This window comes from Amphiura filiformis, chromosome 14 (genome assembly GCF_039555335.1).
Source record: "Amphiura filiformis chromosome 14, Afil_fr2py, whole genome shotgun sequence".
In the NCBI taxonomy this organism is placed as follows: Eukaryota; Metazoa; Echinodermata; class Ophiuroidea; order Amphilepidida; family Amphiuridae; genus Amphiura; species Amphiura filiformis.
In genome coordinates this window covers 37,975,359-38,259,443 of record NC_092641.1, presented here as the reverse complement: position 1 = coordinate 38,259,443, position 284,085 = coordinate 37,975,359, and the positions used below count along the sequence as shown (strand labels likewise).

General features: G+C 36.8%; 4 protein-coding genes and 1 long non-coding RNA gene across 6 annotated transcripts; 3 read left to right on the top strand and 2 right to left on the bottom strand.

Annotated features, from left to right (window-relative positions):
- Positions 1-36,030: 36,030 nt before the first annotated feature.
- Positions 36,031-50,248, bottom strand: LOC140169407 (histone-lysine N-methyltransferase PRDM9-like). The gene is made up of 8 exons (XM_072192665.1): positions 50,099-50,248; positions 44,505-44,615; positions 43,831-43,898; positions 43,046-43,223; positions 42,100-42,180; positions 39,042-39,310; positions 37,967-38,207; positions 36,031-37,265 (listed from the first exon to the last, which is right to left on the bottom strand). The coding sequence occupies exons 1-8, from the start codon at positions 50,229-50,231 to the stop codon at positions 36,031-36,033; spliced, it is 2,316 nt and encodes a 771-aa protein (XP_072048766.1). The 5' UTR covers positions 50,232-50,248.
- A 9,858-nt stretch (positions 50,249-60,106) lies between these two features.
- On the top strand, positions 60,107-184,909 carry LOC140169405 (BOS complex subunit NOMO1-like). Its single transcript, XM_072192664.1, is given in 30 exon segments — positions 60,107-60,256; positions 72,495-72,630; positions 75,952-76,052; positions 87,143-87,248; positions 109,562-109,584; positions 109,587-109,634; positions 118,707-118,859; positions 128,268-128,402; positions 151,730-151,819; positions 154,493-154,549; positions 155,983-156,182; positions 164,733-164,904; positions 166,013-166,154; positions 167,606-167,737; positions 168,503-168,639; positions 169,697-169,845; positions 170,390-170,488; positions 171,530-171,676; positions 173,939-174,021; positions 174,557-174,737; positions 175,262-175,388; positions 176,085-176,261; positions 176,724-176,788; positions 177,305-177,446; positions 178,891-178,977; positions 180,210-180,320; positions 181,059-181,160; positions 181,557-181,676; positions 182,801-182,893; positions 184,065-184,909. Coding segments are annotated over 30 exon segments (3,600 nt in total). The 3' UTR covers positions 184,200-184,909.
- An 8,586-nt stretch (positions 184,910-193,495) lies between these two features.
- LOC140169404 (uncharacterized) lies at positions 193,496-194,032 on the top strand. Its single transcript, XM_072192663.1, has one exon. The coding sequence runs from the start codon at positions 193,496-193,498 to the stop codon at positions 194,030-194,032; it is 537 nt and encodes a 178-aa protein (XP_072048764.1).
- A 21,354-nt stretch (positions 194,033-215,386) lies between these two features.
- LOC140170050 (uncharacterized) lies at positions 215,387-253,739 on the bottom strand. 2 transcript variants are annotated; one of them, XM_072193369.1, is made up of 4 exons: positions 253,422-253,739; positions 220,293-220,700; positions 218,055-218,459; positions 215,387-216,840 (listed from the first exon to the last, which is right to left on the bottom strand). In XM_072193369.1, the coding sequence occupies exons 2-4, from the start codon at positions 220,671-220,673 to the stop codon at positions 215,653-215,655; spliced, it is 1,974 nt and encodes a 657-aa protein (XP_072049470.1). In that variant the 5' UTR covers positions 220,674-220,700; positions 253,422-253,739; the 3' UTR covers positions 215,387-215,652. The 2 variants fall into 2 exon arrangements, with proteins under 2 accessions (XP_072049470.1, XP_072049469.1); XM_072193368.1 differs by lacking the exon at positions 253,422-253,739 and adding an exon at positions 221,909-222,182.
- A 3,613-nt stretch (positions 253,740-257,352) lies between these two features.
- LOC140170052 (uncharacterized) lies at positions 257,353-261,325 on the top strand. Its single transcript, XR_011861469.1, has 3 exons — positions 257,353-257,411; positions 258,399-258,517; positions 259,620-261,325. It is a non-coding gene; the product is annotated as an uncharacterized lncRNA (long non-coding RNA).
- Positions 261,326-284,085: the final 22,760 nt, after the last annotated feature.

The window sequence follows — 284,085 nt, the reverse complement described above, 5'->3', positions numbered from 1 at the left end:
ATAACGAATACGGTAATACGCGTGACTTTGCTTTAGAATAAAACACGTTCCACAGCGCTTCATTGCACCATTAATCTTATTTAACATTAAACTGCTTTATTTCATATACAGCAGCCTCAAAAAGACAATATTATCGAGTTATTAATCGACTTTTTTTTTAAACAAACCAAAAAATAGTAGTGAATATTTACACAACTCCCTTATTAAAGACCGAGTTAAAAAAAAGACTAGTTGCGTCTGACGTCAGTGCAAAGGCGCGGCTTGATTGGTTGCTGAACTGCGCAGTACGGCATTTTTGGTTTGGTTGTCAGAACGTCATACGCAAAATAGTCTTTTTTAATTCGGTCTTCAATTATAAGAACGCAGGATATGTGAACAAATTTGTCCAATGGTTAAAAAATGTACTAAGAGGTAGTATTTACCCGAGTATTTGCAGAGATTCAAAAACAAAGCATATTCTGCATTGCCAAGTAAAAATCAGCACATGCTTTTAATTGCAAGGATATACTCCCGGTATAATACCTCGTTTTCTTTGGAAGAAGACTGATTGAAAACCAAATATCCGCTGTGCAAATGAAAAAACGTCACAATATCATATGTGGTGTGATCAAGCACAATAAGTCTGAAGTCGGTCATATTCAATTTTCAGTTTCTTATAGAATTGAAAACAGCATTTGCAAAGAATTTGGATAACAAGTTCAAAAGATGTGAGCAGTTAAAGAATTTCTAAAACAATGGGAAACAAAAGGAAATACTGCCTGTGTTTGACTATATCTCAAATCAATATTTCCGACTGATTTTGCTTGATCACATCACCTACGTAGGTTGCTTGTTCGGCTTCAAAGATTAACATTCAGGAACACTATGAAAAGAAAAGCTAATAAACACCTTTGTATTTTGCTTACAAATCCTCCCCGGGAAATCATTCAACAAAATGATTTAGATATTTTTACTTCACTCACAAACTATGCGGCATCGTAAACCTTTAATCTGTGGGTTTGTGCATTAAATTGTACCTATTAAAGCTACATTGCATAATCGGGTATACACTGCTACTGCTTGTACAAAACATGTTTTATACATGTATCACGTCGTTGTGTTGCTTTGTACGTTTCGTTAACGCAATACCTTTGAACGTGAAGATAACACTGCGATACTTTAAAACACAGACATTTTGACCAAATTATACATGTAGGGGAGAGCGGGGAGTGTTCGCCCTAGGGGCAGGTTCGCCCACCCCTTGTTTCTCAGCACTACGGCTATCAGGGAATTTGGTGATGGCAAAATTAGGTGACATAGGTCATTATAAACTTCTCATATTAGCTACGCGACATATAGGGACGTGTTCATCGAACTGCAGCCAAAACAAAAAAATTACACCAAAACGTAATGTTTTCTTGCATTCATAATGTTGTATTATCATTGATACATAAATACAGATGGTTTTAATGGAAATCTGTATTGGGAACATATGGGATTTGTCAAAGATTTAATGCAGTTATAATCTCCTTATTCGATTTGTGTTTTGCATACCCTGAAGAAAATACAAAAATGTGCACAAGGGGCTCGTTCGCCCTTTTGAGGATGGGGCATGTTCGCCCTATATCTTCCCCGGGCGGACTTACCCCAAACTGGAGGGCGAACCTGCCCCATCAGCGTATTATGCAAAATATTGATAGTAAACCATTAAACAAGGTAAAACTACTGAAAAACATGTTCTTTTAAAGTTATGTGATATCGGTATTACTCATACCACCGTTTATGTCCTAATCCATTTCTCCCCGAAGTTGTAAACATGAGGCGTTTAAGCTCACTTTGGACCCCTACATTTTACCCTGACCCGACCCCTGCAACAAATTTAGTGTCTCCCCAGAAGAGAATGAATGCCCTGTATACTCTTGATAAATGTTTGCATTGAATATGTTATTGTTATGCAATTTTTAAACCTTTTTTGTGATTAGGGTGAACTTACCCCACCATATGGGCGAACCTGCCCCAATATGGGGCAAGTTCGCCACTTTGCAAAACTTTTTTGTTTGCTCTATCCTGTTGCTATTGTAAGGCCTATAGGTCTGGGATTGTGGTCGTATATAGCTAAGACATAAGGCTTTCACATGGGCTAATCAGATCATCCCTAACCTTAAAATTGACATCGCTAGGCTGGTCAGAAAAAAATAGGGCGAACACTCCCCGCTCTCCCCTACCATTAATCACTGTTAATCTATGCAAGTCGGAAATGCTTGCCTGTAAATACAAAATCAAACATTTCATTTTGCACCGGTAAAGGCAAACTTGATTGTCAAGTCGCAACTAATTTGTTCTCTGACCAATCAATGGAGTTGTATTGCAGAGTCTCTGATCAATAAACTGACCTGTATTAATTGCTGCACTAAAAGTGTTCAACCGATGTGCACAACCACTCCTCGCTTATAAATCAGCTATAGGCCTATAGGAAGTCAGCCAAATTATTCTAATGAAGGCATTTTATTTAAAATCAAAATTTGCTTTGAGTCTAAACACCCCTAATCTGGGTTAATATATCGCAGGAACCATAGAAATTGATAATTAATTATACACCCTTCATCATTGTACTACAACCTGTGTAATATTGTGTCTCGTTAAGTAGGGGAGAGCGGGGAGTGTTCGCCCTAGGGGCAGGTTCGCCCACCCCTTGTTTCTCAGCACTACGGCTATCAGGGAATTTGGTGATGGCAAAATTAGGTGACATAGGTCATTATAAACTTCTCATATTAGCTACGCGACATATAGGGACGTGTTCATCGAACTGCAGCCAAAACAAAAAAATTACACCAAAACGTAATTCTTTCTTGCATTCATAATGTTGTATTATCATTGATACATAAATACAGATGGTTTTAATGGAAATCTGTATTGGGAACATATGGGATTTGTCAAAGATTTAATGCAGTTATAAACTCCTTATTCGATTTGTGTTTTGCATACCCCGAAGAAAATACAAAAAATGTGCACAAGGGGCTCGTTCGCCCTTTTGAGGATGGGGCATGTTCGCCCTATATCTTCCCCGGGCGGACTTACCCCAAACTGGAGGGCGGACCTGCCCCATCAGCGTATTATGCAAAATATTGATAATTAAACCATTAAACAAGGTAAAACTACTGAAAACATGTTTTTTTAAAGTTATGTGATATCGGTATTACTCATACCACCGTTTATGTCCTAATCCATTTCTCCCCGAAGTTGTAAACATGATACGTTTAAACTCACTTTGGACCCCTACATTTTACCCTGACCCGATCCCTGCAACAAATTTAGTGACTCCCCAGAAGAGAATGAATGACCTATATACTCTTGCTAAATGTTTGCATTGAATATGTTATTGTTATGCAATGTTTAAACCTTTTTTGTGATTAGGGTGAACGTACCCCACCATATGGGCGAACCTGCCCCAATATGCGTTCCACTTTGCAAAACTTTTTTGTTTGCTCTATCCTGTTGCTATTGTAAGGCCTATAGTTCTGGGATTGTGGCCGTATATAGCTAAGACATAGGGCTTTCACATGGGCTAATCAGGTCATCTATAACCTTAAAATTGACATCGCTAGGCTGGTCAGAAAAAAATAGGGCGAACACTCCCCGCTCTCCCCTAAACTGTGTCTCTTTACTGAACACGTTGTTTACTTATTTAAAGCTCCACGCTCCATCCTTATGAGGTGGTACATAAACCCATTACTGCAGTTTTATGAAAATAGTAGGGGTTTTGTATCAAAATAAGCAGGTGTTTAACTCCAAAATGATTACTCGTGATGTTGTTTCGTAATGCATTTTCCACAAAGCATTTTCTACTGTAAAAACGCAAAAATTGTTATACGACCATAAAATAAGGCTAAGACATTTTTGTGTAACGTCGGTAACCTGACCGACGCTTAAATACTTTCCTTTGTCCGAACGTATCTTTTCAAAGAGAGAACGAAACAGAAAATATTCTATATTTTTGTTAATTTTATTAGAATTATCAAATATATATAATTATATATCAGCAGACAGAATTGGGAAGCAGCTTTGATTCCAAACATTTGAAATATCTTTCTCCCAGAAAAAAAAAATGGAATATCTTCTACGTTGTTTATTTGTAGATTTTTTTTTCTCGGACTGATTCAAAACCACATGTGTCCATAGTAAAAAGGCAGTCGAAGGTCTTTTTTGTAATGTATTTACTTCATTTTATTTGAAAGGCAGATTAGCATAACGAATACGGTAATACGTGTGAATTTTGTTTTAAAATAAAACACGTTTCACATCGCTTCATTGCACCGTAAATCTCACTTTACTACTTGAATAATGACTTCACATGGCAACCTAGAATAGAAAGTGGCTAGACAAAATAATATTGATTAATATAATGGACTTTATTGACAAACAAAACAAAAACAAAAACAGTAACAGAAATGGAGGGGCAGATTTAGCATACGGTAATACGTGTGACTTTGTTTTAAAATGAAACACGCTTCACAGCGCTTCATTGCATCCCCGGGATTGCATCGTCAATTTTATTTAACATTTAACTACTTGGTTTCATATACAGCAACCTAAAATAGACATTATTATCAAGTTATTAGGCCTAATCGACTTTTTTTGAAAACAAAACAAAACAGTAGTGAAGATTTACACGACTCGCCTCTCAAGTAACAAGGCAGGATATGTGAACAAATTATGAAAAAGATTGGGTGACTTCACACAATAGGCGGATTCCGAATTAAAACGTTTTGACAGCCATTGCGTCATTTGTTGATGATCGGTATTTTCTCAACTTGCCCATTGGCCCAGATGCGGGCCCACATGGAATAGCCCTCATTGGGCTATTCCATTTGTAATCTACCATACCCTAGTCAGTGGCGTATCTAGAAGGCCCTTACCCCGGGGGGCTGAGATGGTTTGTGCCGCCCTGGAGAAAAGATACAGGATGCCGCCCTACCCCCCCCACACACACACACACGATTATTTGGGAAGTCTGAGGGAATGTTACCTCCTAAGAATTTGGGAAAAAAAATTTGGTGGACGATTTTGACACTATTATATTGTAAAATTATACTTAGAAAAAGTGAAAATGAAGGCCCAAATGAAGCAATTCGTGGACCAAAACTGATTTTGTGTTCTAAAGAGAAGCGAAAACGGCCACTTGTTTATCTATACGTAGGAGGTTGTCTGCTCAGAATGATGGTCCAAATTGAAGCCATTTTGTGCATCATTTTTCACTTGTTTATCCACAGGCAAGGGGTGTCTGAGAGATGTTCCCCCCTCATAAAATGTTGCAAATGAAGGTCCAAATTGAAACCGTTTGGTGCATCACTTTTTACTTGTTTATCCATAAGCTGGAGGGGTGTCTGAGGGAGATATTTCCCCTCCTCCGAAGTTGGAAAATTTTGCCAATTAAAGGTCCAAATTGAAGTCATTCGATGTATAATTTCAAAGTTGTTTACCCAATAGCAGAGGAGTGTCTGAGGAGGATCCCCCCCTCCGAAGTTAGACAATTTTGCCAAATGAAGTTCCAAATTGAAGCCATCTGGGGTATGATTTTTCACTTGTTGAACCAGGGGAAGGTGTCTGAGGGGATGTTCCCTGCCAAGTTGGAAAACTTTGCTAAATGAAGGTCCAAATTGAACCCGTTTGGTGCATCGTTTTTACTTGTTTAACCATACGCAGGGGAAGGGGTGTCTGAGCGTGGATGTCCTCCCTCCGAAATAATTGTACAATTTTGCCAAAATTAATAAAGGTCCAAATTGGAGCCATCTGATGCATCATTTTTCACTTGTTTAACCATATGCAGGGGGTATCTGACAAGTCTGAGGGTGGATGTTCTCCCTCCGAAGTTGGAAAATTTTGCTTTTCACTTGCGTTTATTCATTCACAGGGGGTTGGTTGTCTGAGGAGTGATGTCCTTTTGCTGGTCCCTGCGCAACATGAGTGCCACCTCTGGCCTATCAAATAGAAGACACCCCTCCCCACATCTGTAACCCAAGTTTTTTCCAAGCTGTCCCCATAATTCCTTTACCGGGAAATTTTTGAAAAAGTGCGCACGTAGCGCGCAGAAATTTGCTATTTCAATGCTAAAAATTCAAAAGGGATGTATCGGCATGATCGGAGTCACCGAGCCAGGGGCCGAAATTCCTAAGGCCTACTAAGAGAACATTACCGGGACAAGTGCGCGCGAAGCGCGAAAAAATGCAGTTTCAATGTAAAATGAACACAATTGAGGACAATTGTGCCAAAGGAAGATGTATAGGCGTTTTACAACATTTGGTTAATTTAGTCCCGGTGTTTTGATCCAGCTCATGAGTTTTATGCTTATTACAGGCATCAGAGGAGCTGCATATAGCACTCATATTAATGATTTACATAATATAGAAAGGATGGAATTGTGACTCTCCTTTTTGAGATTCGTGATTGTGTTCAAGTTTGAGATGAAAAAAAAAAAAGAATTTCCAATGGGGCGTCTCACAGATGTACTCACAGAGAATGAGTTTGCCGAGATAAATGCGCGAGAAGCGCGATCCAATCTGGCATTTTAATACTAAATGTTCCAAAATGTTTGGCTATAAGTTTGGGTCTAAAATAGACCAAAAGGAAGATGCAAATCATAAATTGTCACAACATTTCTCTCGAATGAACAGGTAGGGGAATGACTTGCCACCCTGCTCTATGGACAATGGCGTAGATTTCTTTTTAACATGGGTGGGTTGGAAAATGCCTTGAAGTACAGTGAAGCCAGAGCCTTTCAGTGACAAAATTAGTTTATGGTACAAATTCGCTCGAAGCGCCAGAAAAATTTACCATGATTGAAGCTAAACAGAAGTGGAATAATTGGCCTTTTTTTGTTTTTTATGACAAAATATAATTGACTTCCATGCAACGCTAATGGCACGGGGCTATATGATTTTTGTTACCCTCTGAAAATTTTGGCTTTGAAAAAAACTGTCTTTCATAAGGATTAGTTTTTAAATTCGCAAGAGGTGCGGAAACATTTTTGTCGCTTGCATCATGGAAGGTGCTCAAAATCCACCGACGGGTGCTGATTCCAACACCGGCTGCACGGTCCTTATTTACTCTCTTAGTTTTAATGATCAAAGCAAAATAATCAGTTTTGTTGAAATTCGCGCGAAGCGCGCAATAATTTTGATTTTTACTGCTTGGAATGGGGCTCAAAATCCATCTAGGGGGCAATGTATCTGATCATGCGTTTATTCGTTTTTTTTTCTTACCCTCTGAATTTTGCCGGCCGTAAAACAATCTTTCATAATGATTAGTTTTGTTGAAATTAAGATTTTCACTGCTTGGACGCGGGCTCAAAACCAATTAAAGTTCCCTGTTGTCTCCCTTAGTTAAGGAATGGTCATGCATGGCGTTAATTTTCCTCTCCTTCTCCCCTTTATCACTCATTAATTTTGGTTATAATGAAGTTGAATATCGTCAATTGATCTTTCAAATTAATTTGTGTTCAAATGCGCGCGAAGCGTGCGAAAATTTTGACTTTTATCGCCAGGAGGGGCGCAGAATCGATGTTGAATTGGTCAATTCGGCGCCCCTAAGGGTGGCGCCCAGGGAACGTGCCCCCTCTGCCCCCGTCGTTACACAACTGTTGAAAGCCACCATTTATATGCGGTTGTCTCTCCTTCATCTGCTTTATTCCTGGTTATAAGCCATCTTCCTTGTATGTGCCGCCCCATAAGCCACCTTACTTTTATGTAGTGCCGCCCACAAGCCACCCGGCCTCCTTCTATGTGTCACAGTGCAGGCCCATAGTTAAACAGCGTGATATACCGTTTTCCACTAAGAATCACGACGTGCCGCCATTTATATGTGACTGACAAGCGTTTTTTCTTCTCCCTTCCTGTTCTTTTGTCCTGGTGTCACCTCACAAGCCGCCCTCCTTCATCTATATTTATAACGTCTGTTGTACGTTTCCGCCGCTCCCCTCTTTCTCTTGGTTACAAGCCAACATGTGCGGCCCTACAAATAGGTAGCTGATAAGCATTTTTCTCCCAGTTTACTTTTTGTCCTTGTTACAAACCGACTTCCTTGTATATGTGCCGCCCCCAAAAAATCCCCCATACTTCTGTGTGCTGCCCCACAAGCCACCTTCCATGTAGTGCAGGCCCATATAGTCAAAAAGTGTGATCTACCTTTTCACCCCCTCTTTTCCCCTGGTTACAAGTCACGATGTGCCGCCCTATAGATGACCAACAAGTGTTTTTCTCTCCCCCCTACTTTTGTCCTGGTTACAAACCGCCTTCCTTGCATGTGCCACCTGTCACAAGTCGCCAGGGGCGTAGCAAGAGCATCAGGGGCCCATGGACAAGGAACAGTACGGGCCCTTTTAACCAGGGCGGGATTAAACCTATATGGGGCCCTTGGACCAGGACAAAATTTGAGGCCCCGAACTCATGTGCCGAGGAAGGCATATGCACTCAAGTCAGTGGCCAAGTTATGGTTTACGTTTAACATAGACTATTTTAGCCCCAGATCAACACGAATGTTGCTATTTGTGCGCGCGAAGCGCGGAAAATTTTACAATTTTGCCCTATTTTGGCCAAAAAAATTGCTGTTATTTTGGGTGCCCTGAACTCGGGCCCATCTGGCCCAATGGTAAATCTGGCCCTACTCTCTATTATCAGCCCTTAAGGCCTTATTTAATTTTCGCTTTTGTGCTCATGGCCCCTGAACCCTTGGGCCCATGGACTTCGTCCACCCTGTCCCCCCCGCTTGCTACGCGCCTGCAAGTCGCCCTCCTTGTGAGGTCACCCTGTGGGCATATTAGACTTGTTGTACATTTGCACCCCCTTTTTTTTATCTTGGTTACAAGTTGACCATGTGCCGCCCTTTTATGGATGACTGACACACGTTTTTTTCACAAGCCACCGCTCTCCTTGTATGTGTCGCCCCATGGCGCCCTTCTTGTATATGCCACCCTGTTGACATAAAAGTGCTCTGTCACCCCCTAATATTGCCTGATTACACGCCACCCTACTAAAATGTGCCGCCCTATAGGTGATAAGCGTAATTTTCTTTCTTCTTTCTGTTTTTTTTTCTTTCCTTCTTTTCCTTTTTCTCTTTTTTCTCTTTCCTTCTTTTTTCCTTTTCTCTTTTCTTTTCGTCTTTTTTTTTCTTTTCTTTTTTCGCCCCCAAAGCCCCCAAAAAATACGCGCATGTTTATTGTTGTTAATGAGTTATGTACATTCTACAAAAGTTTTGTTGTTTTAGCCTTCTTTACAACATAACTCAAGAACCACAGGACCAACAAATGTATATCTGTGATATCTGAGTTCCTCTACACACTCGCTATGAATTGATTAATGCAAGTTCTAAAATAGTTGCTAACCTTAAATAACCGCTTCATGGCAAAAAAGGTTTTACTCTAGCGTTCAGCTAATTTCTTGATTAGTTTTACATGTTAAAAGCAACTAAAACTTGCGCTATCGTCACCAAATAGCAAAATAAGTCTTATTCTGGAAATAGTGAATTATTTCAATAAGCGTCAATATATAATTATGCCACCTTTCAATCGCCCCTCTATCTCCCGGGCTCTATCTATCTATTTTTCTCCTGGCTGGTTACAAGTCACCCTCCTGGTTTATGCCGCCCTACAAGCCTCCTCTCTATATATCCCCCGTCTTTTAGAAGCTGCAGTTGTGGTATGTGCCGCCCCCTCTATCTCTCTCTTCTCTCCTGACTGGTCCTCCTGGAGTGTGTCTCACTTACAAACCATCCTTCTGGTTTGTACCGCCCTACAAGCCACTTCTCTCTATCTGCCGCCCTACAAGCCGCCCTATATCTGCGTTCCAGTTATGTGCCGCCCATTTATCTCTCTATCATGGTTGGCTGGCCACAAGCCGCCCTCTATCTGCATTCCTGGTATGTGCCGCCCCTCTATCTCTCTAACATAGTTGGTTGGCTACAAGCCGCCTTTATCTGCATTCCTGGTATGTGTCGCCCCTCTATCTCTCTATCATGGTTGGTTGGCTACAAGCCGCCTCTATCTGCATTCTTGGTATGTACCGCCCCTCTATCTCTCTATCATGGTTGGTTGGCTACAAGCCGCGGCCCTCTATCTGCATTCCTAGTATGTGCCGCCCCTCTATCTCTCTATCATAGTTGGTTGGCTACAAGCCGCCCTCTGTCTGCATTCCTGGTATGTGCCGTCCCTCTATCTTTCTATCATGGTTGGCTGGCTACAAGCCGCCCTCTATCTGCATTCCTGGTATGTGCCGCCCCTCTATCTCTCTATCATAGTTGGTTGGCTACAAGCCGCCTCTATCTGCATTCCTGGTATGTGTCGCCCCTCTATCTCTCTATCATGGTTGGTTGGCTACAAGCCGCGGCCCTCTATCTGCATTCCTGGTATGTGCCGCCCTCTATCTCTCTATCATAGTTGGTTGGCTACAAGCCGCCCTCTGTCTGCATTCCTGGTATGTGCCGTCCCTCTATCTTTCTATCATGGTTGGTTGGCTACAAGCCGCCCTCTATCTGCATTCCTGGTATGTGCCGCCCCTCTATCTCTCTATCATGGTTGGTTGGTTACAAGCCGCCCTCTCTCTGCATTCCTGGTATGTGTCGCCCCTCTATCTCTCTATCAAGGTTGGTTGGCTACAAGCCGCCCTCTATCTGCATTCCTGGTATGTGCCACCCCTCTATCTCTCCATCATGGTTGGTTGGCTACAAGCTGCTCTATCTCCCCTTTTCTCCTGACTGGTTACATCTCGTACTTGATATGTGCCGCCCTACAAGCCGCCCCTATCCCTCATCTTTTCTTCTCAGTGCTGATTACAAGGAGCCTCCTTGTATGTGCCGCCCCACCCATAACTCAGGCCGGTTTTTTTTCTTTTTTTCTTCTTTCTTTCTTTCTTTCCTCTTTCCTTTCTTTCTTTCCTCTTTTCTCTTTCTTTCTTTTCTTTCTTTCTTCTTTTTCTCTTCCTTTTCTCTTTCTTTTTCTTTCTTTCTTTTCTTTCTTTCTTTCCTCTTTCTCTCTTTCCTCTTTCTTTCTTTCTTTCTTTCTTTCCCTTCTCTTCCTTCTTTCCCTTTTTTTTCTTTTTTTTTTCTCTTTTTCGCCGCCCCTTTTTTACCCCCGGGGGGCTGGCGCCCCCAAAGCCCCCCCGCAAAATACGCGCATGCTAGTGGAAGTTTTATGAAAAGTCTTCTGCAGACAGAGTATTTTGCTTTACCGACATCGTGTGCACAACTGGAGTAAGTATCCAATTTTCTAATTTATTTGAAACCCATACTGTCTCTGTGAAAGACGTTGCTTATCGTTCACAAGAAGAGGGCAAATGCTTTTGTATTACATCCTTTTAGCAGCATAACAGTAGGCCCTATCTGAAGAGAAAGGTTAAATGAAAAATTGAAATTGAGTTTTTGTGACAAGTCAATGACTGTTCGTGATCGCTCGCGTCATATTGCGAAGAACGGCATAGACGCAAGAAATACGTAAAACATAAACAATCATCCAATACACAAATCAGCTAGGCCTATATATAACAATTGCCAATTAAGTAACTTTAAGTCTGGGCGAAAGATATGGGGTTGAGGACAATCATATTATGGCACAGTTCAATATTCTCTATTCAACATTTGTAGCACAAAATGACCTTAATTTGTAGAGAATGAGTTTTGTTAGTTGGTCCTGATGATGTACAGCTAACACTCAGTGGACGGAGAGAAGCATGGCTAGAGAGATCAAAAGGAAGTGAAAAATGTAGGTGGAAAGGGAATGGAGAATGAGAAAGAGAGAGAGACAATACGAAAGGGACAAAACATGAGTGCACAGATATTTCGAACGGGCTACATCAACCAACCTTTACAAGCTCAGCGGGACAGCGGCTACTAAGTTGCCCGTTGTGTAAAACCATGGGGCTGTGTATATTTCCACCCCTATAAATCTGAATGTGTCGCGACACTTCACTCGTATTTTTACTGGACACCCAGTCAACACTAGACTTAATTCAAAGGTGCGTATTGCACATGACATTTCTATTGATGTTATGTGGCGTAGGCTCCCGGCCCCCGCACTCCGTGCATCCGCGGGTATTCATGCTCGTCGAAAATTTCGCGAAATAAGGGGTGTTTTCAGATGAAGAAACGCGATTCGCGAAACACACAAAAAAGGGGTGTTTTTTTTAAAACCACGTGTTCGCGAAATTGAAAAAAAGGGTATTTTCATCGAGCAGCCTACGCGTTTCTGCTAGAAAAGGGTATATTAGAAATATCGTTCGCGTTTTAGCGAAAATAGGGTATTGTCGAAGGGCAAATAATTCGCGAAATCGCTAAAAAAGAGGTGTTTTTCCCCTAAAAACTTCGCGAAATGAGATGCAAAAGGGGGTGTTTTTAAACTTCACCGACAAGCATGAATACCCACGGATGCACAAAGTGCGGGGACCGGGCGTAGGCTATAGCTTTGGCGGAAAATATTGTTATCAAGGGATGTAAAAAGGGCAAGAACTTGGTTTAGATTCAAGAGGGAGTGTGCCTGTATAGACGAATCCAACGAGCCAAGTGATGGCCAGAATTTAGTCGGCCATGTCTGGGTTCCCGGTGCACCAAACTGGTGTTGCACAGTGTCATCGACCCTATATCTTCATGGCAGAAATCGCCATGGTAGGTTGAATCCACAGCCACGATTGGCCATTTGGTTCAGACCTTTGAAGCTCTTTGAGACGAATAATTAGTCGAGGGACATGACTAAGGCTACTCACAATAGCCGGGTAATTGATCTTGGTTGTGCGTGAATAAGCTTGTATACCCCATTGAGGTCAATGGTCATCGATTTTTATACTGCCTAGTAGTGAGTGCAGCTGTACTACACGATGTAGTCCATACAGGACCAACGCAATATAAAATTAGAGTTTTGGTCCGATTTTGAGTTCAAAGCGCACGGCCAATTTTCAAAGCGCATTCTAGCGACCATCATATCTGTTCAATACGTATTTTCAAGTGTATGAGACCACATCTGGTTTTTTGAGAAAAATTCATTTACGGGAGATATTCATCATTTTCTAACCCGGTATCCGAAGATTTTCGTCTGATATCAAAATCGTGCATAGCAATTCACGTGTATCGATCACGTGTATTCATTTTAGTGTCTCTGCTGCACCAAATAATTATTCGCTAGGCGGTGTCGGTGTGTGTTGTGACTGCCCAATTGGGTGGATTAAAGCCACTTAAAAATCGATCTAATGTTGTATTGTGTTGTAAACTTTTATCATTCGATTGTCTACGTGTAACACGGGTGATGAAATGCAGTTTAAAATCCCCAACAAGGACGCATCATTTCATATTTTAGGTGGGCTACACCGGGGACCCAGCTATGGCTGCTATTGAGGTGTAGGAATGCGTGAAATTGGATTCGTCTATAAGAGACACAGCCATCAGAAAAGGACTATCTCAGATCGCCCGCCAAATAAGTCAGAAATTGCAATTCGCCAGCGAAGTGTTACGTGTAATCCGATTATCACTATGTCAACCGGATCACGCTTTTGAGTTCTGCACCACGATCGAAATGATCGCAACACAAAGTCTATGACAACCAATTCCAAAAGGTGCGTGATCCAGTTACCAGGGAGTTATGTAACCACTTCGCTGGCGAATTGTTTCCCAGCCTTGAAAAAAAAGACAGAGCTGGAATCGACCCGGTTGTGAAACTCAGTGCATTGTAACTAAGCCAACTAACTATTCGCCGGCGAAGTGACGTAATAATCGGATTAACTACCATAGCAATAGGTGAAAACAATTTTGATTATACCGCGCTGCACTAGTACGTTCACGCGGTACCTCTGCATTGAACCATATCATGCTGATCACTCGCACCTGTAAGAGTGGTATTGTATTCAATACGATGATTGCGGACATATACAGGTGATCATGGTGATGAGTGCAACTTGCTTGTAGTGCAGCGCGATATATTAAAAATTGTTTTTACCTATTGCTATGGTAGTTACTCCAATTTATTACGTCACTTCGCTAGCAAATTAACTGTGAGAAGTTTGATAGTAATCCTTGATACTGCTGAATACTACGATATTTATCTAATGTACGATACTATTCAAATAGACATTCCATAGAAACTAGAAATAATGAGAAATGGCTATCAATCGATCAATCAAGTTTTCAAGTTATCAACAATCATTAATAAACCGATGAAACATGGAATATTACTAATTACTTATTAATCTATACCAAATAGATAAAGAAGTCAGTAAATAAACAAGTGAATAAATAGGCATACATAAATAATAAATAAATACATAATGCAGTATTTTAGTTACCAAATTCCAAACATTCTATTATTTTTAATTTTCTGCTATACACGCAAAGGAGCTGTGCTTTTAATATCCGCGCCTAATCAATAATGGGCCCTTCACTCCATTTTCAAACTACTGTGTTTCCCTGTAGGATTATGTATTGACCAGGTCCTAAATAACTCTGTCGTAAACTATAATTATGCTTCATAACAGCTCACACTACCCAATCAATCCTATAACAAGGTCAGACATTGACCGGCTTGCTGAATAGCAGGGCATTAAACAAAGAGATACCTCGTGTAGGTGCAATCACAACACAGGTTTAATAACAGTTCGGTAAATACCCTTGGTATAAATCATAAATGGTCAAACAATGTATCCAAAGCAGATAGACGTAGGCGCAAGCTTTCATACGGGAAATATAAACACACTCGCTATAGTCTCTTTTTTATGAGATATTGATACGGCACCGAAGACTACAGCTGTTCCGAACTCAGCCAGGAACCCTATTTCCAGACGAAAATCTGGATGTTGTTACAATGAATTCAAAGTATCATTTGGTCTGAAATGGACATATCTCTAAATGCCACAAAGGTATGACCCCATGAGTGGTGTCCTATGAAAGAGGAAAGCATAAAGAATATAATAAAAATATTTCCAAACGTCAGAGGTCATCCAGGGGTCTCAGGGGTCAAAAAAGGTCATTTTAACCGAAAATGCTCCGATTGAGCTTAAATTTGAATGCAATGATGACATTCTAAACATGTTTAAAACAGAGGAAAGAGGAAAAGATAAAGAATATAATAAAAATATTTCCAAACGTCAGACAAAAATTCTGAAAGAAGCATGTCCACATATCAGCGTTAATTTCATGGTATATAAGCTTAAAACGCATTGAAAACTGCAGTTACAAAATAAATAATATGAGTAAATCACCGAAGCGAATGGTAACGTAGTTATGCGGAAAAGAACTGCATTACCAATAACAAAGTATTTACCCAAAGACTTGTCTTTGGCATGACGCTTTTTTTTAAATATCAGCAAAAATATCAAATTTTGGAAAAACGTCCCAAAATTTAAAACAAACATGAACCTTCCAAAATAAATAAATTATATTCGAACTCGGCGGCCCAGTTACTACCTGTCTCTGTGATTTGGGGTAACTCGTCACTTTCTCTCTCCAGTTACCTGTACTTTAAGTTCGCCCATACCCCAGCCCTTAATAAAGAGGGCTCTGTACAGTATCCCGGTGGAGCATGTAAGCATTGCTCATAAACACATCAAAAAAAGTAAATCTAACTTTACCACTGCACTGAAAGGACAGCTTTAGGATCTTTATTCAAGTAATGTCAAATTGAAATCGAAGAATTCTTCATATTTCAAATTGACATTAAATGAATAATGATCACGGATGTGAAATGACAATTACTATAGATTATTATTATATGTTTGTATCCCCTCCAAATGCATGAAACAAACAAAAAATAACACAATGAGAGTCGAGCATATTTTCTTCAATGGATATACTGACTATATGGCAATGGGGTTTTGTTGCAACTTTCAAATATTGAGATATTTTCATTTAACATGTTTAATAGGCTACGGTACGCTACGGCGACATACATATTGGGACAAAATTACAACATTTAACAAATGAGGTGTCATAATACGCAAAAATAAATTCTGCTTTGAATGCCTAACACAACGATAAACTGTTTTGGAATATTGGTCATTCATTAAGGGGGTAGAGAGGGTTTTTTATGTGTTTAAGTGATTCTTATACTATAGGGTCCGTCTTCAATCCTGTTTGACATTGTTTTGCGTCCTCCATGCGAGTGAAAGGTTAACGTTGGTTTAGATGGCCGTTTCATCAGCACCGTTACCGATGTTGAGATTGAGATTGTTCATCACGTTAACTTTAAAAGTATAATTTCCAGAGCGTTTTATGTATTATATTGAATAGGCATTACGTATCACTATAATGGTTACGTGCATATGAATACCTAAAATTAAACTTATATCATTATTTTTTTGTCTATATGTTTAGATTACAGGTCACGAACCACACATATATCTGGGTCACCTCATAAAGGAAATCAAACAAACTCAGCGTGCTTAAAATAGAGTAGTAGAGTAGGACGGGTCGATTTTGTCTGCCGAGTCAGGTATTCAATTATCTCAGCTGCAAAATTATGAATACAAAATCTTGAGATAAATCGTGTTTTGCAATGCGCCATAATAAGAACACGTGGCACGAAATTATTTCGCTAAGAGAAAATTGATTGACAGATTAACCATAGCATAGCAGGAGTGAAAAAGACTGAGAGTTGATACAACAGGAACGCCACAGTAGGGCCTATTATAAACTATATTATACAAAATCAGCGTGTACGTTTTTGCAAATATGACACTAATGTAGACTTTCCATACTTTCGATGTCCCTGCAAAAAGTATCCAATATAGGCATACAAAACCGTCCTTTCATTTCTTACCATCAATTTGTAAACCCGGCCCCAACTCAAAACAAAAGTTGACAACCATGAGAATTACCAAATCTTTGAAAGGCCCTCTTTGCAATGATTTTTCATCAAATTTACCCCCCTTTTTCATGCAAAATCGAGGGCAAAATTTGGCCAAAAACGATCCCTTTTTGTGGTTTTCAATGACTAGAATTTGTAACACCCCTTTAAAATAATTAGAATTTCAAACACCCCTTATCAACTACACTAAATATTGACATAAAAGTTCTGGATTTTCTCAAGTACCCCTTTTATGCAAATTTCACGGACAGTGCAAATAAATACCCCTATTTTGCTGATTTCACTGTCAGATTTCACGGACAGTCCAACTTAAATACCCCCTATTTTGCTAATTTCGGGGTCCTTGCTACTGGTAAAAAAATTACCCCTTTTCTGCACAATTTGGTAACTCTTAGGCCTATGGTTGTCAACTTTTGTGTTGAGTTGGGGCCCGGGTTTGTAATCCTGTTCAGAGTAGTAAGCAATGAACATTGACATTTACAAAGCTATAGCAAGAATTTGTCGGATCAGAACGAATAACCCGATATTTTTATATTGAATTAATATTGGAGTATCGTAGTGACAAAGTGAAATCCTAGCTCATAAAAGTGCTTTTCGCTATTAGGTTTTTCGCCTGGCCTTTGGCCGAATTGTAAAATTTATACCAAGGAGTGCATGTAACCTATTATTACATGATGAGAGAGAGGGGGTAGAGAGAAGAGGGAGCGACTCGCCCACCCTGGAAAAATCTGGGGGGATTTTAGAGTGAATAAACAAACAAATCCGAACAAAAAGATGATCAGGAAACCGAGGGTGCACTATATAAGCTTGTAATAGGCCTACAAGGAGCTTGCGTAAGTTACAGATGCTTGGAGCCTGCATGGTTGACATGTACCCCTCTCTCACCATGATAATGCTTAAGAAGTTGAGAGACCAAATACTCTCACATTTAATAATGCGGATTAGTACCTTTCACCTACCTTCTGTGTCCATTTTGGATTGTCCCCACTTTTTTTTAACTCCCCTATCACCAAACCCCCCTCTCACGGCAACATCTCTCTATGGACGTAAAAGGACAAGATAGGCCTACGTGGGGACCCCTACCTATAGTCTCCACTCTGTAACTGTAAAACAGGTGTTTCTCACTTTTCTGACATAGGCCTATAATATTGTTGGGCTTCGCAATATCCTACTTTGTAAATATGTCCCTACTTTACAGTGAAAAGCACTACGCATGTCCCCGCAATTACGGTTGGGCGAGAGCTCTCACACCCTGCTCTCTGTTCTCTCATCTGTCTCTCTTTCTATCCCCCTCTTTCCTTATTATATAAGAGATCTAAAATATTAAGGAAAATTATGCGAGTTGGTGAATGTAGGTATAGTCCTATTACCCTACATAATTTATGTATCCGTAAATCCTAAAGGCATAGAATCTTTCGATTTAGAATCTTAATCTGAAACAGCTTGCATTCAATTAAGTTATTATATGCTGTGATATTGTTCGTATATTTAAACAAATAACAATGCATTTATTTAAATCTAGGGCAGTTTATAAATTATAAACAGTTACTGATTAATATGTCATTTATAAGTTATTTTCATAATTTTGAATCAATTAAATAATAATTATTATTTGAATATTTTATCAAACAGTTCTGTACTTTTTCTCTTAATATATACAAAATAGTGATCATGAACAATATCATAGCATACAAAAGCACGTACCATTGATAATCTATCCTGGTTGAGCTGAGCTGGTCATAAATCCGATAAATAAGTTGAACTTTATATATATAAACGAGATAATGAACGAGATAATAATCTTACCATGCTTTCATAGAGTCTTAAAAGATTTATAGTTTATTCATATATTCGCATTTTCTTAGAAATATATCAAATGTCAGACCTCGACGAAAAATGGAAAACAGAAAGAGGGGATCTGGAATTTGTTTGGGAGCCCATCAAAAATAGGGACTCTGCCGGAGTAGGTATCAGATTGATGTAAATGATTAGCGCAAGGTATCAAAATCACGGTGAAAAAATCGTACAAAATCAGAATTTCTGTTTATAAAAGTTAAGCAAATGCGGGAGTAAATGGTGGGAGATGTGATTGCTTTTATAATCATAATACTCTCTAAATGTAAAAGAGTGAAATTTTCACTCCCTGTCAAGAGTGAACTGATTTTCACTCTTATCGAGTAAAATTGGCTCCTATTCGAGTGACAAGAGAGTAATATAATTCACTCTAAAAAGATTGATTAGTTTTCACTCAATTAAGAGTGAATTACCACTTTTTTGAGAGTGGGTTTCAGTTTTTTTAAGAGTGAGAAAGCACTCTTTTGAGAGTGAAATATTTTCACTCTTTACAAAGAGTGATTTTCACTAAACTAAACGAAATTTATCACATCCAATTGATATATCGTCAAAAGGATGCAAATGGGTTGTGACAAAAATGAAGCTACATGCTGCTAATGGGCTACTGCTGATATTGGTATTGATAAAGTAGTGTTGCTTCCGGGTGTTGTTATTTACTGGTGATGTAATTGATGAAGTGTCGTTATCTAAAATGTTCAATATTATGCTGGTTATAACATGTAAAAGTCACAAAAATATTCGTTATATTTAAAATGACTGTTAGACCTATATCCCGGTATGTAAAGATTTATAAAACAATATTGAATGTTCGTATCCTATTCGTTTGAATGTACTTTCTATGGAAATTAATGGAATAATGATCACAATTATTGATCATATAACAGCCTACAAACTTACTACATGTAGCATAGAGCTATATCCAATATTGAGCACTTTGACATTTTTAAATGTCAAAGTGCTCAATATTGAATAACATAACATAAAGATGTTTGACCAAGAAACCAAGAAATGGGCTATTCCAGTTGAAACCCATAACCTTAATCTCCCACACAAAGCCTAGATGGGTTTAAAGCTTAACGAATTCTTAAGGGGTATACTACACCCCTGGCCTATTTTGTGCCTATTTTTGCATTTTTCTCAAAAATTATAGCGCATTGGTGACAGGTAAGATATGTATATTATAGGGGCAAAGACCACGACTGCTGCACTGAAATTCAGCAATTCAACGCAAGTACCGGGTAGTCATTGATTAATTGATCAAATATTGGGTTTCCCTCATTTTTGACTGTAACTCCTCAACTGTTGTCTGTGCTGAAATAAAATTTCCAGTGCAGTAGTTGTAGGCCTTGCCCCTATAATATACATATCTTACTTGTCACCAATGCGCTATAATTTGTGAGAAAAATGCAAAAATAGGCACAAAATTGGGTAGGGGTGTAGTACCCCCTTAACCATCAATAGCATTTTGTGAAAGTTCTGTAGCAGATGACGGGTTGTAGGTATAATACCTGTGATGTCGCTGGGTAAGTTTTTGTGAAATATAAAAGAGCCATTAAATCCACAATATCCGATCTTACAATATAAAATTGGTTAATTCTTTAACATCATGAACATGTCCCAACGTCTTTTTAAACCTTAATATACGATTTCAGTAAAGATGCGTAATATAGATTTCTATATTATGCTATAGTATAAAAATCCCTTTCATGTTTCAGTAACGAGTGTTCCCCGAGAATCAAAATCAATGTGGTCAATGGCAACGACCCCTTATATTTATCTTTAGGCGAAAACAGTTACTAGTCATCAGTGCGCCGAGAGTCATTACGGGCCCGGGGGTAAAATGAACACACGGGCCCCTTTTTTACGGACCCTGAGGTCTCTTTTCTTTGCTTTTATTGGCCAATTAAGGTATGTCTTTTTAATTTTTACGGGCCCCCTAGGACCTCGGGATAACGCATTCCCTTAACCCCCCCCCCTTGTCGGCGGCACTGCTAGTCATGCTGTTTGATTTTGAAATTTCCATGTCTAAGGCTGCGTTCACATAGAAGTATACTATTCGGGTATACGATGCACGTTTTGCAGGTGCACGCGTATAGCCTAAATCGAGCAAGGTAATTTCATAGTACCGGGTCACATAAGAGCTATTCGAAAATGCCGTATACCTGCGTTTAGTATAGTATAGTGGGAATCGCGCGTGTTCGATTTTAGTGCAGCGTATACCGTCCAAATTTTAAAAACCTAAACCATATGTGGGTAAATTCATTTTTTTAATTGATGCACTATCTAATTCTGCACATTATGACACCTCATTGAATGCAATGTGACCTCAAGAAGTAAAGTTACAAGCATTGATAAGACGAAGAAAATGGGTAAACTGACATACTCGCTGTTCGCTATACGAAATACGCTCATTCGATCAGGCTGAGTTCACATAGTATACTCCTATATGAACTCAGCCTGATCGAATGAGCGTATTTCGTATAGCGAATACCGTATACCGTATACTTCTATGTGAACTCAGCCTTATGGACACTAAAATAGTCAAGTTAGCGCCGGAGGTGTCCTTTCTTTCCTTTACTCAACTCTATAACACACCGAGTTCGCACGAAGGTCGTGCTAGCTAGTATTAGTAAGACTTATGTATTGATATGATCCACACCAGCAGGTAGGCCTACTCCAGTTCCAACTCTTTCCAGTTTAAGTATATCTACCAAAAAACGTTTCAAAACGTAAAAAGCGGCCAAAGTTTAAAAAATCTTTCCTGTGTGGCTTTTCACCCTTTTTTTTAAACTTGGTCCCATTTAGTAAAGTAGTATTAACATGAAGAATGAGTCCTAATTTTTACATGCAACAATGTACTAGGTTTAAGACTGTTCGAAAGCGGTGCAATATGACGTAGGCTACCGTATGTATTATCAAAAACATTTCAAGGTTTATGTTTTATTATATTGCGTGATCATCATGCCACACGTTCATTGATACTTTCTCGTCTTGACTATTGTAATGGCCTTCTCTCCTCATCACCATCTACTCATATTATTCGTCTACAACGTCTTCAAAACTGGGCAGCACGTCTTGTATTTGAAGTCGACCGAAAACACTCAGCGGGTCCACTTTTGAAATCACTTCATTGGCTTCCAATACGCCAAAGGATCATTTTCAAATTACTTTTGCTTGTATATAAATGTCTTCACAACCAAGGACCAACATATTTGTCAAATTGCTTATCATTGTATGTTCCAAAGAGACAACTCCGATCTTGCGATGATTATCTTCGTCTTGACTATCCCATGACTAGAGTCTTAGCTGGTGATAGAACTTTTACAGTTTTTGCATCGAAAGAGTGGAATAAGCTACCTGTCTATATTAGACAATCTTCATCAACAAATGCATTCAAAAAAGCGCTTAAAACTTATTTGTTCCCATAACATGTTCTTATTGATATTGTAATTTGTATTATTTTTAAGATGCGCCTTCAAAATGTAGTTTTAAGTTGTAGTATTAAGGGCTGGGGTATGAACGTTTGGACAGTATTTATTTTGGGACATTAGAGCACATCAGACATATCGATTGCATTCTGAATACGAAGAATGTCATTCTGATATCAAATAATTTTGATTTTTGAAATTCGCAATTTAATACATTTTTATGGCAAATCATTAAAATTGATATTTTTGATATTTAACAGTACTTGAAGTAAACTTTATAAATCTGATGATTTATACTTAAAGTGTATGTAGGTGGGATGAAAAGCCGACGATCAATTGAAAATTTTGACCTTTCGTATTGAAGATATGGATTTTTTCCCAAAACACCAAAAAAAAATTAGGTCTTTTTTGGGAAAAAATCCATATCTTCAATATGAAAGGTCAAAATTTTCAATTGACCGTCGGCTTTTCCTCCCTGCTACATACACTTTAAGAATATATCATTAGATTTATATAATTCACTTCGAGGACTGTTATATATCAAAAATTTTAAAAATATCAAATTTTTATAATTTGTCATAAAATTTGTATTATATTGTGATTTTAAAAAAATGAAAATTATTTGATATCAGAAAGAAATGCTTCGTATTCAGAATGCAATTCGATAGGTCTGAGGTGCTCTCATGTCCCACAAAAAATACTGTCGAAACGCAATAAACGCTCATTTTGGATCCCTTAAGGTATTAAGGTATTTTGTAAGCGCTCTGAGCCTTATGGAAATGGCGCAAATGCTCTTTGTATTGTATTGTATTGTATTGTGATCATAAAGAGTAGTAGAGTATTATATATACTTAGTAAATTGACTGTGTGTCAACCTGCTACATATAGGCCCTACATCTGTACATAAGGCGCAGAATCGCACATGACGATGAAGAATTTAACAAAGTGAGTATTTGCTACAAAATACATTATAACATCTATACGGAAAAAAACTTCAATTACGCACGAACATTAATTCATTTGCTCTACAAAATAAACATTGACAACTAAGAAAACCAACAAGTAGCCTATAGATGACTTCGTATGGGTCTTTAAAAACTTTCATAAATGGGACCAAGTTTAAAAAGGGTGAAAAGCCACACAGGAAAGATTTTTAAACTTTGGCCGCTTTTTACGTTTTGAAACGTTTTTTTGGTAGATATATTTTTGAGGTAAAAAAATATTGCGCGCTAAGTGGTTCTTTGTAGCCATGCGAGGTGAACTAGTTGGATATCCATATTTCGCGGTTAATGGTGCTTTGTAGCCCTGAGGGTCAAACTGGTTGGATATCCATATTTCGGGGTGAGTGGTTTTTTGAAGCTCCGAGGGGCAAACTAGTTGGAAAGCCATATTTCGTGGTTAGCGGTTCTTTGTAGCCCTGCGGGGCAAACTAGTTGGATATCCATATTTCGCGGTTAGCGGTTCTTTGTAGCCCTGCGGGCAAACTAGTTGGATATCCATATTTCGCGGTTTGTGGTTCTAGTGGTTTTAACGACCCGTAACCACCCCAGTCAGCTGCATACCGCATCCAGCTATTTCAATTATCAAAATACTAGGGGTCCTTTCATCTTTTCTGTTTCGGTTTCGGTTTCCGGTTTCGGTTTCGGATCTCATTGTTATTTTGAAGTGTTAGCATGGTACGTGTGAACAATCCTTTTATTCTAGTCTTTTGTTGACTACAGAAAAGTTGAACGAAGATAACTTCTGTTTCGGTTTCGGGAGTTATGTTAATTTCTGGCATGAAAAAAAGTGAGATGAGAGGGTTGATGCTAATCTAGACAAAAGAAGTGTCTAAATTTTACGGTCGTAAATTCGCGATAAATTGTACGGCTTCAATTGACTTGCGTTGGGTGTAAGCGGGAGTAGATTGTGAAAATTGCCCAACGTAGAAATAATAAATTAATCAATAGTAATCAGTGTTGCCAAGAATTACGTACTTGTTCGTGCAATCGGGCAAAAATCGGTTATAATGATTATGTAGCGATTAAACGGGGAATTATTTTCGTCCCAAATACACCTTAAAACTTGGTAATATGCAACACTAGAGAAGTGCGTTGAAGTGAAACTAATAGGATTTCTTTCATTGGAATTGGTAATCTGATAATTGCTTCAGGCAAAATTGCCAGACTCAAATCTATTTTAAATGTATTATTATTTGAGAGAGTGGGAATGATGAATCGAGGAGATGATCTGGTGGAGGGGAGAGGAGGGGAGGGGAGGAGAGGGAGGAGAGGAGAGGAGAGGAGAGGTGAGGAGAGGAGAGGAGAGGAGAGGAGAGGATATCGAGAGAAGAGGGGGCGAGCAAAGCAGGGAGGAGTTTATTCCGTTTATTTTGATTTTTCCACGTTGATCATAGGCCTACTGCTAAAACAGTGAGAGGGGGAGAAGGGTAAAGGAAATACAACATCCAATATAATTCAGATATCCACATAATTCAAAAGATGGCACAGGTGAGAGTTGGGGAGGGGGAAAGACAGACAGACTAGAAAGAGAAGAAAGCGAGAGGAGAAGAGGCAGGGGTCCTTTTTTTAAATGTCATAGTAATGGACCATAATGCCACATAATTTGCGTTCGGACCTGATGTAAGTAAGAGTGAGTAAGATTGCCCACTTGAGACGCCAGAGTTGCATATAATTGACTTATCCAACCTTTATTGACAGACATAATTGTGATTGACAGCACCTATTATTACCTCTTCAAATGAGAAGCATGATGCCCCAAACGTAACAATGAAGTCAACTTACACACCATCCTACTTAATCCCTTGCGTTTTCGTTTCTGAACAATAGAGCTCCCGAAACAGAAAACTTGAAACGAGGGTAGGTTTTTAATGCTATGGGGTAACAGAATTATTTAAAAAAATTAATAGCTGAACCCAATACTTCAGCCAAGGACTGGAAACGACATATTGATGACTTTATAGAGTGTATTCAATAAACCCAAGGCGGAACGAGAGTTGCTAAGTAACCGCTATCCGAACCATAAACACACATGCATGGTCAGACAACGAGTATTCAATTTCCTCACAGCATCCCACGTTGTACACACGTCAGTCGAATTTGGCGGTGTTGGTTTGTTAGCCCTCCAAGTTATAACATCGTTCACTTTGTGTTGAACATTGTATGCGGGCCTCGCTGTAATAACATAAAGATCAGTATGATCAGTGTGGTATCACAGAGCAGACCCTTGAGAGGGTCTGCTCATTTGGCTCATTTGCATGGCAGTCGGACTCGCCATTGTATTTGATCATTTGTGTATGGAGAGCAATGGCCACCCGTCATTGTATTTGTTCATGTGTGTATGGAGAGCCACTCTTGGAGCCCATGGGACTTAGGCTAGGTCCTCAGGTAGAGTCAGACGCTGTATGTACTAGAAACGCCCATTCTTGATTCTGCGTTCATTCAATGTTAGCATTAAATTTGTATTGCCCGGCGGCCCCGCGTAATGGAAAAACCTGAATTTGTTACATAAAAAGAAATGAAAATTAAAAAAGCAAGGTTCCACCTGAGTACATATTAAATTGGTGTAGAAATTGTTTTCAAATATATATATGAATTTAGACAAACATACGGGATATAATGAATCTTTGACATGACGCCATGATGACATGATTTTATTAGTCGTTTTGTATATCATAATACCAGATTACCAGTATTTGTAATTTTATATTTTATAGAACTAATATTTTGCATCAATGCGCAGTTCATATGCACAGACGATTACTAATCTTCAAGACTTCAAAATAACATGTTACTAAGCAGGTAATAGGTGCTGGCCTTGTCCTATTGTACTTGTTCAATTGTGTATGGAGAGCTCACTGACCTGTTAATAGAGGTCAATGGGATAGCTTCTTTATGGGGCACTTCTCCATCGGTTTCAGTGCGCAGTTCATTGAGCTCAGCGGGATTCTATTGCAAGTGCTTTTATATTATTACAAAACGGATCGTGGTTATTGCCTTGACAAATCTAATACATAATTCATACCAGGGATTAATAAATCCAGGGGTGCGGACATTTCATTGGTCGCAAACCACCGGGATTCGATACAAGTTTGCGTTGTAAATGAATGCGTGAATAAGAGTGTCATCCCCTTGGCGCGATATATGATTTCTGAAAATACTCAAGTTGCCGTTCAAAATGCCTAAAAATCATCAAGATATTGCAATACTGTCTAAAGTGATGTAAAATTGTGGCAAATTTGTATGATTTATCGCACATAATTTCTGCGTAGCGTGGAGAATCATTTACATAGGATTTTGGGAAAAAAATGTGATAATTTTAGGGAAATATAGAATGGCGAAAGAAACAAATAAAACATTTTCCTGGAATGTGTAGACCATACTCTTTCTGTTCCTATTGATTTGGATACTGAAATAATTCTTAAAATGAAGCTGTTGGGTGATTTATGTTGGCGTTTCTAGAGTGTGTCATTATTGGCAAACATCTAGGGATATTGTTGAGAGGGCACTCGATTCACGAGACTTCTTTTGCAAGAACGCCAAAATAGCACGAATTTTGTTGGTTTGCGACTGAAGAGTGTCCGCACTATAGATTTCTGCCATGCAAATTAGCTAGTGTCAGTGGGTAAGAAAGTGGCATCTTTTGAATCGTTAAGACAAGCCACATAATCTTATGTAAAACTCTGCTGGGTGTTTCGATCATGTATTATGCGTGTTTGGTCAAGTGAGGGTAATTTGTAAAGCATCAACTTGTGAACAAGTCATAGAGGGTTTGATCATGCTGATGATACTGCCATTTTGGACGACTTCTGAGTGTTTAAAGCCCAAAATGAATGAATAAAATCGTGTATGAGATATTTGCGGGGATATTTGGGTGCATTGGGCACTTATGGGTTGGGTATAATAGATTTCTATGTAAACAATTAAGTCTGATATATTTTCGATGGAATATATATTTTCACTTGAAAAGTTAGTAGTTTTCCGAATTGCAATTTCTGAATATTATATAAAAGGTGAGAATAAGACTATAAATGTAAGAGTATGGGATAATTTTGATTGTTAATAAATGCGAAACGCCGGCGGTAGACATCAGCAATATCAGGGATTGCCGCGATTCTTGCAGTAGCTTTTATGAATAGAATACAATAGTGGATACAATAGCGGAACAATAGAGCTCTCTTACGGGCAAATAAACCTCGTCGCGTTTTGCTAAATTTCACTTCTTCTTTTTCATGAATTAACCGTTATTTTTTAAACTTGTGGCAAAACTTCGACCGAAGTTTTCAATACAATGAGGAATAGCGCTTTTTTGCTGTTCTTGGACAGTTCGGTTAGATTGGTTAAAATTCAGTCGCTTGTCGCTAAGCTACTGAGTATAAATCATGGTTTGGATTGCTCCCATTTCATTTCTGCTCCTTTGTAGTTTCTCGTTTTTTTGTGCGCGCAATTTGCAAAATACAAACAGGTTTTAGTTTACAAACTATTTTTTTCTCTTCATACCTCGCCATCATTTTAATCCATGTAAAAGCCATTCAGGTTATGAAAATTGAGAAAGTGTGTCATTCTAGTTCAAAATATCCTTTGTATGTGAGAACAAATGAAGAATATACATGTAGTATAATAGAGAAAACAGTAGCCTACAGGCCACCACCACTTATCCCCATGAGAGGAGAGATTTCATATTTGTAACATGGTCGCTATTGTGTCTTCTTCCTTTTATATGTTTTTCTCATTGTTACTTTTCTACTAATGTTCAGGTATCTGAGACGTGCGCCATGAAAGTTTTATGCATTCGAGTTCCCCATTTTTTTCAAAGTTATTACTTGAATGGTCTTTTTAATCTTTGGCTCCATCTACACAGCAGTAAACCTTTTCATCACCAAACGATACGCACTTGCTCATTTGACAATCATATATTTATACAGCAAATTACAGATATCCCAAATTCAACCAACCATGCACATGTCAGCAGTTGTCAGTTACATAGTGCACTATCCTGTCCACCTGATATAATTACGTTATCAACACCGATGTCAATGGTTCGAGCCACATCAGCTTTGAGTAGATAACTACATTATACTTCATCAACAAAGATGTCAGCTAGCTGTAGATAGCAATCTACTTCATCAACACTGACATCAGCAGTAGATAGCTATACTACTTCATCAACACTGATATCAGCAGTAGATAGCTATACTACTTTATCAATACTGATATCGGCAGTATAGATAGCTATACTACTTCATCAACACTGATATCAGCAGTAGATAGCTATACTACTTTATCAACACTGATAGCAGCAGTAGATAGCTATACTACTTCATCAACACTGATATCAGCAGTTGATAGCACACTATTTCATCAACACTGATATCAGCAGTAGAAAGCTATACTACTTCATCAACACTGATATCAGTAGTAGATAGCTATACTACTTCATTAACACTGATATCAGCAGTAGATAGCTATACTACTTCATCAACACTGATATCAGCAGTTGATAGCACACTACTTCATCAACACTGATATCAGCAGTTGATAGCTATATTACTTCATCATATCAACACTGATATCAACAGTTGATAGCTATATTACTTCATCATATCAACACTGATATCAACAGTTGATAGCTATATTACTTCACCAACACTGACACTAGATATACAACTTCATCAACACTAATATCAGCAGTACTTCGTCAACATTCATATCAGCAGTAGATAGCTACACTACTTCATCAACACTTATATCAGAAGTAGATAGATATACTACTTCATCAATACCATTATCAGCAGTAGATAGCATACTACTTCAGTAACACTGATATTAGCAGTAGATAGCTATACTACTTCATCAACACTGATATCAGCAGTAGATAGATATGCATATACTACTCCATCAATACTGGTATCAGTAGTAGATAGCACACTACTTCGTAAATACTGATATCAGCAGTAGATACTAGCACACAACTTCATCAATACTGATATCAGCAGTAGATAGCTATACTACCTCATCAATACTGATATCAGAAGTAGATAGCTATAGACCAGTTGACATCATTGTTTATCAAGCCGAGGAGCCGGTCCATTCTTGAACTAACCACTACACCGTTCAATGGCTTTCTTGTACTATATGAAATGTGGTGGGTGATTTAAAATGCACATGCCCTGAGCAAACTACGATGCGTACACACACTGCAGGGCAAAGAACAATGGAAAATAATTCGCGCGAATACTGCCGGGCAATATCGTCACATGTCAGGTGGTCTATACTACTTCATCAATACTGATATCAGCAGTTAAGAAGCACACTGATTCATCAATACTGATATCAGCAGTAGATAACACAATTCATCAATACTGATATCAGCAGTAGATATCACACTACTTCATCAACACTGATATCAGCAGTAGGTAGCACACTACTTCATCAATACTGATATTAGGCCAAAAAAAAGTGTTTGTTTGCCCAGACATGGGGTACAAAGGAGTGGGTCGGTAGGTCGATTTCCTTTTTTTTTTTTTTTTTTTGGATCTGTAGGCCTACACGTGTTGCAGCAAATGGGGTAAGAGAAAATATATACACCAATCCGAGAAGCGTTTACTGTATTTGGCCCTCTATTGACGGAACCACAGATATACCAATCCGGGAGATTTAATTTGTTCAATCAATTCATGATCGTGTATTGAAATTCACGGTTGTGTACAATTCTGTATAGCACACTAACAAGTAATTGATGAAAGCCCCGAACTTGGAACACCGCAGTTTTACGTCGGGGACACCTTTAATGACCCAGTCGTAGGCCTATTAGTGTATACAACATTCAGCTTACATTTTATACTTGTGTGTATCTAATTAGTGTAAACTTGAATGTGTTTCAACCTTATCATATAAAGTTTAATCTCCTCGGCAAAAGAGTCAGCATAAATTCAGTATAAATGCATGTTTGTTGCAAGGGTGACGGGCTGGAAGTCTGTAATACAAAATCCCAGACCATACTTGACATCCTTGGTTCTCTATATTGATGTTGATTGATGGTAAAATATTGTTGGGGAGGGCTGAAGAATGAAAGCTGTGATTGCCTGGAATATTAATTGTAAGTGTCATTTGGCTGATTTTTGCATATTTATAGGAAAAAACATCCTTTTCTTTATTTTTTATATCATTGTAAAAAAAAAAATTAAAAAAAAAAAAAGTGTATGATGTTTTTTGTTTTTTGGGTCGGTCGTGTCTGGGCAAACAAACACCATTTTTTTTTGGCCTTAGCAGTAGATAGGTATACTACTTCATCAACATTGATATCAGCAGTAGATAACACAATTCATCAATACCGATATCAGCAGTAGAAAGCACACTACTTCATCAATACTGATATTAGCAGTAGATAGAACAATTCATCAATACTGATATCAGCAGTAGATAGCTATACTACTTCATCAACACTGATATCAGCAGTAGATAGCACACTGCTTCATCAACACTGATATCAGCAGAGGATAGCTATAATACTTCATCAATACTGATATCAGTAGTAGTTAGCTATACTACTTCAACACTGATATCAGCAGTAGATAGCACACTACTTCATCAACACTGATATCAGCAGTAGATAGCTATACTGCTTCATCAATACTGATATCAGCAGTAGATAGCACACTGCTTCGTCAACACTGATATCAGCAGTGGATAGCTATACTACTTCATCAACACTGATATCAGCAGTAGATAGCTATACTACTTCATCAACACTGATATCAGCAGTAGATAACACACTACTTCATCAACACTGATATCAGCAGTAGATAGCACACTACTTCATCAACACTGATATCAGCAGAGGATAGCTATACTACTTCATCAACACTCATATCAGCAGTAGATAGCTATACTACTTCATCAACACTGATATCAGCAGTAGATAGCACACTACTTCATCAACACTGATATCAGCAGTAGATAGCTATACTACTTCATCAATAATGATATCAGCAGTATATAGCTATACTACTTCATCAACACTGATATCAGCAGTAGATAGCACACTACTTCATCAACACTGATATCAGCAGTAGATAGCTATACTACTTCATCAATAATGATATCAGCAGTATATAGCTATACTATTTCATTAACACTGATATCAGCAGTAGATAGCACACTACTTCATCAACACTGATATCAGCAGTAGATAGTTATACTACTTCATCAACACTGATATCAGCAGTAGATCACTACTTCATCAACATTGATATCAGCAGTAGATAACACAATTCATCAACACTGATATCAGCAGTAGATAGCACACTGCTTCATCAACACTGATATCAGCAGAGGATAGCTATAATACTTCATCAATACTGATATCAGTAGTAGTTAGCTATACTACTTCAACACTGATATCAGCAGTAGATAGCACACTACTTCATCAACACTGATATCAGCAGTAGATAGCTATACTGCTTCATCAATACTGATATCAGCAGTAGATAGCACACTGCTTCATCAACACTGATATCAGCAGTGGATAGCTATACTACTTCATCAACACTGATATCAGCAGTAGATAGCTATACTACTTCATCAACACTGATATCAGCAGTAGATAACACACTACTTCATCAACACTGATATCAGCAGTAGATAGCACACTACTTCATCAACACTGATATCAGCAGAGGATAGCTATACTACTTCATCAACACTCATATCAGCAGTAGATAGCTATACTACTTCATCAACACTGATATCAGCAGTAGATAGCACACTACTTCATCAACACTGATATCAGCAGTAGATAGCTATACTACTTCATCAATAATGATATCAGCAGTATATAGCTATACTACTTCATCAACACTGATATCAGCAGTAGATAGCACACTACTTCATCAACACTGATATCAGCAGTAGATAGCTATACTACTTCATCAATAATGATATCAGCAGTATATAGCTATACTATTTCATTAACACTGATATCAGCAGTAGATAGCACACTACTTCATCAACACTGATATCAGCAGTAGATAGTTATACTACTTCATCAACACTGATATCAGCAGTAGATCACTACTTCATCAACACTGATATCAGCAGTAGATATCACACCACTTCATCAACACTGATATTAGCAGTAGATAGCACACTACTTCATCAATTATTGATATTGGTGGTAGATAGCTATACTACTTTATCAATGCTGATAACAGCAGTAGATATCTATACTACTTCTTCAACACTGCTATTAGCAGTATAGTGAACACTACAGGGTGTCCCAGAATGATTTATACCGAGAAAGATGGAATTTTTTTAGGTATGAACGGCATTTTAATTGGTCATATTGTTTTGCATTTTAAATTTTACATATATTTAGCTTTTTCAGATTTTAAAAATTGGACGTTTCTAGTAGAAGTTAGAGAGGATTGCGTAAAAATGGTGAATTCCAAGTTTTGACAAGGCAACCTATTTTGAAAATCTGTAAAATTACTAACCGTTCAGCACAAAGTAATGTTATGCAGTATATTGCTGTGTCCTGTTCTTACTTCTACTAAATAGTCGATATGTATCGTTTATTTTTGATGCTACGAAGCAATCATTATATCGAATAAAGGATTTGCTACATTTGAGTGACCTTAAACTATTCCTTCTTTGGCGGCAGCTTTGACGCCATTGAAGACAATTATTGACATGTGGAATGTAGGATTTCCCCAATATATTGCACAGTACGGCAAATAGCTATACTACTTCATCAACACTGACATCAGCAGTAGATAGCACACTACTTCATCAACACTGATATCAGCAGAGGATAGCTATACTACTTCATCAACACTGATATCAGCAGTAGATAGCTATACTACTTCATCAACACTGATATCAGAAGTAGATATCACACTACTTCATCAACACTGATATCAGAAGTAGATAGCTATACTACTTCATCAACACTGATATCAGCAGCAGATAGCTATACTACTTCATCAACACTGATATCAGCAGTAGATAGCACACTACTTCATCAACACTGATATCAGCAGTAGACAGCTATACTACTTCATCAACACTGATATCAGCAGTAGATAGCACACTACTTCATCAACACTGATATCAGCAGAGGATAGCTATACTACTTCATCAACACTTATATCAGCAGTAGATAGCTATACTACTTCATCAACACTGATATCAGAAGTAGATATCACACTCCTTCATCAACACTGATATCAGAAGTAGATAGCTATACTACTTCATCAACACTGATATCAGCAGCAGATAGCTATACTACTTCATCAACACTGATATCAGCAGTAGATAGCACACTACTTCATCAACACTGATATCAGCAGTAGACAGCTATACTACTTCATCAACACTGATATCAGCAGTAGATAGCACACTACTTCATCAACACTGATATCAGCAGAGGATAGCTATACTACTTCATCAACACTGATATCAGCAGTAGATAGCTATACTACTTCATCAATAATGATATATTAGCAGTATATAGCTATACTACTTCATTAACACTGATATCAGCAGTAGGTAGCACACTACTTCATCAACACTGATATTAGCAGTAGATAGCACACTACTTCATCAATTATTGATATTAGTGGTACTTTATCAATACTGATAACAGCAGTAGATAGCTATACTACTTCTTCAACACTGTTATTAGCAGTATAATGAACACCATTTCATCAATACTGATATTAGCAACAAATGTATGATACATCAACACTGGTACCCTTAAGTGATAGCTACACTACCTCATATCAGCTTCATTTTTAAAAATAACACAGAATATGAGCAGTAGATAACTACACTACTTCATCAACATTAGCATCCACAGTTGATAGCACAGTACTTTATCAAAAACGATATCAGTAATAGATAGCCACATTACTTCATCAACACTGATTAAAGATGAAGTACCATCTGAATATTCCGAGGTAGGAATTATTTCTTTTGGATCAAAAGTTTAAATCAAAATCATGATTTATACCAACACAGATGAACTTTCTTGAACATTCCATTTAATAAGAACACAATGATCACACAATTAAAATAGTACTAAGACCAAACACACTTTAGTACTAAGACCAAACACACTTAATTATAACTTTAAAGCTTTGTAGCACTATCATGAATTTAATGAATTGAAAATCAAACTTAACAAATTATCAACAACATTATACAAAATGTAGCACACTCTTCTCTTGAAATCAACAAATTTGTATTTAAAATTATTAAATTTTTATAAATTGATTGTCTTACTAATCCAACTACTGTTTAACTTCATTTTATTTTACAAATTTATTATACAGGATGTTAACTTAAAAATAGAAAAAATAACAATTGGAAGCAATTTTTAGCTGGTACTCAAAATTTTTAATCACTACTTAAATAAAAATTAGAGACCTTAAAAGGGTATTTTGTGATGTCATATGTATACAGCTCCCCATAGGCCACTGTGATGTTATTTCGGGCTGTTGACATTAAGTCTTTGGAGTAAGTCAGGGGATGAGGCTGTGGATCACAAAGTACCCATTTAAGCATGCATGGTAACAAACATGAGAAAACTCCATCTTACTATCATGCACGGAACACAAGAATTGCACTAATATTACTTGCTTATCTTTTTAAAAGTCGATGCTAGCAACACTCACATTTATGTATTCAGTATGTCATTTTTTGTATTTTTATCTACAGTCTGTTGTACAACCAGTGAACCACATAAAAACATACATACCCATGCCAGACAACAATTTTTAAAACCTCTTTAAAACAACACCAAATTTGTAGTTATAACATTTGGAAAAAACACTTTTTTATTATTTGTACATTTGCACAAATCCTCTACAATTTCATTTACGTAAATACTGACAATGACATCATTTTGAAAAAGTTTTGCACAAGTTAAAGCAAAATAAAAATCAGTTGATATTGATGTAAAATTATTTAAAAAGTTTTTTAAATTTCATAAGGGATTGTATCAAAATCACACCCAACTTTTCTATCCATTAAGAGCAAGCAGTCTGTCTGTAACTATAGGCATATATGTGCCTGATTTAGTACTGTATAATTGAAAAATATTCTCTCAAAATATTAATGTAAATAAAAATTAACACACACCTGACCACCACTTTTCCAATACTGAAGTCCCATGAAACTATCAAATGGTAGTTTCTTATTGCAACTTACTTTCAATGCATTGATCTGGATATTATTTTACCAATTGTATTATATTATTAATAAAATCACACTCAGTTTTGCCTAGCGATTTTAGAGAAGCTGACAGCTTATTATCACAATCTATCATAATCCAAGGACCAGTTATTGTAAAAGTGGAAATTTCCATGCTACATTTATTTTCACGCTTTTCGTGTATTAACCTTCCTTTTTATTAAATGCTATTAACCAATAACTGATTGTGGGGAGTTGATTGTCTGACACAAGCTAGTATCTTTATCTCTAGCTCTGATTATAGTAAATGTACATAGTACAATGACTTGCATGCATTTTGCCATTGTCATAAATGCAGCAACAGTTTTGCTAGTATTTTCCAAGAACAAGCCTATTACTGTGGAGAAGCAGTAATTGCAGGAAGACCCATAAAGGCAGCATTTGACATGACAGAAAAACACACATAATAATGTCCAACTATATACAATTATGTAACATCAAAAATCTAGAAAAACATCTTGATGGTGTAAGAAAAGCAACTTCTTTGTACCATATCATAAACATCACCCAGGTACTCATTTGTAGCATCTTCAGAGTCAAATCATGTGTGCATGGTTAGAATAGCTAAAGTCGAATTGCATTATAGCATATTTTACCTATTTGACTCATCTCAGATTTTGCTGTGAAATTAACCCTAAAATAACATCAAAACGCCTTCAATAAACAGTACAAAATGTATCAACAAAACAACTCATTCTTCTGTGCTTGCATTGTTGTAACTGTTGTGAGTAGAATTGTTTGTGATTACACACTTTTTAGCGTGAGTCTTCATGCTCCTTTTTTGTGCAAAACATTGACCACATGAAGGACACTTGTATGGTTTCTCTCCTGTGTGTGTCCTTATATGGCTTGTCAATGCACCATTTCGTGTAAATGCCATATTACAGTGCTTACATTGGTATGGTTTGATTCCTGTATGTATCCTCATATGTCCATCTAAATGACTCTTTTGGTTGAATGCCTTACCACATGTATCACATTTGTATGGTTTCTCTCCTGTATGAATTCTCTCATGGTATGTCAATGCATTACTGTGTTTGAATGTCATGTTACAATGTCTGCATTGGTATGGTGTCTCTCCAGTATGAATTCTCTTGTGTCTTATGAAGGAACTACTATCTGAAAATGCCATATTACACTGTGAACATTGGTATGGTTTGATTCCTGTATGAATTCTCTCATGTACTGTCAAGTTGTTACTTTGTTTGAATGTCATCTTACACTGCTTACATTGGTATGGTTTGATACCTGTGTGTGTCCTCATATGTTTATCTAAATTACTCTTTTGGTTACATGTCTTACCACATGTATCACACTTATATGGTTTCTCTCCTGTATGAATTCTCTCATGTCTTGTCAAGTTGTTACTTATTGTAAATACCATATTACAGTACCTACATTGGTATGGTTTGATACCTGTGTGTGTCCTCAAATGTGTATTTAAACTACCCTTTTGGCTGAATGTCTTGCCACATGTACCACACTTATATCGTTTCTCTCCTGTATGAATTCTCTCATGTCTCTTCATATCACCAGATAGTGTAAATCCCTTACCACAGATCTGAAACCTATGTGGTTTGTCTCTACCTTCATTTCTTTGATGTTTCTTAACATCACCTTCCTGATGAATAACATCACCACTTTGATAACTGTTGACAGATTGTGATAATTTACCATGGTTCTTGTCCTTATCTTTTGGTTCACCAAACCTAACAGTTTTGGCTGTTGCTGTGTTTGTTCTATCATGTTGATTGGTTTGCTGTGATGATACCACTTTACATAGAGATTTGACAGGATTTGGAGATGGTCTAGATTGGTACAGTGTTAAGTCAACATGTTGATGATGACGATACTTTAAATGCTTCAGAAGGAATAACTGGCCAGTGAAGGCTTTACTGCAGAATTCACATTGATGACAATTACCATCTGTGGAAAAATCAAATAATTGATTCATAGTAAACTAATACAGTAAAAGAAATTACGATAGCAAGATTTATGTAGACTGTATTGAGGGTAAATTGATTACTTCCAGTAATATAAAGAGCTCTGGACAGATTCTGCAGTTACAGTTTTAAGGCCTGGGGAAGTGACAGCCTGAGATAGTGTTCCAAATGTTTCTAAGCAAATGCAACACTGGGATGGAAAATCACAAAACAAAAAATATATACAATCAGAACCACTGCATAATTGTACATTACAGACTTAAACTCATGATTTCCACCTACAAGAAAATCATAAGTTAGCCCAGCATGTCCACCTAAAAATCAAATTGCCCAACTTAATATTTTATTTGCCCTGCTCTTTTCCAATTTTGTATTTCTTTTTGAGGGGTGCCAAGTTGGCAATAACAAATAATTTGGGCAATGCAATAATACTTTCATATGATTTGTTTTACTAAATGAAATGCTGTGACAGTAAAGTTTATTTTTCTTCTTCTTCATGGAAGGTTTACTTTGCATTTTTTTCAATTGAAAATCATAAAATCATAAAAGTGCATTATTGTAATCATATCTGGTATTTATGTTAAATTTTGGTTGTTCTGGGCAGCTGAGCAAGCCATTCTGCCCTGTAAATGAATATCAAAGTTTCATTGATTGGTATCAAGAGGGATCATTTTAGTTTCTCACCATTAATGAACTTCTCCTCATCTATTCCTAACTCTTTAGCATACTCTTCTCCATAATAAACCAACAATTCTTTCCCTGCATAGATTGGCTTGAAGCTTCTATAGTAAATCTGACCACGGTATTGGTAGGCTATGAGGTTCTGCTCTGGTTCATTTCTGGCACAGTTGACATAGCGCATCCAGTTGGCTTTGCGCTCATTTCGTCCGTTGATGTAGTGTATTCTCTTCTTGTCACTGAAGATCTGAAGTCAACAAACAATGTAGGTTTGGAAGCAAAAAAAATTATATATTTAGATGATTGAATCAAGATAAATGTGCCTACCAATATTATTTATTCTCAGATAAAGGTTGACAAGGACATTATGAGCTTCTTCATCGGTAGTTTTCAGTCTTTCCACAGGCAGTATTGATGATAAATTGATTGCATTTATTGATATCGGCGGGTGTTTCAAGTCTTATGTTGTTGATCAGACAGCGTCAACACATCTTCACTGCACTCCAGATCAGATTTTTAATGGCAAATTGTTAGTTTCTGTTGGTATTAAATACAAAATACATTTTGGCTTAATTTAAATGTAAAATGTGGAGACCAGGTGTTGATAACCAGATACCTGGCAACTTGTGATGTCTAGCTTCAACATTAACTTGTTTGTCTTAAAATCTTATAAAATTTTAGCTCCTTTTTGTACCTAGAATTAATTTTATGTTAAATAATGCTGATCTTATAAGCTATCTCTAACATTTTTAATGACTAGTCTTTGTCAAGAATCAGTCCATGCTTGTCGACAGTCAGGGAAATTGCTTTGTTGAAAATATTGTCAACAACTGCCCTAGTTTTCAGCAAGATCTCTTCGCATTTGCTGATCTGTGCACTCTTTTTATCATGTGAAAACAACCTCGTCAATGACTGAGGTACCAATAATTTATGACGAGATTCAATTTGACAATCAGGACCTCACTTCAGTATTTACACAGTAAATATGCTACATTGGCAAAACTGCGAAAGAACTCTGGTAAACATGATAAAGGGCGTAGAAGTGTTTGTGGTAAATGCCCAATGTGAGTGAATATCTTACCTCCCAAGAATAGCCACTTTTACTTCCCACTTGTTCATTCACAACAATCTCTCCTCCATAGGGTCCAAATCTTACTCCTTTTGGAATGAACTTCTCAGTCCATACTCCTTGACCAGCTCCTTCTATGCCAGCCTCTTTAACAACCAATCCTGGTGGTAGACTAAGTTTAGCCCGGTTTTTGCACTTAGGTGGTACTGGAGTGTCTTCAATGATGGTCAGAGCATGAGTTGGGCAATCATCTTCATACAGCTCATGGCAATCTTCACAATCTGCAATCAATGTGAGACAATAGGGTAAAGATCATTACCAAAAAATTAGTATTATCAAGCATACATGATTTAGCTATGCACAAAATTTTTACTTACAGTATCCGAAAAAAAGAAAGCGTTCGCCAGAGTGCAAAGACAGGCCTCCGCCATGCCACAGTGGAGGAGAACAAATCTGCTATCACAGATCACATAATTGTCGAGAAAACAAAAGCCATGTGATCAGATGGCAAGAGTTGCAAATCAAACACACAGAGCAAAACAGAAAGAGAAGCCTAATAAAAGAAGCCATCTGGATAAGAAAGAGGGGTCAAAACACTCCCCACAGAGACGATGGGAGCTACTTTCTTTGGCATATTTAGGACCAAGTCATTTAACCCACAATCCCGGACATAAGTCGTTCGAACACTTGTGTCAAAGTAGGACTGTTTGAGACCGTATTTCTGATATACTTGACATATTAAAATGTCGCTTTCTTTGACGTGAAGTCTGAACCATTTCCTACTACTAGAACCCTCCCCCTGCCCCACCAATCAATGTTGGATGTTTCTAGGGTTCATGACCAAAACAACAACCAACAACATTGATCAGGGGGAATGGGGGGCATATTTGAGGTACCCATGTTAAAGTGTTCGAACAATTATGACCGGGATTGCAGCTCCAACAGGAAGCAATCAAAGATGTGAAGAGACTAGTTAGTCAATTTGAAAAAGTGCTTAGTTTTAGCATGAAACTGTCATGGAAGTATGTAACATCAAACCAAATTTTGGATTTGTACATAAGAATTCTAAAATAACTGTACTTACAGTAGTTTGATTCAAGTCTTTGATTTACAAATTGGAACTCACAAACAAAGAAAAATGAACCCTTTTCGTAAACTTTTTGTGATCTGTCGTATCCATTCATGTTTTTATGTAATCTGTCGTAATTACATTCACTGATCACTCTGATAAAAAAAGGAGCAGACCATGACTCAAACGGCTGTTTCTGGCACCACATTATTTTGGTGGGAAGCAACAATTCGCTGGCATAGTGCACATTACAATATGACCGTTGCTAGGTCTCTTCTCTTTATTTTGATACCCGGAGGGCGCATGCCCATTTCAAAAGGGCTGTATACGCTACTGCAGTGATAAAGACCTGGATCGTAAGTCTATAAAATTTTCACATCATGCCAATCACCTGCACCTGTAAGATTAGTGTCTTTGAAAAGAGTGCTATCCCAGCAAACACAAAAACATTTTTAAAACGATTTAAATAAGTTATATTTTGGCTTTTGGTTTAGGTTAAAACGTTTTAATAACATTAAAATGTCGGGTTATATAAAGGTCATGATAACGTTTCAAAACGTTTTGTATGAAAACACACCACAAAAATATTTTTAAATGTTTTCCAAAAAATGTAATTGTAAACTATTTTTGCAAGCATTTTTTCCAAATATTGTGTCAATACTTAAAGGAGTATTTTGTGATCCTAGCATCCAGGGTTCGATTTACTCTGAAAAATGTGCGTAGCAATTTTTTAGCGAAAACCTTATTTAGGTGATGTTCTTATAATATTAGCATATGTTTACATTGTAAAAATTGCTATACAAGCTGAAATTTGTATAGCAGGTTGTCCAAAATGGGGAGCATTTTGTTCCACGACACAGGTTAAATCAAACCCTGCTAGCATCCTCTATTTATGTCATTTTTCATTAGATATCCACAAAAAAAACCTATTCCCAAAATTTCAGTTGATTCCGATTTTGCGTTCGCGAGTTATGCATGATTATATGTATTACACTGCTCCATAGACAATGCATTGTAACTTCGTTCTGGTGCACCAGAACGAAATTCAAATTTCACGATATCTTTGCTAAACGAATTAATCTGCAAGAAATATTTTGTACATAAACATTATGTAGCCAGAGGTTTCCAGTAATATAAAAATCTCAACTTTTTTTGAGAAAAGTGGGGGGATGAGACTGTGGATCACGAAATGCCCTTTTAAATAACATTATGTTAAAATATTTGTACCCAGCAAACACAGAAATGTTCTTAAAATGTTTTTTTTTTCAAAACCTTTTAATAACATTTAAATGTCGGGTTATATAAGGTCATGAAAACGTTTTTAAAACGTTATTGAAAATATTTTGGGCAAACATTTTTCGCAAAATATTTTTTCAACCCCAAAATAACATTCTGTTTAGAATGTTTTGTATCAAGTTTTCATGAATATTTTTGGAATGTTATTAAAACGTTTTTATACCCTTTATATAACCCGACATTTAAGCGTTTTCTGTAAAACATTTTTGTTTGCTGAGCAGTAGATTATCAAAATTGTTTTTAAGGTTATGAAAACGCGTTTTATACTCTTAATATACCCTTTATATAACCCGACATTTTAACGTTTTCTGACATTTTATAACCTTTTGCGAATGATGTCGAAAACGTTTTGTGTTTGCTGGGATCGTAGTCAATCTATCATTGCACACATACAGAGATGAGTGCATCCTGCTTAGAGTGCAGGGCGATACATTCAAAAATAGTGTAAACCCATTGCTATCATGGTAATTTATCCTGCTATATCACTACTTCTATGGCAAATAGGGAAGAATGTAAATTTCAAGGAAGCTGGGCAAAATATGAAAATCGTATTAAATTTGGGAATTGCCAAAAGTGGATGTTTCAATGATTATTGTGTTTTAGGGAAACTGATTGTGGGATGCTTAGTGGTGCATATGGCAACTTACACCACATGTCTGCTTTTATCAAATGATCATATCAAAACACACCAGTTGCTATACTTACAAACATACACATCATCTTCTGCAGCTTCAAGATCCTTGTAGGATTTTCTTGTTCCTTCTCTTAATGAGTAACGTCTAGTGCCTGCCAAGTAATAAACCGGCATGAGAATGGTCATCCATAAAAAAAACTGAAAAGTTTGAAAAAGCCTGAAAAAGCGTGTGAAATGAGGCTAAAAAGGCCAAAAAACGGGCTGAAATTAAAAGAAATTGCGGAAATTTGGACCACAAAAAAGCAGGAAATCCTACAAAAGCAGGAAAATTCTCAAGCCTGAATGGATATACTTTGCTTTGTTAATGTTAACACAAAAACTGATCTAGTATTCCATGGGTACTTCAAATCTGAATACTAACATGTCATTTGACTCATGTATAAATGCAGGCGGCGGATGACATGATCGAGCCAGCAACTTGTGAAACCGCCCGGCCGTATGGCATTTTCCAATATACTCGGTTAGTTTTGTGGGGTTCATTATCGAACCCCAATGGTTTTAGCTTGTATTTATATTATTTATCAACATAGGCCTATTTGTTTGTGATATTTCAAGCGTTTTAAAATTTCAAAATAATCCCATTCAATTACACGGTTGACGATGAAAATTTACTGAATTTAGAGAATGCAATGCAGCCACCACCTGTATAAATGTGTCACATAAATTGGACCAAACTGACATTAATTTATTGTAAGTCAGGACACATATCTGTGGTCAGGAGGTGCTGAATCATATGTAAGGAGGATATCAGCAAGTTGTAGAACATGAGTAGGATTCAATCTTTCCCTAACAAGTCAACAAGAGTGCTAAGGGGTTTCAATATCAGCAGGTGTCATCTTTGAAGCTACTAACTTGACGAACTTCCATGATCTGTGCTTAAACCAATTAACCAATATTACTGTCAAAAGAAGAAAAACAAGACTTTGTTTCCAGAAAAAATAAAATAATATTTTGTACCTGTCTCATTATGTAATTCTTTCTTTGCCTTTCTCTTTTTCTGAGATGTCTGTTCAACAGGATGCCAAGTCTCTTTTGTGTCGTCATCTTCAAAGTCACTGATGTTAATATTAGCAAGTTGTTCAAACGCATCATCACTGTCATACATAGGTGGTCTAGAGATAGTTTCTGGCTTTTTCTGAGTTGAATGAAAATTAAAGATTTTCAAGTCTTAAAACCATTACAGAATACTTACAGGAGCACACAATCTGAACCTTTAGCTATTGCTAAACTTAAAGCAATATTGTATTACATTAAATCTATAGATGATAATAGTATAGATAGCCTTATCCTACAGGTTTAAAAAATATCAGAAAATAAACCAATTTTAGGATGTGGTTTTATCATTTTAACATTAAAGAGAAAATAATTTCTAGGGCAGTGCATAGGAAATGTAAATCTAAACAAGTAAACATAAAGAGAAAAACAAATTAGTAGCAAAACAAAATAAAAGTGGAAAGTGTGAGTATAGAGTAGGTATAATTAAGAAAACATTAGATATAATACTAATTACTATTTCATCAACATCACAGTAAATAAAAAATATTGCAATCATGCAAATAAATGTGCAAGTTTAAGATAGATGTAAGTTTGTTTAAATGGGCAGTCTGTACAAAAACACACTTAGATTATGATGAGACCAAACAAACTGCTCAAGACAGGCTAAAAAGCCTTTATAAGCATACATTAATTTTATTTGAGCTCATGATTTGGTCATCATGATATTTGAGTTTTGTAATACCCACCATATTTCCCTCTTGTTGTCCTCGGTGTCTTTTGAAAGGGACTGTAAAAGATGTAGTCTTTTTCCGAGCTGTATAGATCAAAATAAAAACCAAACAAATGAACCAAGTTAACCTAATAAAGGAATATTTTAACTTGCCATAATTTGCTTGCCATTCATGTAGGGGAAAATAGTGTATCTCCAAATATTATTTTAATATCATTCGATTTGAGAGCCTTTACTTGCAGAAAAAATTCCACAAGTTACATATTTTGATCTCCATGCATTATAATCCAATTGGCGGATTTCCCATAGCATTACTAGAGTCTGGAAACTCCTTATTTTCTAACATCTTTTTTTGAAATACAAAACTACAATAGAAGTAAATCAGTAAATTTTATTCAAATCTATCACCAAAACTTCAGCAAGTAAATTTTTACACCATGTTCAAAGCAGCAGATTAAGAATGTAGTAACTGATGAGTTGACTTAAAAGCTTGTAAAGTTGCAGCCAGCAATATTAAGAAATTTTCCCACAGCCCATTAAATAAAGATCTTTAATTGGGTGTTATCATAAGCAACACTTTACCTTGAAGTTAACAAACTAATAAAACACTGAATTCATTTGTTTAAATAGAAAACTTGAAGTTGAGTCGGGTAATATCAGGCATAATATATGCTTATTGCTATTGCTTACCCCTGCTTCCTCCAGGCAGCCAGTTGTCATCTTCATCACTGTCATCACATGAGACCTTGTTCCCCTTTCTGCTAGTTTGCCTCATGAAATCAGGTGGTGGGACATTTAAACCTGATACGAGAAAATAACATCAACATATACGAGTGGATATTCATACGTAGTGGTAGATATTCAAGTTTTAACTTCAACACTACACTATTTTTCGCTCACCTGGAACGTTTTCACTAGTCCGACTAGCGTCTTCAGCAAGATGTTGATGCTGTGATGATATCTTGTCTACAATCGGGATATCTGTCACTGAAGCCGTCATATGATTGACAGAATGACGTCAATAGGATGTTATGATGTAGCGCCGCCGGGCATCAGCAGGTTATCCCAAATAGGATCTATTTCTAGTCCTTGGTCACGATTTAGTCTCGGTTTTCGCCAGCGTTAGCTGGCTATGATCTAATTCGGAGATCGTCTTTGTTTGCTAAAGAGATTACGGGTACTAGCATTGGTTTGAATTACTTTGCGAACTTTTTATGGTGAAAATATATAATAGACCTGTTATTGGATTTGTAAGAAAAAGAAAGTATGTTTTGCCGTTTCAACGAATGAAAACAGTGAGAATTTCAAAAGTTATGGTTTGAAGGAAATATGACATTAAAAGTTCATGCCAGGCCTATAATAGTTTCCACAGCATATCAACGAAAGAAAATTATAGAATCCTTGTTATCAGGCGTTCTTAGATTTACTCGCAGACCTCCTGGAGATCAGCACAGCATGAGATGTGAGTGTATTGATAACATGATTAAAACCTTTATGGACGTAAAAGTCAAAGTAAAAATATCCTATAATCTGTATCGTTTTATGGATAAAAATGACTCAAAATGTCATTTATGAAATAATTTATATCTTAAACATCAGTTTTGTCTTTTCAACGGAAAAATTGATGCAATTTCAGGGCCTAATTTATATACATGTAGGCCTATTATAATTGAACAATATCAGTCTTTATACATTTTATAATGTGCTATATTAAGTATAAATTGCTAATTAATATAAAATTAATGTGCATGTATAAGGCAAGTAGGATGGCAGTTTTAGCCAATTAACTAAAAACTGCATTTCTTTATATTAATAATGAGCTAAGGGTAGCCTAAAAGGCAGAAAAGACAAAAAGACAGAACAATTTGGAGTAATTAATTGACAGGAAGTTATAGGAGTTGTTTGGTTTGCTGTTTCTGTGTGCATGTTCTCATCATTGATGGTTTGGTGGACTGTCATGAAACATGATGGATCATAAAAAGAGTGATCCTAAAATGCCACCACCCAAACTAATTACAAGGCATCTTCTGCATTGAAGCTGGCTTTCCCTTTAAAGGGAATTTTTATTGAGTCCTTATCTGTATGGCTTCAAGAACTCTCCGGGAAAATTCTTTTTGCTCCCGTTCAAGCACCTTGCCGTTTTCCCAATCAATCTGGTGACCTTTAGATGTCACTACATGTTCTCTGACCGCTGATTTAGAGCTGCCAGCAGTGGACATGTGTTCACTAAGCCTTTTCTCAAGCTTCCTGGCAGACTCGCCGATATAACTCGCGTCACAATCAACACAGTCAATTTGATACACAATCCCAGATTGTTTAACAGGTTCTGTCTTGTCTTTAGGGGCTACAAGCGCACTCCACAGTGTATTTTGAGGTTTGAAGGTGGCTGAAACTCCTGCAGTCCTGAACGCTCTGACGTCATCAGTGAGAGATATCCCAATTGTAGACAAGATATCAACACAGCATCACCATCTGCTGAAGACCAGGGGTGAAATTAAGTGGGAGACGGAAGCTGTTTGGCCTCCAGAAACTCTGAAATGGCCCCTGGTTCCATCTAAATTTTAGCTGACCAGGGGACACTTTTCTCACAAAACGGGTCCCCTGGATTGTGAACCAAAAATATCAAATTACAAGCAAATAGTGCTTATTTAACTCATCCAGCACATCTTTATTTTTATTGGCCCCCTTGGTAATTGGAAATGGCCCCTGGTTCTTCCAAATCTTGGTGAACCAGTGGCCACTATTTTGCCAAAGTGGCCCCTGGTTCAAGCTCTCTTATTTTCACCCTTGCTGAAGACGCTAGTCGGACTAGTGAAAACGTTCCAGGTGAGCGAAAAATAGTGTAGTGTTGAAGTTAAAACTTTAATTCAACATTAACATATTTCACAAAAAATAACAACACATTTCGAAATGTTTAATTAATTAAGCTGCTTCTTTTTCCAGTCACATAGTTAAGCATTATTGCAGTGCATGCTTGTTTCTTTCCTTTCCAATTTTCTATTTATTTGATCTAAATAAAAAAACTCTGACCAGGTCTCTTTGGCATTTGTGTTTCATTTCTGGGACAAAAAGATCGATCAAGCTATTTAAATTTCAACATTAAAAAGGACAGAAATTGGCATGACCTGTTTTGTTTTTATTTTATTAATATTTGAACTAGTCCTGCTCTCTACTGATTATTCATTTTGTGCAAGTACGTCACTGATGATAGATACATAGCTATACTTTTTATTTTTAATGGTTGATTTAAACCTGGGATTTAACCCTTTTCTTCCATTTTCTGTCAGGGAATTCTAAAGCATTCATATGATCTTTATATGAGCCCAAGCTTTCATGGACTTTTACCACTTTTAAAAGTTTTGTTGACTGTTCCATTTCATCGAGCTATCGCCTCAAATCTTGATCTCAATCATCTCATGAATCATGAATGATTATAGTTAATTTTAGTCAATTTTGGACCACCCCGATGAAGTCAAGTCAAATAGTCATTAAACAAAGAGTTAGGAAATTCAGCTGAATTTGGGTTAAAATAAATGTTTAGAGACAGCATTTTAAAGGTGGGTAACCTGATTGACAACCTCATCCCCTCACTTTACCCCATCAACATACTGAAATTAGGCATTCCAAATTGGTATATTTCCGGAGAAATCATCAAAAAACTGTCGAATTAGTCTCAACTGTGGTATACAATGTACCATATTTAAGACTAATTCAACAGTTTTTTGATCATATCTTCGGAAATACACCGATTTGGAACCCCTAATTTCAATATGAGAAAAATAAGATATCTCATTTGATATCAATTTATTACATGATCATGATCATTAATTAAAACACCAAAGACTACCAAAATCACGCTGTATAAAATGTCAGTAATTCCATAAGGAATTAGTCACATTTACAAGGAACATTTATTTACATGTTCTTTATGCATGAATGTTTGAAAGGGACGACATTTTATGTTATACGTAAGTTTTAAAGAACTCAATTTTCCAAATATATCAGGTTGCCTAAATTAAAATTAGTAATTGCACAATTTTCAGGAGAAAATCCCAGAGAAAACAACTATCCCCGGCAATCACAACATTTTCTTATGTAAGAAAAATAATTATCAAGACCAAATTATGTGGTTTTATTTGAAACAAACTCATGTTTTACAAACATCCCAGCAAACACAAAACGTTTTCGACATCATTTGCAAAAGGTTGTCAGAAAACGTCTAAATGTCGGGTTATATAAAGGGTATAAAACGTTTTCATAACATTAAAAAATATTTTTTGATAATCTACTGCTCAGCAAACACAAAATGTTTTACAGAAAACGTTTAAATGTCAGGTTATATTTATAAAGGGTATAGAAATGTTTTAATAACATTCCAAAAACATTTTTGAAAACTTGATACAAAACATTCTAAACAGGATGTTATTTTGGGGTTGAAAAAATATTTTGCGAAAAATGTTTGCCCAAAATATTTGCTATAACGTTTTAAAAACATTTTCATGACCTTATACAACCCGACATTTAAATGTTATTAAAACGTTTTGAAAAAAAAAAAAAAAAAAACATTTTGAGAACATTTCTGTGTTTGCTGCGTGCAAATATTTTAACATAATGTTATGTAAGTGTTGACAAAATATTTGGCAAAAAATGTTTGCAAAAATAGTTTACAATAAAATTTTAAAAACATTTTAAAAATATTGTTGTAGTGTGTTTTCATACTAAATGTTTTAAAACGTTTTCACTACCTTTATATAACCCGACATTTTAATGTTATTAAAACGTTTTTACCTAAACCAAAAGCCAAAATATAACTTATTTAAAACGTTTTTGTGTTTGCTGGGATGCTCCTGGAGCATGTTTATAATTCAAACATGCTCCTGGAGCATGTACTTAAATTGAAAATATCAATAAGTCAAAGTCAAACCATATGGTCCTGGAGTATATTATCGGGCCAAAATCTCACAAAAGCGTGCAATGACGTCCCAGTAATAATACAAAGAAGGCTGACGACAAGTGAGCACAAATAACAATTACGTCAAATGTTGCACTTAGACAATTTCGGCGTGGGAATTTTGAATATCGCGTGCTGAGAGCCGACTGGTTTTATTAATTTTTACGGTCAATATGTGTTTGTTTTTTAAAAATAAAACCATGTGATTCGCGCTTGATAATTATTTTTTCAACATAAGGCATAATGTTATGATTGCTGAAGACAGTGGAGACCCCCTTTAAAGAATCAATTCATGTTGACTGTGAGAGCCTTGGGTGGTGGGTGCCTGCTGCCTGGAACCTAAAATGTGACGGTCTATTGTAATTTGGTCTAATACCATTTTGTCTAATTCTCGTTTAGTCTATATTCAATTGGCCTATTACCAGAAAGGCTAATTGCCACTTAGTCTAATAATCATATAGTCTAATGTCCATTTAGTCTAATATTGTTTGGTCTAATAACCGGTACGTCTACTAACCATATAGTCTAATAACCATTTGGTCTAATATGTTTTTAATAACCATTTGGTCTACTAACCATTTGGTCTAATAACCATATGGTCTAATACTCGTATGGTCTAATAACCAGTTAGTCTAATACCATTTCGTCTATTTAGTAATAAACTAAATGCTTGTAAGACTAAATGGTGTGTAGACCAAATGGGTATTAGACCAAATGTCTATTAGACCTATTGGTTATGAACCAAATGAGTATTAGACTAAATGGTTGTTAGACTAAATGGTTTTAGACTTATTGGTTACAAGACTAAATGGTTATTGGACCAAATGGTTATCGGACCAAATGGTTAAATGACCAAATGATTATTGGACGTAGTGGATATAGACCTAATGGATTTAGACGAAATGGATGTAGACGCAATAGATATTAGACCAAATGGTATTAGACCAAATGGCAAATCCCCATTGTGACCATCCACCACGAAGTGGTAGTAAAGTCGGTTCTAGATTATTTTCTGTTTATTGCAGATTTTAAAAGAATGCACTTTCAGCTTTAAAATGACACCTCAACCAGCTTCATACATCTGGAAGTGAAGTTATGGTTCATCAAAGGTCAAATTCCTATATTTTACATAGAAATCCACATACTGTTTTTGATTGTATCTCAATGCCAACTTTACGACCAGTTTGTGGTGGATGGGCACAAATGTGAGGCGACTTACGATAATAACAAGGAAAATTGTTGTAAATTGTATCAGGGCACAAAACTAGAAGGTTTACCACAAAAAAGGGAAAAGTTAGGTATCTACAGTGTATGGTACAAAACAATATCTTACCAACTTTGATCATCATTTCATAGTTCTGTTTCATGTTCCTCATTCTAAGTTTCTCATACTCAGAGAACACTGCAAACTCTGCTGCAGTGAAATACACTTCAATTCCATGGTTGTCTTCTTTTGGTGAACTCATTTTGTACTTTCAATAGAACTAGATTAGTCTGAAATGAAACAATAACAAAAAGGACAGCTTGAAATTTAGACAAGCTGACTCTAAACAGTGGTAAGTCTTATACCAATACCCAGGCCCGTATGCAGGATTTCATTTGGGGGTGCTGATTTTGAAAAAAGTAGTCCTTTTTCCTAAGGGGGGGGGGCAGTTTTGTGAAAAGTGGACTTTCTTCCCAAAATTTGGACCTTTTTGTCCAAAAAGTGTAAAAACCTTTTTTTTTTTCCTCGCTACGCCGCAAATTCGCAAATTTTGGGACTTTTTGTATACTTTTCACAATTGCGTACATCAACACTCTACCGCGCTATGACATCATGTATGTGCGCGACTGCGCGCGTGTTTATCGCGGAGCCACTAGCGTTCGGAGTGTTTGAAATTAGCCAAGAATAGCCTAATTTACCTGTAATATAGGCCTACTACCCTGGGGTCTTAGCCTAGGCTAGCCTACACATATGTACCTAGCTTGCAAGTCAGTGATGTATACAAGGCTTAAGTTATATGGCTAATGAAAGTTGATTCCCAGTTTCCCATTAGGCTACCCGACTCCGGTCAGAAAGAAATGCTGATCAAATATTTCATTATTTTCCATTATTTCACATTTTTCAAGTTTTTCAGAAAAAAAGGAAAAAAAAACCCGAACAGTCTTTGCAAATGCTGGGTTAAACTTCGTGGTAAAATGGCGATATCGTACAGGGTCAAAACCAGTGCATTTACTGGAGACTAGAAGAGAGGCAGCCAAGTTCGCGGGAACTAGCATTTATGAAAAAATATGAAAGCATTTCTACCGTGCATTGTGTATATAGCACACTATTATGGACAACATCAACATAAATAAAATAAATAAAGTTTAAAGTCAAATTATTCTGTTTTTCAACGTGGTGCTTTCATTTGTTAGGCTTGTCAACCTTATTGGCAAAACAGCTGTTTGTGCAAGAAATTGAACAAATTCAATGTATAAAAGTTTCTTCCAAAGATGTGCTTAATTAAAACTTGTTTTGAAGATATATTTGAGTGAAGCGTGGTCATTACTATACTTAATTATTTTATTTGGGCCTCATAACATAGCATTCCGTAATTAACTTTGCACCGATAATGAAAGTTTGAAAATAATGAATAATGAAACAGTCACCTACCCAGTCATGAAAAACTATGTAACGGGAAACTGGGAATCAACTTTCATTAGCCTAATACCGGTACCGTAACATTGGTAACCACCCGGGTATAAGCCCACCTTCAGGTATAAGCCCACCCCTTTTTTTCAAAACATTCTGGGAACAAGGGTGTACTCGGCTATAAGCCCAGTACAAAATTTTGGCCAAGTTCTTAAATCAAATCAATGCTTTTCTCTCACAAAAAATATCAGTTGATAATTAGACAATAATAACTGCGCACCATCTATTTTGAGGTCATTGTGTGAAATCGGAGGGTTTTGTTTTGGGCTGAGGTATTTTTCCGAGGGAGCGGTAGCTCCCAAGGAAAAATACCGAGGCCCAAAACAAAACCTGACAATTTCACACAATGACCTCAAAATAGATGGTGCAAAGTTATTATTGTCATTCATTACCGTCATATCTAATATTTTGAACAAATCAAAATGGCATTTTATGTTATTTTATGCCATAAAACGCTGTTAAATATAACCAGTTTTAATCATTGTTGTAACCTACCCTACAAAAAAATCAACCAGGCGAATATAACATTCGCGCCGACAACAAGAGCTACCAATCACAGAAGCGCGACGGCATCGCGTAGGCGTAGCGTTGCCATAACTCGTAGCTTATACACGCACGCGCGCGCAGAAGTCATTGTTGCGCGTCCGGAGTCATTGTGAGTTATTAATGACCTCGCAATTAGTGCTCGGTCAGGCAATCAATTTCGTTTGATTGGATTACAGGCTTCGCGTATAAACATATTAATGAGGTTATGAATTAACATTCCACACTTGAATTTTAAGAAATTGACATAGATAACAGAAATTACTGGTACATTGGGCATATACGGTATTACAAATGGGGATGATTTTTCTTATTTCTAAATTCAAGTACTAGCTCCTCCCCAGTTATAAGCCCATCCCCATTTTTGAAAGGAAATCTGCCATCTAGGGGGGTGGGCTTCAGTGTTCTTAATTAACCGGTTAATTATAAATGGCGGTTAATTAACCGGTTAATTAACGTTAATTAACCGGTTAGATTGGTTAATTATGGTTGGAAAATATATAAATCCGAGCTCGGAATTCAATATGCCATCATACTGAAGAACATTGTGCAAGCGTTTAACATGAGCAGATGAAGTGTGCTTGTCCACTTTCAGCTTTAAAACATTCCATTTTAAAATTTTAAAATTAAAAAATTATTTTTCATTTCATATAAACTTATAATGTCAGTTCACCGTTTAAAAAAATTCATTCATTGACACAGGCGCACAATGACACTGTAAGTCTGTAACTCACATACATTTTTAATTTTATCAACTTTTTATTTATTGGTTGAAACAATCCTGGGCAAATATGGTATAATCTGCTCACTCTGCTGTGGATTTTTGGGTACTTGTACAACAGGTGGTAGGGGTGGCGTTCTGCCTAGTTGAATGTGTACAGGGATGTGCCACGGTTTTGGGATACCTTTTCAGCAATTTTGGTACATGTATGTATATGGGTAAGGTGCAAAAATTGCCGAAAATTTGCGCATTTTGGGTCATATCAATTTGTAAGTGCTCTTTAGCAATGTCATATTTCATTGAACCGTATGACAAAACGGGCAAAAATAGTAACTTTTTGCACAAGATTTAGAAAATTGGCCATTGTATGACATAAAATTTGAAAAATATTGTAAGGAACACTTGAAGTTTTGACTTTTAAAACCTACATTTTGGTCAAAAAATGTGCTTGGATAGGTAGTTTTCAACAGATTTACAACATTCGCCTTGCTATAAGTTAACATTGAATTGCGTTATTTGTTGACCTATTATAAATGGGAAAAGAAGAAAAAAAAGTACAATTAAAAAATATCTTTTTTAATATTGCAAATCCAAACTTTTGGGGAGAGAATTCATGCATTTTACGCATTTTAGAAAAAAATCGCACACTTTCCCTATGCTTATCTATGGGTGGGTTTTCAGTGGAGACCAATGCTCCTAAAAGCGCCCAATTAGAGCAAATTCTGGTGCTTTTTGTGAAATATTGGTACACTGATAGCAGCAAAGAGTAGGTATAGAGAAAGTCAGCATCCAAAAGTCTGCATGGCACATCCCCATACCAAATTTGTCAAAGAACCACCCCCCATGGATTTGTACATGTGCTCATGCCTCATAGACCATGATATATAATACAGTACTATTAGTCTGTATGGTCTATGATGTGCTGCATGACACTCTAGGACTAGAGAACAAGAAGAAGAAGACTATTTTAATATTTCCAGTGAATGAAGTGATATTAAAATGTTAAAACTTACAAAAGCATCACAATTATTCAAAATTCATAATTAACCTATTTTACCACCGGTCAAATATGATGCGGTTAATTAACCGGTAAGATTGAGGTTAATTAACCGACTAAGAACACTGGTGGGCTTATACCCGAGTGGTTACGGTAATAATTATTAAGCAGGCCCATGCTTTTCGCCAGCCCATCGGGCTGGTACCTGTTTCTGGGATGGGGTCAGTTTGCTCAAGAGATTAATTTTTATTGGTATTGGAATGACTTTTTCTTAAAACTTTTTGTGGTTGAATTTTTTAAAAATATTTTAATTGATGTGTAAGGAAAAGTAAGTATGTTTTGCCGTTTCAACGAATGAAAACAGTGAGTATTACCAAAGTTATGTTTGAATTAATATGACTTTAAAAGTTTTAGGTATAGGCCTAAAATGTAACAATAATAGTTAATATACAGCATCATATCCCGGGGCATCATATGGTCAGCAGAAGAAAAGTATGTCATTTCAGTGTCTTTGACCGGGGTCCTTGACCACTGAACAGCGTGATATCATGTTGATAACAGATCTAAGAATCAAAATCTTCATCATATGGACCATATTGATGTCAAAGTAATTATCTATCCTATCCTGTGTCGTTTTATGGATAAAAATGACTCAAAATGCTATTGATAAAATAGTTGCTATCATGAACATCAGTTTTGCCTTTTCAACGGGAAAAATCCGATGCAAAATAAAGTTTTTAGGGCCTAGCTATAATATGGGCATAATTTATGCATGTAGGCCTATAGTATTGAACAATGTACCCATTTGACATGCACTAAGTTATAGATAAATAAATTGTCTTACTTTATTAATTTAATAACTTCTATGTTATAAATAAAATGACACATAACGTAAGTGAAGCTACTTTCTATCTTTTTTATTTGATTCATAAACTTACAGTCAAAACACACAAGAGTGAAGATTGCAGTGAGTAATCAGTCCTTTATAAATGTTCTTGCCACCATCTATCATATAGTAAACTATACATTGCGAATTAATATCAAATTATTTTAAAATAAAAAATGTACATGTAAGGTGAGTTTATATTATGTTATATGGCGAATTTAAGGAGTATTTCGTGATCCTAGCATCCTCTTTTTATGACATTTTTCAGTAGATATCCACAAAAAAAAAGCTTATTCTAAAAAATTTCAGGTGATTCCGATTTTGCCTTTACGAGTTATGCATGGTTATGTGTAATTGTGTACACAATGTGTTGCAATTTTGTTCTGGTATACCAGAACGAAATTCAAATTTCACGATTACTTTGATAACGAATTAATCTGCAAGAAATATTTTGTACATAAACATTATGTAGCCAGAGGTTTCCAGTGATATAAAAATCTCAACTTTTTTTGAGAAAAGTTAGGGGATGATGCTGTGGATCACGAAATGCCCTTTTAACTAAAACCTGCAGTCAGTGCAGTGTAGTATTTGTGACGTGGTATATCGAAAGCAGACACTTTTGGGCAGGATCGTAAATGGAGAAATAGCCAAAAATCTACCCGGGTGATTTTTTCACGATTTGGGTTTATGATGTTATTAATGTTTAAAATATTGTCTGATCGTTTCAGACCGAATATAACTGGCATGTTGTATTTTTGAGACATTTTTCAAGGTAATTCCTACTCTCAACATTGTCAATAATATTTTTAAAGGCAGCTTATCTATTATTAATATTAAAGGCCCATTCAGTGATTTGCTCATCCGGACGATCGTAAAAATCATCAAAATTTTGGTACCGTACCTTTGTTATTACATAGATGTGCTAAGTCTGCGAATGGTTCAGCCAAAAGCCGTGTGGGCCTATTTAAGACAAAATAAGACATTTTACACGAATCTGTATTTTTAGATACTGACAGTATCTAAAATTAGCTAAAGTATTTGAATGGCGGGCTTGAACTTCGTCAGTACTGCTGTTTTCTTCATTTTTTGCCAAATTTGGCATTTCAAAAATACCAAATGACAATTTGAATGACTTAGGCCTATCCTTCTCTTTTAAGCAATTTATAAACAATTTTAATTTTTTTACTCTTGCACTGGGATCACTGAATGGGTCTTTAAGAAATGTGGCGTATCGTGTCAAAAACAGACATCTTTTGGACAGCTTATAAATTTGGAGACTTTCACATAAAGAGCTATTTTGCTCCACAACGCTGTTTTCCCCAATAAAATCGGACATCCTAAGCGAAGAAATTGAGTTCGTAAGTTATGGTATTAAAAAATTGGAAATTGAAATATCGTGGGTAAAAAGCTGAAAAGACAAATAAAACCAGAACAGAACAATTTAGAGAACAATAATGAATTAATAATAATGAACAATAATGAATTAAAGAGTTGACAGGAGATTTAGGAGTTAATGTTTTCTGCAGTTTCAGTGTACATCTTCTCACCGTTGATGGTTTGGTGGACTGTCATGTAACATGGATGTAGTAAGCCGTGATCCTAAAAATGCCTTTCACATTGACCAAAACTAATTACAAGACCTCTTCTACATTGAGGCTGGCTTTCCCTTTTAAAGGGAATTTTTATTTATCCCATGCACTCGCTGCATGGTTGCCCACTTTTGGCTCCAGAGTCCTGGTGTGTCCAATATTTTACACTATAATTAAAATAAGACCAGGCCAGGTCCAAGCCATCATTCTTGGGAACAGGCATAGGCCTACTAAGTTACAGTTCCAAAGAACAGCAGCAGTTGTTTACATTTTGAGAGCTGTACTGGGGGCTTTGCTTTGGGGCGTGAGGGGTAAAATCAGGGGCGGCAAAAATGAAGGGACAGCGATTACAGGTTCTAAATTTCAGATTCAGATTAACAGACGCGGTAATTTGCATTTGTCTGAATGCGTTGGTCGGCGCAAACAAAACTCCGCGTACGGTATGTCACTCATTACAATGATTATTAAAGTTTGCACTTGAAGACCACTTGTAATTGTGTCAACAACTGGACTGCCGCGCCATTCACAGAAACCGAGTGTACCTAATGTAATCATGCAGGCGCGGATCCAGGCATGGGCACACCGGGCCTGTACCCCCCCCTTTGCGAGGGTCCTAATTTTTTATTTTTTTTTACAATTTTGTTGGAAAAAAAAAATAAAACCCTTTGTTTTGCTTTTCATTTTTACATCAACGGCCTCCCATGCCAATGGCGGATCCATGCAGGGGCACACCCGGACCGTGCCCCCTTTTATGGTCCATGAATTGGCTTCATTTTTTTTTCAAATACTGAGGGGGCGCATCCTCCCTCAGACACCCTCCCTCCGCGTATGAATAAAGAAGTCAATAGGTTTCTTTTTTGGACCATGCAGACATCCGTATGTTTTAACATGTTTAAGCAATATAATTAGGCCTACAGTAATAGTGAATAATGGTCTACGAGTGGCTTCAATTGTGCCTTCATTTTCACACATTTTCGAACTTCTCGGGGGAGGGGGCACCCCCTTGCGTATGCATAAAGAAGTTGCCATTTTCACTTCTGCTTTGGACACCAGGCCCTTTATGTTTAAAATAATAATTGACACAAGAGTGACAATTTGTCGACGAATTACTTCAAATAACAGTGTTAAAAATTTTCCACCAAATGGTTTCAATTGGGCCTTCATTTTGCACAAGTTTCCAACTTCTCAGGAGTGAACATCCCCCTCTGCGTATGCATAAAGAAGTTGCCATTTTCACTTCAGCTTTGGACACCAGACCCTTTATCATGTTTATATTTAAAGCAAACATTCATAGTGAAAAATTGTCGACGAATGACTTCAATTGGGCCATCATTTCACAAATTGTCGGCTTTTTCAAATTAAAACTTTACAGTGCCAAAATGGTCCACCAAATGGCTTCAATTAGGTCTTCATTTTGCAAAAGTTTCTTACTTCTGAGGGGGCACATCCCCCTCAGACACCCCCTGTGTATGCAGAAAGAAGTTAACCTTTTCCCTTCTGTTTGGACACCCGACCATTTATGTTTAAAGCAATAATTTACACAATAATAGTGACAGCTTGTCGACAAAATGGCTTCAATTGGGCCGACATTTCGCAAATTTTTGGCTTTTTCAAATTAAAATTGTACACAATAATAGTGCCAAAATGGTCCACCAAATGGCTTGAATTAGGTCTTCATTTTGCAAAAGTTTCTCACTTCAGAGGGGGGCACATCCCCCCTCTGCGTCGCGTAAGCGCGACGTACGGCGCTGCCGCGCCCGATGATTCTAAGTTTGTGCCCCCCCTTTTCAAACATCCTGGATCCGCCACTGTAATCATGTAATGTATACACTCCCTGCACAGTCTGCACTGTATTTATAACGCAAGCATGAAGGCCTGCACATGTCATGCATTTACTGAAGCTCAGTCGTGCGCTTTAATATCATGTTTGCTTTTAAAATGCCGTTATGCATGTATCATTGTATGCTAGGCTAGGCCTAGGCCAGTATGAGTTTGATTAACATGATAAAGGCCTTACGTTTCTAATATTTTAGCCCGAATCACTAAACAAAGAATATATTAATGAAGCATGAAAGGAGATAAAACTAGGGGCTAGTTGACTGCTCTATAATACTCGGGATCTGGAAATTTATGCAAATCCATGAATCATGATGAAATGACTGAATCAATCATTTGCATGAATGGTCGGTCCTCACGCGAGCGAGTCTTGCAGACGCAGAACCACTTTTGCAGCTTGGTCCGGCGGGCGTGGCTGGCTGGCCTACTTTTTCCTCGACCACGCCGTCAGTTCTACAGATCCCTCATGAGCAATTTGTGTAATAATTTGGGCCTTATTTTGCAGTTTATTTAATTTCATACCCGGATTTCAAAGAAGGCGTTGACGAAGTTGCTCGTCACACTGTGGTTGCTCGTCTGCTGAAAAAGTCACTGATAACATTTTAGTGCTGGGCGATTCTGTATTTTGAAAAGCCACGAATACACAAGAACTGACTTTAAAAAAGTAAACGGATGAAGATCATGATGTTTCCCCGGGATGTTTCATATTTTTATTAGCTTTGATCAACGAATTAAAAAAAAGTTGTTTAATTGTCCTCATCCGACCGACCCAGACTTAATCGAAAAAAAACCCGTTTTGTATTGCTGTACATAAGAATAGGGTATAGGCCTATTAAACTTTCGACTTTTTGGTTTTTTGGACAGTAGGCCTAGTGCACGGAGTTGGAGACGTACCGTACTTGGAGGGATATAAGCTCAGTAAAGTGGATCTTTCGGAATTCAAACAAGTTTGTTTTGCCTTAGTGCCTGGATTCTGGATGCCGGTAATTTGTTAATTAAGCGACGGTGGATACTAGTATACTGGTAGGCCCTATTGGTAAATAAGTTTATGGAACAAAAAATTAAATCAACAAATGCAACCGTTTTCCCATATTGAAGCGCCATATGGTGAATTGGTGACGGTATCAAAAGTGGTCAAATTTGCACAAAGGAACACATAATTATAACCATGTAGGCTATACTGGTATACTTGTCATAGGCCTATAATATGAAATTAATATGCAGTCCCGGGTATGCAGTATTGTAGCCATTCACATGGAAAGGTTTCTACAAAAACCATCATGCGCACAATATCCACCTCATACACATGATACACCTGAGCACACATTTTCGTCCAAGAGCTTCCAAGCAGAGAACAACAAGCAGTGAATTATCTCCACTGCCACAGTCTTTGATTGCACTGCACGGGGTTGATAGCAATGTAAGAGCTGTGGAGCTTCTAGCTGAACAATGGGCCTCTTTGCTGGTTTTTGTCGGAACCTCAAGTGTTACCTTCATCCAATCAGATTTTTTTTAATATCAAACGAAAGCTAACACTTCCCTCTAAAAACACCTTTCGTCAACAAATAACACAATGCAATGTTATAGCAAGGCGAATGTGGAAAATCTGTTGAAAACTACCTATCCAAGAGCTTCCAAGCACTTTTTTGGCCAAAATGAAGGTTTTAAAGTCTCAAGTGTTCCTTACAATATTTGTCAAATTTTAAGTCATTAAATGAACAAGCACACTTATATTGTCCATATACTAGCGTCACTAGAATAAGCAATGGCCAATTCTCTTTAAATTGCAAATCTTGTGCAAAAAGTAACTATTTTCGCCTGTTTTGTCATACGGTTGTAAATTCAATGAACTATGACTTTGCTAAAGAGCGCTTTCAAATTGATATGGGGCAAAGCCGTACGCTTGCTCCCCTCCCGGCTTGCCAAAAATTGCTTCCTGCCCCCCCCCCCCCAGTTTTGGCTGGCCAAAAATCAGTCTTTTCCCCTCCATTTACCCTCCCCCGCTCATAATTATTGCACAGCCCTTTGACATGTTTTACAGCCAAAGAAAGGAAACGAATTGCCCAAGACTACTTTAAAATCCCAAACCTGCAACATGCATGACATGGATTTATTCGTGAGAATATCAGTGCTATGTTTTGCGTTTTTGTCAACATTGAAAGGGATTTCCGAAGCTGAAGAATTCTTAGGTGGATGTGGTGGATTTGTAAAATCAAGCGTTGAGATAAATTTTTCTCGAATCGAGGTACGTATTCAGATGCAAAGACGTTATTTTTTCCTGTTAATCCGAACGTGTAAAATATCTGCAACACTGTGGAATTCGTCAACCTTGCATAATTTTGCAGGTTGTACAATTAACACCGGAACTTGGTCTTCAATTATGTTTGTTTCCACGTAGCCCGAAAGACTAAAGACTTCTTCACTGTGTTTTCCACAGACATCTCTGGGTGATCTTTTCCTTTAGACCACAGGACTAAATTTACACGCCGGCAATCACAACATTAGTACATTATTATACATTTACAATTTGCCGCGAGGTACTCACACCCTCTGCCATGTCCGTCATTAGCTCGAGATACTCTAGCTAAAGTACAGGTTTACATTAACTATCTTACATTATCTTGCTGTATTTCAGCTAGAGCGCTATATGTAGCGCTTCCGTGTTTTTTTGGAGAACAATGCTGTAGTGTTACGATCACGAAAGACGAAGAAGAAACCCGCCCCGGAGCCCGCCCTACTCATTATTTCATTTTACTTATTGCAATTTGCCTCCACACATTACGTAATCAACACAAAGCTTTTGTGAGGACTAGTGCATGGATAAGAAATTGACAGCAGAGGATACAGCCGATTTTTAGTATACGTCAAACAACTGAATTTACAAGCACAATGTGTGGACCAATATATTTCTGTGAACATTTTAGGGCGAGGCCTATAACAAAATGTATATTTCGTACAATTGTACAACTATCGTTTCTACCCCTATGACCCATAAAAGTTACCTGTAATCAAAGTGTCCGCAAAAAATGGTCATCGCAAGTATCTTTCTAAGGATATTCACGCAGGGACAGGCCGAAAACCTTACCTCGATCGTAAAATCCAGCCCATGCATGTCATAAATAATTCATTATTTCATTGTGTAAATTATGTCTGTGATTGTGTCCATGTATTGTTATTGCACCTGCGAGAGCAGACTTTGTCAAGCTGAATTTATACTCGATCGCTGGATCACCATGTGAATTCGCCTCTCGAAAACCCCTACGAGGTTGTTAAAGCATCGAGCACGCTGACTGGCTTAGCAATTATCAAAGTAGTTTTGTAAACCAATCAGGTTCTAAAGACGTACTTTACTGGCGAGTCACATGGGGGTCATATTAATTATACCGTAAAAGGCCGTCGCGTTCATTGATTGACTTACGATTGCAATGAATGGTTTTTGCAATCAATTACAATATATGGGTTTATATGGCACCCGTCGGAAATTTTGCACACGTCCATGATGACGTCGTGCCACGAGGTGCTGGAGGCTGGCTTTTCTGTGAAAGCGAGCGAGTGGTATAAAGTCACGATTTGAAATTACTTGGTACTCTAGGTCGGTAAACATGAGTAAGATTTGATCTTTCCCTAGAGAAGTCGGTCCTTTTGAGAGGGCTGAGCTTTCGGAATTCTAGCGAGTGCCATCTTCAGAGCAACTAAATATACATGAAGATGCGCCTTATATACACTAGGGGGAACTGTCAATGGGACATGTCAAAGTGATTGACATAAAATGTCAAGAGGAGGGATGTCAAAATGATTGACAGTATAAGTCAGTTTCACACCTGTGATTTATGAAGCACATCAAAAAAAAAAAAAAAGATCATTCTTGGTATGAAGTTATGTTTTTTATGTTTGTAGTAGGCAGATCTAATAAAATAAACAACTTTATATAAATTGTATGTCTCGTTTCTTTTTTATAGGGCCATGCGTTTTGAGTTGGGGGATTTTTGCCGGACATTGCATATTTTTGGGAAATCGCGCCATTTTTTGTTTCGAATAAATTATTTCAATACCTGTACATGCTACTATAGGCAAAGCATACATATTCTGAAAGGAAATTTCATGAGGAATCCAAAAATGCAGTTATTTCTGATGTAGGGGTAGTACTAAGAAATATATATGAAGTTATAAAGGGAAAAATAAAAAAAAATAACCAAAGATCAAGTGGTCCTATTTTAAAAATACCTTACCCTACATCAAAACAGACTCCATTTTTGCATTCCCCACATCAAAAGCTTTCAGAAAATATATAGTTTTTCTATGCTACCTGTTATGGTCCTCAAATTGCGCAAAGGTTAAAACGTGCCATTCAAAAACAGCGCTGAATTTGATGAAATTAACAAATTATGTTCTGTCTAGAAAAATTAACTTTTCTAAACTTGTACAAGAATGTCATATACATACATGTATATAAATTCAAGTTAACATTACAACAAGTTATTCACAGTAATTTGAAATTTCTTGTCCATAATGTGAAGTTTGAAGTAAGTTGCACATGTATATGATATCACATCAGTCATCAACAGGATTTATAATATTAAGTTTGACTGCTTTGCAGAATTTCAGATCTGTATGTTTGTAAGTCAATCCCAACATATAAAACAGTTTCTTTTGGAATGACTACCTCCTGGGAAAGTTTCTGGTACAAAATTACTTTGTGGTAGAAAGATATACAGGTAGGCCTACCGGTACAAAGAATCGCAAAAACTGAGGTGAAGTCAGTGCTAATTTTACACATGCTCAACTGATGTACACTGAAGTTGACTTAAATACTAGTCCTTTGAAATTGTGAAGACCAAGGGGGTTAGGGGGTTGAGCCCTCAATGAGTTAGTTAGCTAACTCAACCCCCAAAAAAAACTTTGACTCCCCTAAAACCAATCCCTTCCCAAAGAAAATTTCACCCCCCATAGTGTAAAATTGAAAATTGGCCTGGTAAAAACAAATTTTCACCTTAATTTTGGTCTTAAATATAGTGTACAATTATTGACATCTTTTTGTGCAATAATCACACCGGGCAATCACAGTCACACAGGGTAAGATGATGACCACCAGGAATTTGTTTGTCTTTGCCCCCTCAGAAAACTTACCTTGATGCGCCACTGAACATGTAAAATACCCAGACCCCCCCCCCCAAAAAAAAAAGGTTTTTTTTAGCAAGACCATGTGCATGTAGATTAAGAAGGTTATGTTTGTATCTTAAATATTTAAATCTAACAGTGTAAATCAAATCAGAAATGCAATCCTGATAAGTTTTCGCAAACTTCACCAGAAAAGAGCATATCCTGAGCCGGCATTTCCCGAGCAGGAATATCGTGAGCCGACTCCACCCTGGCTAATTAATTTAATTAAAACCCTAAAACTCAAAAGATTACACATTCAGGATACCTAATAGTATTCAGGCTTGTCATACTTAAGCAATTTTACTAATTTGGAGCAAAAAGGCACATCTGAAACAACATGTAAATAAGCTGGAGCAAACATTAACACAAAAGTGCATATTATGGGCCAGCATATTATGGGCCGACTCCACCCTGACATTTTTTTCGTTAAGCTGCTGTAACTTTTGAAGTACACATACTATGTTAAAATTTAAGGTACCAATTTGAAGCACGCACTAAGAGCTTTAATTTGGTATATAATTTGCCTATGTAGGTATCTACAGTAATTAAACAATTCAACATTTATGCAAAAAATTCTGCGCAAATGTCCGGGCTCCAGCCTATGAGACCCCCAACTCATAACGCATGGCCATAGGCCTTCAAAGTCGGAAAATGGGCTATTTTGAGCCATAGAATTCTGACACAAAAAAGTATGGTTTTATATTTGACTGGGGCATTACTATAATCAACCATAACTATCAATTTGCTGCATGCAAGTTATGAGGTATGGTTGTACCAAAAAAATGTTAAAGTCTTGTAGGGAATTTCATAATGCTTCAGGGAGAAAGCACAACTGAAAGAAATCAATAACGGTCGAACACGTATATGTCAAATAGTTCTCAAAGTTAACAACAATAAATCTTCCAAAATTCATCACAAACTTGGCCTTTTAAGTAATAGTCTAGTTAAATATGCCCTATTTTACAAATTAGTGGGATTAATTTGGGCAGTTAAGTCGCTAGAGGACGTTGGCGATTCGTCAAACTTCGTATGTCAAATGTATGTCAAATTTTTGTTCGACCGTGAACGAAAGAAATGCCGTCTAAAAATAGACACGGGAATCCCGCAGCCTTGATCTGAAGGTGATGCCTGAGCACTTCCTGGGCGGGAGTTACCACGTACCTTTTACACCAGTAGCAGCCTACACTGCCGAGAGACGAGGCGAAGTCTCTTGTATGTCAAATTTGTTACAACCGTTATAATCGTTCAACCGTGAATATGTTTTAGTTACCTTTACAGAGAAATATGTAGTGTGATGTGTTTTACTTTGCAAATTACTGTAATCCATGAAAGAAAGTAATGTGATGTGATTTTGTGTTGTGATATTGAAGGAAAACATCATTAAAAATTGTATGTCAATGTTCAACCGTTATCACGTGGCTCTGGTTTTTTTAACATGTATCAAAAGTGTGAACTGAGAGGGTAAAAATGAAATTGACAGAAGACACTTAAAATATGTCATTTCTCAAAGCAGATGACTTGAATTTTATGAAAATACAAAACTTGGAGCTTAATTCTGTTCATTTGGTCTGTAAACTTTGTAGACCCTTTGGCCAAATGAGATTTTTTCATAAAAAATCAACTTGTTGCCAAAGCTAGATATTGCTTACTGTAATGCCCATTAGTTACCAAATTAGTTGTCATAGGAAAATAATGAGTCCAAGTTACTATTGACCAAATATGGCCATTCTGCGATCACTTTTAGGTAACTTTTCAGGCATATGAAACTGAAAAATGGGCAAAATAGCAGGTTTGGTGGTCAAAAATATGTTCTAAATGTAATTAATTTCATCCACATATATTGCTAATCCATATGTGAACAAGGTAATGATAACCAAGTACTGACATATCAAAATAAGTTTGATAATGCCTTTATAGTAAAAATGTAACTCTAGATACTTGGGGGTTTCGGATGTTACATTATTTTGTTAACATGCATTATTTGCAGGTATCTGGCCCTATTTCTAAGCACATATTAGTTAAAAAATGTAAATGATAATCACTGTCAGATGATTAAACCTATCACTTGAAAATCTAATCATCATTAAATGATATTTTCATCTTACTGAAGAAATTTTTAATTTAGATGTATATACATGTACTGATATGGCATTTATTCATATACATTGTTACCCACATCCTTATTGTAAATGTGCACTGGACATCATAATAAACCAAATTAATTAGCTCCCTGAAGCATAAGTTGATAATACAAAGGGCTACACCTTTCTTACAATCATAATCAGGCTTTCTTTTATGTCTTCCCAACTTAAGAGTGTTTCAGATGTTACATTACGTTAACATGCAATTGCAATCTAATTGAACTTATTGAGGGAAACATTTGGGACATTTCATTATTTTAGCATAATATCAATCACTTTGAATCAGAAAACCTGTTGAAATTATTCAAATGATTCAAAATACATACTAATATGTGTATATGTTAAGGGAGTGATTCGGATGTTACATGATGTTAACATTTTTACAAAGTTTGATGGATGGAAGTTGAATTAACAAACATGAGATCATTGCATATACAACAGGTATGTTGCCATGATGGACACTCAGAAATTTTTTAATGCAAGGCACAATCATTTATCATTTGCACACATATAAAATATGCAAAAACTGATCGTATTAAAACAGCTCATAAGTCTGTGTAAAACAAATAATTCCCATGAAACTTGTTCTGTTGTAAGAGTATTTTTCTTAGTGGTTAATTTGTTTCCATTGATAATTTATAGTTTTATCGGACATAATGAAGCTGTATGAAGCATAATAAGTATTTCTCCTGCTTCATTTCTGGTATATGTGCATAGTGATTCCAATATAGGCCTAACACATGTACATACTTATATATTTTATGTTAAAATTATCACTTTTTTATGAAAATCCAGCTTTTTTCAATTTTGAAATAAATGATTATGACAAAATTGCTACTTAATTATTTTCAATAAGTTTTAGATATCATCTAATGCTAAAATATTATAAAGTTTATTGAAATTACAACTTCATTTTGGACTTGTTAACAAAAAATGGGTAACATCCGAAACACATTTTATTGATTTTAAATCAAAGTATTTTGCTAGTGTAATGGAGAAATATTCAGTGTAAGTTGCTTTTCAAATTTAAAATAAATTTCTTAGGACATGTGTATATGTCAGTAATGAAATTAATTTGAAAGGAGTGAACCAAATTAACTATGTTGCTTTTTATCTTATGTGTTATGCATAGAGACAATAGATATTGTAGAGCTAACAACTTGTAATTTTTTCCACTAGCAAGGTTTACAAAGGTGAAATGGAGTCAGCAATATTAGGAAAATGAGGATGTACACCATATTTACTAGAAATTCACATTCATTTAAGTGTATATTCTAAAATCTTCTTACAATGCCCTGTTATTGGCCTCACTTTCCGTTAACATTTTGCCTTGTAACATCCGAAACAAACTTGACATGTTAACGGTTTGCACACTCAAAGAACAAACCTGGGTATGGTAAAAATATTTCTACTATGGCCTTCCCATGATTTCCAATCCATTTGACCTTTTTATTTCCCCTCTAATTAAATTTCTTCAACAAAATGTCACTCTTTCTGTCTCGGATGTTACATTTGATTCGGATGTTACCATTGTTAACGGAAATGTTGTATGGCCAACATTTTACATAAAGTCAAGAGGAAGTGAAATCATTTTACATTTAGATACTTGTTGTCATGTCTACTTCAACTTAATAATGAAAATTCAAAGCTAGTATTGTTCTTCACATAATTATAAGACAATATGTATTCTTTCGGATGTTACAAAACTGTTAACGGAAAATGAGACTCATTTAAGTAATGCTTCACCATAATTTGAAAACATTCAACCGATACAAAATTTGCACTTGCAATTATTTATATTGCCCTGAGGCAAACATTTAAAGTATTTGTGTATGTTTTACATGATAAAACAATCACTTAGACCATGTTAAAAATAGAGCAAGATTGTTGTTAGGGTGCATCAGATGCCCCTCATGTCAATGGATTCGTCTGTCCCTAGTCTTAAAATGTTCCTATTGTCACAAAACTAACATGTGCCAAGTTTGAATTAATTCGGAGTTCGTCCTGGGGGGCCACCGAGAGCCTAAAGTTACAATGTGTGTTCCTATGTAGTAAAGTTCGTTGACCCCTGTAAAATTCCAATTAGAAGCCGATCGAACAATTTAAAGTAGCTGCCATATCAAAACCGTTAGGACTTAGAAGCTCAAATCTTTTAAATAGTACTGATAATCATCTTGAATCGGTGATAAAAATTAATCACCAACAAAATGAGCATGTGTGGAATTGGCACAAGTGCCCTCGATACAAAATTTCAGTGAAATAGGCATTTTGTGGTAATTTTTACCTCAAATTTTACAAATGTTGATGTCCTGGTTGTCATTACACTTTTACAAAGCAGATTTTCTGAACTTTAGATCAATATATAATACATATTAACAACTTTCAGTGTGAAATAAAGTATTATAGCACTTGGTTAAGACAGAAATTATAGATTTTCCCAAGAATATGGACTGTGGGGGCGCTTTTGACAATAAAACACACACACTCATTTCTTTGGAGATGGATTTTCATCACAGATTCAAAGATGATTATCAGTACGCTTAGCTCCCAAGATTTGAGCTTCTAAATCCAAACGGTTTTGATATGGCAGCTACTTTAAATTGTTCGATCGGCTTCTAATTGAAATTGTACAGGGGTCAACGAACTTTACTACATAGGAACACACATTGTAACTTTAGGCTCTCGGTGGCCCCTCAGAACGACTTCCGAATTAATTCAAACTTGGCACATGTTAGTTTTTTGACAATAGGAACATTTTAAGACTAGGGACAGATGAATCCATTGACATGAGGGGCATCTGATGCACCCTATTGTTAATGGAAAATGTAACGTCCGAAACATAATTTTCAAGTGCTCAAAATTTTTTCATGTTAGAAATTATTTAGGTAAATCTTGGATTTCTTGGATCTTGTACTAACATGTGTTCATAAAATATTGAACAAAATACTCAGAGCTGATCTGGTTTTATTTTGTAAACAAAACAAATTAGTCACTATTGTTAGGTTGACAAATTTCCGTTAACAATTGGACATTTGGTCTTGTCACAAGTAAAGAAAGAAAACTGGGACAAATTTTGTTAAGCTATGGGAGATTAGCCTAGGTCTACACTACATAAAAATATAAAAAGTTATCTGGAAATAGGTCATGTGTTTCTGCTGGGTTCTCCCAAAGTGTCATTTAGCCTTTTGATACATGTTAAAAAAACCAGAGCCACATACAAATTTGATAGTAATACACTAAGGCTGCAACATACTTTTTGTGCACCAATGCTTGGGTTGAATGTTTACTTTGCAAATTACTGCAATCCATGAAAGAAAGTAATGTGATGTGATTCTGTGTTGTAATATTGAAGGAAAACATCAATATAAGATCATTGAAAAATTGTATGTCAATGTTCGACCGTTATCACATACAAATGTGATAGCAATACACTAAGGCTGCAACATACTTTTTGACTGTTGAATGGTTTTTTTACAATCTAGAATGTTTGAAGTATCATAAGAGGTACTTTTTATTGGGACATTTCCACAATAGAGACATAAAAAAAAAAATCTTTGACAGTGTGTCTGAAAATTACTCAAATACAAGTGAAACTGCATTGAATATTAAAATATGCTGTAAGTCCAGTATTTTTTATCGTTTCTTATTGATGGGATTGGTAAGTGAAAATAAAACAAATTAAATTTACCCAGCAAACACTCTCCTTTGTGTCTCTTTTACCACCATGTGTATGTCAATGTTACAACCGTTATAGCATGCCCCTTGCTTGAATTAAATGTCGATGATAACCAAAATTGGGAATGATAGACTATGTTGTCATTACTATTTTTTAAAGTACAATAATTTGCCACTTGTTACACAACAAATCAACTGGAACAACTGAATTTGAATTTTTGATAGTCATGTCAGGATTTCATGTCCCTTTATTGTGAAGTTACCCATATCCACAGCGCATTTGACAGATAAAAATGAAATTTGCAATTCTGAGCAACGGGATTCCATGAAATTGACGATTATACATGTACAATGTAAGTTAGTCTGCAGGATTGGTAATAATTAACAGCTGGACTGCTTTATTTGAAGTGCATATTAAAGTTTGTAAGTTTGTAACTTCGTATGTTATACGCAATTGATATTATAGGAAGCTTAAATTGGCAGGCTGTCATGCACTTTATCCGTCTCTTCCGAAAACATATTGACGTTCTGGACATGTCACACCGGAAGTGTGACATGGCCTCGCTGGACATAGATTTTTAGTTGTCAATCATGAATTGCCTTAACGTTTTAGTATTTTACTGCATGGCATTCCGCAAGCACCATGACAAATTATTCCATATTTTTCCAAAGATCATCTCATATGAAGTAAGCTGAATGCGATCTGTACTTTTGTAACATTCCGATCGCTTTTGAATTTTGATCACAGCTATTATCGGCGAATTTGCTTGAAAAATGTGAGTTCATGTTGTGTAAACATAATTAGCATGGACACAAATGAAATTACGATGCAATACAATGCAATTTGAATGCGCAGCAGATCTAAATAACGTGGCCCGGTTTTATGCAGAATTAGACCATGTCTGTCCGTCACTACGATTTCCACTGTCCTTCTCTGTACGAAGGTCTGAGGCTCCTAGGCATATCTGGTCCAGGGTACACAGTATCCAATTTTTTAAAACAAAATATATATCACTTCTTACCGACACAAAGATAAGACTAAAAATAAAATATATTCGATGCATGTGTGAAAAATTTGGGTACATTTTTATTTGAAGGTGTAAAAATGACCAAATTTGTGACCGTATCGATCGTCACCATAACAAAAATTCAATCTCATCTAGAGATAAACATGGTCATGACTGTGGTGAGGTAATTGCATTTTTTTTTATTGTGAAAGGCCGATTTAACAAAGAAAAGAGATGCAGGATTGCAGGAAGTCTTCATAGTATTATTTTGAAGGATATCACAAAACTGAACATGTGAGTACTTTTTATGAATGCAGGGTGAACCTATTAAACTGCGACATGAGTTCAGAGTTCAGAGTCCCACGGGTGCCCCGGTTTGCTCGAGAACTCTAGCTTCTATTTTGCACACGATAGTTATGCATTCGATTTGGATGCATCCAGTTGAGATTTTGTGGACCCCCTAACCCCCTTGGATTTAGAAATTCAGTGCATCCATATTTACCAGTTTTCAAAATTTTGCATCCAGGATGCAATGACGCATTAAAATGTGAACCCTGAATGCACTATCCGTTTAGGAAAACCACTAACCGTTTAAACTTAAAAAAAACAAAACATTGTCCCCTTCGTCCCCCTTGCACAAGCGCGCGCATAGCAACCAGCTTGGGAAAGGGGAAACATGCGCACACTGGTTTTACAAGGCTATTTCCCCTTTGTGACGTCAGCCCGACCAAGATAATGTATAATGTTAGAAAAATTATGAAGCACGAATCATGTGGTTTTATTTAAAACTCATATTGACCATAAAAACAAATAAAAACAGCTCAGCTGGCTCTTAACTAAGGCTGGCATTTTCGGGCGGGCTTGTGGTACCCTTAAGTTTTTTTTTTTTTTTTTGGTTTTGTAGTGTCCCTGGACCTAGACCTAAATGCTAGGATCATTCATGGTTGACCAAAAAAAAAAGAATTTGTATAATGTTTTGTGTTTTTAATATGAAAATTGATACTTTGTTTTCATGTCATAATTAATGATATCAAAATGCATTCAAATTCAATGCATTTTTTTTTTGTTGCTATTTCGGGTACCCGGTTACACCCGGGCACAAAATTACCGGAAAATGCCAGACCTACTCTTAACACACGATATTCAAAACTCCTGCGCCGAAAGTGTCTAGTGCCTGGCAATGATGTCATCCATGGTTACTTGTGCTCAATTGTCGTCAGCCTTCATTGTAATACCGAGACGTCATTGCCACAGACAATTTTGATGCATTGTTTTGGTTGCACCCATGTGAGAGCCCATGTGAGGCCGTGTGCATGTACAGCCCATATTTTAAGAACCAATAGCAAATCAAAACATACACTAATTAACATAATTTATTACAGCACATGTAGTAGTGCGTGGGTTGAGATGACAGTTGTCAACACTGCTGATCACGAACCCTGGAAATTTACTGTGCGTATGTACGCGTAGTATCGTGCGGGTGCCCAGTCATTGTATCGACGTCCCGGCCCAATTTCAAGACAACTTTTATTACTTTTAACAGTAACTCGTCCGGAAAATAGAACGTAAATGGGAAGAAGATGGCTCGAGAAAATGCTTAGCAGAAATTATATGAGCAGATTATAAACAACGTACCTGGTCGATGGCTTGCTGGTTGCCATTTTCATCCAGGCCTCGGTCGAAAGTTAGACAAGCCCGCGAACGATATTGGGCGTGGTGAAGTGGGTTTGGGGGGGGGAGGGATTTATTTTTCAATAATCATTTTAAAACCAGAAACATAATTGACAACAAATTAGACTAATTCCAATCAGCCGTCTACACTTCGCATATTGTGTATGCTTCGTAGTGACGACTGATTATCTTACAGCCAAAATCATGACGGACTTCTGAAAACTATTCAATGCGACTTTGGTTATGCGCCGTAGCGCGACTGACTAGCGGCGCCCGTGTACCGCGTCGCTGTACCGCGCCGCTGTGACAAGATCGCGCTCTGAACTTCTAAAACAATAAACTCGGTCAAAAGGTCAATTTGGACACAACTGCATGACGCTCTATGCCACAGGAATCCTGTTGCAAAATCCGTCACTTTTTTTCCACGTAGTTTTCTCAGTCGTCAATCCAGACGGTTGACGACTGAGGGCAGCAGTCTAACAACAAATATGATGATTACATGTATGACATTGGTTTAATATTTTTAAATGAAAAAAATCAAAACTGCCCAAATTAACATTTCTTTTCGCAAGAAATCGGTTGGTTTAGAAATTACGTTTTGGGCTGTAACTTGAGATTTCTTTGAAGGATTTCAACGAGTCAAAAGGTGTTTTTCGTTTCTGCACACAACCTTTCCAATAAAAGCAAAATTTATCATAGTTTGTCATTTTGAAATTTTCCTGTGACCCCCTACTGCAATAGCAGCTACAATTATACCCTGTTGACACGGAACAGAATGTAATACGGTAATGACAAAAATAAATTTCTTTGTTTGTTTCTAATCTTTCAGGTGAAGCTATACACAAGACAAGGTGCCCTGAAGTACCAAACAGACTGTGCTCCAAATAATGGCTACTTTATGATCCCCATCTATGATAAAGGAGACTTCATTCTCAAATTGGAGCCTCCAACTGGTTGGACCTTTGGTAAGTCATTCGAATGGTACATGTAGGACAGGGGTTCTTGATAGCCCACAGGCCAGACCCAGCCCAGTCCGCCAACCAATTATGGTTAGCAGCTGAACTGCTCTGATGATATGTACAAAAACAAGGTGTAATTTGGCCCTCAAATAAATAATGATTTTGGCCCTCCGTCACCTGCGAGCAAATATAATTAGGGCTTTAAGAAATCGTAATGCTTGTTGTTCCCAAAGTTTGAAATAATGAGATGTTGTGACATATTATGAGTTGTTTCGGGACACTTTTGTGGGCTCTCAGCTGAGCAAAATTACAATCAGGGGCTGTCTTTTGAAATTTATGAGCTGGTAATAAAGAGATATCCCCACATAAAAGAACCCTATTTAAAATGCACGCTCCCTGCCTGTGTGGAAGATTACAGTCATATCTTCATGGGGTGATAACCCATTCAGTTTTGAATATTTCAAATTCCATATAAATGACCAGCTGTTTGCCCCCTCGAATGACCAGGATTTTGTTCATTCTTTCAAAATAAGTGTGACACACTGGTTACTGGCCTTTGCCTTTGGTGCAAGAGGTCTCCGGTTCCAAATCGCCACTGGACAAAAAAACACAAACAACCGAATCAAATCCCCTCTCCCCATGACTCATTTAGTTAAGGCGGAGCAAGTTTTGATCAGGGTAATGCCTGATCGTGAGCTTAACTTGCCTGTCCTGGAAAATTCCCTGATATCTACTTCGAGTCTGCAACCCCCCCCCCCCCTCCCCCAGGTCACTTGGTCAGTACAATTTTACATTTGGCGGAGACGCCGTATTTACTGATTAGCTTTGGACATTCAATTATTTCATTTATTTATTTATTTTTATATTTTCTTTATTTTCCACCCGACTCACCCTGTTGAAAAATAAAGGAAATAATAGGGTATATTGCTGATCCATTAATTATCCTTTTCTGGTGCATTGTGGGATAGAAAAGGAGCAAATTAGCGATCGATTTGCCCCCTTTTCTATCCCACAATGCACCAGAAAAGGATAATTAATGGATCAGCAATATACCCTATTAAATATCCAAAGCTAACGCTAAATGCGGTGCCTCTGTCCATGCTCTGTCTAATGATCTCCCTGAATTTAGCTGGTATAATGCCTAGATATGCTTTCAAAAAAAGACTGAATAAAATTTAAGAAAAAAAATAATATGTCAGTTGTGCTCTTTGCTGTTTGTCTAGATATTGTAGTTCAGGGAACTAAAGTTCAAGTATAGGCCTGAATAATTTAGTTTGAAATTCATTCATTAATTAATGTTAAAATGTGTAAAGTTGGCAGCAAGGATGGAGATTAACAGATGATGACCGACATTTCACACACCATACTTGTCATGCTGGCTGGTGTAGTGTCACCTTGTAGTGATAGCAATGTCAGCATGGCTCAGGTGTCACTCTTCTATTACTTATTGTGAAACATTCGATATCTACATTGCTTCATCGTTCATCCCAGAAAATCTAAACCCAACTCGCGACAACTATTCATCAGTGGGCTATTCCATTTGAAATCCATGCATCACCTGTGGAAGACATGTCATAAAGGAGTGTGGATTTAAAATGGGGTTACCTGAATGGGTGACTCCATTTGAAATGTATACCCTTTGTGTGGGAGTTTAAGGTTATGTCTTCCATAGGGAGGTGTATGGACTTCAAATGGAATAGCTCATATCCTCATTTCACTTCACCATGTCACAAACTTTTCTGCATTTATCCATAGACCCTAGAAAGGAATTCTTTATACATGTACAGAGATGTCACATTTCTGGATTTATCCGGATTTCCGGATTTTGGGGATTAAAAAAATTCGGATTTTCAAAAAAAAAAAAAAAATTAATTTTTTTTTTTTTTTTTTTTTTTTTTTTTTTTTAATTTTTTTTTTCGCTTTTGGAGTGGCCCTGGACCAAGAGCTAAATGCTAAACAGATGTTTTCTGGAAGAAGGAAGCACTTTTTATTAAAAGTGTAGAACAGCCAGGAGCTTTGAACTGTTCTTTTTACCCTCTGAAATGGCCTTTACTGTGGTGCTAAATGTGCAGAAACCATCTGGCTTCGGGGGGCTTCGCCCCCTCGACCCCTACCACCGGGTGCCCTTAAGCGGGCCCCTGGACCTCCTGCTGTGTTGCGCGAGAGCTGCGCTCGCTACGCGTCGCAAGTTCAGGATTTTTTTGGGTGAGCCTGTGACATCTCTGCATGTAGGGTCTATGATTTATCAGCGCCTAAGATGGTTACCAAAGTCTTTTCATGCTTGGACTATATACTGATTTAGTCGAAGTTGACATTGGACTATTCCATTTCAAGCCCATACACCCTGCTTGGAAGACATGGCATTAATCTCCAAAAGGGGGGGGGGGAGGGGATAGGGGTGTAGATTTCAAATAGAGTCACCCATTCAGGTATGTCCTACATGTGGAGAGCGTGGCCTAGCGGTTAAGGCATAGGACTGTGAACCCAAGGGTCAAGGGTTCGAATCCCAGGTCCGGCTCTTTGTGTCCTTGAGCAAGACACTTCACTCTACTTGCTTAGTGCTTGGAGGGCACTTTAAGCTGTCGGTCCCGTGTACATGCATATTTTCTCACATTAATGTAGTGTGCACGTTAAAGAACGTCACAGGCTATTCGAAAAGAGCAGGGGATCATCCCGGTCATGTTGACTGTACTTCAAAATACACTCATCTATTCTAGGTTCCAGAGTAAAAAATAAGTACAGCTTGTCTGTACGCAGTGCGTACATATGAGGGAGGCACTTATTAAGAAGAAGAAGAAGATGTATCCATTTGAAATTCACACTTGCTGTGTGGAAGATGAAGTTGTGTCTTCCATAGGGGGTGATGGATTTCAACTGGAATAGCCCATTTTCCATGCCAGAACAATGTTGCACAATATGTATTCACGATAGTGCTAAGAAAAGAAATAAGAGCAAATTGAAACTCCATGTCCAGATAGCTGTCAGAAGAAACCCAAGACAAATTACCTTACAACTAAAAGGAGACATTGAAACAAGTCAGACAATCTCTGGTGCTAGTCAGGAGAAGAGCATTAATTATGTGTGCATTTACATGTAGGTTGAATATCTATCACCTATGCACTTTTAATACATTGTAAAGGTGAATCCTATTGGCCAAAAGTCATTCTTGGTTGTGCTTAGAGAGGAGTTCTTGGCGCAGCCAACCCAACAAAGATAGTAGAAAGTTGTTAATATATTTTCTCTCTCTCACTTGCTTTATTCTTTGTTTTATCAAATTCAAACCACTGCTTTAAAGTTGACCGTTTCTTTTGCATTGATGCCTTTCAGATCCAGTGAGTGTAGATTTACACATCGATGGAGAGACGGATAAATGTAGCCGTGGTGAGGATATCAACTTCCAATTCACAGGATTTACAGTGACAGGCAATGTAAGTTGTAGTGACTGACTGCCTCAAGGCTCCAACATTCATGAATACAAGCTGTATGAATTGCTTAATTGATTCTTTTTTAAGATACAGGTCTTTTAAAATTGGATTGGGGACTCATATTGACCATAACCACATGACAGGCTGAAACTCGGAAGAAACTTTTTTTAAGTTCAGTCAGGGGTATACAGGCCTTGTCTTTTGAAATTTCCAAGAATGCTACATATGACACTCAAGAATTATAATTCAATTCATCTAGACTTGGATTTTTGGTAGCTACGGTTTCAGAAAAAAAAATACAAAAGCAAGTATAAGTCATGACCTTAATCTCACACACAGGGGGTGTAGATTTCAAATGGAGACACCTATACAGGTAACCCCATTTGAAATTAACACTCCCTGTGTGGAAGATTAAGGTCATGTCTTCCATGGATTAAACTAGAATACCCCAATATGTCAAGAGTGAAATAAAATCTAGGTAATCCCAAAGAGTCCTTCAGTTATGTTACAAAATAATCAATTTGTTTCAATATAAGATTAATTACAGTTACGAACATCATTCATCAGAAAATGAATTTGAAATTGAGGCAAGTTAATATTAGATTAATTTGTATCATTTTTGTCCTACACATATCAATCATTTAATGACAATTGTCATTATGAGTTGTAAGTACTTTTCATGCGACTGTAATCCACACATCCATCCATCATTGAATGAGAACCGGCATGTAGAGATATCAAAATTATGAATATGAGGAGGACTCGTCAGCCAGATATGTTGTGATGTTGTAAGATTCACAGCAGTATTGCCAAATATTCTAGGTGCTGTATACCGCCCTGAAATTAAGGCGGTACTACACCCCTGGCCAATTTTGTGCCTATTTTTGCATTTTCCTCAAAAATTATAGTGCATTGGTGACAAGTAAAATATGTATATTATAGGGGCAAGGACTACAACTCAAGGCAAGTAGTTATTGATTTATTGATCAAATATTGGTTTTCCCTCATTTTTGACTGTGCTGAAATAAAATTTCCAGTGCAGTAGTTGTAGTCCTTGCCCCTATAATATACATATCTTACTTTTCATCAATGCTCTATAAATTTTGAGAAAAGTGCAAAAATAGGCACAAGATTGGGCAGGGTAGGGGTGTAGTATGTACCCCATTAAGAATTTGAAATGACAGCCAATCCAACAGAATTTTAAAAGGCACACTTACATATAGGCAATTGTTATGAAGCATCTAGGCAACACCAGGCTGCAAAATAACCGATGATGCCTTGATGCCCTATTAATTGCTGCTATTCTTTAACATGTAGCCTAATCGCCTTGTAAAATAGATGTGCCCTTTCAAAATTGCCTAGAAATGGGTGCCCTTCAGAATCCTTATTTTGCAGCATGGGCAACACCATAGGGCACCCACAGTGGGCTTTATTGGCCAGGTGTAGTACAATCTGCCTACCAAGCCATAGCTTATTTTGTAGCTGTCAAGGAGCCAATATCTATAGGCTTTGTAAATCACCAAATATCCTGAAAATGCAGTGATATTTGATAAAATCATCAAATGATCCCCCATATGCTTGTGGTTTTAATGGCCCATCAAGGAAGGATCTACCAGATTTGTTTCATTAAAGGTTTTAAACCATAAGGACAAACCCAGTAACTTTTCATCTTGCAAAACAAGAAATTACATTAAGCTTACCATCCAAATAAAGTCATTATTCAACATGAAATAATGCCAGATCTAAATGCAATTTAACAGTGGTGATTCAAACTGATTTCATTTATGAGAGGATATCGTATTTTATGTAAATATTCAGGAATTTTCACTTCAAAATGTAAATTTTGTGATAAATTTTACCTCTTGTTTTTTGTTTTTTTCATGCTGTTTTTAATCTGTTTCATCGACATGTTGTTGACCTGTTTTTTTAACCTGTCTTATCATTTGGCAGTTGGTATCACCTCTAACTGAAAGCTATCCCAGATGGCGTAGTGCATGTTTGATGATTAGAAATAATAAGAAAAATTAGCGGCCAATAGTTAGTGCACTGGGGACAAATACGGTACATACATAATACATAACAAGTTAGCACAGAATACCAGCAAACAAACAAAGGCTAATAGTAACCTACTTAAAAGAAATTGTTGCAGCTTGCTATGTGTGAAAGTAGCCCAGTTCCAGCAAAGCAAGGTGTGGATCAGTTTTCATGAAGTGAAGTGATCAAAAGGGAGCCCACATTGTGTGGCTAAATTGTAGCATCCATGATTAAAAACAAGATGTACACAGTGTTGCCAAAACTTTTCAGTGTCAAGGCGCGGCGCATTGACTCGCCAGGCCGCGGTAAAGGATTCTCAAGTAGCCCAATTTTTCAAGCTTCAAAAAAGCGCCCAATAACGAATATTTGGGCGGATTTACCCGAATTTAGAACGCAAAACACCCAATTGGGCGGGAAAGCACTTGACATTCAAACTTCCGGTACTTACTGGGAAGTTACTGACCGATCAATAAATGGTCATAAAAGCCATTGTAACATCAATTTGGAGTTTCAAAGACTCAAAACCTTTATAAATCGGCTAAATTGAAAGGAAAATACATCAAATTACTGCCGCGGCCTGAGACTGGCAAAAGTAGCCCAATTTTAGACAAGTAGCGGCATGCTTTTTTGAGTAGCGGCAAGCGATTGCCAAGTAGCCCAATTATGCGCCTAAGGCGCGGCGTTGGCATCACTGGATGTACATGCCATATTTCATCATAAATAATTGATAAATAATCAATCAATCCTATTCATGGGGCTTCCTGTGCCAGTGTTGCCAAAAATTTGCAGTGTAGTGGTTGTTAGCAAGTCTAAAAAAGATACCCAAGACCAAATATTTTGGGTGGTTTACCAAATCTAGCAAATGAATCAATCGGGCAGAAGTGCACTTCATGACTGTTAAAGTGATCATGATAACTGGTCAAACACATTGTTACTCCAATTTAAAACTTCAGACTCAGAGACTCAAAATCCTTTTAAGAATCAGCTAAAGGTAGCCCATTTGTGTGGACTAAATCATGGCAGTGGCATCCTGAAATTGCATCATAAATAGTTTGTAAATAATTCATTAATGGGGTTTTTCTGGCAGGTGGTATTTAATATGTACTGATATATTAAACTGAGGCAATCCATTGACAATTTTAATCCTCAAAGATTTAATGTTATCTGCAATGTATTTACATCAACACATGTATCCACAAATATAAAGCTCTACATTTCCTCGCCCATTATTTTATAACACAGTTTTGTCTTTTAAAATGATAGAATTAATCTATTCTGTAGAAGTTTGCATCAATTACCAGCATGAGAAGCAATCCCTGGATTTAAGGTTGGTCTTAATTTTCAAAAGTTAATTTTAAAACAAAATATGTCCCAGTTTTGAAAATTAATCAAAAAACAATTTTTTTTTTGTTTTTTCAAAAAAAAATTTGAATAAAAAACCCTGTTTTGGAGGATTTTATCCAAAATGGAGCATTATGCCAAATTTTGACTTCATATGGATTATCCAAGTTTTCATATGTCATTCTAAGTACACTTTTATATGCTTTAGAAGTTAGACCAACAATTTAGCAGTTATGATGCCCAAAACATAAGGCCAACTGGTACTGGTAGCAAAGGTGTAGAGAGTCAAAAGAAAGGAAATTATTGTAATCTTAGTGTAGGGAAAGAGACTTTCCTCTATGAATTACAATATCACTAAATATTATGGTCAATTAAAACCATAATTAGAAAAACTATCTTGGAATTTTCTTCTTCTCTACTGATATTCAAATTTATGATTTATTTTTATCATACTAATGATATTATACGGAAGAGACTGTTTTAAGGTTCTTGAGCAAGAAACACTATTTTAAGCAACCCACCCCACCAAAAATAAATAAAAAGATAGGTTAGCAGTTTGTTATATCAGGGGGAAAATCAGACCTGGCTTTTTTGTAGCGTTATTCAGAAATTTACTATCTGTGTGCAAGGAAAGTAAGGTTTACTCAATTTTAATTGAAATTTAATGAAAATATGAACATCAAAATATCTTACTTATAAAACCTTGGGTGTCATCATAAAGGAAACATCTTATTTTTGAACATATAACAGAATTCTACACCAAAACAGTTTTGATGAATTGAAGGACTGTGGGTTATTTTCATTTTAAGCCTATGAGAACTAGCTGTCGATTGGCAAAAAAGAAGTTTTCATTATCATTGGACCAATCTGCAACATTGTTAGAATAATTTTACCACAAAAAAAAAAATGGGGTGAATTATTTGCAAAGCTTCATTCTGATTGGTGATTAAAGTGAAGATACATTTGTATCATGTAATTGACCAATCAGAGGCAATGTTAGAGGTAGTGCTCATGGGGTTAAACATAGATCTGTCAGTCAAGTTTTTTGATATTTGCATGTTGAATGCATAGAATTAATGAATAAAAACATGAACTACAACAATCTTAGTAAAACAACAGTGACAGTTTATGAAATATTAAACTTTAAGATTTAGAGAATAAGCGATAGGAATTTTTATTTTGCCTATCCTCTACCGTGTGATAGGCGACAGGCAGGTCCAATATTTTGAGTAGTGGATGCGGCGCAGCCGTATCCACTACGATAAAAATATTGGACCTGCCTGTCGCTATCATAGGTAGAGGATAGGCAAAATAAAAATTCCTATCGCTTATTCTCATTCTTAGTCAGTTAAATATTATTTTAATAACTGTAAACAATTTTTTAAAGCAAAAACTAAGTTACCGTCATAAAAACTCCCTCATTATAAAATGAACGAAACTTGTTTACAACTTCACGTATTCTGTTGCGCGTACTGCTAGCGCGTCGCGTATTCCGCACTAGTCTCGCATTACAGCGCAATACATACGCCAAGCACCTCTACAAGCGTGTAAGGCATTATCAAGACGCATGATGACGTGGGGTCGCTTGAGTCTACGGCCTGATAAACGGCACCGAAATCTTGCGATTGTCCAATCAAAAATGTGTCTACGAACTAGACCACTCCCACTGACTAAGAATGACTAATCAATCATGCTTAGTTAAATTGCTTATAAATTTACAATGTATTCACACAATTTCCCCACCACTAGTACCAGATGGTATCAAATTAAATTAATATGCAGTTATCAAGAGCATTAATGTTGTTCATTATAAAACTTTGATCTAATGTCAATTGTAACTAAAATTTGCATACTTTTATACACATGTATTCTTTTCAAGTACGCTTAATGCAGGCAGTTTTTATGCCAATGGAACTTGACATGTATAGAGAATGGAACTTGACATAGATGCAATTAAAATTGTTGCAACTTTTCTTTATTTTTTATATTGTTGCATTATGCTAACCTACTTGTATACTGCTAGCAAACAGTGCTTCAGTGCAAGTTTCAAGACTCTCTGCGGTCATAATGAGAAGGGTCTATGACATACAACTGGCAGTTAATGCTGCTTATATTACTTAAAATCCCTAGAGAATTGCTGCCTTTCTTGGATTTTTGATTGGTTGAATGTGATATTAGTGATGATTTTTTTTATAGTTTCTAAATAATTAGGCTCAATCCTCTTCAGCCCTTCCACCATTCTTAACATGTTGCTGATTGGCTCAATTTTAAGTGTTTTTGTAACCAATCAGCAGGTAGTTGGTTGAGTCTAGCTTTGAAAGATGTATACTGGCAAAGAACATTTGGCTGTTCCATTTGAAATCCATATACCTCTGCAATGAAAGACATTGATCACCTTAATCTCCATGGAGTCAGTCACTCATTTGAACAGGTAACCCCATTTGAAATTAACACTCCCTGCGGGAAATATTAAGGACATGTACTCTTCCATAGAGGGTGTATGGAATTCATCTGGAATTCAACTTTCTTAGTAATTTGCACAGCTTGGTAGGTAGGGATGCATCTTGTTTTTCATATTTGATGGGGAAAATCTTCATATTGACACTATCCCTAAAGAGGACCCATTGACCATATTCTGTCAGACTGTCAACAAAGTACGTACAGCGTAATTATACTAGAAATCCTTTAATTACTCCAGTACTCATCTCATGTCTGGGCTTGTATCTGAGAAGTCAAAGCAAGAAATAACATAGGCCATGTGTTTGAAGGCCTATGGAAATGATGACTACACACCTGCCTTGCTCAGGGGTGAAAGCAAAATAGAATAATAATATAGACTACTACTCAGCTATTGAAAATCTGTGCAGTGATGTCTACGTGCAGTATTAGGCCCCCTATATAATGCTCAACATTTCATTGGGGGTACTTTTGTCCCGAGGGAGTCACATATTACATGTAAGTAAAGCACAGTAAATTGACTTGCGTGTCCGAAAAAAGGGTGCCATTTTCATGAATGGCAGCATCGCTGTCTTTTTCAAAAAAGTTTTTTGAGCAGGCATTGCATTATAGGGCTACCTTCATAGCCCAATGCCTAGTACATGTATATAGAATGGTTTATTTTGCAGGACCATGACTTGGAAGTAAAAATGATTTGTGAAATTTACCTAATTTGTGGTTTCAGTGTTTTTCTATCTGTCGCTATTTATGCAAGTTTGCAATTTATAAATTATAAACTTCTGTACACATTAGGGGTGTGATTTTCGGTAATTTTGTGGCGGGTACCAGCGCATTTTTTCGGCGGAAACGGGTACCGAAATTGCATTAAAAAAAATGCGTAATTTTTTTTTTTTTCAATTTCGGGCACCCGGGCAGGGTTTTCTTGCCCGGGTAATGAAAATCCCTGGCTTAGTACACATAGACTATTTATGCAACTGACTTCCTTGTACCACAAATTGCACCCTTTCTTTAAAGGGGGTAACCCTATTGGTTTTGGATATGGATTGTCTTTAAAATTACATAATAATATCAAATATCGCCCCCTTTATGCTGCTTTGTGAAAACGAGAGCATTTTCAGCGTAAATGTGAATAAATAGCCAAATTTGCAATCCAATACCTTGGTATACGTGAATTGCATTCTGGGCAGGCAAGCAACAACAACAATTCCCATTTGTATGACGAATGCTGACATGCTGAATGCCCGGCCCGTATTGAACGGAAAATATTTGTTTGTTTCGTACCGTTTCAGAAATATGTACATTTCAAATGAATATAAAAAAGTTTGGGTTAAAAATGGAGAGGAAAAAAAACCTTCTGATACCGGGTTTTCAGGTTAAAAACATAATGCGCTAACCAATTGAGCCATTTAGCCCACTACGTCCATCGTGGAATTTTTATAACTAAATACGGCGCACTGTCTCCTCAGCAGTAAGTGTGGTTCGCTTTTTTCACAGAATGTGTATGACGCGAAACCAAAGTAGCTGTTGAGGAGACTGTTGATTCGCAATTAATTCCCTGCCCAGAAATCCGAAGTAATTTTAGTATTTACAAAATGGTAGCCTGTAAAAACCGCTTTGTTTCATGATTTCTCCGGAAATACATCGACTTGGAGCATCAAATTTCAGGATAGTAATGAGAAAAATAGTATCTATAATGTGATACCAAAACCTCATCAACAATGAAAAACATCGGGGGGATGATGCTGTCGATCGGGTTACGGACCTTTAATACAATATAGGCTATTGGTGCAATTACCAGTCAATTTTGATGAAGTAGACTATATTTAGTGGAGCCTATTTGTGCTATTTGCACAGATTGCACACTTTCTTACAACTGTGATATTTACATAAATTGCGCACTTTCTCGCAACTGAGGCAATTTGTGCTATAGCGGTAGTAGTTTTTGTGATATTTAATTGCACAGATTGTTAAATTTAGTGCACTATTTGTGCAATTGCCTGTTTTAGCGCCATTAAGGGCGTACTACACCCATATATTGGTTTGATTGGTCTAAAAAAATATTTTTTCATTTATAGCGAGGCGATATATGCACGGATCATGTGAAATAAAAAAAATTTAAAAAAATAAATAAAAAAGGTGTTTTTAAACCATTGTATAGTAAGTCATTTTAGCCCTATACATTTTTTTGTTTACCGTATCCTGGTAACTCAGATGCGTGTTTCATAACAAACCATAATTTATTCTTTTCAACATGTTCAAGTAGGGTACATGAATAGAATACATTAAATCCTTTGTTATACTCTCTATAGAAAATCTAGTGGTGCTTGCAAAATATATAACACTGAATAAATTAAATAAACACTTACACAATAGATGCATAGTCATTAGTCAATTTGATATTGATGTTGTTATTGATGTGTTGTTAGGAGAAGAAAAGGCTATTAGGTCACCGTATGTCAGGTTATAGGTCAATTGGTTCAGGTCAAATTTAAGCCCCGATTTAAGCATCAATTTTGAATACACATGTGAGAGTCTGTGATACAAAATGTATCATAATGAGGAATAATTTTGATATTCTGTCTTTAACTGGATATATATCGAGAAGTGCAAGGTGGATATACTAATATACCTTGGGATGTAAATGGTGAGTACAATTAAGAATGCCTAGTTGAGATGGATTTCACAAATAAATATAAAATAGTTACCAAAATCACAAAAACTAAGCTTACGGAAAACTACCCAATATGGTGGTATAGGTGACAAGAAATACAATTTTTTCAACATTGCTGTAGTATGGTTGTGGTAACCTGTTACCTATGGCTTAATTAAGTTTCAGTGAAATAATGTCGCAAGTTAAAAATACAAAATATAGCTCAACATTGAAAATAGAAGCATTTTAACCAGTTCCTTTTTTGATAGTTGTGGAGCACCAAGTTTATGAAGTCATAAAAGAAATCAGGAACCACTTATTCCCATTTTACATATCAACTTTATTTCCCTAACGTGTTAGCAACACATATCCAAAATTTTAACGAAATCTGTTGATATTAAGCTTTCCAAAATGAAGTGAATTTAAATCATCAGTGATGTACCACCTTTTGGCTTCTACTTTTAAAAGCATGTAAGCTACGTTGATACCGATGCCACCAATAAAACGAGAAGATTTGCCCCTTCATTTTGCATACCACTTTGTCCAATTTTTTTTTGTAATTTCTTCACAAAATGCAAAAAAAAGAAAAAAAAAATCAATGGGTGTAGTACCCCCTTAAGTTATGATAGATACTATAGTAAATGCTCCCTTTACATTGTGGAAATCATTTAGCAATCCAATATCCACACACAGTTTTGAATGCATACGTTGTCTACATGTAGGAATGCTATATTGATGAGCACAGCTTTAAAATCACATGGGTCATGTGTAGGTATACATTCCTTGAGTCAGTAATTAAATATTGTTTTTTATTGTATCTCTAAATGCGATAATAATATTATTATTATTATTATTATTAAATGATACATTTTCAGAAAGGAAATGATGCAAGGAATCCAGCTAGCATAACAGATTTCTGCAAAAATTAACAGTTTTGGAGAATATCTCATCATTTGATTTTTCTACAGACTTAAAAAGGAAGGTATACAAGGACTGTAGATGATCTCTGCTTTGATTCAGCTTTGTACTTTAGGCATGGTTCTGACTTTGCACACTTGTCTTTAAGATGCGCTCATGGGTATTAAATAATTTAAAGGTAAAACAAAGCAGTAGTTACATATATGCATGGATGACTCCATTGGGGCTGACAGAAAAGAACTCAACCATGGTAAATGTACTTTATCCAGGGTGTATTGTAGGCTTCACTTACACATACATTAATTATTGCAAATGGTAAAAGTTAGCACTGGCCACACAATTTTTTTTTTTTTTTATTTGATTTTAGTTTGTTTGTTTTGAGTGTGTTTGATTGATGCTTTGATGGATAAAATAAGTGAAGGAATATTGCATGATAACATTCATTTGAAATGGGTTGCTTGATACATGTACTTTCCATAAAACTCTTTCCCCGGGTGGTAAATGTATAGTGAAATGTTGCAATCTGGTTCAGGGCATTCAGACCACGATGTCCAAAAAGAAGATGATTTCAACTGCAGGTGAAGTCATTATAGACCCTTAATGATACCCGCAGGATTATATCTAAGATGGGACATGACTGTTAATGATCAGTATTAATTAGAAGTCAAAATAATTGATAACTTAAACTACATGTACACCTGTACACCCTCTGGCTGACAGAAAGAATGTCAACATGGTAATCCATGGCGATCCAATTTTAAGTGCTAATCCAACCCATGTCTATTTAATGTCATCCTTAAGCAAATAATTATTAGTAATATAGGATGGGTTCAGGTGGGGGTAATGTTGGACATGCTATGTAGGTTGGCAATAGTGTTGCAGGGTTGTCGTTTTTAAGATCATATTACAAAAGAGCCCAGGTATATAAATGCTTGCCCATTCACTCACTGTACAAAAAAGATGCTTCTCAAACATTTTTTTTCTTGATTTGAGAGCCAATTTTATGAAAATGGAAAAAAATGGGTTGTGCTTCTGTGTGTTTGACATTGTTTGATTAAATCTGATCCAGCCCTTCAAAATAACCATGTTAACCCAAACACTGAAACTGCTTTTTGCTATCGGGAGTTCAAGAAGAAATAAAAAAGGAGAGAAGATGAACAAAGAAGTCACTTGGTACCCCCAGGATTCGAACCTTAGACCCCTCTGGTGCCAAGGACACCTTCACCGGCCAGTGGCCTTGCCAGCAATTCCCTGAGCATACAGCACTTAGGGTGATTGCGTTGCATCACGTAGGATTCATCATATGGGTGTTGGGGTTAACTGAGGCCTCAATCTAGGAAAATACACATTAATTAACCCTAACACTGAACACTGCGTTTTGCTATCTGAAGTTAAAGAAGAAATGAAAAAGGAGAAGAGATGAACAAAGATGTCACTCGGTAACCCCAGGATTCAAACCTTAGACCAATCAGGTGTCAAGCACACAATCACAGGCCGGTAGCTGGCCCAGCCAGCAATTCCCTGAGCATGATAGAGCACTTACAATGTAGGATGATTGCGCCATCGCATCACATGGGATTCATGCATGGACGGTGGTTATCATCATGGCATTTTGTGGTATTTATGTGTGTTTGAGTCAACTGGTTTTGTGTGATCATCTACATAGCTAATTGTACTAATTTTCCTTTTGCAGGTTGTAAGCAAAGGACAACAAGAAGGACCTGCTGGTGTTACTGTGTCACTCAAAGCTAAAGGGAAAGTACTGTCAAACAACAAGCTACCACAGGAACAGGTGGAAAGTAAGTGCATGTGATAAAAAGACAAAATGGGTAATGCCCAATCCTCCAAAAACATTTTTACTGCAAGGACATGTGAGTGTAAAGGATAAGACATGCTGCAACCTTTATTTCACTATTCTTTTACCACTAAAATAGTGTGATTTAAAGAGAAAATATCACTGTTTTGCCCATATTTGAAGTTATTTACATCAAGGTAAAACACAGCGTGACAGCACCTATTGGGGGAATTGTAACCTCACGTATTGTTTGTGTACAATGTGCATGTGTTATTGCATTGCATACGCAATCAGAGTTTCTGCTGTGCTCCAAAAAGCCGAACAATTAACTATGTATTTTGTGAGGAGAGTGGAAGTCCCTGTATTGTAGTTTGTCACAGCTGGTGTGATGCACTATAAAATTGTCACCTGTACTGTTTCTACTGGGCATGTCACTGCATAATATCCCCATACAAAAGATGATATGAGTAAACAGGGTCAGAATCTTGTTTCACAGTGGCGTGCAGAAAGGGGGGGCAGGGGGCCAATGCCCCCCACTTTTGTTGGTCATTCGGGGGAAATCAGTCATTTTCGGGGGAAATCAGGCATTTCTTACACCTTGCACTCCTATTAAATCAGACTCCATTCGGGGGAACTGATCAACCTGGCCCCCCACTTTCAATGTGCTGCGCACGCCACTGTTGTTTCACAATGCGAGAATCAATCTTGATTCTTGCAGAATAAATTTGTGGGAATCAACATCTTCTGTATTTAAACTATAAGAGTTTGCAAGAATCCTCCCATTCACAATCCATGGGTTTGATGGAAACAAGTTGTTATCAGGCAAAGATTTGGGTAAATGCGGGGGTGAGATTTTCAATTTATTTGAATACAGAAATGGAGACAATAAATGAAATGGCCCCAGCAGTCATTACATGTACGGGACAAATAGAATTTGTTGCATGGATCATTGCAAGAATATTGTTTTCATGTGATGAAGCAATGCTACAACTCTTTTTATGTTTTCCTTGGTATAAAATAGCTGAGAAAATGCAATTTAGCAACAGTGAAATGAAATTAGATAAAAAGGAATTACAACTAAGCACTCATAAATCTGCAATTACTTGGGCAAGTAATGTATAGTAATATCATAATGGATGGTTTAATCAAAGAGTTCAACAAGTAGCCTGATTTTCTTCCTAAAAATTTATTATTCATTGGAGCCACCAAATTGTCCATGTCTGTATTGGGTTATTCCATTTAAAATATACACTCCCCCTGTGGAAGAATTAGCATAGGGAATATGGATAATTAGAGAATAAACGATAGGAATTTTTATTTTGACTATCCTCTACCGTGTGATAGGCGACAGGCAGGTCCAATATTTTGAGTAGTGGATGCCGCGCACACTACGATAAAAATATTGGACCTGCCTGTCGTCTATCATAGGTAGAGGATAGTCAAAATAAAAATTCCTATCGTTTATTCTCATTCTTAGTCAGTTAAATACTATTTTAATAACTGTAAACTATTTTTTAAAGCAAAAATTAAGTTACCGTCATAAAAACTCCCCTTTTTCTAAAATGAACGAAACTTGTTTACAACTTCTCATCTTTTGTTGCGGCGTACTGCTAGCGCGTGCGCGTATTCCGACCTGCGTCTACGCATACAACGCGATACATACGCGCACCTCTATGAGCGTGTTACGCGTTATCAACACTCATGATGACTTGGGGTCGTCTACCACCTGATAGACGACACCTAAAATCATGCGATTGTCCAATCAGATTATGTGTCTACGTAATAGACCACTCCCACTGACTAAGAATTCCAAATTCTGTTTGAAATAATCACCCCAGTTGTGGAAGATATGGGTAAAGCTGTAGTAGCTGCCATACATGGGAAGTATCATGAGTTTCAAAATAATTTACCCTCTCCAATTCCAAGAGTGCCAAGATTGGAATCCTCAAGACAGCAGATTCACACGGCAGATTTCCCAAAGTTTTTGCCCACGCAGCAAAAAGCCCTCTATATGGACAGGCCTGCTATCCCGGGGGTTCACTTGGAATATCATTTGGTGTTTATGGTCGTCACAAAAAACGTTGCAAAAGGGTAGAATTTTGACCTGATGCTGTCGACAACATCTTTAGGAAAAGGAGTACTTTTTAAGGGTAGTCTTTGACGTTTAGGGTTGTTATTTCACCCGTCTTCGACATTTAAGAGTCACTTAATCGCAGAGTGTTCAGTTCATCATCTGATGGTTCTGGAGATGGTACCCAGGTACACAAGTAATAAACCCAAACAAAAAAAAAATGAATCAATGTAGTATTCTCTTTATTAAGATTCATATGAGAAAATTGTCATTACACATTGGGCCATTTAGGGGTCTGTTTTAGTGTCTTTAGCAATTTAGGAGGTAAAATTTCTAATATCTTATGCCAGTTAGGGGTGAAATTTGTTACCCCTGAATATGCCATTTAGGGTCAAATTTTAAGATGTGACAACACAACAAGCATGGGTCCCACTTAGTATGTACATGTATACATGAGTGAACCCCCTGTGCCCGCTATCAAAGCAGTAGTCAATATCACTCTCCACCTCACTCAAATAGGCCACTTTTGCCAGGCCATGAATTAGGGTTAATTCTGAGGCTCTCTCCCGCATCTTATATGTCACATCTGATAATGTATTCAATGAATATGAAAGACCTTGGTGAAGTAGGTAATGGTATCTTCAACAGACGAGGTACAAAACACACCAAGAATCAAAGGAAGATACAAGAGGATACCTAGAATATATAAAAACAAGATTTGAGCCAGGTATACCAACTTCATTTACATACTGCATTAGTTTTTTCCTTCTTTACCTTTGTCTTGTTTCCAGAATCAAGGTAAATATTGTTCCACCTTAGCGTGAGAAAGTGTCCAAATGGGTGAAAGAAAATGTGTGAGACTCGTTCCAAATGCATGAGAGTTTACAGCCCCTGATATTCTTATAGGCCTGTCTACATGCATACATGTACATTGTAAGCTCCCTTTCTCTCATACTTGACATCGCTCTATTGCTCACTATCCTATCTCTTCCCCTCCTTCTCTATCATTCGACTTTTATTTAGCACTCATTATATTGTAAGTGCTAAAAATGTTATGACCAATGGGTAAATGGCTCCTGGGTGACCTGAGTAGAGTGCAGAAAGAGAAGGTCATGATTATAAAGAAAGAAAAAACGAAATCCATCCATATAGGAAGGGAAATATCATGAATATTGCCCAAAACACCTAAACATCAATTGCTTAGATGCAAAATTGACTCTCCAACATGGGCCTATACCATCATCACATATTGGCACATTTTTTCTAAAATAAAGCCCCTTGGGTATAAATTTGGTGGCAAAGAAGGAAGGCAATAGATCCCTATAGCAAATAACATTTTATTTTGAACAAACAAACATATAAGATACACTCCGAAACAAAAAACTTGAAAATCTTTAGCTTTCTATTGCCAATGTTTCTGAAACTTTTTCTGCTTCCGGCCAAACGTTCAATGAAACTTTAAGCTGCCCGGAGAGATTCAAATGTGCCACTCATATTACCAACCTCATTTGATATGTACATGAATAGTGATGTTCATTTAAAAGTACTATTGATGAACGGGCATGACTTCCTCATTAAGTAAAAAATTAAACACACCATCGGCAGAATTCCAGAATGTTTTAAGTACCGTTGTAATAGCCACTTACAGAATTCTGACTTTTTTTCCCAACAAAAGGTTGTTGAACTGCTTAAATGTTTTTATTCATGCCGAGAATTAAAATAAATCAATTGATGAAATGAATGATAATTTGCATAATTTATCTTTAGCAAAATAAAAGTCCCCCATTAAACCCTACATGCACATGCATTGTAAATTGTATCTTTTAACCCCCATTGGTCTTCCAGTTTTCTTTCTTTTTTTTTCTTCTTTTTTTTTTCTTCTTTTTTTTTTAATGGAATACAGAAATAATTGAATGTGAATGGCAATTCCTCGCTAGTGGCAGGTGCAGATAGGGACCTATTATTATAGATTGTTAGATTATACATGTTACCAATTTCATGAATTTTCAGATCAAAATAAGGGAGACCCTGTGGCTAAATGCCTGCTTAAAAGGCTGGCCTGCAGCACGGAAGCCTTGCAAGGTATTGGCACCAGTTATGGTTGAAAGTCCTCAGTAGTGTTGAGTTTTATAAACCCACATCTTTCACTTTCAATCCAAATAAAATATAAATATAATTTTGTTTTTGTTGTACTGGGTAATTGATCATCACTGAATGTGTTTTTTTTTTGTTATCATACTCTGTTTTAAATCAACTTTATGATTTAGGCATATTTATCAAATATTAGTTTCCTTGCTTTTGATACTGTGTGTTGTATTTTGAGTGTACTTTCTTGTACTGTGGATCAGATTCCAAATGAAACCATCTACAATCTTACCAATACCACTCCACTGGTTGCCAGAGTCAAGATTCATCAACTCAAATTTCTCAGCAAGAAGACGGCAAGCCTGTGACAGAATATGTCCTTTATATTCCACCACAAGGGAAGAGGAAACCGGGACGGCCGTGCACACTGTACTTACACTGTGTCGAGCACCTCCTGGGAGATACTGAAGGGATGCTGCAGCCCAACAAAATTGTTTCGTTGCCCAAGATCACAATAGTTGGAGAAAGCTTGTAGTGGCCTGCTCCGCAGCTGAATGATGATGATTATGTACTACTGTATAATGCAAACCCCCTTGATCAAGGTACAGAAAAACGTTAAGAGTCCCACGTTACATCGCATGGTTTTTCACTTGATCAAGGTAGACTATTGCAGACTATCATCATTATAAATAGTGGCAGTTAATGCTATTACACTGATTGCTATATGATGAACCAATTCAGTTGGGTAGAAGAATAACCTGGTGAATGCAGATGAAGGTTTCAATTCGTTCCTGTCACAAATTAGTAAAGTTGAACAAAAATTTTGCATAAAATTTGGTTCTCCAAAAAATTACCAACAGCAAAGTACCTAGGTTCTCATTTTAAAGTTTCTCAATCTTTTCTACATGCAACTACGCAAGTATGCATAATGAGATCTCATTCCCAGTGGCATAGCCCAATGACACAAAATTTTGCTCAAACTTTGGTTCTCCAAGATTACCAACAGTTAAGTGCCTAGTTTCTCATTTCAAAGTTCCTCAGTCTCTTCCACATGCAGTTAAGCATAATGAGATCTTATTCCCAGTGACACAGACTAGACCAATGAATCCCATTAAACAAGCAAAGCTTAATTTGTGACCGCATGGCGTGGAACACAAGTTTTGTACCCAACACATCCAAATGTCATTCTGCCAATGTACATACGTATTGGGATTGTGGAACTGTGTCCCCACAGATGAGCATACTTTAAATCCTAGTGATGTAGGTGGCGTGTATGAAATTAGTAGTGAACGTTTCAGTGATTTGAAAAGGCTAGCTGTGAAAACACCATTAAAATTAAAGTCCATTAGAAGATTGATTCTGGGCCTTTTAACTTTTAAATTCACAGTCATAGTTTTTGTTTTAAACAGCATTTAATAAAATTTCAAAGGATGATGAAAGATGCTATAGATGTATGAAAACACATTAAGTGTTTTCCTTACATCACATCACACCAGTAAATAGGAGAGGATAGCAATGCTAGCCTTCCAAGTAAAAGGCAGTATACCACTATCTGTAAGATATCTTACCCTTCCCATCTCAAAATACATGGCCATTACTTCTTTATTAACCCCTGGACACTACTGGTCATCTAACAGCATTTCTGATTGGTTGATAACTTGAAATGATTATTTCAATTGCCAATTACGACTAGGCTTTAAAACTTGCATAAACAATCTTATTATTAAAATACCATCCTTGATTGGTTCAAAATTGACACAATATTCATTTTGGCCAATCGACATGTAGTTCTCATGGGGTTAACTGGGTAGAGTAGGACAGATGAATACATACTTGCAAGAGAGAGATTTAGGAATTTTTGTCTCGTCTGAAACATCTCGCTTTACAAACTGGCGGTGAAACGTTACTCGTCCAAGGTTATCAGTATTAAGGCCATTTGGAGGGAGCATTTGTCTAGCAGTGTTTGCACACAAATATTGAAACAAATAAAGCTCATACAAAAGGAATGGGATTGGGGCTATAAAGGAGATCCCAAGGAATCATTTTCTTTCAATGTGAATGGGTAAAATGCCCAAAACGTTTGTTTCAATGACATATTATTGGCTTTAACTCAAGAACTGCAAGACCTATGGAAATATAATTTGATGTGATTATTGCTTCCTTCACACACTTTCCTATAAGATCAATGCAGCATGAAAGGCATTGCCATTTTTTACTTTCAATGACTAAAACTGGAACCATATGGCTCCTGCCATCCCACTGCCCTTAAGCAGACAAGACTTGAAAGTTCAAGAACCGCCTTACTACACGTATAGAGCAAATATAAATGCAGTAAAATAGAGTCTTTGATCCATCCAATTTTGACCAAAGATATTAGGTAACCTTATTTAATAAAGACTTGGTTTCATGTGGATTGAGCAAAGATATGTGTTGTGAATTCTTTCATGCAAATCTATATTTGAATACTTCAGTTACAGCATAGAACCTGGAAGCAGATGTGGTTACTTTTCAAGCTGCTAGTCACCAGACTGAACATTGTGGTCATGTAACCGCAAAAAACATGTAACACTAGTAGACTGATTATAGTGGTCCTATAGTCACCAGTCTGGTCAGTGTGGTCATGTAATGATATTTAGTAATAGTAGACTGCAAAAATCCTGTAACACTTTCAGAGAGCTCAAAGTGGTAAATACTAAAGGTAACATTTGTGACAAATAGGGCAGAAATTTGAACTTACTTTCACTATAGTTTTTATTTAATAAACCAGTTGGTTGATCGACAGTGTCTTCGAAATTGATGTTTGCCCCTCATTTGAATGAAATTGCCATCCTAATTTGATCTTAAAAACATTAACCTGACTTCTACAGTCTATTGGGGGTTTTGTAAGTCTGATGTAAATTCAATAGACTTTTTAAACTGCTTTACTTTTAATTTAGCATCCATCAAAAGACATTAATCTTGTTATTTTACCCATCCCAGGAGCAAACTCCCATTCCAAAATAATGGATGAACTGACTGCTAATGCAGACACTGAACTTGGTCAATGTATCATTGAACTGAGTCAATAGAAGACTTGGCCACCAACTGGAACCGTGTGCATCATTAGGCACATCCACAAGGAGGGCTTTTTGCTTAAAAACAATGGAGGTCTCGAGTAAAATTTGGGAAGTCAGCTGTGTGAACAGCTGTCTTGAGGATTCCAATCTGTAAGTTTGTCCCCAAATTTTGTGATTAGGCAGAGTGAAATTCATGTGGTCCTCGGTGCTACTGTTGTGTGAACAGGCCATTTGAGCTTAACCTATGATCTTTGTTTAATTATATTTAATATGGTTCAATGGTGCGCCACTAGAGAGTTACAATAAGCTTCTGGTTGTAATTCCAAAGCTGATGTCATCAGGCATCACAAAACTTGAGGATTCCAGTCTTCATTGGAGTCGTGTAGACACAGGGTCGTGATTGACTTGGGAATTGAAATTCTCAAGTATGCCAATCCTTGAGATTTCTAAGACCATCTGAACACACCTTTTGCGAGACATGTCTTCCTCTCGATGTTTGAAAATTCATCAGTCTGCCCATCGGGTTCAAACTTGCGTACACTGTAACAACAAGTGTCTTGTTTTGCTAAAGGATGGATGCATGGTCTCATTGATCTGAGTGTTATGGATACATGCTAATGGACAAGGGGAAAATTGATGTGTGTGAATATTTGCGCTTGAATAGGCAGCAGCGTACCCAGCCTTAGGGGGTAGGGGCAAAGCCATTTTCATCTCCATTTATCAACTTTCCGTCCTGATTGTTCAAATTTCCGCCCGCATTTGCAACATTCTTGTCTGGTTTCCCCCATTATGCCCATATTTGCTACATTTGTGTCCGATTTTTTAAACTTTTGTTCCCATTTGCCATGTTTTCATCTGCTTTTTTCAAATTTGGCCCCATTTTTAGTTGTTTTAATGACACTTTTTACTCTTTGCCATCAAAATTTGACCCAGGGATGATAATTTCTGTATGGCCAAATCTTCCTCTATCCCTTGTCCAAGGTAGAATTACTGAAATCAAAGGCAACGTATGGGAAGATCTATAATAGAAAAGCCAGGTCAGGGAGATTTGCAGTGGGTGATGAAGTTCTCTTAAACTTCTTCCCACAGGTAGTTCATCAATATCTATATCTACTGTTGATCTACTGTTCATCAGTGCTATATTAATCTACTGCAGATAGCAGGTAGTTCATCAATGCCTACTACTGCTCTGCTGATAAAAGTCAGTTCATCAATACCCTTTATCTACTCTGATATCAGGTAATTCATGTCTATTACTGCTGATATCAGGTACTTCATCAATACCTATATCTACTGCTGATAGCAGGTAGTTCATCAATGCTAATATTTACTGTTGATACCACATAGTTAATCAATCTACTGCTGATAGCAGTAGTTCATTTATGCCTATATCTACTGTGACTAATGCTAATAGCAGGTAGTTCCATCAATACCAAAATCTACTGTTGATACCAGGTAGTTCACTATCTATCTACTACTGATAGCAGTAGTTCATCAATGTTTATATCTACTGCTGTTATTGTGTAGTTCATCTATAGATGCCTATATCTACTGCTGATATTAGGTAGTTCATCAATGCCTATATCTACTGCTGATATCAGGTAGTTTATCAATGCCTATATCTACTGCTGATAGCAGGTAGTTCATCAATGCCTATATCTACTGCTGATAGCAGGTAGTTCATCAATACATATAGCTACTGCTGATATCAGGTAGTTCATCAATGCCTACATCTACTGCTGGTATCAGGTATGCCATCAATATCTATATCTACTGCTGATATCAGGTAGTTCATCAATGCCTACATCTACTGCTGGTATCAGGTATGCCATCAATATCTATATCTACTGCTGATATTAGGTAGTTCATGAATGCCTACATCTATTGCTGATATCACGTAGTTTATCAATGCCTATATCTACTGCTGATAGCAGGCAGTTCATCAATGCCTATATCTACTGCTGATAGCAGGTAGTTCATCAATACATATAGCTACTGCTGATATCAGGTAGTTCCATCAATACCAAAATCTACTGTTGATACCAGGTAGTTCACTATCTATCTACTACTGATAGCAGTAGTTCATCAATGTTTATATCTACTGCTGTTATTGTGTAGTTCATCTATAGATGCCTATATCTACTGCTGATATTAGGTAGTTCATCAATGCCTATATCTACTGCTGATATCAGGTAGTTTATCAATGCCTATATCTACTGCTGATAGCAGGTAGTTCATCAATGCCTATATCTACTGCTGATAGCAGGTAGTTCATCAATACATATAGCTACTGCTGATATCAGGTAGTTCATCAATGCCTACATCTACTGCTGGTATCAGGTATGCCATCAATATCTATATCTACTGCTGATATCAGGTAGTTCATCAATGCCTACATCTACTGCTGGTATCAGGTATGCCATCAATATCTATATCTACTGCTGATATTAGGTAGTTCATGAATGCCTACATCTATTGCTGATATCACGTGGTTTATCAATGCCTATATCTACTGCTGATAGCAGGCAGTTCATCAATGCCTATATCTACTGCTGATAGCAGGTAGTTCATCAATACATATAGCTACTGCTGATATCAGGTAGTTCATCAATGCCTACATCTACTGCTGGTATCAGGTATGCCATCAATATCTATATCTACTGCTGATATCAGGTAGTTCATCAATGCCTACATCTACTGCTGGTATCAGGTATGCCATCAATATTTATATCTACTGCTGATATTAGGTAGTTCATCAATGCCTACATCTATTGCTGATATCAGGTACTCTATCAATACTTATATCTGCTGCTGATATCAGGCATTTCATCACAACCCTTTATCTGTGACACACTTTACTTCTTTACATGGAAATATCAGAGCTTAAATTTATGAGTGACAATGCTAAAGCTACATAGCAAGTGTCACAGCCGTTGCAAGGGTTGGCCTGTAGTAAACATCAGGCTGGACAAGTTTAAAGCTACAAAGATTGACATCAAGGAATAGCTCATTGGTAGAACACCAGTGCTGTCAACTTTTAGTTTATCCTGGTCACTCTGTGAATGTGGCTTAGCAGTATAGTGTGTGTGCTCTGAGTTCTCAGGACTTGGGACAAGACCATGAAACATTGTGAATAAATATATCCAGAATGTCAACAAAAGCCAATGATTCTGGACATAAATTATTGTGACATGGTCATGTTGTGCATGTAACCTATTTTGCAAGAAGTGTTAGAAAACTTCACAATGCATCCACATATATTCAGACTTGCTCTTATTAAATTTTATGGTAAACTTTTTCTGTCAATTCATGAAGTAGGTCAGTATGATGTGATGTAAAGACACAACAAGAAGTCCTCCAAAGTAAAAATACAATATCTAGTTGCTTAATCACTAGCAGATACGCCTTTTTACTTGGGGAGCAGGCTTATTCAAAACATTTCAAATGAACTGCTTCCCACTGAAGACCCAGTAGGTCATTTGCTGTGTTATTTTCTTTAATATAGAGACTACCATTTTTACGTTGAGAGCAAACTGGTTCTGCAACACCTGCCTCTAAGCCAAAAACTGTATGTCTTATTACCTACAATAACAGATACTGCCGTTTTACCTCGAAGGGCAGATCTGAGGCAATATAAGCACATTCCTCTGTAACTTGTGTGTAGGAAGTGTGATAATGGTAAGGAATGCTCAAATCAAGCGACATGATTGCTTGTTTTCTTGCACGCTTACCATTGTTTTCTTCCATAGCAAAAAAAGTAATAATGGGGTTCTTTGAAGAAATGAGGACAGGCGCTGCTAATGTTAACTATGCTTGGGGTGTTTTAGCAATAACAAGTTAAATGTGAAATAGAATTACAATAATGGAAGGAGTGACATTTGAATGTCAATGCATAGAAATGGATTTAATTGTCTTCCAATTGAGTACTACATTGTATGTCATGAATGCTGCTTATTGGCAGAGAAAGTTATTCAAAACTTGTAGATGTGCTACTGGGCTAATTAAATGAAGCTTAACACAGCGGCCGACAGGACATGTTTCAGCTGGATATTATTTGTTTTTAAATTTAGTTCAATGATGTAAATTTATAGACAGTGTTTTGGAACAAATAAATTTTGCAGTAGTACGGTACTGATTTGAGTACCGTATAGTCCCGCCCCTTTTTTAGGTGAAAAATTACCAATATTGGACAGTAGGACTATACCTGGAATTAAACAAAAAAAATAGGGAGAGGGAATTAACTGTCCAGAGTGTCTCTGGACCTACAACAATGTAGAGCTAAATGCTACAACCATTCATCATTCATGGTTGACTTGAATAAAATCCACAAATTATAACTTTGCATTTTGAACGAGACACAGTTTTTTTAGACCAGTACAAAAGTTATCTGGCTTTGGACCATCAAACCTACTCTTATTTTGACTTAATACTAGTAATAGACTTTGTATGACTATTTAATCCAGGAAGGCCACAGACTGCAGCTACACATAGATGGTTACTGGAAGATACATTTAACCTAAACCCTGCCAAACATCGAAAAGCTCAATGCACAAACTGCCAGGAAAACTATGTGTCTAGCACATGTGGCTCTGGATCAAAACTGCATCCAAGTAAACTTTTCTTGTTTCATTCCCCCTTTTTCGTAAAGCACCTTGTGCATTAAGAGTTGATAACGCCCCAATGCCCCTCCTATAATTAGTTAAGTAATAGAATGACCTAATTTTTCACTGAGATAAGTGAGGAAGACATTTTTAATGTACCTACCCTGAATTAACCTAAGATTAGCTTTCTTGGCACAATTTCTTGAAGCGGCTGTAGGAACAGGAGCATGAAATTGCCAGTGTGGGAGATCATTAAAAGTGCAATAGCCATTTAATTATATTATGTGCTTTTAAAAACTAAAACAGCACCAGAAACACAATATGTATCAATAAAAAAATGTCCTCAATCCCCAAGAAATTTTGGGGATATCACAATTTGCCCAAGTTATCCTGAAGTGGTCCTCGAGCACTCCTATCACCTTGATTTGGCTATATTTAATATGGTTCAATTCGGCATGCCACAAGTACGTTTCCGGTTGTAAACCCAAATCTGACGTCATAAGGCATTGCAAAGCTTGAGGATTCTAGTCTCACATCCGAAACTAAAATTCAGCTTTTTAGCAGATTTCAGCTTTTTTAGTTTCTCAAATGTTATGTGTTTTCTTTTCTTTTCAACCCTGTTTGAGCTATTTTACCCCAATTTCACACTGCTTTCCGCTTTTTTATTTGAGCATTTTCAGCTTTTTTCACGGAAGGTCAGTTTCAGGTGTGCAGTCTTCAATCACCCCATACATGTATATTTATTGCAGCCCATTGATGCCAAGAAACGTTGATTCCAAATTTGCCCTCAAGTCACTGCCACATTGCATTTTTAGCATGAGTGGTTATGGATGAACTCTGTCAAGAAAGTGAACATTATCAGTTGGTTAATGTGTTTAAAAGCATGTATATCTATCTCTTTTCAATCAAGGAATGGCCCCATGAGTGACTAGGCTGCAAAAGTGTACTTCATTTTAGTGGCTTTTAATTGGGTTAATTTGGACTCATCGCTATACTAAAGTTCAAACTTTTGGTCAAATTGCCAGAGTTTTTACAACTCTCCCCATGTTTTTAGCAAAGTTCGATTGGCCTAAAAAAAAAGGGGTCATTGATATACCCAGGAATATCGAGTGGCCCCCCCCCCCCCTCCGATTTCATCTTGTGAAGTTGTACAGTGTATGTGGCAATGATTAGGATCAATAATGTTGCCAAAAGTTTTATATTAAAAATAAAAGAATTTGGCGGATAACCAAAAATCATGTTATGTGACAACATTAATTGTTTCTTTAATTTGAAAACTGCCTAGCTCTCCCTATTTCCATGTCATCAGATGTCAGTTTATTGCCATAAAAATAACAGTTGGTGGTGAGAGTTCCCTGAGGCACCTGTAGCTTGTCAGATAGCTAATTGCTTCAATAGGGGAGGAAATAATGCGCATTGATCAAGAAAAGAAGGAGTAATTTAATGTGAAATGCAGCCAACGCAAAAGTGAAAGCTGGCTATTCAAGTCCAATATTTTGCTGGATTTTTTCAGCGAGAAGATCGAAACATATTCGCTACTTGCATGGTTCCGCCATTATGAACTATGTGCGGGAAGAGCCTCGAACTGACAGCATACATGAAAGAAAGAGTTACGTAACTTTACACAGAATGTTATATGACTGGTTCAATTCCCATTCATGTATGCTGCCAGTTCAAGGCTCTCCCCGCACATAGTGCATAATGGCCGAACCATGCAAGTAGCGAATACATGTAAAAGTAACTTTAACAATTTTGCATATCAGATAACTTGCTTTGCTTGATCACATCACATTGGGCTATTCCAGTTGAAACCCATACACCCCCTGGGAAAGCACAACCTTAATCTTCCACACAGTGAGTGTAAATTTTGAGTGGAGTGACTCCAATACATGTATGCACTGTGATGATCAAGGACCATGTAGATGTAGGCCTAAAAATGATTGGTATCTAAAATCTGATAAAAATGGCATCATGTTTTTGGTTTTTTTTATATTTTAATTTGCATATATATCTAATGTATTTGGTATAAAAATTCACAAAATGTTTTGCCTGTTTGTAATTTGCGTATCGCACAACTCTAATATTGTTTACCATAGTATTTGTGGTGAGCTTGCATTTAAAAAAATTTTAATGTGGCAATAAATGGGGAAAAATGACCGACCGACCGTCACTTTGGAGCTTTTTTTAAAGGGCAATCATTTATTTTAGGCCATTATATACAATGTACTGCCGGTGCATGAAATTATTTTTAGTTTCAGCAAGAATAGAGGGGATGTCGAGGAGATTTTGTATTTATTTTTGCCAAAACACTATGATAAAAATAAAATGTATTTCAGGGAGGCCACCATTCATATAATGCTGCAAATTGCCAGATGGAGTCATTCAACCCATCTGAGCATGTTGCCTCATGTGTGATTTGCATAAAGAATAGAATAGATTCCTATTTAAATATTTGTTTTCACTGATCACATTATCCCCTTTTAAGTTTGAGCCAAACAAATGAGGTATAACAAAGAAAATTGCGATTTCATTCCAGCCCCTACAATGTGTGTACTATGCTCGCCGTTTGTAACATGTAATACTGCACGGAGCATCGCACTTTTCGGCGTGTGTACACATAAGTTGACATCCACGGAGATGTTAGCAAGCAGACAATCGATGAACTCTGAATAAAACCGGATCGACCCGGCTTCAGGCTTAGTCTTTTACGTGGTATTTTAGTACACCACTGAATGCAAAAAGTAGGGTCGTGTGGCGCAGTAGCTATAGCATTGGACTCATGATCGTAAGGTTGTGGGGTTCAAACCCCATCTTGGTCATTGCCTCCACTCAATAGACCCAAGAGTAATCATTTTACCATCAGGCTAGCTATGATGTTTCCAAATAGATGTAAAAGTTTGTAGAAATTGACCTTGTGTCAGCTTGGCGTGATGGCATTTAATAATCGCCCCAGCCGAGTTCCTCCGGGTGTTTCATAAGACAGACAGACAGTAGAAATACGAGTAAAATTGAGGGCATCGCTGTGAAGCAAATCACACATTATGGCTTTTTTTTTAAAGGAATTATCAGCGATTTGCTGAACCAAAACACCCAAAATTAATTGAAGTTCCGATTTTTACAAATGAAAATTTTTAACGGGAAAGCAATCTTATGAAGACGTAAGGATGAAAATAGAATTAGTGTATGTTCGTACTGTTATTTCTTTCTCATAGTGTGAGCAAAGCTGTCAAATTCGGCAAAACAAAGTGCTATACCGAGGATAACAATTTACATTTTCGTATGGGAAATGAATCTAATAATCGCATTTATCATTTATATTTTCATAGGTCTTGCAGTTCTTGAGTTATGGTCAATAGTAATAAAAATTAATGAACATGGGATGGATGACACCCCTTATATCAAGCTTTGGGATCTCCTTTCTAGAACCGATACCATGTGTTCTTGCATTGCAGCTTTATTTGTCTCAATATATTTGAGTGCAAACACCGCTAGGTTATGCCCTCCTCCAACCTGCCTAGGACTTTGACATTTGCAGAATATCACTTTTGATAACACTACTGGAAAATTATCATGCTTTGATAACTCTTTAAATTTGAAAATAGAAAAATTGACATTTAAAGGACACTTTCTTCATGCTGCACAAGCTTTTCTTTTAGTGGCGTTTGACATTTCCCCGCCCCACTCCAGAAACACAGCCTTTAGTAGTCATTCTTTAGCTGGAGCTCAATATGCCAAGCAAAAGTTGTCGTCTGCATCGCATACTGCCTAGATCTTAAACAGCTGCCTCGTGTGACTAAGACTTTGTTATTTATATTGTTGTATTTCATATTGTCATGTTATAAAAGCATGCTTCTTTCTTTGATGAACGGACATAGGGTTGTAATATTGTGATAATACCTTTACATTAAGTTACTTTTACAGTGTATCTTATAGCAATTAGATGCCCATAATAAAAAAAATCACACAAGGCAGCCTTTTGAGATACGACAGTATGTGAAGCAGACGACGAAATGTAAATTAGGGATGTAAGTTTCCAGAATTAATCCTGAATTCAGGATTTTTTATCCTTTCGAAATACAGATTTTGAAGTTTTTTCCCATTATTTCAGGATTTCCTGTTGATCCCTGATAAATGTGATGTTTTGGGGGGTTTCCCCTCCTGATAGCCATAGTAGCAATACATGTACAATGAGATCAGTGAAAATTTGTCACTTTGTCATGTTACACGTAGTTGCTGAAATTGACTAAATGTAGAATATGGGGTTCCCCTCCTGATAGCCATAGTAGCAATATATGAGATCAGTAAATCAGGATTCAGGTCTCAAATTGGTCACTTTCTCATGTTACACGTAGTTTCTGGAACTGACTAAATCTTATTTGAATAGCTATTTGACTGATTTTAGTTCCATCCACATCATTGATTTAGGTTTCCAGATTCATGTAGCTACAGGGCCAGTACAGGCAGTGTTGCCAAACCTTTCAATGCCAAGGCACGGTGAATTGGCATAGTAGGTCGTGGTGAATGATTCTCAAGTAGCCCAGTATTTTTAATTTAAAAAAGCGCTCAATAACAGATATTTTGGTGGTTTTTCCTGAATTTCGAACATAAATCACCCAATTGGGCAAAAAAGCACTTGACTAAACAACTTAAGCCGCTCCTAGGTGATTCTGGTGATTACAAAGCATGCTTTTTTCACTTGACTGGAAGTTGGACTTATTAAGCACCACCTGCCGCCGCCACCTTGACAAAATTAACACCACATTTTGTATGAAAATACTGGCAACCCTGCTGGACCATATGACATTTGATTGTATGATTCTTCTGTAAATATAACATGCAATCCCATTTAAATTGCAATTGATTTGTGTGATGATGCTTAAAAGTTACTTTTCTTTTTTTCCATCGGTAACATTGACGGAAAGTTAAAATTATACTTTTTTTTTACCAGTTTTAGCTATACTTGACCATATGACATTTGATTGACCATTGTGACATTTGATTGTATGATTCTTCTATAAATACAACATGCAATCCCATTTAAATTGCAATTGATTTGTGTGATAATGCTTAAACATTACTTTTTTCTCTTTCCATCTGTTTCCATCTGTAAAATTGAAAGAAAGTTAAAATTAAACTTTTTTTCCAGATTTAGCTATACTTCTGATGATACAGCTTGTGGGGAGGTAAATGCCAATTTTGAGAAGATGAGAAGCAAGCACTGATTACCAATGCTGCTGTCTTATTTTCACAATATAACTGTTTACAAGTGTGACAAATAAATTTAGAAACAGTATGGAAAAAAGTCAAACGTATTGAAATTTTTCATTTTAATTTACAAATTTATCAGGTGATCATGGTACCACCATAAGAATACTGTCAAGCAATTGGTGATGGACCATTATAATGTACACAAAAGAATAGCAACTGTTCACTAGTGTTCAGACTTAAGAGACTTTGTATGAAAAGGGCATGGGAGAGGTGTACAGCCACCTCCCCCCCCCCCCAAAAAATCTTTTCAAGGCAAAAGCAATGTAAAATTGTTGAAGGTCCAAAATAGAAAGAAAAAATAAATAAAAGGGACCACATTTTCATCTTAAACTGTTCAAAATGGCCATAAAAAGGTCTATTTTAGTGGGAGCATGCAACTTACAAGCAATTGTTTGTGGGAATTGGGAAACAACCCTTTTTGGTCAGCAGTTTTTTAAGGTCTCTCAGGTAACAGTAACAAAATATTTTTGACTACATGGTATACTACTGAAATACAAGTTGCATCCGCATCTTGTTACTAATTACACACAACATTTGCAAATCAAAGTGCATGGACTTGGCCTTTTTGGGGTTCTAGGGGCTGAATGAAATCAATATTGCGCTCCGAAGGCAACAAGCAAACTGTTCAACATGATTGCTGTGAAGTAGTTTTCTATTCTCTAGCCGTTTTTATCTGTGGCTAAAGAAGCAGGCATGGATGTTTGCATTCACCTCACTCTACTTCCGCAGTAAGCTTCATATTCTGTTGTTGTTGCTTTTATCAGACAGAAGAATAGCTTCTACAGGTATCCAAAACATGCATTATCTTTAATGGCACTGGTGCTTTGTTTAGCTTATGCGATTACCTGATCGATAACATTAGAAGACAGACGGGCTTCATTTTCAAAAGTTTCTCCATGAATCCAAAACATGCATTATCTTTAATGGTACTGGTGCTTTGTGTAGCTTATGCGATTACCTGATCAATGAAGATGACATTAGAACTCAGACAGGCTTCATTCATGTATAAGCCCCCACATGACTTGACCTACAAACTAGAATGGTTCAATTTGCGGACTGCAACGCCCAGTAGCATGATCGAAGCGGAGCTAGTTGAATCATCTCAGAGGGTATCAGGTAGCACTGAGCTATCACAATTATTACCCAGATTTTTTGACCACCAAAACAAGATACAAAACTGCTGCCCTCATTTATCAAATTTCTGAGTTCACAACTGAGAAACTTATGCATTGAAAAATGTCAGACTTTTCCTCAGAATCCAGGGAACAGAAACTGTTTGACTGCATTAGATTTTGAACACATATTTTTAGAACATGTCACAATCCTGTCACAATAGCACAGTAAAACGTAGGCGCCGATAGGCATTCACCCTATGGCGCAAATTACAGCACAACCTAAGTTGTGTGAGAATATGTTTATGAGTTTTGACACGATACTAGCAGCAAGTTGTTTAGTCGTCACTACAAGCATAACACATACATGCGCAGTGTATATAACTGATGGATTTAGTCCAACAAGTTACTTGCACCATTCAAAGTTGTAGAAACCTTATCTTATTGACCAGATTAAGGGAGTGGTCATTATTTATTCCAGGGGGAATGGGCATTTATTGGAAATGTGAAATTTGTATGTGAGTAAGGAGGGATCCATTTTTTTTTGCCAGGAAAGAGTGAAAGAAGTGAAATTTTAAATGGAAAAATTTCATAAAATATTGGTGGGGTGGCAAAATTTTAAAAGTGGAGGGAATGTGAAATTTTTTGTCAAAAAACAAATTGAAATCCCCCATTCCTCTCCCCACTGGTATAAATAGTGACTGGTCCCTAATTTGAGATTACCCTCTGCACCTTGTGGTTAACTTTACCATAAAAACTATATAGCCCTATGGTAACCGGAATCCTAATTATATTGCTAAAACTATCATGTAATCTTAAACCTTATTACAAACCTAACCCTTACATTAAAACTCATGGGGGGAAACAAGGGTATATGTGAGGTATGGCATTTCATCAAAGATACTCACTACTAGTGTCTTTGATTTCATTATCTCATCAACTATGACAAATATAAGTATGAGTGTATGGTGAAAATTAAAATGTGTCTCTCCAAATTTGATCCTCCATGCATCCCAAAGCTGGTGTCTGAATTCAAATACCTCTAACAAGATTGACTTACAATGACTTGCAAATGTAAAGGTGGTTGGCCTGGTCTTGTCCCCACTTTACCCCAGCAATTGAGATTTGAGCATCTAAAGAAAGCTCATACAACCATGTAAACCCCAGTAATAGTTTAGGTATGAGAAACTTTTCCTGTGGACGGTATGAACTAAATTAAAAGTAGTAGCGTGCTCTTCCATGGTGGTAGGTATACCACTAGTATTGTTCTACAGGCCGATGCAGTGATGTGATGCAGTGTTTTACTTCTATAGGGATTTAAATCTTAAATTTCCTGATTTCAGGAAATTTAGCTTGGATCTTCCCTGTGCAAAGTATAGGGAAATACACATTTTCAGGAAATGTTAAAGCAGTTTCAGGAAATCATATCAGTGCTTGTTTTCATTCATGCTTCTAATATCTAAACCAAGGCTCCCGCTAAGGCACGTCCATGTGTCCAGGATGCGATTTTCTATTGTTGGAATGGACGCACTGTTCAGCAAGCTGCATCAATGCCCTACGTCCGTGTGGATGCAAGTGAATTTCAAAACACAATCAAGCTAGTTTTTAAGCTTACTCAATATACTTCCCATGAAATAAAATTTCTAAATCTCCATCATGCATAAATGCATAAATACTTTATCGTACAGTGTCAGCAAGTTTGCATTCACATAATTTCTTATAGAGAATAATATGTACATAAATCTTTAAAATCTCATCAGGAAAATGGAAGAAAATAGTCAAATATTTGCATCAAACTGGGTGCTGAGATATGATGCGATGCACTACCGGTGATCAGGAACCCTGTGAAATTGCATTGTCTGTTGCCTATAAGACATCAACATACGTACAGATGCCAAAAAAATTTGTGGGACTCGCATTTCACAACCAGGTTGTACAGTTGTGTGCTTTTGAAGGCTAGCAGGAGCCTAGCTCGTTCACGTAGCGGTTCCGTTGTCCCACTGGCCTACTACACATAGATTGCATGGCGATCGGAGTGTTATCATCAGAGCACCTCGGACTAGCAGGAGCCCTGATCCAAACTGCTGGAGCATTATATAACTCCAAACTTAAAGTTAAGCCTGATTCATACAAAAAAAGTTTGGATTCTCAGGCAAGAACTTTTTGCTGTGATAAGACATTCAACAAACTTTGTTATGTCTCATCTGCGGTAAAACCTATTTTGTGATAAGTTTGAATAATATTTTGCTTGTGATTAGCATATCTGATTTATTTCCTACTTGGTTGGCAACATTACCCTTATCAAAATGCATAGCAACACAAACTATGATACAAACAATTTATTAAATCAACCATATCGAATGATATGACCTTGATATTTATTCCATTGTGGATAGTGATGGGAGATTTTAATATACATGTATTTCTGTGAAGCCAGGTAGATAAATCGGACTTGTCACTGGTGGCAATGAGACCAGTAAAACATTTCCAGTATGCTCGGCCTCATTGCAGGTTAAATAAATGTTTTACCATATAGAAATTGGAGGTAGTTCAGAGGTGTGCTGCCCATTTTGCCATAACTATCACAGTACCAGCACTCCAGCAGTGTGGACAACATGCTCAAGCAGCTGAGCTAGCTATAGCTGAGCTAGCCCACTCTCCAACAACATTGAAACATCCACAAACTAGTCATGACATACAAAAGCCACCATGCTTGTTGACATGTCATCTTGCCATCTGGTTCCATTGATGTCACACAGTGATAGCGCTAGGCTGCATTTTGGGGTCCTGGGCTCACCAAAAGACAGTTCGGACCCCCTATTTTTTAATTTTCTGCAAGTTCTGGGGTCCCTGCAGACCCCCAGATTTTTTCAATCTAGCGTTACCACAGACATACTATTTATGCTGCATTTGTGCAACTCTCACTCACCAAACTCTACTACAGACCCCCTACTTCTTCATGTTCAGGGGTCCCTGTGGACTCTTTTTTTCTAGCGCTACCCCTGATGTCACGTGTATACAAGAAGCCGCAGCTTGAGATTGCCATCCCTCCAACCATCTTGGTGAATCAGTATACTTTCTTTCCTACCTTCAGGATGTGGAATTCAATTTTACCAGTTACATTGATCATTGCTCCCTTACAACATGTACTTGAGGCATTCATGAGAAGTTTATTTAGCCAACATCGATCTCTAAGCGCTCCTGGAGTTTATAACTCCACTGTACAGCAACTCTCATGTTGGTAAATTTCATCAATGGCAAGGTTGTTGACCCATTGCATTGATGGAATAGAGTTCATTATTCACTAATGTGAATCTTGAAGTATATCATTTAATGAAATTTGTACATAGTCAACCCAAGGGAAATTATAGTTACATTGCCTCCTTCACTAGTCATCGTGTGCTGAATGAGTATACAGCAGGCCAAAGAAAATTAACTTTGTGGTTCATTTGATGGGGGAGTTTTCTTCCTCTTCAATGTAAAATTAGCATTGTTAGTGGTTTTCAGTCTTTTCCAACTAACAATACTCAAGGAAATGGAGGAGGCCCATTTTTTATTTTTTTGCTTCTTTTTTTCCGAGGGATAAACCCCCTAATACCACAAAAATACTTGTGATTGTTCTCTAATAAGCTTATTTTATCTGTATAAAGTTGACCTATTTCCAAAGTGGTTGTATTGTAACACATTACTTCATTCAAATTGGATTCAATTAAAAAAGTAAAAATGATATGAAGGTAAAACTTGTCTCATTTGTTGGCAAATATTTGCCTTTAAAATAAGAAGCAAACCAACATCATACCTCTCCCCATTTAAATTTCTCATTGAATAATGTTGTACAAAAAAGTGAAAAAAGGTCACCCCATTATCCTATGCCTCAGTGACAGCACAGAGGTGATCACTTGCATATTTATAAATACATACAGTAAATATAGTCTAAGTTAACTGTTGAACATTAACAAATGTTGCAAGTATTTAAATTTCACAATTGCTGCTTAAATTGCCTGCCTTGTTGAATCAGATCATGTCACAAAGCTGTCAAACAAGGTAATGTGATTGTACAAACCACACAGACCATGCTCAAATTATGACAACTTTTCTTTTCTTGTTCTTTTCATTTCTTGTAGGTACAGTTTTCCTGAAGTCTTGCCAGGTGATTATGTCATCACTGCTTCACATCCAAAGTGGACATTTGACCAGGTAAGTACCGGCTTGAAGGTAGAACTAGTCCCGTTCGCAAATCACAATGCCTTCAAATAAATATCTTGGGTCGTCATACAGGTCCTGAATTGGTAGCCCAGCAACTTGTAAATGGCCACCGACTTCTGAGTTGTGAGCGGAAAACAAAAAATATTTTTGAATAAGATTTACAGAATATAGTACAGTTCATGCCTTTTTTGAAAAATTATTATGGGGCACGAGTTAGCATACATTAATTGTATACTATACAGGGTGTCACCATAAAATTTATTTGCTGTTGCAAAGCATTCCTTCATTTCAGAAATTCCACTTTATAAATTGTCCACAAATTTACTTTTCAAGATCTGGGCCCCACATAACACAGTTGTGTATTAGTCTGTGTATTTCATACAAGGGAATCCTGCCCCTGTAACACACCACAGAAGAAGGTTGTGAGAGACTGCACAGGGAAGGTGATGTTGGGTTGTATTTTATCACTGCTCATGTTAAATTTCACCCAACTCCTCCTACATCTGGACTCCCATCAAATGGTGAACATGCAGTCGAACATTGAACTCACTAGTGGCTATATAATAATCCATTAGTTGTCAAATTTATCAAAGACCATATATACTTGAAAGTAATTATTCCAATTAGCAGTTTGACATTCAATCTATAGTATGCGATTGTGAGTACTATATAATGGGAATTTATAAAGTGATTTCCTACATTGTATCATCAGACACACACAAACCAATGTTGTTTGTTTTGCATTGGGGATATGGGAATTGAAAACCAAGATGGCAGATGTGTTTGGCATTCATTACTAATATTATTACCACAATTACTTTGATTATAGGTGAATTAAAGGCATCTCCAGGGAAAGTTGCGACATTTAATGTTTGTGCAGCAGACACATGAAAAAACGCAAATTGACTCAACTTAATTGTGTATACTGGCATTATATACACAATACTCTAGTGACAAAATTAATTTGTCGTAATAATTCCCCTAGGGGCATTACATAGCGAGTTTTTAAAAGGTCGGCCACACAGTTTTTTGCTGAAGCAACACGGTTCTCAAGCAGGAACTTGGGGAGTCACCTTGTGTAATGTCTTGAGGATTCCGATCCCTAAGTTTGTCCCCAAATTTATCCCAAGGGATTGTGAAGTGCGAATGCCTATTTCTTAAGTGCTGAACTTAACCTATCCAGTACCACTTGATAGGTCACGGACAACTTGTGCTGGTAATACTAAAGCTGACGTCACCTGGCATCGTGAAATTCTAGGATTACATCCTTTGATGGAGTCATGTGAACATGCAGTCAGAAATTGACTTGGGATTTTCAAGTATGCCAATCCTCAAGGATGACTGTCTGAACACTGCTAATGTTCCAATCTGTACGCAACTGTACCCGTTAACACTACCAAAGTAAATTTTCTAATTGTTCAGAGTTCCTGGTACGCGATGGTGAACACCAGGGCCAGGGGTGATCATCGAGCACGTAGGAGAGGCAAAGTTAGCATACTTTCTGCTCGGACTCTGATACCCGTATGATGATCTAAAATACCACTGCTGGCTTTGCTTCTGCTATATTGGAGGGGTACCGTTGTCTCAGCTCACTGGTGGCTTTGGTTGTGTTATTCCAGGGGTGCTGCAATTTGTGAATGGGGCTAGTTCTTAGGCGAAATCTTCTCCCGTCCCAGTTAATTTTGGACTGAAACAAGCCAAAACAAAGGAGCACATCACAGATTTTGGCCAATTTGTTAATATGGACTGTCAGTACACATGGCCCTTTGACCATCGTGTAGTGATGACCTGTCGTGTACCGATGGTTTATGATGACAGGGGGGAATTATAGTCCCTGTCAAGAGAGTCTGTCACATCAGTATTGGACCAGCGACAGCATTATTATAAATGTGTGATTTTAAATTTAACTTATAACAATTGAACAACTGCTGATTAAAGTTGTCTCATCAATTTATCAAATTTGTTTCACTAAAACATAATAAAAAGAATTGTTTTGTTGACTTGAGTTTGCTTATATAATTTTTATAACCTCTCATGTAGATTGTAGAAGTATTCTTATATTAGTATTACTGACAAAATGTATGGTGCTTTAAATCTACTGGCAATCAAAGAAATGAGCTGGAAAAATGCAGGTCAACCCAATAATATTTGCAATATCTCTCATGTGTTGTGCTGGTTTCCTGCTATCTCTACTAGAAAAGTTCCTGTGGCGCCCAAAAACTGCCATCACACGACAAGAACTGTGCTGCCCTAAAATCTGACGGCAACAATAACTTAACAGAATTTAGTAATAATATTTTGTAAATGGGAACTTTGGTGCAAAGAATTGGGTCAGCCCATGCTGACAAGATTTTGCCTGCAATATTTTGATCCCTCTTTTTTTATTATTTCAATGGATACTTGATATATTCAAGATACTTGATATTTGAAACAATATCATAATGTGGGAGCATGATGAAGATGAATAAATGCTGAGAAGAATTGGGTCAACCCTTTCTGAAAAGATTTTGGCTGCAACATATGCTGTCACCATGATAAAATTTATGAAATTAAAAAATGATACCTTAATTACACCATAAACAATAGAAGAAAACAGCATTGAATTTGATTTGTATGTCGACTTTAAAAAGCTGGTGCCCACCATATAGTGAAACAACCCCGGGGGGTACTCAAGTTTGGTTTTGGTAGGGACGTGCCGCTGAGAATTTGAAAGTGGACCCATAAATATACCAATTTTTCAAGAAATTTGGACCCATTCATATACCAAAAGTCAAAATTTTCGGCCGAATTTAACCCAAACTGTCTTAGTTTTTACAAATTTTCCCAAAATTTTGGGAAAATTTTGGCTAGATTAAGGAAAAATTGGGCTATTTTCCCAAAAATTGAGAAAATTTTGAAAAAGGACCCATTCATATACCAAAATAGGCTTTGAAAAAGGGCCATTGATATACCAAAAGGCTGAAAATGCAAACCATATTTGCGGCACCCGCCCCCGTATGGTCATTTGTACTGAGTACCCCCCCCCCCCCGGGAAACAACCAACTTTTTTTCTGCCCATACATAATTTACTTAATGAGAGCATATTGATGTCACCTGTAGAAGGGAAAAAACAATCAAGGAAAAAATAGCTGGCACACTTTGATACGTGTTTCAACTCTTCATTGTGTGTGTGCCAGTCCTGTGACAAAACCATCGCATTTTGAGCCTGCATCCAGTGAAATGCACACTAATCATGTGATGTCACTGGTAACAAATATTTTGCTCACATTTCTAACTTCAAAATTTCAATGTTCCCTCCCCTAAATTCAACATCCCCTGTATAAATATTGACCAGTTCCCTCTCAGACTAGTACAGACATGGTCTGAATCGCCTTAGAATGGGTGTTGGACAATGCAAGGTATTGCTGAATACTTGCATGCCATGGGCTCAACAACCTTGATTGTGGTACAGTGCCACAGACTATGAAACATCTGCTGCAATGCCTGCTCTTGGAGGAGCACACCTCTCATTACAGGTTCAATGACGTGTCCATGCAGCAAGGTTTCCTATAGTGCTGTGAGTGTAAGGACACAAAAGAAGATGTTCCTTGTTGCGTGCTTGCTTGCCCTGACATGTACTTGTGAATTCTAGTGTGTTCCTTGCTGATAACACTTCTATGTATACTTACTAGTAACCTGCAGAGAATAATGACATAGTAATGATACTCAGGTTGTCTAGTCGGAAATCCTAAGGGCATTATAAAGTTGTTTTGCCAATACCTGGCCAACCAGACAAAAACACTCTACATCAGATTTTACTCTTACTCCCAGAAAATCACATTTAAAGAACAGGGTCAGGCCAGAATCACTCAATGTATGCAGCTTGGTACTAATATATGATGGGTCTGTTTCAAAGCTGTTCATGTCATTCAATCGGCCAATCAGAACTCCACTTCTGTGGTCACACAGTGTATGTACATGCTGAAGTGGCAAAACAAAAAGTACCAAACTTGTCTGAAATGTTGACACTTCTTTGGATCACCTGTGATCTTTACAAGCCAAGTTTCAAGCATTTGAATGGGCAACATTCTAATTAACAAAAATTACAAACTGGCCGATACAACAACAAAAATATTGCATCAAGCAGAACAAAAAGACAACACATCATAGACCAGTATTCTAAAGGCTGGTGAAATGATTCAGGGATAGTCAATAAGACTGTACTTCCCATACTTTTTTTTTTTCGTGTAACCCAAAATTCATAAGAAAAATATAGCACGACCCATAGCATGCACAAAAACTTAATGAAACATATCAGCGGAATACCTGGCAAAATTTCCAAAGGGGCACAATTGCCCCAAATGATTTTACTGTAACAAATGCGTGCAAAGTGCACACAAATGAGGCATTTTGGTGCTAAGGGGCTATTTCATTATAAATGACACGTTCACAAAAATGGCTTTTATCATATCTGGTTGATATAATTAGGGTGATAATGCAGTGTTATTAACTTAATTCTAAGTATGCCACAAACTACAAGCTACATGAGCATTTTTACAGAATTCTGTCTATTTTTTTTATAAAAAATTGCCAAAAGGTACATTTTTAACCCAATTTTGGAGTCCCATTTCATTTTGCCCATGTATTCTGAATTAATTCTTTGAAAAATTAGGTACATTCTATGGCAATGTGCTTGTTGCAATGAAAATATGATATGTGTGGAACATCATGCAAGTTGAATGGTGAAAATTGGTGCAAAATGTTAAAATTCAGAGATTCTTGCAAAATTGGCATTTTATGTTAAATAAAAAATGAGTGTCCTCTCCAATTCATGCCTCCATTTTTGTTAACATTAAAGAGGAAATATAAACCCTTACCCTACCTGTATAATCTGTGTTATATTACCAATTGATGGGACAGGGCACTGATTGAGGAATTCATTTATTTTACATACAGTAGACCACTTGTTCTTGATACCACAGTTCCGCGCTAAAAATTTGTCCTCCAGAACTGAAGTTAATTACTAATTGTTGAAATAAGAAGGATTATATCATAGAATGTGAAATTTGTAGAGGAAGAGTGGTCTTCCTTCTACCAAGGTGGCACATGATTTGGTATTTGTTGCATTTTGCAAGCCTGTATCCACGATTCTGTTTGCAATTTAACAAATGTCCTCTCCAGCACAATTATGTCATTTCCATGAATTGGTAAACAAACTAAAAATAAAAATTTCAAAGAGCCAAACCCACAAGAAATTTTTGCATTTTATTGCAAATTATGCTTACAAACCACTTTAGTGTTCAAATTCTTGTCCAGTTGTTGAGAACACATATGATATTATTCTGCATTGAACTTCGGTTATCTAAAAATTGCAATATTCCTAATTTAACCAGAATATTAACCCTGTTTGTAGTGGATTTTAAATGCTGGGGATCTTTTATGCAATAATATTGATGCAATAATATTGATGCAGCTATTTCTAAAGTTAAAGTATGCTTTATTATGTGTTAAAAAATGTGTCCTATCCAGAACAAATGACACAGGAGGGTCTTTTATTTTAGGTTTTCCATGACTAGTACAACAGATTGACGCAGAATACTCACTTATGCATCAGTGTAGCTATTGGGCAGGACAAAATGACTATTTCATGAATTTTTCATGTGAAGATAAAGTTTATCCTTAAAATATGTAGTAATTTTGCACCATTTATCTGGATTAGTATCAATTTACTAATTGTTTTATATTGAAACTGGCATATGTAAGACACTGAAGTGTAAAGGAACATACAACAATTATTACAGACTAAATATGAATAAGTATGAACCCAATGTTGGTTACATATACTCTTTCAAAGTTGTGTATTAAATTGTTTAAAAAAATGTCCCTCCAGACGGCAGCTATGTTTTTTACACAGCAAAAATTCAATTTAATTTTTTAATGGTTCCTGAGGGTTTGACGCCTAATATTTTGAGAATTATTGACACACCATCTGAACTTTGAAATGATAATGAATTTGCATGAAATAAATGAGTTTGAATTTTGACCCCTTTTGGGACTCAATGTTGTCATTTATAATGAAATAGCCCTAAAATGGGTCAAAATATTGCCAATATGATCATGCCCTTCACTTTAATACACAGTGATGTATTTTTTTCCCCAGTCAAGTCCCGCAACCCCTTTTAGAAGAGGTCAGGATCCCCCAAAATGGTTGCGACCCAAAGTTTGGGAACCGCTGCACAACTTTGAGAAACTGAGTGATGTACGCTAGACATGAAGAAAACTTCTGTGGATAGCTTCAGCATTTCAGAAACTATTGTTGTTTTCTCTAGCTAGATTTAATTAAGTGCCCAGTACAAATGTACTTTTATGAATGTGTTTTTCTGCCTAGAGTATTTTGACTCAAAACATTGCAATATTGACCTTGAAAAGTCTGTTTGGGCCTCAGTTAAGTTACACAGGCAAATGTTGCAAATATGTGAGAAATAGGGTATTCTAGTTGATATACATATACCCCTTATAGAAGACATGACCTTAAACAGGAAATCCCACCAGGGCAGTTCTTCTGGGGTGAATCAAACCTGCTTGGTTATCAAATTAATCAGTGACAAGGTTATCTCTGAATTTGACCGGTGCTAATGGATGCAATAACATTAAAACATCAATTAGCATATGTCAAATACAGAAATAACCTTGTCACTGATTAATTTGATAACCAGGCAGGTTTGGTTTACCCCAGAAAAACTGCTCTGATGGGGCATTCTCATTAATCTTACACACAGGGGTGTCAGAAGGGTGTCAATTTCAAATGGAGTCACCCTTTCAGGTAACCCCATTCGAAACTCTCACTTCCTGCTTGGGAGATTAAGGTCATGTCTTTCATATGGGGTGTGTGAATTTCAACCAGAGTATCCCAATGCAGCATCCAATAAAGGTATGATAAAATTGAAATGCAGTGTAAATAGATACAGTATGAAATAAAATGAAATCGTAACAAAAAACTATATAAAGCTAAATTAACCAAACTAAAATGTATTAATAATGATTGAATGTCATCATTGACCTAAATCTTGAATGTTGTTGTTAAGTAGAGTTTCATGCCGATGATTGCATTTCGATTTGATGTGTAATTTTAAGAGCTCTATGATCTTGCCCATCAATGATCGTGACTTAATACATTTCAGATAAGACTGTAATATTTTGTGAAGTAAAGAAAAATAAAAGAATGTTATTTTAGGAAAAAGCTTTATTTTCACAAGAAAAGTGGGAATGAAAAAGGATGAAGTTGCCAATTGAAAACTATTTGCTATTTAGTGATGGGTTGGGATTGATTTAATTCCAAAACCTATTCAACCTTAATTTTCTATGGAGGGAGGGTGAGTTGGGTGTTTAAAAATGTGCTAATTCCATTTGAAATTCTTTCTCCTCCTGTGGAAAATATCTTCCACAAGGGTAGTGGGGATTGTAAATAGAAATTGCCCAATGATACAAAATGTCAAACTTTCTCGGGTGGGATATATGTCATAGTGTCGCTAAGGAAAGCAAATTTACACCCTTTTAGTCACAATTTGTGATTTTGGTGCCCTTTCGAACAGACCCCTTTTTACTTGTTATTACTACTCCTACATATGTATATTTTGTGCACAAGCATGGACACAAAACTGAGAGACCCCCTTCCTGAGAGAATAGTCTGTGCTCATGTTACCAGGTTACAATGTACCTAGTTATTAGAATCAGCCATTCCAGTTGAATTCCATACATCCCCTATGGAAGACATGGTCTCAATCTTCCACACAGGGAGTATGAATTTCAAATGGGTTATCTGAATGGGTGACTCCATTTGCAATCTACACCCCCTGTGTTGGAGATTAAGGTTGTGTCTTCCATAGGGGTTTTATGGATTTCAACTAGAATAGCCCAGTACATAGTACAAATGCGCTGATGGGTTGGATGAGGCTGCAATGTGTTTGCTGAATAAAATATCGCTCTATAATCCCATGAGGGTTCTTGCAAATTGTTTTTAAAAGCTGCACTGATATTATTTTATTTTGATAGCTAAAGAGCTCAAGACAGTACTCTGTCTGCATTCCAAATGTCCATTAAATAGAGATTTAGCCAAAGTGAGATAAAGTTTTCAAGATTTTAGGATCTACCCTTCACAATTCTAGAAATACAAAATTTTGAAAATATTTTTCAAAGGGCAGAAAATGTCTAAATGGAAGGTCCAAAATCTTCTTGGCCCAATTTTTGAAAACCATGAAAGAAAGAATTCTAGATCAACACTTTGCAAAACATGTAGGTTTTTGTGTGTCTGTATCGGCATTCTAACTGTGGAGATTCTCGTATTTCATTATACACATACCAACCATAGAGGGTCTATGTACCAACTATGGAGTCCGATTGCAATCGTGGATCTCCATGGTTGCGACAGCTTTAAAAATTGTGTCTTTGACCTATGTAGAGTGTACAACACCTTCCATTTTGTGATACGAAGAACTCCACAGTAAGTCGATTATGTACATGTATGACACTCCACGGTTAGGACATGGGTGCGTGAAACGTGATGGTGGAAACACACTTGAGGGTGATACAAGGAGGTCTGCATATGTGAGTTTTCCTCTTCATATGAATTCTCGACACTTGAGCCTGAAAGTATTTGCTGTAACCTTTGCTTTATATTGGCAGTGCTAGAAAAACTGTTAATTTCTTATACCAGAATTTCCCTCTAAACACCAACATAAAGTCCCCACTTTTTCGAGCCATGCTTATTGGAACCAACGGAAAGTATAATTTGAGTGTCCATTGTCCAATTATTTCTTTTTCCAATACATTATTAGGCCTATATGTTATCCCTACTTTCCTCCAAATGTGTTTGGTTTGAATGACAGCATTTTGCTTGTTTTGGTCAGTCTGTGTGTTATTTACGATGATAATGTGATATAATGGAAGAGGTTGTAAGTTACAGCAAATAATTACTCTCTATGACAGTTTTATAAATATATTGTACTTGTGTCATGGTTTATGCAGTATGAGTTTCAATTAGTTTGATTAGATCTGACAATTTTGTTATGTTTTCATTTGTTTCAGCCTGACGTCGTGCTGGTGGTATCGCATGATAGCGGTGGTGAGAGCGCCCCCATTATTGTATCAGGCTATGATGTGCAGGGACAGGTGCTTAGCGAAGGAGAACCAATAAAAGATGTGTATTTCATTCTTTTCTCACAGACAATTACACAGAAGGTTTGTATGCTTAGTATATTGTAGTTACATTGTGTGACATTCGAGTCAGTAGGCATTTGAGTTAACTTTTATCAAGTCATGTCTACAAATCATTTTCAACAACTAAGTGCCAACTTCAAAAATTGATTTTAAAATGGCTAAACATTGACAGTTGTCTGCTTAAGCTTCAAAAATTGCCACAAAGTCACAAAATCATGTTGACCATTTTAAAGTCAATTGAGGAGAGTTAAAAGTTGCCCAATTGGGCTACAATATCATTGGTTTGGCAACACTTGCATGTCAATGACCAGTGGAATGTAGACATGTGACTGAGAACATTATATCCTTTGAATCACTAAGGAATTGCTAGATATTTGTACAGGATAATAGGGTAATTTAAGTAATGACTATTATTCATACATGTACCTAACCTGCCATGTCCCTACTTACATGTATGAGCACAAAATAGGGAGGCTCTGTTTCTGAAAGTCCTTAGTTGTGTGAACTTCAATCTAAAGAGGAAGTTCCATTAGAGCAGTTCTTCTGGGGTGATCCAAACCTTGGTTATCAAATTAATCAGTATCAAGGTTATCTTTGAATTTGACATGTGCTAATTGATGTTTTAATATCATTGAATCAATTAGCACCTGTCAAATTCAGAGATAACCTTGTCACTGATTAATTTGATAACCAGGCAGGTTTGATACACCCCTGAAGAACTGCTGTGGAGGGGCTTCCTCTTTAAGAAGAACAGAATATGTCATATTTTGTGATAAACATTGGCATATGCATTTTTATCAATTTTAATCTAATTTGGGCCTATCGAGTCTTCCTTTCATGTGGCTCAAAGCGCTGATGTACACATGCAGTCCCATGCACATAAAATCAAAGACTCCACATGTGCATGTGACACAGCTACCTCAACGCGTTGATGTCACTTACTAAAACAATAATAGTGCACTGCTAAATTGTCTCCCCATACCGGTACAGAATCTCTGGAAGCTGATCCTGGTTGTAAAGGATTATTGTCAGGGTTGGCGTTTTAATGCGTCATTGCGTCCTGGACGCAAAATTTTGAAAACGGGTAAATTTGGACGCACTGAATTTGAAAATCCAAGGAGGTTAGGGGGTCCAAAAAATCTCAACTGGACGCATCCAAATCGCAGCCTGATTTGCTGTGTAGAAATAAAAATCCTCCCCATTTAACAATGTTAACTATTTATTCACATAAAGGTGTCATTAATGTTCAAAATCGGCCACAAAAAGTCATTGTTTTTCGGAAAATCCAAGGCTGGGCGCCACAATTTTCAGTTCTCATCGCTTGCGGTCATTATTTTAGCGTTCCAAAACTTTCGAAAGTCCGGCATTCTAGGCTCCAAATTGCATAATATGCACATCATTTTCCAAACAACTGTACCCCTAAAATGGTGAATTATAGACTAATTTACTTCAATAATTAATATATCACACAGTAATACTGATTTGTGAAGTAGAATTTACAGTAACTGCAGCCGTTTTGGCCGTATCGCGAACCCGGATCGCGAACTTTATGAAATCGAGTCCACCATCTTGGATTTTATGTAAATAACAATGACGTCATTGGTAAATAAAAATATACTGCCCTCTATAGGCAGTATAGGCAGCAGGCGGTAGACATGGAATATATAGATAATATAAAATGAAATAATTAAATTAAATTAAATTAAATTAAATTAAATTAAATTAAATTAAATTAAATTAAATTAAATTAAATTAAATTAAAATTAACTTTTTGGTATTTTTCTTTTTTTTTTTCAATTTTTAAAGATTTTGGAGTTTTGGACCCTTTGTTTTTAGGTTTGGACGCCCTGTTTTCAGACTAAAGGGGGGTTTAAGGGGTCCAAATAATTTCCACTGGACCCCCTATTTTAACCAGGCACCGCTAACCCTGATTATTGTGCTTTGTGTATAGTTAAAGACTCTGTGAAACGGACTCATGAAATGAAGTATGCCCTGTGAATATGCTCCTTACTTTGCAATGTTGATGGCTGTATTGCTTTTATCATATCATATCAATTATGAATGCATCCGATGTGTATTTAGTTTATATCCTCTTATTACAAATTTGACAATGATCCCATCAATACTTTTCCCCATCAGTTGAGTGCAGTAACAATACTAAGATATATCTGTAGAGAAATAGAAATAGCTGCCACATGTATTATATTGAATTGAAACCAAAGGATTAAAACCCAATGCTTATTCAGTTGATGTGCTGAACCTACACAATTTGATTGGATTTCTGATAACCATTATCACGCTATACTGGATTCTGATAGAAGATAGCACATGTGCTGCCACAAAATGGCAGTACTCTTGTTGATCCTCAATAATCATGCGATAATGTGTTCACGTAAACATGTGCAGGAACTAAGAATGTGTGGATACTTCTCAAAATATTAGCCAGTCCATCCATTACGATACGATTTAGATAAGCAAAAGACAAAATCCCTATCTCATATTCTCTAAGCATGTTTACTCAGAGTGACTGTTGAAACAAGCAAAGAAACAAAGAAACTAACCAAGTTGTAGTTCAGTTGGTGAGGTGCTGGTCTCTTATTGTCAAGTTAGCTCAATAAGGTGTTCGACTATGGTGCGAGAGGTTGCAGGTTCAAGCGCCGGTGGTGGTTAGTACTCTCTCTTGTAAAATTGAGCTAGCTTGAAATCCCCCTGGACAAGGAACTTACTGCTAATTGTAACCCGTATGAAACTCCGGGAGCTGATCCTGGCTGCGATGGCCAATTGTGGAATGTGTAGGGTGTGCGTTTCTAACCGGCAAGTCCCTGTGTTGTTTTATGGTTTAGGGAATGATGTGGGCCATAGTGGTCAGCGACAACCTGTAAAGTGTGCTGAGGTTTGTGTATCAATGTCTAGAGGTTGTGCCTGCACTATAAATCACTGTGCTTTTTTTAAAATGTTTTGCGTATACAGTCAACAAAGTCCATAAGTTCACCCAGAAATGTAATTCCCAATCAATGAGTTGTGACTCGGTGTTGCATAACATGCTCCAATCCAACCAGACCAAAGTCTGTTCAAATATTTTTGAGAAGTAGGTAAATATAAGTATCAAAAAACTAGAAAAATGTAAGAAAGTGGACATATAGAAAGTTCAACAAAGATCAAGAGCAAATTTCATCAACAAAGAATTTTGTTGACACAAGGGGGAGCCATTGCACTTACCAATGAATACACCATCGTTTTGCGCATGAAGTCATTTTTGTCATCAGATGCGAGGTGTACGTATCTCATACGATATTATCTCGTTAAATTTTTAGTATGTTGTCCTTTGCATACTTGATGCACCAATTAGTTGGGCTATTCCATTTGAAATTCATACACCCCTATGAAAGACATGACCTTGATCCACCCCAATGGGTAACTCCATTTGAAATCGACACCCTCTGTCTTCCATAGGGGTTGTATGGATTTCAACTAGAATAGCCCATTTAGCCATTCACATATGATTTATATCCTGCTGAGTATAATTGATTGATACATTATGTGTTGAAATATGACACTATCGGATGCAGAGTGGCATTTTTATGGGCATACAGCATTGATGATCCAAATTGAAAACGACACTGGATAGATCACTTAATGACTCTGAAACAGCAAAAAGCATGTTAACTCATAATGACATTCTTCTTAAATATTCACACTCCTTTCCCAATATGCCCATCTGCCGTACTACATGTTCATATAAGATATTTAGACTTGTTCAACATCATACATGATTTATATCGTCGTAAAAGCATCTGAAAACAAGCTTGCCCCTTTAAACAGTTCATTTGTCTCAATTTGAGATGTTGGCAAATATAACTGGTCAAATATATAGAACATAATATGAAAATCTATGCAACTACTTTTGATCATATTCCAAGCATTTCCCAGGGAATTTTAAAGTAGGATGTGAATTTAAAGCCAGCATTATTATCAGGCTCATGTTGGTGGCTTTGTCTATAAAAGTTCGAAAATGGTGTTAATCACAACTTGCATCGGAAGTCTTCATATCTTATGCATGATTCATGAAGGTAGTAGAGCACAGGTGTATGCAGATAGGGACACAGCCTATAACCTTTATCAACTTCATGTAGTTGGGAGACTAGGCACAGAGCCAGGGGAGATTTTGAAGGTTTTCTGTCCAGTTAGGCTTCATTTGATTTCAACTGGAGGTATGTGTTATAGACAGCGGCAGGCCTTGAATTTCAATTTGTTGGGGCACCCATTTTCAAGACCACTGATCAAAGACAAAGAAGGGCACAGGCCAATGAGTGATGAAGAATGCCTTGATCAGTTGACAAAGATCTGGGGCACCAGGGCCAAAACTGAAAATGGGCAGGCAATGGCCTTGGTGGCCTCCCTGAAATTTGAGCCCTGGTCAGCAGCATAGATGACTCTGACATCACTGTCAATCAAACTCTCTACTCTATACCCCATACTTGGTGATGAATAGCACATAAATCAGGAGGAGTTCACCAAATCACCTTGTCTCTTCACAGAATATGGCAGACAATGTTGGTACTTTTGCAAGTCAAAAAGCAACTTTGCAAGACATTCTTGACAAGGGGCATTCAGGAAAGAAAGTTTTCTATGACTACAACTTTTGAGACGGATTATATGTTTTAAACTGCATAACTAATCATAGATTGGCTGCTTCTACTGCATTCTGAAATTTCAATCATTTCAGCAAATCATAATAACAAGCATGATTAAATTTATCTGTGCTGCTGGCTATAGATATTATGCATGGGTTTGTGAGGTGTGTCATTGGAAATGACAGTTGGGCTCTAAGTGGCATTGGTGCTTGCATGATCTCAAATTAAGCATGCTTATCTGTCAGTTCATCTGTCACTCCAATAGGCTTCTAAATGATGCAGTGTACAAAAAACTCATACTACACATCTTCAGGTCAACTTTTGCACTATCTATATTGTAATACGCATCGTCTGTATGTCTGTCTGGTCGCCTATTTTCTCGGAACTGACAGGTCGCAGAACTATCAAACTTGGTGTGTAGGTGCGACTTGGTCCGAGCCAGACCAAGTTTGCATTTGTTAATGGATTAATTACCCCATCTTCTCTTACTTCCCATGACCAGTCTCTCTTATTAACACCAGGTAACTAAGGTATACGCTTGGTGGGTGGATGTAACTAAATGAATGACCACCGAAGCAAGACCAAAAAAATGTCATGGTCATTTTGGAGTCATCTGGGGTCAAATCACCATAGATTGTCGCAGGTTCTTGAAATTTGGTGGGAACGACCAACAATGCGAGCCCAAAAATGTCAAGGTCATTTTAGGCTCATTCGGAGTTCATGAAATTTGGTGGGAACAACCACCGATGCGAGACCAAAAATGCCAAGGTCATTTTGAGGTCATTCAGGGCCATCTGGGGTCAAATCGCCAAAGATTGTCCCAGTTTGGTGGGAACAACCACTGGAGCGAGATTCTAATTTAAACTACCTGAAAACTTCCACAAACCACCCAAAACCAAGAATTCTTCTGTTTTTACAAACCGTGAAAGACCGGTGACCGCCTAGTACTTATTAAATGGAAGTTATTGGACTCTGCCATCAGATATGAGAAAATTCTAACTCCTAGTGATCCTGATTGGTGCATAAGGAGGTCATATGACACAGCAGTGAAGTTGATATTTCTCGATCCAGCCAACCAGGACTCCACTTGCATATTTTTACACTCTCAGGCATTACAATATAATGTAAAAAGTGCAATAATTCTTTCAAATGTGTGAAAATGATTGCTTTTTAGAACAAAAAAGTAGGACAGAAAGTGGGCTAATGTTCACTTTAGGTGAAGATAATGCCAAATGATTGATATTTATAGCTCTAAGTTTCCTCTTTTCACACTCTGTGACAGGCACTGTTTCTTATAGAATCTACTGATCATTTCAGCACGTCTTATGAAAGAATGGGGTATTCCAGTTGAAATCCATACACCCCCTATGGAAGATATGACTTTAATCTCCCACACAGGGGTGCAGATTTCATTCAGAAATTTACGCTTCAAATGAGGGCGTGTCTTCCATAGGGGGTGTATGGATTTCAACTGGAATAGCCCAATATAGACAGAGGTGCCACATCTTGCATATCAAGACAACAGGTGCTTTTCAATAATTAAAATAGCCGAATTTCTAATCAAGCAAACATGTATGTCTCCAATGTTGAATTCCAATGGGGATTGTGTTTTCCCCCCGACTCAATCGCAAAATAAGTTTGAGAAATTATGACACAGTGACGAAAAAATACCTGGGTCTAAGACACAAATTTGTTGCAATTTGCCAGTTTCTCCATAAGATGTAGGCTAACATAATACATGCTCTAAAAACCTAATTTCTATAATCTCAATTTAAAATTCAAAGAGTACCAGGATTGTTTTGCTAGAATATGTTAAAATTTCAATCTTCAAGCATAGATGGTTGGAATATATTATATTGTGTGGTAAAGAAAGTAATTTGAAATCTTACAAGAAGTGGATTATTAGGTCAGCAAATACTTGTAACCTGAATTTTTGTTTTTGTTCTGTTGTTTTCTTGCCAAATCCATAACAATGTGTTGCAGATTTCCCATATTTTATACAGAAATCAGTTAAGAATATGAAAGTGCATTTTTTTGTTGTTGTAAAGAGTACTGTTTTGTTGAAATATGATATGTATGCTATAAGTAACGCCATTGTATGTTGTTCTTCACTTTATTGTAGCATGTTTGATCTTCGAACACTTTAAGTGGCTTTGATATGACATAGTAGTGGGAGTGAATAGGACTGCTTAATGCTGCATGCGAATATAAGGATGATACAGATGATCAAATTTCATGCCAGCAAGTTAAATAAATCGTTTGTCATACAATATCAAATTTTCACTTTTATTTGGTTTTGATATTCTTGCTAATTTAAAGCGAGTCGATAAATAAAAAATCTAATAAATTATCAAAAATGTGACCCCCCCCCCCATTTTTGTGGAGAGGTGGGTGCTAGTGATAAGACTGAGAACAATCTGCTTCTATGTAGAGGCACTGCATAAATGTGTCACAATGATAAGAAATGGTATGGGTATGAAGTTTAAATGCAGATATGTAATGACATTAATATGCTGTTTAGATACCCACATACATGCCTCTGAATCTTCCTCTATCCACTAGTAATTTACTCCCCATTCAGTTCCAAGGGACACAATTCTTTACGGAGAGGAGACGTAATCCCCTGACGCCTTCAGCAACTTATTCCTCCAGTGGTCACAACATGCAAAGATTTCATTACACTTGCAAGCACTCAAGTTCAAACTCTGTGCATTTGCGAACTGCAAAAGACGAGTGATTTCCTAGTTTGATTACTATCAGACAAATACATTGTGGCCCTCCTATAGTACAGAACAAATCACACACAGGAGGATCCAATAGCACTCACATATTTATGCTTGCAGCATATAGCAGATAATAGGTCAGACCTTCCATGGTCAGACAAGGGAGTTTTAATTACACTATGTTTGGTCCCTAGTCATAGGACGTAATGACGGCATCCTGTGGAAAAATATTTTCCCTGTAAAATGGGAAGGAAAAAGTGAAATTTTCCTATTTTGATGTTTGGGCACCAAATTCTCTGTGGCTGGAATGTAGAGGGTGGCTATGTGCCTGTCAAAAAGCAGTCTCTCCTAAAGGACAAGTCAGATTAAGGTTGTGTCTTCCATAGCGGGTGTTCTTTGTGTCATATGAGGTAAAAAAATAGCACAGTGTATTGATAAAGAATAGCACGTAGGCGTGGTGCTTACGCTAGTTGTGCGTTGCGTAATGTGTGACTAGCGCACGTGTAAGCGAATTTCACGCGATTGTGAGTTGGGACTTTATTGATGCGCGCAGTAACAAAAGCCAAATAATTTTCACCTTACATAAGCCAAACAAACTTTAACACCAGGCAATTAGTAAATCTGGGTTACAAATTTTACAATAGATCAGGGGCTAGTTTAAGTTATTTCAATGTATTCTACTTCCTACACTTAAATGACCCATATTGCATGCATGCAAAAATTCAATTCTAGGAAAAGAGAGCAATGGAAAGTAGCAAAATTTTCACACATCATCATTTTCAGTAATCCGTACCTGTATTATGTTACTCCTGTGCAAAGCATTGTGCATAGCAATACAAATTGAGTCTTTCAGTATCAATTCATGGGGAATTATACAATGGCTACAATTCTTGTCTGGACAACAACCTGTACAGGAATGGGCTATTCTATTTGAAATCATACCCCTATATGGAAGACATGAACTTAATCTCTCATCCAGGGGGTGTAGATTTCAAATGCAGTCACCCATTCAGGTAACCCCATTTGAAATCCATATATCCCCAATGGAAGACATGACCTTAATCGCTCACACAGGGGTGTAGATTTCAAATGCAGTCACCCATTCAGGTAACCCCATTTGAAATCCATATACCCCAATGGAAGACATGACCTTAATCTCTCACACAGGGGGTGTAGATTTCAAATGGATTCAGCTAACCCCATTTGAAATTCACTCTCCCTGTCCATGTGTGGAAGATTAAGGTCACATCTTCCATAGGGTGTATGGATTGCAACTGGAATAGCATCCAATTCCCTGAATACCCAGGACTGCTGCTCATGGATTGGAACTCCTTTGAAATTGCATGTGTCGCCGGAGTAATCCAAGTACAGTTTGATTCAAAGTTCTCAGATATCCTGTTAGAATATATTACTTGTGTTACCGATATTGTTTACAAGTTGCTGACTTATAGTGACTCTGACTGGTTTAGCCCCTACTATGAGGGACTATTAAAGCTACATCTTGCAACTTGTATTTCTGCAGCTCTGGTAGCATGCCATAGCTTGTATCCACTTGCCACTTGTATCCATTGTCCACCCGATAGCATGCTCCGGGGGCACTCAACGTTAAATTGCGATAAGAGTGTACGGCACGGAGCTCTGAACTTAGGAACTAAGAACTGTTTTTCGGGCAAAATAAGGACTTCCAAATTGAAATTTTAACATATTCTTTTGGGTCTAGCAAACTAAAATTGGGCCAACATATAGGTTGTGGAGCTAAGAAATTCCAAATATTTTCCAAATTTGAGCTAAAGAGTTACAATGTGAGTTTTAGTTTAAAGCTAAAAACCTGGAGCGTGATCTCCAAAAGTGGGTCTTTGGTACTAATGAAGAGCCTGAAAACTGGACCCTTGACTGCCGCACATACCTGTACCACCTTCACATCTTAGTGCACTAGTGCAGCCCCCCCCACTGAGTCTTGCCACTTATGGTTAGACAGTGTATACTCTACATGTTAAATCAAACAAACAAAGTATATCAAATATTCCTTGTCCTTTTTCAAGTGATTTTTATTGTGTCATTATGTTTTACAGGCTGTCTCTGGATGCAACACCAGTCCACTCAATGGGTTTGAACCGCCTGCAGGAAAGTCAGCCCTGTGTAGCGTACAATCTAACCAACAAGGTATTTTTGTGTTTCCGAGTCTTCCAACTGGAGCGTACTCTGTGGTAAGTAACATTGGCTGTAAGTAAAAGGCTTACAAGTTTGTTTCCTGTATGTAGCCAGAAATGACCCCCACGTATGATAGTGGATGCATGCGTCTATAAATAAGTTCACCCTAAATACCCCTTTTCACTTTTGATGTTTTTTGTTCACCCATTTCTACAGTACATTTTTGAGTACTCCACCCCCCAGATGGCCCTACATAAAGTCTGTGGCTGGTTTTCTTGTTTGATAGGGTTATCTGCAAGTGGTATAGTTTATGCCATCGTTTTCATTTTCTATAGCCTCAAAATTGTTTAAGTAGCATTGTTTGGTTAGTTCGCATCTCGTCTTTTTGTCATATGTATGTAATTATACACTACATTTTTGTCCAAGGGATTTGTTTTTGGAAATGATCTAGATCCAATCTGTTACTAATACATATTATAGGTAGAACAAGCCCTGCTCACAAACCGCAATGCCTCTTAAATAGCGAGCGAGGTATCAGAGTACAGCACAGAGCCTGTGCTAATTATAGGTAATATTATCAACATCACTTTTGCCCATGGGCGATTGCAAGAGGAAGTGTTGTAGATGATATCACACATTGCTTTCGAACGGGAAAAGAGCCACACTAGCAAACAAAAATCTTTCAAAAAACAAGATGTTTTTATGTATGTGTCATACAGTCATGCCTGTATTTTCGAACATGTGATCACTGGTTTCACAGCTTCTAACTCTCAAATCTATTCCCACCTGGTCCAGTGACCTACTAATTATAGTAGCAAAACTTTTATGAGTGTTAACTTACACCTCATCTGTTAAACACAAAAAGGGTATAAGCAATCCATATACCTCAAGTTTCTCAAGTTTTCACACCAAAAACATGTATGCGTCCCAGATTATTTTTCTAGATACAAGTCTCTTACATGGTAGGTGATATCATCAAGGACACTTGAAATTGTCCATCTGTGATTTCATTTTGAAGTGTGGTTTATGATATCGGCCATATTCGGTCAGTCTCAGACCCATGTTCAAGTGGTAAATGATGCCTACTTAAGGCCACTTTATATCAAAAGTTGGTTTGAGGGTGATTTTGTTTCAAAAAATCAGCCTAATCCTAGATCAACTCTATATAATAATGGGCATCATATCCCCGCTCATGTCTGAGACTGACTAATTACTTTCCATAGGGATTATTTTTTTGTTTGTTTTTTTATAAATGGTATTACGTTTAAAGTACTGCTAATTCTTTCTTTCACAGTTCCTAGAAACATGTATGAAATTTGTTGGAAGCATTAGAAAGCATTATGGGCCATGTAAATGGTGTATCAATAAGCAAAAGTGCTCATCCGGTATGCACTCAATCAATTAAATGTCAAATGATCAATCAAGTCCAGTTATAAGAAGTCGGTCATAGCATGAATACAGATTGGTGATTATGAACGTGATAATGCACAAAAACAAGGCAATTTTGGCTGGAATATTGGATGTATTATGTTTCTTCTAAACATCTCAAAAAGAGTAACTAACCCCCTTAAATAATGGTCATTATTCAAAAACGGGCTATTGTATTACAAATCTGTAAAATGTGCATTTTGACACCTCATTTGATACGATAGCTCAGAAAACAATAAAACACCGATCAATTTAATGTAGTGAGGTCTAGATTTACAACTTACAAAAACACTCAGATATCATTACACAGATTTCCTTCCATACACATGAATAGAATTTACTGCAACTTTCAATTCTTGGTTTACATTGATTTAAATGTATGCTGTGATGTCAATATTTAGACAATTGCTATAAATGAGGTGTCAAAATGCGTAGAAATAAATTCTGCTTCCAACACATTTTACAGATTTGTAATACAATCGCCCATTTTGGAGTAATGGCCAATATATAGGAGGGTTAGTTACTTTTTTTGAGATGTTTAATTTATTGGTTTGGACAACATTGAGATGCATCATATGTCATCTAATCTTGGTTTTTAGTGTTGAAGCTTGAATGCAGTAAGGTCATAAGTGTTTTGTTATTACAATGCACTTACAACCTTCTTGCTGTAAACTGAAGATAAAGGTGATCAAACAAACATGGCAATTGTGGTTAGAATTTATGACAACATACAGCTTAAGCTTGGGAGCAGCGTGGCACACTGGTTACGGTCTTTGCCTTTGGTGCGAGAGGTCCCGGTTCAATTCCCGGCAGGGCCAAAAAAAAAAAAGAATCTCCACTCTCCCCATGGTTCATCTGGTAATGGCAGGGCAGATGATCCATAATAAAAAGACTTTGTTACAGTCGGTTCCACTCGGGGTAATGCCCGATTGTCGGCTGCATTTGCCTGTCCTGTAAAAATACCATGACCAGCTATCTATGGTGATCCCCTTCACCTGGCCGAAGTTTTGTCAGCGTTATCTCCTAGATTTTAGCTGTTAATGCCTAGATATGCTCGACATAAAAAAAAAATATACAAAAATTTACATTCTTTTTCTTCTGAAAGTATTCAGCAGTTTTTGCGGTAGTTCACTGTTGACAAAAACAGTAAGTTTTCTCGCTTCATTTAGTCAATTAACCCTTCGATACATTGGGTCTTGTCCAACTCTAACTCTAGCTATTTATCTTGAACCTTAGGTTTGGTGGGTTTTTTTTGGCATAATTAACCTCAAGTATGAGCCAATAAACCAGAGAAATTCAGTACTTAGCACAGCTCTTGTTTAATCCAGATTGGTGTGAATAGAGCTTTTTGGATGTAATGGTGTTATGACTTGTTGATGTTCTACACCCAAAAATCCTTATTTCCGTTCTATCATCTCGGGCTTACAGAGCTTTGAATTATTCATTGGAATTAGAGGTAAAAGGAAATTCCCCACGTAGAAGTAAATAATTGTATGATTTTCATTGCATTTTCTAAGCTGGAGTTGTCATCTCAATCTTTTTGGACAAAAAATAATCATTGTGGCAAGTACCAAGAAAATTGCATTAAGGAAAAGTAGGTCTCTAAATGAAGTGTCGATCTAAACATGATCATTTCCGTTCCATGTCGTGATACTGCTGTATTGGCATTTACATAGCAAAGTGCATCCTTTCATCCAGTAAGCTGATGAGCTTTAATTTTTCTTAATGTACTCTTTCCTTCTCTACCCTTGGCACGTACATGCCTGTGCAGAATCTAGCTCCTGTGAATACCATCATCAGGGCACTAGTAGCACCAGGGGGTATGGGGGAGCACTTCTCCCTATCTTGGTTTTCCTCTGCAGAATCTAGCCCCAGTGGATACCATTGGCAGGGCAGTACCAGGGCACATGGGGTAGTGTTTCCCCCTAAGCTTGTTTTTCCCAGTCAAAAATACATGTAAGAAATTGGGAAATGACAAATTTGAGGAGGCTAGGAATTTCTGATTTTTGATGCCTCCTAAAATTGTCTTGCCTACCTGAAAAAAATCACGGTGCTGCCACTGGCAATCAGGAGTAGACTTGACCCTCTTGGCTTAAAATACAGGGACAACATTTACCAAAAATGATGTTGAATAGTGCTCTTCATACTAGTCATAGGCTTCAACATAAAAAGTCCAAAGTTTTGAGATATTTTCTCCAAAAAAAAAATCAAAATATCTTAAGAACCGCTGAACCAATACTAGGCTTGTTTGTACTAATTTTAATGCATTTTTCATGCTGATTCCAAATATGGCAATTAAAATTTACAATTCTGAAATTTGTGAATTAAAAAATTAACATGGCGAGAGAGAGTTAATATGGCTAAGTAAGTGTAAAAGTTGAATAAAAGATTTAAGTGCACTCTGAGCATTTGCCTGGAAAACACTACAATTGCAAACATTCTCGACACAGTTCTTTAACCCCAGTATTTCTGTACATTCACTGAACGACCTTCGAATATGTTATAAATTGCAAATGACATCTTTAAGGGTAGACGAGGTATTGTTGGTCGAAGCAACCTAAAAATTGATTTTTCATTATCTAGATCAATATATTATTGAAAATTAACAACTTGATGTTTTGCAAAAGTTCATTCTACCAATCGTATACTTTGCAAACTTGCTTAATTTATTGTTGTTAATGAGTTATGTACGTTTTACAAAAGTGTTGTTGTTTCAGTCCTCTTTACAACGTAACTCAAGAACCGCAGCACCTATAAAAGTATATCTGTGATATTTTAATTCTTCTACATGCTCGCTATGAATTGAGCAATGCAGTTTTTGCCAAAGCTCACTACCATTCGTAAGATGCTGTGAACTACCAAATCACAACAGTTTAAAATAATTAATAACCTTCATGGATATGATATTAAAATAAACCAATTCTAGCACAAAACAGTTCAACTCATCTCATGGACCAAAACTTCATCAATTGTGACATGATGTGATCCTGAGACGAATATAACTATTTAGTTATGTTTGTCTCAGATGCGATCCACTCGGACCAAAGATGGAAATATTGACATGAAATTTGAGTTATTAGTCAAGTTCTTGTTCAATACCTACACTTTTTGATGTTAAAGCTTGGATCATATCCCTAGCTGGCATACTTTTTATAAGTTTTATTTTTTATTAGGTTTATTGTATTTTGGCTCCTTATTTTTGCCTAAATATGGACATTTCATTATTTCTTTCTTTGGCCTGATTAGATCAGATCAAGAAGCAATTGCAAGTGGGGAGGGCTGCCACGGGTGGTTTATTTGGCAAAAACAGGATAATATTTTTTAATCCCAAAAAAATTAGTGCTGTATGTTTCTGGAATGGGAAGTACATTAACATGTCAAAATAATGACATTCTGAAAAACAAAGTTCAGTTGCATTGACCATTCCCAGTGATATTACACTTCCCATAATGCATTGTTTTTTTGCAGCTTCACAGGGACTGCCTTTTGAAAATTAGAAAAGAGCTGTAGAATGCTCTGCTGGTCTCTTCAAGAAGAGCTTTAGAAGAGCTGTTTGCAACTGTGGCCATTAAAGCATAAAGAATTTAACTATCATCTAGAGGAGCTATAAATCGCTCTTGCAAATGCAACTTAAGAAGAGCTGTAGAGGAGTGATTGCTCTAGCTCCTCTCAAACAGCAGTCCCTGGCTTCAGTTTTCTATCCTTGTAGGCTACACAGTTCAACATTGGTTTTTATTATAAATAAAAAGTACGTCAATGAACAGAGCATATCCATCTTGCAAATTCTGGTACTTCATTGACAAATAACCAGTGTTTAGCCAAGTCTATTCTCAACATAAAGAACGCATGTTTTACAAGGATCACATGCATAGAAATTGCGGGGAGTGTAATTTGATTTATCTTGAGGTGAGGTAACATGGTGCAAAGGATTCTGGGAAGGGTAAGATACCTTCTCTGTGCCATCCCAATGAATTGTTGCAGACGTTCATCACTCACCTCATCATTGTACCAGTTTGATTCAATCAACTGGCCATTGTGTCATCATGCAACATTAATTAATGTTGTGTCCCAGGTACCCAACATTATAAGCAATGCACATCAGTAGTGATCAGTCATCATTAATACTAGTCAACCAACTAAATTGTGTCTTTCCACTTACAAGCATGAACTTTGGTAGTTTTACAGCATGGCTTGGGGAATATTTTCAAAAGTGGGGACATCGCGTGAAAGTCATGTGTCGCGTGCGGCGGACATTTTTTTATGGTGCTAAAATTAATGTTGACAAGAGAAATTATATAATGTATTGCAATTTTAATTGCAATACATTGTATAAATATTATTTCTCTTCTCATTTAAAAATGTAGTTTAGGGGCAAGTTTATAAAATCACAATCCAACTATTACAGAAAATCACATTTTATTTTGAGTAATCAGTTGAAAATTCCACCTGTGCAGCTGTTTTGAATAAAAAACAACAACAACAAGAAAATCCTGAAAAAACACTTGAGAGATGCAAGCTGTTGAAAACACCACTCAAAATTTAGGTGAAAGGTCTAAGAATTTGAAATTGCAGAAAAACACATTTTATTTTGTGAAATTGGTGGAAAATTGTGTCTGTGTTTAGCATTCATCTTGCACTAAATATTCCACTGGTTGGTTTGGAGTATACTTGTATTCTACTATTCCATGCTTTAACCATCTCCATGTGGGTGTTGACTGCAGACGACAAGTTTCAAATTTTCTTTAAAAATTCAATCATCTCTGAATTAGAACATTTTCATGACCATATTTGGATTGAGCATGAAAAATGCATTAAAATGAGTACAAACAAGCCTAGTATTGGTTCAGTGGTGCTTGAGATAGCTCTTGATATTTTGAGAACTTATCCCACAACTGGTTGAAGAGGGATGTGAGTGGAGCACAGAATATGTGATATATTGAAGCCTATCGTGGCTAGCACGCAGAACATTAAACAAAGTAATTTCTCCTTTGAATGGTCATTGGTCTATCCCAGCAAACACAAAACGTTTTCGCCATCATTCGCAAAAGGTTATAAAAGGTTGTCAGAAAACGTTTAAATGTCGGGTTATACAAAGGGTATATTAAGAGTATAAAACGGTTTGATAACCTTAAAAAACATTTTTTGATAGTCTACTACTCAGCAAACAAAAATGTTTTACAGAAAACGTTTAAATGTCGGGTTATATAAAGGGTATAAAAACGTTTTGATAACATTCCAAAAACATTCTCGAAAACTGGATACAAAACATTCTAAACAGAATGTTATTTTGGGCGTTGATAAAATATTTTAAGAAAAATGTTTGCCCAAAATATTTGCAATAACGTTTTAAAAACGCTTTTCATGACCTTTATATAACCCGACATTTAAATGTTATTAAAATGTTTTGATAAAAACATTTTAAGAACATTTCTGTGTTTGCTGGGTTCAAATATTTTAACATAATGTTATGTAAGTATTTACAAAATATTTGGCAAAAATGTTTGCAAAAATAGTTTACAATAACATTTTTTGAAAACATTTAAAAATATTGTGGTAGTGTGTTTTCATACAAAACGTTTTAAAACGTTATCATGACCTTTATATAACCCGACATTTTAATGTTATTAAAACATTTTTACCTAAACCAAAAGCCAAAATATAACTTATTTAAAACGTTTTTAAAACGTTTTTGTGTTTGCTGGGCATAGTGCCATTCATCTGCTGATGTGAGCATATAGTTAATTGCCTTGTTCACGTAATTTTGGTGCTGACTAAAATATTAACAAGTTTAAAGATCTGGTAATTTAACTTGAAAACAAATATTGCATGCTAATAACACGGTAAGGCTGAGAATTTATGATTAGCTGTTTAATAAAAGTTATGCAGTTACACTGGAAAGTTAGAAAATAAATATGTTGTTATACAAGCCTGTCTCTTTCAGGAAAACTGAGGGGGCTATTCATGAGTCTGCGTCAGTCTTGTTGCCAGTTAAATTTTGTAAGTAATTGAAGCAAAATTGTGTACTGCAGTAATGGGTATACGTAAGCAGGGTCGTAGCAAGGTTGAAAAATGTGGGGCAGCCATCATAAATGTGGAGCGGCCAAAATACAAAATGCCCAGATTGAAATCAAGATATAAAGAAAAACATAACAAATTTCTCAAAAAGTAGGGTGGCCATGGCCGCCACGGTTGCTACAGGCCTGTACGTAAGGGCGAGATGGCTGAGCGGTTAAGGCGTTGCACTGCCGGCCGCGGAGAATACGATTAGGGAGGGTTCGAGCCTTGGGCTTGCTGTAGGTGTGAATTCTCTTCCTCTCCCAAAATGTTCCTTACAAGGTTGGAAATCCTACAATTGTGTTCAGTTACTTTACAGAATAAAATATTAGAATTTCTTCAGACCCCCCCCACACTGTTAATAGCACCTGCAGATACAGGTGGTGTGTGTTCAACGTCTCATGGTTCGGAAGTCGTGCTAAGTCGTTGGTCCTGTGTACAGGAAGTGTCAAACCCTGTACACATTAAGTGTCAGGCTATTCGAAAAGAGAAGGGAGACCATCCCCGGTTCTGATATCTGCAATCGATCCTAGTTTCCAGGATCATGCATAGGTAACTGGTTAAAGCCCTTGCATTGATACTCAATCAGTTGAGGTAAGCACATATATGGAAGGAAGGAAGGAAGGCTAAAAAGAAATAAATGCTGTGTCTCATAGCCCTTGGCAGTTTCAAAAACAAACCGGAATGCATTGTTTTGTTTTTTGTTTGTTAAAGATTTTTTTCAACTTAATTTTGAATTAAGATGTCATTTGCGAGTGTTCAAAAGTACACAGCATAAAATTGTTCATTTACACAATTAAAATATAAATATCAAATTTTCATACCTATAATCGAATCAAGTAAATTTTCTTCAAAATATTTCTCAGAATATTATGATTTTATGGCCAAAAAAGGAAGTGATTGTGAGTGCCCTGGCCCTAGTTTAATATTGTGTATAAATAAACATAATTTTTCACCAGGTTCGCCGTCCATTTAATATTGTGTATTTTAAAGGCCAAGCATGGATTGGATGTACCAAAAGAATTCAAGAGTCCGGATTAGGCTTTATCATTCCAAATTGCTTGGAATGGGTCAGACTGGGTTGATATTATTAGGGGAATGCTGGGATTGGGGTGGAAAAAATCTTGCCCTGCTGGACATATTTTCAGACACCTCACATTAAGTATTGACATCCTTAGATGTGTGAGTGAACTAGTCCTTTCTGTTGGAAATAAATGTTTTGTATGTGTCTGCGGTTTTAAATGCCAATGCATCAATTGTCAGACTTTTTTATATGATTTGTAATGCCCAAAGCCTGAGCAAATACATTATTTAAAAACTCACATAGTATTCAGTGACATGTTTTGTCATACATAACCCATGATGATAGAGTAGTTTAAGGGATAGTTTGAAATAAAACCACAATCTGGAAAATCAAAACTTGGTTCATTCAGTACCATAGCCACACTTTACCAATCTGACAATTGGGCTATTCCAGTTGAAATCCATACTCCCTCTATGGAAGACATGACCGTAATCTCCCGCACAGTGGGGTGTGGAGTTACAATGGAGTTACCCATTCAGGTAACTCCGTTGAAAATTGTACACTTGCTGTGTAAGATTTGTCTTCCATACAGGGTGTAAAGATTTTAATTGGAATAGCCCAGTATATGGGCCTCGAAACACCTGAGACTGATATCAATATAGCCCTGCCTATTGAGTGTTACATAATACAGTAAAAATATAGCGCTTTTCAAAATTGAAAACTATGATGGCCTATATAGATGTATCATTGCCTTCATTCCTTACACAGTTCAACAAGATGCATATGACATACAAATTGGGTCTTCATCCTTGGCCAAGTATTGTAATAAAAACCTGCCTATTCCCACTAGTATGGTGTGGATGATATACTGCACCAAGAAAGTATCCCTACACCTGGAAGAAGAATCCTAATTTTAAAACGAAACCATATTTGGGTAAATTTATTTGTTTAATAGATGCACTATCTAATCCTGCACATTATGACACCCCATTGGATCCAATCTGACTTCAAGAAGCAAAGTTACAAGCGTTTGATTTATAGACGAAGGTCCCATTTTAAAAGCGACAAACTGGCCTATTCAAAACTCCACGGACTAGACATATGGTTTGAGAGTGGTGAATGGCTGATTTATGCGTGTCTTTAATTTTAAACAAAAGAAGCAAAAGAAAACTGAAACAAAAGAACTGATAAATAAAATGAGAGTTATGAAAAGTACAGAGAAGTAAAAACTAAAATGAAAACTGCTTTAAATGAAGCTTCATTGAATAAACTGTGTTGTCTCTTTGTTGCGCTTGTTGGAATCTTTTTGCGCCTTGTATAGACCAGTTTGTCACTTTTAAAACTGGACCTTCATTTATTCAATTGTTTGTAACTTTACTTCTTGAGGTCACATTGAATTCAATGTGGTGTCATAATGTGCAGGATTATTAGATAGTGCATCTATTAAACCAATAAATTTTCCCAAATATGGTTTATTTGTTTCAAAATTAGGATTCTTTTTCCAAGTGTAAGGATACTTTCTTGGCGCAGTATAGTACAAATTGAAAGAATATATGAAAGTTGTCATTAAATAGTGTACAAGTGTTGTTCAACTTGGGAAAGTCATATCGCACGATGAAGTGGGTTTGTAAGCAGTCAGTGACTTCATGAGTTGAAATGACTGATGTGAATTTTCAAGCAAGTCCTTAAATTGTTCATCAAAAATTGACTTATCTATCAACTTGAGGAAACTTCAAACTTTTAACCCTCTGCACACTAAAGTTTGTTTGGCTTATATAAGACAGAAATTATTCGGCTTTTGTTAAGGATGCACACAGGATCACTGAAGTGTTACATGGCCAAAATTGAGTTTTCATCACTAATGTCATCTTCAAACCGTATTTTATCTTGTCATTAATAGATTTTAAAGAAATCTTAAAATTTGAACCATAAGAAAAGCTATTTTAAAGACCCTTTTTTATTTTTTTTTTCGTCAAAATGCAAAAGCAAATAAATCATTGTTTTCCGCAATAGATCGGCGTTCTCGTAACGCTGCATCACGGCGCATAGCTAGCAAAGAACGCACGCTGCGTGTAAACTGGATGGGCGAGGTGATTACTGATTGAGGCGCTGGAGTGGCCAATCGCGATCACTACCGTATTTTATCGTATTGATCTCTTCAAAGGTAGGTAAAGATTGCACCATTGCATTGCGAAACTGCGGGCCGACAGAACACAACGTCCCCATACTAGAATAAGTAGGCCTACTCGATAAATTTCGCCAAAAAAGTGCTGATATAGTGGTATAAATTATAGGTTTTTTTTTTATATGAACATATAGTGAATTTTTTGTTTGTTTTTGTTTTGTTTTTCAAGTTTCATTCTGAACTTGAAAAGATAAAATTTATCTGTAAGAAGTAGTTACCCGTAAGAAGCCCTGTAATGATGACGCAATCTGGTAGATACGATAGAAAACGTAGGCCCTAAATATTTTGCTAGTATGCTAGACTTAGCCCGTATAGTACATCATTAGGCTTATTATTTTATGTTTAAAAATTTGTTTTATTTCACTCAATCATTCATTCATTCATTCATTCATTCATTCATTCATTCATTCATTCATTCATTTCATTGTTAGTATTTGATTTACCAAGTTGGTGTAGTTGGACAATAATAGGCCTATTATATTAGCTTATATTTTATGCAGTCCCAGCCTTGGTTCGGGAGCCTGCGGTCGTTCAGTCTCGTCTTCATTTTGAAGACCATAAAAAATAATAGGCAAGCAGTTACTACCGGTAGGCCTATATTAGGCCTAGATACCTAAAGGACCCGAATAATGTTTCAAAGTGTTATTAAAACACGTTTTCAAACGTTCTCTACTCCTGATTGACCATTAACGCAATGTCAAAAACGTTGACATTTCAATAGGCCTACATCATGTTGACCATTTAGGCATAGGGCTATAGGCCTAACTCTATGTCAAAAATGTCGATATTTGAAATCGGCATAGCGAGCACGCGTTTATGAAAGCATTTTCATGAATGTTTTAATGCTAAATAATAATTTCAAACGAGAAATATAATCGAAAACGCAAATTTGTGCTTTTTTCATAACCCATTTTAACTACATTTCCATTAGTATGCCTATTAGGTCTACCATGCCATGATTGCGATAACTGACCTTTTGGTTTTACAACACTTTTTGCGAATGTTTTGGCGAATGCCTTTTTATTTGCAATGTTTGTCTGGCTTTCAACTTTCACGTTTTCTGCATGCTTTAAAAGGTAATTACTGCTTTAAAGCATTTTCCGTGAATGTTTTCATGCAGTGTTTTAAAACGCTCTTTATAGCATGATGCCTATAGGCCTACGGTAGGCCTACTGCATAAACCATAACCTAATTTAAAGCCATAAGTGTTCCGTTTTCTATTCGGTTTTGTTAGGCTATGTAAATTTCCGTGTTTTTCAGTTTTCTTGTGACCTCTCCGTGTTTTGCCCGTTTAACATATAGGCCTATAGGCCTACTTTTTGTCCGTTTTACAAGAAGTTTATTCAAGACATATTACAACTTTTACTCCACTTTTTACACGTTTATTTGATTGAAAACAACAACAGACACACTTTTTTTTTTTTTTTGTTGTATTTTATTCACTTTTTATGCGGTACAAAATATTTTACAACTTTGATATTCCGTAACAAACAATTACAATAACAAAAACGGAATATTGAGTAATGCGACACATCAGAATCTTTTAAAATTTTACTTGGGATTCCTGTGGTGTAGGCCTAGCTTTAACGGGCGTTAAAATGCCTATCTTTGGCGCGGACGGGCCGCTGTGGTGCCTCTCAAGCACCAACTAAAAAGAAAAAGCAACGTGTAGTAACAACAGCATGTTTGCGGTTCAGAAAAGGACAATGAACATAAAAATGCAATATTTGTCAACACCAAAAAAAAAAAAAAAGAAAGAAAGAAAATCACCAAAAACATTGCATTTTTAAAACAAAATTATGAAAATTAGTACAAAACAGAAATCGCAATTATCATGATTATGTCTCAATTTATTCTTCATTTCATAAAACTTCCTGATTAGGCCTATCTGCTAAAATAATTGCTTGTCAGTTATTCTATGCTAATTTGAATGTTCTGATGTCCGCAAATTTTAATACAGAGTATGATCTTTTTTTTATACGGAACAGGACAAAATTGTGCAAAAATAATCATGGTTTCGTTCAAGCAACACGACCATGCACTGTGCAACTTATTCGCGTAACCTGTCTGTCTGTCCGCGCCGCCCTGTCGCTCCTCAAACGCCGACGCGACGCCAGCGGCCTTGCCGGAAGCTCTGCTGCACCATGGAAACAAGACTGCAGTAAATAAAATGGCTGCACCATGTGGATAAACATCTGCCGAATGTGCACGGATAATTTTGTCATATTGTATATTTTACCTTCTAAACCACAAAAAAATGCCAATCTGCTGCAGTTGGGCGCCTTCTCATTTTCTAACTTGACCAAACGTCACAAGTCACGGATTATATATTTATGGAATAATCTTCAAAATGGACTTAAAATCGGCTGTATTTTTCTAAATCGCGATTTTCGCAAGTTCACTTTTGACCACTTTTAACCATTTTTGGTCCGCCATAGCGTCTAAATGAAGCATCACTGAGGTAAGTTTTTAAGTCAAACGTTTAGATATGGCCAAAATCTAGATAGTGTTTTTTTCATTTTTTAAATTAGGGCCTAGAACTTTTTTATCACCCATGATTCAAAAATTTGAACACGGGTCACACGTTTTACTGATTTTTTGCATATATTTTAAAAACTAAGCAAAATTTCAAAAAATAAAAAACACTTTCTAGATTTATTTGTCTAAATTAATAAAATTCATGTTTTACAGTTTTTGATTTTCAAATAATTTTTTTATGGCGGACCAAAATTTTTGGTCAAAAAGCCGTTTTTGGGATTTTTTGAAAATTGTACTTTTGACCCAAAACTGACATTTTAAATGGATTTATGAGCTCATTTCCGTTCAAAAAATGTATACTTTTATATACTTTACATAAATAGTTTTCGAGTTATGAGGTGAATAATAATGGATAATTAGTGATCCTGTGTGCCTCCTTAATGCGCGAGTCAATAAAGTCCTAACTCACGCTCGCGTAAATTCACACAAGCGTACATTACGCAACACACAAATAGCGTAAGCATTGCGATCAACTGCATGCATGCCATTCTATATCAATACACCGTGTTATGAGTCTTATATTTTCCGCTTATATACCGTACAAACTTTAGTGTCGATTACAGACGATAAGCTCCTTTTCCGTGATCATATTTTGAATCAGCATGAAAAATCCATTAAAATAAGTACTATAAACAAGCCTAGTATTGGATCAGTGGTTCTTGAGATAGTTCTTGATAATTTTGAGAAAATATATCGGAATAATTCTGGAATACCCTGCGCACACGTATAACCCTAATCTTCATCCACCCTAATTAAAACCCTAACCACAATCCAAACCCACCCTAATTATAAGCCTGACCCTAACCATAACACTAACCTAACCCTAACCCTAAGACACCGGGTGCACAGGGTATACCAGAATTATACCAATGACTCAAAACTTGTGACTTTTTATGTTGAAGCCTATGGTCAGCACACAATGCATTACAACAGCAAATAACATGACATCCCTAGATGAGATGTTTTCGCTAAAAAATTGTGGATAGGCTAGTAATAATACTGAAAATAAATGTGAGTTCTTCAACAGGGAAGGTCAAACACAGACCTGCCAACTGTCCCTCATTTGGGTTTTCCAAAGTGAAAAGAAGGGACAGTCCTGCTTTCTGAAAATTTCAGTGATGGCAAATTTAAATATAAGAACAGCAGAAAATGATGCAAATTTCACTTTAAAATTTTGCTATATATGGCATTCTCTTTAGTCTATTGTGATAAATTTAGACCTGCAAAACCTTCCCTGAATTCTGAAAGTATTGCACACCTCAAGTCTTTGAATTTGTTGGTACCTGGTTTGTGTAAGGTTTGTGTACAAGGTTTTGGCCTCAATGTCCCTCTTCTGACTTTGGTATATGTTGGCAGGTCTGCAAACATAACAATGTTTGATGTTATCATGTTGTCGGTTATCAAAATTTTGATATTTTTTATTTATTATGACAGGGGTGTGAAATCTCCTCTTTTAGGTGAATAATTGTTTTTTGGTTCTGTGAGGCAAAATTTTAGCTTTTTCTTTCATTTTCAGCCCATTTTGAGCATATTTCAGTGCTTTTCCTCTTTTTTCCTCTTTTTTGAACAAATTTCTTTTTTCAATAGAGGTCACTCACACCCTGTTATGAACACAATAATTAAAATTATATAGAATAAAGGTATTGTTTTTAGCAGCTGTCGTGCACCTATCTCATATAACACTGGCGACATTATTTTTTTAGTGGCTTTACGCCAAAAATAATGATGTCGCCAATGTTATATGAGACAATATATGCACGACAGCAGCTAAAAACAAGACCTTTATTCTCATTCTTAAACACTTCAATTAAAAATATCATAATTTTAATCAAATTAAATTCTACATTTTACAAGGCATTACCTGTCCTGTTGGTGCTATGCGCCACTGATTGGTTCAAATAGCGAGTACGCATTGTGTCATATCACAAGGGTAAGAACCAATTAGATTGCAGGAACAAGTGTTTAAGAATGATAAATACAAAAGATAAATGTTTGCTGTAGAGTCTGGGGTTGAAATTAGCAAGTGGCAGCTATTGGATCAATGGAACTCAGATGACAAGATATCCACGACAGAGTGTGCTTACAAGGATTTAGTAAGACAATTTAGTAAGATATTATCAGAACGGAATTATTGTGTGCTTTACTGCTTTATAGCAGGAAATTTAAAACCAACAAAGTAGGAAAGGGTATTTGTTTTAGGATACAACATTTATATGCTGGCCTATATAGTGTATACATGTGATGCATCAAGCAATGTTAGTTGTTTATGTCTAATATCCGCAATTTTGACATACGCCCGGAGGAAACATTGAACTTCTTTGAATATCATTGTTTTCTGTTATGTGAAAAGTTCACATCTTATGAATGTGAAGTCCAATTTTGATGGAGTCTCTATAAATAATGGGCAAGTATATGCATTCTAAATGTTAACTTGCAGGAGAAGCAATTAATTTTGATATAATGTGTCACATTTGTAACATGTTAAAGCAAAGTAAATTGACCCTGTGTGAGTATGTTTACTGTTTTGAGGCTTTTTCAGTAGTTCAAATATTATAGAGGACTTGGTACATGTATATACACCAGGCACAAAAAGAAACTCGTCAGTTATATTCATCCTTGCTGTTCAATAACTTGATAATTATGGATTATTCTGAAATATACATTTTGTTAATTGGACTTTTCTTTCTCATTTGACACCCTGTTCGTGAACATTGAGCAAGAATTGACCAAGATATGCGCCTCCAAACTCTCAAACCCCCATTTTTGCAATTTTAACGATTCAATTGTGCCTGTTACACTGTGTGCTTTATTGATTGGCCCGTAGTGCTTGTGTGCAATACAACGATGCGTTCCCATTGAAAATCATTGAAAATGCAACGTTTGATTTTGGGGTTTGAGGATTTGGAGGCGCATATCTTGGTCAATTCTTGTTCTTTTTTCACGAACAGGGTGTCAAATAAGAAAGCAAAGTCCAATTAACAAAATGTATATTTCAGAATAAGTCAAAATTATCAAGTTATTGAACAGCAAGGATGAATATAACTGACAAGTTTCTTTTTGTGCCTGTGTAGATCTGGGTTCACTGGTTGAACTGATAGACTTTAGCATTTGTCTTAAATTGGTTAGCTTGGTATACAGTCACTGATAGAACTCAAATTTTAAAAAAGGATTCATACTCTAAACTATTTCTAAAAGTTTAATCTGACTTTCAGCACAACAAATTCCACTAACCTTGAATTTTGATGTGTGACACACATCTTCATCAGAAGAAGTTTTATGATGTTGTAATGGACTTGGCCCTTTTGTTGACCATTGGCGACTTTTGGTCGAATGAGGGCCTTGTATAAAGTTGGCAATTCCAGTCATTGGTCACGATTTAGTTCTGGCGATTTCTTCTTGATCTGGATGGCCTCCCGCACTAAACATGGGTACCCTCTATCATGATTGGCTAACACCTTTGTGGATTTCCATCACAACATCACAGGACTTATTCTAATGAAGATGTGTGTCACACATCGCAAATTTAAGGTTAGTTGAATTTATTGTGGTGAAAGTCAGTTTATACTTTTAGAAATTGTGTATCACTAGCACATATGAACTTACATTCGAGTACTCTAAACTAGAAAACTCTAAACCAGTTATTTGATTTTACAATTGATTGAGCTAAGAGTTCTATAAAAAGATGCTTTTACACAATAAGAGATAACCTAATGCATGTCCTTGTACAATAGGAGATAACCTATGTCTTTGTACGTAAAAATAGGAGAATATTAAATATTAACCTTGGATTCTGACTATGTAAAAATACAAAGAATGCATTTCATTGTCAGTCTCCAATGACAATTGATGGATGCTTACATGCCTTGTACAAAAGAAGGAACCAAACTCTAAAAGCATTTATCTATAGTGTATAACAATAGTAGCCAATAGTAAAACCCAGAATCAACTGATATCTAATTTTATAGCAACCTGAGTCTTAAGATTAATGTGCTACGACCTGGACTTGATTTATAAAATCTTAATATATATATCTTATAGCTTCCTTATTAGAAATGTAATCATATTGGTTAATTTCAACTTGTAGAGTCTATGAAACTCATATTTGACTTTTTCTTTCAAAACGTTTAAAAGTTGCAAAGTTGTCGGCAGTGAATCTGCAATCTGAGTGGGGGTAGGGACATTTCCCATTGGATTTCAGGATGCACCCACTCTATTTTCCCACGATCAAAACAACAAATAGTTGGGGAAAATTGTCAGCAATTCCAGTTTTTTCACGAAATTCACTATGCCCCCCTAAAAAAATCTGGTGTTGCCCTGTTTCTCGGAATATCTCATGATACAAATTTGCTGCCTCTTTGTTTCACTGGCTAGTTTATAAACCAGCGCAAATATTACCAAACTGTTATAGATAAAAAACACTTTCATACATAATCGTAACTAGAAGATGACTTTCAGAATGAGTTATAAGCACATGTACATTTATGTTTGTTTCAAAAATATAAAACTCTGAATTTGTAAGATGTTTACAGATGCTGATAGTTCCTTGATTATGTAGGCCAAGAAGGAGAAGGTAAGAAATATAATCAAATACTCTGAAAATGGGTGATTTTTTGCAAATTTTCAAAGATGGTGGAACTTGACCCCATCTCCTTTGGACTCCCCAGAACCCAGGAAAGACTGTTTAAGCCATATATCCGCATCTTTTGGAGGGCCTGGGCTACTTTGCTGACAGGGACATTTAACTTAAATTTAGCTTTGAAGCAGTATCAATATGTAGATAATTGTTTGCTATCTACTGAAGATAGCATATGGTATGCTATCTACTGAAGACAGCACACCCACTATGTTAAAATGCCACAAAACATAAGAGCACCGCTGTCATTTGAAACTCACACAAGAGACTTTATGGTCCTTGAGATGAAAAATGTTTGAATTAAGTAAAGAATTATAAACATTCTACAATAGTGTGTTGTCTAATTTGTAGTGTCTGGGCATCTTTGTACTTATTTGTATATACTTCAAATATATGTGGATCTCTAGTACAGCCATGAAAATTGAAATTTTTGAAAATATTTTGCAACATTTTCAACTCGTATGCATGTAGCATAATGTGTGGGAGGGTGGCTGATATTTAGAAGGCTTACATGAACTTAAGTATCAAGTAATACTATTTGAGTTGAAAATTTTGAAAGGGATGATTTGTCGTCGTAATTAGGCTTTATAGAATTTAGATAGTCAAGCTGACACCAGTCATACCATGCATATTTCCTTGATATTCCTGATAACTTTGAGGGGAAAATGTTCTGAAAATGCAAATTAAAACAGAAAAGCAAATACTGTAGACAATGAAAAATATAAGAAACTGTCATGTGGATCATGTATCACACATGGTTTACTAGTCCGCAGACATATCTGGGTGAAAAAAACCTAAAAATGTAGATTTTGTGCGTGTAACTTTTGTATTATTTAATCTGGTACAGAGACCTGCCATAACCTTAGATTTTAGGACTCATCAAGATCTAGAGGATATTGAGTGTTTTATACTTTATGCATTTACATTTATTGATAATGACATATGATCATGATCTGCATGTATATTGCATATGAATGGTATAGAAATTAAACAGCATGGAATGAAAGCTACAGTTTTTGAGATGTATTTAATAACTAAGCTTACCAGGGCCCACACATAATCTGGAACATGTATAAGCAGTTAAAACTGCTACATGTTCAGTTTGCTTTACTTAACATATTTGTATGAGTAAAAGCAATTATTTTAGTACTTCTGGAGTACTTACACACTTTAGTTAAAGTATCATTGTTTTTGCTCAAGTGAAGTCATTCTCTGATCTTGTAAATATCAAATAGACATCAAGTATGGCAGACTTGTATCAAGTGTATGAGTGTTCTAGAGATGTTGTAATTTTTCTGTTTCACACAAGGAATGCGTCAGAGACTTATAATTTGGTTTTCCTCATAGTTGGTATTGACGAACATGCGTATTTCGCTGGCTGCAGTATCAAAAATCATGCATGTTAAGTTAATAGCGTACACAGGCATACAAAGGCTTCAAGTGAACCAATGTATAGGCAAATAAGTCACATATGGGGCTGATATTCCCCATATGAAAATGACATCTGATTGAAGAGGGTAACATGTCCCAATTGTACTTCAGCAACATCTCCTTTTAAAGAGGTCATAACACCATACTGACAACAGTATTATTTATTGAAGTCCTTTCAAGAGCAAAAATAAAGAAAATCAAGTGCTTACGGGCATGGGCAAACTGCTGGAACCGTTTTCATGGTGACAAAATTGACAATAGTGCACATTCTTCACAGTTTTTAATTTTAATTATGTGTGTTTGAAACTTTAACCTTCATATGAAGAGCTCTGTTTCAAAAGCCCTTACATCCACTTTTGGCTGAAATTGAGTTATTGACATGACATTATAGTGTGGGAAAAATACACATTTTGGTGGTAGTTTGACCTTCATACCACTTTCCCTTCCGGAGATATTGTATATTTCCCGTTTGGGAAATCTTAGGGAATTTCCGGAAATCTGAACTTAAAATGAATATAGAATTGCATTGTTTTAATTTTTTTGATGTATAATAGTAGCCTGGAATGTTCTTTACCTATTAAAACCAAAAGGAACTGTTTTTGGGTCACTATGTTTGAAAAAATCATTTTAATTAACAAAAGGTGTAGCTTCAGGAAATATCCAAAAAATGCCATTTTCCTGAATTTAATTAAAAATTCATTATTAAAAAAGTAAATGAGATATTTCAATTTTTCTTTTTGATTTTGGTAGCATTAGTCAAGTTACATAAAGTAGTGCAAACAAATGGGCTCAAATTTGAATGCAAAGGTGGTTACTAGAAAAGGGGTAAATTTAATTTGTTGCAAAACCCCTTACATCCACAAAATGTGCGATATAAAAGAAATAATAAAAAAAATAGGAAGGCTTGAAAATTGTACCAAACCTATTCTTTTAGTTTCTATTCATTAACACTTTATCCAAATCCAAATTGAATCAAATCGAACAAGTAATACTTGCACAATTAAAAAAAGCTGTTTTTCTCAAAAAGTCAAAAGTGGATGTAAGGGGTTTTGCAACAAAGCTCTTCATATATAGTTCATATTGACTGCCTCTTGAGATAGCTTAATGCCCGCAACTGCGGCAACTCTCCATGATCAAAGATATTTTTTCTCTTGAGGATGAGAAATATGTGCATGAACAAGAAAACCATAGAAAAGGGATGTGGGTTGCTGTTTTTTGGTAAAAAGATACATTTTCAACAGCAAAAGTTCTAGCAAAAGGGTTGAGAGACAAGATTAAATCTAGTCAACCAGATAAACATACCTTGGAGCAACCAACGTTGTGGCCAGAACCACTGACCTTCAGCTGGGTTGTGATGTTAAACACCTTGAGGTGTTAAACATCGGGAGTCAAGGTGTTTAACATCACAACCCAGCTGAAGGTCAGTGGTTCTGGCCACAACGTTGGTTGCTCCAAGGTATGTTTATCTGGTTGACTAGATTTAATCTTGTCTCTCGTTTACGATTCCCAGATGATTGAGAGTATTCACAACTAGCAAAAGGTAGTGTTTCTGAAAATGCTGAACTTGCTTGCTTACTTAATTGAATTTTTTCCTTGGACTATATGTAGGTATGTCACAGTGGCTGCACAATAATTCTGCTACACTGTGCATGCAAGCATAACAGTGTATTGAAACACGCGCGCTTCAAAATTGGCCAATTTTAGAAAACATCCATGTCGATAAATGAATTTCCTCATATGCTTCATTTATCCAAATTGTTTGAATTTTTGATATATGGTGTGTGAAGCCTTTCCGAGGCTACCAGCGGGTCCCCAAAAATTAAAAATTGTTTTGTTTAAGAGCTACTGCCTGTTTTTATGGATTTTTGAAGATCGCTCATAAATCAGTAAATATGGGCCTATTGAAATAAAGGGACCTACCACCAATTAGCTGAAATACTAATCTTTCTTAGCATGTAAATTATTTCCGTCGACAACGAATGAAGCACTTCCCTAAAACTAGTTGAAACAAAACATTATATTAAAGATATTTTTAGGGAGTAATTTTCCAAACCACAATAGCTCTAAGCCATTGTGTGTGTCCAAGGCCATACTATTTTTGTATACTCTGTACAGTGGGAATAGCTGTTCCTTTTACCATTTCTCATCCCATGTTAATCCAGATAACAAAATGTTCATTTAAAGTCTCATTGCAAATGAATTTTGATTTTTACTTTCGGATTTGGCTTTGAGCAATGGTGACACATACCATGTTTACAGAAAAAAATGAAAATTTTATTCCAGACATTGTCAAAATGTCAAACTTTGTATGTTTTGTATTATATTTAAGTAATTAACGGCAGTTTCTTTATTCAACATCTTAACAGGTTCATGCTTGACATATTTATGGTGAATGAATAGACTTTCATTAAATATTGAAAAAAACCAAAATTACTCATGCCTAATTTACATTAAAATATCATGAATACATAATTACCTGTAATTAGCTAATTTGCATAATTAATTACTTTTTGTGTATTTTTTTGTTATCAATTGAAATAACTTTGTATACATATGTGTGCAAAAAAAACCGCACCATGATATCATGTACGGTTTTCTATTGGCATCAATTTTGCATATTAATTAGCTGTCATTTTTTCACCTTTAATTTGTCTGCAGATTGGCTGAATTTGCTAAAATAGTATATTTGGTTAATTTATTATAATTATTCAATGATAGATTTTTTTAATTTTGTTTTCTTTAACGAAGTTAGGAAAGATAGGCATTTAACCTGTGATACTTTAATTAACGCTGCTTTTTCAAACAAGCGTCCAAATAAACCTTCAAAATCTCGAAATGTGCCAATTTAGTTATTATAGCCATTTGTGGCAGGTTTTAATTCCATTTACGAGCATCTTAAAATTGACACTACATCACAATGCATTGACCGATTTCAATTCCGTTTTTTGATTTTTGATGCTTTAATAAAGCTCATTCGTGTAGAAACATTAAATAATGTGTTTCTGCTGCATTTATTTTTGAGGTGATATGCCTACTATATGGCCTTCCGTAGCTAACTTGTTTGGAACTTGACAATTGAGTTCAAAAAGCAAAAGATTTTGCTAAAAATGGTTTGGGGCAAAATGTTGTGTAAAAATAGTGTCTTGTTTAGGTGATACTTTTCTGGTGGGGTGAAATTTGTGTAGGAGTCATGAAAAAAGTTGGTCAAGCATGTGCACACACACTATCACACCTGATTGTGCCGCCATGGGACATTGTCATACATCGTGGCTCCATCATGTTGAAAAGATTGGGCATTTCCAGTTGAAATCCATACACCCCATATGAAAGACATGACCTTAATCTCCCACACAGGGAGTGTGAATTTCAAATGGGGTTACCTGAATGAGTGACTCCATTTGAAATCCACACTACCTGTGTTGAAGATTTAGGTCATTCACTTGGAATAGCCTGATGTTTATCTTATATGTGAAGGGAGCATGTTGGGGCAAACCCGCAGTCATCACACACTAGGAATCAGGATTCTTTTTCTGTATGAAATATTCATTATATGGAGCTCTTTTTGTCCCAGTGGTGCAGTCACAAGTTTGTAGCCATGCATCAGTTGTTTTCATATTGTGACAAGACTAAAACTTATGACCATGTGTGCCCTCGGAAGTTAAAATGAAGTAGCTGCAAATGTATAATAAAACAGGTATTGCCTTTTACTTTAGTAAGATAGATGTTATGAGGTATTTGTAGGGAGGGCATTGGATGGCTCCAAAATTAAATATGGCATATCTACAAGGACATAGCCATAGCAAGGTTGAAAAATGTGGGGCGGTCATCACAAATGTGGGGTGACCAAGATGCCAATATGCCCGAATTGAAATAAAGATATATAAATTATAGATAAATACAAAATGGTTTTCAAAAAGTGGGGCGACCTTGCCCTCCCCAGCCACCCCGCTTGCTATGGCCCTATCACATGCTGTATTTTTATCTGGCAGGAGTATGCATGTGTGGTGAAACCTGAATTTATGTGTAAACTTTTTGATTGTCAATTTTAATTCTGTATTTTTTGTTATTTTCTTTTCACCCTACTTCACAGGTACCTTTTTATAAAGGAGAGCATATAACTTTTGATGTCATTCCAACATCCATGAATTTTTCTGTGAAACATGACAGTCTTAAACTCAAGGTAGGTTATTCAACTTATAGAAAAAAATAACTTTGAAACAAAGACTTAGACGGTGTTGGAAACAGCTAAACTCAAGAAATGAAATTGGGCAGGGCACATCAGTAGAAGAACAGACAACTGATGGACTACAGCAATTACTGTATGGAGACCTATGGCGGACATCAGGAAGGCAATGCAAGAGATGGAGAGATGAAATAGGCCGATACTGGGGAACAGTCTAGTTGCTGAACAAGCTTTGACGAGTAACCAAGTAAATAGGTTCAACAAGGCCAGAGACAGAGCTACCTGGCGAATACATGATGAGGCTTTCGTCCAGCAGTAGACTGACAATGGTTGTTGTTGTTGTTGTTGTTGTTGTTGTTGTTGTTGTTGTTGTTGTTGTTGTTGTTGTTGTTGTTGTTGTTGTTGTTGTTGTTGTTGTTGTTGTTGATGAGCTGCCAACAGGGTGACGATTGTCTTGTGTACTCTGGGTGATGAATGCCCGCAACAGGCGTAACATGGAAGCGAAGCGAACTCCCTTGGGATTAGTTGTATACAAGGTCATGCGTTTGCGATGTATTTTGAAATGTGATCGCGGTCAGACCACTTTCACCTGTTGGTAGTTGCATTCATTCAAATGATATTTTGACTATAGAATTTTGTGACTACAATTTTTGGCATGATTGTATGTTTTAATGTCAAAAAATTAGTGCTGCATTTTTCTGGATAGCATCTTTAATGCTAGGTTAAACCCAGGTGATAACTCTTATGCAGCATATTTTAAGAAGTTCTTAAAACATCCTGTGGGCATGGTCCATAATCAACAGGGTGGACACTGCTTAATATGGACAACGCATCAGCTCAGGTTTATTCCAACTGAATGAGCACTGTCTGGTCTCTTGAGGCTCTTGGACATTTCTGCACTGATGATGTGTCAAATTCAACAGATTTAAAATGAGGAACGATTCTATATAGCCCTGGGTTAAGCTTTTGATTTGCTGAATTGGACTAGGGATCAAAATTAAAGCTTAATTGTGCATCTTATTTATTCATTATTCACAGAAACTGTTTACTCATTTTTATGATAATTATTCCATTTGAAATCCATACACCCCCTAAGTGTGAACTTCAAATGGGGTTACCTGAATGGTGAATGAGCGATTCCATTTGGGGGTATATGTATTTCATCTGGAATAGCCATTATTCTGGTGAGTTTCAGGTCTTGATAGTGTAGTTACTGCACTGAGCAAGTAAAAAAATTGACTGGAGACAGTGGCCATTGAGGGTGCTATAACCTGAATTTGTCGTTAGATTTAGACTTCTAGCACAACCAAGGTACTTCTTCTTTTTTTTTTTTTTTTTGGAGGGGGTTAGGTGTTTTTAAAACCCTACTGAAGATTATACTTTCAATTTTGTCCCATATGAGTTTGTTTTCTGGTTTTTGTTCTATAAGATTAAGAATTGTTTTCTGAATTGCCATTTGCAGGGTATGTAAGTACTCAAATATGCTCACTTCAAAATGCTCAGATTTGAACTTGAATGTTACAGAACATGTCGAGTGGATATCTGGGTACTGCATAGTTTGCTACAAGTTGGGTTAGCCCAACAACATGTTAGCCTTCATATGAAGTGCAATTCCAGCACACCCATACATGCCCTAATTTACCTTATATTATACATTAGTTGTTTACAAATATACGCAGCTTGTTTTCACTGGCATCGTCTTGTTTTCACTTCCTTGTAATGCAGTACCGCCCTCGCCCCATTATGTATGGTAAATCGCTGAATACAAGTCATAGTTGTGTATCACTTGTGTGCGTCCCAAGATTAAATTGATTGTAAACCACATGGGTACTATCTATCGATGTGTCAACCTCTAAGAACTATTTGAACTATTTTGATTTCTTAAAAGAGAGTTATAATCATCTCCCTCATCTGTTGAGCCAATCAGAGATAGTAACAATGTGTAGTTGGACTGAAGGGGATTAAGGTTAAAATTGTAAAAGTTCTATCCATTTTGATTGGTTACTCAGATGAGTATATCATGAAATTTACAAATTAGGGACACTGTAAAAAGGCTGTAGTGCCCATGAGGTTAAAGGACTTTTCAAAGGTCAGAAGTTTGTTATTCTTAAAAGTCAGCAAAACAGATTCTTCTTTACACAGTGCTGCAAATAAATAATACATCATTTCTGATACAGTACTGGGTTATTTACAAGAAACTAAAAATAGACAGTTGTTCACTATTATAAGTCAATTTGAGATACTACTGACCAAGCTTCTTCATTTCCTTTCTGTTGATATAACCTGAAAGTTTCGCTTGTATTATATTTCTTTCATTGGCTCTATATGGGTGGAATTGATTAAATGTTATAGAGATAGATTTTTTTCCTGTGAGGCAATTTAATGTCCTGGATATTGTATTCACTGGGGAAATGGTGAAAGAATATAGAAGACGCAAAAGGTTAGAATACTCTATATCATTTCATTTATTGTCAATGAATTTTGATATGAAAGCGAAGTACATTGGGCTGTTCCAGTTGAAATTCATACACCCCCTATGGAAGACAAAATGAATGGGTGACACTCCCTGTGTGGGAGATTAAGGTCATGTCTTCCATAGTAATAGATCTATTCATTGGAAACATTAAACTAATAATTATGTGCATATTAATTCTATATTTTTCATTGTAGATGGCCTTCAGAGTGGAGGGTTTTTCTGTGACAGGAAAAGTGGTTTTATCATCTGGGGTAAGTGCAATATGTATGAAATCAAGATGAGAATTGAGTAATGGATAGTTTTTAGAGGGGATTGGACAAAAGACAATTGAGATAATGAGGCTTAATCGGAAACTTGATGTTTTTTCATAGTATCTTATTGCCAGACAGAAGTGACAAAAAGGAGCCTAATTGTCATCATCTGCAACCAATTGCCTGTAATGTCGACACAACTTGTTTTGTGATATGGTTCATTAAACTTCTCAAAAAACTATAGAAAACAATTTCTCAACCCTTTTACTGATCTTTTACTACTTTGCAAACAAGCAACAGAGACGTGTAATATATCATTGTAAAGCTAATTGTTAGGAGAATTTGCCTATTCAATATCTCAAAATGTGAACTCGCTGACATTACAGCTCATTTGTGGTGAACGGTCACAATCACGTTCTGCATAATGATACTTCATTTGTGTCAAGAGCTCCAATGTTAACCAAGATCAGAACTGGAAATATATCAAAATTTTCAGGGATTCTTCCTGGGATTAGCGGAATTCTTCCTTTTTGAGTTTTTCTTCTTTGTACAAAAGTATAGGAGATTAATTAATTTTTCCCCTTTTTCGTGCTTTTCCTCTTTTTTGTTTGAACCTCTGTCTCATGCCTGAATTTTTAAGGACCCTCATCAGCTTTCATCGGCTCAAATTTCAATTTATTTTTTCCATGAGCTTGAAGATTTAATGTTAAAATGGTCCACATTTTGTGACACTTTTTTAAGAGTTGCAAATTAATGTTCAACAGGTAGGTCCTAGTGGGGAAGCACTGAAAGATTGGTTCTTAGGTCGGCATTGATCTGTCTTGCTAACTTCAGTAACAAAATTTCATTTGGCCCTGCAAGCCCGCATGATGGCGTATCAGCAGGCCCACAGTGATTGTCACAGGATTTAGTCCAGGGGCCCACCTTATACCGGTATCCAACTGATCAACATTACCCTTTGAATGAGAACAATAACATCCTTGGGCAGGAAAAAAAGGCCTATGTGTCATTGGCCCCTGAACATGTTTAAAGCAAAACATCCTATGTAACCTCTTGGCTGTTTTGTTTTAATCATTTTCAAGGGCCACAGTACATAGGTGTTTCCTGGTCAACGACGATAAGGAAGAGTGCTTTGTCAATCATATCCAGAATGTTGTTATGCAGCAGAGCACTATAATAGCTAGCTTTAACTTCTTGATGGTAAAGTTACTGTGTGTATTACTTGAATGAATGAAAACAAACAATTCAATATTATGTTGTGAATACTCTCAATCATCTGGGAATCGTAAACGAACATCACAACCCAGCTGAAGGTCAGTGGTTCTGGCCGCAATGTTGGTTGCTCCAAGGTATGTTTATCTGGTTAACTAGATTTAATCTTGTCTCTCGTAATTCAATATTATGTTTTCATACAAATCCTCTTCCTTAAACAGGGTCAAGGTGTTGCTGGTGCAAAGGTCATAGTTCAGGGTAAAAAGGAGGTCACCACCAAAGCTGATGGGTCGTTTCAACTGGAGAAAATCAAATCTGATAAATATGTGATCACAGTGCAAAAGGAGCATGTGTTCTTTGAGCCAACAACAATGAAAATCAACCCAAATACTCCAAGATTGCCTGATATAGTTGCATCAAGGTAAGAATGATCTGTGTGGATATGGATGTGTACATGTTTGTAAATACAGAAAAACAACGATACACACACCCATGAAATCTCTGTGTAACTCTGAACACACATGGTAAGGCAAAACAAATATAAATGTGTTTGTCCGCAGTTGAATAGGAACGACTCAATAGGGCGAGTCAATATCCTCAGTTTCACATGTTTACAGGTACTTGGGGGTATATGGGGTTTGTGTTAGCAATGTGCAGGTGTCAGAAAATAATTTATCAACCTAAGCATCCTAATGCTGCTATTATTCTCCAAAGGCAGCCCAGCCTGTGGGAATGACTAAGGTGTTTATTGTGAGTGTCTTTCTACCTACGTACCAACCAGCGTTCAGGATAAGCCCTATCGCGGTGCATTTTTCACCCAAAATGTGCCTGTTGCAATACAACTATAAAAGTGTAGTGCAATACCGTAAAATTCCGTCTACAAGCATATATATGCCTCTAAACGAGGTTTTTTTGACACAAGAGACAAGAGGCAGACACTCTCAACAAAAACGTTATTTGGAGTTTGAACAACTATATTACTGATAAAGGCGGCTGTACAAACATGTATATTTGTAAGACCAATCTATTGCAATGTTTTTGAGAAGGGTATTGGCCTTTCATATCTTTCGTTAAAAAACCTCGTTTAGAGGCATATATGCTTCTAGACTGAATTCTACGGTATTGCAATACCGCATTGTTCTGACTTTATGTATTGATTGTCTGAGACTGCACTTCAAGTTGCTCTGCATCAGATGAAATTGCATCACAACTTTCAAAAGCGCACCCCAACCTTGGTAAAAAAATTATTCCGAAGACTGGTACCAACCTACCTACCTACCTAGCAGACAGCATTATGCATTTGTACACTTGGTGCCTGATGTGGGAGAAACTTCCATGCAGCCCAATCCGTGGTAGCAACTTCAGCTGTCGCCACAGACCACCTGGTGCCAAGCCTATCCAAATCCCTTTGAATGACGTCCTCCTAGGTTGTCCTAGGGCATCCAGGTTTCTTTGGATACGGCTGTCAACCATTCTCAACAGATGGGCCACAGTACTGCAGTCTTTGTAGATTTCAATGACAAAAACTGTTGTGAGCATGTGCCATCCTTTTAACATACTGTGGCTTTTCACTTACTTCATCGACTATATCATCTCGGTCAAATGTGTTAATTTATGTACTCTTTATGTAAATAAAGTACTTTGACAGTTGTACTTGACAAGATATTAGCAACATTGGAATATTTGAGTCAACTTACTTTTATTTCCTTTGTACATCTAAGTACTTTGTTAGCCATATTTGGTTTAATTAATTCAAAGTGTAACATCAGTGCTATCAAATGAAAGTACCGTATTCATTCCAATAAGCGGCCATGCCCCAATAAGCGCCCACCAAGGGTATTTTCAATTTGCTAACCATTAATGTTATGACAAATAGACATTGATACAGTGAAATAGCTGGAAGACTACAAGTCCTGTGTAAACTTGCAATACATTTTCTGCATCAGAAAAGCTACTAGAATGTCTCAGGACCCTTTTATAACATACATAAATTTGTCTCTAATCAATGCCCCTTACGAAAAAATTAGCTAAACCAGGTAAAAAATAACCGCCCACCCAAAATGACTTTGTTAAGCGCCTAGGGTGGGCGCTTATTGGGGCATGGGCGCTTATTGGAATGAATACGGTTGATGTAAAGAAAGAATACCCTAGTAAAACATTTTTAGTGCAGGCGCTTACATGGACCTTATTTATACAAACAGTTACATTGAGAAACCAGTTGATTTATAGACCAATTTTGAGAATATATGAAAGGAAAATTGTTTTTACTATCTACTATTGTGCTCTAGAGTGACAGGTAGGGGAGATTGGGGTTAGTTGAAACATTTTTCACAAAATCGTCTTTTTAACGCAAAGCGGTTACTTTCAAGAAACACTAACCATATCAGTATAAACATATACATACATGCTACAAATACAGCCTTAAACTTTATTGGATCTGCTTATGATTATTCATATAATCCAATTTGAAAATTTGAAAAAAAGTGTTTCAACTAACCCCACACCTGGGGTAAGTTGAAACATAGGGTGGGGTTAGTTGAAACACGGCTTGTAAAAATTTCAAAATAATTATTATTGTGTTGTTAGGGTTATACTTCCCTTGAAGGCACCCTTTAACATACAATCAGTGTGAAAAAATTAATAAATAAATGTGTGGGTCAATACTTTGGACACAAGGTGACGAATGTCACCATGGACCAAAATATGAGAAGCCTAAAATATTATAAAATGTACTTTCTGTGTGCACTTTTTGCTTGTATTATTGCTTTTTAACCGTATTAAAGCAATATTGAAGAAATGGTAAACATGTTACAAATTTTGAAAAAGTCAAATTTCTAACCATATTTTTCTATGCGATTTTCACGTGTCAACTAACCCCACCTCAAAAGTTTCAACTAACCCCGATGCCTATTTTTACATTTCAAAGTTCATTACACAAAATAAGAAATACAATAAAACTTTTATTTAACATTATTCTGGGACTTACTACTAGTGCTTATGATACTCAAAAATAATCCCTGAATCTTCAAACAACATGGAGATACCGCATCTTTTCTGAGGGGTATAAAAATTAGTCAGTAAGTCAAAAACAGATATTCCTTTCCCAAGCCAACACTGGTGGGGCATCAGTGCTGTTGCTAATTTGGTGGATGACCCTTACTAATACCTATTACTAGGTGCCAGTATTTTACCAAATTAATTTTTTGTGACAGAAAAAAATACAATGTTTCAACTTACCCCGCGTTCCAACTAACCCCAATCTCCCCTACAGTATTGCAGTGATTACCAGTGAGGCAGGCACATCCTGCACTCAAAATATTGGACATGCCAATCTTCTATAAAAATAGCAATTCCTATTTTTTATTCTCTAATGAAGAAAACTGGATATGGTTGAAATACTTTTTTTAATTTGAGTAATTATTTTACTCATATTTGCATATAGAGTGCAAAGATCTCAAGGGTAGTATAAGTAATAAAAATTTGTATCTCTTCACAATGGATTGCAGTCACTTGAGAATACTGATTGGTCATTTCTGTAAAGATGATCTTGGGATAATTAAATCATATTTGCACAAATTGATCAACTGTTGCATTCAAGAGTGCAATCACCTCAAGGGTTGCATAAGTGATAAAAACAATGAAGGATTTGTCCCTTGGCACAAGGTTTGCAGTCACTTGAGAATACTGATTAGTCATTTCTGTAAAGATGATCTTGGGATAATTAAATCATATTTGCACAAATTGATCAACTGCTGCATTTGAGAGTGCAATCACCTCAAGGGTTGCATAAGTGATAAAAACAATGAAGGATTTGTCCCTTGGCACAAGGTTTGCAGTCACTTGAGAATACTGATTGGTCATTTCTGATGCAAGATATATGATCTCAGTATAAATAAAACGTAATTGCATAGAGCGGTCACCTGTTGCATTTGATAGTGCAAACATGTTGATGCCAGGGTAGCATAAATAAATGAGAAAAAAAGAGAAAACAGTAAAGAACTTGACACAAGTCACTTAGGCCCGGTGCTCAATCTCGCCGATTAACTCTGGCGTCTCGGAGCATTTCAATGGCTCTCCTGCGACTTGCAGTTTCAACCCGCAGTACGCCGATGAATTAATATAGTGTAGCCACATGCCTGGTTGCGAAATCGCGAGCAGTTATGGGCATCGAGTTCGCAACATCTTGCCATCTTCTTGTTCTGCGGTTTGTCATTCATTACTCGAAACCTTTATATTAATGTTTATTGTAGTACCTGCTTGAGTTTACTCACCGTGAGCAATTTGCGGATCAGTCGATATAATCCGGCAATGTAAGGCTATTGTTGTCAAGTGTTAAAAGCCGGTTGCGAGAAATGCAGGAGTTGGGCCGATCAAGCCGATGAACGGGTGACTGAACATGGCTTTTCATCGAGCAGACACACATTTTGTTAGTGCATATTGCGACAGTATTTTATTTCTCAGCATATGTGCATCGGCGTGGGTCTGCGGCTTAGGTTCCGAACACGCAGAAGAGTTAATCGGCGAGATTGAGCACCCATGCCTTAAGAAAGTATTTTACATTAAGCTGTCATGTGGTGATGTAGAGTGCAAACACCTCAATGAAAAATGCGGGGGAAAAAGAAACTAAGGACTTGTGTTTTGACACATTGAATTACAGTCACTTGAGTATATACTAATTGGTTATTTCTGTAAATATGTCAGTATAAAGACATCATTTAAACAAAGCATCATCATCTGTTGCATTAGGTAGTGTAAACACTTCGATTGCAGGGTAGCATAAATAAATGGAAAAAAAAACCACAAAATAACAGTGAAGGCCTTACTGCTTGACACGTGGGATTGCAGTCACTTTTAAGAAAGTGATGGCTTGTTTTTGACCCCCTATAAAATGAGGTCTGATGTATGTGTGTCCAAAAATGTTAATCCTTGGCTGCTTTTTTTGTTTCCTTTTTTTTTCCTTTTTTTTTTTATGAATCACAAAAGCCTCTTATATGGGTCTATGGGGTTTTGTGTTTATTTGTTTATTTTTTCCTGCTGTTTTTTAAGCTGTGAAAGTTTGTTCACACAGTGATTTACTTATCTACTTATTATTATAATTATTTTACTCATATTTGCATCAAACAGTCATATTGTAGCATTCGAGAGTGCAAACACCTCAAGGCTAGAGCATAAAGTAAAAAAAAATAATGAAGGGCTTTTCTCTTGAGACAAAGGATTGAGTAACTTGAGAATACTAATTGGTCATTTCTGTAAAAATTAATAAATCATATTTGCACAAAGTGATAATCTGTTGCATCAAAGAGAGCAAACATGTCAAGGCTAGGATAGCGAAAATGACAAACAGTGAAGGACTGAGACAAGGGATTGAATTCACTGGAGAAAAGTGAGCGGTCATCTTTGTAAAGATGATATCCGCACAAATTAAGCTTCAGTGTTTCAGATTACAAGTATATGCTCCATTTTCTGCCTTGCTCATATTACATCAAGTTATAAAGTGTGTGCTGTTGTGCAAGTGTAAGCTAACTTAAAGGAGATGGCTTGTTGTCCACATTGATTAAATGCTTTATTCATGCCTCTTAAACCCATAATATACAATCTTATAATCTAAAATTGGGTTAATTTTTTTCCAACCTGAATTTTTGCATATTTGTAATGTTTACAACATGTCCCAACTTACACTAAATGGAATCAGCCAATTTCTTTGTGTTTGTCAGGTAAACAGAGCAATTTTGACATAATGTCATAATTCACACATTAAATCCCCCATAGAACCCCACGTTAATACACGACCAAAGTAGCCAGTGGGGTTTCTTTCACTTGATCTTGTTATTGCGGCATAAAATGGATAGAAACCTGGCCGATACTAGTACTATTACAGCAGAATTCAAATTTGATAGAAATCATTATGGCTTTAATTTTATGGGATCATGATGGGTGTTAATGTTCTCAGACACTGGGCTATTCCAGTTGAAATCCATACATCTCCTATGGAAGATATGTCCTTAATCATTGGTAATCTCCCACACAGGGAGTGTAGATTTCAAATAGAGTCACCTATTCAGGCAACTCCATTTGAAATTCACACTACCTGTGTGGGAGATTAAGTCACATCTTCCATCAGGGTGTATGGATTTCAGATTTCAACAGCAATAGCCCATTTGAGCATAGGAAGATGTTTTGAACATGTGGAGACAACAAAACAAGATATACCACACATTTTTAGCTAATTTTGCAATGTTGCACAAATTGAAAAAAAAAAATTAAACCCAACCAAATTAATTCAGGAATTAACTAACTTTAGAGGGCATTTTGAGTCACTTTTTTCTAACATTGTACGATTCCTGTGAATCTTGATTTAAAAATAACTTTCAACAACTCCATAATTAATACACAAAAACACATTTAAAAAAGTCTCCTCAAGGTGTGAAGTCTATATCTTTCAAAGTTTTAATTTGAATAAGAGTCAGGGTGAAATGAAACAGTACCACAACTAAATCATTAATATTTTCAAGTGTCCAAAATTCAAAATTGCCCCTAGAACATGTTTTATGCATCTCCATCTAAAGTGTCAGTGTCTACGGTAGATAAACAAGCCACCCATGACAAAATAAAGCAACAAATTATCCAAATTTACATTCACATGTTTTAAAATTTCAACCATGCACTTAACCCAGTTATTTCAATGTTTTTTTTGCTGAAATCTCAGCATCTACTGGCAAGTGAATATGAAAAAAAAGTGATGAAGAGTGGCAAAACATTATTCATATAACTATTTTCAAGTGTTTAAATTCAAACTACTTGACCGTGTTCCATGTAAGTTTCATACCAAAGTTTTGTAGTAATGTAGGACAGATAATGGCAACAATGAGGTAAAGTTGTGTACTTTGGCAGCGTGTGGTATAGTCAACTAGTTTTCAATATAAGCAGGGGCGTAGTCACGTTGCCAACCTCATTGATCCGGGTGGGTGAGATCTTGTGAATTTTCACAAAGTAATGTTTTTCTCCATCCTCTTTTTCCCCCATTGCATCTTCCTCTTCACTCATACATATATTTTCACTTCTCTTTTCATTTTTCTCTTTTATCCCTCTGGCTTTGCAAAAGCAAAGCCCTGGGGTCCATTTCACTAACCTTTACGAAGCTTCGTAAGTCTCGAAATCGTTCGTAACTTACGACAAGTCGTAAGTTCCATTTCACTAAACTTACTTACAAATGGTACCCTTCGTAAATAGGGTTTTCCTACAGGGACCCCTCTTAAAGTTACGTCTAGTATTGGGCGTTCGTAACTTTACGAATAGTTATTTGAGTTACAAAGGGCTAAATGTTTAGTGAAATGGACACGTGGTTACACCACAAAACTTCAGCAGTTTCATCTCATTAAGGTGTTTTCAGGACATCAGATAGATTTCAATGAATTATAAATGCTCTTTTTGCAATTTCACTTTGTCACATACTGTCATATTGTCACATATTTGGCAACACATGATTGTATTTACCTATTCCCTGTTTTACATACTGTCATACATTCCAAACACATCACCCTCTACATCCAATAGATTTCAATGAATTAATTATTATAAATGCTCTTTTTGTAATTCCATTTTGTCACATACTGTCATATATTTGACAACACGTGATTGTATTTACCTATTCCATGTATTACATGCTGTCATACATTCCAAACACTTGTAGGTTAATTAAAGCGTATTATTGCTCAAGAAATTATACAAAATAATGCATGTGCACTGATGTTAATGTGTCTAATGCAAGAGCTCCGAAAATGCATCAAAATCAGCGCAAGTGCATTATTTTGTCTAATTTCTCGAACAACAAGTCATATGCGTTTATTAAGCTATTTCATACATGAGAAGAAAAAAATGTGATTTTTCCTGTTTTTATAACAAAATTATCACTAAAAATGTTGGAAAATAGAACCAAATATAAATGCATCAACCCACAAGAAAAATGAATCAATCCTATGTGATACGAACGCGTGCGAAAGCACTGTACTGTGCATAGTACACGGAGTGCACATTTTACACAATCAATGCACTCCACATACTTTTCTAACCGCATTTCTGATTGGCTGCTTTGATATTGGGTGCGTATTAAATCACATATATTGGGCTATTCCATTGAAAATCCACAATCCAGCTGGAAATGTTTGCCAGGTGAATGTTTAATTCTAGTCTGCAATTGTTGAAATTTATAAATATTGAATGGTTGGATCTGATGAATTTGGTTGGATTTAAAGTCTTCATTGGGCGGGGGTATATTGGGGGGGGTAATTTGATATTGATTATACCATTTTTGTGATCACATGGTGCCCTAATTCTGTATGTTGCATTCTCATTGGTGAAACAGTAATTACTTTAAAGCATTTCATGTAGAGACTTCCAACTTTAACATGTGATTTTAAGGCATGTGTGATGTTCAAATAAGAAATTTAAAACACATTTCTGTGCAATTAAATACGACATGATTGTGCTCTTAATGAGGTCATTTCTGTGCAATAAGATCTTGTGTGTAATTGGGTTATATTCCAGTTGAAATCCATACACTATGGAGGACATGACCTTAATCTCTCACACACACAGAGTTTAGATTTCAAATGGAGTCACCCATTCAGGTAACCCCATTTGAATTTCACACTCCTTGTGTGGGTTATATCTTTCATAGGTAGTGTATGGATTTCAACTGAAGTAGCCCATTCTGACAAAAAGTATTTGAATTACTATTACAAGAGGAATGAATTTGGAAAAACTTCCATCTTGATTTTCATGGTTTAGGTAACTAAGTACTTGGTTTGGTATAACAGATTTCTAAAGTATCATCATTCACCGTTATCGTGATTATTGCTAAACAAGCCAATTTGATCAAGTGACTTGCTCTCACAAATCCTAACCATAATTACTGACATCCACCTCGTATACTAAAGTTAAGACACAAATTTTGTATTTTTCTTTTTTACAGTTTCAGCGTTTGTGGTCGTGTGAACATCGACAAACCACCTGTTAAAGGATCTGGCAGCAGACAAATCACTCTGACACCAGAGGGCGGTAAACCTAAAGATTCCGTTACCAAGGCAACTCAGAATGATGGCAGCTATTGTTTTGAAGTGAAACCTGGTGTATACGAGATTCAGGTATGACAAATCCATACATCCCCTATGGAAAACATGACCTTAATCTCCCACACAGGAAGTCTGAATTTTGAATTGGTGTTACTTAAATGGGTGACTCCATTTAAAATTCACATACCCTGTGTGGGAGATAAAGTAATGTCTTCCATAGGGGGTATGGTTTCAAGTAGAATAGCCAATGCTATTAATGGCTTCTTTATGTTTCATTTCATGATGCTTGAATCTCAGTTTACACTCGATTGCTTGCTATAATGCATCGCTTCAGAAAAGCGATGGGTAATTGCTGGTGATAAGTGATACATTGCTTGTCACTTTGCATTTACACTAATCATGGCTATCAAAGTTGAGGTGATTGTACTGGCAAACAACAGGTTTTTTGACAATTTTTATTGAAATATTTGAAATAATGCATTTTTGGGAATCTGAATTTTTCTGTTCATGAGTAAGACATTGCTTTTATTGCTTGGTTATTGATTGATGTGGGTTTTTACAGTTTAAAAGCAAACTCACAGGCCAATTAATAATTATATTTAATTCACCAAAGAATAGAATTCTAAATTAAAGTATATTAAAAAATAAAATATAATTCTTATTCAATGGGTGCGTCTTGTAAAGAATTCACATAATTTGATTGGTTTTCGGGTGTATAATATCTCACAATAGTTGTTAGTGATATTAGTCAGGGCGCTGCTGCCACGCATAACGCAATGCACGCTTGTTGCTCCTCAATGATCGTAGCGATAACGCGTTCAAGTAATACACATGCGAGAACTAAGAACGCGATTCGGCGCCTTAGATGTTCGTGATGGTTTCGTTCATTTAAAACAACGGGGATGTCCTCACAAAAGTAACTTTATTTTTTTCTAAAAAGACAGTTTTTCTCTCAAAAATTACATTAAAACTGAATGAGAATAAAAGATAGGATTTTGTCTTTTGCCTATCCAATATCGTGTCATAATGGATAGGCTGGCCAATATTTTTATCGTAGTGGATACCGGCTGCGCAAAAATCCTATCTTTTATTCTCTAAATGTTTGTTGACTTTGGGCGATGGTTTTACTATTTCCCAAGTGAAAGTGTGGTCAATAATTGTATGTTAATTTATATTTCAGCCTGCAGTGAGTGATGAAGAAACCAAGGCTGGTTTGAAACTTGTCCCTGCCAAACTGAAGGTGACAGTGAGAACCATCCCAGAATTTGATGTGAATTTCTCTCAATTCAAGGCAACTCTCAGAGGAGCTATTAAATGTTTAGGTAGGTAATAGAAAATTTCACATGTCAATATATTTGTTAAGGGCTGGGGTATGAGCGTTTGGACAGTATTTATTTTGGGACATTAGAGCACATCAGACATATCGAATTGCATTCTGAATACTGAAAAATGTCATTCTGATATCAAATAATTTTGATTTTTTGAAATTAGCAATTTAATACACATTTTATGGCAAATCATTAAAAATTGATATTTTTGATTTTTAACAGTACTTGAAGTAAATTTTATAAATCTGATGATTTATACTTAAAGTGTATGTAGGTGGGATTAAAAAGCCGACGATCAATTGAAAATTTTGACCTTTTCAGTATTGAAGATATGGATTTTTTTCCCAAAACACCAATCAAAAATAAGGTCTTTTTGGGAAAAAATCCATATCTTCAATATGAAAGGTCAAAATTTTCAATTGACCGTCGGCTTTTCCTCCTGCTACATGCACTTTAAGAATATATCATTAGATTTATATAATTTACTTCGAGGACTGTTATATATCAAAATTTGAAAAATATCAAATTTTTATAATTTGTCATAAAATTTGTATTATATTGTGATTTTCAAAAATGAAAATTATTTGAGATCAGAAAGACATGCTTCGTATTCAGAATGCAATTCGATAGGTCTGAGGTGCTCTCATGTCCCACAGAAAATACTGTCGAAACGCAATAAACGCTCATTTTAGATCCCTTAAGTTGAACATAAATTTAATGCTTAACTTTAAATTAACACTCTACGTTAAAAATTCCAAAGTACAATTTGGCAACAATAATCAAAAGTGGCACATTTTCTTTATATTTGACCAGTTATATTTTGCCTAAGTCTCAAATTGAGAAAAATGGATTATGTGAATACCTGAATGCAAAACCCACCCAAGCCCATCGTATGTATAAAGAACAACACAGATTAACCCTCTCGTGCATCTATTGAGCATGTGGAATCCAAAAACCACCAAGTTCAGGACTTGGGTGGTTTTTGCACACATATTATAGTGCCCTCGCAAACAGGGCAAGCTGGCTGACATGCTAAATTGAGGTGATAGCAACAGTGATGATGAAATAAGTGGTAGAAAGTGCAGAAATGAAGCTGAATGGGCACAGAAAAAGAAAAAAAGACTGAGAGCAAAGGGTAAATACACTAACTATGTGATTAAAAAAACAACCCAATACATAATGACCCCTCACGAAGTCTCCGAAATGCTAATCGTCATACCTAATACAGTTTAACCCACTTATTTGAATGTAATACTTCCCCAATTTACCAGGTAAATCTAATTGAAGGAATTAAAATGATACACAGTTTTGGTTTTTTTGATTTCTCAAAATCACTTTCCATGGACTTGGGTGGGTTTTGTATTCATACATAATTTATTTCTGCATCTGAGCTTTACAAGCGCTGATGAGTAATCATTAAAGTGCATGAAAACTTGTTTTTGTAGATGTTTGTGGTAATCTACAGATGAAGATCACTACAGAGGATGGGCGAGATGAGAGGCCCCTGGTGCAAATCTCCCAGCAGACCAAAACTGCACCATTCCAGCTCAGAGATGTACTGCCTGGCAAATATAAAGGTAGGTTGGAAAGGTCAAATCTTGGGAGTGTTCATTCCGCATCTTGAAAAAAAGTGATGAAAATTTGCTCTGGTTGGTTACTTTTTATGTTGAGATAAAGGTATTTTATCAAAGTAGTATAAATAGGGCATTGTAAGCTTTACAGTGAATAAGTTTACTTTTGATATATGCTTTGTAAAATAATGGGAATATTATACTAAAGTTTGTTTGGCCTCTATAAAGCGGAAAGAGTAAGACTCCTAACACTGTGTATTGATATAGAATGGCGTGCACACTGTTGGTCGCAGTGCCATCGCTAGTTGTGCGCTGCGTAATGCGTGACTAGCACATGCTATGTGAATTTATGTGAGTGTGATTTGGGACTTCATTGACGTGCCAGTAACAAGAGACGAATAATTTCTGCCTTATATAAGCCGAACAAACTTTATAGAGCAGGGAAAGACAACCTTTTTAATTTGGCAGGCCAGAAATAACCAATGTAAAAATATGTGCAGGTCATGGATTTAGATTTTGTCAGAGAAGAGCCATTTGATGCAAGTAGCCTACAAGAAACGAACACAATATACCAATAAAATAATTTATCTTTTATCATTCATATTTAAAACCAATTTCAGTCTTCATATAGATAATTTGTATACATACATACCAATCACAAGCTAAATTTTCATGATCTAAGATTCTTTGTAAGCATTCATTTTGTAAGAACCATCAATCCTATTCTATATTCATTTGTATTATTTTTCATCTGTTAACTGTGTGTTATAGTGACTGTGGTTCAGAGTAATTGGTGTTTGGAATCCCCAACCCTGGAAGTATCTGTGGGTGAAGATGATGTGGAGGGATTAGAATTCAAACAAAAAGGCTATCTGCTGCAATGTCATACATCACATCCAACAGCACTGGTAAGTGCATGCTAAATGGCAGTGAATTGATGCATTAACTTTCATTTTATTGTGAATACTCTGAATCATCTGGGAATCGTAAATGAGAGAATGAATGTCTAACAACCAGATTGTTCACATACCCTGGAGCAACCAACGTTGCGGTCAGTACCACTGACCTTCAGCTGGGGTGTGATATTTAACACCTTGATTCCGGGTAAGTTCTGGTTGGTGTACGATATCACCTTGTGACGTCATTTGGCGAGGTAAAGGTTGGTGAGGTAAAGTCCATCAGAAACAATTACTCAAATGCCTGGGACAGAACGAGCAGAACTTTACTTTGCCAAATGATGTCACAAGGTGATGTCGTATACCAGCTGGAAGTGTCCAGGGATCAAGGTGTATAACATTACAACTCAGCTGAAGGGTAGTGGTACTGTTGGTTGCTCCAAGGAATGTGAACAATGTAGTAGGCAAGATTGAATTCATTCCCTCAACTTTCATTGCAAGTAAAAAAGTGAATTATCTGCTGTTGTTGGATTTGCTTTTTGTCTCACCTGATCTATGTTGAGGAAAAGACCGAGTAGGAACTTTTCCATCTACACTTCCGTCAGACAAAATGCATTATAAAAATGAAAATAGTCTCCCTTTTTGATCCAAAGAGTAATGATTTTTGTAATGCAAGCCAGCAAAGGATTGTGACATATGTACAGCAAATAATAGGCCAAAGCTATTCAGACATTCCATATCAAAAAGTGTTCTATGAGTGGTATGCACATCAAAATATCTATGGAACCAAAAGCAATGATTTGATGTTGTTGATAGAGATAAGGAGCATATTTTGTTTACATTCCCATTTTAATATTGGAAAATAAATAGCAATGGAAAGTAAATAGTTTTTTCCTCTCAATATGTTTTCTGTGAAATGCACAAATCAGTGTTTAATAATTGAATCTCTTTATTTATCTAATATCAAAATAAAAAAGCTGCCTATAATCTAGTACAACTACAAGTGGCTGACATTTTTATATGTTGTACCAAGTATGTTGACGATTATATTTCTGGTTTATTTTTGCAGCATTATCACCATTCCAAGTCACCAAAGGACTCACACAAGTTTGACCTGTCAGCCGGTTTGAACCAGTACTGCCTGGATAAACCTGGCAAGTATCAGCTAGAGCCAAAGTCATGTCACCAGTTTGATCGTTCATCTTACAGCTTTGATACGTAAGTGCCCTATTCCAGTTGAAATCCGTACACCCCCTATGGAAGACCAGACCTTAATCTCCCACACAGGGGGTGTAGATTTCAAATGAAGTCACCCATTCAGGTAACCCCATTTGAAATTCACTCCCTCAGTCATCCATAGGGGGTGAATGGATTTCAATTAGAATAGCCCAATACGGGGCATAATTATGCAGCACAATTAAGTGCAATTCATTCGTATTTCGTGTGATCAGCAACAGTAATGTGAAAATTATCATACCTTGGGAACATTAATCCCAATTTGATGGAATTTATAATAGTCCTTTGATTCCTTTCGGTCCAGGTAAATGTTACGTGAGGAAACTGATTTTGTTGTAAAATCATACATCTCACATTGTAATAGATTGCCAAAGTTATCCGTCACTATGGATTTCACAACTTTTCATGAAATCTCAACATCCATCACTATGGATCTTACCGTATCATTCAGATCCATCAGTATGTAATACACCTGACAATTTCTGCATATACAACTATGGTTCACCACATTTTTGTTTCTTCACAGATCATCTCCTAATATGTTGACACTCACAGCCATCAAACATCTAGTGACTGGTGTAGTGAACACTAAGCAACAAGCCTCAGATGTTACAATAACAATCAAGTGAGTAATGTGTTATGTAGACATGTTGTGCTCAGTGTTATCAAAACCCCAATTTTCAGCCCAATTGGGCAATTTTGAAATGAATATGCCAATTTTGGGGTTACTTGTTTTCATACAATTTGCTATTGAACTATGCAACTTTTCAGTAACCTCTTGAATTTCTAAAATATGCTTACTGAGATGATTATTTTTGCAACCCTGGTTGCACTTGAAAAGGTATACATGTATCTTGCTTGAGTTTAGAATATAGCTCAGTCAACAGTACAGTAAAGCACTGAAAATTGCAGAGAGAGTCACAGAGTGACACTGAACTTCCATGGCAAAAATATGGGTCACTATTACCCATATTTTGACTTTCAGTGTGATAATTATTTGTCATTGCTTATCAAAGATGTTTAAGCTGATTTTTCAATGTGCTTCCACATAATTTATTTTCATGCATAAATGTGACCCGTTCTGACAAAATCAGGAACATGTCACATTTTTGACATTTCATGATTTGAATTAAAATGTACGCACAGGAAAATAAGCTTTAAAATGATAACAAAATTAAATGCATATCATCAATACTTTTCAAGATATTGATAATTTTGTAAATGATACCTTGATATATTTGCCAAATTGCTATTCTAAGTAATGGGCTAATTAGTGTCCTTCTTTTCGCAGGATTGAATAGGGATTATCATAGTTCAACTGTAAATTCTTGATTAAATAAATAAACCTTGTTTTAATAAGTACTATAAGGATTTGAAAGTCCACTTAGTCCCAAGGTCAAATACCATGAAATTAAGAATTCCAAAATTTCATTATTTTATGGGAATGTCATCTTTAAAGGCCTATAACTCAAAAACATGCCTGGTGACGTGTTCCGAATTTTGTTGGAGCTGGTCACAAATAACAAAAAACAGTGCCAGTGTACTTGGCCATCTTTTTACCATACAAGTGTCCTGTGTGATTTTTCACTACTTAATTTTCTTGAACAAAACCATTAAAGAAATATTCAGTTTTGACAATGATTTTTGAAACTTCCTTCATACACAGATCATCTATTGAGACTGAGGCTGCAACAACACTAGGTCCATTGAAGTCCAAGGAGCAGCTTATAGCAGAGACTAAGAAGAAAGCCAATGATACTAAGGCTGTTGTTGTAGATGGGCCAGGGACGTATGAGTTCTCACACTGGGCAAGGTGAGAGATAATCTGTTATACTAAATGAGTTACATGTCACACGATACCAGTGTATAGTATGCTAAAAATACCATCAAAATTTGGATCACATTTCCTGTAATATTATTGTTGTCCGCATCACATACTGACAGATCGCCAAAAAGCTGCCTTATGTGAATTTTACTATCATTTTTGTATTTCGTATTGTTATTTGTGACGTGTCATGTCAAAAGGAGACACTTTTGGGCAAATTATCAATTTTAGGTTTTTACATATCTGAAATATAAAGCTATTTTGCTCCACAATGCCGTTTTCCCCAATGAAATTGGACATTCCTAAGCGAAGATATTGAGTTTGTAAGTTATGGTATTTTAAAATTGGAAATTGAGATATTGGCCTTGAAAAATATTATTGAAAATGTTGAGAGTAGGAATTACCTAGAAAAATGTCTCAAAAAATACAAGATGCCAGTTATATTCCGGTTTGAAACTATCGGACAATATTCTTAACATTAATAACATCACAAATTCGCAACAAACCCATTTTGTGAACAAATCACCCCGGTCACATTTTTGACTATTTCTCCATTTACGATCCTGCCCAATCACATTTTATTTTTTCAGATAGCTTCTTTCTTTTATGATAATACCTTAAAATTAATATCATCACAATTTGATGACAAAAATAAAATCACACACGGCAGCCTTTTGAGATATGACAGTTTCCATGTTGCAGACTACAAGGCAAATGATAAGTTCAACATATTTTCAAGTGTGTCTCAAATTAGTTTTTATCATGTTACATGCAGTTAACTGTGTAATATGAGAAATGCTTAATATTTTCACTTTATTGTTGGATAAACATACATATGTTATCTGAGCTCATTGTAGGAAATTTATCTGATCTCAAACTTGTAACAAGAGTTATTTAGAGTTAAGAAATTATTATTATCAAATTATTATTAAAGAAGTGTTAAAAGATTTTCAGGCCTGTCTAGAAAGGAAACAAATAAGGAATAAATATCTATACTACTAAAATATCAGCCGTTGTGTGTCTGTGTGTCTGTCCGGCTATGCATTTCGCCGCGCTTCGCCGCATGGTTCCGATATTTCAGACATATATGGGTACCAGGCGGCGCTGTTTACCGGGTAGTTTCAAGGTCATCGGAGGTCAAGGTCAAAGGTCAAAATTTCAAACTTTGTCCGATCGGGCCCAAACTTGGTGGGTGGGATCCTTGATAGGAGGGGAATATAATGCGCGAAATAAAGTCGAGGTCAAAGGTCATTACGGAGGGGTCAAATTTCAAACTTTGTCCGATTGGGCTCAAACTTGGTAGGTGGAATCCTTTGTATGAGGGGAGCATGAAAAACATTATATGGAGGTCATCCGAGGTCAAAGGTCATGGATTTCAAACTTTGTCCTATCGGGCTCAAACTTGGTGGGTGGAATCCTCGATACGATATTGAGGTCAACCAGTGCTCTCACACCATCAGGGCACTCACAGCATCAGGGCTCTCACAGCTGCAGGTGCACTAGTTTCTTCTGAAAGGGCAAGGTATATTTTCATGCAATATGAGGAGTGCAAAGGCTTTACTCCAATAACGGTCAAAAACATGTATTTTTATGGTGTTTTTGTATGCGGTGACAATCAAGCCTAAAGTCCTAATATCAGTCAAGTTTTAGTAAACATATTTTCAATTCTATTTTATAACCAATTTTTAAAAGTTATTAAATATTGACATAAAATAGTAAGATTAAGAGAAGTATCTTTGCTGATCAAAATTCTTAATGCTTTGACTCTTGTTCAGTCTTTGAATTTTGTGACTGCAAATGTAAGAAACCATTTTTTTTGCCCTTATTTCAAAAAAGTGGCCAAATATTCAAATTTGACAAATTTATTGCCAGTTAGTTCCAACTACAGGAATAGGATTGGCCTATGTTTCATTTAGCAAGACAGAAAAATATTTTTTAATTCAAAAAAACAAAAGCCCTGTATTTTCTTGAATCAGGAGTAGGCTAAACCACATCTATGTGCATTGCGTATGAGGCTATTCCAGTTGAAATCCATACACCCCTTATAGAAGACATGACCTTAATCTTCCACACAAGGAGTGTGAATTTCAAAATGGGGTTACGTGAATGGGTGACTCCACCAAATCTTCACTCCCTGTGTGGAAGATTAAGGTCATGTCTTCCATAGGGGTTATGGATTTCAACTGGAATAGCTCATTGTGGGAGAATCTATGGATGGGTTGTGATACATTTAATTTGTTTGTTACACAGGAGTGGTGAGAGACTGGAGATAACCCCAAGCTCTGGACAGATCCTATTCTACCCTCATATGGTGGATATCACTATCAAAACAGGTATGTGGAATATACATAAATATTGTCTTTTTTCCCCTTTCCTCTCCTCTTTTCCAATTATAAGTAATGGCCACAATATTTTGCCATGCAAGTTAGCCTAGAAAGGAAAGTCACCAAAATTTTTTCAAAGGAGCTCAATCAAGATGATTTCTGTCATAAAAAACAATTAGGCTAAATTGAATACATATACCATAACCATTTGGGTATAACCCTCCTCCCCCCCCCCCCAAGATTAAAATTGTGTGTTGCTTGTCCCACACACTCTGCATAATTTACTAAAAATTTAAAATGCCCCTTCATCATTTTTCAGAACAGAGAGGAATCTCAGGTGAACTGACTTAATTATAATGGGCTACTCCAGTTAAAATCCATGCCCAATTGAAAGAGCAAAAAATATGTTGGGGATATAACCTGCGCATTCATGCTTTGGACATGACCAGTTCTGATTCTTAACTCTAACAAGAAATTGTGATGTATAAGTTCTCAGTCACTAAAGTAGGTACAACAAAATATCATTCTCATTTCTCTCTATCAGGCTCAGGATGTGTGGGTCAAGTGGCAGAGTTTGAAGGTCGAGCCGGTGTCTTTGTGGCAGGACAGGTGACCCCTGCCTTGAAAGGAGTCAAAGTTACTGTAACAGTCAAAAGTACCATCAAGGATGGGGAGGAGACTAGACCACCAATTAACATGGAGACAGATCAAAATGGAAAGTACAGGTAAGAGTCTGGTGTCAGAGTTGATGTCTTTGATCAAGTAATTGTGTATGATTTCCATAAAAAAATAGATTCTTATTTGTTTTCCACCGAGGTCAGAGCTGATGTCTTTGTTAAAGCAATAATGTGCGATTTCCATAAAGAATAGATTTCCACATAACGTTAAGGATGAAATCAAAACTCGACCTGCGGTTGACTGACGGTTCTGCCCGGTTTCTGTCCGGTTTCTAGAGTTCTATACGATGGAAACTGGATGGCACCGGGCAGAACCGGCAGTCGAGTTCTGATTTCATCCCTTAGTTTTCACTATCACATAATGTCTTGTTAAAGTACTTCAGGCCAATCTTTCACAGTTAGTACACCATTGGGCATTACAATCGTGCATAAAATAAAAAATTTAGATTAATTGGGGGCGTTGCTGTGGAGCAAATCACACATGGTTTTAAATTGCAGTCCATAGCATTGTCTTGAGAGGATCTTGATCAGTTGCACATTGTAAATCCAAATATCTATTGATATCATGACAGGGTTGGCCCATTACCAGATACTGCCGAGTACACCGTCACCGCTGTTATGAATGGCTATATACTGACACAAGTTGAGGGACAACAAACAAACTTTGTTGCATCCAAACTGGGAGATATCACAGTCAAGGTCAGTTTACAGTTTATCCTTTTTTTGTATGTTTGTTTATTTTTCTATCTCATTCACCTTGAACTCCTCATCTTTTATTTCATCTGTATCTCTTTTTACACCACTCCCCATCTGCTCCTTTCCTTCTCAATCTCTCCCTCTTTTCATCTCACTCTAACTTTCTCCCTCTCTCAAACACACTCTCCTCTCTCTCCTCCAAACGTGGACGCTGTTTAGGACTATGCAAACATGGGCGTCCAAATCCGTACTCAACAGACATACCAAAGACGTTTTCCACCATTCTTTTTGTGGTTATGGAATTGATCCTAGTAACTGCGGACGTTATATCTAATGTAGCGATAGAGGACGTATTTCACAAATATGTTACACATGCATTTGCGGTCGTTTGCAGACCTCCACAAACGGAGGACGGTCTCCCCATTGCCGAGTGGTCTATGGTTGGAATGTGGAGTGTGTGTGTGTCCTCGATTGAAGGCAACAACACAAGCACCGATACTATCTCATCTCTCACTTTTTTATCTCTATCAAGATACCATTTTCTTATCTGTATCTCATTTCTTCCTCTCTCATCTTGCTCCATCTTGTCTCTTTCTTTCTCATGTCAGCCTTTTTCTCTCCCTCTATCTTCCTCTTTTCTTCCCTCCCCATCATGATTACCCTTTCCCTAATCAGTTTCAGTTTTCATATTTTGTATAGGTTGTTGATGAAGCTGACATACCATTACAAGGTGTATACCTGTCCTTAACTGGTGGACAGTTCAGAAGCAACAACTTAACCGATGCTGATGGTACCAAGGTGTTTCTAGACTTGAAACCAGACCAGTATTTCTTGAGAGCACTGATGAAAGAATACAAATTTGAGCCAGGATCACAGGTGAGGTTTTTGTCAAGTGAATGATTTAGCTATGCCAGTTGAAATCCATACATCCCCTGTGGAAGGCATAGGCTTTAATCTCCCACAGAGGAGAGATGTAAGATTCAGGTATCCCCATTTGAAATTCACACTTCCTGTATGGGAGATTAAGCTTCTATATTACATAGGGGTGTATGAACTTGAATGGCATATTATCTAACATTGATTTGATTTGGAACTAATTTCTGTATGGGTAGAAAAGTTTGTAATCTGAAAACTGATGTTGTAACAAGGTAGATTTTGTACAAGTGTCAACTGTAAAGGTGAGATTCTTTCCTTATAATAATGGACAAGTTTTACCAGTTATGATATCAGTTTTGCCTAAAGCTTAGCAATGGTCTTTCTGACAAAGGGTCTACATGACTGAACATATTTCAAACCTGCTCCCTTCATTTTTTTTATTGAATTATTATTTTGTTATAGATGCTAGATGTTGCAGAGGGAGCCTCAGAGAAATTGCTTATCAGAGGACAAAGAGTTGCATTCAGGTAAGATGAATCGGGATACAGCCCATGGCACATATCACAGGATAAATGAACCATTACAATACTAAGTCAATTGGCTGATTCAAAGATGAGCAAGGTAACCCCCAGTGCTGATTGAATATGCACAGACATGATCTACGCCAAAAGCAGCAGTCATGGAGGACATTAGGCGGAGGCGCCATTTTTAGCATTAGCTTTGGATATTTAATTATTTTCTTATTTTTCAACCGAATAAGTCGGGTAGAAAATAAAGAAAATTATTAAATGTCCAAAGCTAATGCTAAATATAGCGCCTCCACCTAATGAAATGAACTGATTATGAAATCCAATTTAAACAGCACCACTGTGATCTGATCTTCAATAAATTGTCCTTCTGAGTGTGAGTAAGTGACAAATCTGATGAAATCATATCTTTTGTGCTTTATCTCGGACAGGGGGCTTTGAGGCTTGAACCCCTAGGTGTACAGCCAAGTTGCACAAACTCAGCCATTAACTAATTTGCATGATGATTTATTACAGTTGTTTTGGTAGCGTAACCTCTCTTAATGGTGAGCCAGAACCTAAGATAGCATTGGAAGCACAAGGCATTGACAGCTGTGGTGAAGTATTAGAAGAAAGTGTGTCGGATCAAGATGGTCAATTCCGTATTAGAGGATTACAAGTAAGGCATTGGTTTGGTTATCAGTCGCTTGGATTGTTATTTTGTATTGTTTATTTCTTCTTAAACATGGATTGCTCATTGAGTGGATAAAACAAATGCTCTTAGATGCCCATCAAAGTTTAAATTACAGCAAATGTGCAAGATTCAGTACATCACAAATAGATTTCAGTTAGATGGTTTTTAGTTATCAAATTACAAGGAAAATAATTTAACAAATGTCAGGTATTGGACATCCATCAATGGTAACCAAAACCACTGGGAATGCTATTAAATAAAAGACAGGTGAACAGCTGTGGAGAAGTGTATCTTGTGTGGCAAATAAGAACACATCTTCCATTGATATATTTACAGCAAACTCTCTTTACACAGGTGTTGACTGCAGACGATAAGTTTTAAAAAAAATTTTAAATGCTAAAATTTCAAAATTGTAAATTTGGATGACCATATTTGGAATCAGCATGAAAATACATTAAAATGTGTACAACCCACAAGCCTAGTATTGGTTCAGTGGATTTTAAGCTAGCCCTTGATATTTTGAGATATCAAAATATCTCAAAACTTGGGGACTTTTTATGTTGAAGCCTATGGCCACTGGCCAGCATGCAGAGCATTAAGTTTCCATCACAATTAATAAGGAGAACCGGGACTCCCTATACTACCCGGGACTCCCTATACTACCTGCCACATACAATGGCCCCATCAGCTATGGGTAAAAAGTTGGGGATATTCAGGTCCTTGCTGTCGGTATGCAGAAATGAACAAAAATAATTCTGTGTGATGAATATGCATTATGTCTCTCCTTTCACACAATCAGTGCGTCGCGCCATGAAACAACATGAATACCTCCAAATGTTTGCCCCATTCGGGTATAAAGATGGCAGTCGAGTCTGTGTTAATTCTGTGGTTTTGATACAGATTTATTGTAAGTATTGATAGAATGGGTGTCACAGTTCAATAATAGCATTGTACTAACTGGAGCAATCATGACCTGCTGGCACATTTAATCCTATAAACCAAGATGACTGTTTTCAACATTATTCCCATCCATGCTTGGCGTATTTTGGGGGCTTTGGGGCACCAGCCCCGGGTAAAAGCAGGGGCGGCCAAAATGAAGGGCGGTGGAAGAAGAAGGCGGCAAAAAGCGAAAGTGGCGGCAAAAAGAATTAGTAAATAAAAAATGGCGGAAAAATTTGATAAAGCATAAAAAATTTTGAAAAAATGATACTATACATCAAAATGTGCTGCTTTTAGGGCGCTAGCGCCTGAAACTTTTTCAAACGACCGAGAAAAAAATTGGGTCAACCTTTTCGGGCTGTTGAGGAAGGGGCGGCAAAATTTAATTTTCTTCAGCCCCCCGGGGTTGGGGCGGCCACGGTACGCCACTGCCATCTGCTTATGTTATGTCACCAATATTACTTTTTACTTTTATGTGTATTTTTCACAGCCTAAGTGTACATATGAATTGAGATTACAGAGTGGAGGAGTTAATAGCCACATTGAACGCTCAGCTCCCAAATCACATGTTATTAAGGTAAGACCTAGTTTATTTGTACTTTAGTTACTGCTGAATACAAGGTCTCATACTATTTCATTTTGCAACATTCCTAATTAATGCTAGAAATAAAATAAAAGTCACCAGAGATTTATTCCTATAAACAACTTGGCATGAATCAAATCTGTTTCTACATGTCGTCACTGGGTGGGAAAAACCTCGTATGTACTTTTGGCCCTTGAACATGGATAAAGCCTTGTAGGTGTAGACTTTATATTGAAGAGGTTGCTTCATCCATGTTCAAGGGCCAAAAGTACATGCAGAAAACACCCCATATTTATTTTTGGCCCTTGAACATGGATAAAGCCTTGTAGGTGTAGACTTGATATTGAATGGTTTGCTTCATCCATGTTCTGGGGCAAAAAGTAGGCCTACATATGAGGTTTTTCCCGCCCAGTGACGATGTTGAAAATATACTCAGCTGCTTGATTTTGAAAATCATCTAATGATGAAAAGGGTTTAATATAAAATTTACCACTGGTGCGCCATACACAGTTTTACAATTAGAAATTGTAATTGACTAAGATCCATATGATCAAAACCAATTTGGAGTGGTATTGACTGAACAAAATTCTATATCCTCATTCAAATATCATAACGAATAACACCCAATTGAACCAAATTTCAGTGCAACTGGAATATTTTTCTTTCTTAAGGGGTACTACACCCTGCCAAAATTATGCCTATTTTTGCATTTTTCTTAAAAATTATAGCACATTGGGGACAAGTAAGATATGTATATTATAGGGGCAAGGACTACAACTACTGCACTATAAATTGTATTTCAGCACAGACAACAGCTGTGGGGTTACAGTCAAAAATGAGGGAAAACCAATATTTGATCAATAAATCAATAACTACTTGCTTTGAGTTGCTAAATTTCCAGTACAGTAGTTGTAGTCCTTGCCCCTATAATATACATATCTTACTTGTCACCAATGTGCTATAATTTTGAGAAAAATGCAAAAATAGGCATAAAATTGGCCAGGGGTGTAGTACCCCCTTAAATAAACTAGTATTCTGTAGTTTTATAAATTTCATTTTCAAATTTTCACCGTAACTTCAATTCTAGGCTGTACTTTCTTTATACAAGTTAGAAAACTATTTGGGATGCATGATTGTACTTAAAACTTTCTTGCATTAGTAAAGTGCAACTTTTTATCTATTGTATTGGTGTAATGATGCATGTTTTATCTTTCTTATGTCAACAGGTTGAGGGTAAAGATATAGAAAACATTCGCATTATTGTATTCCGACGACTAAATCAATTTGAAATTGGTGGCAACGTCATTACAGCTAGTGAATTTGTACAAACATTAAAAGTAAGTAAAGTGCTCTCATTTTAAATAATCATTTACAGTAAGCTTTCCATTTGCAAACTTGGTGGATATTAAATTTTGTTATTTCTAAAATGAAGTGGTATACATTGTGGTGGTTAAGTCCTGAAGTGAAGTTTCTGCAGCAGTTTGCTGTTTTACCTCAGTAAAAACGGCATCAAAAATGTAATTATTTGTAACAATGTTTGAATAAATCATGGATGGTGAGACGAGCTCTGGTACAAAACTAGGGATTAATGTCTGATGGGGGAATTTCTGTTAAATGGAGTACCCACCCTATACATAAACCATAACATCTTTTTTGACACATATGCCTCAACTGGACATAAATTAAAAGCAACAACCTTTACTTGTGGAGTTGATGCACTATGTGGCTGTCATTCTCTTGGTCGGGCTGACGTCACAAAGGGGAAATAGCCTTGTAAAACCAATGTGCGCATGTGCAGCGCATGTGCAGTTACCCTTTCTTGAGCTGGTTGCTATGCGCGCTTGTGCAAAGGGGACGAAGGGGACAATGTTCCCGGATGTCCGACCGAGTGAATGTGCAGAGAGCAGCTGTTGTATTCAGTCTGTATAACAACAGGGCTCTGCACATGACCATCAAACCACATAGTGCATCCTCATTGACTAGAAGTCACAAGTGTGTGTACCATAATGTTGTGTAAGTGAAGAATGCTTTTTGTTCATGTTATAATTTGTTCTCATATTTTGTACTGATTTCAGGTTTTATTATACAGTGAAGACAATTTAGATTCACCATTACAGACGTTATCATTAGGCACCAGTAGTTTCTTTCAATTCCCTTCACTACCTATAGATAATAAGGTAAAGTATTCTTGTTTGTGAGTTTGTTTGTTGTCCAAACAGTGAAAATAATTTAAAATACCATAACACTTTTCAGGCACCAGTTAGTATCTTATAAATTCCTTCACTATAATATATTATTACAAGGACATGTCCCATCTTCCAATTACTGTGCAACCTCTTGTTATCAAGCCATGAAGACCAAGCTCTGACTGGGTAAGTGACAACTTGGATAAGAGAATTATTTGTCATTCTGCTGTGAATGTCAAAGCATTCAATCAAGACATCAATAATAAGGGCTATAACATCAAAGATACAGTTTCTGCTCAAAACAGTAACAAAGATATGCCTTTCATGTTATTTTTCAACTACAGAATTATTCACTTACATTTATATTTTGTTTTTTAACTTTTCCAGAAATATGTGATGCGATTAGAATCATCGCTATCTAAAACTAGTTATGAGTATACATTACCAGAAGCAAGCTTTAGTACTCAAGGTTACCATAGGCACATCACATTACATTTTGAACCAACAGTAAGTATACCATAGTAATTTCTTTTTCCCTCTAGTAGGCCAAGGAAGAAAAACATTGCTCCTTGAACATCCTTTTTCATCATTGAATGGAAGCATTTGCTTGCAGTCACTTGATTCTCCCAAAAAATTCCTATAGCTAATGCTCAGGACATACTATGGTCTTTTTCCAACCTGAACTCTAACCCTTTTGAGCCTCACAAACCCCAAACCATGGATACCTTACTTGAAGCAGGGCACGGATAGGCAACACATATTATGACACCCATGGGCATTAAATTATAAGGTTTGGAGAGCACCATATGTGGCCACAAAGTGATCACTTGCAAATAAACATCAAGCATTTACAAGTTTTAACATCTTTGTGATACCCTGGGCAAGATGAGATTGAAGGAAAGAACGAAACCTCTTTGAGCACACTTTATGCGAGAATCTGTTAAATTTTTTTTTTTAAATCAATCTAAAATAATATGCACATCTCTCTCCAACTCAGCATCAGTAGTTAGTCTTTGATCAGTACTATTTTGGTAGCCATTTACACTCAGAACTATCTGTTACACCATGACTTTTGCCAAAGTTCTAGGGCTGATATAGTAGAATTTGCTGTGCCATACTTAATGAGCTCCACAGACATAATCTTATCACAAAGTACATATGCGAAACTTACTTAAGAAATAAAGGGTGCAGCATTATCCTTTACACCCAAATAATGTGTCGAGGCAGTAAAAATTTAAATAAAGGGTGAGGCGCAGCTGAACCCATTATTTAAATGTTTTTACTGCCGAGGACACATTATTTATGTGTTAAGGATTATTTCTATTCTATTACCAGAAAATAGTGCGATTTAAAGAGAAAATATCATTTTTGGCACAAATATTTTAAGTTGTTTACTTCAAGGTGGAGCGCATACACATAAGTGACTGCATGTATCGCAGAAATATTGCACGCGTAACAAAGCGTAATGCTGTGCGTAGAATGTGTTACGGCGCTTGACCCATTATTGCAGAATAGTAGGCTCTCACGTGACATGTTTTAACAAATCATAGTGCGCAATTTTGAATAATGGTGGTAAGAGTAATAGAATTTGTAATTTGTTACTGATTGATTTGTTTCTATTCTCATTTCAGAAACGTAATGTAGAGCAGGAGATAAGCCAAGGGTCATATCTGGCTTTACCTCTTTTAGTAGCAGTTATAGCAATAGCACTTAATCATGCAAAGGTATGATACTAATAATGTATTTCATGTTGCGATTTCTATACAAAATGTAAATATTATTAATAATCAAGAAAGCAAGTTGACAGGCATTCTGATTTACAAGCTTGCCAACTTGCTTTCTTTATATAGTTTGAATAAAACATGTTAACATTTATACAGTGCCTCTCACGGGTATTTTAGCGCTTTACATTTATTCCGCTGTCATTAGAATATGTCAGCTGCCATACAATGCCCAAGGCAGGCTCATACCTTTGGGTGCTGCTCAATTGACATAATTCCTAACAGCTCCCCATTTCACCCCTGGGTTGAGAGAGGCAAAGCACCTTGCCAAAGTGCACAACGCTATGGCACCGCCGGGGCTCAAACTCACAACTCTCCGATTGCAAGGTAGAGCCCCCACGGTGGCAAATACATACAGCTCTGTTGGAATGCTATCTGTGTTATACAATATACACACATACATACACACATACATGTACATAAAGATATTTATATAGCACCTTTAAAATTTATCAAAGCGCTGAACAAGGAGAGAAAGGATGGAAAAAAACAGAAGGAACAAGAAAAAAATAATGTTCAAATAAAAGTACCATATCCCTATTCCCATTGGCACTGCTGGCCAAATTAACAGCCTCTAAAAATACATTTGATTGTTGGTTACAAAGAGGGTAATATCATGTATTGAGCCAATCAGAGATATGGTTAAAAATAGTTAGTAGTTGCAAAGAGATCTCAAATAAAGCCAGTGGAATGTTTTCACTGGCTGTCATTCATGTGTGGTGGAAAGTCAATTATATCATAAAGTTACCAACATAATTATTTAAACCACTTTTTTAAATCAAAAAACCTCTTTCAGTGCTTCTTGGATGACAAGATGTCATAGGATCAGGATGAAACTGAATACCTATACATGTATATTAAATATCTTCTGCTCTTCCCCAGCTGACTCTTCAGCTGAGTTGGTAGATTATAACAGCAGTTACCCAAAGGTCCCAAGTTCAAATTATGGATGGTCAGTTAACTTTTTTTTTCACTGGCTATCATTTGTGTGGTGAGAAGTTTTTTTTAACTTTCTGTTGTAATATTATTGGATTTTTAAATTGTCAAATAATGAGGCATTGTGATAGTAATTTTTGTGAAGTTATTTCTATCTTGACATGTTTTTCTTCTTCAGATTTTACCAGTTTTACAACAAATGTTCCAATCAGTTAGGACATATCAACCAGCAGGTGGTGTAGCTGAAGGAAGCAAAGAATTTGGCGCTGGCGGTGATGAGAAGAAAAAGAAGCCCAAACCACGCAAAACATGATGATAAACTTTTAATTAGGCTAGCTATCTAGATTTTTTTGCAAGTATTGTCAAAGAGTATTTTGTAAGTGGTCAATTAGGACAAACTTGAGGGGGTGCAAACATTCCTCTGTCCTTATGCTTGTTGTTTTTAAAGGAGCTAGTCCGATTGTAACCCATGGTGTTCTCAACCTCACATTAAGGCCCACCCCTCAAACATTAAACTTTTGAGTTGCTTCAGTAATTTGGATTTCAGAAGCAAAAATGTGTATGACAGTGGCCCATAGAACAGTATATGTTTTTGTTCATACCGCCTAAACAAAACATATTCCAGGCCTAATATCTGCATAATGGGGTAATTAAGTGGCGGACAAGACTGTCAATCACAGCAAAATAGGTCAAGGTCAGTATGCATCAATGGGAGTTGACCCACTTTGCTACGTTACACAGGTACCAAAACATCCGAGATAGTACAAACTATACTTTATTTGAATTGTTATATAAACAAACATTTTGACATATCTTTTGTCTAAATTGAGAGTACTTTCATGTGTTTGACCCCATAGAGCCAAAAAAATTGACATTTTACCGTTTTGGTACTAACTTAAAGGTCAAACTAATTTTCTGAATCCTTACAACTAGAGGAATACATTGGTATGCTTTTTACCGCCACAAGTTCGAAGTTTGACCCTGTATAGATTTTGAGGTCCTTTTTCCCCCAAGAGCTACATTGCCATGCTCATTCGTCTATTCTATTTGAAATACACCCCCCCCCCCCCCCCATGGAAGACATGACCTTAATCTCCCACACAAGTGGTGTAGATTTCAAATGGAGTCATCACTTCGGGTAACCCCATTTGAAATGTGCACTTTCTGTTTGGAAAATTATGGTCATGTCTTCCATAACAGGTGAATGGATTACAATTGGAATAGCCTATTTGTGGGAGCAGATCACATGCATGGGGGGACCAAATTGGTGTACCTCAGACATTTTCGGGAGCGGTTAAATGGACATAGAAAGCATGGGTGTTACTTTTGTGCTTAGCATGCATTACTGCATGCACAGATTACTGGCATTTGCAGATAGCATAAACTAAAAGAATCATAGCAAACCAGCCAAGTACACCTTATGCAGCCATGTCAGTGAACAACATGGACAAGTAATTATCTACAAGCATGTGAACACTCTTTGAAAATACTTGCAATAGAGGTTTTTTAAACTGTTTTGTATTGTGTACAAATTGGTGTATTTAAGGGTCTACAGAGATAAGAATAATAATGTATTTGGCCTATATAGTGCCATGGCACTCAAGTAAGTCCTAAAAAGGGGGAGTCTGATAAATGTATGCAATAAAACTTAATTAGTGGAAAGTCTCCTTGCAATAAAATAGAAGTCAAAATCAATGAACGCAAATCCAAAACCTTTTTCATGTGATCACATTTTATATTTTGACCCAATGCAATGATAAGAATACATTGAATTGGATGATTAGTTTCAGAACTTCCAGATGGTGTTTTCTGTAGTTGTTCATGAAATCCTCCCAAATACTTAAATAATACTGCAAATACTTACGGATTATGTGAGTACAGTATTAAATAAATTACTGATTTTGTAAGGCAGTTTGACTGTGCAGAGGGATACTTGAACCAGCAGGGCTGGAAATGAAAACACATGGATCAGGAGTTGCCTATTCAGGTAACCCCATTTGAAGTCACACTCCCCCCTGTGGAAAACTAAAGTCATGTCTTCCATAGGAAGTGTATGGATTTCAACTGAAATAGCACAAGGTGATGCATCACTTGAATTTCCTTTTAGTTTCTGTCATTAGTTTGATATCTGGAACTGAAATATTGAGTATGAAGTGGTTCCCTAGAGGAGTTATGGGATTTGTGTTTTTGCTACTCCTCAAAGAAAAAAAGATGGAATTTAAAATTCAAAACTATGCACAAAACGCTGACATATGTTGTAACAATGAAGAGATGTTAGTTTGTAGAAATAGGGTAGTTTCAATTCAGTGTAATTGATTCAAAAACAATTCTTTTTGGCATCTCAGTGAGTTAACTGTGAGTAAACAAATGTAACCGATCATATTGAAACATGGCAGTTGCCAGGGAAATCTCATTTAAAGCAATATTGTTAGCATTTGCTGAGGAGGACGCCCTCAATGTTTTAAATAATTCTGATATTTTACACATTTTAAATTTACAATTAAGGGCTGGGGTATGAACGTTTGGACAGTATTTATTTTGGGACATTAGAGCACATCAGACATATCGAATTGCATTCTAAATACGAAGAATGTCATTCTGATATCAAATAATTTTGAATTTTTGAAATTAGCAATTTAATACATATTTTATGGCAAATCATTAAAATTGATATTTTTGATATTTAACAGTACTTGAAGTAAACTTTATAAATCTGATGATTTATACTTAAAGTGTATGTAGGTGGGTTGAAAAGCCGACGATCAATTGAAAATTTTGACCTTTCGTATTGAAGATATGGATTTTTTTTCCCAAAACAACAAAAAAAATTAGGTCTTTTTGGGAAAAAAATCCATAGCTTCAATATGAAAGGTCAAAATTTTCAATTGACCATCGGCTTTTCCTCCCTGCTACATACACTTTAAGAATATATCATTATATTTATATAATTTACTTCGAGGACTGTTATATATCAAAAATTCGAAAAATATCAAATTTTTATAATTTGTCATAAAATTTGTACTATATTGTGATTTTCAAAAAATGAAAATTATTTGATATCAGAAAGACATGCTTCGTATTCAGAATACAATTCGATAGGTCTGAGGTGCTCTCATGTGCCACAAAAAATACTGTCGAAATGCAACACGCTCATTTTAGATCCCTTAATATATGTGACCATCCTCCACAACTGAGCCCGGATGTCGCCAGTGCTACTATTGAGATATGCTCCATCGAACTTAACAATAAACAATGGGAAACAAAAGGATTTATTGACTGTTTTATTGATTTTTCACTACTTAAATGTCAAGTACTATAGACATGATATACATCATTTTAAAGCTAATTTCAAGCAGAATATTTTGGTTGAATATCTCAAAAATGATGATTGGCGACTTCAGGGCTCAGTTGTGCTGAGGGGTCACATATTGCAGAAACAACTGTTGTGTTTTGATGTGATAGGTCACAATAATATAGTTGTATGTTTATAATTGGTAGAGTGTTTCAATTGGGTTTTGTTGGGTACAGTCATGAATGGTGAATGTAGTCGTTGCCACTTGTTTGTTTTTTGTTTTGTTTTGTTTAAAACTTTTAGGCCATTCTTCAGAGAGTCAATTTTTCATTTTCCAGGAATGAATTTGCATAAAATTTAAGCACAAAATGTAACCAATCATATGTCACAAATGTCACCAGAGATAACAAAAAAATTAGGATTTAGAATAGGGTGAGGAGAATTTTAATTCAAGCACAATGCTTCACTTCACTGATAACATCCCATAATATGCAAGCAGGAGTCAAAAAGTGCCAAACACTTTTCAGGGAGCAGCATGATACACTGGTTAAGGTCTTTGCATTAGGTGCAAGAGGTCCCAGGTTCTAAATCTCTGCAGGACCCACAAAATCAAATCTGCTCTCCTGTGGCACATCTGGAAAAGGCAGAGCAGATTGTTGGCTACCACTTGCCTGTCCTGTAAAAATACCCAACCCGCTATCTATGGTGTTCGACATGGTTGAAGTTAGTCAGCATTATCTCCCCGTTTTCAGCTCTTAATGCCTAGATATGTTTGATATAAAAAAAAGGTGCAAGTGTGATTTCACAAATGTTACCAATTTTTATTTGACTCTTCGTTCTTAAACTAAAAGATGTTTGGAATTATGTGTTGGTTGGTGTGACTTGCAATTCAATGGTACTGTATTCATTAACTACCTAGGGTGCTTAACAAAGTTATTTTGGGTGGGTACTTACTTTTTATATTGTTTACATATAATTACATATGTAATGATAATAATAATAAGCCGCACTTATGTCACAAAATAGGGATTTTATGTGCAAGTGGTTCAGTGTTTGATACATGTGTAGTTGATGGAGGATCATGTAGTCGCTGGGTGGGCGCTTATAGGGGCATGGGCGGAACAAATAATTATGGTACATCAACCAATATTTAAGAATGAGTATGAAAATAGAGTGAAATATTTCTGCTCTTTTCTTTTCTTTTTTCTTCTTTTTTTTTTTTGAATTTCTTGATTTTGTGCTGCCATTTCACCAAGCTAATTATGTTTGGGAATGTACATGTATGCTGGATTGAACTAGTATGCAATTCCTGGATTTTGAGAGCAAGGTCTTGCACAAGGGGTCATATAAACCTGTTTCACCATTTCAAATTATCACATGTTGACAAAGCTTTCCATTAGGGGTGAACATGTGGCCCAGATATTGCGTTCTAGGGATTCTTTTCAACTGTAAGCTTATGAAATTAAAAATGGCTGTTTTTAGCCAAAGTGGATTGTTTTTGACTGAAAAGTTTTGAACAAAATTGAGAATATTTTTTTAGAATTTTCAAGCTTTCAATGATTTTATAGGGTCACTTAGCCTTTCACAGAATTTTTTTTTAATCCTGACTGCATGACCAGCCCATGGAACAGTGTTTTGTAGCACAGAATTAAACCAGAGAACCCATACTCAACTGCCATCTTGATACATGTATGGAGCAAAAATTTGGGGTATTTGCGTTTTGCTCCAAATGCACCCGATACTAATCGGTGCTTTTGTCTGATGCTACACACACTTCATTGGTAAGATATACTTATCTAAGGAGTAATGCATTGTGTTATAGTGTGATTATCACAGAGAAGTGTTTTTGTTTGTTGCCGCTTACCATTGGCAAGAACTCAAGTAACCCCAAATTTTTCCTCATAACTGATCATGCTATTGCATGTGACAGTATATGGAGTCCTGGTTCTCTTTGTTAATGCTGTGCCTTGTAGTCACATCTCCCTGCAAGGGACAATCAATATTGTTGAAAACTGTTAATTTAATTTAAATTTAATTTGTTGACCTTGAGTTGATATGAATAAATTTGCTTTTGTAAGGTCAGTTTATAAATTTGTTTTGGTTTTGTTTTTCAGTACATAACCCCACATAATGCGCTACCACACCCAAGAGAGCTCCTCCGCACAACACATATTCCTTTGTCAAGCTCAGCTTTATTGGAGTGTATTATCTCAAGACCAAACTTTGAAATATGTGTCCCCAGAAAGGAGATGTTTTGGATATTATAATATTTGGAGGTAGGCCTTCCCGTGGGCATATCAATTAAAATGTGACCAGTGTTGGTACTTTTCTCTTGTTATTCCTGCCAGAAATTGCAATGGATGCATGTTTTCAACACAATTTCAAAAAATATACATGTCCCCAAGGTTTTGCAAGTTATGTGAGTTTCCATTCTTCAATAAAATTCTAGGCAATTGTTTTGATTGTGCACTTTACAAAGTTCTGACTAGATAAGGAATTCACATCAAAAAAGAAGACTATTGACATGATTTACAATTACGGAAATGTCGCCCAAGTGTTTTGTTAAATCTAGAAGACCTTAATGGGTTAATCAGGTGCTACGTAAAGGGCATCAAGTCTAATTGGGTCCAGTAGCACTATTGGTATCCGGTTAGGTATGGTCGACTATTATACCTTGGTGCTGTAATAAATTGTATCGAGTATAATAATTTTCATTGACGTAGCATTATTGTTCTTCATTGCAAATTTTTGGGGTACTATAGAATATAGCCATTGGTACCTATAGCACTGATGACACTCCCCAAATGTGTCTTTGTACCTAAGCTTCCAAGCACAAAGTCAATGGAATTACAAAACACTTGAACCAGCCCACTGCATGCATTGCACTTCTTTGGTCCAATATTGTGCATATGTGACCCGTTCCGACAAAACCAGGAACAAGTCGCATTTCATGATTTGAATAAAAATGTAAGCATGGGATGATAAGCTTTAAAATGATACCAAAATTAAATACATAGAATAATACTTTTCAAGATGTGGATAATTTTGTAAATGATACCTTGATATTTGCTTGATATTTGCTATTCTGAAAAATGGGCTAATTAGTTTCCTGCTTTACACAGGATTGAATAGGGATTATCATAGTTCAACTGTCAATTATTGATTAAATATACCTCTTTTTAATAAGTACTTTCAAGGATTTGAAAGTCCACTTAGTCCCAAGGTCAAATACCTTGAAATTAAGAATTCCAAAATTTGATATTTTTTTTATGGGAATGTCATCTTTTCATGCCTGTAACTCAAAAAACAAGCCTGGCGACTTGTTCCAGGTTTTGTTGGAGCTGGTCACATATGTGAATTTTCAAGTAACATCTTTTAGCTTTATGGATTCACATTGTTATCAGTGATGTACTGGGCAAAATTTCACAGGGGCATGAGGAAAGGGGGAGGGGTACTGGTACTATATCTTGTGTTACCATCCTCTAGCAGACCCTCACATTTCCAATATAAAACACTTATAAAACTTACTTCATGCAATGTCATGTGAAAATACCAACCCTATAGTGTGTTTGGCTTATAATTGGCAAAAATCATGTATTGATATAGAAAGGTGTAGCCCCAGCACTTACACTTGTTGCATAAAATGTGATTGATGCACACTTATATGAATTTACACCAGCATAATAAGTTTGGGCTTTATTCATAACTTCATTAATATATGCGAAGCCTGTAATCCAATCCAAAGAAATTGATTGCCTGACTGCGAACTTATTGCACGGTCATTAATTAGATATTGGTGTTGATGAAGTAGTGTTGCTATCTACTGCTGATATTTGTTTTGATGAAGTAGTGTTGCTATTATTGGTGTTAAAGTAGTTTTGCTATCAACTGGTGGTAATGGTGTTAGAAGTAAGTGCTATCTGCTGCTGATATTGGTGTTGAAGTAAGTGCTATCTACTGCTGATATTGGTGTTGAAGTAGCATTGCTATCTACTGCTGATATTGGTGTTGCTGAATTATGTAGTAGTGTTACTGTCTAATGCTGATATTAGTGTTGATGTAGTGTTGCTATCTACTGCGGACATTTGGTGTCGATGAAGTATAGTTGCCATCTACTGTTGATGAAGTAGTGCTGCTATCTACTGCTGATATTGGTATTGATGAAGTAGTGCTGCTATCTACTGTTGATATTGATGTTGATGAAGTAGTGCTGCTATCTATTGCTGATATTGGTATTGGCGAAGTAGTGCTGCTATCTACTGCTGATATTGGTATTGATGAAGTAGTGCTGCTATCTACTGCTGATATTGATGAAGTAGTGCTGCTATCTACTGTTGATATTGGTGTTGGTGAAGTAGTGCTGCTATCTATTGCTGATATTGGTATTGATGAAGTAGTGCTGCTATCTACTGCTGATATTGGTATTGATGAGGTAGTGCTGCTACCTACTGCTGATATTGGTGTTGATGAAGTAGTGCTGCTATCTATTGCTGATATTGGTGTTGATGAAGTAAGTAGTGTTGCTATCTACTACTGATATTGGTGTTGTTGAAGTAGTGCTGCTATCTACTGTTGATAATGGTGTTGTTGAAGTAGCGTTTCTATCTACTACTGATGTTTGAGCTGGTGAAGTAGATACTTTATCCTACCAAATACAAAACTGTTTTTAAACGTCATATACGTGTTACAAACATGTTTTGGTATTGGTCTAAACGTTTTAATAACATTTAAATATCGGGTTATAAAGGTCATACGGAAAACTGAAAAATTCTACAACAACATTTTCAAAATATTATTATGTATTTTTGAACAACATTTTTGCAAAATATTTTGCCAACACTTAAAAGTGATATTATGCTAGAATGTCTTGCAGCAAGTTTTCACAAATGTTTTGGAATGTTATTAAAACGTCTCAGCAAACAGCTCCACATGGGGTTTTAAGGTTATGCCCCAAGCCATTCCATCAATGCTTTCAACTGTTCAAAAGTTAAAACAAAACTTTAGGGTCAATAAACTGCGTCGATCACACTAGCTACAACATGATATCACATAATTTAGCCTACTTAAACATAACCATAACTGCCTTACCTAAAACGCTATATAGATATTTGCATGATTATTGATAACGATCCATAGAATTATGAGAACTTTGAGCTCAAGTAATATTTGCTAATGCTGATTACTATTCTAAAAATCTACTTGTCTTTTTGAAGAAGCCCATCCTATCATTGACTTAACATAACGTTAGAAAGTGAAATATATCACTCAGTTTTAAGTATCAGATTATATGCGTCGAGGGTTCCTGGAAAAAAACGTTAGCGAGTAAGTATGTATACATAATTATACATTTCAATTTACTAAAGTTTGAGTTTGGAAGAAAAGATATTGCTTGTAATAATCATTTGATGTCTCACCTTATTCAGGGCTCACACCATAAAACCAAGTTCCTAATCTTGTATGTGTTAAACATGTTAAATAGGCCAGTAAATCTAGCACTTTTGGGGGCCAACTAAGGAACTAATTGCAACAGAATTGTTTTCACCACAATGCATTTCCTTGAGGACCCAAAGTGTCATATTAAAAGTCCCAAAATATCCAAGTATGGGAAAGGATCCTAATTTGCATAAATCCAAAATGGCCGCTAAAATTTCAGAAAAATCTAAATTTTGACATACCTTCACTACTAGATGGCCTATTACAATGATTTAACATTCTAGGAAGGGGTTTTCGGACACATCGAGTCTAATGGGATATGTTAGAAAATGTTCATACAGCAGAATCATTAGCATATTTTCAAAATGGCCACCAAAATGTAAATTATCTGTATTTTACACAGGAAACACATCATTTCGTATTGTAGAATAGCTTGGAACAACTGCAACATTGTTTTTTTTCACCACAATAATCATTTGAGAACACTTGAGTACTATACTAATAGTACCAAAGTATCCAAGTATCCAAAAAGATGATTAATTTGCAGAAATCCAAGATGGCCACCTGCCAAAATTCAGAAAATGTAGATTTTGGAATATTACAATGATTTAACTTTCTCGGAATGGGTTTGTGGACACAGCCATTCTTATGGAATAGGATATAAACTGACCATAGAGAATGATCACTAGCATATTTTCAAAATGGCCATAGGCCTATTTATACAACCATATCACTATGTACAACTACACTTGGAACAAATCAACAGTTTCTTTCAGCTTAATACAATGTTTTTGAGTTCCATGAACAATATTCTAAAAGTTCTCAAATATATATAGAAAAGTATGGGAATTTATGGGAAAGAGTTATTTGCATAAATCCAATAAATGTACCCAAGATGGCTACCAATATTACACAATCACAAAGAACACAATCTCATTGTTGGATCGTTACTCTTCCCACACAAGAAAATCCATAAGTTAACTTGGAATTCTCCCAATGGAAGGACAGAAAACCAAATTGGTACCTTAATCAACCGGAATTGGCGTAACTCCTTAAAAGACGTTAGAGTGTACAGAAGAGCTGATGTTGGAATTGACCATAACCTGGCAATTACTACCATCCACGTAATATATGACACCAGTAAACTGCTAGAGAGTGATGTTTTGACATGCTTTCATGCTAAAATCGGTGGAAAGTTCCATGCATTGGCTGAATTAGATGCTAATACCGATGTTGATGAAGAGTGGAATGTAATTGTTGATACCGTAAATAGAGCATCAGTAGAACACCTTGGATTCAGAATGAAGATGAAGGCAGACTGGATCTCAACTGAGACAAAGGAGCTTATTGAGAGAAAGGTAGTCAAACCAGCAATGGATAGTGACTCCCGTGAACTCAACAGGCACACAAGAATTGCTTAAGAATGACAAAAAGACCTGGATGAGCAAGAGCAAGTCTTCCAGCTGAAGAATGTTCTCATTGGTAAAACCAGCAGAAAGGCCTCGCAGATATGATATGCCAAAGGAGAAATACTTAAGGATGAGGCTGCTCGACTGCAGAGATGGGCTGAATCTGTTGAAGACCTGCTCAACGCTGAAGAGCCTAGTGAGTTATTAAACTTCTCAAGGTTCAATCCTTGAGAAGAACTAAAAATTGACATGGAACCACCAATCAGAGAAGAACTTGACATGGCACTTAGCCTACTCAAACGAAACAAGGCACCGGGCATTGATAACATCCTCCCCCTCACTTCTCAAGGATGGTGGCGACAACATCAAAGAATGGTCGCTGATAATTTGTAAACTGATAAAGGCGAACCGAGAAAATACCAAGAGAATGGGGACAAGGCATAATCCTTCCATTACCAAAGAAGGGAGACCTTTCTCACTGTAGCAATAACTGTGGTATCACTCTATTGAACATTGCAGGCAAAGTTTTCTCCACAATCGTACTTCTAAGAGTGAAGGATGACGTTGACGTAAGAATGAGGGAAAACCAAGCTGGTTTTAGGGACGCTTATGCCAGGATTAAATATTCGACCTGAACCAAATCATCAAGAAATGTCTGATCCAACAGCTACCAAGGTTTAATTAACTTCATCGACTTTAAGGCTGCCTTTGACTCACCAACCATCTGTATGGAAAATCCTGCACATCTATTGGCATCCCAAGGAAGATCATCAACATCATAATTAACTCTTATCATGCCACAACATGTGCGGTCAAATCAGAGAGCTCCCTTTCCAAATTGTTCAGTATAGTCACTGGCGTAAGACAGACAGGGTGATATTTGGTCACCACTGCTTTTTGGCCTTGCCATCGACTTCGTACAGAAAGCAAGAAAAGTATAACCCTTCTACCTAGGCAAATCTTGAGGTACCCGGAGGTAAAACTGGTTGATCTTGACTATGCTGACAAAGCCCTCCTAGAAGATTATGATGCCAAGATGACAGATACAACTGAAGCCATCACTTGGTCGTTCGAGCTCAGCCCCTTTGGTTCCAATGGGAGATGAAGGCCTCATCAAGGTTATGGATCAATTTAAGTATCTGGGAGCATACTTTAGTGCTGATGGATCATATACTAAGGAGCTCAATCATAGGAGTGGCAAATCATCTGGTGCTTTTAAAGAACTTGAGAAGGTGTGGAAGGACCGGTATATCAATTTAGACACCAAGATGAAATTCTATAGAGCATGCGTTCTCGACCTCTCTACCCTTCTATATATGCTTCTGAATGCTGAACCCTCACTGAAAGAGATGAGTCCAGATTAGATGCATTTGATATGAGATGCCAAAGGAAAATTATCTGCATCAAATGGACCCAGCCCAGCTTATCACCAACGACTTCATAAGATCATCAGTGACGAAACAACAGAAGCTCACTACTATCATAAGAAAGCAATGCTTACAGTGGTTTGGCCATCTGCACAGAATGGATGAGAGTCGCATCCGGCCCAAGAAAGCTCTACTTCTGGAATCCCACCCATGGAAAGAGAAGACCTGGACCCCCTAGGACAACTTGGAAGAGTGTTATTCAGAGGGACTTGGATAGACTTGGCCCCAGGTGGTCTGTGGAAGAAGCTGAAATTGCTAATGGCCACGTGGAATTGTTCCTACGTAAGGCAGCAGGTGCAGAAATGCACGATGCTGACTGGTAGGTAGGCATGGTAGGTAGGTATTTCCAAAATTCATCACCGTCACCCATTAATAGTTTCATTACAATAGCTGAACTTTATAATGTAGTTTGTGGATTCAAGGAATGTCTTGGGAGACATGGCAGGTCAGATAACGATTTTCAGATTATTGCTGCCATGAAATATGAATATTTCATAATGTAAATGCTTTACATCACACAAGTAGGCTTTTTTCTTTTCAAGTCAAAAATGTTAATGTATTGTATTTTGGAAAATTCTAGCAGTCTTCTTGGCATTATTCTTTCCCCACACTGCTCACACTGTTTTCTGAGAAATGCATGAGGATTCTACATTCTACAGGCTCATACAAATATCATAATTATATACATCCTTGAAAATCAAACCATCATACTGGTCATCATGGTCATTAGGAAGTAAAGATATTTCAAAGTTTATATATTTTTTATTGATTTCGGCAGGTAGCCATTTTTGATTTATGCAAATTAGGCACCTTTTGCAATACTTTAATATTGTGGAGCTGTTCATGATCCATTTGTGTAATCATTTTCCAACCTATTCCATAAGACCTGAATCATTACGTTGTGTCATTTAGAACTGAAGATATATGTCAAAGTTGAAATTTTCTGAATTTTGACAGGCAGCCATCTTGGATTTATGCAAATTAGGCATCTTTTCTATACTTGGATACTTTGGGACTTTTAGTCTGGTGTCATGAGACCTCAAATTAATGTGTTGTGGTGAAAAAAAATAGGTTTGAATTTGATCCAAGTAGAATATTGCTATTCTATCATTCAAAATGATATGTTACATGTGTAAAAAGATTTTGGCGGCCATTTTGAAAATATAACGATGATCTGTTTATGTAATCAATTTTTAACCTATCTCATGATACTTGTTGTGTCCAAAACCCCCTTCCTAGAAAGTTAAGCCATTGTAATAGGCCATTTAGAAGTGAAGATATATCAAAATCTAGATTTTTCTGAAATTTGGGCGGCCATTTTGGATTTATGCAAATTAGGCACCTTTCCCATACTTGGATATTTTGGGACTTTTAGTATGGTACTTTGGGGACCTCAAGGAAATGCACTGTGGTGAAAAAAATTCTGTTGCAATTAGTTCCTTAGAAAATGCTAGATTTAGCAACTTTAACATGGTTAAAACTCCATGGTATATTCCAAACACCATTTTGGTGAAGTTTTGCCATATATATTCTATACCCTATTCATCGTAGAAGTGATGATGTAACAGGGTTGACTACCATAGCAATAGATCAGATAGATGAATACAATTTTTGAATATATCTTGATTTTTGGTAGTTAATCTGCTCAATTTTTTGTAGTATATCAAAAACGAAACGATGTAATCATACCAAATATGGTTTAGTTTTTAAAATTAGGATTTTTATTCCAAGTGTAAGGTTACTTATTTGGCACAGTATATAACAAACAATAGGCACATCAGTCTTCATTCCAAACTTTTTTTCCATTCAGATCAAACAGGTGTGATCTGCGAATGGAAACACTGGTATTTTTCCAGTCAGAAATGGTTGGACCAATTTAGTGGTAGCGTAGTTGTTTTAGGCGAGGGGTGGATTTGGAAAAAGTATACATCCCCCTCCCCATTGGACCTTTTCCCAAAAATTTTGGACTTTTTCGCTCGCAAATGGACTTTTTGGACAAAAAAAGCATTAAAAACCCAACCCTGGCTACGCACTGTCTGATATCTTTTGATATGTTGATTCCCACTTCTAGGCATCAAATTACAATTAAAATGCTTGAACTCTTTTCTTCAGAAACCACACATAATGGGACTGACTACTAGGCCTACTTTTCATCGTGACAGCAAGGCACGTGCGATGTTGTTCTTCAATATCGTTATGTTACTTATCGTGTCAACCCATCAGAAAGTTCCTATCTTGGACAGATCTTCTGATCAATACAACACTACCGAGGAAACCACTACTGCAACGCAAACGACTTCGGTAAAGAAGACTACATTGTTGCCACCAACGACTGCAATTCCTCCCAGCTGGCAAATACGAAACTGTACACTAGCAACAACCAATGATTCGTTTGCAGCTCTTCAAAGAAAACTTCGTCTGAATCCAGCGTTGATCTATGTGAAGCTACTCTTCATAGATTTGGAATTTGACTCGGATACTGCGTATTTGAATGATATACCAGCTGCGATTGACCCTCTTTTGTGGACTTGGGTGAGCGAAGGAAAGGGGTATTTGCTTCGGACCTTTTCGCCCAATTTTCTCCACCTCTCTCTTGGTACCTTAAGTCCAGATGTATACCATTACCAATTGGAAGTATCGATTGAATCATGCATGGAGTTTCAAAATATATCCGATTATGCGAAGTACCTGGCTGTTTCGGAATTTCTCATTGATGTGTTTCAGTTAGCGTATGAGGAAAATAATCAAGAACATAATAGATTTAAAGTTTGTCAAGAATTTTACCATAATATAACAAACGTAAGAGGTACTTTAAAAGCTTGGATTCTTAACCTTCATGTATTTATGTATTTACCAGAAAGTATCGAAATAGCATGTTGGTCTTCCGATGATAAAATTGTCACTCCACAAGACAATGAGTCTTTCCTTTGGTTGTCTATTATGTACCACACTATTTTAATTCTTGGGGTCTTGTGCTTTCCGTTCACAATAGGTATAATGATCCAAAAACATCCTCCCATTAAGGTAGGAAATTCATTCCGTTTTGACAGAAACACGAGCCTCCCAATTGGTCTCAAATACATATTGCTCTATTGGAAAGACAACACTCCCAGTTCTAACGGCAGTCTTCATGTTTCTGTCCAAATCATCCGAAGAGTTGGGTTGATTGGCCTTTTGTTCCTTATCAGCTACTGGGAAGCTATTTTCTTAAAGTTACTTGATGAAACTTACTCTGTCCGAATGGCATCAGCTTTCCGCGTTTCCATCAATTATAACGCGTACTGGAGTATGACAGGCATACTAATCCTGCTTTTCATCGCATATATCCTCATTACAACTGCATTGATCTATGATGATGAACCGATATTTTTAGAACCGGACATACAGAGAAAACGTCTGTTAGGCATGTTTATAGGCGAAGATTTACCCGATAAGTACCAAGTAGTGAAGGCTGATCAAAAACAACCTTGGCAAAACCAATTTTTTCATTACATGTCCCACCGATGGCTAATGGCCATAGATCGGCGCATTATCTGGGATTGGATATGGAATCACACATCTTTTGGAAAAAAGATAAATGATCAATGCCGTGGCTGCGCATCTGTAGTGGTGAAAGTACCGATATCATTTCTGCTGGTGGTTACGTTGCTGATATGGTACAGTCCATTGGTATACACTGTTGTCATGTTTTTAACTTGGATGGATGAAGAAGACCTGCAAACTTGTACCCATCGTGTAACTTATGTATTGTTCAAGACTATTCTCATCCTTGTATGTTGCCCGTTGTTGTTTGGTGTGATACGTTTGGTCGCTGGCATTGCTGCCTTGATCGCAGATACCATAGAATACACATTTGCAGGTGTCCTGATTAACATAGTGATGCTTGATCCGATTTTCTTCATGGTTGCTGCAATATTGAGCTATACTGTGATGACCATAACTGAATTTTATGACCGATACTATCAAATGAATTTGATTCTCATAAAGAAGGCGAGAAAACTTGACGAAAGTTCTTCAGTCGGATACAAAACCACATCACGGGCTACCATTTCGGAGGATCTGTTTTGGTATATTGCCTCCCACTGCCGGCCTATACGTCTAGAGCTTGTAAAAAGTTTGTTACGTCTTTCTGTAATTTCATTCTTGGTTTTGATAGGATTTGAAGTCTTGCAAGAAGTCAATGTGCTTGATCAGCTGTCTGATTCAGCAACTTTGATCTTTTCACTTGTCATATCTTTTGCTGTACCTATAATTAACAACACCATACGATCAGCTGCAAATGAAGAGGTGCGAAGACAGGATCTGAAACGAAAAGTAGAAAAATACTTGAAAAAAATACAAAAGGATAACCCAGAATTGGTACGTTTAACCGAAGAACCTGTTGAAGAAACGGAACCTCGGGAAATTGAAAGAATAGAGTCTCCCCGTGACAGTGTACCAATGCCTGTAGTCAAATCGACGGTTGAAGGACAGCCAAATCTAAATCTGCAATCTGAACACCCGAATGGGAATGATAATGACGAATTTGAGCACGAAACGGGAAAGGTTTAATATTAGTCTTAGTCTTAGACTCTCGTTCTGTCTCTTTGACGCGGTCTCTGTAATTTATTTGCCTGTAAGTATCCCTCTCTCCCCTCTCTCTCTCCCCTCCGTCATAGCTGTCTTTCTCTCTTGAGTCGGCAAGCCCTTCGACTAACCTTCGGCAATGATCTTCTCCTGCATGCACGTCTTTGGAGTTGTTCAAGTGACTTTTTATTTCTTTAACATTTTTGTCCCACTTCAGGTCATTTTGCAGGTGAACACCTAGTATTTTCGCCTCAGCTATCTTAAGCTCAATAGGGGCGGTGGTTTGGTTTTGAAACAAACCTGGATGGTCTGACACTTGCTAGGGTTTAAGCTAAGCTTGTTTTTGTTTGTTCGCTCAGTGAACTCGTCCAGTGTATCTTGAAGCTTGCTTGGTTGGGAATACAGACGATTTTCAGCAAGTGTCTTCCAACAGTTGACGCTTGCATCTGATCTGAACTGCATCATGATAACCTGGAAGCCGATTGGGCCGAGTTTAGTCCCCTGTGGGAGGGCACCATTGAGAACTTTGAACTCAGAGAGTGATTGATTGTAACGGACGCATTGCATACGGTTGCTGACAACGTCACACAACCAAGGAACGATGGCTCTGCACTCAGACTCCCAAGTGGATAAATTTCTCAATGAGGATGTTGTGGGCTATCATATCGAACGCTTTGGAGAAGTCCGTCAGAACCACCGTTCCCACATTGAATCTTGAATTCGTGTCAGATGGCTAGTGTGTAGTGTATTTCAAGTCGGACGTTTTTGTTAACTCGCTGAGCTGAACTGAGCGGAATCAACCGACAGCTGAGAAGAAAGAAGATTTCATTGGAAGCTGAATCGAAGAAAGAAAATTTACGGAAAAGTAGTAAAGGTTTTTTATAATACGTATACAAAAATATTTCTTGATTCAAAATTCAACACGTAAATTTCGTACCCCTGCATTGAACCATATCATGCTGATCACTTGCACCTGTAAGATTAGTATCTTTGAAAAGAGCGGTATTGTATTCAATCTATGATTGAAGACATACACAGGTGATGAGTGCAGCGGGATATTCAAAAATTGTTTTCTCCTAGTGGGCACATACAGGAAATGACGTCAATACAACGTCGGAGCGTTGTTTTGGTTGTACGTTGTAATAATATAAATTTATGACCGAGGTAAATTTTGGTTGGTTTAACGTTGTACTAACCAATTGATGTCAACATAACTTTCATATATACAACCATCTTACAGCAATTATACCCCGCATTATACAACGTACCGACGTTGTATTGACGTCAATTTCCTAATGTGCCCACTAGGGTATGGTAGTTAATCCGATTATTACAGCACTTCAGCGGCGAACACTATATTTGTACATTTATAAATATATTAATATCAAAATGGTTTCTCTTTTCCCCATTTTTCCTTTTTTTTCTGGATAGGGCGGGCCGCGACGCCCGGCCCGATCCGCGCCTGTTGACTGGCTCCAAAAATGTGTCAAAATCTCCCAAGAAAAATCTTTCAATTTCACCAGAAATAATTTGATCTAAGTCTGTAGTTGAGTAATTTCCAGATATTTCAATAGCTTTGTGAGTCTTCTTTTATTATCGGGTTTGTGTGTGAAGGCATCGTTAAGTAATACAGGTATTCATGATGAGATTTTCCCTGTGGAGTGACAATTTTTATCGGAATTTTAGAAGGGTGCCTATTTTCTTCTATTTGTGGAAAGAACGTGGTGCTGGAATTTATTAACGAGAAAGGGCTATTCAGTAATTATGTTGATATATCTGGGATGATTTTAACACCACTTTAATACTAAATGTATATTATTTGAAGCGGATGTATATACTTCTGTAATCAAAAAATAATTAATTAACCTTAATCACTAGTTTCAATTTCAAAAAGCTTAGGTACTGAAGTAGTATTGCTATCTACTGATATTGGTGTTCATGAAGTAGTGTTCCTATCTACTGCTGACTTTGTGTTGATAAAGTAGTTTTGCTATCTACTGCTGATATTGGTGTTAATTGAGTAAAGGCCTTGGCTTGAAAGCCAGCAACCACAGACAATCAAGTATTTATTGTTGATATTGGTATTGATTAAGTAGTGATGCTATCAACTGCTTATATTGGTGCTAATGAAGTAGTATTGCTAGTATTGGTGTTGATGAAGTAGCGTACCTTTATGCTGTTGATAATTGGTGTTGGTAAAGTAGTTTTGCTATCTATTGCTGATATTGGTGTTAATGAAGTAGTATTGCTATCTGCTGATATTAGCGTTCTTATCTGCTACTGATAATTGGTTTTGGTAAAGTAGTTTTGTTATCTGCTGCTGATATTGGTGTTAATAAAGTACTGTTGCTATCTACTGCTGATATTGGTATTGATAAAGTAGTTTTGCTATCAACTGCTGATATTAGTGTTAATGAAGTAGAGCCCTTAGCTTAAAAGCTAGCAACAACAACAAAGCATGTTGATTAAGTATTTATTGTTGATATTGGTATTGATGAGATTGGTGTTGATGAAGTAGTGAAGCTATTGACGTTGATGGAGTAATGTTGCTATTTGCTGATATTGGTCTTGATGAAGTAGTGTTGCTATCTACTGTTGATATTGATTTTGATGAAGTAAATGGTAATGAAAGGGTATTGAACTACTCCCACTTCTTTTTTATATACAGATTGTAACAATAAAAATTATTCAATTGCAATTTCGCCATTTACATGTTTTAGACCAAACAAAGAGTTCATGGCAACAATGTTATATGCAGTGGAATCAGTAATATCTTGGCTAACAGAAAAACTTTATTTGGTTTCTTTACTAGTTCGGGCTCAAACGCTATGCTCAATTAACTAAATCGTCCAGAAAACGAGTTGGGCCACTTTTGACATTTTTCAATCATATCAAACTTACATCGCGAAGAATTGACTTTCATGATCATGATGATTAGCATTTTTGATATAAAAAAAAAAAAATGGTTCATGGCGTAAAAGTGATATCAGTAGAATCAGTAATATCTTGGATTACAGAAAAACTATACTTGGTTTCTTTCCTATTTCAGTCAGGTTCAAACATTAAGCCCAATTTTACTTAATCGCACGTATCAAGTTTGTACCACGTAAAGTGAACTTTCAATGCTTATATCGTCAAAGATTTTAGAACAAAAACAAAGGTTTTATATATGTTTGTCTTTCACTTAATTGACATTGGTAAATAGATAATACGAAATATTTACATGTATTTCAAATTTATAAAATTTATTAAAATTACGCAGATGATCGGTGCACCGACCATGCAGATGGTTCATGATTCAACTCAATTCAGTCACTCAAATTAGTACACAAACACACGGAAGTGGCACAAGCTGACTGCTTTACACAATATATGACTTTACTATGGCTTATAGAACACCGATTTTTAATATTGAAACTGCCTTATCTAAAACTTTATAGACATTTACATGATTATGATCCATATAATTACACATATGTGAACATTGACGACAAATTCAACTTTGAGCTACTACTACGGCCGTATAAAATTAATGTTTTGGTTCTCGTCCAGAGGATTTTCATGAATTGATGAGGGATGGAGATTTTTTTGTTTTTTTGTTCTTTTGTTTTTGGTTGTTTGTTTCCAATGTAAAATGAGCATTGTCAGTAGTTTTCAGTCTTTTCCAACAGTGCTCGAGGAAAGGATGAGGCCCTTTTTAAGTGTGAGATTCTGAAAGATAAATCCCAAAAAGTACCACAAAAAGACTTGGACGTGATCTTTGTTCTCTAATAAACTTATTCATATGTATGAAGTTTTCATAAATCATTCCAAAGTCTAATAAAAATTGAAAAATGTAAACAAAAAGAGACAAATCCCAGAAATTAAGGAGGGAGGGGACGAGAGCCAAAACATTAATTTTATACGGCATAATTTTATATTTCCTAATGCTGATCACTGTTATAAAATTTACGTGTCTTATCTAAAGAAACCCATCCTATCAGTCAATCGTTGACTTGACCTTAACATTACGTGAGAAAATGAAATAAATCACTCAATCTTAAGTATCATACGTGGATACATGCTCCAGCTCTTCCACATCAAACTTCTTATTTTGTATATGCTGTTCAAGTGGAGCATGTTGTGCGCTTGTATGCTTGCAAATCAACCAATGTGTGTCGATACTCTGTTTGAGGTTTTGCGCAGTATCAGAAGAAGAGAGCTCCTAGAAAAAACGTTAGCGAGTAAGTATGTATACATAATTATATACATTTCAATTTAGAAAACTCATGAGTTTGGAAGAAAAATATTTTGCATGTAGTAATATTTGATGTCTCATCTTAGTTAGGGCTCTCACCATAAAATCAAGTTCCTATTCTCGTATGTGTTAAAAGGCACAGAGAAATTCGTAATTTTCTCATGGTTAAAACTCCACGATGCATTCAAAACACCATTTTGCCTAAAGTTGGTGATATATTTGTACTCCATAACCAGCAATTTTTTGGTAGATGAGCTGCTCGATTTTTCGCAGTGAGGCATCAAAAACAATGTAAATTATACCAACCCCATCGCACAACGCCTCACAGTTGTGACCTTATTTTGTAAATCAAACCAAAATTTAGTAGTTATGCTTCTTTTAATTGGTTGATTTCACATCTCGATATCAAATTACAATTCAAATGCTTTAAATCTTTTCTTCAGAAATCACACATAATGGCACTGGCTATTAGGCCTACTTTTCATCGTGGGAATAAGGCACATGTGATGTTATTCCTCCATATTGTGATGCTACTTATCGTGTCGACCCATCAAAAGGTGCTCTTCTTGGACAGATCTTCTGACCAATACAATACTACTGAGGAAACCACTACTGCAACGCCAACAACGACTTCAGTAAAGCACACTACATTGTTGTCACCAACGACTACAATTCCTCCCAGCTGGGAAATACGAAACTGTACATTAGCAACAACCAATGATTCGTTTGCAGTTCTTCAAAGAAAACTTCGTTTGAATCCAGCGTTGATCTATGTGAAGCTACTCTTCATAGATTTGGAATTTGACTCTGATACCGCGTATTTGAATGATATACCAGCTGCGATTGACCCTCTTTTGTGGACTTGGGTGAGCGAAGGAAAGGGGTATTTGCTTCGCACCTTTTCACCAAATTTTCTACACCTCTCGCTTGGTACCTTAAGTCCAGATGTATACCATTACCAATTGGAAGTATCGATTGAATCATGCATGGAGTTTCAAAATATATCCGATTATGCGAAGTACCTGGCTGTTTATGAATTTCTCATTGATGTATTCCAATTAGCGTATGAGGAAAATAATCAAGAATATAATAGATTTAAAGTTTGTCAAGAATTTTACCATAATATAACAAACGTGAGAGGTACTTTAAAAGCTTGGATTCTTAACCTTCATGTATTTATGTATTTACCAGACAGTATCGAAATAGCATGTTGGTCTTCCGATGATAAAATTGTCACTCCACAAGACAATGAGTCTTTCCTTTGGCTGTCTATTATGTACCACACTATTTTAATTCTTGGGGTCTTGTGCTCTCCGTTTGCAATAGGTATAATGATCCAAAAACATCCTCCCATTAAGGTAGGAAATTCATTCCGTTTTGACAGAAACACGAGCCTCCCAATTGGTCTCAAATACATATTGCTCTATTGGAAAGACAACATTCCTAGTTCTAAAGGCAGTTTTAATCTTCATATTGGTGTCATAATCATCCGAAGAATTGGGTTGATTGGCCTAATGTTCCTTATCAGCTACTGGGAAGCTATTATCTTGAGGTTATTTGATGAAACTTACTCTGTCCGAATGGCATCCGCTTTTCGTGTTTCCGTCAATTATAACGCGTACTGGAGTATGACAGGGATACTAATCTTGCTTTTCATCGCGTATGTCCTCATTACAACTGCACTGATTTATGATCATGACGATGATGTTGATCAACCGATATTTTTAGAACCGGACATACAGAGAAAACGTCTGTTAGGCAAGGATTTACCCGTAGAAAATCAAGTAGTGAAGGCTGATCGAAAACAACCTTGGCAAAACCAATTTTTTCATTACATGTCCCACCGATGGCTAATGGCCATAGATCGGCGCATTATCTGGAATTGGCTATGGAATCACACATCATTTGGGAAAAAGATAAATGACCATTGCCATGGCTGCGCATCTTTAGTGGTAAAAGTACCGATATCATTTCTGTTGATGGTTACGTTGCTGATATGGTACAGTCCATTGGTATACACTGTTGTCATGTTTTTAACTTGGATGGATGATGAAGAAGGTCCGAGAACTTGCACATATTGTGCACATTATGTATTGTTAATCCTTGTATGTTCCCCGTTGCTGTTTGGTGTGATACGTTTGGTTGCTGGCATTGCTGCCTTGATCGCAGATACCATAGAATATACATTTGCAGGTGTCCTGATCAACATAGTGGTGCTTGATCCGATTTTCTTCATGGTTGCTGCAATATTGAGCTATACTGTGATGACCATAACTGAATTTTATGATCGATACTATCAAATGAATTTGATTCTCATAAAGAAGGCAAGAAAACTTGACGAAAGTTCTTCAGTCGGATGCAAAACCACATCACGGGCTACCATTTCGGAGGATCTGTTTTGGTATATTGCCTCCCACTGCCGGCCTATACGTCTAGAGCTTGTGAAAAGCTTGTTGCGTCTTTCCGTAATTTCATTCTTGGTTTTGATAGGGTTTGAAGTGTTGAAAGAAGTCAATGTGCTTGATCAGCTGTCTGATTCAGCAACTTTGATCTTTTCACTTGTCATATCTTTTGCTGTACCTATAATTAACAACACCATACGATCAGCTGCAAATGAAGAGGTGCGAAGACAGGATCTGAAACGAAAAATAGAAAAAATACTTGAAAAAATTTAAAAAAGATCACCCAGGTTTGGTATATTTAACCGAAGAACCTGTTGAAGAAATGGAACCTCAGGAAAAGAATAGAGTCTCCCCGTGACAGTGTACAAATGCCTGTAGTTAAATCGAAGGTTGAAGGACAGCCAAAGCTAAATCTGCAATCTGAACACCCGAATGGGAATGATAACATGGATAATGACGAATTTGAGCACCAAACGGGAAATGTTTAATACTAGTCTTAGACTCTCGTTCTGTCTCTTTGACGCGGTTTCTGTAGTTTATTTGCCTGTAAGTCTCTCTCTCTCCCTCTCCGTTATAGCCATATTTCTCTCTGAGTCGGCAAGCCCTTCGACTAACCTTCAGCAAATGATCTTCTCTTCTCTTCAGCATGAGGCCTAAAATGATCCTGCATGCACGTCTTTGGAGTTGTTCAAGTGACTTTGTTTGATTTGTTGTTAACGGGGAGTGCCAGGTGACATCTGCGTAGGCCTACTCAAGAATATGGCGCACCTTTGTACACAGTAATAAGTTCTTCATCATTGAAACCAAAAAAATTTCAGCAGTTTTTATAGCATACACAACTTTTAGTTGGACTTCCTTGTTATTTCAATAACATTTTTGTCCCACTTCAGGTCATTTTGCAGCTGAACCACTAGTATTTTAGCCTCAGTTACTAAGTTAAAGGGCTTACCAGCTATCTTAAGGTCAATAGGGGGCGGTGGTTTGGTTTTGAAACAAACCTGGATGGCCTGACACTTCCTAGGGTTCAAGCTAAGTTTTTTTTTTTGTCCGCTCAGTGAACTCGTCCAGTGTATCTTGAAGCTTGCTTGGCTGGGAATACGGACGATTTTCAGCAAGTGTCAGGTCATCCACGTACTTCCAACAGTTGACGCTTGCATCTTTGATCTGAACTGCATCATGATAACCTGGAAGCCGATTGGGCTGAGTTTAGTCCCCTGTGGGAGGGCACCATTGAGAACTCAGAGAGTGATTGATTGTAGCGGACGCATTGCATACGGTTGCTGACAACGTCACACAACCAAGGAACGATGGCTCTGCGGACTCCCAAGTGGATAAATTTCTCAATGAGGATGTTGTGCTATATCATATCGAACGCTTTGGAGAAGCCCGTCAGAACCACCGTTCCCACGTTGAATCTTGAATTCCTGTCAGATGGCTAGTGTGTAGTGTATTTCCAGTCGGACATTTTTGTTTACTCGCTGAGCTGAACCGAGCGGAATCAACCGATAGTTGAGAAGAAAGAAGATTTCATTGGAAGTTGAATCGAAGAAAGAAAATTTACGGAAAAGTAGTAAAGGTTTTTTATAATACGTAAACAAAAATATTTCTTGATTCAAAATTCAACACGTAAATTTCGTACCTCTGCATTGAACCATATCATGCTGATCACTTGCACCTGTAAGATTAGTATCTTTGAAAAGAGCGGTATTGTATTCAATCTATGATTGAAGACATACACAGGTGATGAGTGCAGCGGGATATTCAAAAATTGTTTTCACCTTGTGGGCACATACGGGAAATGACGTCAATACAACGTCGGAGCGTTGTTTTGGTTGTAAGATGGCTATATATTAATAAATGCAAGTTATTTGAACGTCAATTGGTTGGTCCTACGTTGTAATAATATAATTTTATGACCGAGGTAAATTTTGATTTTAACGTTGTACTAACCAATTGACGTCAACATAACCTTCATATACAACCATCTTACAGCAATTATATCCCGCATTATAGTTATACAACGTACCGACGTTGTATTGACGTCAATTTCCTAATGTGCCCACTAGGGTATGGTAGTTAATCCGATTATTACAGCACTTCGGCGGCGAACAGTATATTTGTACATTTATGAATATATTAATATCAAAATGGTTTCTCTTTTCCCCCATTTTTCCTTGGGGGGGGCAGGGCGGGCCGCGACGCCCCAGCCCGATCCGCGCCTGTTGACTGGCTCCAAAAATGTGTCAAAATCTCCCAAGAAAAATCTTTCAATTTCACCAGAAATAATTTGATCTAAGTCTGTAGTTGAGTAATTTCCAGATATTTCAATAGCTTTGTGAGTCTTCTTTTTATTATCGGGTTTGTGTGTAATAGCATCGTTAAGTAATACAGGTATTCATGATGAGATTTTCCCTGTGGAGTGACAATTTTTATCGGAATTTTAGAAGGCCAGGGTGCCTATTTTCTTCTATTATTTTGTGGAAAGAACGTGGTGCTGGAATTTATTAACGAGAAAGGGCTATTCAGTAATTATGTTGATATATCTGGGATGATTTTAACACCACTTTAATACTAAATGTATATTATTTGAAGCGGATGTATATACTTCTGTAATCAAAAAATAATTAATTAACCTTAATCACGAGTTTCAATTTCAAAAAGCTTAGGTACACGAATGTAAAGATTGCTTCAAATATAAATAAAAAACAAATACGTAGGGCCTATACAGAACATTACTTTGATAGTATATAATTATCTCTTAAGTATACTTTCAGTTTTGATAGAAAATATAAATATGAGAATGGAATGACGGTATTGGCTCAAAGTAAGAAGTTATCAGCAACTTCATCGTCGTTTAAATTGGTGAGATAGTGTTAAAGCTACGTCTCATCTTGACATTAGCATTAACATTATGTGGACTCATTAGATTTCTTTCGTCTACGTCCTCACACTCATGGACACGATCCCACATGGAACTTTGCCAGGGGCCCTTTAACCTGGATGTAAGAAAAAAATGTTAAAAAATCAGCAGACATTGATTGGTTGTCATGATAACAGGCTTTTGTTGTTTTTGGTGGTTGAAGGCAAAAAATCACTCTGAATATGCACTTACTATGCCTCCACCGCGAGGCATAGGCCTACTGCTTTTGCAATGTCCGTCTGTGATTCCGTACCAGGGGCTATTTTAGGCGAAAAAAGTCACTGCACGTTGGCGATGTAAAGTCTCGGTGATTAACCAACGCGTTGCAACGGCGCGCCGCGGCGGCGAGCTTGCGGGGAGGGGGTGTTGGAGACAGGGGCGTAGGCAGGGATGTTCCCCCCTCTAATCATCAAAGACCCGAAAAAAATCCACTTTGCGAGCGTAGCGAGCGAAAAAAAAAGTTGTTTTTTAATGGTTTTCGGTCAAAAAGGTCCAAACTTGCCCAACTGCGAGCGTAGCAAGCGCAAAGATTAGATTCTTCTTTTGCTTTTTTGATCAAATATGTCCAAAAATGTGGAAAAATGTCAAAAAAGGTCTCCCATTTCAAAATCAGCAACCCCTCTTAAAAATAAATCCTGGCTACACCCCTGGTTGGAGTTTCCCCCCTCGAATTTTGGAGATTTTTAAAAATATAAAAATCACCCATTTGAGTGATTAATTTTTGACCGTATCAGTTATACCTGAATGGACACTTAACACTCTTTTGAACACAGAAAAAGAAATCACACACGAAATGAGTACAAACAAATCTTCCACTTTCACTAAAAAAATCACCATAACTTAAAAAAGGCAAATAGGCCGAAGGCCTAACAAAATTAGGGGAGGAAATTACTGCAGTCCAACGCTTTGCTCACTTATAGGGTTTATAGGAGTATTTTTATTGGCAATTCAATGCTGGGATCCGCCTTATAATATTAGATCCCCTGGTGGAGTCGAGGGGGCAAAGCCCCTGGTCCAGGGGCTAGAGCCCCAAGCTCACAAGCTTTTACATTTAGGCCTTTTCAAGGTATCGGACCGGAGGGTTTTCCCTGCACTCTTATTCATGAATTATATAACTTAGAAAAAATAGAATTAAAATCTCTGAATTTTGAAGAAGTTCCAAGATAAAAAAAAAAAACATTTTCAAAAAGGTAGCAATCACATTGTTCCGATGACTGCGCGAAGTGCAAAAAAAAATTAACGCTATTAAATTGCAAATGTTAGTAAATTTTATCTCGGTATTACGAGCAGGGGTGCAACATTCCCCTTTCCCCAGGATGTAAGTAGGTCACTGGCGTTGACGAATGGTGAGGTGCGTGTTGCTAATCTTGCATACAAATCAGTGGCGTAGATTTCTTTTTGACATTGGAGGGGATGGAATTGGACAAAATTCTTCAAGTATAGTCAAACCAGCACCTTTTGGCAACAGAATAAGGTTATGGTACAAAAGCGCGCAAATTTTTGTGACTATTTTGAAGCTAAACTGATAAAATATGGTGTAAAAGTATAATAAATGCGCGCGAAGCTCGCGAAATTTTGCACTTTTGGGGCTAACATTGGCAAATATGGTGTTAATTTGGTCAGAAACCAATTATCAGGCGTCAACATTGGGGGGGATGATTGTATGGACCATCCCCCTGGTAAAATATTGGGGGATAAATCCCCCGGGATCTACGCCTATTATATTGAATCTAAAATGGCTAAATAAGCCTATGGTGTAAAAGTGGAACAAAATACGCGAGGAGAGCGCAAAACTTGGCACTTTTTACGATAAAATGGCCAATGAGGTTAAATTTGTCAGAAACCCACATACGGGCGTCAACATGGGGGGTGATTGCATGGACCATCCCCCATATAAAAATATTTGGTGGATCCCCAGGGATCTACGCCTCATAGTGCAGTTTTGTCCACGGCAAATTCACCGTGACCTTTTCAGCCATAAACCCGCTTAGTGAAGATTAAACCGAAATATGCAGTACTAAACCATTAGAGTAATCGATTGTCCAGTGCAAATTTCTTACCACGTGATAATATTAATCCAATGAGCGATCGAATTGTCCGCTACGGTCGACTAATCCAATCGATAATGACGCTATTGACATGTACTGAGTTTTGGGGTATTTTTCACTGGTTTGCTATCATTTACTTATCAAGGCGGTCCCCCGTTATTATAAGGACTATGCTAATAATTTAAAGATTGACATGTAGAGAATGAACCATACTTGATTGACAGAAAGTACTAAATTTGTACCTATTACGGTTTCGTGGCACCCCTCTTGCAAATGCGACCAAGTCAGAGCGGCCCGGTGAAGCAAAATGTGCATTTGATTAACACGGGAGTTTGGATAAGATGTAGATTTCCTTTCTCATACAAATGTATGGTCCCCCGTTATTAAAGCTTGTACCAGGTTAAAAATTCAGATATTTTGCAAAGAATAAGTAATTGAAACATAGAGCAAGTACTAAAATTAGGCATATCACCCCAAAAATAAGCGCAGCAGAAACACGTTATTTAATGTTTCTACATGAATGAGCTTTATTAAAGAATCAAAAATCAAAAAACGGAATTGAAATCGGTCAATGCATTGTGATGTAGTGTCAATTTTAAGATGGTCGTAAATGGAATTAAAACCTGCCACAAATGGCTATAATGACAAAATTGACACATTTCGAGATTTTGAAGGTTTATTTGGACCCTTGCTTAAAAAAGCAGCGTTAATTTAAGTATCACAGGTTAAATGCCTATCTTTCCGTACTTCGTTAAAGAAAACAAAATTTAAAAATCTAGCATTGAATAATTATAATAAATTAACCAAATATACTATTTTAGCTATTTCAGCCAATCTGCAGACAAATTAAAGGTGAAAAAATGACTAAGTTCAGCTAATTAATATGCAAAATTGATGCCAATAGAAAACCGTACATGATATCAGGGTGCGGTTTTTTTTGCACACATATGTATACAAAGTTATTTCAATTGATAACAAAAAATACACAAAAAGTAATTAATTATGCAAATTAGCTAATTACAGCTAATTATGTATTCATGATATTATTATGTAAATTAGGCATGAGTAGTTTTGGGTTTTTTCAATATTTAATGAAAGTCTATCCATTCATCATAAATTTGTCAAGTATGAACCTGTAATGATGTTGAATAAAGAAACTGCAGTTAATCCCAGCAAACACAAAACGTTTTCGCCATCATTCGCAAAAGGTTATAAAAGGTTGTCAGAAAACGTTTAAATGTCGGGTTATATAAAGGGTATATTAAGAGTATAAAACGGTTTCATAACCTTAAAAAACATTTTTTGATAATCTACTGCTCAGCAAACAAAAATGTTTTACATAAAACGTTTAAATGTCAGGTTGTATAAAGGGTATAAAAACGTTTTAATAACATTCCAAAAACATTCTTGAAAACTTGATACAAAACATTCTAAACAGAATGTTATTTTGGGTTGAAAAATATTTTGCGAAAATGTTTGCCCAAAATATTTGCAATAACGTTTTAAAAACGTTTTCATGACCTTTATATAACCCGACATTTAAATGTTATTAAAAGGTTTTGAAAAAACATTTTAAAAACATTTCTGTATTTGCTGGGTTCAAATATTTTAACATAATGTTATTGACAAAACATTTGGCAAAAATGTTTGCAAAAATAGTTTACAATAACATTTTTTGAAAACATTTAAAAATATTGTTGTAGTGTGTTTTCATATAAAACGTTTTAAAACGTTATCATGACCTTTATATAACCCGACATTTTAATGTTATTAAAACGTTTTTACCTAAACCAAAAGCCAAAATATAACTTATTTAAAACGTTTTTGAAACGTTTTTGTGTTTGCTGGGTATCGGTAATTACTTAAATATAATACAAAAAAATACAAAGTTTGACATTTTGACGATGTCTGGAATAGAATTTTCATTTTTTTCTGTAAACATGGTATGTGTCACCATTGCTCAAAGTAAAAATAAAAATTCATTTGCAATGAGACTTTAAATTAACATTTTGTTATCTGGATTAACACGGGAAGACAAATGGTAAAAAGAACAGCCATTGTACTGTATCGCGTATACAAAAATAGTATGGCCTTGGGCACACACAATGGCTTAGAGCTATTGTGGTTTGGAAAATTACTCCCTAAAAATTTCTTTGATAATGTTTTGTTTTTAATTAGTTTTACTCAAGGCAAGGGAAGTGTGTCATTCGTTGTCGACGGAAATAATTTACATGCTAAGAAAGATTAATATTTCAGCTAAATGGTGGTAGGTCCCTTTATATCAATAGGCCTATATTTACTGATTTATGAGCGATCTTCAAAAATCCATAAAAACAGGCAGTAGCTCTTAAACAAAACAATATTTAATTTTTATGCGGACCCGATGGTAGCCTCGGAAAGTCTTCACACACCATATATTAAAAATTCAAACATTTTGGATAAATGAAGCATTGTGAGGAAATTCATTTTTTGACATGATGTTTTCTAAAATTGGTCAACTTTGAAGCGCGCGCTTTTCAATTCACTGTTATGCTTGCATGCACAGTGTGGCAGAATTATTGTGCAGCCACTGTGACATACCTACTAAAATCATAGCTTTTATACTTTTTGATATATGACGCTAACTAGTTCATCTTCTATATCTACAACACAGCGCTACCAGTAGGCCTACGGGTCAATTGCCTATTGTGAGTGCCCCTGTGTTGTGTGCATACATGTAGTTAACAATAACTGCATGATGTGTGTCTTTTTGTTGCGATCGCCAAGCGTTGCCGCACCACCAACCCATATAGCACGCACGTTGGCAAATTGAAAGCTGCCAGACCTTCTTTAGGCTGTAAACAATGTCGTTAGCAGCAAAGCGTGGGGGAGGGAGTTGACGATACTACTACTAGTGTATAATATGCATGAGGTCATTTGAAAATTAGTTTTCGAGAAACATGAGGAAAGGGGTGAAACGTGAAATTTTTTGAAATATTACATGTGAAGGTACTCTAATTAAAGCATCCCTATTGAGTATGTCAAAATGATTAGAAATGTTTTAAGCACAGATTTTGAATTCTCACTGCACGGAATTTTGATCTCACTGCACAAACGTGCCAGGAGGCACGTTAAAATAGCCCCTGGTTTTGGCTGTCCTTCAACCGTCGATTTGACTACAGTCATATGTAAGCCGTCACGGTGAGACTCTATTCCATCAACTTCCTGAGGTTCCGTTTCTTCAACAGGTTCTTCCGTTAAATATACCAATTCTGGGTGAATCTTTTTGTATCTTTTCAACCATTTTTCTACTTTGCGTTCCAGATCCTGTCTTCGCACCTCTTCATTTGCAGCTGATCGTATGGTGTTGTTAATTATAGGTACAGCAAAAGATATGACAAGTGAAAAGATCAAAGTTGCTGAATCAGACAGCTGATCAAGCACATTGACTTCTTGCAACACTTCAAACCCTATCAAAACCAAGAATGAAATTACGGAAAGACGCAACAAGCTTTTCACAAGCTCTAGACGTATAGGCCGGCAGTGGGAGGCAATATACCAAAACAGATCCTCCGAAATGGTAGCCCGTGATGTGGTTTTGCATCCGACTGAAGAACTTTCGTCAAGTTTTCTTGCCTTCTTTATGAGAATCAAATTCATTTGATAGTATCGATCATAAAATTCAGTTATGGTCATCACAGTATAGCTCAATATTGCAGCAACCATGAAAAAATCGGATCAAGCACCACTATGTTGATCAGGACACCTGCAAATGTGTATTCATATGATGAGCAATCATCACCGTAGATAGCTTTCATTTCATCATAGATTTTCTGAGCATTGTAGGCCTAACCCTTCAAATGCAGGAACTTAATCACGCTGCGTGCCTCAATTTTCACCATTTTACAGGTTATGCGCCTACTGCCCATCTAGCGCCACCTGTAAAAAAAGTAAACATACTTATGAGACCATTTTTGGACCATAATGTAGAGAAGGACCAGTAATTACACTGACAAAATTTCATCGATATAGCTCCTTCGCTTCTGGGTGATGTCAAAAACTTTTGGATACCCCCTCGTACATGTAGTAGGGAATACCTTCTATAACTTGACGGTAAACAGTTACTTGCGGTGTGGTCTTATGTGAATGTGTGGGAAGTGATTGGACCCGGGTATTGGTCTTATGTGAATGAGATTCAGGTGATGAGTCTCGGGTTTGGCTATCTTGCGGTGTGGTCTTATGTGAATGTGCGGGAAGTGATTGGACCCGGGTATTGGTCTTACGTGAATGAGAGTCAAGTGATGGGTCTCGGGTTTGGCTATCACAATGTTCAGTAAGTCTTGGTAAATACGCTGATAGCTTATCACTGTTCCTGGCAGCAGGTGATTGAGATATTGAAATTGCTTGATTTTCTACACAATGGACTTGATGTTGCATTGATTTAGAGTCTAAATTACCAAGTTTGACTGGATTCGTCGTGTTGGTAGCTTGTGGTTTCAATTTCTTGGTTGGGGATGGTTGAGATATTACAGCCGCTTGGTTTTCTAAACAAAGAACAAGATGATGTTGCATCATTGATTCACTGTCTAAATAACCCGAGATGTGAGAGTCTTTCACATCCTTGAAATAATTGGATTTGACTGGATGACTCATGTTGGTAAACCCATGAAGCCTCTTGTCAAACTGTTGATGGCATGATCTACCCTGGTAGCAATACACATGTCTAGTTTTTCTTCTTTGAGTCACTTCATTTACTTTTTCACTCAAATGACAGAATAATTTGCATTTGTTTCTATACCAGTATGGTTTAATGTTCAGTTCGTGGTGATGTTTGTGAAAAAGATAACGAGAGGTACTTCCAAACCATCGGTGACAATACTTGCATTTTGGTGGTAATAGGCCATTCTGACACCTTTTTGGTCTCAATGGATGGCATGATCTACCCTGGTAGCAATACATATGTGTGTTTTTTCTTCCCTGAGGCCGCCTCTGAGTCACTTCATTCACTTTCTTTTCACTCAGATGATTGAATAATTTGCATTTGTTTTTATACCAGTATGGTTTTATGTTCAGTTCATGGTGACGTTTGTGAGAGAGATAACCAGAGGTACTTCCAAACCATCGATGACAATACCTGCATTTTGGAGGTAATAGGCCATTCCAACGCCTCTTTGGTCTTAATGGTTGTGTTTGGGGCATTGGTATGTGGTCTTCAGTCGTTGGTCTTGTTCTCGTGTTGACCTGAAAGTAAATATGAATCAAGTATAAAGGATCTGTTTAAACACTAGATGTCTACATTTGTACAGGCAGTGTAAGCCAACAGGTTGAAGCCCACAGGTCTTAATTAGTACCATGTTGAATTGTTTTATCAATTAAGTTGAAGTTGCATGATAAGAAAGTTTTAAAATCAGAGTATTTATTGCAATGCAATAAACAGGAAGTTAAATTTTATCACTTAGCAATGTTACATACAGATAAATGTAGTTTAGTGTGTCTCATCTCAAGTTGAGAGTAACATCATGTTTTGCAGTGGCAGATGCAAATCAGTGCGTTTACCTTGCCAAGCGTATGAACAAATTGCCCTTCTTCACAGTCATGTGTTTGTGCCCTGTATAATTTAGTCAAAAATCAATGTAGCTAATTGCATCACCATGGTAAATTATCATTACCTAAATGAGTGAATATTCCAGACTCTACATGTACATGTATGTGCACATAATATTTTTACACACTTGGATTCATCAGAACATAATAATGGTTGCAATAGGATTTGAACTGTTCATATGAGACCAAATTTACAAGTTGACCTCAAATGACCTTTGACCTTTTTTGGTAAGATTTTCCCCAGTCTCACAGAAAGACCCCCTTTTGGGGGCCTTCTCACTGAAAGACCCCCCCCCCCCATTTTTGGTGTCTAGGCTCTCACCAAAAGACACCTAGTTTCGAACTGCTGTCCGCACATCAAAGTCGAGTGCCCCCCCCCCCTGGGTTCTGACCATGACCCACCTATCCTGAAAATCAATCCCGCCCATCCATGCCTGAGATGCACGGAAGCACGGACATTGCAAAAACAGTATGCCTCGCAGTGGAGGCATAAAAATGGTCCTCGAAATGGCTTCAATTCGGCATTTATTGTTATTTTTTCCCCAAAACACTCAGGGGATTAGGATTAGGGTAAGAGTTTTATAAGTATGATTACTGCTTTACTACCGTTGGGTTATATAGTTAGGGTTGGGGATAGAATTGGTGAGTTATTCCATTTGAAATCCATGTGACCTTCATCTACCTCAAGTATGGGAGATCAAGATCATGTCTTCCATATGGTCAGTGTATGGATTTCAACTGGAATACCACATTAAACTAGAGAATGATTTTAATGGTCAACACATTCTACATACAATTCAAAGCTTGGGAAATGATCAATAAAACTCATAAAAGTGATGAAAAAAGCTCACCTGCTTACAAACTTTGGTGAAGATACAATTCTTGTAGACTTTGCCATCCACAGATTTGTGATTGTCAGTGCAATGACCTCTTTGCTTGCATGTCTCCCTGCCTAAGGAGATTTCATATTCTTCATGGGACAGGTGGCTTGGGTTCACACACCAAGGCCTACCACACAAATGATACACATTATGTGGAAGGTCAATGCACTTGTTGAAAGCCATATACGAAACCCTGTGGGCGTTCATTCTCTTTCCTGCCACAAACATCGTGCCACACCGCCCATTCGGATTCATACCAGTCCACTTCCAGCAGCCGCAGTTACATTCTGCATGACCATCTGTGTGTTTGTCTGCCATCGTTTCAACTCGGAATTGCAAATGTTCAAAATTCATGTTTGCATAACCCACAAATCCCTATGTATGGAAATCATATGAAAACAAACAGAGGAAACAAAATTAATAAACACAATCAAACTTAAAAGCTTACAACATTTTTCACAGGAAGCCTGATAGACCCAGCAGTACTAATTGTGGCTGCATACATTTGTAGGTTGGAAAATGGTAAGAAAATAGTCAAAGTATAACCAGTGTCAAAGCATAATGACCTTTTGTGTGTCGGAAAACAAAGAAGCAATTCAGCGCAGTGGGGGATCCAGGAATTTGTTTGGGCAAAGGGGCACAGTTTTTGTCGCCACCTTTTTGAATGCAGGGCCAGGGGGATGTGCCCCCTCAGAATTGGAAGCATGTTCAAAATTAAGGCCCAGTTGAAGCCATTTCGTGGACCATTTTGACATTGATTGAGTATCATTTGCTCATTAAGTGTATAGGTGTCTAAAACAGTTCAACAGTGGCGGCGCCATGGGGGGGGCAAATACCCCCAGTCAGAACTCTTGCCCCCCCCCCCTGTTTCCCCTAGTAGTTGCTGATTCTTCTTTAAAGTTACTGGCTGATTTTGAAGCTTTTTTCACCGAAAATTCACTTCCAATAAATGCCCCTCCCTCTTTTGGAAAAATGACATGCCCCTGGGCATTTATTTAAAACTGGTATACAGGTTAGGGTTTGGTTTGAGATTTAGGATTAGGGTTGGGGTATGAGTTCTATAGGTACAATTAAATGAATATTTCGTGATCCCATTATCCTTTTTATGACATTTTTCTGTAGATATCTACAAAAAATTCCCAACATTTCAGTTGATTCCGAAGAAATTTTGCATGAATTGCGAGTTATACATGATTTAATGTGTGTACACTTCTCCATAAACAATTTGTTGCAATTTCATTCCGGTATACCAGAAGGTTATTCAAGTTCTGCAAGAAATTTGTTGTACATAAACATTATGTAGCCAGAGGTTTCCAGTGATAAATCTCAACTTCTTCTGAGAAAAGTGGGGGGGGCTGATGCTGTGGATCACTAATGCTTCTTTAATGCTTATCACTACAGTTGGGGTTAGAGTTAGGGGATATTGGCGGGTTGTTCCATTTGAAATACACCACCTATGGAAGATGTGACCTTAATCTACCCCCTATGTGGGAGATCAAGGTCATGTCTTCCATAGTAGGTGTGTGGATTTCAACTGGAACAGCACAATGGGGAGAATGATTTTAATGGACATCATTATCATCATCAGTCGGCTGCGGACCAGCTTTCTCCAACTATTGCAACAAGCATCCCTTCAGTATCTCCCAGGAGGTGCTGGACATAATGTAAGTACAGTGTGTACGCAACTGTCCTGGTTTCCTCTTCCCGTGTGGTGGAATATAAAGGCATATGTGACACGATCTGGTCCATGGGGGCCACTTAAAGGAGGCATTTTTGAAAATTGAGTTACTGTAATTATTACATTATACATACAATAGACATCATTCACTGAAGGTGTAGCATACTTGGTTCTTAAATTATGAAGTTTTATGATGTCTATTTCCTTATGTATTTTAATATTGTTTTTTTACTCCACATTTTTACCTTTATCTCAGTTTCAAATTTTGCCGCCTTTGGCCCCATGGACCAGATCTTGTCACATATTCTTTCACAGGCTCCGCGTCCTCAAGATGCAGTTATATATATCATGGCCGAGTTGATGAATTTTTAAAACTCTGGCAACCAGTGGAGTAGTGTTGGTAAGATTGTAGATGGTTTCATTTGGAATCCGATCCACATGCTTGATGTTTAACATGACTCTGGTCAACGCATTCTATACAATTCAAAGCTTGGGAAACGGATAAACTCATAAAAGTGATGAAAACTCACCTGTTTACAAACTTTGGTGAAGATACAATTCTTGTAGACTTTGCCATTCATTTTGTGATTGTTAGTGCAATGACCTCTTTGCTTGCATGTCTTCCTGTCAACATAGATTTCAATTTCTTCATGGGACAGGTGGCTTGGGTTCACACACCAAGGCCTACGACACAAATGATACACATTACGTGGAAGGTCAATGCACTTGTTGAAAGCCATATACGAAACCCTGTGGGCGTTCATTCTCTTTCCTGCCACAAACATCGTGCCACACCGCCCATTCGGATTCATACCAGTCCACTTCCAGCAGCCGCAGTTACATTCTGCATGACCATCTGTGTGTTTGTCTGCCATCTTTTCAACTCGGAATTGCAAATGTTTAAAATTCATGTTCACATGTTCATAATCCACGAAGACCTATGGAAATCATATGCAAACAAATTAGAGAGAAAACAAAATTAATAGAGACAATCAAACTTAAGGTTGGAATTATGGAAACGTTTGGGCCTCTAAACTTCTAAATTGTTGGTCTAAAGTATATAAAAGTATACATATTTAGAATGGCAAAGACTTGATAAGTTCATCTGTGAGGTCAAATTTGGGCCAAAATGCTATTTTTGGCCCAACATCCCAAAAATAATGGTTTTTGGCCCACTTCTTTTCTAACAAAAAATTCTTGGGCCAAAATTTTATTTTTTATTAATTTTTAAAAACTAGATCAAAATATCTAGGACCAGTTTTTTCATTTTTTTGAATTTTGACCAATTTCACCAAAAATATTTGAAATTTGGGCCAAAATCAGGCTTTTTTATGATTTTGAAAAATCAGCATTTTTTGACCATTTTTGGTGCAAATTTCTCAAAGTTGACATTATACCTCGTATTCAGAATGTAATTCGATATCTGATGCGCTCTCAGGTCCCACAAAAAACTGCAAACGTTGCTATCCGATTCCTTAACTGCTGTGTGTATTAAATCTAGTAGACTATCATCTACCGTCTACTTGTGCATCTATTGTAACATTATCTCCGGAAAAAATACTGTTACGGTGTGTAACTTTTTTAAGTTACACACCCGACTGGCTAGTAGTACGTGCCAATTAAAGTTAAGATCGAGCCTTGGTTGGGAGAAAAGGCAGGAGAGGCCAGGTGACTTTCATGGGGGAAAGATAAATGGGAATGAATACAAAAACCAACAACTTTAAAACCGCGTCAGTCAGCATTCCACAGGGGGGCATGATGTCCTAAGGGAAGGTTGGGGGATTCCCCCTTCACCTAACCATGGCAATGGTTCACTTTTCTTCTTCTCTCCCCTTCCCTTTTTCTCTCCCCCTCTTCTCTTTCGTTTTTTCCTCTTTTTTTTGCAAATCATAGGGGGGGGCGGGTAGTCTCCAATCCAGTACGTTTACAAATCATGTGACGTAAACAAATGGGTAAACTTCCAGTCTACAACAGACTGCCCTCATCGCTTGTGATTTGTGGCTTATTTTTCGGAGATTTCTGACACTCACTGCACTGGATCGTGTGCCAATGAATATTTATTTTTTTCTGGATTAATAATAATTACAATTTCAATCATAGATAGTTTAGGCAAGATCGAAGTACAACAACCTGTGTAATTACTTACGCTGAAAGGTACGTGTTAGCATGTGTGTATCATTACTGCCACCAGGTTTCGTTAATACCATACGCCCCACAGATCTTGAGATACATGTACATGTAGTCTCTCCACACTACTTAGCTATCAATTTATCAAAAGTCCCATGCCCATCCTGTAGTTCAGGCGAGACAAAAATATGAAAAGTTGCATTGTTTTGGATGTTTTGTATAACATTAAAAATAGGTCAGGGCTTAATGGAATTTATTCTTTGCTTTGCCACATTTAGGGGCTGTGCAATAATTATGAGCCCTGGGGAGGGTAAAATTTGGGGGAAGAAATTTTGGCGAGCCAAAAGGGGAGCAAGCAATTTTTGGCCAGCCGAGAGGGGGAGGAAGTGATTTTTGGCACACATTCTTGGGGCACTTTTTAAATAAAACACTCTAAAATGCTTAGCAAAACCGTACGGAAACGCTTAAATATGCAAATTTTCCTGCTCGCTGTGCTCGCAACATGTATATAGACCATTTAAGGTTTGCAAATTGGGATCCCAAAAATTGGGCATGTGCAAGGGGGGTGGGGGGCAAAAGATTTTTGGCGGGTCGAGAGGGGGGGGGGGAGTGATTATTGCACAGCCCCTTAGGTACACCCATCGAATGTGTCATGCCTTTCTGTTATCATGCTTATGGCTTAATAAATTTCATCTCCATCTACATCCAGGGCCATACTGCCCATCCCCCCCCCCATTAAAATTTTGCGCGAGTGATATACTCGCAGTTATATCCGACAGCCCAATAGTGCTGTTCACACGTAATTACTATTACCGGACGTAACATTTCGATCGGTCTTAACAGCTCTTAACCCTGGTCATTAAACCACATTACGTCGAATATAGTTATATCCGACGCTCATTCACACGGCATATCCGATACTATTACCGACGTAATTTAAATCCGACTGTGTGAACACGACTGTCATCTTCGGCTTTAAATTGTCGGATTTAAAGCACATTACGTCGCATATAGTTATATCCGACGCTCATTCACACTGCCACTTATATCCGATACTATTACCGACGTAATTTAAGTCCGGTATTAAGTGGTTTAAGTCCGACTGTGTGAACAAGGCTTATGATCTATGTAGGTACCGACAAGAGGTATCTTTCGTTGTGACTGCACAGGTCACATATAGCTCCATGTCAGGTCCGTTACTGGCTAGCCAGAAGGATCAAAACAAGGAAAGTCTCAGGTCAACCTATATTCATTTGGCATCTAAATTATCTAGTTTCACCTCACCTATTATTGGTGGCGTTTAACTGTGAGAGTTCTGAATAGGAGAAAATTCCGCCTGAAATTAGTCATTTTCCCATTGAAAGCTGTGTAATAGATAATTAGTGGTATTGAACATAGCAATGAAACGGAACAAAAATTGAATAGGCAATGTTGTGATGTTTCGTTTGAGGAAAATCATAATAGTTTGAGGAAAATCATTAAGTTTAAGGAAAATCATTTTATTGGCAAGTCACGTGAATTTGCCATAAATTTACACTGCTTTTCAAAACCAAATATCTTTTATTGGAATTTATATATAATCAAATTACTTTGATCTTTCGATCGACCATCGGTGCTTGGTCGATCCTTGTTATTTATTTTAAAATCAATTGTGCATATCATGAACTGTGCCTGCACTGATGTTGCCCAATATAAATTTATATAGTATATAGTTATTACTTCATCAATAACATGCATCGACGCTCGATCCAAAGATCGAACAAAGTTAAGTTCTGGTGCCTAATTGTACATAAGTTTGAGAAGTGTTTAAGAACTGATGAACATTCTTCAGATCCTGTCAGTTTTAAAATAAAATTAAAAGTTATTGAATTTGAAATAAACATGTTTTTATACAATTACAACTTTAATTTTTGCTGAACCATGCAATGGTCAGCTTTATAGGAGACTTCAAGCCGGATCCAGGGGGGTGCTTTGGTGGCTGCAGCACCCCGGGGTATGAATCACAACAAAAGAGAGAGAGAGAGGAGAGAAAAAGAAAGAAAGAAAAGAAGGAAAAGTATGCACCAAATCGCGCGAACTGAGTTCAGAAATGCAAAATTTCCCTAGGCAAGGGGACGCTACCCCCTTCCCAACACCCTAGGCCCCTAACTTTACAGAAAGGTGCGGTTTAGGGGGAGCGGGCCCTCCTCCCACAAAAAAATACGAAATGAGAGAAGAAAAGAGAAAGGGGGAAAAGAGATTTTAAAAAAAGGAGAAAAAGAAAAGGGAAAAGGGCGAAAAGAGAGAAAAGGTTCAATTGCACGTAATTGAGTATAGGTCCATGCCTAAAAAACTGCACAGTCGGGTCTATCGGAAGTAGGCCCTAAAATATAGGTCTCCAATTATTTTAGGCATTGCTTGAAGGCGGGTCCTCGTATAGAACCAAAAGCTTGTGAAAATTACTGCAGGCCCGCCGATATGCAGGGCCTATTACATTTTGTCACCAAAGTCACTAGATGACAATAATAGGGAAAACTTGTCCACGAAAGGCTTCATGGACGGGCCGTCATTTCATAATTTTTGGGTGTTTTTTTTAAACTAAAATTTTACACACTTATAGTAACAAAATGGTCCACCAAATCGCTTCAATTAGGTCTTCATTTTGCAAAAGTTTCTTACTTCTGAGGGGGGCGATATCAGACACCCCCTGCGTAGTGCATAAACAAGTAGCCATTTTAGCATCTGCTTTCAACATTTGCCAATTTATGTTTAAAACAATTCATAGGCCTACAACAATTATAGGAAAAACTTGTCCACGAAAAGGCTCACGCCCCGTCATTTCACAAATTTTTGGCTTTTTCAAACTAAAATTTTACACACTAATAGTGACAAAATGGTCCACCAAATCGCTTCAATTAGGTCTTCATTTTGCAAAAGTTTCTTACTTCTGAGGGGGGCACATCCCCCCTCAGACACCCCCCTGCATCTCCCAAGCGCGACGCGATCCCCACTTCGCGCACATTTTTACATTTACAATTTTTTTTTAAGCACCCCGGGGGTAAGCAGTCCTGGATCCGCCCTTGGGAGACTTACTCTATCACGGGCACTATCACTAAACCTTATGCTCTTGTAAAGTATAATGTGCAACATATATAATACCATGAGGCAGCAGAGCTATAATGTTTGTGTACCAGAAAAATACAGCAATATTTTTTGGAATTACAAAATATCATATTTTACCAAATGAAACATTATTATAGCTAAATCGTAATAATAAGATAGTTTTAACTGGCAATTTAAAAGTCAAATTTTAACATTTGGCAAATTTTGGGAAATAAGGGCCATAAACATGCATTTGTAGGGTGTTTTTGGTATGCTGTGACAATCAAGCCCAAAGACTTTTACTAAGACTAATTTCAGGTTATGCATGTTAATTTTTGGAAAACACGTTTTCTAATTTCTTTTATTTAACAAATTCAAATTAACATAAAATCTTATTATGAACAAACTCTCAGCCAATGCTCCTAATTTTTATTGCTTAGACTTGTGCCAAGTTTTTGAATTATGTGACTGCAATTGTAAGAAATCATGCAAAATTGCAAAACTATTAAAATATAACTTTTATAGCCAGTTAGAACTAAAGGATTAAGATTTGGCTATGCTTCAGTTGCCAAAACAGGATAATATTTTTAATTTAAAAAAAGTGCAGTAATTTTTTTGGAATTGGGTGTAGCTGCTTTCTGTTCTATAACCCACAAGCAATGGGCATAACCTGGCATGTCTCAAGTTCAGTCATAACATACGTATGGACAGAGGCTGGTCGAATGCAGATCCGTCAGAACACGCTTTTCAATACGGAATAAATGCTAACCTCATCGTGACATCATCCAAGCAGTAAAGTTCATTTCCCAATGAAAAAAGCTTTATCCGACGGATCTGCAGTCGACCATTCTGGATGATAACATCCCAGCACCCATGGATGCACATCGGCGTAAGGGTGCACGACGAAACTTTCTTGCAACCGCCCCCAAGTTTCTTTACAACGCCTCGTTTCTTCTAATCGTGTGGTTCCATGCGGTGCCTGAAACCCGGAGGATCAGGACACGTGGCACTAAACTGCCTTGGTATAAACCCTCAATGTCTCATGCTGGATATCTGGTCTTTATGTGTGCTCTTCCCTTGTTCTCATTGGAGGAATGTTTCATTGCAAAAGTTAAATTGACTATTTGTAACTTGGAACTTAAAAGCCTTCAGTGATTTACTTATCCGGAGGATCGTAAAAATCATCAACATTCAGGCACCTTTGTCATGTTTGTGCTAACCTAGCCTGCTAGTGGTTAAGCATATGGGTTAAGCTGAAAGCTCAGAGCTGTGTAAGACAAAATGAGACATGTTACGTTATCCATAAATCTGTAATTTCTATACTTTTTTTTTGCCAAACTTTTTACAGGCAAAAACCCTAATGACAAATTGAATGACCTATTCTACACTCTTAGGCAATTTATAGACAATTTTTACACCTTCGTTGGGATCGGTGAAGAGGCCTTTAACTTGTTTTCCTGTTGCGTGTAACAAATGATAATGATGATATGCTACAGACATAAAAATATATGAAGAGCTTGTTTCCAAACCATGTTACGTCCACAAACACATATGTTTCTGATTTAACTGTGCGATATTGCAATATGTTGTATCGCTATAGGTAGGCCTACCGTAATTTCAGTTGGATGCACCATTATAAAGCAAACAGTGGATGGATGCACAGTAACAATACTGTGTGAGGCCTTTGGTTCCCAAATGAGAACAATAGCATGAATAGTCTGCATATTGTTATAAGCAGCATCGTTGTGGTAAATAATGGCTTGTTGATGGTACTGATTGGTGCCAATGTCAAACTTGTCAAAGTAATTGTGATTGTATCACACAAGTAAATGAGAAACATGTTGTTGTGGACTTTACATGGTTTGGAAACAAGCTCTTCATATATGTAGGCCTATATCTATATTTTGTGGTTTCACATCCGAGTGTGCATGTCCTTTTATGGTGTTTCTTGTAACATAATTGTCTCCATGACATGCTGCACTTGTTACATTTGTGCGGTTTTTCACCGCTGTCATGTCAATGTGCCATTTCATGTCGTTTCTTGTTACTCAACCGTGTGAATGTCTTGCTACAGTAGCTACATTTGTGAGGTTTTTCACCTGTGTGTGTAATTTCGTGATTTTTTTTGTCACTCAATTGTGTGAATGACTTACTGCAGTAGCTACATTTGTGGTGTTTTTCACATGTGTGTGTCATTTCATGTCGTTTCTTGTTACTCAACAATGCGAATGACTTGCTGCAGTAGCTACATTTGTGAGGTTTTTCACCTGTGTGTGTCATTTCATGCTGTTTTTTGACACTCAACTGTGTAAATGATTTGCTGCAGTAGCTACATTTGTGAGGTCTATCTCCTGTGTGTGTCATTTCATGTCGTTTTTTATCACGCAACTTTGTAAATGACTTGCTGCAGAAGCTACATTGAGTTTTTTCACCTGTGTGTTTTATTTCATGTAGTTTTTTATAATGCAAATGTTTGAACGACTTACTGCAATAGCTACATTTGTGAGGTTTTTCACCTGTGTGTGACAATTCATGCCGTTTTTTAAGATACATATATCTAAATAATTCATTACAGTGGTCACACTTGTGGGTTTTTATCCCTGTAACATACTTCCTTTTATCACAACGTTTCTTTTCAACCAAAGAAAACTGTTCCTGCTGAGATCGCAGCGTGTTGGGCATTTTTCCATTTTTCACAAACCCATATTGGAAGTCCCTGCCACCTCTTGGCTTTATATACCAGTATGGTTTGATGTTCAATTCATGGTTGCGTTTGTGAGACAAGAAGTGAGAGGTATTTCCAAACCATCGGTGGCAATACTTGCATGTGAGAGCTAGCAGCGTATTCATGTGTCTCTTTTGTTCCATTGTAGTTGATTCCAAAGCAGTACTCAGTGCAAACCTGGTTAAAAATATCAAAAATTTAAATTCATGTCATAGAAATTGCTTCAAATTGTAGATCCATTCTAATAATATCAAATTTTAATAATCTGTCATAAAATGTGTATCATATCGTGAATTAAAAAAATTGAAATTATTTGATATCACAAAGACATTCTTCGTATTCAGAATGCAATTCGATATGTCTGATGTGCTCTAATGTCCCGCAATAAATACTGTCCAAACGTTCATACCCCATCCCACGCATGAGTAAGTGAATACCCTCTATAGAGGCCCTGCATGGTTAGCCCCACACCCCACTCTGTGGTGGTTCCGTTATGTCGACGTTAGGCTAATGGAACTCGATTGTTAGTTTCCTATTGACCTCCCGCATCATCTTTTCAATTTGACTAAAACTTTCATTATTTTTATTAAAAAGTCAATTATCTGAAAATTGAGATGGAACTAATCAAAATTGAAACTCTCAAAATGTCTGACATACCCTGCTGATCATAATCAGCCATTTTTCTTAGTTGTAGGGGTAGAAGATGTGGTAAATAATGGAAATTTACGGATTACCTCATAAGGTGTTTCTGGTGATTACAAAAATTGCAAATTTCTTTTCATTTTAATTTAAAAAAATAAAATCTGTTCTCAATCTGTTGCAAAATGTCTGTAATGATGATCTAAGCATTAATACCTGTTTTGAAATGGTCTTTCATCAACAATATATACTTTGGTACTGGTGGGGTACCTAAATTTGGAGAAAGCTGTTCATAAAATCATTGATTTTGTTGACATAATGGATAATGAAAAGAGACCGAATAATGAATAATGAAATAGCGACCTCGTCCTTTTTTTTTCAAACATCCAATCGGAAACTAATAATCGAGTTCCATTGGCCTTACCCATACAAAGTTAAAGAAACAATACGCGGAGGAGTTTACGAATCACCTGAACTCAATCGATCCGGACATCAAGTTTACGACTGAAGGCAAGGAAAATATACTCGGGGTGCTAGGACCACTTAATTTCTGTGCACCCACCACAGGACCAAACCAAACCAAATTTTTTAGGTTCCTAAAGATGACCCTAAAACATAATCAGGATGTTCCCCAAAATATAAACTGGCCCCAAGGGGGGTAAAAGGTCATCGAACTTTGCATAGGGTCAAAATTTCAAACTTGCTCAAATTGTGTTCTCAGCCATTCCAATGTATTCCCCAGGATTCAGAAAATGTAGTTTGACCCAAGGATTCAGAAAATGTATAGTTTGACCTATTATTTAACCATATATCAAAATGCAAATAAATCTATGCCACTGAAATTAATCATGCATAACTCGCAAACGCAAAATCGGAATCAACTGAAATTTTGGGAATAAGCTTTTTTCGTGGATATCTACTGAATGTCATAAAATGAGGATGCTAGGATCACGAAATACTCCTTTAATTAGTCAATACGCTCAAATCGATCAGAGATGATGGTGATATTGAGGAGTTGAAGTAATACAGTTGTACCCTATCGCAGAAGCAGCTCCAAAGTTTCATGACCACGGCCATGGATAACATTTGGCTCCTGGTCACTTCAGTATATTTATAGCGCTTTTATTAATACGCACATGATCAGATGACCAGTGCCACATGGGCATTACGTCATTGAAACTCACCGTCAATCACTGAAATGGCGACCATTGAGGGGTGGCTACAGTTGTGACCTTCTTTCGTGGCTAGCACTGGCAAGGAATTAACATTGGCTGAAGGTTCGATGCTAATTTGAACTTCTGAAAAAGAAGAATTCACATGCAAGAATTGTTAATCACGGTAAAGTTTGGAACACGGCAAATTTTTTTTTTTTTTTTGCATTTGGATATACGGCCGTCCTTTTGTTCAAAATGTCCTAATTTTTTCCCGGAAAATAGCCCCACTGTAGCCAAATTTTTGAAATTGCCCTATAAGTACGATAAATTGGGTGAAAAGTTGTGAAACCCACAATTTGTGTTAAATTTGGTCAAAAATGTTGACATTTTGGTATATTAATGGGTCCAAATTTTTTGCAAAATTGATATATTGATGAACTTTCAAATTGAATACCTGAGTGGAAGAAGGGCCCAACTCCAACTTTTTACAAAAATGAGTTACACCCAACATTTTATTGCCAGCAGATTGTTCTTCCTTGTGTGTGAAAGATGAGCCAAAATCCACTCTCTAAATAGTCTTCCACATACACTTAATCATGGTTTTCATGGAAGGCCCAACTCCATGGAGTTGGGCCCTTCTTCCACATATATTGGGTTAAAGAGGAATTTTGCTCATCCATGAAATCTGCTTTTCAGTACAAAACTTTCTTGCTAACATATTACCCCGGGGGGATCACTCGCATACCAAAGTGGTATGCATGCTCGTCCCAGCACCTCAAAAATGGACCCTAAATGGCGTAATCAGTGTGGAAATTTTTTACCCCTTATTGGCGTACGGCTCTGTAAATCTTACCCCTAAAATATGGCGTAATTCCGTGTAAGAAACTAAAATGGACCCCTAAATGGCGTAAATTCTTAAACAAACCCACTGAAAATGAAAAAGTATACCCTAAACGTCGAAACTTTACCTGAAAAGCACCCTTTTCTAAAAACGTCGACGTCGCCACAAGGCCAAAAATCAACGAGCATGCGTACCACTTTGGTATGCGGGTGACCCCCCCCCCCGGGCATATTACATGCTTCTATTTGTGTAATTAATGGATAATTACCAAATTTCCGTAGCTATTTATAACACATCTGCTTACGGAACTGGTACTTGCAGTATATTAGTGGAAGAAGGGCCCAACTCCAGCTCGTATTAAGCTACTTGCAGTTCCGCCATTATGCACTATGTGCGGGAGAGCCTCGAACTGGCAGCATACATGAATGGGAATTGAACTAGTCATAACGTTCTGTGTAAGGTTACATAATTCTTCCTTTCATGTATGCTGCCAGTTCGAGGCTCTCCCATACATAGTGCATAATGGCGAACCGCAAGTAGCTAATTAAGACCTGTACTGTTGCCATGGAAACATCTTTTATAATTTCGAATGTATGTAGTATTGTATGTTCATGTATTAAAGGTCCCCTGAAGATAAAAACATTCTGCCTATAAAACTTTTCCAAATATTAATTTTTTCTTAATATCTCGAAAACAGTTTTGATGGAGTTGGGCCCTTCTTCCACTCAATTCTCAGTGGCACAGCCCAACCCAAACTAAACTTGAGTACACCCGCATCGGAAATATAGGCCTATAGAGGTTGTGCATGTACGTAAGCAAATAAAACACAAAAACTGCAATCTACCGCGACAGTTCGTCTCATATACATAACAAATGATGACAACATTTGATTGAATGGACTGCACTGCGCCATGATTACGGTGAAGGACACCGGTTCAAATCCTTTGTAATTAGAGCCAAACAATAATTTCATGTACAACCTCTATACCGGGCCTCTACATGTATACGTCCACACTACCGAGGTGGTAAGACATTGTGCAGACTCCGAGTATTAGACGTATAATATTTGATGTAACATATCTACGTTATTTAATCAAATCCCATTCTATTTCCAAAAAGTTCTAACGAATGTTTGATGACATAAAATCGATAACAATTTATGTTACGACATAAATTACATAAAATTGATAATAATTTATGTTACGTATAGACTAATCCATTTTCACACATTCCTACACCTCAATGGCAGCCATAGCTGGGACCCCCCCCCCCTTAGGTCTATCCTACCTAAAATGTGAAATGATGTGGCCTTGGCGTGGATATTAAACTGCATTCCATCACTGGTGTTACACGTAGACAAAAGACAGATGAAAGTGTACTACAATTCAACATCGTTTTTAAAGCGGATTTAATCCACCCATTGTGCAGTAACACCAGTTTAGTGCAGACGGGTCCCAGTAATGGCTGACTGAATTCTGATCATCACTTGGCTCGATGGATTCGTCTATAGACGAATCCAATTTCACGCATTTCTACACCTCAATGGCAGCCATAGCCGCGGCGGGGACCCAGCTATCTCACCTAAAATGTGAAATGATGCGGCCTTGAAGGGTATTTTAAACTGCATTCTATCACACGTGTTACACGTAGACAAAAGAATGATAACAGTTTACAACACAAAAGAATCTAACATCGAATTTTTAGCGGGTTTAATCCACCCAATTGGGCACTCACAACACCTGTTTGGTGCATGTGGGGAACCAATAATGGCCGACCAAATCCTGACCATGACTTGGCTTGTTGGATGTGTCTATAATATCTGGTAGAAATATATTATCGATTTTACGTCATCAAAGAGTTATGTAAGCTATCCACCAGTGGAGCTTCTACGACCCCTCGCAGAACTTCTGATAGTGGATTATCTTCGCACGTGGGCGCAAGGAATTCACAGTCGGATTTTCTGCGCGCGTGCACTGAAAATCCCCTCCGTATATAGTTCCGGTGGAGTAATTCTGCGCACGGTCGCAGGGAATCCACGGACGGATTTTCGGCGCCGTGCACCGAAAGTCCGACTGTGGATTCCCTGCGCATCGCGCGCGCAGAAAAAACTCCACCGTTCTGACTCTAAAAATATATATAATATTTCTTACTTTCTAAGTGATTTTTTAAACATGAATTCATGAGATGATTAAAACGTGCGCCGAAAATCCGTCCGTGGATTCACTGCGACCGTGCGCAGAATTACTGCACCGTTCTGACTTTAAAAATATATATTACATTTCTTACTTTCTAAGTTATGTTTTGTAAACATGAAACTTGACCGTGACTTGATGCGCAGAACTGAATCTAAACATATAGGCACTAAAATGATATTTCTTACTTTCTACCATTTAATAATATTAAATCATAACAATTCATGATTAAAACGTGCGCCGAAAGTCCGTCCGTGGATTCCCTGCGACCGTGCGCAGAATTAATCCACCGGAGCTATATACGGAGGGGAGTTTCTGCGCACGTGCGCCGAAAGTCCGACTGTGGATTCCCTGCGACCGTGCGCAGAAAAACTCCACCGTTCTGACTATATATAATATTTCTTACTTTCTAAGTTATTTTTTTAAACATGTTTTTTAAACATGAAACTTGATGCGCAGAACTGACTCTAAACATATAGGCCCTAAAATAATATTTCTTACTTTATACCATTTAATAATATTAAATCATAACAATCATGAGATGATTAAAAACGTGCGCCGAAAGTCCGTCCGTGGATTCCCTGCGACCGTGCGCAGAAAAACTCCACCGTTCTGACTCTAAAAATATATATAATATTTCTTACTTTTTAAGTTATTTTTTTAAACATGAATTCATGAGATGATTAAAACGTGCGCCGAAAATCCGTCCGTGGATTCACTGCGACCGTGCGCAGAACTATATACGGAGGGGATTTTCAGTGCACGTGCGCAGAAAATCCGACTGTGGATTCCTTGCGTCCACCGTGCGCAGATAATCCACTATCGGAAGTTCTGCGTAGGGGTCGCAGAAGCTCCACTGGTGGATCATGTACATACATGCATCAAACCAGGGGTGGAATTTCGCGGGAGTCTGAGAGTCGACTCTCACAGAGACTCCCGTAAAATCCTATTGCGAGAGTCCATGTGGACTCTCGCTGGAAATGATCGGATCAGCGAACTACCGTTTAAGTTCAACACGCCTTAAAACTCAAAGCCTGCAAAATATAAAGGAAAAGTCGCCAAAGATGCAATGACATATATGGAAGTGAGAGTATGATGACACATATATATTACAAACTTAACTTTGTTAGTTTATTTGTTAGTTTGTTTGTTTGAATGCATTTTACGTATATATAGGCCTACATATAATACCTTTTGGACTCCCGCAAGATTGTACAACGAGAATCCATTTACGGAATCCATGGACTCTCGCAAAACTCTCTTGCGAGAATCCACTTGGACTCCTGTGGCACTTTACGAAATTCCACCCCTGCAAACATTCGTTAGAACTTAAACATTACTGGAAATAGAATGGCAATAGATTAAATAACGTAGCTAGATATGTTACATCAAATATTTTCAAATACACCCTTTTGAAATCATCAAGTACTACGCTAAAGTACTTTATCACCGTTCACTCATAATTTTATTTAAATACCCTACATTATTTATCACTTGATTGAGTGAGTTTGGTTGCAGTTAAATCGGGTTTTTTTCCTCCAGTATGCATCATTTCATGTTTTTTCTTGAGATATACTCGAATGAATGATTTGTTGCAATAGCTACATTTGTGAGGTTTTTCTCCTGTATGTGTCATTTCATGTAGTTTCCTGTCATACATCTTTCTGAATGATTTATTGCAGTAGCGACATATGTGAGGTTTTTCTCCTGTATGCGTCATTTCATGCAATTTTTTTTTGCATCGGTTCAATAAATGATTTGTCACAGAAATTACACTTGTGAGGTTTATCCCCAGTGTGTGTCATTTCATGATGTTTTTTGTGGGTCACTTGAATGAATGATTTGTTGCAGTATCTGCACTTGTGAGGTTTTTCCCCTGTGTGTCTCATTTCATGCAAATTCTTGTCACTCATTTTTCTGAATGATTTATTGCAGTAGCTACATCTGTGAGGTTTTTCGCCTGTGTGTATCATTTCATGTAGTTTATTAGTACGTAAAGTACTGAAGGTTTGGTTGCAGAAGCTACATTTGTGAGGTTTCTCTCCTGTATGTATCATTTCATGTTGCTTCACATGAGACACTCGAATGAATGATTTGTTGCAGTAGCTACAGCTGTGAGGCTTTTCTCCTGTATGTGCCATTTCATGTTGTTTCTTGTGAGACATTCGAACGAATGATTTGTCACAGTAGCTACATTTGTGAGTTTTTTCTCCAGTATGTATCATTTCATGCTGTTTCATATGAGACACTCGAATGAATGATTTGTCGCAGTAGCTACATTTGTGTGGCTTATTCCCTGTGTGTGTCATTTCATGCTGTTTCTTCCCAGTTGCACGAATGAATGTTTTGTCACAGTAGTCGCATTTGTGGTTTTTCTCTCCTGTATGTGTCATTTCATGCTGTTTTCTGGCACTCATCTTTCTGAATAACATATTGCAGTAGCTACACTTGTAAGGTTTTTCTCCTGTGTGTGTCATTTCATGATATTTTTTACTACTTGATGAAATAAAAGGTTTGTTGCAGTAGCTACATTTGTAGGGCTTTTCTCCTGTATGTGTCATTTCATGCATTTTCTTCTCATACCATCGATTGACACGGAATGATCTGTTACAGTAGCTACACATAGGTCTTTGCCCTTCTTTTTGAGTCGCGTCATACACTTTCTTTTTATGCAAATGACTGAATAATTTGTATTTGTCTCTACTTGTATACCAGCATGGTTTAAATCTCAGTTCATGGCTACGTTTATGAGATAGATAGCGAGGGGTACTCTCAAACCATCGTGGACAGTACTTGCACTTTACAGGTAATAGCCGATTCCAATGTCTCCAATGCAGTCTCGTCGCCATCATGGTGTTCATTTGTTGATCTGAAACCAGAAGAAATTGGAAGTTTGAGTTCATGCATACCATGTCCATATTGCTGAATTGAAATGGATATTCAATGCATATGTATATTCTCTATAATTGTTTCCAGAAACAAATCAAAACCTATACATATACAACAAGTATATCAATCATTATTGTTGGTGCATTCTAATAAGTCTCCACTTATGTGGAAATGCCGGAACTTTATTTACCAGTTCGGCAGAGTTTCCTTCTCTGGAAACTTTCCAATTCTGGAATTAAGGCCTTACAGTAGAATCAGAGTAGTACTACTTTGAAGAAGCTACTTAATTTCGTTACACCTAACAGATCAGCGATAAACGTTGCAAACAGAGCTATATAGAATTCAGAATTAAGGCCTTGCAGCAGAATCAGAGTAGTACTTCTTTCAAGAACCTACTTAATTTCGTTACACCTAACAGATCAGGGATAAACGTTGCAAACAGAGCTATAGGCCTATATATTTATATATGTATAGTTCTATTTTTTTTAAATTATGAGTGTATTAAGCGATTTTTTGGACTAGTTCGTTACATTCTACCAAAATTGGTCCAGTGTACATGACTAAATGAACTAAAACACTAATTGCTTAAAAATTACACGACGAAAATGTATTTGCTATGATAGAAAGTTGCATATATCTACATGTATACTATTGTCTGTCCAAATAACTTAGACACCCGGTTTTTAGGATATATTTCGAAAAGTTTTCACTTTGGCAAAAAGTCATGAAAGAAAAGTTGCTAAACACGGTTAGACCTAACAGAAATTATTAGTAAAGCGATGAAAAAATATTCTTCCTTGTCTACTTTTATTCAATTTTGACTGATTTACAGCAAGATATCTGGGTCCAGCCGAATATTCCTAATGACTTGAAACTTTTGATGGGATAATCTATTTACAGTAAGGGGTGTTTGAATATTGTAATCATGCATATTGATCATTGATTCCACCCTTTTTTCTTTAATCCTTTTACTAATTCACAATAATGGCGGTCTACTCAAATGCATTCAACAAAAGCATGTTTGCAATCTACATGAGAGGTCGTCTCACACGCATAACAAATACACTACGATCAAATAGGTTGATGACAATATTTGATTGAATGGACTATACTGTGCCATGATTTCGTGAAGGACACCGGTTCAAATCCTTTGTTTGGAGCCAATCAATAATTTCATGCACAACCTCTATAACTCAAAAGATGTCACAGTTGGTGCATTATAACAAATGATAGGGCAAGATGCATCTGGAGTGTATTGTGAATTATACTCCTCACCAGTAACATCAGAACATTCATAGGGCATACAATTTGTATTTTCTTAGAATTGGGCCAAGCCAAAAGCATGCACAGAAGATGATTCAAATACCGCGCCGAATTGTTGTAATTGGTTGAGGGACAGCTGGGATCACTGAGTTAATACACTAAAAATAAATATGCCAATCAGAAACACTGTCTGCATTTTATGAACTAAATTACATTTTTCATTTTTATAAAATGTTTTTGGTGAGGAGTATAATTGATTTACTATTCATCCATTCACTATCCAAAATCACCATACCTACAAATCTGTATAATGAAACCTTCCAAAATAATGGTACCCAACTTCTACGGATTATTTTTTAAAGTGTTGAGAAAAACCTTCCAATTTCAATAGAATTTCTGGTAAACTCTCACTCAATGCTTTGGAAACACAAAAATCCCGTTAGGTCTCGGCGAATGTTAACACTTTTCTTTCATGACTTTCTTTGTAAGTGGATATTTTTTCAAATAAGTAATAAAAACTGGGTGTCTAAGTTAATTGGACAGACAATAGCTATCTAGTCGATAAGGTTGTTAGCACGTATTTGTTATGTCGTGTCCCTATAATGATTACACAATATAGTCATATTTATGGGGATCATTTTTCAGACTCTCCATGAAAGAAGACTCAAAAAGAGCTAAAGAACAGATGGACCCACTTGAAATATGTCAACATTATCTAAATAAGCCCATTTTTGTTGTCAGTAAAAGCGATCAACTTAAAACAAACTTCCTTCAAAAGCATTGTTTTTAAGGGATCTAGAATGAGCGTTTATATGCGTTTCGGCAGTATTTTTGTGGGACATGAGAGCACCTCACACGTGTCGAATTGCATTCTGAATACGAAGCATGTCTTTCTGATATCAAATAATTTTCATTTTTTGAAATTCACGATATAATACAAATTTTATGACAAATTATTAAAATTTGATATTTTCAAATTTTGATATAACAGTCCTCGAAATAAATTTTATAAATCTACTCTCTAAATGTAAAAGAGTGAAAAACCACTCTGAATTTCAGAGTGAATTTAAGTTAGCTCTAAAAGAGTGGGTTTTAGCTCTAAAAGAGTGAAAACAGTACGCATAATTTCACTCGCGATTTCGAGTGAGCCTCACTCGCTCAAAAGTGGCGCAAAATCTCACTCTTTCTTGGAGTGAACTGTCAGCCAATCAGAAGCGCCGAAAATCGGCCGATGTTTGTTGGACTTGTGTAACAAAATGGCGAACAGTGTGTGAATGAATGGCGAAAAGAAAGCGGAATTGATGAAGAAATAGACAGCATACTCAATAGTGATTACATTTATGTGTAGGTCTTAACTCGTAGCAAGTATACACTTGGTCTGGAGACAACGGCGGCAGTAAGCTTAAGTCATATGTGAGCAGTTTGTTACCGGCCCAGTGCCGGTTTACATGTACGCATATGTAAGCTTATGTAGGTTACGCCGCATCACGCTTCTCCAGACTGTGACCGTAAACATGGTATTTGCCAAGTGTTATGTCCTACACCTAAGTGTACTCACCATTGAACAGTTTGACTATTAGCTTCACTAAATCCATAGTTTTCATCATTCATCCCACACTGAAGTTCGACACATTGTGTATGTGCTTAAGCTTTAGACCAGTTCAATATTCCTAGACCGGGCCCTACCCTAACCTGGGGCCTAGCCTCACAACAATTTAAAGCACATAGTAGCTGTTATGAACTGCTGTGATATTCTTGTATATAAAATAGGCCTAAATGAATAAATAAATAAATAAATGCTCTTTTCTGATTCACTCTTTTCCGGAGTGAATTTTTTCACTCTTTCTTGAGAGTGAGCTTCACTCTAAAAGAGTTGTCACTCAGATGGCTCTTTGAAATAGTGAGATTTCACTCTTTTTGAGTGATTTTTCACTCTTTCACATTAATGATATATTCTTAAAGTGTATGTAGCTGGGAGGAAAAGCCAACGTACAATTGAAAATTTTGACCTTTTATATTGAAGATATGGATTTTTTCCCAAAAGACCTTTTTTTTTGTGTGTGTGTTTTGGGAAACAAAATCCATATCTTCAATACGAAAGGTCAGAATTTTCAATCGATCGTCGGCTTTTCATCCCACCTACATACACTTTAAGTATAAATCATCAGATTTATAAAGTTTACTTCAAGTACTGTTAAATATCAAAATATCAATTTTTAATGATTTGCCATAAAATGTGTATTACATTGCAATTTCAAAAAATCAAAATTATTTGATATCAGAAGAAAATTCTTCGTATTCAGAATGCAATTCGATATGTCTGATGTGTTCTAATGTCCCACAATAAATACTGTCCAAACGTTCATACCCCAGCCCTTAAGACAGGACTACCTAAATTCAGGGCAGTGTATTGTGGGAAAAATCAAGCCTCCAGAGCCGACTTCGATGGTAATTAACGAGCAATCATACCCGGCGTCGGTAATGTCGGAAACAAGGGAAGCGTACCGATCATGTTTGATAGAGTTGGCTTTAACAGTGTTCGGCTCAAATGGCACCGACAATTCAAACAGAATGACTCGCTTGTCTGTTGGCCAAAATAAAACAATGTCGGGTTTTTGGGATGTGGCAATTATGTTGGGCGGTATTGTACCGCCACCGATGGTATTATTTTCAATGACGGCATAGACTTGTAGATTGCCACACTTAAACGTTTGATTCAGCTTGAATGTGGATAGAAATATACGAATAACATTATTATGTCTCCATAAGTACCGGTCAAGCATATTTTGGCAATTGAGTATGTGCAGCAAGGTACCTTTACCTTTACAGAGAGGACAAGTGTCAAAAAGTCGTTTGCCCCAGCGTTTTAAATTCATAAAGGAAGGTAGGGTATCTATGGAGGCGTTAATAGCAAACTTTAACACACCTTTGGGTAAAGAATATATGAAGAGCTTTGTTTCAAAACCCCTTACATCCACTTTTGGCTGAAATTGAGTTATTGACCCCTTACATCCACTTTTGGCTGAAATTGAGTTATTGACATGTGGGTAAAAATACACATTTTGGTGGTAGTTTGACCTTCATACCACTTTCCCTTACGGAGATATGGTATATTTCCCGTTTGGGAAATCTTAGGGAATTTCCGTCTGAACATAAAATGAATATAGAATTGTTTTGTTTTTTTGAAGTATACTAGTAGCATGGAATGTTCTTTTTACCTATTAAAACCAAAGGAACTGTTTTTGGGTCACTATTTTTGAAAAAATCATTTTAATTGTTTTTGGGTCACTATTTTTGAAAAAATCATTTTAATTAACAAAAGGTGTAGCTTCGAAATACTCAAAAATGCCATTTTCCTAATTTAATTAAAAATTCATAATTAAAAAGTAAATGAGATATTCCAATTTTTCTTTTTGATTTTGAAAGCATTAGTCAAGTTACATAAAGTAGTACAAATGGGCTCAAATTTGATTGCAAAGGTGGTTTCTAGAAAAGGGGTAAATTTGTTTTGTTGCAAAAGCTTTTACATCCACAAAAGGCGCGATATAAAAGATATAATAAAATAAATAGGAAGGCTTCAAAATTGTACCAAACCCATTCTTTTAGTTTCTATTCATCAACACTTTATCCAAACCCAAATTGAATCAAATCGAACCAGTAATGAGTAATACTTGCACAATTAAAAAAGCTGTTTTTCTCAAAAGTCAAAAGTGGATGTAAGGGGTTTTGCAACAAAGCTCTTCATATCAAAGATTTCCAGGTTAAATCGGTTTCACATTTTTCCAACAGCTTAGTGATATCCCCCTGGCTTAAGAGGGGCTCAACAACAGATTTCCAATGGTTATCAGTTTCAACTTTCAGATTTTGTTTAACCTGAGGTTTGATTTTACCCCATATGGTACTTTCGAGGTTTCTTATAGCCAGGGAATGGATGTTTTTGCATTCTTTAGTGATGGAAATTTTACGAACCCAGGAAGATTCACGTTGGAGCTTAAGGTCCAGAGCCAGGTTTGTTATTTGATCAGCTTTGCATCTTGTTTACTGTATGAGGCACAATGAGCTTGACGATATACATCCGAAATGCGTGGGGTGTTAAGACCTAACATGTCTCTTCAAATAACAATAACAATGAGGGAGGAGCTTTTGAGAAAATGACTCTTCAAATAACAATAACTTACAGTAGTACATGGATAGTGTTTAATAATTAAACAGGCTGTGATGTGAAGGTGGTTACAAGTCGACTACAAATATATGCTTAGCTATACGCAGGTGAATTTCTCCATATTATTTTGACTGTGTTCACTCAGTTTTTATTATATGGTACATAGATGCATACAATTAAAAATACGAAGTCATAGGTATATGTAAGTGTATCCGAGTACAGCATCAGCTTTAGAAAGACCCATATTCTTGTAAGCAATATTAACTTACGGAAAAGTTTCATATATTCTATATGATTTTAAAACTACACTAAGTTTGTTTTAACTATGGGACAATATTGACGCATCTCATGCTTTAACATGATACATGTAAATAGCATTTTTATATTTGAACCAATTTTTAGATATTCTAGAACTTTAGGATTTGATTCTGCACTTCGGCTTCGCAAATTCGATTGAACATTTTTCTAATTTATTTTCAATTTGTATTTTCAAATATGCTCTGAATTCAAGGCTACAGTGAACTTGGCTGCACAATGTGCAAAATTAGATGCACATTCCAATGAGTATTGAATGGAATAGATTGCATACTTTTTATTTACTAATGTCATTTAAGTGAAAGAAAAGCATGAAACCTTTCCTTTTGTTCTGAAATCTTTGCCGATAAGCATTTAAAGTGCAATACACACGGTACAAACTTGATATGTGCACACATGGCAGAAAGTGACCCAACTTGTGCGATTAAGTAAAAAAGTAAACATGAACTAAGAAAGATGTATCAAATGGTAAGACTTGACTTGTTTATTCATCATCACCAGTGTTTGTTATTTTTCAAGACTTTTCTTTTGATTGGATTACATGAAGGATTGATTGAAATAGTTGTGTACATGGTGTCTCTCCTACATAAACATGTTCCATTTCATGTGATTTCAATTCCGATTGGAGGAATGCTTTGCTGCAATACCTACACTTTTCAAGTTTTCCTTGTGTGTGTAGCACTTCATGCAATATCTTGGAGCACAGATTATTAAATGTTCTCTGGCAGTAGCTACATTTCTGTGGTTCCTTTGTGACGTGTTTAGTTTCATGTATCTTGGCACTCGGGTGAGTCGGGTCAATAAATGATTTCTGGCTGTACGGGTACCTGTGTTCTTTTGTGACATGTTTCATTTCATGTCGTGTCTTGGCACTCATGTCAGTGAAAAATTCGCTGCAGTAGTTACACTTATGAACTTCTTTAGCCATGTGTCTTCTTTCATGTTGTGTCTTAGCACTCATGTCAGTGAATAATTCGCTGCAGTAGCTACAGTTGTGAAGTTCTTTTGTGACATGTCTCCTATCATGTTGTGTCTTGGCACTCATGCAAGTGAATAGTTTGTTACACTGGTGAAGTGTGTCTCTTGTATGTGTAAGTTCATGTAATTTCCTTTGATTTAATTGCTTAAAAGTTTTGTCACAGTAACAACACTTGTGAGGCTGATGATGTGCTATTTCATGCTGTGATTTACTACTAAGCCCCCTGAAAGTTTTATTGCAGTAGCTACACATGTGCATCATTTCATGTCGTTCCTTATTTCTCGATGTACTGAGAACTTTGCTGCAGTATCTACACTTACGATGTTTTTCTTTTGTGTGTGTAAGCTCATGCAATTTTTTCCGAACTGGTTGTACAAAAGTTTGGTCACAGTAACAACATTTGTGAGGATGGGGAATTAGTTCATGCCGGTATTTACTATTCAACCACTTAAACGTTATATTGCAGTAGCTACATTTGTGAAGTTTTCCGTCTGAATGTATCAGTTCATGAAGTTTCCTTTCACTCTGTTGATTGAATGATTTATTGCAGTACATGTAGTTGCACACAAGTCTTTTTTCTCCTTTTTCTGTCACTTCGATCACTTTCTTTTTGCACAAATGATTGAATAATTTGTTTCTATACCAGTACGGTTTAATGTTCAGTTCATGGCGACGTTTGTGACAAAGATAGCGAGAGGTACTTCCAAACCATTGGTGACAATATTTGCATTTTACAGCTTTTAACCAATTCCACTGACAGTGAAGACATTTGTGAGTCTTGTGATGTATTATTTCATGCTGGGATTTACTACTAAGTAACATGAAAGTTTTATAACAGTAGCTATATTTGTGAAGTTCTTCTCCTGTGTGTGTAGCTTCATGCTGTTTTTTATGATACAACCGTGAGAATGATTTATTGCAGTAACTGCATTGGTGAGGTTTTTCTCCTGTGTGTATCATTTCATGCCTTTTCTTGTCATTCAACCTTCTGAACGATTTGCTGCAGTAACTACACTTCTGAGGTTTTTCTCCTGTGTCAATCCTTTCATGCCTGCATGTACTGGTCAACCCGGTGAAAGTTTTGTTGCCATAGCTACATTTGCGAGGTTGTTCTCCTCGTGTATCATTTCATGCCGCTTTCTTGCTTGTCGTTCGAGTGAATGTTTTGTTGCAGAACCTACACTTGTGTGGCTTTTCTCCACTGTGAGCCAGTTCATGCCTTTTCTTGTCAGTCTGACTTTTGAATGATTTGTTGCAGTAGCTACACTTGTGAGGTTTTTCTCCTGTGTGAATCATTTCATGTTCTTTCTTATGACACAATTGTGTGAATGGTTTGTTGCAGTAGCTGCACTTGTGCATGTTTTCTTCTTTGTGTGTTATTTCATGCAGTTTCTTATAATACAACCGTGCAAATGATTTATTGCAGTATCTACATTGGTGAGGTTTTTCTCCTGTGTGTGTTATTTCATGTCTTTTCTTGTGACTTTGACTATTGAATGATTTGCTGCAGTAGCTACATTGGTAAGGTTTGTCTCCTGTGTGTATCATTTCATGCTGTTTCTTGTCATTCAATTTTCTGAATGATATGCTGCAGAAACTACACCTATGAGGTTTTTCTCCTGTGTGAATCATTTCATGTTGTTTCTTATGACACAATTGTGTGAATGGTTTGTTGCAGTAACTACACTTGTGCATGTTTTCTCCTTTGTGCATATTTTCATGTTGATTCTTATAACTCAACCCTGTGAATGACTTGTTGCAGTATCTACATTGGTGAGGTTTTTCTCCTGTGTGTGTCATTTCATGCTTTTTCTTATCAGTTTCACTTTTGAATGATTTGTTGCAGTAGCTACATGTACACTTGTGAGATTCTTCTCCTGTGTGACGTCTGTGTATCTTTTCATGTTGTTTCTTACCATACAACCGGATGAATGATTTCTTGCAGTATCTACATTGGTGAGGTTTTTCTCCTGTGTGTGTCATTTCATGTCTTTTCTTATCAGCTTGACATCTGAACGATTTGTTGCAGTAGCTACATTTGTGAGGTTTTTCTCCTATATGTGTCATTTCATGCTTTTTCTTGTCATTCAACTTTCTGAATGATTTGTTGCAGTAGCTACATTGGCGAGGTTTTTCGTCAGTGTGTATCATTTCATGTCTTTTCTTGTCGCTTCAACCTTCTGAACGATTTGCTGCAGTAACTACACTTGTGAGTTTGTCCTCCTGTGTGTATCATTTCGTGTTGTTTCCTGTATGCCACTCTATTGAATGATTTGCTGCAGTAGCTGCATTTGTGAGGTTTTTCTCCTGTATGTGTCACTTCATGTACATGTAGTTTCTTGTCAAACCGTCGATGCAATGGTCTTGTACAGTTGTACTGTTTGCACAAATGGGTGAACAGTTCACATTTATCATGTTTATTTCTATACCAATAAGGTTTAATGTTCCATTCATGGCTGTGTTTGTGAGAAAAATAACGAGAGGTATTTCCAAACCATCGTTGACAGTACTTGCATTTTACAGGTAATAGTACATTCCAATGCCTCTGTCTTGCCATCATGGTGTTAATCTGAAACCAGAAGAAATCAAAAATTGAGGGTATACAGCTGTACATATGCCATTCTTCGGTACAAGGTTTCTACAAAAATGTATTTCCATGTTTGGAAAGTAACGATTTCAAAATTATTTTGTTTTACAGGTTAATAGGAAGGGATACCTGTCGATTGTAGGAAACCCACATTTGGCACAATTGTTATATAGCATCCTCATATACATGTACATTGAGAATGTATTTCTTGGCTCTTCCTCCATCCAGCTGGTGTCAAGGACTCATCATCATCTCTGTCAAAATATAGAAACAGCAAAACAATGGTCCCAGGCCCCGCTAAGCTCCGTTCCTGTAGCCTTAGTCACTCCGTATACAACTTCTAATGACGGCCAGTGTTGCCAAAACTTTTCAGCGCCAAGGCGCGGCGCATTGACTCGCCAGGCCGCGGTAAAGGATTCTCAAGTAGCCCAATTTTTAACCTTCCAAAAATAGCGCCTAATACCGGATATTTGGGCGGATTTACCCGAATTTAGAACGCAAAACACCCAATTGGGCGGAAAAGCACTTGACTTCAGAACTTCCGGTACTTACTGGGAAGTCACCGACCGATCAATAAATGGTCACAAAACCCATTGTGACTGCAATTTGGAGTTTCAGAGACTCAAAACCTTTATTAATCGCCGAAAATCGGCTAAATTGAAAGAAAAATACATCAAATTACTGCCGCGGCCTGAGACTGGCAAAAGTAGCCCAATTTTAGGCAAGTAGCGGCATGCTTTTTTGAGTAGCGGCAAGTGATCGTCAAGTAGCCCAATTGTGCGCCCAAGGCGCGGCGTTGGCATCACTGATGACGGCCCAATGATTGTGGAGTTCTAATAAGTCTGAGCAACCTCGGACTAGTCCCAACTTTAGCTTTGGATTAGATTTCACAATAATGAATCAACTCACACAAAGTATGATGTAACAGGTTAAATTACTCCCTACCAAATTGAGCTGCTTTCAAGACCCTTGTCTCCTTTTACATTAAGTAAATATTATTGTATACATGTATACATAGTCTGTCCTGATTTCATTACCTAGCTGGGGGGTTTACAACCCCCGAGCTAGGTACTGTTTTGGTATCCGTTCTTTCTTCTTCTTTCTTCTTTCTGGCAATAAACTTCAAAATGCTTCTCCTCCTACATGTTACACCCTACAGTTACATAACTTGCACATATGTATCGCCTATATCCAGTTCCCATAGGGTCTAAACAGAATTGGGGTCAAAGGTCATTAAAGGGGCATTTCCGGTATTTAACCAAATATCTTCAAAATGATTCTCCTGCCACATATTATATAGTACAATGATGTCATTTGCATATAGGCATCGGCTGTACCACACGCCTATAACTTGCATACAGAATTGGGGTCAAAGGTCATTAAGGGGGTAAAATCTTACAATTACATTATCTGGACATCTGTAAGGGGTATGGGGCTTAAACTCGGTGACAACAAATTGCATGACCAGGGGAACATTTTGCAGGGGTCAGGTCAAAGGTCATGCAGAGGTCAAATTTTAGAAATGCATTTCCTGGACATCTGTAAGGGGTATGGGGCTCAAACTTGGTGACAACAAACTTAATGATCTGGGGAACATTTTGGAATACTTTGCAGGGGTCAGGTCAAAGGTTATCTGGGGTAAAATCTTAGAAATGTATTTTCTGGACATCTGTATAAGGTGTACGGGGCTCAAAGTCGGTGACAACAAACTTGATGATCAGGGGAACATTTTGCAGGGTTCAGGGCAAAGGTCATCTGGGGTCAAATCTTAAAACTGCATTTTCTGGACATCTGTATGGAGTACGGGGCTCGGTGACAACAAACCTCATGACCAGGGGAACATTTTTTGAACATTTTGCAGGGTTCAGATGCCTCCACAACACCAACACGCCCCAGCTAGGTTTGTGGTCTAAGACCACCATTTGCCACTAGTTCTTCTTCTTCTTCTTCTGGCAACAAACTTCAAAATGCTTCTCCTCCTACATGTTACACCCTACGATTCCGTAACTTGCACATAGCCTATATCCAGTGCCCATATGGTGCAAACAGAATTGGGATCAAAGGTCATTAAAGGGGCATTTTCGGTATATAACCAAATATCTTCAAAATGCTTCTTCTGCCACATATTACATAGCACAATGACGTCACTTACACATGTGGATCGGCTTTACCCAGTGCCCATACCTTGCACACAGAATTGGGGTCAAAGGTCATTAAGGGGTAAAATCTTACAATTGCATTATCTGGACATCTGTAAGGAGTATGGGGCTCAAACTCGATACAATAAATCTCATGACCAGGGGAACATTTTATGGGGTCAGGTCAAAGGTCATACAGAGGTCAAATTTTAGAAACGCATTTCCTGGACATCTGTAAGGGGTACGGGCTCAAACTTGGTGACAACAAACTTAATGATCAGGGGACATGTTGGAACACTTTGCAGGGGGCAGGTCAGAGGTTATCTGGGGTGAAATCTTTATAACTTCATTTTCTGGATATCTGCAAGGGGTATGGGGCTCAAACTCAGTGACAACAAATCTCATGACCAGGGGAACATTTTGCAGGGGTCAGGTCAAAGGTCATGTAGAGGTCAAATTTTCTAAATGCATTTTCTGGACTCTTCTTCTTCTTCTGGCAACAAACTTCAAAATGCTTCTCCTCCTACATGTTACACCCTACAATTACGTAACTTGCACATATGTATCGCCTATATCCAGTGCCCATATAGTGCAAACAGAATTGGGATCAAAGGTCATTAAAGGGCATTTTCGGTATATAACCAAATATCTTCAAAATGCTTCTTCTGCCACATATTACATAGCACAATGACGTCACTTACACATGTGCATCGGCTTTACCCAGTGCCCATACCTTGCACACAGAATTGGGGTCAAAGGTCATTAAGGGGTAAAATCTTACAATTGCATTATCTGGACATCTGTAAGGAGTATGGGGCTCAAACTCGATACAATAAATCTCATGACCAGGGGAACATTTTGCGGGGTCAGGTCAAAGGTCATGCAGAGGTCAAATTTTAGAAACGCATTTCCTGGACATCTGTAAGGGGTACAGGGCTCAAACTTGGTGACAACAAACTTAATGATCAGGGGAACATGTTGGAACACTTTGCAGGGGTCAGGTCAAAGGTTATCCGGGGTCAAATCTTTATAACTTCATTTTCTGGATATCTGCAAGGGGTATGGGGCTCAAACTCAGTGACAACAAATCTCATGACCAGGGGAACATTTTGCAGGGGTCAGGTCAAAGGTCATGTAGAGGTCAAATTTTCTAAATGCATTTTCTGGACATCTGTTAGGGTACGGGCTCAAACTCCACAACAACAAACTTACTGACCTGGGGAACATTTTGGAACACTGTGCAAGGGTGTCAAAGGTCATCTGGGGTCAAATCGTAGAATTTCATTTTCTGGATATCTGTAAGAGGTACGGGGCTCAAACATGGTGACAACAAACCTCAAGACCAGGGGAACATTATGGAACATCATGCATAGGTCAGGTCAAAGGTCAACTGGGGTCAAATCTTAGAATTGAATTTTTTGGACATCTGTTAGGAGTACGGGACTCAAACTCGGTGAAAACAAACCCCATGACCAGGGGAGCATTTTTGGAACATTTTGTAGGGGTCAGATACCTCCACAACACCAACATGCCCCAGCTAGGTTTGTGGTCTATGACCACCATTTGCCACTAGTTGTTGTTGTTTGGTGTTTTTTTTATTGTTGTTGTATTTGTTTTTTGGTGTTTTTGTTTTCATTGTTTTTTGTATTGAAGTTACTGTGGCCAAAATGTGAGGAACATTATACAAAGGGGTAGAGTCACCTGGTAGATGTGCCAAGCACATTTAAAAATAAACAACTGAAGACAACTAAACATATGGTCCCCGAGACTATATTTACACAAAACACCAAGTGCTATTGTTTTGTTCATGATATTTTTCGCTGGGTAAAAAATATATAGAAACCATGCTACATGTTATTTACTGTCCCAAGTTTAATATTTTAAAAACTCATTAATTCAAAAAAGTGACACCAATCCTATACAGTCAATCATTGTTTGATAATACACAAACATTTCACCCGGTATTTTCTGCATGATACCATGTAGCATATTCTGAGACACCATGTACACAAATTTAAAACCCCATTTGCCAAAAAAATCAAGTTTTTCACAATTATTTTGTTCTTTCTGGACAATACACCCATTTATTTACTTTCACACAGCGATTTACAGTGAGTCCTGTGGCTTAGTGGCTAGGGTGTTTAATGTCACGGATGTATAAGAAGAAAGAAACAATTGAAATTCAAGACCTAGCTGTTTTACGACTACAGAAAGAAACAGTTGTATTTCAAGACCTAGCTGTGTTACAGCTAGGTAGATCCTAAAGAAATTACCAGTCTGTTGGTGTTCTTTTAACCCTAAACAATATATTCGTGAAGCCAAACTGCTGCATTCATGACTGAAGACCTTCATATTCAAGAAATACATGTATGCATGCATGGTACATAAAAACATGATTTCCAGGCCTTGCCGTCTAGATTTTAAAGGCGTGGTCAATCACTTGCTAGCATGATGCTAGGCGAGTGGTCAAATTACTCTCTAGTTGTATGTAGTGGTCGAGTCACTCTCTAGGTCTGAAAGATCATCAATTCATACCAATATGAACCACGTACACACTATTTGACACCCTCTCTTACGTTTTCAGGGAGTAAGGCTATAATTTATTATGGTACGTTAAATCGAATGAATACATTGAAAGTGAGCACTCAAACTTGAAACATTGTAAATTGGATTCAATTTTGGGTGATGGTGGTGGTTAGCACTGCATATAGTAGCAAGCGATATTTAGTGTCTATGGCAAGTGAAAAAAGCGATTGCTCCTCTCAAACGGCAAGGTCTGAATTTTCACGATTACAAAATCTAGCACTGCTGGCAATTAATATAATGTAATCTAGGCTCAACAATAAAACTCAATTTTTGTCCCTTTTTGAGATCTATGGCCATAGATAACGTAAACAAAAATTACAAAGATCTACATGTACTAGAAAATGTGATTTGCAAATTATTTATTTGAGGCTATGTATGGTACTATATAGCAAAATGTCAGGAGTGTTACAAAAACATGTATGCTGGACTCAAAAAATAAAATGAACCATTAAAGTCATTTAAATTTTGTCCATTTTTGAGAGAACCATTATAGATGTTGTCAACAAAAAAATACAAAGAATATAGAATGTCAGAGTGTTACACAATTAGTAAATTTGCATGACATAAACTTAAAAAGAAAAAAATCAGCATGAATGTCAAACATTTTAGATGTTTTTAAAATTTCCATTTTTTTCCATGTAAAATTAACTTTTTGGGTCCAACTCCAAACAGAACAAAATCATCAAAATAATTATGCATTTCACCCAAAATATTACATCAAGATATAAAGACATTTTTTTGTTAACAAATATTGAACAAACACATGTGACATGTATTCTCCACAGTAAATATGAAGTTCATACTTATATCTGTTTTGATAAATTGGCATTTTGGGTGAAAAATGATGCATTTTTCAATCCAAATATCTCAGCTCGCGCCTTTTCTGTGTGATCCGCCATCTTGTAGGTACTACGCCGGCCCCCGATTACGCGGAAGTCGCAGCGTGTGACGCACCTCTTCAGTCACACGTCAACGCTGTGCTCTTAGCAACAAGGCACTCTCTACCCACAAGATGTCGGCTTTGACGTCACAATGACTACCTCTATTGATGTGTTAAAGAAGTTCCTGACCTCTGTAAATCAGGAATTCTCTATTCAATTGGGTGTGGCATTGGCTTACCCGTTTATTCAATGTAAATCTCCTATTATACATGTATACAGGTAGGCATGTCCACAATAAAAATAGAGAGCCTCCTTTAAAAGTTGTAACCATGTTCAACTACTAATCCCAGCATAGGGAAATTCAAAAATTTGAAATTTGGACACCAGAAAATTGAGAATGAAGGCAAAAATTGCTCATACTTTAATATCCTCATTTATTTTTATGTGAACGCTTTTCAAACAAAATAATTTTGATGTGAAATATCCTAAATTTTACGATCATCCCAGCCCAGGTTCGGTCCTGTGCTACTGACAATCGTGTGACCTAACTGACTTGGATATACAGGTACCGTATTCATTCCAATAAGAGCCCAGGGCGCTTAACAAAGTCATTTTGGGTGGGCGCTTATTTTTTACCTAGCTTACCTAATTTTTTCGTAAGGGGTGTTGAATAGAGACAAATTTTTGTATGTTTTAAAAGAGTCCTGAGACGTTCTAGTAGCTTTTCTGATGCAGAAAATGTATTGCAAGTTTACACAGGACTTGCAGTCCTCCAGCCATTTCACCGTGATCGACGCTCTATTTGTCACTTCAACATTGATGGTACCCTTTAGCAAATTGGAAATTTCCTGGGTGGGCGCTTATTAAGGCACGGGCGCTTATTGGAATGAATACGGTACATATGTAATTGGCATATTTCTAGCTGTAGGAATGAACACAACCTTACATACTGTACATGTAGCATGACAATATTTTACTCGCGTGCTGTGAGATGTACGGCTTGTACGCCAGCATGTGTGCCTGTGCGTGCGTGCGTAACATGGAAGTGAATTTCAACCCCGAGATCCAACCATGCCCAACTAACTTGTTATTTTCAGTGTTGAATCCAAGCAAGGTGCGTTTTTGTTGTTTGAACTTTGAAATCAATACATGATCGCGATTGGATTGAATACAGTGCTGTTGAAAGCTTTGTTCATTCAATTCAAATATCCAGAGGCCTAGATAGCATCACCAATGCAATAATAAGGCCAAGTAAAATAAATAATTCATGTACATGTAGGCCTATATCGTCCCCTCCATCACTGGTTTTGGGCGATTTCAAATATTTTTGTTATTATTCTTATTTGATCCCTTTGTTTCTAAAATTGTAATGATGAAAAAGACCTGTTTGAAGAAGTTCTTGGCCATTTATAAACATACACATTGCAAACAATTTCAAGCTTGGAGTTGAGCTTTGAGGAAATAACAAACATTACAGGCCTCCCCATTTTCATGTGTTGACAAAGCAAATTGGCTTGCCAAAATTGCTTTCCCCCCCTTTCAGTTTGTAAAAAATTCCTGGCGTTTCTTTACTTTTGTGGTTTTTATTCTTACATGTCATAGCTGCCTTGTGGAAGTACAGCAGTGTTATAACCCTAACCCTAACCAGTGCAGAAGGCAGCTATTACATGTAAAATTAAAAAATCCTAAAGTAAAGGAATTCAAAATTTCTTGCCCCCCCCCCCCATTTTAGCCTCCCCAGGGCTCATAATTATTGCACAGCCCCTTAAATATGGGCCTCCCTCACCAATTTTTGAGAAAGTCGGGAGGATATTCATGTTATATATTTTACTTGGCACATATATGCACATAGTACGAATATAAATGCCGTCTTCAACCACTTTATATCGCCTTGTGCAATACAGAACAAACAGAACGGTCAACTGCATACATGTACATATGATCCGTCAATACACGCTTTTTCAATGGGAAATGAACTTTGCTGCTTGGACAATGAGGTTAGCATTTATTCCATATTGAAAAGTGTGTGCTGACGGATATATGCAGTCGACCGGCCTCCAAAGTATGGCTTTACTGACAAAATGACTGAAAATCTTCCTAATCACTGTTTATACTTAACTTTATTGTGCTAGCTAAATACATGTATAAGGCCCTTTAATCGCACTTGATTATTAGTTTCCTGTTTACCGCCCGCGTCCAAAATTGAAAATCTCAAAATAATTACCGTAATTACTTTATTTTTATTTCTAATTTTCTCCTTTTTAAAAAATAACTTTCAACTTCTTCTACTTGCCATTTTCTGACTTTAATAATTTATCAACAATAATGATGAATGAACAAAGAGTACAACTCCACCTTCACTTATTTATAAAATCAAATATTGTTGTGAAATAAATTAAATGCCCACTCTAAATAGTTTTGTGTAATAGTTCAAACTAAATAAAGAAAATAAAAGATAATTAATAATTAAAAGTCACCTTGTCCCTTTTTCAAAATCTTTTAACAGGAAACTAATAATCAAGGGCCTAATGCCCTAAACTTAAAGTTAAAGGAGGATTTCGTGATCCTAGCATCCTCTTTTTATGACATTTTTCAGTAGATATCCACGAAAAAAGCTTATTTCCAAAATTTCAGTTGATTCCGATTTTATGCGTTATGCGAGTTATGCATGATTATGTGTATTACACTGCTCCATAGTAGACAATGTGTTGTAATTTCGTTCTGGTGCACCAGAACCAGGGTTCGATTTAGAAAATAAAATTTACATGCACAACTCTGATTTTTTCCTCAAAATGGGCTGAATAACACAAAATTTTGCATGCACAGGCAAAATTCTACATGCACAGAGCCAAAGAGTTACGCATTTGTGCATGTAAAACCCCTCTAAATCGAACACTGACCAGAACGAAATTCAAATTTGGCGATATTTTTGCTAAACGAATTAATCTGCAAGATATATTTGGTACATAAACATTATGTAGCCAGAGGTATTCAGTCGTGTAAAAATCTCAACTTTTTAAAGTGGGGGGATGAGGCTGTGGATCACGAAATGCCCCTTTAAATGAATCATGGTACATTGGAGTAAAATATATTTACGTACCTTTCAAGTTTCAGGTTTGGTTTCCACTTCTTGTCTAAATTAATAGAATAAAATAGAATTCGGAACAATTCGATACTCGATACAGAATCGAAGCTTGCATGACTTTTGCGTTGTATGTGTTGTGATATTTTAAGCTTAACGACAACGTTTCACCCCAGGAACATCACGGCACGGCACAACATACATGATATAAAGCTGGAATCCATGGGAATCTGCAGGGGTTTAAACAATGTGGAACTGCCAATTAAATATAAACAATACTCAATAAATAGTTATTCAACTCAAGTTCAGGGTCTCTTGCTTGACGAGAACGAAAAGAAAGGTAATCGCTGATTTCCAACCGCCGGACCGACTTCATGAATAATTAATTCGATGACGTACATAACAGGTTTTCGAGTATAGTGTGGTGCTCGGTGGTGTATTTTGCATTGCATGTAAATCTACGATCTCGTGAAATGATGGTCTGCGGGAGTAAACTCTTTTATATTTATTAATTATAGGGCCTAGACCTACATTTATACATTTATTTATTTATTTATTTATTTATTTATTTATTTATTTATTTATTTATTTATTTATTTATTTATTTATTTATTTAGTATGTATTTATCAATTAATTATTAAATGTTTATTAATTATTTATTAATTAATTTATTTATTATGTATCTATCAATTAATTATTAAATGTTAATTAATCAATTAATTAATTAATTAATTAATTAATGTATTTATTTATTTAATTTATAGGGCCTATGCCTATACTTTATGGTACTTACATGTATGTATCACAGGCTATTTATTTGTTTGTACGTGTATTTATTTATTTATTTATGTTTTTATTTATTTATTTATTTATTTATTTATTTATTTATTTATTTATTTGTTTATTTTGCATCTATCAATTAATTAATAAATGTTAATTAATTAATTAATTTATTTATTTATTTATTTATTTATTTATCTATTTATTTATTTATTTAATTTATAGGGCCTATATATGCCTATACACATGGTACTTATGTATCTATCAATTTATTTATTTATCTATTTATTTATTTATTTAATTTATAGGGCCTATATATGCCTATACACATGGTACTTATGTATCTATCAATTTATTAAATGTTTATTAATTTATCAATTAATTAATAATTAATTAATTGGTTAATTAATCTATTTATTAATTAATTAATTTATTTATTTATTTATTTATTTATACTTATGGTACTTATCTAATCTATCAATTAATTATTAAATGTTTATAAATTAATTAATTAATTAATTAATTTATTTATTTATTTATTTATACTTATGGTACTTATCTAATCTATCAATTAATTATTAAATGTTTATAAATTAATTAATTAATTAATTAATTAATTTATTTATTTATTTATTAAATTTATTTATTTATTTATTTATTTAATTTATAGGGCCTATACCTATACTTATGGTACTTATGTATCTATTTATTTGTTTGTGCGTGTATTTATTTATTTATTTATTTATTTATTTTATTTATAGGGCCTATGCCTATACTTATGGTACTTATGTATCTATTTATTTGTTTGTGCGTGTATTTATTTATTTATTTATTTATTTATTTATTTATTTATTTATTTATTTATGTGTTTATTTATTTGAACTATTATATTTTTGTTCAATCACCTATCACATCTCGAACTATATGAATCAAGGAAGCAAGCGAGCCATCAAGCAAGTATTGAATAATTGAATAATTCAATTAATTAATTAATGTACAATTATAAAATCACATCTGTCAAACAAGCAAACATATTGCAAAACTCACTCATCCATCACTTACCCCTCTCATCACTCACTCATGCCTCTTACTCACCCCTCTCACTTACTCACCTCTTACTCACCTCTCTCATTACTCACTCACGCACCTCTTACTCACCCCCTCTAAACATCACTCACTCATCACTCAGTTACCCCCTCATCACTCACTCATCACTCAGTTACCCCCTCATCACTCAGTTACCCCCTCATCACTCAGTTACCCCCTCATCACTCACTCATCCCTCCCTCCCTCCCTCACTCTCACTCACTCACTCGCTCACTTCCACTCACTCACTCACTCCCCCACTCACTCACTACTCACTCACTCCCCCACTCGCTCACTCCCCTGACTCACTCACTCCCCACTCACTCACTCTACCACTCACTCATTCACTCACTCACTCACTCACTCCACCACTCACTCACACTCACTCACCACTCACTCACTCATCACTCACTCACTCACCCTCACACACCACTCACTCACTCACTCACCACTCACTCACTCACTCACCATTAACTCACTCACTCACTCACTCACCGTTCACTCACTCACTCACTCACACTCACCATTCACTCACTCACTCACCCCCCCACTCACTCACTCACCATTCATTCACTCACTCACTCGCTCACTCACACCCCCCCCCCACCATTCACTCACTCACTCACTCACTCACTCACCATTCACTCACTCACCTAATCACTCCACCATCACCCACTCACTCACTCATCCACTCCACCATCACTCACTCACCAGGCTCCACCATCACTCACTCATTCACTCACCACTCACTTATTCACCACTCACTCACCACTCACTCACTCGCTCGCTCCACCTCTTCTCATCACTTACTCATTCACTTGTCCCTCCTTCTCTCTTTCATTCACTCACTCCTCCCCCTCACTCACTCACTCACTCACTCACCTACCCCCTCTTAATACTCTCTTGCTCACTCACTAGCTCATTCCTTATGACTCACAAACTTACTCACCACGTGTTCACACTTGATGCACTCGACTCGATGATTATCGATTGCGTTGATTGATTGCTTGAGTTATGGTGTTATCACAGAGGAGTAAGATAGACAGAGCGCGTACCACCAGTCAAAGTCTCCGCCTCATCCGATAATGAGGGCCGATTGTTCCATGAAATGCGACAGGCGAGACTGCTACGCAATTACCGCGTATTTTCATGGTCTATTGCGTAATCGCGAAAGCACGCAACGCTCTATCGCCTCTCACACCCAGACAAACAAGAACCTAGACCTATAACTTTGGTTTGCGTAGTGAAGTCAACACTGCTTAGCAACGATTTTGACAAGGACGCAACCCGGACGCAAACAAGCAGACATGTTCGCGTCTACAGAACATGTTGCGTTTGACGCGGGCGATAACGGCGCAGCAATCACGCAAACGATCGCGTTTTTCGTTCCAGACATGAACGCTTATTTCTCCGCGTCCGACCACCCGACCAAAATCACCTTGGATACGTGGCTTCACCACACCACCTCAATGCCTTCGGCAAAATATTTCCCTAAGTTCAGGTGTGCCATTTGCGCATGCGCGAAAGTAGTTTGATTGACAGATTTCACCTCTGACCTCGATCAGCTGTTTTTGCGACAGTCATAACACTGACAGAAGTATCCAGTTGCGAAAATCGAATTATTTGCCTCATTTTAGCGACGTGCTTGGACTAGTTTGCAATAGTAATATTAGTATTCAATTCACTGAATATTTAGAGAAGCAAATGACATGATGGATAAGGACAGTTTAAGGCCACGGACATCGAATATACCACGAAAACTAGCTCGTTCACGTAGCGTTTTCGTTGTCCCACTGGCCTACTACACGTAGATTGCCTGGCGATCGGAGTGTTATCGTCAGAGCACCTCGGACTACACGAAAACATGACGAGATTTGTCCCATTCACCACTGCATCACACAGATCTGTTGTTCATGCACTGTCATGACTGTACATTCATGATCATTGCAATACAGTGTATGTCGTGTATGTGTATACCTAGTACAAGGAACTTATACGATGTCCTCATTCACAAACTGATACTATCTGTTAATGGCGAGCGGTCCGAATTTTGAGCCATACAAGTTTACGTGGTGAACTAGTGTATACCGTTCTCCTGGCTGAGTATGTTGGGTGTGTTGTTTGTACCTCGACTCTGCAAGGTGAGTTTCTTTTTATAACTCATTAATTTTTTTAATGCTAAAGTAAAACTAAACGACACAACATTAATTTTAACTGGCAGTGAGGATTAAGCTATAGTATAGACGAATCCAACGAGCCAAGTCATGGTCAGGATTTGGTCGGCCATTAGGCCAAGTAAAATAAAAAACATGTTTCACGTCCGGGTTTTCAAAAAAAAAGGAGGAAGAGGGGTCTTTTATTTTCTATTTTTATCACAAAATTGGTGTAAATAGCCATACTTAGAGCTCAGTGTTTTAGCGTATACATACAATAATGCCTGGAAAAAGGAGGAGAGTTACACCCCCTCAAATGATCACAAAACCTTCCTAACATGTTTCTTGTATCTTAACAAGGCTATAGAAAGCATCCTAACTTCCTAGACATATATTTTGAAAAGTTATAACCGAATTTCAAAAAATAAAAATATATTTGAAGAAACCTCAAAAAAGGAAGCGGAGGGGCGTGAAACATGTTTATTTTTTTATTTGGCCTTATTAGGGTCCCTGCATGCACCAAACAGGTGTTGTGAGTGCCCAATTGGGTGGATTAAACCCGCTTAAAATTTGATGTGAGATTCTTTTGTGTTGTAAACTGTCATCATTCTTTTGTCTGTGTGTAACACGGGTGGTAGAATGCAGTTTAAAATATCCTTCAAGGGCATCATTTCACATTTTAGGTGAGATAGTTTGGTCCCCGTCATGGCTATGGCTGCCATTAAGGTGCAGGAATGCGTGAAATTTGATTCGTCTATAGGAAAATATGATTTTGACTTCATCTTCAGTCTCAATCCCAACCCACAGCAAGTGAGCAAACATAAAGTCTTGATTTTTGCAGAGTATGTAGGCCTACTATATGTTTACAAAGCAATCATGTAAAAACAGAATTTTGAAAAATATTCAGGGCTTTCCCCTTAATAGCAAATGTTACAATGGCTTTAATTACAATGTCATACTGTATTGTCTTTCCAGAAACTGGCACACGAAAGGTCCATTCTGCAAGGCATATCTTCCATAAATCTGAACTATAAACACACGCTGAAGCAAAGCACCTGCAACCGAACAGCACAGCTTTCCTTATTGAGGAGGATGTAAGTAATTTCATTTACATTTACAAAGTTGTAGCCAAGGGGGTGCAGCACACCACACAAAATGCCAATACCTTATATGCCTTATTCCTATGTGTTCCTATATTTAATTCTCAGGCACGACAGGTATATATGAAATGAAAGTGCCCCTCTGACAAAAAATAAAAGAGAAAATCAGAAGGGCAAAAAGAAAAGAAAAGGGACAAGGAACCCTTTTCTGCCTAAATTAACCTGATCATGACCGAAAATAGTGTAAAATACTGAAATTTTTTGCGTACTACGTCCCAATTAAGCCTTTTTTAGAAGCTCAAAGACATACAACCTCTCTATGTATAATTGTATGATGCAACTTTTTTTTTTTTTCTTTGTTTTTTTGTGTACCACCTAAGTTTTATTTTGCCCTCCTTATTAAAAAAGATGGCTATGCCCATGAAACTATGCACGACTAGTAGACTTAGTAAATTACAGATTAGTGCTTTAAATCTGTCTCCGCTCTCACAGTTCATAAAAAAAATTAAAATTGCAAAATGATTGCAAGTGACTACTTTTGACTTTATGACCTTTGACCTCACACCTATTGAAATAGCATATCATGACTCTGCTACAATAATTTATCATTTTGGAAGGAAAATCTAAAAATTTAAAAAGATAGTACATTAAGGCTTTAAGGAGTACTACACCCTGGCCAATTTTGTGCTTATTTTTTGCATTTTTCATAAAAATTATAGCACATTGGTGACAAGTAAGATATGTATAGGGGCAAGGACTCCCAACTACTGTACTGAAAATTCAGCAACTCAAAGCAAGTAGTTATTGATTTTTTGATCAAATATTGGTTTTCCCTCATTTTTGACTGTAACTCCACAACTGTTGTCTGTGCTGATATAAAATTTCCAGTGCAGTAGTTGTAGTCCTTGCCCTATAATATACATATCTTACTTGTCCCCAATGCCCTATAATTTTGAGAAAAATGCACAAATAGGCACAAAATTAGGCAGGGGTGTAGTACCCCTTAAGGCACACAAACAGCCTAGATACCATAATCCTGATAATAATGTGTAATAATTAATCATTGGCTATTATTTTATTTTATTCCAATTTCCAGGTGCAGCAGTACTACTGAGGATACTGGTTTCGTGAAAGACAAAGAGGATGATGGTTTGGAAGTCAACAGCTGGCATCTGTTATCTGTCGCATCACTCGCTAGCCGTACTATAGGGCTTTTTAAACACACTATATCCGAGAACTGCTAAAACCCACTAACCGCTCCACCCAAAAGGGGGAATTAGCAGTCTGGGTTTAGCAGTTCTCTGGATATAGCCAAGTTTTACGATATAGCATGGTTTTGGACCACCACAGTCAAAAGGCCGTAGTAGGGCTATCACTCGCATGCATTGAAAACTTTCCCAACATTATGTCAACAATTAAATTTTTTGAAGAAAATCTTTTCTGGAGGGTGAACATTTGATGAGAACTTAAATACTTGCATAGTAATTTATGTGGTGCATAAACTAACTAGTAAATGTTTGCTCCAATTATTAAAATAATAAGGACCTCGACAAATGACTCTGACATCATGTGATGTAATCGTAATGCATAGTTCCTTACAGGCTGTAAAAGTTGCATGGAATTATTGGAAATGTTCTAGGCACTTTTCTTTGGTTTGCCTCAAATTCAGCAGTGACGTCAATGTCTTTTCATGGCTGCGCCACATGAACCACCCTTTTTTGCTACACAATTAACTATACGCACACGATTCAATACGGCGCCCACCAAAATATGCACCTACGTCACTACTGAACTTGAGGGGAACCAATGTATAGCCAAGGTTCCCTAGTCCAAAAATACGGATCGCTAGTCCGAAAAAATAGGAAATGGTTCACAAGTCCAAAAATAAATAAGGTTTACAAGACCTTAGCAATGGAAAATCTGCAGCCATTAGGACTAGCGACCATTTTTTTCTTGGACTAGTGACATTTATGACTAGCGCACCTTAGGATTAGCGGATGCAGGATAGAGTAATTGTAGACCAAATTGTTTAGTAGCTGCTACTGGTTTACCTTCATCCCCGTAAATATGATGAGTATCCAGTCCACTAATCAAGGGTTTAGGACCAGAAGGCCTAACTGCAATAGCTGCCCCATAGACATTTTGATAATTGATCTAAAATATGACACTTGGCAGCTATTGCAGATAAGGCCTCGTTAATGTCTGTTATTTATTAAATAAATAAAAGAAGACCCTACATGTAAACCCTTAACATAAAACTAAAATAAAAGAAGGTCCTACATGTAAACCCTTGACTTATAAATGCTTTTAAAGGAGTGTAAGTGTTCATAGTTTATTATTGGCACACACTGTTTCTTTCATGAAAGCTGTGACTGTGCATCAATGCATTCACACCCAAAGCCTTCAGGAAAGACTAGCCGATGTCAGTCAATGCTACAATGTAGTCTTTTGTGAAGGCACCATATTAACACACAAGCTGGACTCGAATTTCAGTCAGGGCCATTGCCTGCAGTTTTTCAGTTTTGGCCTTTGTGCCCTGATCTTTGTTAACTTCAAGGTGTTCTTCATTCCTCTTGACAAGTGGTGCCAAATGGCCTTGACAAAGGGTCCCCCCAAATGAAGGTCTGAACAAAAGCCTTCTCAAAAGACTAGTGGCTGCCAATAGACTGTAAATAAATGGTCTTTTGCACTCATTATCTCATACTTCATTACTAAATGTATTTTTACACCTATTTCTCTGGTACATAATTATTAGAAAGACAAGAGTTCATGAAATAAACAAAAATGCATGGTGAATATGTAGCTTTGATCATTGTTTTAATTTATTTTGAGATCTGTAAGGAAGTGAAAAAATAAAAGCACTATTTTTTCATTAAAAAGTATGAAGAAGGAAGTCCAACAAACCAAAACAGTTGAACACACCTACTTAATAGATAATAAATGATGGGGATTTTTTACTACATGTATCCTCTATTGTGTGATGGAAGATATCCAACAAAAAGTCTGCACAAAAAGTAACACAGCTGAAATATGCCTATAAGTTCAGAACTAGTAATCGTTTCCACAATATTTCTACATAGAAAGAAGGATGATTTATTTACGCTCATTTTGATACCCCATTTGTGAAATGTCGTTCAATACTGATAACACAGTACATAGTGCTTTTAAAGAAAAACCACAAATTTAAAAGTTGCCATTTGCAGCAATCAATGGTTTCAATCAATGACTTCATATCAATACAAATAACCGCAACTTTCAATTCGGGTATTTTTCTTTAAAAACACTGCTGTGTTGTTATTATTGAACGAGATTGGACTAATGGGGTATCAAAATGCGCGTAAATAAATCATCCTTCTTTCTATGTTGAAATATTGTGAACACAATTATTAGTTCAAACGCTACAGGCATGTTTATAACAGCTGCGTTACTTTTTGTGCAGTCTTTATTTTTATAATACAATTCAGCATATTCCCTCTAAGTGATTGTGATCTGGGACAAATCCAAAATTGGATCTAATCTATTAGAAATATTCAATCTAGAATTCAATCTTATTTGATTTTTAATCTAAAAACATTTGGATGGATTTAAAAAATCTAATTTGAATACATCTAATTTGATTTTAATCTAAGGGTTAAAAATCAATCTAAGCAATTTTAATCCCATATATTAAAATTGAATTAGATTGAATTCTAATCTATTGGATTGAATATTTCTAATAGATCTTAATAAATTTTCACACATTCTGTTACACCTAATTTATGAGTCCCGACTTTCAACACAAGTATTGTTCTTCAATTAGTGAGATTGAAGTGCGTTTCTGAATCCGGTCATTATTTCAGTCCTTTTTAATATTTCATTTGTTCCATGACTTCCATCTGCCTCCGCTGCAAAATGTGACATGAAATGGCTCACAGTGGCATTGGTTAATGGTGTCTGGCAGTTGGTTGTTACTTGTACAGTGTAGCTCTGACCTTTTAGTAGGCCTGAAAAAAAAAAAAGAGGATTTTAGAAAATTTGTCAGGGTAAAGCTGGGACAGTGGCACAATCCCCCTCATGGGGCTGTTACAGCGGCTTGGTTTGAAATCCTTGCCCACCCACTTCCCCCAAATGAGCACATGCATCTGTATTCCCCAGCCCCCCCCTTGGCGGTGGTGGCAGATTTACCCCAGCTAGCTGTTCCCTTGATTGCAATGAAAGTGTAGTTTTGCCACTGGTGCCCCCACTCCCCCCTCCACCATCGGTTGCACACCACAGGGTTAATTTATGTGCCATATTAGGGGCTGTGCAATAATTATCGGGGGTAATAAAATGTCCGAACGACCCACCAAAAATAGCTTGCCCCCCTCTCAGCCTGCAAAATAATCGCTTTCCTCCCTCTTTTGGCCTGCCAAAATCTTTGCCCCAACACATGCCAAATTTTTGGGATCCCAATTTGCAAACCTTAAAAGGTCTAGATATGTTATGAGCACAGCGAGCATGAAAAAATTGCATATTTCAGCGTTTCCATACTGTTTTCCTAAGCCTTTTTAGAGCATTTTATTTAAACGGCACCCCATGAATGTGTGCCAAAAATTGCTTGCCCCCCCCCCCTCGGATCGCTTGCTTGCCCCCCCAATTTTACCCTCCTTCCAGGGCTCATAATTATTGCACAGCTGAGCCCCTTATAGGTATAAGGGGGCTATCATTTTCTTCAGAAGGCGGGGTCATGAATATACTGGGGGTCATAGAATTTTAAGACCAAAAATAGGGGGTTATAATTTTTGTAGCAATCAAAATAGGGGGTTATAGAATTATTAAGGGCTGGCGACTGGTGTAACTTTTCTTACACTTTTTTTGAACCAAATGTGCACACAATCTTTATACAATGCAAGATTTTTGCGCTCTCCGTCGCCTTCTTTTTACGCTTATGGTCAAAAAAAATTTTAACGCGCGTTTAGTGTACTCCGCTCTAAAATTTTGACAGAAGGGGGGGGGTCCTAAAATTTTTGACCCACGATAGGGGGTCGTAAAAAAAATAGCCCGCGATCATGATGGAGGGGGGGTCATAAAAATTGACTTCAGTCACCGACATATTCATGACCCCCTGCCGAAGAAAATTACATCCCCTGAAAGGTGAATTCAGTCAAATTTTGCCATCAAACACCTTCTTCTTCTTCTTCTTCCTTATAAGTGCCTCCCTCATATGTATGAGTATTGTCGCACTGCGTACAGACAAGCTGTACTTATTTTTTACTCTGGAACCTAGAGTAGATGAGTGTATTTTGAAGTACAGTCAACATGACCGGATGATCCCCTGCTCTTTTCGAATAGCCTGTGGCGTTCTTTAACGTGCACACTACATTAATGTGAGAAAATATGCATGTACACGGACCGACAGCTTAAAGTGCCCTCCGAAGCACTAAGCAAGTAGAGTGAAGTGTCTTGCTCAAGGACACAAAGAGCCGGACCTGGGATTCGAACCCTTGACCCTTGGGTTCACAGTCCTATGCCTTAACCGCTAGGCCACGCTCTCCTCTATTATAAAGAAAGCCAAAACTGAAAATCGTTTTGTCATAGCACTTTCCGTAGCAAAATTACATCTTGTCACAGATTGACTTTCATGATATCATCAAAAACATTCAGCCAACATTAGAAGCTTCAATTGGCAAAACAAATCAGGATCTAGGCTCATGATGGAATTTCCGGCTCATGACAGAGCAGCTTTTCTACGGTGCGGGAACTGCTATCAAAATCCTCTAAAATTCCATGTGCGATTCTCTCATTACAAAAATAAATCATATATTTGGGTCAAGTGAAGTATTGACAACATATTCATATAGGTTTCCTTGACCGATCTTTTCTTTACGAGGAAAATTTACAAAATATTGTTGTATTTTAGCCTAGTCGTAAGAGATTCCCATTGAGTTTACATGTACGAACCTGTTATTCCCACCTAGACCATGCCAAAAACATGCCCACATTTCAACTCGATTATCTACCAAACTGGTCATAGATCTCCTACAATTTTGTGAGATGACATAAATGAAAGTGTTACTTACCTAATGTATCCATTTTCAGTCGAGATCTATGACTGGAATTCCTGTAATTCGTTGCCAAATATTGGTATTTTCCTCATTTTGCACCACACAAACCAATGGAAAAAGTTACTTCCGGGTTGCCGAGAAGGCAGGGAAAGTAGGCGGGGCTTGTGAGAAAAACTTCTAGAATCGTTTGAGTCGGGACGGTAGAAACACCGAGTGCATTAAAATATACGAACCCAATGTGGTGGTGTGTGGCTTCACCTACTGCCATGGTTAGGGATGGGCAGTTACAGGTCTAGGTGGTATGTCTATGCTCTCACACCTCTATCGCGAAGGCACGCAGCGCTGGCGTGATTGTTAGACACAGCACGATCGAACAATCGGCCCTCATGAATATGCGAGAACTGGTAGCATACAATACACGGGGACTTTGACTGGTGGTACGCGCTCTGTCTATCTTACTCCTCTGTGGGTGTTATAGATCCTCCTTGATTAATTGATTATTAATTAAGTTTTTGATTGGGTGAGTGTGTGAGCGATTGATGAAGTGATGATTGATTGATTGATTGATTGATTGATTATTTATATATTGATGGATTGGTTGGTCGCGTTTGATCGCGTTAGCGTTTGATCACTCGCTTGCTTGATTGTTTATTTCTTGCTTGATTAATTATTCAATTATGTATTTATTGAGATGGGAACGATGAACAAATAAATAATAGAACAAATAAATAAACAAGCAAATGTATAATCATAAATAAATAAATAAATAAATAAATAAATAAATAAATAAATGAATAAATAAATAAATAAATAAATAAATAAGCAAGCAAGCAGCAGTTATCAATTAATTTTTTAAATGACAACGATTTACACCACTCCGAAGAAGCTATAAACAAATAAATAAACAAATGAACAAACAAATAAACAATATATTAATGAAAAATAAACAAATTAACAAACAAACTTATAAACAAACACATAAACAAGCAAATAATCAACAAAATATTAACAACAAATAAACAAACTTATAAAAAATAAACAGATAAACAAAATAACATAAAATAACAAACAAATAAACAAACTTATAAACAAACAAATAAACAATATAATGAACAAAAAGATAAACAAACAAATTAACAACAAACTTATAAACAAACAAATAAATAATATGATAACCAAAAATAAACAAACAAATTAACAAAGTTATAAAAAATAAACAAATAAACAAAATAATTAACATAAAAAATAACAAACAAATTTATAAACAAACAAATAAACAATATAATTGACAAAAAGATAAACAAACAAATTAGCAACAAACCTATAAACAAACAAATAACAAACTTATAAACAAAAAAAAAATAAACAAACTTATAAACAAACAAAATACAGACAAATAAACAAGGCCATTAACTAAAGATAAACAAACAAGCAAGCAAACAAATAAATTAACAAACTTTTAAACAAACAAATAAAACAATATGATTAACAAAAAATAAACAAATAAATAAACAATTAACAAACTCAGTTATAAAAAATAAAAAAATAAAACAATATTTAACATAAAATAACAAATAAAATAAACAAACTTATAAACAAACAAATAAACAATATAATTAACAAAAATAAATAAACAAATTAACAATAAACTTATAAACAACAAATAAACAAACTTAAAAACAAATAAATAAACAAACAAACTTATAAACAAACAAACGAAATACAAACAAATAAACAAAGTCATTAACAAAACATAAACAAACAAACAAATTAACAAACTTATAAACAAACAAGTAAACATTATCATTAACAAAAAATAAATAAACAAATTAACAAACTCATAAACAAACTAATTAACAAACAAAGCAAACAAATAAACAAACAAACTTATAATAAATAATAAAATCTGGTTTAAACAAACAAGTTAACAAACTTATAAAAATAAACAAGCAAGTAAACAAAACAATTAACAAAAAATAACAAACTTATAAACAAACAAACAAAATACAGACAAATAAACAAAGCCATTAACTAAAGATAAACAAATAAGCAAAAATAAGCAAACAAACAAATAAATTAACAAACTTTCAAACAAGCAAAAAACAATATGATTAACAAAAAATAAACAAATTAATAAACATAAAATAATATACAAATAAACAAACTAATAAAAAGTGAGTGAGTGAGTGATTGAGTAAAATAATTAACAAACAAATAAACAATATAATTAACAAAAAGGTAAACCAATAAACAAACAAATTAACAACAAACCTATAAACAAACAAATAAACAAACAAAATACAGACAAATAAACAGTTACTAACAAAAGATAAACAAACAAACAAACAAAATGCAAACAAATAAACGAAGTCATTAACAAAACATAAACAAATAAATTAACAAACTTATAAACGAATAAATAAACAATATGATTAACAAAACATAAACAAATAAATAAACAAATTAACAAACTAATAAACAAACTAATTAACAAACAAACAAATAAATAAACAAACTTATAAACAAATGAATAAAGAAACGTTTAAACAAACAAGTCAACAAACTTATAAAAAAAGTCTAAAAAATAAACAAGTAAACAAAACAAGTAACAAAAAATAACGAATAAATAAATAAAGATCAAACAAATAAAACAAACCAAATATAAACAAATAGTTAAAATTATTAATAAGCAATAACAAACAAATAAACAATCAATAACAAATAAATAAACCAATTGTCCATGTGGTAGTTCGTGTACACTCACTACACTGTGTATCTCGGCATTTTAATACTGCACAGAATACCTAGAACGCTTGTATATACGTCATTTAATTAATTATTCATAAGTCGGTCCGGCGGTTGGAAATCAGCGATTACCGAAAAGAAACGTGTGTAGATCTCATTCATGCATAATGTAGAAGGTCACAGGTCAAATTTTCACTCTTTTAAAAAAATTCCCTTCAAAAGGGAATATCTAAAGTATTACTTTTAGTATTCAGATTTCCTTTTACAAATTAAGCGTACTGACTGCTAGCCGTCCAGCGCGTATTATTTGCACACGCTTCAATGCACACGCTTGACATCGCGCACGTATACGCGATGGTTAAGCTGTCAAAGGAACCTTGGAAAAGATTATATTTCAATGTAATTTCTGAGTCAGTCGGGCCCGCAGGGGCGTAACCAGACCTCCGGGGGGGGGGGCAAGATTGGAAATTTTCCCAATTTATGATCAAAAGTTTTAGTATTTATGTGCGAGCGAAAGCTCGCCTCGCAACTTTAAACGGGTGGGGTCGGGACCCGCCCTAGGACCCCTAATGGGGGCCAACTTCGGCAATTTGGCAGTTTACGCTAAATGTATCAAAATGGTCTTAGGATTTTTTGTCTAAAATATACCAAAAGGAAGATGCAAATCGTAAATTTTGTCACAACATTTCTGCCGACTGAGCAGGGGCGGGGACGAACTTGCCACCATGCCTTATGGCCAGTGGCGTAGAATTCTTTTTAACATAGGAAGATGGGGTTGAAAACATTTCTTGAAGTATTGAATCCAGCACCTAAGCTTTTGATGACAAAATCAGATTATACTACAAAAGTTACCATAGGCCTATTGAAGCTAAACCAGTTGTGAAGTGTGGTACACAAGTGGAATTGGCACTTTTTTAACCAAAAGTGATGGTTGCATATGCAGGTATTTCTTTTGAAAGTCCTAAACAAGGTATAACAGTCGATGATAGGATATACAACTTATAGAACACGGATAACCTCTATAGCCCTTCCGTCATGTCGATGTCAGATGGCTTCCAAGCATCGTTCTTCTCTGCTGATGGACAAGTTGGTTCCCCACATGCTGCAGGATTTGCTGCAAATTCCTTTAAGGTGGTCTTGTCCCTCACTCGTCCGCTATAAGTTGAGTCTTGATAACGGCCACCCATATAAATGTTTTTGAACCATTCAAGGATCTAGGAATGACCAATGAAACAATTAGTGTATCTAGGGATCCAGCATAAAGGTCTAACCAGGAATATGTTGGTCCATTGGTTAAATTAATCAATGAACACAAGATTTATCATTGAAGTTACAGTTGTTCCTTCCATACGTTTAATTAGAATGAAAAAAAACTTGTTAAATTTATGCATTTTAATGCATACAAAAAGCCAATTTAGAAAAGTGCAACTTTTGTTGATGAATAAAATTTCATAAAGCTATATGATTACTCACTGAACCATAAAACATGTTTGAAATGTGTAAAAATTAATTCATGAACATTTTAACTTAAAGGAGGATTTCGTGATTCTAGCATCATTTTTATGACATCTTTCAGTAAATATCCACGAAAAAGCTTAGGCCCTATTCCCAAAATTTCAGTTGATTCCGATTTTGTGTCCCGGTTTTGTGTTTGCGAGTTATGCATGATTATGTGTATACAGTGTGGGCCAAAAACAACTTTACCCAATTTAAAAGGATCATATCTCAAAATTGAAAAGTCTGCTGCAAATTGTTTTCACATATTCGTAAAGAATATTTTTTTTAGAGTATGTGGTGAAAAAACTATTCGCTAGTTTTAAATCAAAAAGTCAAAATTAACTTTGTAAACGCGAAGGCCGACTAGCTGTCGCGTCGCATCACTTGCAATGGCGAGTTCGATAAAGAATGAGAACCACTCAGTATAATACGCACAAATTTGTTCAGCAATTTTACATAACACAATCAAATAAATCAAACATGAACAATTTAAATGTCAAGCTATGATATATCGTCATGATATCGTCGGCCGTATCACATACTGACGTATTCGACATTTTAAACATTTTTGAGAAAATTGGTATATTAGTTTGTTATGTTCTACTCTATATATTCACCAAAAACCATGCTTCAAAGTGGCTTAATTAATAAGATATTAATTAATTTAATTTTGACGTATTTACAAAACCTTGAAATGTCTGTATCACATAACGACGTATTTGCCGATCACCTATACTGCGCAAGCCCAGTATGTCGTATCTGCAATTTGAAGAATTTGCCGTTTCACATACTGACGTATTTGGTCAATTCCAGCGAAAGCGGGACAAAATTCTCTCTATGTTAACTTTCCACTTTAAAATATCATTAATAAAGGAAATCACGTTATTGATGGAGCATATCATGTCACGTCCAATGTGCTCTCTTTGTGCATATAGGCCTTTACTAGCAAGTCATACCAGGGGACAAGTTATGATGGCTTAAATGAATTGGCGTTACCCACGAATTCAAAGATAAAGCACCATATATGTCATTGAATGTCCTTCAATCAAAATGAAATTATTACTGTTAGAAAGACGTTTGCATGATCTCTCATCATATGTAAAACGATTGAATTCCACCAAAGTTTGTGGACTCTAGAGGCCATTAAGTCAATTTGGCTAATAATTTTGCTACCCGCGTATCAAAAATAAAATGATCGTTCTGAAAATGTTAAGTGAATATGCCATAAATGACTATATCATGAAACGAAGTTTCGTTCTATAATTCTGAGGTCCAAGTGATTATTTTATGCAAATACGTTTTACCCATAAAATTCCATAAAATCAAATTTGACGTTACCCACGTATCAACTGTTACCCACGAGTCCAGCAAATATAATTGCCATAACTTAAATTAACATTTAATGACTTTGGACACTGAATTTAGTTTGACAAGCGCTTAAACTTGTAAATCGTACAAATACGTTCACCGCTTTAAAAAAGAATCTAAGACGGTTTAAACTTTTGTTACCCACGAATCCCGAATAGATGCTAACCTTGAAAAACAAGGAGATTGTTTATTTTAAGTTTAAATCAGCACATATTCAAGCCATGGGTATGCTATAATTTTTACAGTACTTAAAGTTTATGCACCTAAGAAACGCAAACCCCAAACGGTACTATAGTACTTATAGCTTTACCCACGAATTCGGCGTTACCCACGAATCCAAGGATTTACTCGTAAATTATATGTTTCTTATGCATCTTAACATTTTTAAAACATGCGAAATAGGTTCCAAAACAGTCCTGTTTAACAGCGTCCTCTTGAAGGTATACTGAAGCTGTATCATGAAGTTTTGATTGATTATCCTAAATTACCATTTTTGGGTAAATGCAATTGGTTAGAGAAACGGGAATCATTGAAACACAATGGAGGAATAACCGCATGATGGTTTCCAACCTTCTGTAATATTTTCTATTTAGCCGCTTACCAATACATACCTTCAAATATGTGTTACCCACGAACATTTTAGTTACCCACGAATCCCTACTTAAATTATAGTTAACAATGTATTGATAGTGTTTTAGTTCATAGGAACTCTCAAACACGAGTTAATAGAATATTGCTGCATGAAAATATGGAATGATTTTACTAAAATAATAATATAAAACTGTTTGCTCTGTCTATTTGAATTTGGCAACTTCATGATTCTCAACATTTTTATACCCAAAATGCCATAATGATCCATTCTAAATATTCCATGTAGTTTGTATTTTGATTAAAATTCATTTTAGTGCCATTGCAGCCTGAATTATTGACATACGGAAAAGTATTTTTATTTTGATTTAAAAAATTAATAGGAATTGCTATTTTCCAGACGCTGTTACCCACGAATCCGTCCGAGATCCTCATCCTGCGACGAGATACAAAATCTAACTTTATATTTATATGAAGCATTTATTCTAATCTTTCGAAATAATACAGTAATGTTAAATGACAGCCACTTTGGAAAGAGTTCGAAGAATTGACACAATCTTAACTGTACACCTGGTTCTTTCTTAAAATTTGTAATAACCAAAATATTTCTCTGTAGATATATGTAATAAATTCTATTTTACGTTCAAAGTCTTCACCGATTTCTGGTGTATATGAGTCACACATAAAATATTGAAAGATATTAAAGAAAGTGAAATTGTATGGCGTACAACAGGTGAAAAAGGCTTGAATTCGTGGGTAACATGCATATGCGCATTTAACACTTTATTTGGTCTAGCAAGAAAAGTTATTTTTCAATCCGATGGCACTTCCACCTGATGATTCACTAGATATGATCGTCTCATTTGATAAGTCTAGAATTGAAAAGGAAAACATTTTCAAAATGGCCCCCAGAGAGAATTTTGTCCCGCTTTGGCTGGAATTGACCATTTGCGCGACGTATTTGCGCGACTTTGTCATTACACGATAAAATCGCTGTTTTGTCCTTTTCACATACTGACGTATTTGCGCAACTGTTTCACATACTGACTTATTTGCGCGACGTGTTTGTAATTTGAACAGCGAAATTGTCATTAGTCCTTTTCACATAGTGACGTATTTTATTTGATATTGTTTTTTTGCAGAATAAGTTATGCTCTGATAGTGATAAGTGAATTATATTGAAAATATAGTATATTCGCATTAATGCTAACCTGGTTTTAATCGACAATAATATTTTAATCAAGATTATGAAGCAAATGAAAATCGCTAAATTTTCAAGTTCGATTTTCTCGAAATGCGTATTTTGCAAATACGTCAGTATGTGATGCGGCCGACGATATGCAGCTTTCACACTGCAAAGATAAACACAATTCTCTTCAAATATACGCAAAGCAATTGTAACCTCAGACCTAAAGTTCTTGCGTTCGTGCTTGCGTTCGTGGTAATGGTGGTATGTTCGGCAAATTGTTGCGTCGATTACTGACTCTGGGGTTAGCTGCAAGTTCCCTTTGAACCGCTGCAATATTTGCAGCTGAACGACCAGTTCTTGGACGTCCGCTCCGTGCTTTGCATCTATTCATTACACTTCCGAGGTTGTGAAAGTTGTTCATATAGAGTTATGGTAGGTTTCGGTGGGATCTTACGGTCGGGAAACGAATCCGAAATTGACGCTGCACTACCAAAAAGCTTTCTGTTCTTTATTAAGTATATACCTCTGCCATAAAAGTCATCTCTTGTGTTGTGAATTCCCTTATCTTGACACCTTGCAAACCTATTTAGAAATAAGCCACGCAGTTACAAAATGCACGAAGGCCTATTTAAAATTAAAAAATTGCGCCAGATTATAATTGTGTAATTTTTATGCTAATTGTTGGTCAATGACAGGAGTGAAGTTCGAGTACATGACAAGTAAATGGGGGTTAAAATCGATTGTATTTATTTCATGCATGTAAAACAATCATCACTTTTCAGAGACAAGCCAAACGTGTTTACCAATTATGTATGCCTAACGCATATGAATGCCGTACTTTTAGCAATCAATCACATACCATTGAATTACGTGTGGACAAAGTGATTTTTGACCCTCGGACCTAAAACTAGCACCATTTTGTTAATTTAGCTTCTTTTGCTTTTATTTCTTCATCACATAGGCCTACTTTTAGAAATATATACATTTAGAATATGTAACAATATTATGAATAGCTCTTCTACAATTCGAGCAACCACCCTCTGAAATTGGGTAAAGTTGTTTTTGGCCCACACTGTATTACACTGCTCCATAGGCCACTGTTGATACCCAGAACGAAAATCAAATTTGACGATATTTTTGCCAAACGAATTAATCTGCAAGAAATATTTGGTACATAAACATTATGTAGCCAGAGGTTCCCAATGGTATAAAAATCTCAACTTTTCCCAAAAGTGGGGGGATGAGGCTATGGATCACGAAATGCCCTTTTAAGTTATTTTAATAAAAAACACAAAAATATATAGAAACATTCCTTTTTGATTAATTTTCAAGTGAAAGAGGTCTGAAACCAAAGGCCATGCATAAAAAGCCTCTTGTAGAAAAGTGCACCTTTTTTTTGGCCTAAAATTTTATAAATGGTTATATTTCTCAGTGAAGATGATAAAAGATAACAACAAAACTCCGTTCACTTGATTCACAACTAATCAGCCTATGTTCCAAACTTTAAAACAAGAGAATTGATCAAGCCGTTTTGGATTACACCAAAAATTCTTAGGGGGACTTATTTTTTGGAACCGTTTAGGTCTAAATGGCAGACATTTATATCTTATATCAACTATGTTTCCAGTTGTGGTAAAAACTAATGTCGCCTACATTCTTCGGTCATAAATTGTGCCAAAATTGGGGTCGATTGTATAACGTTTTTTCCTGTCTATCCCGAAACATTTTGGTGTAATCTATATCTCCGAGCATAAGATTTTTGCAAAACTCTGTGGCATTTTTGCGAAGTTCTATCGTCTTTGCACCGTGTGCATCTCGTCGTTTTTTAATGATTTTACCCGTCGTACATTCATTACGAGTGGTTTCTAAAAGTTTTCGAAAATAAGCCAAATCATGCTTAAATTCTGGACCGTAGTCCTTGACTTTATTCCAAAATGTATGATTGAAAAAACGATAAAGTGTCATATCTGCTAGCCTTTCAACAAGGCTCTGCCTGGACCACCGTTCGCCGCTCGCTGTCGCGGCTTCGCCGCTCGCCCCCCTAGGATCGCGAGGTCTTTGACAAAGACTACATATCTGCCCAATTCCAAATTTCGATTTTCTGACGTAGTTCTCTAGAAATCGGCGTTTTTTGGCCACTGATTCTAAAATTGTCTGGAATGTAAATAATGTCTTTCCAATCTAGACAAAGATGCTTTCTTAACAGCAGCATAGATTCGTCAAAATAATCTGCAATCATTACTAGGTCGAACTCCTCCGCAAGACGTTGTATTAACATGGTAACGTTTGGACCTATATGATCGTGGTGGTCAAGTCCTAAATCAAAAATTTGTCCATTTTGTAACTGGAACCAAAAGTAGAACTTCTGGCTCAAGTAGGCCTACGCATCGGGTTTCTCAAAGAATGCTTCAATTGGAAAGCTTCCCTGTAAATCAAGATGTTTAGCCACGAGAAAATATACAAATGCAGACTCGAAATGTTTCACTGGGTGACGGAGAATTGTTAGGTACGTTGCGTTTGGCACAACTATATCCATTTCTGCTCGATTATACCGTACATGATTTGTTAACATATTGTACTTCCTTTGGTATTGGTAAACCATGTTTCTCTTAAATTTGTGGTTACTTGAAAGAATATGAGGGCCATACTTGACTTCAGCTTTGACAGCAAGTGTCATGTTATTTCTATATCCATATCGTTCTAAAATTGCAACCGCTGTGGTACTTGCAGCTTTGTGGACCTTGATACACACGATGTTTCTTTGTGCAGGTGATGGGCATGTTGGTACCGGAACAAAAGCTGGAGAAGCCGATGTTGCAGATCGGATTTCGGTGTGGTTATTCCTCAGTTTTGTATGGAGATACAGAAAATCTGAATTGGGCCAGTGTATGGTCGTCTGCGTAGTCATGGTAACTATCGGCTTTTTGTGTCTGAAACAAGATTAATGACACAAACTAACAATTTATTTAAATGCGTATACATATTAGTGAGGTTTGGCTTAAATGCGAGTGCAAAACATGTTTACTATAGAAGAATGAACAAATAAATAAATTCATTCAAATTAAAAACAAAATATGTATCGTTCAGTGTTTGTTGAAATTGTTCTATATCTCTCTTCAATCAGGATAAGGAATACATTTCTGATATTCAAATCACAAATCCGAAGGTAACATTGTCATGGGCTATTCAAGTTGAAATCCATATCACCTGTCATGGAAGACATGACCTTAACCTTCTACATAGAAAGCGTCGATTTCAAATAGAGTTACTCATTTAGGTAACCCGTATGAAATTCACACTCCGTGTGGGAAAGGGTAGGGTGATGTCTTCCATAGGGGGCACACCGACACCGCCTGGCTAATAATTATTTGGTGCAGCAGATACACTAAAATGAATACACGGGATCGATACACGTGAATTGCTATGCCCGATTTTGATATCAGACGAAAATCTTCGGATACCGGGTTAGAAAATGATGAATATCTCCCGTAAATGAATTTTTCTCAAGAAACCAGATGTGGTCTCATACACTTGAAAATACGTGTTGAACAGATATGATGGTCGCTAGAATGCGCTTTGAAAATTGGCCGTGCGCTTTGAACTCAAAATCGGACCAAAACTCTAATTTTATATTGCGTTGGTCCTGTATGTAGTACAGCTGCACTCACTACTAGGCAGTATAAAAGTCGATGACCATTGACCTCAATGGGGTATACAAGCTTATTCACGCACAACCAAGATCAATTACCCGGCTATTGTGAGTAGCCTTAGTCATGTCCCTCGACTAATTATTCGTCTCAAAGAACTTCAAAGGTCTGAACCAAATATCCAATCGTGGCTGTGGATTCAACCTACCATGGCGATTTCTGCCATGAAGATATAGGGTCGATGACACTGTGGGGGGGGTGGTGTATGGATTTCAACAGGAATAGGCCTAACCCATTATCCAAAATGGATTATATTATGCCAGAAGTGATCATTCTTTTTATGAACAGAGGTACAAAGAGCAACTTGGACATTTCTTAACATCACCTTAACATTACAACAGAAAAGATCATAATTTTGTTTATGTTAGTAGGGTGCCATGTTTTGCATTATTCATGAATAGCGTTCAGTGCTTTTTGGAGCAGGAATCGGGCATAGGCCTACCTCAATGTCATCATCGCTGAGATGAGCGGTTTAACTCTTTCAATATTTCGCTTAGACCAGGGAATTATTTGCTGATAAAATGTTCAAAACCTTTCAAATATATGGCAAATAAAAATAGCGATAAATACCACCTTATTTGTTTCACCCCTATGTTAAGTTCAATTCATACTCCATCGCTTAGCGATAAGCGATTGGTTTCTCGACAATGAGGCAGTGCGCTTTTGGTTGCGTTGCGGACTTGCGCACTACTTCATTTGCCAAAATACCAATCGCTCCTCCCTCAACGATGGAGTATAAAGCCAGCTTTACTGTTGAAGAAATCAGATTTTCCATTTCCATTTATATAATTACACATTTGCATTTATATTTTACAAGTTGTATTTGATAAATTTTGACAAAGATGTTCTGTTGATGAGATAAAAAAATTGTAGTCGACGAGGAATGCCCAATAGACCTTTTTTTTCTTATTTTAGATCAAGATCAATGCCCGGGATCAATGATAGAATGGAGAAACAATCAAACAGATATGATCAAGAGTGTAATAACCTTTTCTAAACCACCGCTTGCATGATCTCTACTAAATCGCAGAGGCGGATATACAGGTGTTTATAGTGGCGTCATATGCTATATAAACGCTCGCAACAACATGGGATATACTGGCTAACTACATAGCAAGGGGATGACACTAAATTCACGGTTGTTCTATTAGCAACGCAAAACCTATGAAAAATTCCGCTGGTTTACTAGCTAGAAAGTGAGGCCAGTTATCGATCCGTTATGAATAATTCATGTTCGACCCCTTGGATCATGTTAATTGATATTGGCAAATAACAACGTTGTTAGTTTTGTGAACTTTGCCTGTTCAATGAGAGTATAGCGCGCCCCAATACATCTGGGCACAAACCAGGCGAAAACGATCCAGTTTAATGAAATGGCGGACGGGTATTCCCATCAGGCACCAGTGATATGTTTTTTCAAAGAAAGTCTACTAATTTGATATGAAATGACATGTTGCAATAGCAAAGTCAAAATTAGGACTTGCTGTCGATAATATGAAGGAAATATGTGACAAAGGCAAGGTGTGAAATACAAGTAGTATTTAAGTTATAATAACCTTTGATACCCGACCTGACCTTCTATCATGGCGGCTTATTCGTCTTATGTATTTCTATTATGCTCTCAAATAAAATAAAATACCACTCTGCACTAAGCAGACAGAATGTTACTTGGCTCCCAGCATGAATTATTACGGAGGTAAAGAAATGCACAGTGTATGCCGTGCATCAATACTCCAAATATTTACGATAAATCTGAATAGTGGTCACATATGACATATCATGTGTTCGGGAAATCACGTGGCAACATTTTAAGATTTCAGGCTTGTTTTAAGAAATAAAGGGTAATGCATGATCCTTTACACGAAAATAATGTGTCCGAGGCAGTAAAAACGTAAATAATGGGTGAGGCGCAGCCGAACCCATTATTTAAACGTTTTTACTGCCGAGGACACATTATTTGCGTGTAAAGGATAATGCTCCACCCTTTATTTCTATTCTATTACCACAAAATAGTGTTTTAAAGAGAAAATATCAAAATTTTTGCCCAAATATTTCAAGTTGTTTACCTCAAGGTGGAGCGCATACGCGTAGCCAAAGCGTATGCACATTCCAATAACACAACCTAACATTCCATTCTCCCCTATAAGCAGGTATGCACATACAATAACACACCCCTGACATTCCATTCTCCCCTACATAAGCAGGTGTGCTGTGCGCTCTGCTGTGCGCTGTGATGATAGAAGAACATAAAGTTCGTTGCCCTTGACACTTTATCGCTAATTAATGGTCTGTCACGTGACGCGTTTCAACAAATCACAGTGCGCGATTTTGAATAATGGGTCGTGGGGGTAATAGAATACTAGTTAATTGCCATTTGTACGCTTTATTATTTATCTTTGTTAATTAACATATATTTTAAATGCTGATAAATCGTGGTTGGCTGCCCATGATATCTGTTAAATTCAATGTTTTATGAATATAATTCTACCACGCAGAGGAGGTCATGCAGCAGAATTTCACATCACCTGACTTAGCTAGATTTCGAAGCTCTGCTCTTCAAATTCATGTAAATTTCAAAGTTTATACATTTTAATATATTTAATATGATACTAATTTTTTGTTATAACCAACTGGTACACGAAATTTACTAGCTTATTACCTATACAGAAAGGTGATTATCAGCCTCCACTCAGCAAATTGACATGCCCGGCATATGCAGTCATTCTCCGTCTGGATAACATGACTGTCGCCCTCAATACGTCTGGGCGCAAATTTAAATAACAATACGCTATTTACATATCAATTCGGCCTCATGCTAATTAATGCTGCCCCATCCAGGAGTGCATCTATGTACATAGACTCGTTTTATCTTTTCTGTTTCGGGAGCTCTATTGTTCAGAAACGAAAACGCAAGGGATTGTGTGAATTGATCTGTTCCTTGAATTCATTGTTAATAAACAAGGATGGATAAGACGAGATTATGGGACACCCACTGTGTGTGGAAGACCGGTGTAGTTAGCTCGCGATACTCTAGCTAAAATACAGGTTTACATTTACTATCTTACATTATCTTGCTGTATTTCAGCTAGAGCCCCAAACGACAAGCTTCCAGGTTTTTTTTGGAGAACAATACTGTTACGTAAGATGAAGAAGAAACCCGCCTCGGAGCCCTCCCTACTCATTATTTCATTGTACTTATTGCAATTTGCCTCCACACATTACGTAATCAACACAAAGCTTTTGTGAGGATTAGTGAGTGGATAAGAAATTGACAGCGGAGGATACGAAGGACACGCCGATTGCTAGTTGTCAATCATGAATTGCCGTAACGTTTTAATATTTTACTGCATGGCATTCCGCAAGCACCAAGACAAATTATGCCGTATTTTTCCAAAGATCATCTCATATGAAGTAAGCTGAATGCGATCTGTACTTTTGCAACATTCCGATCGCTTTTGATCACCTATTATCGGCGAATTTGCTTGAAAACACGTGAGTTCATGTTGTGTAAACATAATTAGCATAGACACAAATGAAATTACCATGCAATACAATGCAATTTGAATGCGCAGCAGATCTATAGAAATAAGGCTGCCCGGTTTTATGCAGAATTAGACCACGTCTGGGTGTAGTTAGTGGTCTAGCGCCCCTTTCGATTGAATGTCCTCTAATACCGATAGGCCTTTGATGTTGGTAAACTTTGGGCTTTCTTAAGGGGTTGTTTGGAATGACAGGTGAGTCAGGCGTCAAAAACAAAATTTTTACCTTTTTGACCTCAGCACATGTATATGTATGATCTGCCATACAAAAAATTTTTAAAAAATACCTCAAAGTATCATTTTTTAATGTTTTTGTCATAATCACGCTTTTCTACAAATTTCATCTGTTTGTACCGGGGGCGTGTCTGTTGCCAGGTAGGCCTACATGACAGCATAGACACACGTTACAACCTTGAATAATAATACAGAATTGTGACGTTATATTCTTCTTAACCTATCTTAGAACTGCCTATTATTTCAATTGTTATACTGTTCTGGTTGGTTTATTGCATATACTGTATAGAAATTATGCAATATGACGTCGAGCATGACAGAGTCATCTTCATTCAAATAAAATTCAGGTACCCGTAAGGTACCACGGAGCAATTCGCACGATAATACAATAAAACAGATGAAAGGTATGAATGGTTGTGGAATCGAATTGCAGACCTGTCCCTCTGTCACCTTAGAACTGCATCTCGTAGGCAATGGTAGGTAATAAACCAACCGGAACGGTATAACAATTGAAATAACAGCATGTCTTGGTCTCAATTCAAGATGTGCAATTTGGACACACATGGGTGACCGGACAGCGTTAATCTGCATTTTTGGGAAATAATTTATTGGGGAGTTGTGAGTTAGTTTGCAGAGTTTTGCACGTTTTTAGACGTAACATGATGATGCACATTACTCGTTGACTGCCGATAAAACGCCCAATAAAGACCGCGCCGGCCAGTTAAAGTACATGCCCTATCACACCACTCCACACCATACATAAATTCTCCCAGTCACATTTCCCAAATATGAAATTTAAAAAAGTCAAATTTTAATTTACTTCTTTTAAAGTTTGGCAGAGGCGGGGTTCGAACTCACGGCGCAACGCTTAGTACTCTATGAGCCTAGCGCCTTAGACCACTCGGCCACTTGTCTTGTTGTTATTCATTTGAAACTTATTTAAAAATATAATCGCTACCACGTGACAAGCAAAGACAGAAAACGTATTATATTTTGGAATTTTATCATTAATGTGTATTATAATAGAGCTACCATTATATTGTTGAATTCTCAAGCGCATCATTTCTAATTGGGTTTTTATTCCTAAAGCCCGATACTGACTCCATATGTACATTTTAATTTCATCGCGGGATGCTGAGATGTTTGAAAAGCATCGCAGCATCGCATACCGCTGCGAAGTGGAGTCAGGATCGGGCTTAATTCGAACCACCAGCATCCATGGTTCGATGTAGAGAGTCTATCCTATTCAAAGGAAATATTGCAATTACACACCTTATTGCCTTTTAACAATAACCAATGACACTAGCACGTAATTCCAGTCAAGCACCAATCTTTAATCCTATTGTTGAAGAGGATAATAAGCTTATACTTATGTATAGCATTCGTAAAAAAGCTTAAGTCTTTGTTTGCTTTGGTTAAGTCCTGTTCAAGTGGTGGATTAACCAACAATTAACAATGAGAGTACATTCCTGAACCTCGTTCAGTTGGCGATGATTTGAAGTGACCGCCAATTATGACCATTTGATATTTAATAGGGGCCTACCAGCAATGTGGAAAAAAGAAATAATGTAGTGCCAAAATAATGTACCCTTTTACGGAAGGAGCAAAGTTTAACAAGTTACAACTCCGCTTCTGCAGTACGAATGTCAGCGGCGAATGTCAGGTTATTATTTCCCAGTCTTGAAAAAAAATTGCAGGCAGAGGTGGGAATCGATCTCGGTACCTCCCGGTTAAAAAGCACTGTGCAAAACCACTAAGCCAACTAAATATCTGTCTTGAGATGCTTGACATTAATCTTTGATATTGCTGAATGGAACAAATCGCGGAATTAAATCAGTAATAAAAGAAGTAGATTCTTATTTAGCGGCCAAATTGGATAAAAGGGGAAATATTTGTCCCTGCTCTAAAGAAAATATAGGTTAGAAAATTATCAAATAAATTCAAATTAAAAATTGAGACTTTATATTTATTTATTTCACAAGGCGGCATTTTCACAGACAAACACTGTATACGCTAAAAACTTGACCCTCATTACTAGATGATGGCATAGCTCAGTGTTAGAGCATGGAAGAAAGAGATAAGAAGGAACCACAACGAACGCATTCACTTTGTCCACTCCCTTTACCGACATTTAGTTGACATTGTTATTCATGAGGATTTACTTTGATCAATACCCCGCGTTAAATAGGTGATTACCTAGCTGGGGGGTTTACACCCCCCAGCTAGGTATTGTAATCGTTCGGGTTCTTCCGCTGGAAACAAACCACTGTAATCTTCCCGTTTTCTTCCGCTGGCAACAAAGTGAAATTGCACATGTTTTTTTTACCTAGCTGGGGGGTTTACACCCCCAGCTAGGTATTGTAATCGTTCGGGTTCTTCCGCTGGCAACAAACCACTGTGAAACCCTGACTTGATGGTATGTAAGAATTATTTGACTTGTGAAGATATGGTTTGGCCTTTTTGAATCATTGTTTTTAGCTGCGGGTGTTAGCTGCGGGTAGCAGCTCTATTAATAAGTCACCACGTCTCTCCGTCTGTTAGTCCGTCCGTCCGTCCGTTAGTCCGTTAGTAACAAACGCTAAAAAATGCTGTTACGTCTACATTGTTTGTCGCATGGCTATGATACTTGGTGAGGGGGAGGGCCTATACCGGCCCCATACTGGAAAAGAGTTTCGTCCCGAAATTTGGGAAAATGAGGTGAAATTGAGGGAAGTTAAGGAAATTGAAGAGAATTAAGGAAATTGGGATTTTTTTGAAGAGAATGAAGGGAAATAGAAATTTTTTGTTCTTTTTTTTTCCGAAATTTTTTTTTTTGAAATTTTTTTTTTCCGAAATTATTTTTTTTTCCAAATTTTTTTTTTCCAAAATTTTTTTTTTGAAATTTTTTTTTTCCGAAAATTTTTTTTTTGTGAAATTTTTTTTTGCCGAAATTTTTTTTTTTTTGCCGAATTTTTTTTTTTTTCCGAAATTTTTTTTTTTTAAATTTTTTTTTTTTCCGAATTTTTTTTTTTTTGCCGATTTTTTTTTTTTTTTACCGAAATTTTTTTTTTTGAAATTTTTTTTTTTCCGAAATTTTTTTTTGAAATTTTTTTTCCGAATTTTTATTTTTTCGGTGACAACCTCATGACCTGTGGAACATATTGGAACATTTTGCACGGGTCAGCTCAAAAGACATCATTCTGGGGCCAAATCTTAGAATTGCGTTATCTGGACATCTGTAAGAGGTACAGGGCTCAAACTCGGTGACAACTCATGACCAGGGGTGAATTATGGAACATCTTGCAGGGGTCTGGTCAAAGGTCATCTGGGTCAAATCTTAGAATTGCATTTTCTGGACATCTGTGAGGAGTACCGGACTCAAAACTCGGTGACAACAAGCCTCATGACAGGGGAACATTTTTGGAACATTTTGCAGGGGTCAGATACCTCCACAACACCAACATGCCCCAGCTAGGTTTGTGGTCTATGACCACCATTTGCCTCTAGTTGGTATTGTATTCCATGTATTTGCATGTCTTCTGGAGCGTGTGTGAAGGATGATTTGAACTAATGACCTTCCGTGCAAGCACCCTATAGGATTTTCTCTGGTGACGTGATCATCGGTCATTGATGGCCTACATCTTTTTCTTCCATTTTGCCCAATTTTTCCGAACTTTGATGACTTTTTTCTCAGAGTTGGCAGTCTTTGGCACTGAAACGAGTTAGCTAGTTACGATTATACACATATAAACTATTAAATTAAACAGGTTTTATGTACCGGGCTCAACCGGAACATTGTGCATTATTTAAGAACATTTTACATCTGTTTTTCATCGAAAAAGTCACCAAAATCTTACCTTATTTGCTAAAGATGAAACTCAGCAAAAAAACGGCCGATTTTGATTACCTTTTCGATGTTTTATAGGACATTTTCTACACAACACGATCAAGAAAACAGTTTGACTGTAGATCCCAAAACAAAGCTACTATACATGTTCAGAGCATCAGTGAAATTCCATAATCTTACTTCTGGGTAGCGTTTGTTTGTTCGTGGATGGGTTTGTTATAAATTTTTCCAGTAATGATTTCGCCAAGCATCGATCGCGGTAAATGGATCATACATGAAAGGAAGTACCAGTGATAGCTTTTCTTTTCATGCGTCAATAGATAAGCGGATCAAAACTTGGCCGATCGAAGTCGTTGTGGTTCCTTCTCATCTCTTTCTTCCATGGTTAGAGCATGGAAGAAAGAGATAAGAAGGAACCACAACGAACGCATTCACTTTGTCCACTCCCTTTACCGACATTTAGTTGACATTGTTATTCATGAGGATTTACTTTGATCAATACCCCGCGTTAAATAGGTGATTGGTATTGTATTCCATGTATTTGCATGTCTTCTGGAGCGTGTGTGAAGGATGATTTGAACTAATGACCTTCCGTGCAAGCACCCTATACACCTATCCGACTTCGCCATTACTGCGGTGTCCCCGATGTAAAACTGCGGTGTCCCGAGGTCGGGGGTTCCATCCATTATTTATTTTGTGCTATATAGTATTGTACCCGGGAATTGTACACAACAGTGATATTCAATACACAATCATGAGTATTGAATTACGAATTAAATCTCCCGCTCTGGTACATCTGTGTTGCCGTCAATAGAGGGCCAAATACAGTAAACGCTTCTCGGATTG

Excerpts from the sequence above, each read along its gene's own strand:
- LOC140169407 (XM_072192665.1), bottom strand. The coding sequence starts at position 50,231 with ATGAGTTCACCAAAAGAAGACAACCATGGAATTGAAGTGTATTTCACT. Across the intron at positions 44,616-50,098 it reads TGAAATGATGATCAAAGTTG|GTTTAAATGTCCCACCACCT; the intron begins GTAAGATATTGT and ends TTCTCGTATCAG. Across the intron at positions 43,224-43,830 it reads GACAACAAGAGGGAAATATG|AAAAAGCCAGAAACTATCTC; the intron begins GTGGGTATTACA and ends CATTCAACTCAG.
- LOC140169404 (XM_072192663.1), top strand. The coding sequence starts at position 193,496 with ATGTACCCAAGATGGCTACCAATATTACACAATCACAAAGAACACAAT.
- LOC140170050 (XM_072193369.1), bottom strand. The coding sequence starts at position 220,673 with ATGAATTTTAAACATTTGCAATTCCGAGTTGAAAAGATGGCAGACAAA. Across the intron at positions 218,460-220,292 it reads TCACCAAAGTTTGTAAACAG|GGATTTGTGGGTTATGCAAA; the intron begins GTGAGTTTTCAT and ends TTCCATACATAG. Across the intron at positions 216,841-218,054 it reads TCACCAAAGTTTGTAAGCAG|GTCAACACGAGAACAAGACC; the intron begins GTGAGCTTTTTT and ends ATTTACTTTCAG.